The sequence below is a fragment of the Anguilla rostrata genome, chromosome 11 (genome assembly GCF_018555375.3).
Source record: "Anguilla rostrata isolate EN2019 chromosome 11, ASM1855537v3, whole genome shotgun sequence".
NCBI classification, from domain to species: domain Eukaryota; kingdom Metazoa; phylum Chordata; class Actinopteri; order Anguilliformes; family Anguillidae; genus Anguilla; species Anguilla rostrata.
The window spans coordinates 11,332,540-11,617,570 of record NC_057943.1 but is presented as its reverse complement, the minus strand read 5'-3'; the positions used below and the strand labels follow the sequence as shown (position 1 = coordinate 11,617,570).

Sequence of the window (285,031 nt, the reverse complement as noted above, 5' to 3'; positions counted from 1 at the left end):
TCTTCTATAGTCCCACACACATCACTATAATACCTACAGTGCAATTCAGTATGTGCAGCCAAACCACTACAAACAACTTATGAGTTATATTTTGCTATTTTATCATATTGACTACCTATGTATTTTTGCTCTTTTGTTTGCTCTTTTGTTCTGGTGTGCTTCTGCCTCTGCCTCATCCTCTGAACCACTACTGTCCTCGCTGTTGCTGCTGCTGCTCATGCCACCATCCTGGCCCTTTTCATGAATTGCAACCTCGTCGTCCTCCTCACTTGTTCCCTCATCTGATTCTGATGATTCCGGTGAAAATAACTCAGAATTACGAGAAATAAAGTCGGAATTGCGAGAAATAAAGTCGGAATTGCGAGAAATAAAGTCGGAATTGCGAGAAATAGTCAGAATTGCGAGAAATAAAGTCGGAATTCCGAGAAATAAAGTCGCAATTCAGCAAACTTTTTTCTTAATGTGGCAGAGACGGGCTTCCATACACATACGGCTTCGTCTATTGTGTCTAAGATATAATCTTGAGGAAAAACATTTAAAATGTAGAAGGATAATTCAGAAGCACTCGCCACCAAATTTGCTTGTTGAAGATCTGTCCGCAGTATGTCGGGAGGCTATTTAATCAAGCTCTTTTTGAATTGATATGTAAATGTGTACCTTAGTGCAACGTCCTGGTTTGCATCAAGATCCTATTGTTGGAAAACAAAATTCCACGATACTTAACACGGAACCCCTTCAAATAAAACTACGAACATCTTTGAATTGCCGGAACATGCCGCCGAAAGACGGAGAGCTTGTCATTGACTTTAAACAGCTGAGTTTGATTTTAATTACAGGCTTTGTGATATTTTCGGAGGCGCTGACGCCGGATAACTTTAGAATCTAAATGCAAAGCATTGCGCCTGGTGTGACATCAGTGAACCTACAAGTTTGTATGATTTACATACAAACCAAATGGTAGCATTTAACGGAAGCTTGTCAAGATTTGAGAATGGGAGCGGAGCTCCATCATGACCTGGTGTTCCACGTTTGCCCTCAGTATATCATTGGTGGATTAGAAAAGTTGATTGTACGGCTTAACGCCTTATCCTGTTGCTTAGGTCTGATTTTTGTGTGTGCCAGTGCCAGTGCCACGGACTTTTTGATTTTTTTTTTTTTGGTGATTTCAGTTCACCCTTGCAATGATTAGTCATGGAAATATTGGCTATTTAATTTACAGCATTAGGCTATAAACGTTATGAAGAATGGCTGTATTTGTATGCTAGGCCTATGTCACTTTATTTCACGTGTGGAACATCAATTGCATGCATATGTGACCAATTTAAATCGATGTTTGCGAAAGATAGAATAAATAAATCAGGGTTCGGTGTGGTTTCAAGTTCACGTTACCCGATCTTAAAATGACCCAGTCTATTCATTGCGCCTACATCAAGTGACCGCAGGGCCTACGACAAAGCTCAGTGGGACTGTCAGGAGGTGAGCCTGACAAGCCGCCGGCTTCGCTGTGCTGGAATCACGGGGGAATTCATTAATTGGGGGCGGGGGAGCGGCGCAGCTGAGTTCCGTAGGCTATGTAATTAGTGATTTGTGCGGGTATAAAGGGGAGGCAAGTGGCAGTAGCCTACAGAGGAGAGACGTCGGATGGATGGATGGATGGATGGGGTTCCTCATGAGAGGATTTTTAGCTTCGGTTTTTCGCTTCTTTTTTTTTTGGTTTCGCTTTCGTTTGTTTTTGTATGAGTGTGTTGTCTCTTCTGTCTGGCGGTGGCTTCCTGGAAGGCGGTCCCGGAGGAGGAGGAACGCTGCAATGATCCTGTGAGGCGCTGCGCTGGCCCTGACGAGGGGGGCGAATGCAGCGATTCCCCACCTTGGCAGTAACGACGATCGGGACCGGGCCAGAGTGCGGGGTGCGGCGGTGCAGTCCGAGATATAGGCGAAAGCAGACCAGGACTGGAACCAGTGCCTGCTTCCTCCTGAATAGTGTGGGGTGCAGCGAGATCCTCGCGTGGCGGTCGGAGCACAGCGTGCAGAGTGTTCCGGGCCGCAGGCCAGAGGCCTAGAGATGAAGTGTGGACGGGCAGAAGGCAGGGCCGGCCCTAGGATTTCTGTGGCCCTAAACAATCTGTCGACTGGAGGGGCGCGTGCGCGTCGGGGCGGTTTCCATGGTCAAAATTCTTCTTGCATGTTATCAAATTCGGTTGCCTTTCCGTTTTTAAAATAATACCGCTAGTTTTGTGATACGGGAAGAATTGCGTAATTACGAAAATTACATTATTTACCTAAAGTAACATTGGATCGGGTGGGGCCCTAAGCAACCACATAGAGGGGGAAACCTGCAGTGGCCTACGTGTGTGCTGTGTGTGAGGGGAGTGTGCTCTTACCTGTGCTGGGGCTCCGTGGGAGGGAAGGGGTGTCATGGTTCTGTGTTTCCGTCTGTCTTTCCTTGTTGGGCCGTCAGATGGCGGCACTTCTGTTTTGTGTCCTGCTCCCCCTGTTTAATTGTATTATTACTTTCAATTATTCTATTGTTTTTGGGTTGTCTCGTTTTCCCTTCCCTCTCTGTGGCCTGATTGTTCATGGTGCCCTCCTGTGTCTCGTCAGTGTCTGGTCTAAGTTCCCTTCTTCCTTGGCTCAGGTGCTGGATCCTTGTTTGTTTTTTGGGTGCGTATTGGATTGTGACTCTGTTTTGCCGTGAGTGTTTTCCTCCCTGCCAGTGTTTTGTTATTGCCTTGTTTTTTTTTGTATTTCTGCATTTTCTCTGTTTCTGCGCATTAGGTTTTTTTTCTTCTCCTTTTGACTTGCCCTGCACGGCTTCGTTTTTGTTCCCTTGTTTTTTGTTCTAATTAAAAGCAACTTGCTTGGTTTTGCGTTCACTCTGTGGATTTTGGGTGTTTTTTGACTCCGCGTTTGGGTCCATTCCCCCGCCCACCTTGACAAGGGGGGTCATCGGCAGGTAGCGGGGTGTAGGAGTGGGGGGGAAGCAGTAAGGGCACGAGTTAGTTCGAGACCGTGGCGTACCCTACTTGTACATATTGTATAATGAAAAATTTGCCTTTTAGCCTACTTGCCTCGTCCTGGTTTCCTTGTGGTGGGTGGGTTCCTGTGGGAAAAGAAACCTGGTTGCTGTTGGGTGGCAGGAGCTAGCGTGTGCGACTCCCGAGAGGGCTCCCCCCCCCCCCTCGGATAGCCTATATAGCATTGTGAATACTAAGCTAGCAAACAATCTTTTATTTGTACGTCTTATTATAGTTAAGCGTAGCGATCATTAACTGAAACTAGCATAACTTCAGAAACTTCGGACGAGACTAGGCTTTAATTGCGGCAGTCTGCTGGAAGGGTAGATATTCTACTACGGGTTGAGGATGCATTTGGGTGGCGCTTGATCTGGCTTCTGGTCCACTTTTATTATTGAGCAGTTCCTGAAATAGGATACATCGTTTTATGCAAGTCTGCTGACTAGTGCTAGGCTACCACATTATTTTATTTAATGTTCTGTATTTTATTTTTCAAATTTGTCTTTTCCCCACTCGAAGACGTACGCTAGTCTATTTCTCTTTCAGGTAAGTAGGAAAATGTAGGCTACATAGGGCTCCTAGCTAGCCTGTACAGAATTTGCCGTACTAAAAGTCTTGTCATGTAACGCTGCTCATTTCTGCCTTAATGAGGGAGTTGAATTTTAGGTTGTTTTTTTCCCAGTGTGTTCGCAAAACCGCTTTATTTCCTAACTTTAATCGGTAGTCTTTTCTGCGTTGATTTCGGTTATTTTTTTATTCCGTGCGCTTTCCACAGGGAATTAGTAAGCCGTCATTTTTTCCAGGAACAGAAACTCTTGCATATCGTAGCTGAAGTCCTAGATTAAAAACGCATGGCATACGCCACTCTTACGAATTTGTGGTGAGGACTGTTGTAGGATAGCCTACTTCATTTGTGTCAGTTCGCGAGATATTTTAGCTTCAATCTCCCTAAAGGTTCTATTATCTGATTGATTAAGTAGTGTATTTCTGTTTTTTTTCTTCGCAGCCTGGAATGAACTTCGGCTTGAACGTCGGTAGACGAGTGCTCTCAAAAATGAGGTTTGTGAAGCGGCTTTACTGCAGTTCACCACCCAGTTCCATTTATCGACCTCGGTAGAATTTCCTCGGTAGAATTTCAGTTACTCGACACACTGTACGTGCTTTTTGAATCTTGTACGATCTGTTAATCAAGTTTCGTTAATTGCACGCCATCTTGCCATTGTGCAGAACTAGGTAGGTACTTCTAGGAATGAAGGAACCAATCAAAATTGAACGGTTTCTGGCGAATTCCATATGCGTAAAAATGATCCTACAGTCAGATAAGATTGAATTTGTGCCTAAGCACTGGGGTTGAATGAGGCCGTGTCCTATGTATGAATAGTTTCCTTGAGATTTCAAAATAAATAAGTGAATACAGAAATTATTATTGTTGTCGTTAAATCAATGGAACACAGCATCTGCTAAATTCATAAATATGAATGCAGTATTTATATTTATTCACTTGTTAATTTATCTGGAAGCAGGTAAAAAGTGGGACTTGCTTCTGAAAGGTTAAATTCCCAGGTGGGGTTTTGTCTTGCACCCTGGAAATTTACACTTAATATACAGTACTGGTCCTCAGCACTGGTTCTGGAGGGCTGCATGGTCTGCACAATTTTGCCAGCCTGTAATACAGCAATTTTAAGCTATTAATTACGCAGCAAGACCACAAAGAGCTTTACATGTTGTGGTGAGTAGCTGTGATGTATGTGCTGCTCTGTGCGCAGATTTTTTGATGTCTGTTAGTACCCAGGTAGCTGAGTTCTGGACACACATGCCTTTATGGAGAGTTTTGGATGGGAGGCTGGTGAAAGGGGTGTTGCAGTAATGTATGTGTATGAATATGAACGCATGTATTAGATCTTCAGCATCAATGAGGTTGAGAGATTGGTGGAGGCAAGCAATGTTGCAGTGCAATTTTTGTGATAGTTAATGTGAACTTTCAGTAGGAGAGTTTAGTCAAAATGACTCCAAGGTTGCAGACTTTGGTTGATGAAGCAACAGAGATGTCATCAATGGCGAAGCAAGACAAATCAGTGGGGTTTTTTTTTTTGAGGGTGGAAGCAGCATGTGTTTTGTTTTGTTGCAATTTAGCATTAGAAAATTAATAGATATCCAAATTTTTATCCAAGCTGGGAGTGAGGGAGTAGGTAGAACTGAATTTATTTGGTGCTAACCTATATCCCTGAATGTGTATGTGTGTATACATGTATAAATATAAAATGTAGGTATGTGAATGTCATCAGTATAGCAATGAAAGTGTAGAGCATGTTGATGGGGGATGTAACCAAGAGGGATCATTTACATGATAAATAGGTTGTTTTCTAGGAAGAAAAAAAACAAAACAAATACTGATAAAGAACAACAAATACAAAACAAGAGCCATTGGTTTTAGAAATGCATCTCTCAAAAGTGCCCTTCCTCTTTTACTAATTTACTAATTTTTTTGGGTCAGTTTGACCCAAATTGTGTCGTTTAACCAAAGGGTTGAAGTATGTTAATGGTAGCGCTCGCTTAAGTGGCTGTTTTTCTTTTATTTTTTGAAGGAATAGAATGTCCCGAGTTTCACAAGATATGCAGTACGCCTTCTTAGGCTGCTGCCATTTGCTGACTCACTGTAAGTTGACTCGATATCTACATTCTTACTGTCACACAGCAGAAAAAGCTACTTGTGGACCGCCAGTGATGCAATTTCAAAGTGCGAACAGGCAACGTCAGTTCTGAGGAAGGAGTAAAATGTGTAGCAAAGGCTCTGTCCAACCGTATTTAATATCTTCGTCTTTTATTCTTCTTTCATTGGCTACTGTATATTTGAATGTGAATTGCATCTGTTAAATGATCTGTTAAAAACATGGATGTGTAATATGCAGTTTTATGTCCAAATTGCCACTGACATGGCTATTTCAGTATGAGAATGTACTACTCAGTGGTTTGCACTTTGCACATTTAGGATAGCAGATATATTTTGAAAAGCAGTGTTTTGAAAAACGTTGTCATAACAGCATGAGTCGTATAAGAGTGCAGGGGTAGTCTTCAGTGGCTAAATGACATTCACATTGATAAACTATTTATTTATTTATTTAGGATCCCCATTAGCAATACGCAGTGTGCGGCTAATCTTCCTGGGGTCCGAACATAAAATACACACTATACATACAAGATTATTTAGTGAGACATAAAATCAAGCAGACAGAATAGTACGAAACGGTAACATTAGAAAAAATAAAATAAAAATAGTAACAAGAAGGGGATAGGAGAAAATACTGTTGGACTACATAAAGTATTGTAAATACAATGTAGGGATGGATGAGATGAATAAATTAATTGAACTGCATAACCAATATCTAAAATATAATTTCTGTGATTTTCAACAACTTTTCAGTGACTGCTCCGTTATCCAATATTTCCCGACAAAATTGACCAGCCATATTCATAGCAGCTGTAATTTTCTGCATAAACCCACGATGAAAAAAACATTTAATTTCTTCTTACTCGCCCCCCCCTCTCACGCCATTTAATTTTCAAAAGCGATTAGGAGTAACTTACTTCAAACCTGTTCTGTAAGATTTCTCGGAAGCACTCGTCAGCCTTTCCGGATGGCCCACCTCTTTTTCTGTTGTCATATAAATTTGAGCAAGGTTGCTTCTCTGTGTTTCAGCAACATTTCATGTATTCGGTGATGTCAGAAGTCTTCTCCCATTTCACCCTTTGTATGCCCTGCAAGCCATTGTCCTCTTGTGTACTCACCTGTCCCAGTAAATACACCATTAAAGTCTTTGCGTCCATAGACCACGAGTCCAGAGGTCTCTGTTTGGGACTGGGCCAGTGTGTCCACGTTTCTGTGTGACATCATCGTGCTCATGGCAACGGAGATTGAAAGACCATGCCACAGAATCTGTCACTATCCAAACTTTAGATCATCTACCCTACAGACAAATTCGGCTATTTAAGAGGGGTAAACAGGCCTATGTGCCTGTACATGAATGTTGCTTACCCGAACATGACTCTAAACACAAATAAGCATGGCAGCTAACATTGTTTCAGTATATGTGAATACTGAAACATGAGTTTAACTGGAACAAAAAATAATTTTACACAAATAATAGCCTACACTATTCTGTAATTTGAAGTGAATGTACATTATGTAGCATAATGCCTGTACAATCCTTTGAGATTTTGTTTTTCTGTTTCTTTAGGCTGTGTCATAGAGTATTGTATGGTCTGTGTGGGTGTGTCATCCTGCTACTATTTTTGCTCATTGGAGCATCTGGAAGGTAAGCATGTTTCTTTGACCATGCAAGAATAAATATTAATATATATATATATATATGTATACACACAAAAAATTATAAATAATTTAAGTACATGTGTGCATTTTCATTCTGTATTCTCTACTGTGATATACACTGCCTGGCAAAAAAAAAAAATTGCCGTTTGGATTTTTGGACAGTGCCCAATGTATAACCCTCTGGAGGCAGTGTTATGATCTGGGGTTGCTTGAGTTGGTCAGGTCTAGGCTCAGCAGCATTATGCGGCAATAAAATGAAGTCAACGGAGTACCTGAATGTACTGAATGACCATGTTATCCCATCAATGGACAACTTTTTCTTCCCTGACGGCACGTGCATATTCCAGGACGACAATGCCAAGATTCATCGGGCTCAGAGTGGTTCTGGGAGCATGATGAATCATTTTCGCACATGAACTGGCCACCAGAGTCCTGACCTTAACCCCATTGAAAGTCTTTGGGATGTGCTGGAGAAGACTTCACGGAGTGGTTCGACTCTCCTGTCGTCAATACAAGATCTCGGCCAAAAATTAATGCAATTCTGGACGGAAATAAATGTGACGTTGAATAAGGTTGTCGAAACAATGCCACAATGAATGCGCGCCGTAATCAAAGCTAAAGGCGGTCCAACGAAATATTAGTATGCAACTTTTTTTTTTGGCCAGGCAGTGTATATTATTATTATTATTGTTTTGCTGTAATGTGATTCTCCAGACATCTCTTACCAAATCAATGGACAGTGTTACATATCTCAGTTCTGGAATTGTTTTTAATGAAATCGTTCTTATACCCATGAGCTCTACATTTGTGTAAAGCAGCTACATACACAAGCACTGCTATACACTACCACATAGCAGTAGTTGTACATTAGTGTACAGCAGTTTGCAATTTTTTAGAAGGCATTTTAGTTTTATATGTAGAACAATTTTGGCCATTAAGGACAAAAACTATACATGACCAAAATTGTTCTTCATACAAAACTAAAATGCAAAATATACTAAACTAAAAAAATTCTAAACTAAAGAAATTCTTAAACTGCTTGTTACGTGATCATTGTCAAAATGCGCAATATGTTGGCAAACCATTAAATTCCCACGGAGGGAGCACTGATGCCCAACTGGTGTAAGCACACAGTTCAAAATCCATGCAGAGTCGTGATCCTCGAAGTTGTTTGTTGAAACAACTTAATTTATTTCCCATGTGTTCCTCTGAAACAATGCTGATTTCCTGTTGTTTACAAGACAGTTTCTTAGTTAACTGTGTGTCCTTCAGTTGCCTTAGATTGTTTAAATGCTTTTGGGTGTTAACATAAATAACAATGTCATTCCTTTATCAAAAGGCCTTACATTTCACAAATTAAATAAATTTTGTTTAAGTTGGTTTTCTTCGACACATTTTGACTGTTATATTATCAAAAATGGGAAAACACTTAACAAATTACAAACATAAACAAATGTTGCAGGGAAGATACATGATTCATAGGAGAAAACTAAGATGTGCCATGTTTTAAATTGTCCGTCTGTTCTAATTTTCAGGTTTTTTGAAAGTGCTGTGAGAGAATTCCGTTCACCTCCAGGTACAAAGCTACAAACCGAATACAATGTAGACAGCTCCCTAGATCTCCGGTGAGTCACATGACCAGAACAGTGGGCTGTGCATTTACAGGCTTTTAGTATTTATCCCTCTCTTCCTTGTACTGTGTTCAGCCCTATGGTTCAGCCTTCACTTTTTGTTATTCATTTTTTTATTAAATAATGTTTGTTATTGATAAACTAGTGGCCCTGGCCAATTTTAATTAATTAATGTTTAAGATTAAGATGAGCGTCCTGCTCCTAGTCTGCCTTTATTTTGTATTCTTTGCTTTATTCTGATTGGTAGAAATCAGAGAGGGTTTTTGGCAGAGAAGAGACCACAGCTGAGAGAGTTCAATTTCCTGGGTCCTGGTTCCGTTTCTTTAGTGTGGAAACTGAAATACCCAACATACCACTATGCCACCAATTTAAACATAACTTGTGGCCTGTGGATTTAAAAGAATCTTATTTTATCGTTATCTGCAGTTAACTTTCTCAGTGACTCATTGAGGGTGGGACCCTCATTTGCAACGGTGTCAAGGTACAATAAAACTAAAAGGAGAAAAAGAATAATACATTAGAGAAGAGGAGTAATGACAGGCATCTGTTGAAATGGTTACAATTCAAATGAACAAGATTCAAGATCAAAAATATCCCTGTGTTACAACAGAACCAAGCTTCAGTGTTTTTTTTGCTGTTCCTTCCTGGTATGAGTGGCAGAGAATTTAAAAGCTGTTCCAAGTTCAGAGTTAACTTGAGGTACATGGAGCATTAGGCAGTCCTGAGAGCATGTTTAATGATTTCCAGTATTCCAAACCAAGAGTGATGACCGAGAGTTTACAGAGAAGGGCTTTATAAATTAACATAAACCAGTGCTGATCTCTCCTTGTTGAGAGGGCCAACCTACTTTTTTATATACTATGCAGTGATGTGTATCACCAGTAATAGATCTAAGAGCTGTATGGTAGACAGTATCTAAAAGCTTGAGGGTAGAAGCAGCTGCAGATGTCCCCATAATCAAGGCAGACAGAAAAATCAATTTGACTTTGTCTTCTTTCTACTGAAAGTAGTCTATTTTCCTTGAATGTTTAACTAGGTTTCAATATGGGTTTTAAAAATGATTTTCATCAACCCAGATAAATAAATATTTATAGCGGGGGACTCTTTCAGTTAGAATACCATTAAGAGTATGAATCTGGGGGTTGTCATAGTCAATTTTCCTGGCTCTGGAGAACAGCATGTATTTAGTTTTATTGGCATTTAATACAAGTTTAATGTGCACTGGTGCTTTTTGCAGAGCATCAAAGGTGTGTTGCAGCTTTTCTGCAGCCAGTTGTGAAGAATGTGAACAACAGTAAATAACAGCATCTTATGCATAGAAAGCCTGTTTTTTGTGATGCTTGTCATAGATGCAGTATCATCTGCATTTAAAAAAATGATGCCTTGTCATTACCTCCTTTTTTTTCTCAATTCTTTCCCTTCTCACAGGTCCCGAACTGATGTGACTACTTGCACTGACTGGGGAGCACCCATTATGTGGGATGGGATGTTTGATCCTAACATCTACGATGAGCATCACAAAAAAATGGGCAGCACTGTTGCACTGACAGTATTCGCCATTGCGAGGTTAGCATTAATTGTGAGAGTGATGGGCTTGTCTGCACTGACGAGCCCAGGTTGCAGTTTAAAGTGATGGGTTTTTCAGTGTGTTAGAAAATGGCAGATAAATGTTCTGACTGTGAGAAGTTAGGAACTTGTTCCAACGCTGCATACATTACTAACGCCTACCAACACCACCATTGTAATGAGCTGTGCATTTCTGTGTGCTTTTCCCAGATACCTGGAATTGTACCTGATGGATTTCCTGACCTCGGCAGAACGTCACTTCATGGTGGGTTTACCGGTGACGTACTACGTGTTCACCGATGCCCCTGAGAACGTGCCGGGGCTCCACCTGATGGCAGGGAGGACCCTGGAGATTGTACCGGTCAAGCGGCACGAGCGCTGGCAGGACATCTCCATGATGCGCATGAAGACCATTGCGGACGCTATCCAGACACGCATCCGGCACCGGCACCGGTACATCTTCTGCCTGGACGTGGACCAGGTCTTCGTGGGTCGCTTCGGCTCGGAGGCCCTTGGGGAATCGGTGGCCCTTCTGCACTCTTCCTTCTACAACACCCCCCAGGAAAGGTACACCTATGACCACAACCCGAACTCCACGGCCTACATGGAGAAGGGGGACTTCTACTACCACGCGGCTGTCTTCGGGGACACGTGGCAGAGTGTGGCGAACCTGACAGACAGCTGTCACCAGGGCATAATGGCAGACAAGAGGAACCAGGTGGAGGCTCTGTGGCACGATGAGAGCCACCTTAACAAGTACTTTTGGCTCCACAAGCCCAGCAAAGTGCTCTCCCCAGAGTATTGCTGGAACTTACAGAATGGCTTCAGCAAAGAAATACACGTTCAGCGCCTGCGCTGGGGAGAGAAACACGACGACAGGAGGACCTAGGGGTAGGATGGACCAAAAAAAAAGCATTCCTTGCACTCTTGCATTACTTGCGATACAACAAATGCACACTTACAACATCGCATTTATCAGATTGAGAACTTTGCAATTTAAAAAAAAATCAATTTAAAAAAAGATTTCAGTAATCGGCACAAAACCGAAACCTGAACTGTACACAACTGTAAACAGCACCGTAACATCCTCCATGGACCTAATAGAAAATAAGATTCTACACAATCAACCTTTACAGCTGTTAATGTCACTGTTGGTATGATTTCAAAAGGGTTACTATTTGGCATGAATCTATTGCAGATAACTGTTGTTGACTTTCAACAGGTAGAAAGCTTAAACTTTCTATGGGGAAGACCTTTGAAAACCACTCCACCGCCATCTTAATTGTCTGCAGATAGTGTCTGTAACTCACAGGATGAATATACAGTAAGAAATCAACCCAGTGCTTGACCTTTCCATCAGGAATGCTTTAATGAATCCACAGCAGTGTTACCTTTTGTAAACTGTTTTAAAGGACCATGCTGTTGTAAGTGCACCCTCTGCGTCCCCTGCACCATTGGCAACCCCCTATTTCCGGTTCTGTCGCGATTGTTGTGTATCGACCCCTTATTGGATACATGCTATCACATGATTGTGTACTTTGAAAATGTTGCACTTGCGGCAGCCTCACTAGCATGTGAGCTAGTAGCCAAGATGGCTACCTAAGTATCTAGCAATTACACAGATAGCGAACGTTGCTAAGATGGCTAGAAAATAGCTATCGGTTGTGAATTACACAGATAGCGAACGTTAGCTAGCTAGATGGATGCATGTATAAACCTAACGGGATAAACATTTTCATTAAACCCAAAAAGTTCCTATCTAGCTAAAGTGCCTACTTTGCCATTTAGCATCCATTTTAGCTTGCAGCACTATAACTTTAGCCAGCAGGCTAGTAGTGATAATAAATTATGTGAATGAGTAGGTCTACACAATCATGTCATTGTACCCAGTAAGGGGTCAACACATCACAATCCCAATGGTGCAGGGGACAAAGACATGTACTTACACTGGTATTTTGGGTATTAAAGCCCATTTACTATAAATTTTCAGCAAATAGTCATGTCAGGGTTAAGAAGACATGGAAGTTTGAATTTAATTTGTAAAACAGTCTTTTCTCCATGGAATACCTTCTGGCAGAAAAACATTCTGCTTTCAGGAAATGTGTTACTAACAATAAAACTCAACATAACTTCAGAGAATGTCATTAATTGATTAGCCATCCATGCTTTAAAATTCATTATTATGCAACGATGAAGTAACTTTGACAAAAAATTATTTGGACATCATTTCCGGAATGATGGATTCTCAAGCAACTTTTAAAGTTTCGGCAAGTTGATATTCATACCGTTCGGAAATGAATGGAAACAAATGGCTGCCTGAAAGGTAAACAAATTGTTGGAGAAAAACTAGCTAATTCTACTAGCTAGCTAAAACTAAAGCTGTTGTATGTCTTGTGGCAATGTAAAGTATGCCTACACAAAATTTGTACTAAATGGGCTTTTTATGTCCAAAATACCGGTAGATCGGTTAAACAGGAAGCATCTGGCTGGAAAGCACAGCTTACTGTTTCCATGTCCAGTTCCCTCCCCTATAAAGAGGTCAGTACTGCTGGACTATCACTAATGGAAATACACATTTTAGTGTGCTAGTGTCCATTTGTAATGCCAGGACAGGAATGAAATTCAAATTCTGTTCATTTCATGTTACCACTCCCACACCTACTTTGTGCTTGTAACTATCAAGGTTATGTCTTCAAAGAGTGGCTAGTACTTGCTGTTAATATGCTACCGTACCAAAGAGAGAGATTTTTTTTTTTTAAATATCAGGCCAATATCATCCAGATACTCTCTTGTGTATTCTAAATTTACATGGATATGACACGTCTAATTATATGAATAAATACTTAACACAAGGCCACTTTTTTCTTCTGGCACTTTAGGGTGTCTTATCAGCAATGATCTCTTCCATGCCAAATGCAATAGGAGAAGCTTGTCATATGAGGCTAGAGATACTTGATAGGTTTTGCAAGAGGTTACGCAGATGTCACGGTAACAGCTTTAATAATCTTTTAGTTTCCTGGAAAGAAAGAAAAAAGTGTGGAATGAAGAGATTCGGCATTCTATTAATATTTAATGTATTTTATTCTTGTAGAGTATTTAAACAGAATTTCACCTTCTGTCCTGTGGATTTTAGGTGCTGTATCCAGGTTATTCAATTACTCCTGGGATATTTTTATTTTCATCCTTTTTAGTGTTTGATGCACTGTGTAACAGAATGTAATGAAATTTTATCTATTATAATGAATTCTTTAAGAATCTTGAGATTGGAATGTATTTTTAGGTGGATATAAAATATGATAGCCTTAAACTCATGTGTTTGGTGAAGAAGTGCATTGTGTATGAGTTTCTGTGTGTCCACTGCACTATGGTGTAACTTGAGCCAAACCTTTCCTTGCCAGTAGGTGGTCATGTTCGAATGAAGAAAATTTTAATGGCAAATTTGTGGAACCTGTTTTTTTTTTTTTGTGCCTCCACCACAATGGATGATGTGATCACATCTTGGATCTGGGCCAAGGATTAGAATATTCCATTTTTAGAGATACAAGTTTTAACCTTTTACCTTTTGTGTCTAGTCTGCTCTCTGTGTAGCTAGCTTACTAAGCTCAGGAAGCAAAGGCCTGTCTATCTAATACATCTTGTAGGCTATATTTGTCCACCTACAGAACTGACCTCTGGCCTTCATCACTGAAAACCTTAAAGGTACTGCATGGCCATCTTGATCTAATCAAAACTTGATGCAGATTGTACAGTACAATTGAGAAATAGGCTGCATGTGTTGTGTATGCTAAATGTATAGTAAGTACCTAGAGAGACATTTGTTTTATCAGGTGATTACCACTTAAAATGTTCTTGTGTAATAAATCTGACATGCACTGGGGAATGTAATACTGACAAAAATTGGAGAATAAAGAGATTTAGAATTAAACTGCAGTGTAACTGCTTGGTTCGTCTGGGTGAAGAAGACATGACCGAGCATACTGGTAATGTATGTACTGTAATTCTTTTTTCCATATTGATTCTTTTGTCTTTAAATGTTTACCCATCGTAATTCTTCTCTGGTTGGTTTTCTGACAGGCTGCAACCAGCTTGACTGGTACATACCGCTACCAACTGTAATTCATCATACTGTAAGTGAAACTGTACATGGCAGCTTCAGATGAACTTAAGATGGTGTCTACCATCAACTGTGGGGAAAAAACATTCAGTGAACAATTCAAATAATGGCACCACCCACAAAATACCTCCACCAACACTATTGTGTTTGTGCAAGCATTGTATGTATATATGTATGTACGGTATGTATGTATAGTGTATAACTGTCTAATTCTCATGTAGTTGCTATATGATAAATCCTGCATATGACAAACATGAATATCTTGGAAATTAAGACCGGTAGATGTCCGTACACTTAACCTCAGAAAATTCATGATTCAGTACTTTAGAATCTGGGCATTTAATTATGAAAAATACAAAGTTTTTTAATGGACACAAAAACATACAATTCAACAAGAAATCAAAAGAGTAAACAAAAATTACAGTCAATAAAAAAAATCACAGGTTATTTTTCATACCTTCTGCTGCCTCTTTGGCATAGAGCCAAATCAGCATGATTGTAGTGTTGCAAAAACCTCATATCAGTAACCTTTATTTAGCAGTTGGATACTGCTGGTCCAAGTATACATCCTATCTCCCTAGTAATACAGGCACAGTACACATAAAACTGGAAAAGAACAAACCATAATATTCTGAGTATTGTAGTTTATACATTTTAATAAAACACATTGCTCTACATAACACCCTTTGTGGGGAAAGAGGTCGAAGCTACATTATGCAGCTGTTTGTGCTACAGATATGAAGTCATGAGAAACGATTACTATTCCGACCAGGAATCGGTAGTAGTGGATATGACCGTTTGCCCTCGTTACTCCCCAGCTGCTTTCTAGTTACTCGTTCCCCTGTGACATGGGTTAGCACTAGCTACCCTGTGCTATTCTGTGGGTACACGTCCGCTACAAAGGTGGGGGTATGGGTGGCACAGTTAAGATGTGAGACCATTGTGCAATTGGCAGTTCCAAATAGGATAAAAGGATGGGGAGGGGGTGATGGTCTCACACTAAAATTCTGATAAAACCCAAATGCTATGCTGCAAACGTGGTACTTTGTGAACATTTATACATGTACGCTAGGACAACTAAAACACCCTCGCATAAATGGAAGAAATGTTCAAGGCAAGAAGCTATGGTTAGCTACTTTAGCTAGAAAGCCAACCAGCATCTCGTAATGTGCTTTTAAATTTTTTATAACTAACCTTTGAACTTGGTACCATGTAACAGCAGCTCTTCAACAGTTAGGTTAGGCCAAGTCATTTTCTCCACTGGGGGGGGCTTTCCAAACAAACTTGTAATCTAGTATTCCTTCCTATTTACCAGGGCCTCTACCACTGCATTAAAAGTATCTTTTTGCCAGCAAAAAGACCTTGGAATGCTAACCACCACCACATTTACTGCATAACACACCGACACTTGTGGACTGCACCCAAGCACGGTGACTGACAAAATTGCTGATTCAGTTTCCAGGAGCCGATCAGGAAGGAATAATGAGATTTGTCCATTTTGGCTAAATTTTTTAAATACACCAAAAGAATAATAAAATTTAAAAAAACCAAGACAAAATACAACTCCTGCAATCAACTAGGTTGGCCTTCCCGTGTTTCTCGTTAGCCCTTCTGTACTGGCTGAGACTGGCACAACACTACAGCATCAATTCAAATAAGAACAGTGCTAAGAAAAGATAACATGCCGGCACATTCAAAATATCTTGTACCTGTCCAAGATGCGTTCTGTACCTTTGTAGTCAATATGATTAAATTTTTTTTAAATTTCATGCTACATGATTTCACCATTTTGTCACTTGGAGCTTCAGCAACTTTTGTGTGCACTGTTACAGAAACATCCAGGCCTGCCCTTTAGTTTGGACTGTAAAAAAACAGGATGTGTAAAATTGGATCCTGTTTCAAGGACTTTTTTGTCCGCACAGCTGGTAATGCATCCTCATGGAAAAATTTAACATTTAATAAAATACTATTGTTCATTAAAATGAAAATGTCCCTGCAAAAAAAAAAGACTTAAAAGGGCTCTGTAAATCCAAACCACAGCCACATTTAGTGCACAGTACAACTACACTGTGGACCTCCATTATTATTGCTAACAACATTATTATTTTTCACCTTTCTCAGACCAAACGGGACAGTAAAATGGCTTACTGTGACTGATGTGTTTGGGTGACAGTTGTCCTTGTGTCTTGACTTAATGACATATTTAACTGTAAGGAAACTAGCTGAGAAGTTCATTTTTAATTTTTCGGAAATAATGTGGCTGTGTGAATGGGTTACAGAGATCACGATTAGAAAGCTGATCAGGATACAAAAATATGTGGCCTAAAGTTTTTGTTTTACAAACCCGCCTGCTTAAAGCCGTTAATGCTATATACAACATCTGTGAAAGGCGTTCACTCAGTTCAGATCATAATTTACATGAACATTTTTTCTGACACCGTATGTGCAACATACAAGAAGGGATGAGTATACGCCATTTTTGTTACACATGTCCATATAATACATTATAGGCCCTACACGTTTATACAATTTAAGTCAGGCCGCAGTAATAAAACGGCAACAACTTGCGCACAAAAAAGCACAATAAAGGTTAACATTGTACGACAGCGTTTCTTGCCAGCTATGGCGTAAAGCAAGTAAAATTAAAAATAAAATTCCCAAAAAAAGTACCATGGTACCAGTGGTCTGGGGGGGGGGGGGGGGGGGGCGAAAGACCGTTTAGAGCACAGGTCTTTTTTTAAAGTGCTTCAGTCAAACAGTTCTGCACACTTGCTTTGTACCACAGGGATTGTCACTGTTACACACTAGTAGCAGGAGGTACGTAAGTACAAGTGACATGCCTTTCTTTTTACTGCCAGAGTAAAAGTTCCTGTTCTTGCTCTTAAGAAAACACAGACGCAAGCAGTATATCCAATTACAAACATTTGCACTTCCTACTTTTCTTTGCTTTGGCTTTTATCACGATGAACGAATCAGAGCCTTCTGTATTATTCAGGGCCCTTAGCACTCTGGGTATTAATAGTGCACGTCTAGACTGACGACGAGTGTCATACCGGGTCAACTTCAGACGCTCACCGCCTTTAGGTCCCAGCAGATTAGCAGTGCGACCAGAACTGCTGCGACAAAAAAAAAAAATGCTATGGACAAAAGCACTATTCATCCACTCAGCACGTCTTAAAGAGACAGAGGTGGCGCACGGCCCCTGAACGAAACGGACCCTGAGCAATGTAGGACAGTGGGGGAAAAGTGATGTACCGTAACTGGGCCTAAGATCGGCTGTAGTGGTTTCCGTGTGGGAACAGTCTTCTTCTCTGGCCCACAAACTTGGCTCCCAACTAAGTTCCTCAAACACAGGATTGTCTTGCAATATTTCCAAAGCGGTTAAGTTCATTTTTAAGTAGTTTGTCATGCAACTTTGTGGTGAGTCCCCAGGTTAGTCCAAGAGGATACCCTTGTAGGGTAGAAACTGGCAAGCAAAAGGATAAATAAAAGAAGATTGGCCAATCTCAGGGGGTCGCGTGGCAACAGCAGCAGTAAATTAATATTTACTCCGAGAAAATAGCCCCTTGATGCGAAAGACAATTAGGACACAGTAGGACCCCTTAAACCTCATCGATGCCCAAACCGAGGTTCTCTTCTGGGTCGTGGTGAGGACAGGTGGAGGCCATGGGGGAGGTAACGTTCAGGTAGCCAATTTCGGAAGGCTGGGGCGGTGGCAGAGGGGAGGACGTCTTCGTGCCTTCTGTGGAGCCTCCCACTTTTACCCTGCGGATGGCATCCAGAAGGCCCAGCGTGTCGCACACCCCTGACATCATACTGCGGATGAAACAGGCCATTTATACAGTGGACAGAAAAATAAATACATTTTGCACATTGAAATACAAGTATCATACTCCTCGTATTGACAATGTCTGGACATTGGAGTGGCTCGATGGCATGCGCATGGCCTAAGGGGGAACCAGGGAGAAAGGGATGCTTTACCTTGAATTGGACGTTTGTAGAAGGCTATCATTGAGAAGACACTCAGAAGGAAATACTTTCTTCAGATCCTAATAGAAAAGACAAAGGTCAAGGGAAACGTATAGACACCACAAATAGGGGGACTATAGTCCCATACAGGCCTATCGTAAAGTAATATTCCAAAAATTAAGGAGGGTGTGACAATTTTTGGTGCTGCCGGACATAAAATAGATGAGTTTCACCTGCCACGTGTTATTTTTGGTTTATATAATAGGAAAAGGTCAAAGTTAAGGAAAACTACAGAAGACAATACAGTACAGTATAAATAGTATGAATCAAAATTTTTTAATTGAATGTGGAAATGAAGCCATGTAAGAGATTCCATTGGGGGGAGAAAAGTGGAACAAGTGTTCTTGTATACACAATGGCACCTTTACGTACCTCCATGTTGCAGACGGACTGGACCTTCCTCAGAGCACGCTCCAGAGCTCCCACCTGACTGGACAGCTGCAGCGTCTTCTCCTCCAGGTACCTGTTCTCCTCCTCCAGAAACTTCACCCTGGGGGAAAACAGGCACAGCACTGCTGATGTCCTTAGAACTTACTTTACTTGATGCTCCCTTCTTGGTGTGACCCAGGGGAGGGAGGGGGAGGTGAGGGGTGCTCCCTTCTTGGTGTGACCCAGGGGAGGAAGGGGGAGGTGAGGGGTGCTCCCTTCTTGGTGTGACCCAGGGGAGGGAGGGGGAGGTGAGGGGTGCTCCCTTCTTGGTGTGACCCAGGGAGGGAGGGGAGGTGAGGGGTGCTCCCTTCTTGGTGTGACCCAGGGAGGGAGGGGAGGTGAGGGGTGCTCCCTTCTTGGTGTGACCCAGGGAGGGAGGGGAGGTGAGGGATGCTCCCTTCTTGGTGTGACCAGGGAGGGAGGGGGAGGTGAGGGGTGCTCCCTTCTTGGTGTGACCGGGGGGAGGTGAGGGGTGCTCCCTGCTCAGTGTGACTCAGGGGAGGAAGGGGGAGGTGAGGGGTGCTCCGTGCTCAGTGTGACTCGGGGGGGGGAGGGAGGGGGGGTGAGGGGTGCGCTGGTACCTGTGCTGGACGGTGGATGCTGTGCTCTGGCTGCTGCTCCCCATCTCCTCGGCCTCGTTCAGCCTCCTCAGCAGGTCACGCTGTTCAAGGAGCAGCTTCTCGTTCTCCTCCATCACCCTCTTAATCCAGTCCCGCTCCTGCTCACCCCCCCGAAAACACAGTTACTGAGAACACGGCTTTAAATGGCATTTTAAAAAACGGAAATTCCTTCAGCACCGTCTCCTCGGTTGCCCCCGGTAACGACACGGCCTCGCCCTCACCTTCTCGGACAGGCTGGTCGCGAGGGCCAGGTCGTTCTCCAGCTTCTGGATTCTTCCGTCCCTTTGCGCCGTCTCCTTCAGGAAGATCTGTTTGGCCTTGCGCAGCTTCATCCTGTGGTGCGCCTGCTTCTCGTTGTACTTCCTGTGGGATCGCGGGGAGGAAAGGGCCATGACTGACAGAGCGAGCAGCAGGGAACAGTTACAGATGGGTAAGTGCCTTTCTGTTTATTTCAGTCACAGCGAGACTGCGAGAAAGTCACTGCATGTGTCAGAGAGAAGTGTGTGTGTGAAAGATGCCGCTCCCAGTGTGTGTATGTGTGTGTGTGTGTGTGTGTGAGAGAGACTGCTCCCAGTGCGTGTGTGTGCGCGCGCGGGTGTGTGAGAGACCGCTCCCAGTGCGCGTGTGTGCGCGCGGGTGCATGTGAGAGATACCACTGCCTGTGCATGCGTGTGTGTGATTACCTGATTTGTGTGTCCAGCTGTTGAATGACCTGCTGCAGCTCCTCCTGCAGCCTCTCGGACTCCTGCTGACTGGATGCCAGCTGCCCCTGCATGTCCTTGCAGGCCTGCGAGCTGAGCTGCTGCTGCGTGGTGTAGAACAGAGAGGCTGGCGCTACACCCACATGCACTACATCTCCCACAATGCCCACTCTTTTATTTAAAAACCGGCAGGTAAAGGAATGGCTGAATAAGATGGCCATTTACTGGAGTTTGGCATAAACCCACCTGCACTAGAGACCCAAAATACTAGTTAGCCAGGACCTTTCTGTAACCATCCATGGTCTCTGTGGAGTTCAGCAGCACTGCCCACTCTGACACGCCCTTTTCTGCCTGCCCTGCACAGAGGCCGACGCCCGTGGCGTTTAAGGAGGCCGCGGTACGCACCTCCTCCGCGGCTCTGCTGCGCTCGCTCTCCCGCACCTCCAGCCGCGTCTCCAGCTCCTGCAGGCGGTGGCCGAGCTCGCCGTTGGCGCGGTTCAGCGCCGCCTCTTTGGAGCGCAGCGAGCGCACCTGCTGCTGCAGCTCCGCCTCTCTCTGCTCCAGCAGCTTCCTGTGGGGGACACCGCGAGGAGGAGAGCGCGCGAGCCCTGCCGTGAGCTCGTATCGCCACGGCAACAACAGCAGCGGCCGTGCGCCTATGCAAGGAGCGCCAACTGTAATTATCCTGGCTATTTGCCTATTGGGCGTGAAGGTTGTTTGGGAGTCACGTGGAAGTGCCTGCCAAATGTGAAAAGTGCAGCCCCGCCCACACGGTGGAATGAGCCACTCACGTTCATCAGAACGGCAGTCAGCTGACCATTCCTTCAGCACACTCTGGAAAAACCGATCTGTTAAAGCTGCATCTTGGAATGCTTCAGCCCGGATGACTCAGTTAGGATTTGTCTGAGCGTCAGCCAGCAGTGCGATTTGTGGGTGATGTTTTTGAATTCCCATCACTGGTTTGTTTTTAGCCTGTTCCCATCCCCACAGCCCTTGTGCAAGACTGGGACTTTCAAACAACACAACTTTCATTCTGCTGTGCTGCAGCGAGTTATGCATGTACGGTACATCCAGCCCTACTGTGCTCACCGATTCAGTAAGCCTGAGTGTAAATGTACAGGATGGCCGTGGGGGGGGGGGGGGGGGGGTCGGCTACCTCTGGAGCTGCTCGTCCTGCAGCTGAGCTCTCAGGACGGACAGGCTGTCAGACAGCTCCCTCGTGTCCCTCTCCAGCTTGGTGGTCTCGCTGGCCCGCGCCTCCTCCAGGCGCAGCTGGTGGAGAGTGTTCTTCAGCTGCAGCTGCAGCTCCAGCACCTGTAGGGGGCGCGCAGGAGACTCGTCACATTCGTCCGCAGGGGGACAGGACTCCTTCGCCGATATCCCCCGTTTTTGGGCACGTGATGCACTGCAGACTCGAAAGGTTCGGCTGACACGGACACCCCGCTAACAGACCTTCTTGTCGGCGGCGATGAGGCGGGTCCGCTCGGCGCTCAGCTCGTCCTGCAGGCCGCTGGAGGCGTGGCGGCTCTGGCTGCTCCGCCCCAGCTCCAGCTCCAGCTCCCGCCCCCTCTGCTGCAGCCGCTCCAGCTCCGCCCTCTGCCCCGCCCCCGTCTGCTCCAGCTGGCTGACCTTGGCCTGGGCCTGCTTCAGCTCGGCGCACACCTGCACGGAGCGCCGGGGGGCCTGCTGTCATACGGTCTGCCTACCCGCAGGGCTCACGGGCCGATTCGCTTTAGGTCAGAGCTGCCCGCCCCTGCTCCTGGAGATCCCATGTCCTGTAGGTTCTCACTCCAGCCCTGATAAAGCTCATCCTCATTCAGCAGCTAGAGATCTCGCTGAGCTGCTAATTGGCAGAGTCAGGTGTGACAAATTTGGGCTGGAGTGAACTAGTGTAGTCTCAGAGAGTCAGCACTGGCAGCTGTTATGGAGGTGGCAATCCATTCATAAGGCTGTGTGCGTTCCCCATTACCAGCTCACTAGCTAATTGGCTCTATACACCAAATTCAATTGAAGTTATTCAACCATAGATTAGGCCACAATAAAACATTTAACATAGGGGCACAAAAATGGTTATCAGCTGCCATTCATGAGCTTATCAATAAATTAGGCTGAAGCCTCGGCACTAAATGTGCGCGTAAGCGTACGGAATGGAGAGGGGCTCAGAAGACGAGCGGTGCTGGCTCACCTTCATCTTCTCCTGCTCCAGGAGGGCGTTGTGTCTCTTCAGATCCAGGCTCCTCTCCCTCTCGTAGCGCAGCTCGCGCTCGGCTGAGCTGAACAGGCTCTGCGTCCGCTGCAGGTCCTGTCGGAGCTGCTTGCACTCCTCCCCCTTCTGCTGCTGCAGTGCATCCTGGGACTGCGGGGAAGACGCTTCGTCAGCTGCTGACGTTCCCTTCGTTATGTACCGCAGGGTGAGCAGGTATGTTAACACTTGATTTTATTTTATTTTTTTGCTAACAAAAGTGGAGGGTTATCTGAGGCTGCAGTGAGTCACTTTACTGGGGACTACGCCTTTAGTTATGCATGGGGTGGGACTCACCTTTATTCAGGACTGTTCCAGTAGTGTTGCCAGGGTGGGGGGGACTCACCTTTATTCGGGCCTGCGCCTCACTGATCTGGGCTTGCAGGGCCAGCTGGTGCTGACTGGCCAGCTGCCGCTCTTCCTCCAGGGTGGAGTGCAGCTGAGTCATCTCCATCTTCAGAGACGCCAGCTTGGAGCATCATGGGAAGGGGGGGGGAGCATGAGAACACAAAAGCATAAAAACATGCCACGCAGCACATCTGGGTTTGTCATTTGGCCTACTGAATTGCTTACTTCTCTATGTGAGTTTGTGTGGAGAAATTTCTGACACAAAATGGCTGCCTTGCATCACCCTGGTGGGTGCTGCACATACATGGTAGTTGAGGGGTATTTTTTTCTTCAGTGTTAAGCGCTTTGAGATTATGAAATGTACTACATCAGTGTAAACATTTATTCTTATTGCCGTCATTATTAATACTTTGTGCTTGCAACAGCATTTTTATTATTACTGTACCATTTATCATTCTGTCAAGCTTAAGACTCCCTGAGGGCCTCTGATTCTACAACACAACCTGGAAATCTAATCAAAGCACTGACTGTGTGGAAAAAAAACACATTACAACATCAGTGTGAACTGTACCTCTAGCTAATTTCCACCTCAGCCCCCCTTCCTCTGCTGACAGAATTCAACCATTAAAACATCTTCTGAGATCCACTTTCAGTCCCTGTTAAAAAAAGTAACCACCTCAATCAAATCTCACCCTTAAGACTGCTTTTACTGAGCCTGAAGAGATTCACTGCCTGTGACTTCATAACTTTCATATCCATCGCCTTTTTCCCTTTACCGCACTGGTTGTGTGTCTGGAGAAGCAGCTATCGGGGGCAGGACTGCAGCTGAATAGCCTGCACTCCACTTCCAGCCCTCTACAGGCCACAGGGTCTACAGGAGAGCTAATGGGGCACCTCCCTCAAGGCACCTCCCTCACCACAGCCACTAACCTGCGGGTGCTGGTGCACTGTTTGTTGGGAAATCTAGGAAACTTGAATCCACCCTCCCCCCAACAAGATACGGCCAGTGCTGTGGACTCCCTGTTGTAACCGGATAATGAAATAGCTGAGCTGCTTTAATCTGCTGCGTCTAGGTTTTCAGGCCCAGTCTGCAATGAGCGTCTCCACAGACTGAACCCTACAATACGCCACCCTGTCCTGTAAGCGGACTGTGGACGATACAGGACGCCAGACGCCAGTGGCCCACCTGGCTGAGCCCGCCGTCCCGGGGGCTGTGCTGGAGAGGGGGGCTGAGCTGGGGGTCGGGGTCACGGGGAGGCCCGCGTCCCTCCGGCGTGGAGGCCTGCTGCTGCTCCCTGGCCCGCTGCAGCTCCCGGTTCAGCTGCTCCCTCTCCCCCTGCAGCCTCCGCTTCTCCTGCGCCTCCTCACCCACCCGCCTCTGCAGCTCTGCAGCACGGCCCTGCTCCTCCTGCAGCTCCGCCCTGACACCATGCGCATGTAAGTATGCACGCACACACAAACACACACACACACATACATATACACACGTACACACACACACGCGTACATACATATAAATACACACACATACGCACACATACATACATACATACATACATACGCACGCATGCACACATACATACACACACGCCATCCATCAGTTTATGAAACAAAAACATTTCGCCTCTACCCCATGTTTTTTATGTTCTCCCAGTTTGCAGGGTTCAGTCCATATCCAGACTCCCTTCTCAGTGCAGGATTGCCTACAGTCACTTTTGGGAGGGTGCGGACGTGTTCTCCTAGGCACCGCCTACTCTGCCACCCGTGGCTTTTCACTCTGCGGTCCACCAATGACCTGCAGCCGCTGAGTCACTCCCACAGACCACACCACTAAATTACAGCTTCCGTTTATACAAACCATGAATGGCAAATATGTAAACAAGCTGGGCAGGCAACGCTAAACGGCTGTTACTGCCTTATCGCCCCCTTGTGGTAAAATGAGATGCTGCTGTTCACTGCAGGAGAACTGTCAGTGAGTCAGTGAAACAGCCCTTTCTGAAGTGGGTGACAGCTGTCGTGTGCAGGCGGGCTAGTATGGTTGGCAGAATGTTCGTCTCTTGTTCGAAAAAGGGTCGTTTCAAACAAAGAGTTTGATTATGGTTTGAGTATACTGGTGCCTTAAGGTACTCCAAATTTCTGCCAAAAAATCATCTATACAAGTAGTCCTGCATAAACACGGCTAAATGTGTTCATTATCACGTAACTGAAGGACCTGGTGTTCTGTGCTTGTTTTTTTGGGGCCGGGGGTGACTGATCTGAGAAGCAAGCGGGCGAGTAGACCCACGAGGGGAGAGCGCACACAGGAAGCTGCCCACCTGAGCGTGCTGCGCTCCCTCTCCAGACCGGACGCCTCTGACCGGAGCCGTCCCACCTGGGCGCTGAGCTCCGACACCTGGCTCCGGCTCTCCCTCAGCTCCTCCTGGGCCCGCCGGTACGCCGAGGTCCGGAGGTCCAGCTCGCTCTGGAGCCGGTTCTGAGCCCGCTCCAGCTGGGACACCTGCCGTGAGACGGGAGAGAGAGAGTGGGGCCCGGCAGGTGAGTGTCTCTTCACCTGTGTCACAGAATAACATTACAGTGGAAGAGCGGAGAAACCACGTTAAAGACAACAGCAGAAAAAAACACAAATAATACGATCCCCACGGCTGCAAAGTTTAATTAACTTTCAAAGGAATGGGCTACGTTCTATATTCTACCCGACTGGGTGGATGAAAATTCTCTCAAGTAATGTAACAATATTAGATTACTTAATATACGTGTATACCACAGGGGGCATATATTAAATGCCATGCCTTAGTTCTGGCATAATAAATACCTCAGTCACTCTAGGCAGGAGAGATCACTGGAAATCTGAATGCTTACAGCGAAATCATCTCAGCAATTTGCTGATAAACTTTAAGTACCGTTGAGCAAAAAACATTAAAACATTAAGCAATAAAGACCTGTTTATACATCTGTTATTGAACTTATGTACAGTAAATTAATTACAGTAAATGTAATGTAAATTATTATGTACAGGTTATGAATTATTAATGTATATTATTATAGAAGGTATACAATTAACTTCAATAATAGTTAATGTGTCTCCACTAGGGGGCAGTGTACAGTCTTCTTGTCCACAGCTGTAGGCACTGAGGCCATGATCCCTGTATTTGTTCAGAGTAATGAGGGTTTAAAGGTAAACAACACTGAAAAAAGAAAAAAACCATGAAGATTCCAGAGTATGCTAAATCAATTTAATCTCTCATCTGTTTCCTGTTTCAACATCACTTTTTTTTAACATTTGCGTCTTAAGGCTAAGGCTGTTGATTATAAACAGTGCATTATGGGATCTTGAGCTCAGAAGTCTCCCTTTTAGAAGGGGCATTTGTTCCTGGAGAGTGGCTTCAACAGCCACAGATTTTAAACCGAGACATCCTATTGAACACAACACATTAATGCAATTTAGTTACCATGAAAACCAAACCACACTCCTCCTGAAAAAGACCTAGAAATCCCATAGTGCATCACTCATAGATGAGCCATACATCAGTCCCAATAAGCAAATAAGCTCCAATGGCACTATATTATTGGGGGGAAAAAATGACCTTTTCTTGCAAGATGTCCTTTTCACCCTTCAGTTGTGTGAGGCTGGTGCTCGAGGCCTTCCCCTGCTGGGAATCCAGCTGTAAGGTCTGAAGCTCCGCCCGCAGTTTCTTCCGTTCCTTCTGCTCCCGGTGCAGCTCCTAAAGGTAAAACCAGCAAAGGAGACCATATGCACCTGTGTGCATTCTGCCCAGCGTCCATCACTGAGGAACACTCTACAGGAGTGACATTTCAGTGGATCTCTACATTAGTGCTACTTCAGTGCATCTCTACAGCAGTGACACTTCCATGAAGCGCACCTCTTTCTCCTTCTTCAGAGCGGCCTGGGCTGCGGTCAGATCCACCTCCAGCTGCTTCCTCCACTCCTTCTCCTCGGTCAGACGGCCCTCCAGGAGCGCCACCCTCTCCTGGCTGCTGGTCCTTAGCTGTGAGCAGGTGAGAAAAGCACAGAATCCAGGCTGGACCACAGGAGCCATTACCCCCACCAGAAACATTCACAAATAACGTCACATTTAATCAACTGTTTTGGCACCGAACATACAGCCCACTGGGCCTATGTAGCCATTAAATTTTCCTGTTGCTGGTGTGGCTGTGGGGAAAAACAGACATGAGTGAAGGGGCCTTACCTGCTGGAGGTAGACCTCGGACTCTTTACTTAGGTCTCCACCCTTCCACGCAGGCTCCTGGGAGCTCAGCTTGGTCACCTCTGCCTCCAGGTGCTTTATCTGTAAGCAGACAGGTGTAGAACATGCACTTAAAACAGGCCAGGGGGCCCATGATGCAGCATAGGCTTCAGCTGAAAGTGTGAAAGGGAAAATAAGCTACAGAGCCGGGTTTCAGTCAGGTGAAACGTACTGGATAAGCAATTAAGGCTAGCTAATACTGGCCAGCGGACGGGCGTCGGAGTTTAGCCCCACCTTCCTCTGCAGCCCCTCCACCTCGCAGTCGTGGCGCTCGCGCTCCGCCTTGCTGGCGTTCTGGGCCTCGCCCAGCAGGGACTCCAGCTCCTCGTTTCTCTCCACCAGCTCCTCCTGCTCCTCCTGCTGCCTCTGCAGCCTCCTCTGCAGCTCCCGCAGACGGCACTCCTTGTCCTGCGACTCCAGCCGGCACCTGGGGGGGCAGTGCTGCACCTAGAACTTGTTCCTTAGCAGAACCCCCCCCCACCCCCACCCCAAAAACTCCACTACCCTTATAGCTTTTGGCTGCCTTCGCTAGCAAAACACACAAGTACATCTATGTCACAAGTGTAAATGCAGCAGATGACTATTAGCTATATCACCTGTTGGCACATACACCTGGTGTTTTTGGATGAAGATTAGACGTATTTGTACCTCTTATGAATCCGGTCTTGGTCCCCAGCTGCCGAGGTGGTCAGAGGTAGGCCATCTTTACCCGCAACCTGACAGATGGAGAGGTATCAACACTACTGTAATAGGTAAGAACACCCCACACACTTTCTCCCTATTTCTAAGTCCGCTGTGTGGAATGACCAGTTGTGCCACTGGAGTCGCCACGGTCCCACTCTGACGCCCCAGCCCTCAAAGCAATAACTGTTTTCCACAAGACAGGCCACAGAGTACTACAGGAGACCTGGCACCGTTTGGAACAGAGGCTTCTCTCTCAGTGATGACAAATAATAGCCTTTGGTCTCCGCTATGACCCAAGGGACACAGGGGGCCTAAAATCCACCCTTCCCTGGAGGGACAAAACCAATGGTGTCATGCCACTGAGAGCTCCAAGTCATAGTTGGCTAATAGCATAGCCCTAGCCAAAACCTGTGAGCTCTGGGGTATTGGGCTAGCCCAGGGCTGCCCAACCCTGTTCCTGGAGATCTACTGTCCTGTGGGTTTTCACTCCAACCCTAAGGAAGCACACCTCATTCAACAGCTAGAGACCCCATTGAGCTGCTAATTAGTACAACCAGGTGTGCCCAATTAGGGTGGAAATGAAAACAAACCTACGGGATGGTAGATCTTCAGGAACAGAGCTGGGTAGCCCTGGGCTAGACTTATGCTCATGGTACACTTACCAATATAGTCATTAAAGGAGACTATTATCTGTTTATAATCTGCTCTTAAAATCCAAGGACAATATTCTTCAAACTGCAAACCTATGCACAAACTCAGGAGTTGTTTTTCACCTGTTCCAGGTGAGAACTTCCCTGCTCCTTATTTGAATCAGTCTTCATATTCTCCACCTGAAACATAAGAAAAGCAACAATTAAATAATCATCATCATTCCATCATACTTTTTAAAATGCACTAAAGTTTGTATTTAAAACACATGAAGGTGGAGATAGGTGCAGGGGTGGAGCTAAAGGGCTATAACAGGGAAAGCTTTCCCAGGCACTAGCGGGTCCAGGGGGCGCCTGAGATGTGTGTATGCGAGCGTGTGTGTATGTCTACGCTTATGCGGGGGGAACTACTGGGGACGGATATAATTTCTATATCCGTCCCCAATAGCTGTACACAATACACTTGCAGGCACCAAGGATAACAGCAATGGTGCAAGCACGTACTGCATGAGAAACCACGGTGCCAAAAGGACAGCTTCGCCCTCTAAAGCCTGCGACCTGAGCAATTTGGGCAAAAACTAATCTAAGGGGAGCTCTACCGCTAGCAACAGAGTCTTCCTCTCAGCGTCCAGGGTTCGAACTCTGTCCCTCAGGGCCCGGATTTCCTGGTCCAGCCTCGCGTTGAGCTCCCTGGCCCGCTGCAGCTCAGTGGCATCTGGGGCGGGGGTGGAACAGCGCTATTTCACTTTACACACATCGCAGTTCCATACTGACATAAATAACTGCCATTCAGACAGTAACACTGGGACAAAGCCAGGCTTGGAGACCGCTGTGGCTCACCACACTCCTTCAGCCTGTCTACTTCCTGTCTGAGCTGCTCCACTTCCTGGCCAGCTCTCTCCAGCTCTGGTTCTGAGGGGGGAGACAGAGGGGGGAGAGAATGAGGGAGAGAAAGAGACACACAGATCATCCGATTACAGTTAACAGGGGCCCTAAGTCAACCTACTCAATCTACATACTGTACTTTAAGTTTTAAAAATTATAAAAATGAACCAGTGAATTTGCAGAATATGTACTAAATAAACTGATGTTATCTTGCTCAGAGGAACCACCACCGCTCCCATCTGGGAGACAAATCTGGTACCAAGGCCTCTGGCCCTCACCCCATTTCCAACACACCACGCTGCCAGCACACCCCCTGCCCCTATGGGGCCTCAGGGAGGGGCTCTGGCTTTAGGGCCTGCTCACCACAGACACTCTGCGTCTTCCGGGCGGAGTCCAGCTCGTCGGTCAGACGGCGGATCTCCTCGTGGGCCATGGTGAGCCGCCGGGACGCCTCGTCCAGGTCCCTCTCCATGCGCTGCCTCTCCAGACGCTCCCCTGACAGCTCCTCGCTGTGGACCTGCGGAGGACGGGGCAGAGGAGAGGGGTGAGGGATTCGGACCGTCCCCTGACCCTGAAGAGGAGCAGGGTGAGGGTTTTGGTCCATTCCCAGACCCTGCAGAGGGGTGAGGGCATCGGTCTGTCCCGTGACCCTGCTGTCCCTCTGGCAGGGGTGAGGAGCTGGAGTGAGCAAGCCCCTAAAAAAAAAGCACCGTCGACTGAATGGGTGCCCACTGTAAACCCAAACCTGTGCCCCAGGGCAAGTTCAGCAGCGCTGCCACCACCACAACGGAAATCATGCATTTCTGAACAGCCACTTTAAAAAAACAAAAAGGAAACGCTTGAAAACGTTTGACAGCTCATCAGAAAATGAACTCCCCACTGTAAGGAGAGCACCTTGTGTCTTGTGAGCATCTTGGAGCTTTTACACTAAGCCGCGTGAGCTTTATAACCAAAGCAGATCCCCGAAGCGTGCTGACAGACAGTCTGGTGTATGGGAATTTTGCAGTGCTGCACAAGTGAGACCAATTCACCTATCCCCTGTCCCAGGGGTGCGAGTTTGCTCTCTGGGACAGGGCGGCGCTTGGATCAATCGACCCTCCCACCCAATGGCCTGCTCTTGCATACAGAATGGGGATGAGAGGACGGTTAATGGAGCGGGAGTTAGGGAACATGCAAGGTCCTGCCCTCGTCATGCTGGGGTCAGGGGGGCGGCTGCTACACGATGCGGTTAGTACGGCTCAGGAACGAGGGCGTGGCGGTAGGCATGGCAACCTCAAGTCCACTGCCGCCCACGCCCCGCGCGCAGGGTGTTAATCGGACGTCTCGTAGGCGCGAGGTTGGAACGTACGGAAGAGGCGGTTTTGGCGCCCTGCTCGGCCTTGCACACTCTGAAGAGCTTCTTCCAGGGGCTTTGGGCTGCGGACTGCTGGTCCTTGCGAAGACACAACGGACAGACACACAAGTGAGCTCTGGGAAACTGTGGCATTCTGGGAAACTGTGGCAGGGACACACGCACACTGTTGCCCGTGCAACCGGGAAATTAAACCAGCCGGGGCCGCGGGGAACCGCAAGGCTGGAGGAGAAAGATCCTGTTGTCCATTTTCAGGCGCAGAAGACACAAAGATGCCCTTTTATCATTCATAAAAACAGCGACGCAGCTCATGACACGCCCACTCACGGGCACAAACACGTGTCATCTACCAAATCTGACACCATGGTTTTGTGGTAACAGCCGTGTACGCTCGAATCAGATTTTTCCAAAGATTTTTCCATGACATCTTAAAAGACAAGGGTTTTAAAGATTAACTTTATTGCTATAATTTATCATTCTTTACATGTGTGATGTTAAAAAATGTGAAAAGTTTCATATCTGGGTTGGTTCCAGTTTTAGTAAATTCCAAGTAATAAAACCAATGACGTGAAAAGAACAATAAAGCTCAATATGTCAGACCTGTAGAAATGGGATAGATAGAACCCTGTAATCCTGGACTCCAAAAAGCAGCTGGCAGGTGCTTTTGACAGTGACTACCGGTCAACAGGGTCTCAGGGCATAACGTATAAGAAAGAAAGCAAATGCCAGTAAACTCGCATCACAGCATCTTATCGTTAATCACAAAAATGTAGTGAGTGAACAAATACAATGGACATATTACATCCCCTGTAAAAAAAAAAAAAAAAAAATTACCCTAAAGGTGTGTTTATATTTGGTCGTTTCTGTAGATTCTGTTCACGTTTTACAGATATTTAACCACTCTGCATGAATTTTCCATCTATTTCCAGAATGAAAGAAATGTGAAACTAAATTCACATTTTTGTTCAAGGCCAGCTGGAGCCCTGGGAGGTGAGCCTGGTACCGAATCAACCAGCGTTCCAGCAGAGAGCCTCCTCACCTTGTTCATGCTCTCCTTGGTGCGCTGCATGCAGAGAGCCTCCTCACCTTGTTCATGCTCTCCTTGGTGCGCTGCATGGTCTCCCTCTGCTGCCGCAGCTCCTCCTCCATCGTACGGCGGATGTGATCCAGCTCCTCCTGACAGGAGTAAAGCACAGAGGGGTCACGGGTGAGACCGGGGTTCAGGCAGCAGGCTGGGACTCGCGTGGGATTCTGCACAATGATTACAGCACACAAGGGTCACATGCAAGCTAAACAAACATGCAGTGTAGCCTGTGGAGCAAAGCAGAGATAAAATCAGGGCTTCAGCCTTGTCAGCCTCACACAGGCTCTGGCTGATATATTTGAGGTTGAGTGTGCTGTACCTGCAGGTGTACCTGTCAGGCTCTGGCTGATATATTTGGGGTTGAGTGTTCTGTACCTGCAGGTGTACCTGTCAGGCTCTGGCTGATATATTTGGGGTTGAGTGTTCTGTACCTGCAGGTGTACCTGTCAGGCTCTGGCTGATATATTTGGGGTTGAGTGTTCTGTACCTGCAGGTGTACCTGTCAGGCTCTGGCTGATATATTTGAGATTGAGTGTTCTGTACCTGCAGGTGTACCTGTCAGGCTCTGGCTGATATATTTGGGGTTGAGTGTTCTGTACCTGCAGGTGTACCTGTCAGGCTCTGGCTGATATATTTGGGGTTGAGTGTTCTGTACCTGCAGGTGTACCTGTCAGGCTCTGGCTGATATATTTGGGGTTGAGTGTTCTGTACCTGCAGGTGTACCTGTCAGGCTCTGGCTGATATATTTGAGGTTGAGTGTTCTGTACCTGCAGGTGTACCTGTCAGGCTCTGGCTGATATATTTGGGGTTGAGTGTTCTGTACCTGCAGGTGTACCTGTCAGGCTCTGGCTGATATATTTGGGGCTGAGTGTTCTGTACCTGCAGGTGTACCTGTCAGGCTCTGGCTGATATATTTGGGGCTGAGTGTTCTGTACCTGCAGGTGTACCTCTCTCAGGCTGCCTGTCAAGCTCTGGGTGTCCACCTTCCTCTCTGCGGCCTCCAGTCTCTCCAGCAGCGTGGCCCTCTCCACCAGCAGGTAGGCCACCTGCTCACTGGGGCTGCTCTGGCTGATGTCCGCCAGGCCCTCCTGGTCCAACATCTCCACCACTTCCTTCAGCTGGGCGTCTGTGTGCGAGAGACAGCGGTGTCTAACTCCCCACTGCCCTGGATAGCGCTGGGCTGGGACACTCAGATTCAGCCCACACCGAGCAGGCAGGACCCGGCTCCGCCCCTCTGCCTGCCCCGCCCCCGGAGGCCCACCTTGCTGGATCTTCATCTGCTGCAGCTCGGCCCGCAGCTGCTCGTTCTCCCGCTCGTACTCCGCCGTCAGCGACTCGCGGTCCTCCAGCAGGTTGCGGATGTGCTCCACGTAGTTCTCCACCTGCGAGCGGGATCACGGACGGGCGTGAGCGCCGCGTTCCTGCAGCCACGCCCCCCCTCCCCCTGTCTGCGGCCCGATCGGCTGGTGCCCGTGTGGCCCTGCTCCAGGAGCGGCGGCCCCGTGGGGGCGTGCGCGTCGTCTCCCTTTCCACACGCGCGTTTGCCCCATCGAAAAACAAAAACGGCCCACAGGAACCCGAGACTCAAGTGACGACGCTGAACCAGCCACTGGCACCAAGCGGCCGACAGCCTATTCGAAAGCATAAATAAATAAAAACAGCGTGGTCCCTGGGGAGGGATGAGCAGGGGTCGGAAGGGTGTGGCGATGGAGGAACACCGCCGCTCCCGCGTTTGGCGGTGTGGAGGGAGACGATGCCTCGCGCTTCGTCGGCCAGTCTTTCGGCGCGACCCGCCGACCGTCCGCACGCTCACCTCTTTCATCTCGGCGGCCTGCTGCGTGCGCAGCGTCTGGAGGTCCTGCGTGGCCGACGCCAGGCTGCCCTCGCAGCGGCGCAGCAGGCGCCACAGGTGGCGCTGGCGCTCGTCCGGCGAGGCCGTGGGGGGGAGCCCGTCCTCCCGCAGACGCTGGCCCATCTCCTCCAGCTCCAGCTCCTCCTGCAATGACATCAGCGCCGGCTAAAGCTACCCCTCATACGCGACCGCTGGCTTCACAACCAGGTCAGGAATGTCACACGCACGCAGATCACCCTGTCCTGACCAGGAAAACATTACTAGTCTGACTGTACAGTAACCACCCTGTATAATAAGTGTAGAACACACCATCCTGAACATGGCTGCACACAATCTACAGCAAACAACTATTTTTATAAAACAAGTGTACACTTGTGAAAATTCTGCTCACGGTCAAGCCTCGGAACGTGTCCACAGTGATGTCAGCGCACCACAGACTGTGGTACGTACAAAGAGCAAAATCAAGTCATTACAATTATCAGAAACTTACAGAAGTAACCTTCTGCATCCCCTTCTGCTTGCAGGATGCAAAAAGATGACTGCAGGGCAAAGCTTTGGAACAGGTCTGTTTTCTTTTGTTAATTGCACTTTGCACCAATAGAGCCCCCAGGCTCCAAATCAGATGTTACTGAGTTTCCATGAGAACTTGCATTAAGCTCCCCATCAAACTGTGAGTAGGGCCAGCATGGACTTGTCCAAAAATATCTCACAACAATGCTGATGTTATCTCAAAATTTGCCATTAAACACAGCTTGTCAATATATGTGAACATATTAATAAATAGGCTAAAAGAGGCATTTGTATAAACACATTACTTACAGCGAATAATATAATTGTGCATGCATAAAATGCATTTTGATTACATTTTAGAAGGAAAACAAAGCTAAAGCTGTCAGTCCACCTGCCAAGCCAGGCCACTCTAAGCCATGTGAAATGTGATATCCACACTGACACTTGCGAAAGACGAGAAGCTCACGGACGCCTAGTTAAACATCACACTTGATAGGCAGTTCTATACAATACAGGCCCAGAAACACAAAACTCCCTGACACGCGACAATTACTCTCATAGCACTGTTGAACACGCTGAGGTAAACTGTATCACGAGCATATTAAGTAAAGGAAAAAAACTAAACTTTCTAGAGAGATGCATGCCAGATTTTAAAGTAGACAACATTCCATGAACATTTTACATTCTACAAAGAATGAACTGGGCTCATCGTGACACCCATTTAATTTCAACATCACTTGGTAGAACACATGTTCCTGTTGATGTGTGGTGCTTGCACACAAAGCGGGTACAAGTAGCATGTTACAGACGCGTTAGATCTGGAATACAACTGCATCCGAGCAGTGCACTTGAGCAAAACAAAAGTGCTCCCTGACTGTACCAGACTGTTGTGGGCAGCTGTTCTTGTTCGCCAAACTGTTGTGTGGTAGTATCCATTTCGACTGCGCCAATCATTTACAGCAGCTGACATACCGAGCAAGCTTGAACTGCACAAAAATGTTTTTAAGACTTGCTTGAGCATTTTTCTAACGTTATTCCCGTTCACATTACAAAGCAGTGATCAAATGATCAGTCACTCGTACCTTGTCGGTTAGCTATTTGTCCTGGTAACAGTGTGGAATCACGGGAAGAATCTAGCTGGGTTACAAATATCTAACAGTACAGTTCGTGTTGCTCTGGTAGTCTGACTTTGTACAATTGATTGTTCTGCCCGCAAAACATAGTTTATTGAAGTGTGTATGAAAGGTGATCAAAGGATGTGTGCAAGCCATTCATATATGTATCCACAGCCACAGGAGTCGAGTGATTGACACCAGCATCAGCAGTGATATAAAGCCAGGGAAAAGTTTCTAATATAGATCGCACAATGTTCCAATTCAGCTATACAGAGTTACACTGTGCAGTAACTTCAACTTTTAAAAAATGTTATTACCTCTTGGTGATGCATGTCCCTCTTCTCGTTTCCTGATGTCTGGAGAAGACTTCGAATTGCATTGAAATCTGTTGTTTCAAAAGTTCTCTTGGGCGATACAATTCATGTTGCGTGGCACAGACAAAACAATGTTTCTTTTTTTTTTTGGGTGTTACTGAAGTTAGGAAAATCTTGAAGTTATTTTGTTTAATTGATTCGCCGTACATCCAGTGTTAAACGCTGTCAGAAAATACGCGTCTTTCGCTAATGTAACTCTTAGAATCCCCAAGCAATGCGGAGATTTGTCAGTATTGTCAGACCGCCAACATTATAATGGAAATTATTTTAAGAACTTGTTGCTTCTCTGAACGCTGACATGCCTGCGATCGGACCAGTGTCGATCCTCCCCGAACCTATATCCAAAAAAGGAAAACTTTCCATTCTCCCATATAATCATATACAAAGTGTTAGTCGTGAAGTCCTACCTATTTTGATAATGATACTTTGTTCGCAGTACCGTAAAAAGTGCGACGTAGCCTAACGACATTAAACTTGAGGGGCAAACATTTTTGGGATAAATTCTGCTCCCCTCAAAATGTCCGACAAAGAACCAAGCCCGTTAACCGCAAGTGAAAGAGATTAAAGGTATTTGGACGTTGCAAAATTGGGACTGGTAAAGCTAGCTGCCTAGCTAGGAGGACAGAATCCAATATTTTCAGTCAACATCAGCTACTTCAGGTATAGCTAACGTTAGCTAGCTACCCAATTATTTATCCCATGGAAAGCAAGGCTTACTGCTAGGTTGCTAGCGAACCAGTGACCTGCAACGTCGTTCGAGAATGGTGCAATGGTCTGTGCTGAGCTGGTTAGGTATAGCTACTTCAGCTAGAATTTAAGTCTACATCTTGAATGCGTTTGGCCAGGATTTAACTGACTTATCTACTGCATGGGCACTACTTGGGCAACATTTTTGCAAGTAGCCAACTAGCAAGTCATATTTAAGCTAGCACTAACTATTAACATGCTTAAGAGCTTTCATAGACCTATTCCTATTGTGCGAAATAGCTATTTTCAAATAGAGTCCAGTGGCACATGTTCACCTTGGTTAGATCATAGCTGGCTAGGCTAACTACCTAGACCCGAAACATTATGAAGGATCACTAGGATCAAGCTGGCCTGTGCTGGGTCTAAGTTTGTGGGTGGGTAAGAGACATAACTTAGTCCTTATTTCAGTCAGCTATCAAAAGCTTCCCGGAGTGCATTCAAAATCACTGAACCTACCAGCCCATTATAGCTACTATAATTACTTTAGCTAGATACAGCTTTCCTGATAACGTTACCTAATGTTAGTTATCTTGCTGATGGCCAGCTAGCGCGAGGCTGAAGCTGGCTTTAGTCTGCAGGCTAAGTCGCTCACAGCTAAGCAAAAAGTCAGTAATATTTCAGCCCGTCTCTCTTTCGTGCAAATGTACAAAACAAGCTACGAAACAGATGCTAGCGAATTAGTGTGAGTAAGTTGGATAGCATTAGCTAGTTAACGTTACCCGCTTTCACGCATCGGCGCCTGTTATTAATATTACCCGCAGATACATTTGCAACAGCCTGATCCGACAGGCGCAGATCTAAACTTGCATGCTGAGGCACTAGGCAACCTTGGCAACGGAATAAACCACTTACCTTTCCTTTCGAAGGGGGAAGTGTTGAAGAAATGGGAAGTACCATTACCAAAAAAAAAATTTTGTATTTAGTATATTGTAGACTACCGAACTAGCCAGTATGTGACTATTTTTGTCAACAGCAAAAATCCACCAATTAGTCTTTTACTTACTTTATCCGAAATAATTGAACATGTATCCTATATAGTTAATAATAATAATACTAATAATACGAATACTACTACTACTACTACTACTACTAATAATAATAATAATAATAATAATAATAATAATAATAATAATTATTATTATTATTATTATGACAATTATTTGCATTTATGTAGTGCTTTATACTCAAAGTGCTTTATAGCAATGAAGGGGAAACTCACCTTAATCACCACCACCAATGTTTAGCACCTGCCAGGGTGATGTGTGTCAGCCATTTTTCACACAGCTGAGGTGGAGAGGGGGAGAGAAGGTTTTTAGCCAATTAAACAGGGGGATGATTAGGTGGCAGGTAGAGAGAGCCAGGTTGGGAATTTAATCAGGACACCAGGGAATCCTCTTCTCTTTGTGATGAGTGTCATGGGATCTTTAATAACCTCAGTGTGTCAGGCCTTTTGTTAAACATCTCATCCTAAAGTCCATCTCCTACAGCACAGTGTCCCTCTCACTGCATTGGGGTTTATTTGACCAGAGGAAAGGTCACACCCCTACTGTCCCATCAGCACCACTTTCAGCAGCAGCTTAGTTTTCCCAGGTCTCTCATCCATCAAACAAGTCCTGGGTCCAAATCATTAGTACTCACATATTTTCATTTGAAAATGCAAGTTTCTATATTGCTGTTGTAATTGAAATAATACCTATTTGTATCAGATCCAATCTTGTTTTGTTGTTATAGTATCTTGTTTTCTTGGAGTGCAAACCTATCAATGTGTACTTGCCTAGAAAAAAAAGTGCCCCCTGAGGAATATCCAGCTCAGGGACAATGATATGTTTATGCGCATTATACTGCTACTACAGCTTTAATGCTACAACTGGCATATCTGTACTTGGTTCAAGTGATTCATAGTCACAACATGTTCATCAAACATCTACTGCAGAAATTGCCCAACAGAGGGTGACAAATCACCAATTCACAGAGGAACAATCTGTGAAGCATCCCTTCCTGAAACGTACCCTATGATTTCTGCTGTAACTGGTGTTTTGAAAGCCTGTGTGAGGCTTGGGAGGTAAAGTACTTTATCAGTTACCTATACCAAACAAGACTATCTGTATTCAAGACTGCATGCTCAGTTAAAAAGGTATTACTAGTGTGTTACTAGCCACTTTGCTGTTATGCTCATTACATTTTGGCTGTACATGCATCTCTCTAGTGACTTACGCAGTTGCATTTGTACATACAAATCATTTTCAGCAGGATATTTTACTGAGACAATTTAGGTTAGCTACCTTGCTATAGGGTGCAACAGCAATGCATCAGCTAGACATTAAATTGACAATCTTGTGTTACAAACCCAGTTTTCTAACCACTATACTACACTTACCCCTGCTTTATACAAAGATGGACAGGGACTATTGTGATTCTTTACTGTCACATCTTTCAGTGGTTTTGGGTGGCAGTGTAGCATAATGATAATGGATCTGCACCTGCAACTCCAAGGTTGTAGGCTTAATTCCAAAGTGGGACTCTAGTGCTGTACCAGTCAGAATACTTGACCTGATAGGCAAGAGCTTTGAATGAGAGCTGTGTAAACTGCTCTGTTAAAGAGCATCTGCTAAATGCTGCTATTGTTGTTGTTGTTGTTGTTGTTGTTGTTGTTGCTGTTTATTTTTTAGACGTGTATTCTGCGCACAATTTTTAAGACTGATAATTTTTTGAAAATATTGAGAGGCTTTCTTGTTTGTGTAAATTTTAGATGTGTAAAGTATAATAAAGTATAACCCCAAAGTATAATCCCAAAATATCTGGAAAAGACAATCTGCTAAATACAATTATTATTATTGTTATTATTCTTTTATTTTTTATTTTCTTGTTGTTGTCATTGTTGTTGCTGTCATTGTTGTTGTTGTTGCTATTGTTGTCATCTTTATTGTTTGTTTTTAAGGCACTCATAATTCTTAATGTTGTGTAAATAAATGTCATAATGCTTAAACACATAATGTTTACGCTGCACACAATTTTTTCCTCATGATTCAGGTGTTGCAGAATATTGAGAGGCTTTCTTGTTCGTGTAAACTGAAGATGTAGTAAAGTTTAATTCCAAATTCATGGATCTCGTACATTTCGTAAAGAGAAGCTCTTGGTCTCCGCTCATTGTGGGTGGCATGGTCATGAAGGCTAATGAGAAATAATGTGATCTCTAACGAGCAGTAATTTGATGAATTTGAAATTATTTTCAACAGCGGGCGGTAGCAGCCTGACTGCACAGATATTATCTTCCTGTTCACTATCTCATAATGCTCTCTATGTACTTATTTGAGACCTAGAGGCACAGAGCATGCTTTTTTTGGTATGGGGCCGTTTATTTGCGCTCGCCCAATGGCTTTTTAAATATGCTACTTACAAACCCAAGTAAAAATAAACATGTTAAGCATAATATTTATCTTCATTAACTATTTCGGGTGTCCAGATTCCGCCTGCTGTTCTGAGCCAGTGGCACCTTGCATGTTCAACATATAGGTGCAGTATTGAATTAATTGATATTAAGCATGTTCAGAATGAATGTCCAATAAATTTCTGACCTTTATTGGGCCAGAGGAATGTCTGAAAAATGTACAGGGCAATGAAAGAATCTGTAGAAAGCATCCCTAGTGTAGAATGGTTACCACCTGACACGTTACACATCAATATAATATGAAAAAATACACTGGCTCAGTCATGCAAATTGTGCTAATAAACTGTCAATAAGTATTTTCCTTTTTATCTTTCCTCTTTCATTTATTTGTCTTTTTGCTTCATTAGCCCTTTGTCTGAGATCACAAATTATGACTATAATGTTCTTAACTGAACATTCTAATGCTGATGTAACAATCACTACTGGTAATAGAAAGTGAACACTGACTTAGAATTTAGATTCCAAAAAGCTTACTCTTCAAAGGGTTAATTTGACCATGGAAATGAAAACCATCCTGCTCTGTACAGCTGGCAAGCGGGGCTGTGCCCAGCGGATCCATGCACATTTTCAGCGAGCAGACGTGATCTCCGTCAGGGTAGCATTTGTATTTGTTCTCATGTGGCCTTCTCCCTTTCTCCTCTTTGGGTGGGTCTGCCTGTGTCATTCTGAGGTAGTAGACCTAAGATTAGAAAGCAGAGGAGGCAAAGAGGGAGTTCTACTGAAAGGAAATGGGCGTTGAGAGTAGGAAAAAAATAATTCTGCATTCCTAACCCTCTATTTTTTTCTACTCTGAAAAAGAGGGTTTGAGGGAGTAGTAGTGGGAAAGGCAAGAGGAAAGGGAGTGGGCGACCAGAGGGAAAATCAGAATACCGTTACAGGAATAGTGAAACGTGCGTTTGTTTTGGTGCTCCTGGAGTTGAAAGATAAACTTTAAGGTGAGTTGGAATGCTCAAATCCTCTAACAATCAGTTCGGGAATGTTCTGTCATTCATTATTTTTTCATATGTCATAAGTGGACCTTTGTTTAGCCATTTAGTTTAATGCTTAATGTTAATTATATCTCAATGGGAGGGAGCAAGTGAGAGACAGAGAGTGTGAGAAAGAGATTTGAGTATTTAACAATGGACAGCTACTTAGTTCAGAATGGAATTGTTTTTCATTGCTGTTATGTACAGAACATGGTTTTAATATTTTTCAGTATTTTAAATCTTTATTAAACAATCTGCTTGAACAAACTGAACAAATGTTACTTGTATAACCATTTTCATTTGATAGGAATGGAAAATATTTTTGATGCTATTTGAAGCAATGTTATTTACACAAATATAATTATTAGGGTAAATGTAATTATTAGCATACAGGTCCTTAGTTATGCTTTGTTCTTTGTCATTATGTTAAAGGTGGCTTAAACCTTAAAGTGGCAGAGGCAGTTATTTGATATTATTTTGGAGAAGGAAGCCCATTTTTAGGAAGTTAGTGTGATTCAGACATGGTTTCACTCTCCATATTGCTGCCAGATGGAAAAGAAAATTGCAGCGCCGTGCATATTCACTGATAAAAATAGCCATTTTTATTCATATTTGTGGGCATAGTTGCCTCAACATATTGCAAAACTTGCTGTGTGGAAAATTAAATATCAAGACACGTTGAAAATACGTTTGATTCAGTCACACACGGCTGTGTGTTTGGTCATACTCTTTTCTGGCACAGATTGCTTGGCAAAAACTCTAATAGAAACCATGTGTTAGGAAACACGACTGCCTGTGTACTCTTTCTCGAAACAGCAATTAGATTTGTTTTTCATTACTGCAAAGAGCTTATTGCAGTTCTGTAACTGAAAATGTACATCCAACCTCTCGTCTCTCATCTGAACTGGACTGAAAAGGAATGGTGGGAATAAATTCACATAATAAATAATTTTTTTGGGGGAATATAAATTAATCTGTGATACCTGGAGGCAGGAACACGCTCTGAATGAAGACTTGCTACAGGAGTACAGAGTTCCAGTGTGGCTAAACGTGCATGAGAGCAAGCACTGTCCTCTTTCTGGGCCTCCTTTCATTACTCAAACTTTCCAGCCCAGACTCTGGCGCAAACAGGCCTGGTTTCTTCTGGTGCAGAACATCCGTCACATACTGCATACAGTATTGTGATAGGCCACGGTCCTGCCAATCAAATAACGGGTGATGTTTTGAAATAGGAATATATGTCATGGTCATTTTACTTATTTAGCATTGCCGAATGTTTTTTATTTGATTTCTTCTTCATTTGCACTATTTATCTGCTGTGCCCTGTTGGTTATAGTCAGCTTGGGAGTCCGGACAGACCCAAGATTGCAATGAGATATTGAGGCTATAGCAATTAATCTGCACTCATGTTACTTTTCCAGAATTTGTTGGGGTTAATACAGTACATTATTTGTAAATACATCTATGATTTAAGGTAATTCAATCATATACATGTGTACTATTTAGAGATAACAGTGACAAAAGTAGTGAATAGAAATTTAATGTTAGAAATTGGAGGATGGAGTGAATAAACATTGGTACCAGTTCCATATTTTAACTCCCCCCCGCCCCGAAAGGAACTAAAAAAAATCTGTTGAATAAAATCAGCTTCAGGTGATAAATTATGTCTGTTGTCAATGGTAGAGTAAGTTGTAATTCAACTGTTCAGAAACAACAAAAAATTTGTTTTCAAATACTGTGCTGCACACATTTGTCAGTGACAGCCAGCCATAATCCCAGGACATGAAGTGGCTAATTGTTCCCAGTGACAATACGTCATTCAAGAGCAGCTCTCAACCTTAGGGTTCAGCCTGCGACCTGCTGTTACAAGCCTGTCTGCTGTGAAGCACTGCAACTCTGTGGTAGATAGAGACGCACTCCGTGCATCTCTGGAGAGGAAACCCCGGGCCATTGTTCTGCAGACACTAGGGTGAGATCTGAGGTGGGCTCTCCTGTGTGCAGGACCTGTCAGTGCGGCCTGGTGAGACTTGGACACGATGGCGTTCCTGTTGATGTTCGTCACTCTACTTCACCTCATTACTCTAGCCATGCTCTTCATCGCCACAATGGAGAAGGTGAGACACCGCCTTCATTGTCCGATGTCTGTCATAACTCAGAGCAAGGGTAAAATGTTTTTTGAAGACCTGAACGGTTAACCATTAGAGTCAAAACTGTAAAACGGGGCACTGAGACACTGTAGACAATATTAGTGTACCATTTTCTTTTGGTGCACAAAATCCAGAGATACGTTTGGCTGTGACTGATCATTTGAACAGTCCTTTGAGTATGTAAAATGCAAATGTATTCCTCTTCCTTTCCTTCAAAAGCACTTAACCTTCACAACATCCATCCAGGAGGCTCCCTTATAATTTTGTAATTTCACTCTGTACACCCCACCACCACACCCTCTGCCTCCTTTTGGAACACATATGGGTTGATTTCCCATCATTCTGGCATTCGTCAGCCTTTTTTTTCATTGGTGCTTTTATCCCTCCTGTCCTGCTTCCTCAGTCGTGGTGGGTTTGGGACAGTACAAGCAATTCCGACCTCTGGTACAAATGTACGTATGACAACGCCACAGAGGCCTGGCTGTGCACCTCTTCAAAGGAGACTGGTAAGTTCCTCGGTCTTCTCTGCCATTTTTGTCTGGTCAGTGCTTCTCTTTTTCACCTCTATGGGTGTAGCGAGTGGTGCTGTTGTTGCTAAAATTTCCCCCATTGTTATGTATGTATTTAGCAGGCTCTCTGCCCAGAAGTGAATCATAAGGCACATCAAGGCATGCTGTGTGATGCTCAACGAAACCCTGTGTTTAAGCAGCTATTATATTCATCTTTTCATTTGTATTTCTCTTTTCCAAAATTCAGCACACAGATGCATGGTGAATTTTGGGCGTATTATAATGGATCTGGCTCTGGAATTTAAAAGCAGTGTGGTACAATTGTCACAACATATATTGTGAATGCATTCTATGTTTATCCTGCCTTTTTTTAAAAGCACTTTGCAAGGAAAAGCCCCCCCCCCCCCCAAACATTACAAATATGCAGCACCCACTGATATCCTGGTGATATACGGCCACTGTTTTTCATCAGAGTGCTCAGAGCAAGAGGGAGGGATTTGTATAGCCGATTAAAGTGAAGGATGATTAGAGGGTCAGATGGTTAGTCAGACTGGTAATATTTCTCAGACTACAGGGCATCCCCCCCTACCCTGTAATAAGTGCCGTGGAGTATCTTTCCATGTAACTTTTTGTCTGGTTCAAGGTTCTAAAGCGATAGTGAATATTGACTTTGGCTACTGCAAAATAACAATGTACGTACACAAAGACCCTTGCAACACAAAGAATGCCCTGCTACAAAAAGTTCTTTCTAGCAATGTCACCCTGTGTGAGGAGGTATGATCACTGCACCCCCTTGTAAGAAATGTGTCATCCACTGAATAAAATCAAGCTTTAAATCTGTGTCTACTTGTGTTTCAAATGTGAAAAGGACTTTGACTCCCTTTGACTCCAGTTCTGGTTTGTGTGTGAGAAGGTTTCTCATTGTTTCCCTGTTGCTTCTTGTGCAGAGTGGCTCCAAGCAGTCCAGGCCCTGATGGTACTGGCTGTAGTCTTCTCATCCATCTCCTTCTTGGTTTTCCTTGGACAGCTCTTCACCATGTCTAAAGGAGGGCTCTTCTACATCACTGGGCTATGCCAGATCTTTGCAGGTGCAGTACAGTGCTGGACATAAAAATATAAAGATTTTCGTTATAGTCTTATTTGTTTTCAGTGATGATCGATTTTTTTAAACATATGAAATAAATACAGATAAAATACTTGAAATAATACTGTCCTTAGTTAACAAATGTTCTCATATCAAAATAAACTGAGAAAATTCTCAGATCTTAGGTTGTGTGTGATCTCCAGATTACAAACCCTAATAATATTATTTTACGAGAGATTTAAATTAATCACGTTAAGTTTCTCACATGCTACGTTTTAACTTTATAGGTCTCACCGCCTTCGCTGCCACCCTCATCTACACCCTGCACCACTCAGACATCCTGGGCAGGGTCCCAGACTCTAACTTGGGACATTTTGGCTACTGCTTCATTCTGGCCTGGGTGTGCGTACCCCTCCTGCTCTGCAGTGGCGTCATGTACGTCCACTTGCGTAAGAGGGAATGAAATGCGGAACTGAGCAGCGTTATCCTTTTTGTACTGGAGGGTTGGGGGGCGGCGATATTGTTCTCTGTGTTCATATCTGTAGTAGATCTACATTCACATACTGGGTCCCAAGTTGAGGAGGCGTGGGAGATTGACCCCGTTATGCTCACTTACCCAGTGTCAAGAGGTAAGAAATATGGTGTACAGAAATGAGAAATGAATCATTAACTATCTGACCTTCTGTGCTATTTTGTTGTAATAGATCGCTTATATACTGGGGCTAGATAAAGTTTCGTTGGGGGGGGGCAGGGGTGGGGGGGGGGGGGGTTAGACCACATATCTGCGCATATCTTTCTCAGTATCAAAGCATAAAGGTAATTTAAGAGATACACATTACAGTGATTTTCCAGGTTTTAGACTTTTCTCGGTTTTCATTTTGTGTCAAAGCATTGCTGTAATTGTATCCCTGAGTGCTCATTGGCACTAAACTGTCCATACAGAGACTGACATGTCCAGCCGTCTCTGGATAGCACTTACATAGCAAAACCAAACAGCCACTGATGACTGTGTATCATCACATTGGTGAGGATCACACCCAGGAACAATCTGGTCTCCCAAAGCATCTCATGGTTCCCCGTTAACTCTATCCTCCCTCTTCAAAGGGCAGCACAAGGTATAGTGCATTAGTGAAGGCCTGTCCCTGCTCTAAATTAGGCCTAAGACTTGTAGCACAGATACATTGTAATGACCTTTCTGGGTTGTATATTCTGAGCAGTTTATTTGTAATATTTGCTTTTTCACTTTTGGTTTTGGTTCAGCTATTGGACCATTGCCAGCAAACCCTATCAGCATTTAAAGAAATGCATGGGAAGTAGCATTCATAAAAATGCTTCTTTTAACCATAGAAGGTATCTGGGCAGCTGTTATTATCCTTTTATGGATAATATTCATATGCTATATTCGGCAAGAGTATGTTTATATTGCACATACTGCACAAAGCTTTTGTTTGCTCATTTAGCTTATGCTCCAGTTGTACTATTGTTTTCAATAAAACATGCACTACAGGAATGTGGTCCTTGTATGTTAATTGTGATCTCCTGACAATTTTGAGGGGTCAACCTTACCTTGCTGAGTCTGTGATTTTATTAGTGTACACACTTAAAATGCAGCTTTTATGTTAGAACTCCCACTGGATGGGGAAATGTTGCAGGAATTCGATTTCATAAGTGAGACAGCTACAGAGCAGCTTGCAACTAGAAAGATGAATCTTATATATGGAGATGAACGAGGTTGAATATATTATGAATTATGGACAGGAAAAACCACATACTTACATTGCTGTAGGCATCCAAGCAACTGGTGACAGGCAAGGAAGAGGAGAATCAACAGTGATCGGCACAAGTTGAGAAGTGGTCTGAGAAGAAATTGTGAAATTGGACAGATGTCTTGGTGATTGACAGTACCAACATAATAATAATAATAATAATAATAATAATAATAATAACAACAACAACACAAAAAGTAATACAAATAAAAGACATAATAATGATAATCATAGCATGGAGTCATACGGCTAGCTAGCATCTGTAGCTCCTTTCATACGCACACACCTTAACCTGTAAATGTTCCGGCATAAACCAAAATTATAGCTAAAACCAAAAAGCATGCTGTAACAGTCCTGAAGTAATTAGCTTGGAGATGCATTTCAAGACTAATTTCTCTGCACAAGAAGAGGTGAGTCCTCCATCTGCATTGAAATATGGATACTGCATTTCTCTCTTATTAGTTTAGATAGAGGCATGTTCAGCATTTTAAAACTGCTGTTGGTTTTCTATAATAGTTGTAAGGTGGTAAGACTTCCACGATAACTCATGGACTGACTAGCTTCCATGGTGCTTGTGTAGTTTAAGCAGGGAGTCCCTTACACTATGTCACTGGCTGAGATGTTTAAAATGTTACATTTTAAAGGGGACATTATTTAATCAGAATCCTGTTTCTCTGTATGTCTGCCTTTGCAGCCAAGATAATATTTATTTATTTTGTAAATGAATCCTCTTCAGGAGTCCAGCATTATAAATCCCTTAAAATATAACCTGAAAGTCGCACTTTTTAAACATACAATCATAATTCCAAGTAGAACTATAAAAACCTGTCAAATGATTCAGGTTTATTTTAGAACTCGTTTTTTTTTACTGCTGATGCACTATTACACAGCTGAGACATTATGTGGAATTGAAGGAAGGCTCCATCTTCCAAATGGAAGAAAACAGTCCCATCTAGTGGACATCAATATACATAGCAACCCCTCAATGTTGCTCAGTAGATAATGAGTTAAACGAGGCCTTCGTGTCTCCGGGCACGCAACTGACAATTTTGCAGGAGCTAATATAATCACTGAGTGTTTAATTTCTCAGCATCTCGTTTTCCTTTCAGCAACAAAGTTAGTATGCAGACCTGCTGCACAAGATGGGAGTCAAGGTAAACTTCCAAACCCGTCTATTTCATCATGGACAGTAACACTAGATATTAACTGTTCACATTTCGTTGTGTCATTCATAAAAGCAGCTGAAAATAATGGGAAAGAAACAACAAATTATTTACATTTTTGGTTAGATTTTAGTTTAACAGTCATTTACCTTATGTCCATAAAAATTGAATAAATGTTACATTTATTTATTTACTGAAAGCAGTCAGCAGTGAATTATTCCCATTGTGTGAAAATTGTATTAGGGTGAGGGTCTATTCCACACTACTACGAGACTATCATAGCACTATAAATAATCCTCATAGATTTTAGTGTTCATTAATGTTGATGCAGTTAAATAACAAACCAATGTTGTTCGTGTTTCTAATGAACTACATAGCAAGATATGCTTAATTATTTTAACAATACTTCAGTAAAAAAAAAAAAAGATTAAATTAAAGATGCTTCGTTAACATTGTTTAAATTTCACATGGATAGTCCTTCAGCTCTCCTTAAAACCTTTTCATAATTATTTTTAATTACAAAATTGAAACATTTTTATACATAAAAACCAACACAAAATAAAAAAGTCCTCCAGGTCAATGGAGGATATGCGTTCTCATAAAATCAGCATTGTTTCAGTGTATGGTTTAAACACACTTGGGTCACAAGTTTAGTGCTTTTCATCACACATTCCAGGAACAGCCTGTCTAAGAAACTCAAGGCCGGTTGCAGGGGGAACTTTGAAGCGGTCACATGTGACCACAAACACATGAAGGACAAGAGTTTATACACAATGAAAGAGGATGTCCTTGACTTCCAAATGATGCTTTATTGTAAAGTGGTGACTCTGCAAATGTGTGACTTCAGTCTAAATGAACCTGAACAGTACTGAGTATTCTCCCACATGAGCCGGCGTGCTGAAGTCTGATTAATTAAATCACAAGAAAATCCTGGCAACCATAAAAATATTTTGATTTTTTTTGTTAAACTATTAAATATAAGCAAACATAAAACATTTTAAAAGGATAAAGTACTCAAATACACTAAATTATATGACACTCCCTAATTGTCATATAGTACTATTTGATACTATTTAATTTATCAGATATTCTCATTCAAGCAATGTAAACTTAAAGAGAATATAAGTGCATTCACCTGAGTTATGTGAGCAAGAGTGCGAAACCTTGCTAACTTCATTGGGTGACAGGAATGGCACCCGGTGTGGTCTTCTGCTGCTGTAGCCCATCTGCTTCAAGGTTTGACGCGGTGCGCGTTCAGAAATGCTCTTCTGCATACCTCGGTTGGAAACGAGTGGTTATTTGAGTTACTGTTGCCTTTCTATCAGCTAGAACCAGTCTGGCCATTCTCCTCTGACCTCTACCATCAACAAGGCATTTCCGCCCAGAGAACTGCCGCTCACTGGATATTTTATCTTTTTGAGACCATTCTCTGTAAACCCTGGAGATGGTTTTGCGTGAAAATCCCAGTAGATCAGCAGTTTCTGAAATACTCAAACCAGCCCATCTGGCACCAACAACCATGCCACGTTCAAAGTCACTTAAATCACCTTTTTTCCCCATTCTGATGCCTGGTTTGAACTTCAGCAAATCGTCTTGACCATGTCTACATGCCTAAATGTGTTGAGTTGCTGCCACGTGATTGGCTGATTAGATATTTGCATTAACGGGTGCAGTTTGCAGTTGAACAGTTGTACCTAATGAAGTGGCTGGTGAGTGTACATTTAACAGGAGAAACAAGAACAAACGTTATAGGCCTGGAACTATAATTCTAGAACTCCCACAACAGGCAGAAAGCTGAAAATGTTCTCAATGCATAATGGAAAAAAACAGTCTTATGGGTAAAATATTTCTGTTGTACTAAAGTGAATAAGCCAATTCATATGATATACAATAAAATGGAATGTAGATTTTTAATGAATTTGTGTGCGTACATAACAGAAAAATCTGTGGAACTTAGTGTTTCTGAATGTAAACCTATAAATTTGTACAGCCATTTTATAAAGGAAAAAGATAAGGGTGAATTTATTCATAAAGGCATCAGTTTAAAAAGATTGTGTTTTAAAAACGAGGATTCATGTTAAAAGAGGATATAGTACATTGAAAATGATTACATTTATGAGAACTATGTACTGGGAAAATGCATAACCGCAGTATGTTGGATATCCCATGGCTTGTATCACAAGGAGAAGGCTTGCAATCAAGACCAACCACAATGCTGACTTCTCATTCTCATATCGCCCAGACAGTATAAATATGGACTGCCGGAGATAGGAATAACACTTTATTGCTCGACAACTTCAAATACTTCAAACAAGGTAAGCGCTTCATTTAATAAATTACTGCACTGTTCTAATTTTCTGACTGTAATTACATTAGCTGTGAGTGTGAGTGAAATATGGTAAGTTAAATTATTAAAGTGTACCATATAATTAACTTATCGTTATGTTTTCTTAAAGCAAGTACAATTAATTTGTAGTCCCATTTAATGTTGATGTCCAAAAAAAAAGAAATGTAATCTGTATTTAAGTTTTGTTGACATAAAATAAATGTATCCATGTCATTTAAACTCAGATTGCCATTTTGTTTCCTCTTTAGATCAAATAAAAGATGTCAACCATTGTGCAGAAAGTAGGGGGCACGGGGGGAAATGATTTCAGTCTCAGCGGAACAGAGAATGGGGCTGCACTCAACAAGATCCGGGTGTGGACGGGCAGCAACCGGGTGCTGTCCATCAAGGTGTGGCTGACTGATGGCAGTGCCCAGGTGTTTGGGAGGTCCTCTGGAGGCTACGAGGAGTTCCAGTTTAGAGGCGGGGAAAAATTCACCTCCCTCACGCTCTGGAAGAGCGACGATGGCGGCCACGTTGGAGGGATCCACTTCAAGACCAACGGAGACCGGGAGTTCACCAGCAAGGCTGTGGGTGGCCACCTGGGCCCCGAGGTCATCATGGACATCGGCTCCGGAATCTGCCTTGGGGTGACAGGGACCTACGGCTGGGATCTCAACAGCCTGGGATTCATCTTCCTGCAGCCCATTCAGTACGTACAAGTGACCGACGTCAAATACCCTACCTTGCCGTATACCGTCCCCACTGTGGACATGGAGGAGAAGAAGACCATGACGTACGACAACGACAGTGGGGACACACAAGAGTACCGAATGGACGTCACCATCAAGTGGACCAAGAGCTCACATTGGCTCCTGGCAAACAGCATTAGTGAGACCTTTGCCCTGAAGGTGAAGGCAGCCATTCCTAAGCTGCAGAAGACCGGTGGCGGTTACACCCTCGTCCTCGGGCCTGAAGAGTTCCACGCCGTGTCCTTAGAGGAGGGAATCACCCGCACTTTCACAGAAAAAGTGAGCGTTGCACCAGGGCAAACGAAGCATGTGAGTGCCAAAATGGGCAAGGCTGATATTCAGCTGCATTATCAAGGAATGCTGGAAATCCATTTTAAGGGTGGTGCCAAGATGGAAATCAATGTTAAGGGAATTTACTCTGGTCTTGACTATACAGATGTGATTTTCAGTGAGTAATTACCTGCTTCTCAGGGAAATGCAGATCTAATATTTGACAAGCTATGTGCAATATTTGTTATATTATTAATGCAGACAAAATTTTTCAGACAACATTTTCAATAACGGCTGTCATTGCTCATAAAATGTATAAACCATGCATATGTCTTATTTGGTCCTAATCAACTAGAAATATGGAATTATATGTCACATTGCCTTGTCAGTACAAAGTCTCAATAAAAATGTTTACCACATGAGTTTTATATAATTTTATTGAATGATTCCCTCACAAAGCAGCTTGTGTCTAGTTTTGAAAGGACAACGGACGTTACTAGGGCAAAAAAAAATTCTAGGCTCGTCGTATTTCTTTAAGCTAGTCCAGCACCTATTTCCAAGGTCACCCAAAGTATAACACGCCCCATTATCAGAACTATTGTATTTCAACGTCAATTTTACAGTCAGACACGTATGACTCCACTATGTCTGAAAGGGGAGCTGCGACAAATCATCACCCGCTTTGAAACAAACCAGAGGCTCTGAAACAAACCATTTAAGTCCGAAGGTCGTTTCCTCGACAACGTTTGTAAACGTCGCTAAGAGACGACACTTCAACCACTTTGGTCTGAACTCCAGCTCAGATTTAGCTAAATGTTAGCAAGCCAATTTGAAATAGCTAGCTATCTAGAAAAAAAAAAACACAAATACGAATTGTTGGCAATAGTATATATTTAGTAGAATAGAATCTATGGAGTCAGCCAACGTTAGCAAATTTAGCTACATTAAGTTACTTTTCTAACCAGCCATATTACATAGCCTACATTTTCTACCGTTAGCTAGCCCATGATATCGATGAGAAATGTCCGCGAATATTAACCCCCTTGCAAATCCAAAAGGAGCGAACAAAGTATGCGAGCTTTGTGAAAAACCAGCGTACATTCAATGCACGAAGTGTTTCGTCACTTTCTACTGGTGAGTCAATTTTTAAGTTTGACATGATAACACGTTAGCTATGTGAGACTGATTATTGTAGCAATAATGGTACGCTGGCGTAACACAAGGGAACACAGAAGAAGCCATAGTGACTACTATCGTTGTCGTAAAATTTCTTCTAAATTACTTCTTTAAGTGAAGAGTGCTAACCCGCTATAGTAGAATTGTGTTATCACGGCGGCACAACTAAATAGAAAAATTCCATCTTTGGAAAAGGTCTTTGTAGTGTGCCTGTAAAACTTCATCGGGTCCAGCTTGTCAAAGTTCCCTTCCGCCTAAGAGTGGTTATTCAAGTAGTAGGCCTGAACATGACGAGGCTCATTTCAGTTTTCTTATAACTACGGATTCCCCCCTGAATTTTATGATGGAGTGATGCTGAGATGTCTTTCATGATACCATATGATAGGCCTACAACTTGCATAAATAGTTTTAGGCTGAAGGAATCTGAAAAAGCACACTAATATAGCATTTTTCTTAAAATAAAAAAGTGTACTGGTTCACTTTTGAACTATTCAGGACACACTTCAGGAAAACATACTTAGGCTTGTACTTGAACTTCTTTGCAACTTTTATTACGTAGGCTACAGAAAATGATATTACAGTATCACAGTGAACCAGTAGTAAGCTCACTGGATGTAAGTTACTTAATTTGAGTTTTATTAACTAAGTGAGCCAATTTTGTCCCAAAGCTCTTAAAGTCAGAGTGGGTCTACACTTAAACGTCACGTGTAACCTACATTTTTTTTGTTTTGTAAGCTGGTGCTGCGCTATATGGTTTTAAACACTCCATGCGAGAATGGCATTGTAAACAGATTGAGCGGGTGATTAATACGTACTTTTTCTTTCTTTTTTGAGGCATGTCGGTTTGAACTAAATGCAGTGACAGCATAGCCTTTTCCCCCAAAGATGGCATTTCTCCATATAGCCTAGTTGTGATGCCGCGTTAACGCATACTAGCGGGTCAGGCACTCTTCACTGTAAGAAGATATGACTTATGTCGAAAGCGCTTCGACGAAAACGGCGATAGATTCTCATTGCAGTCACATCTGTCCATAATGTGAACAAGTCAGTGATTTTTCGCGGTAAGATGAAATTGTAAAATGTTATCTTCTTTGCGGGCGATGTTGAAGACAACATAACGATGTCGTCTTCAGCTTCGCACACATGTGCCTTGTTAGTTATTGTTCAGCAAGCGCTACTGGAGCGTTGTTATTAAATGTAAGGTTGACTAGCTGCTGAGGTAATTATTTGTAATCTTCCTTAAATTCACTCGCGTTGTCTATCATACATATCACCTGGAACCTAGTCATACCTTAGTTCTAAAATTAAGGTTGTCTTTGCTGTTTTGGGGACATCTGCTTATTTGTTAAACCGTTAAAAGTTATTGCTAACATTTGTTGTGGGTTAAATGAATTGTGCATTCAGTCCAGTACTCGCTTATGTATTAATCTGATTGTTTCTTAAACTAATTTGAGAAATTATTGGCTGAATGAAATCATATCATTTTTGCATTCCCCTGCTGCAGTTAAGTTGCATTGATAGCATTGCTACTTCCGCCACTAGATGTCGCTCTTTCTAAAGTTTGAACTGTCCAAAAGTAGCAGCAAAACAAGTTCGTTTTATACAGTCTATGGTTCGTTCTTGGGGGCAAAAAAAAAATTCTATTTAGAACAGCTGGAAAGCAATATATCAAAAGGAGGGTGTTGCATTTTAGTGAACTACACCAGAATAATCCGAGTTATGCAAGTAAACCTGCGTAATCTATTTGCAATCTACAAAGAGCTCGTGAAATTGTAGTTGTAAATGCTTCTCAGGGATCCACTATGGCTCTTCTGGCTTTATCAGAAGTAACTGGCCGTAAATGTGCGCCACACAAATTCTTTGATGAAAAGAAATGGACAAAGTAGAGTTTTCTTTCGGTATCTTCTTATGGCACCGCGTCTCTTTAAATTCTTCTGCCTGTGTTTAGAATCTGCACCCGATCGACGTAAAGGCTTCTCTCATGTGATGCGCATTTTATGAATCAATGGAGCATTGTGCACATTCCTCAAGTATGCAAACACAAGAAACAAAGTACGTCTGGGGATTGCTCTCTGCTTGGATTAATGGTGAGCTGTCTCAGCCAAGGAACAGCAGAAGCACCGCCTTTCTCCAGCGAGAATGTTAAATATCTGCCAATCGAAGACGATCCGTGGCTGAGAGGCGGATGAGCTGTGGGCTGCATTCAAAAGTGCTGGCGTCCTTGAAAACCCCTTGACTCTGGCTTTCGCTTTAGCATGTTTCAGCAGTGCAAGCGTCCGGCCTCGTGACCGAGCCCAAACGCTGTCTGCCGTCAAGACACTACCGCGCTGCTTTGAATAAGTGCCTACAATAACACAGCGAAGCACGAGCAAAACCTTAAGAACATACGTATCCTTCCATGGGCTGCCTACAGCTGACTGAAACACAGCGACCAAAGGACAAATATAGCGTTTGTAATTGCATATAATTTCTGCGCCCGAAAACATACACAGCGCGGAAAAAAACAAGCGGCACGGTTGTCATTGAGATGTAATTGCAGTTTATCAGAGGGGACCCAAGAGATGGAGGGTGTCCTCTCATTAATAATTACTGAACGTTTCCTAGAATTCCCCTGGTCTGCAGACACCACTAATTATTTCTTATTTTAAAAATGGAAAGACTACATACAGCAGGGTCTTATGTGTGATAGGTGTGTGTCAGAACATTGCATCTATGCGCATTCTGCTACTACTACTCAGCACTGTCCAAAAAAAAAAAAAAACACTAAAACACATGCGTATTTATAAATGGCCTGATAGAGGAGCACTGATTTGTACTTACAGTCTTTCATTCCACAAAAATATAGCCTATCACATGTACACGTAATATGTTGCTATATATGCACTTTAAGACAATTGTATTATTAAAAATAAAACAAAACAGTTGTAGCCCAATACAGAATGCAGTTGAGAGAGGTTTGAATAATGAAGTGGCACACGCTAGGTGTTGTACAGATGAGTTAAGAGTTTCAATGCGAAAGGAAACCAGGATAAAACATTGTGGCTGTGCGTTGTATCTGTAAAATATAGCCTACAGCATGCTGAAGTTAGAAAGCGAGCAGCTTTAGTCCAAACTCTGCGTGTGGGTGTGTGTGTGCCATTTCCGTCCAGTGGCAAAGAGCACCAGGAGGATGACTGGGTAGCGATCCACAAGAAGGTGTGCCAGCTGCTGATCCCTGTCCGCACTCCTGTGCCCTACTACACCCTGGAAGCAGAAAGGGAGCAGCACTGCTCCCAGATCCTGGAGAGACAGGTACCCATAACTGCACAGACCGGTACACATGACCGTAGAGACAGGTACCCATAACTGCACAGACTGGTACACATGACCGTAGAGACAGGTTCCCATAACTACACAGACTGGTACACATGACTGTAGAGACAGGTACCCATAACTGCACAGACTGGTACACATGAACGTAGGGACAGGTACCCATAACTACACAGACTGGTACACATGACCGTAGAGACAGGTACCCATAACTGCACAGACTGGTACACATGACCGTAGAGACAGGTACCCATAACTGCACAGACTGGTACACATGAACGTAGGGACAGGTACCCATAACTACACAGACTGGTACACATGACCGTAGAGACAGGTACCCATAACTGCACAGACCGGTACACATGACCGTAGAGACAGGTACCCATAACTGCACAGACCGGTACACATGACCGTAGAGACAGGTACCCATAACTGGAGAGACAGGTACCCATAACTGCACAGACTGGTACACATGGCCGTAGAGACAGGTACCCATAACTGGAGAGACAGGTACCCATAACTGCACAGACTGGTACACATGGCCGTAGAGACCGTAGAGGCTGACCTTTTTCTTGCATCATATAGTTACAACTATCCATCTGAGAACTAAGTTCCCACTTGTAACTTGTATGCGGATTCAGTATGATAGGCTAGCTGAGATAGCACACCTAGGTTCCCTGCAGAGGGAGCTAAACTCACACTGGGGGCCATCTATGCACTAGAACAATGCCTTAGCAGGGTGAGCCACACAGTAGTCCTAGCCTGCACATCTCATCTCCTCCACACATGCCTCCCTCTGGAAAAGTATGTTTCCCTTAGTTGATTGAGTGTATGGGTTCGTATAATTTTACCACTCTGCTCCACTCTACACCACTGGATGCAGCTGTTCTAGAGCGTCCTCCTTGTGGCCGGGCCAGGAGCGAGATTTTGTAGAGCAGGAACAGGTGAACCGCTCTGCAGCTGCCCAGACTGCCAGACGAGCAGTTGTGCAGTACGAAACAAACTTCCCAAATGCAGAGCGGTATGTGCTTGTGTAATGAGCAAGGCACAGACAACAGCCTGCATTACTGCTGATGCTGCCTGCGCTCTTTGGGGAAAATTAAAAAAAAAAAAAAACAACAACTTTATATTACATTACATTTTTAATTGGCAGACCCATTTATTCAAAGTGACATACAATAAATGGCACACATTGGCATATATTAACAAAATATTATACTCACATTTCTTTGCATTTTTTAGCTTGTTATTTTTGGTATGCTAACATACAGGGAGCCAAATATTTTAAAGACATGCTGCAGGATATTAATGTTCAATTATTTTTGTGGAGGTTAAGCTGTTGCTGTTGTTACGGCCAAAACCTTCCGCAACGAGGGAATGATCCAAAGGCCAGACATGTAAGGAAACCCAGCAAGATGTTTTAAAGAGGGAAAATCTAAACAATATTTATCAAATCACAAAAGTAGTGGATTTACCAAAGGAACATACACAAAGAAATAACAAAGCTGACATACCAGAAATGAAGCTGTAAACCTGGCGGGAAGGTTAAGGGGTTTCTTGCAAATACTCACAATGCAACCCCAGGGCTGTGGACAGCAGGAGCACCCCATTGTTCCTGATGGGCAGCTGGACTTGCATGCCGTAAGAAAAAGCACAGCTACAAAATAATGTCCAACTATATCAATAGAAAAAGGAAACAAACAGATTAGCATAGGATACACAGAAGCTTGTACGGGTGCGTCCACAGAAAGAGCGCCAGAGTCAACTCTCTGTCGCCATCTTTTAAACTTTAAGCTCCACCCACATTGCTCTGTCCACTCGCCACATGCTCACCTGTGAGACAGGGAAAGAGAAAAAACAGAAGGGCAGGAGCACGTAACAGTGTGATTTGTTTTTAACATAAGGTGCAACGAGTATCCATTTCAGAAATAATATCAGAAATGTTATTTTCCACATTTCATTGGTCGTATCTATAGTGTACTTTCTTTGTGCGTGTGTTTTTTTTTTGGGGGGGATGGGGGTCAGGCTAGGAGTGCAGCTGTCTGCAAGTCTCACCAAAATGGAGGGTTTCTGTATTGCAGACATACTGAAAGTGGCATGCAAAACAGGAATCCTTCTGCTTGTTTCAAAGGAAGCATGTACAGGAATTAAACAAGTCCAAACTATCAATTTGCTTAAAAAAATAAAACAAAGACTGTGCTCCTTAAAGTTACACACTTACACCCTAACTAAGAGACTAAGCAGACAAGAATGCACAGTTAGTACATTTACAGAGGGACTTACTCCCTTCAACTGAGCCTCAGCCACAAAGTCTTCAAAGCAGTAACCTGCCAATTTACTTAATTCCTGCCTGCTCCTGTTAGATAGCTTAAGCTCTGATGTTTTAAGGGAACTGTAGTCTTTCTCTTCCCCAATTGTAGTTCCTTCTGTTGTAACAAAATGGCAGCCTTTTCTTGAAGGGACATGCCTTTTCCAAGGTGCAGTCATTCACACTGTCAGAGCTGGGGTACATGGAATCGCACAGAGGTGTTCAGTATGAGTATTACTGTAAGGAGTATTCTCAGTCAGATAAATCTCCACATATTTTCCTCTCAAATTATGTTTATGTCGTCGATGATGGTTCATATTGCAGATAGCTCTTAATATTTAATAGATCTAGAGCAATGATGCAGAGACCTTGCAGTTAGAAGTGTAAGTAACCTGTGCTGTAGGTTTCTGAGGCTTGCTCTGTGGCCTGCTGGGCTAGTGCTGTAGGGGGAGGTCTGATGTTGGGATCTGTGCTCAGGCAGGGCCTTGATGTTGGGTAATGCTTGTGGTCGGTTCTGAGTGGGCTCTTGCTGTGTGGTTCTGATTTTGGGATCTGCGCTGTGGGATTTCTGATGTGGGTTTGTGTGGGGGGTGGGGTTCTGATGTTGGGATCTGTGCTCTGGCAGGGGGGGCGCTTCTGATGTTGGGCTCAATGCTCTGTAGGGGGTCGAGGAGGTTCTGATGTTGGGCTCTTTGCTGTGGGGGTTTCTGATGTTGGGGATCTGCGCTGTGGGAGTTTCTGATGTTGGGCTCTGTGCTGTGGGGGGGTGGGGTTCTGATGTTGGGATCTGTGCTCTGGCAGGGGGGGCGCTTCTGATGTTGGGCTCAATGCTCTGTAGGGGGTCGGGGAGTTTCTGATGTTGGGCTCTGTGCTCTGTCGGGGGGTGTCCGATGTTGGGCTCACTGCTGTGGGAGTTTCTGATGTTTGGGGTCTGTGCTGTGGGGATGGGGTCTGAGTTGGGATGTGCTAGGGTCTGTTGGTCATTCGTGGTCGGGTGTTGCTTCGGGTCTGTGTGGATCTGCGCTTGGTTTCTATGTTGGCCGGTGTGGGGGGGTCTATGTTGGACTGTGCTGAGGCCGATGTTGGGCATGCCGTGGTGGGGTTCTGTGTGGTTGCGTGGGTTTCTTGTTGGGCCGTGCCTGCGGTGTCATTGGCCATGTGGAGTTTCGATGTTGGTCTGTGGACTGACGAACTGCGAGGGGTCCGGAGGGGAGAAAAAGTTTTTGAGAAGAGGCACAAGGAGTCCCTCCCAGCAGCTCTTCTCTCCCTGCGCTCCGCCATGGACATCTACGGCACCAGCGGAGTCCAGCTGGTCCCCGCCTACCTTCTGCTGGCCGAGGCCAACATCGGTGAGGTCACGCAGCCCCTCCCCCTGCCACGCCCCTCCCGCGCTCTGCTGTGAGCCTGCAGCCTCTCTACCTGGATGTCATTATCTCTGTTGTTAAACGTTACTCATTCATTAAGCAGGAGGTTTCATCTGGATTAAATTTCAGAGAAGCCTTTACCCAGCTGTTTTGTCTAAGCGATCGCTTTACCCTGAGGCTGCGGTGCCATATGGGTCATCTGGGGTTAGGACATCTCCAAGGGCCCTTACTGATAGGGGCCTTCAAGAAATATGAGAACATGTGACTTTCTGGGGTGGACTTTGGTGGTGGGGCTCAAAATCCAACTTCTTTTCATGGGGCCCAAAATCCCTGGAGGTGCCCCTGCTCTGAGGTATAGCAGAAGTGCCCTTGTCCCTTCCAGACCGGTGCTTGTGCCTCCCTGGCCTCGTACCCTGAGCTCTAATCTCTACGCCGCACCACTAAAAGTGAAGGGGAGGAGTCTGATTAAACGTTCAGTGGATCAGTGTTATGGCAATTGCCTCGTAATGTATTATTTATGTGTGTTGCGTGTGTCTGTGTAGTAAATATGTATCTGTGTCTGTTGTACATCTGTGTGTCTTTGCCTTGTAAATATGTTCCTGTGTGTGCTGTACATCTGTGTGTCTGTGTTGTTCATATCAGTTTCTGTGTTTGTTCATGTGTGATGTGTGTATGTGTGTTGTACATGTGTGTTTGTGTTTTGTACATGTTTTTGTGTGCGTTGTACATGTATGTTTCTGTGTGTTGCACACGTGTTTGTGTGTTGTACATGTGTGTTTCTGTGTGTTGTACATGTGTTTGTGTGCTGTACATGTGTGTTTGTGTGTTGTACATGTTTGTTTGTGTGTGTGTGTGTTGTAACGTGTTTCTGTGTGTGTTGTACATTTCTGTTTGTGTGTATTTGTTCTCTGCCCCAGGCCTGGGTAATCTCTCCCCGGCTGAGCAGTACCTGTCCTGGGCAGACTGGACGGTGGTAAGGACTCCAGACTGCAGCCGGACAGTTCGCCACAAGCTGCACCGCTGCATGGGCCGGCTCTTCATCGTCAAAGGCAACCTGGAGGGGGCGCTGTTTCACCTGGCCAATGACGTAAGCCAAACCCAAAGATCTGAAGCTGCAGCTGCTTTTCATCATTATCTCGAGGGAAATTCAGTGGCAAAAAAAGAGAACAAAGCTCAAATGTGTGGAAAATGTGATGTTTCATTTGAAAGTAAATGGAACTATGTACATTTTTTTAATCACCTTGTGGTACTGCCAAGTTTCTGTTGTACTCCCATGACTGAAATGTGTTGTGTTATTGTAACAGATCTACTACGCCAGTGAAGAGTATGGCCAGGATAGCATTGTGACGTGTGGTGGCTACTATCTGATGGCAGACGTGTTTTTTAGGCAGGGAAAGATGGACATTGTAAATTCCCTGTACACAGAGGTAAAATGACTATATTTCTTACAAAGAGCAGCATTTCACATTACGTCTCTCACTGTTATTATTGTTATTTAAAACATTTGATTAACCTTTGCATAATTGTGTTTTCATTCTAATTTATAAGTAATGACTAGGTAAAGGTAGATAAGTACACATTACATTTTGTGTGTTTGTGTTTTCATGTATTGTGTCTGTGCATATGTGTGTGTGCATGTCTGCATGTGTATGATCTGTGTGTGCATGCATCTCTGTGCATATATGTGTGAATGGGTCTGTGTGTATGTGTGGTCCATATGTGTATGTGCAATGGCTGAATGTAGGTAGCAAATACCTGGCACACCCACCTGAGCAGACTTCTGGAGAAACACATGGAGAACACCATTACACCAGAGGAATCTTTCGGTGGGTAAAGAACATTGTTTCATGCATAAAATGAAGCTTAAACAGAGTTTAAAAGTAAAAGGCGAAACATAATTACAAACATAATTGCTTAAGTGTTTTTGTTTTGCGCTTATGTAAGTATAAAGTCCTTTGGTATGAAATTTAATTAACAGAATATGCTGTGTAATCTGTCTCTAAGATGTCTACAGGGACACTGCAAATATCACTGCAAAGTTTAAAAAAAAAAAGAAAATGAAGATTTTTACTTAGATTGACTCCCTATGGCAGTCAGCATTATTGAAACGATTGTACGCTATGAAGGGTTCAGCGAGCTAACACTTCATATCCACCCTGTTGACATAACAAGTGACAGCCTCTTGCTCTGTGAGCCACGCTGCGCAGGGTTGTCTGCCAAACAAATGTGCGGTGATTAAATATGAACGCCACGTCCTCCGCAGAGCGAAATCAGGCCAATTTGTGCCCATTTTCTGGTCTCCGGCTCTATTTATGCACTGGCTGAAATAAGGCCGGCCGCACTATATATAGTATTGTATTCACGTGCCTTGTGTCCCGAAGCTTAACCCTGGAATTAAAGCCTGTGTTCAGACTGCTGGTCCAGGCCACTGGGTTTCTGCAGCTCGCAGCCCGGTCGTGAGGTAAAGCTCATGTAAAGCTGCGCGTTTGGGCTCTCTAAGTGGGCTACAGGCCGTGCTGGCACACGGCTGGTGTGGTCCGGGCCGAGCGCACGGCCCAAACACAGCCTCCCCCCTCCCTCCCCTCCACCCCCTTTCAGGGTAGCGCTTTCCGTCCGTTTCAGACGAGGCCCAGCAGGCCGAAGCAGACCAGATGCTCCGCTCCATGCTGGACGTCCCGGACGGTTGCCCCGAGCAGCAGCCCAACCAATCGGCCGCGCTGGCCCACTCCCTGGGCATGCTCTGGCTCCTGGGCGGAGACCCCGACAAGGTAGGAGCGCGATGGGCGTGGCAGCAGCACGGCGGCCGCGTCCCTGACACACTCCCCCCCCCACGGCACCGTCTAGAGGGATTAGCGCTAATTACTAAAGCCTTAAAGACAACTGCGCCGGCAGGATTTCCTGGGGGCTGATGCGATTGCTGGCTAGCGCTTATGGCTGCTTCCCAGCCAAAGGTCGTCTTCCTGCAGAGCGCAGGCTAGGCCGCCGCCGCTGTCCTGCCCTGCTTTCTGCTCCACGACAAATCAAGTCACAGAGCAGCCAGAAGGAGGCCAGACGCAGGAGTCACTCCAACACGTCGGCTTGTGTTTTCACTTTGGACCTAATTACGCTGCGGCACTGTTGTTTTACGTACAAAAGTGTTGACCGAAAACAAAAACAAGCTCTTGAATGGGTACCCCATAAATCCGCAGAGCCCCGTTGCTGAAAGGGACGCCCTCGCTGTTGATGCCAGTGCTTTTGGTCCTTGAGGTCTTTGTTTTGCTTTGTCTCCCTCCCTCAGAGCTGAATGAATGTGCGCTCGACCCTCTCTCCCGCTGAAAGCGGCATCAGTGCCACCCCGTCACCGGGGGCTTTTTTTGGGGTGGCGGTGGTGGCGTGGGGGGGGGTGCATTAGGGCCCCAAGAGTGATGCCTTGGTGTTTTTTCACGGCAGGCGCTGGAGTTTGGCAAGAGGGCCCTGTTGTCCAGCCAGCTGGTGCCGGACTGCAGCCTGACCGAGCCCATCCAAAGGCTGCTGCAGCTGGCCGAGGAAGACCTGAACGCTGCCAAAAAGGGCTGGCCTGAACTCCCCCACTACCCCAGCGCGCACACCGAAAACCAACACAGTGCCCAGTGTTCAGGAGGTAAAATCGCCCTCTAATGGGACGCAGACTGGTTTTGAAAAGTAGGTGCTCCCGTTGTGAACAGTAATTAGCCTGTTAGCTTGCTGTGTGTCTCCTTTGGTTTTCATTACGACATAATGCCACCCAGCACAATAAATTTGCTTAAAAATATCAGTATTTATTCTGTAGAAATATGAAATATCCACTGATATTTAAAAGGGCCTTGGTGTGCTGCCTGGCATTCATTTTTTCAGTTTTCCATGTACTTTGAACCTGGTAGCAGTTCTGACGTGTATATTCCTTTTTAAAAGACCCTCTGGTTTCAATATTTTCATATATTTTTCCATTAAATAAAACCTGTATAATCTAAATATAACTGCAGTTCAATTCGTAAGATTAAGAATTCATGCCAATATGAGGGATATGAAATGAGTGATCTAATGCTCCAATGACGCATAGATTGTAATGAGGTAGAAACATATATTATTATTGAGCTGGAATGACTGAGGCTTTGATTAAGTTGAAGAAGCCTGCTTGATGTTAAATATACGACAGCTGTTTTCTCTGATGTCTGTTCCAAAGTGCCTTTACATTGATAGAAGCTTAAATTACGTGGTACCTGAAAACAGAGACTTAAGATTCAGTATTGTTTAGATGAAAACAATGTGTATGGAAATACACATTCATGCTTAGATTTAGAAACAAGTACAAAACAAAAAAAGAATCATGAGCTTCTGTAGTTTCAGATGGTGGAAGATACTTTTTTATTGCCTAATTCCTAATTCGTCATAGTTTTAATGTTTTCCACTAAAACACACTTTGAGCTGAATAAGTAAGTCGATTGGTGTGATTAGTATATTTTGTGAACCTCGGTGGGAAAAAACCACAGATTTATCCACAAAACGTATTGTGTTTCTTTGCTTTTATTTGTCAACGTGTGGTGACTTCACCAAGCACTGGACTTTGAATGAAGTGACATTGATCCATTTCTCCACTTGGCCATATTACGCGTGGACAAGCTTGAAATGAGAAAGCAAAACGCATCGTCCTCCTTTTGATGTCATCGGAATGACTCATTTTTATTTTACTCTAAAAAAGAGGGGTGTATTTACATCATTCAGCACACAGTAATTTATAAAATAAAACCAGAGGTGGAATCCAGTACATCACACTGTCAGAGGTCTTAACAGTACATGGGAAATTAATTATATCTGATTCCTTTACACAAAAGTGTGGAACAACAAGTACCTGTGAATTGGATGCGTCGCCCACACAGCAAGTCCCCAGGACTAACAGGACAGCCCCTTTCCTTTCCCTTTCATTCGGTGGGAGACGCCCGGTCTTGTGCAAAATCAAAATGGAACTTGCTGTACTTGTTTTTCTAAACTTCCGTGAGTTGGTGTTAACCGTGTAAAGGCTTACGTTCAGAAAGCAAGTGGAATGCATTGTCACGTTCTCTTCTGGAGTGGCGTTCCATCCCTTTTCATATAAAGAAAAGTACCACTTTAAATACAGTCAGAATGGAAAAAATAAAGTATAAATACATCTCTGGATATCCATCTATCAATATTTACCCTAAAGTGTACCTCATGCTAATAGTAGCACATGTGAAATGGCCTAGCGGAACTTTCAAATGCAGTATCTAAACATTCGTAGATACCTGGGCCGACCCATTCAACAGCAATAGCTGCTATATAATTAGTCAGAGCAGTTCTGATCAAGTGTAAAAACAACATGACAGGTTTTGTTAATAAATAATACAAAAATGCTTGTTTTTTTTGGCATTCAGAATGAGATTATCACTTCAAATGGTTTAGATGGGAAATGGCTGAAGATGTTACACCCACATCCAGCTCCATCTAAAAAAAAATTTCCCTTTTCAACGACTGTGCAGAGGTTGTGGTTTGTAAGGCTTTTGAAACTAATGGTTATGGTTACCTTCACGATAGTTCAGAAATGAAAAAACCACATTCCTTTATGTTGCATCAAACTTTGCCTGTGACCTTGGTTAAGTTGTAAACTGGTGCAATACTGGATGGGACATTTTCTTTCCACTGCATTAGTTGCACTTTGACCCTTACTTACCAATTGCATGTTTTTGCTGCTTCACACATACTGTATAATACTAATCATTCTAGAGGTAACCATCCCCTCTCAAGGTGGTTAAATCTAGACAAACAAGAACATTAGATGAGTTGCGCACCTGCCAAAGAAAGAAAAGGTAGCATTTCAGGAATTAGATTTCTGTAAAGCTAATCTCCACAAGGATTCCTGGAGGAGCGCTTGTGATGGGGCGGGGGGGGGGGACACAACGTCTGTGAATGACAGGAACACAGCGGGCGGCCTGAACGGGGAATCGTTCAGACTGCGCCTGAGACAAACGCAACAGAAGGCATGTGCAGAAGCGACCGGGCCAATGAGGAAACGGCTATGGGGGGGGAGGGGTCGCTGCGGCTCTGTCCTCCCCAGTCATCAGTTATTCACAGTTTTTTTTTCTTTCTGATGAAACCTCGCATAAGCTAAAACAAATTGAACACATCACAGTAAACTGTAAATGTTACACGGCCGTTCCAAGACAGGAGTGTGGCTGCTGATTAGCTTTCTGAAAGGGGCGGCCATTTCCCTTGAGTGGACCTGCTGTCTCCATTCCAGAACTGTTAGTAAATCTTCCCACAGTAACCAAGCTTCACAGCGGTCTCTTTATTGAGACAGATTAGTGCACACAAACCATTTTTTTCCTTTTAAAAAAAAAAAGAGAAAAAAGTATACGATAAATTAAAGAATAAAGAACATTATAAAACAAGCAAGGAAAAATAAGTGCAAGTTAACCTTAATGGTACACCGCGTCTTTTTCATAGCTTAAAATGTTTTTCTTCTTTTTTCTTTTTTGTTGTTGTTGTATGTTTGCTTGTCAATACACATTTTTAGGCAGATCTCTAGCTAGGATGGATATGTGTCACATGCCTCTGAAGGGGGGGGGGGCGGAGCTGAGATCCAGGCTGCTTCCCTGAGTTTACTCAGTAACTCAACTGCATAACCAGGAAGTCCTCTGCACATGAGAAAGCACACCGGGCTCTGCAGGCTATAATCCACGGAGAATTGAGAGGTCATGAAGTGACACAAACGAGCAACTGGTTGTGCTTGTTCCATAGACTCTGCTGGCGTCTGTAATCTGTGCTATGTAGAGGGGGGCTGCTGAACGTTAGCGAGCCGAGGCTAACTAGCGCACCTCACCCCTGCTGTCTGGCACTCCTGACCCGGAAGGCGATGGGGAGTTACGGAAGTCTGAGGGCTGGAACGCTTTCCCTCGGGGTTCACGGCGAGGGCTTTTGGGTCGCCGCAAACCCCGGGCAAATTTTCGGTGCGAAATTGAACCGGAACAGTTGTGCGTAAATGAACAATTTAAATTTAACAAAAGCCTATTTCCATTTGCATTGCTTTTTAATGAGCAAAAAAAAAATATGTTAAGTTCATCTGTCAGTTGTACAATTAAGCTAATAACTACAATGGGCCAACTTCACTAAAAACATAGCATCCCGTTCAGTTGATACTTGAAAAGTTTAAAATCTGTGTGGTGTAAGGCTAGATGTTGCTGCTGATGGCGTCAGAATTATAAATGGATAAAAATGCTGGCGAGATTTAAACGATGGTTCGGAAACGGTAAAAAGTGATGACCACTACCAGGAACACTGTCAATTCATTTGCATGTGAGGAAGTATATCAACCCTTCACATGCCTGAGGTATAGATAAAATCAATGAAAAAGATTTACAATTGAATCAGTCTGATATGTATGGCTGAAATGCTAAGCAGACTTTTATTTTTTTGATATGGCAGTGAAGTAATTCTGAGGCATGTTGATGTAGTAAAAGGAGCAATTGCTCTTGATATATCTCGGTATAACTATGTAGTCCATCTTGGGGTACAGCTCTCTATCCGAGAGAACATTTTTCGGTTTACGTGAATCCTCGCGTAATGTTTCTTAAGGTGCTTTTGTTAAAATAAGGGAATGGCGTGTTGGTAGGGTGTCTGATGGCTGAGGAACTGAAAGGAAGGATTGTTACAGCACAGGAGAAACGGATCAATGCTTTTTTGTTCTGGCACGACTGGCCTTTTTTGGGTCTCCGAAGCGGGAGGGGGCGCATATTCTGCTACAGGTGGGCCCGGCCTCTGGGTATCAGCTGGAACACAGCCTCTGGAGAGGACGGCAGGCACCGCGCGCCCCGTCCCGTTCCCAAAACCCACCTAGACGACAGCCAGCCGTCCGGTCAGTCAGCTTCGATGTGCGGGTTCACCAAATGTTTTTCCTTCACGTAGCCAAACATTCGCAAAAACACTTAATTTCACTTAAAGCGGAGCCTGGTTAGTTTGTGTATCAGCGGGGGGAGGGGGGGGGGGTGGTGTGTCCAGGGGGGTCTAAGATCCATTTAGCGCGACGGTGTTTTTTCCCATCGCGGTACCGTAGTATGCGGTTAGCCATTCCAATTCAAGTAGCTTTGAGACGAGAAGCCGTTAAGCTGCTGCAGCGGCGAGAGGCTCAGTGCTGGTGGTCGGCTCTCCTGCGCATTCTCCCATGCAGTCTCAAAAAAGGAAAGGAAGCTAGTTATGTTAGCCTACGCGCCAAAGTCCTGCCACCGCGCTACGCCGCCAGCTTTGCACGGGCCCTTCAGCCCTCAGGGGAGCAGCCTCTGACCTCCAATGTGTTTACAGGCAAGTTAGTACGAGAAGGTGTGTGCGTGTATCTGCTGAGTGTGTGTGTCTGTTCATGCTAATGTGTTTTATGTATTTTTGAAGTTGTGTATGTTTATTTGTATCAGTTATGAGTGCTTGTGCAAGCATCTTTGAGTGTGTGTGTGTGTGTGTAAGCGCGCGTATGTGTGTGTGCGCATGGCTGCATTCCAGCTCACTCAGTCAATAGTTTGATTTCATTGGCGAGAAGGGTGTTGATGTTGTAGGCGGGGTCGGGCAGGGCGGGGGGCGGGGCGTCGCGGGACTCGGCCAGCTCCGGGTCGCTCTCGCTGGACGTGGAGCCCACGCTCATGGTGCAGACGGCCTCCGGCAAGGCGCTGGGCGGCGGGCACACCTCGGGCTCGCTGCTGGTCTCGCTGGCGCTGGACACCACCGACAGCAACGACATCTTGCGGGTGAGGCGGCTGGGCAGCAGGGAGAGGGCGTAGTCGGCCACGATGCCCGCCACGTCCATGCCGCACGCCTGGTCGAAGGCGATGAAGCCCACGTTGGCGTTGGCCTCGCACACCACGAACGAGCCGTTGTTGAGCTGCAGCAGGTCGATGCCACACACGTCCATGCCCAGGATGTTGGACACCTGCACTGCCAGCTGCTTGCCCTGTTCACTCAGGGGGCACATCATCCCCACACCACCTGCAGGGGGCACCGTGGAGCACCATCACATACTGCGCTCTTGAACACTGCGCTGTAACACAGGGGACCATCACACACTGTGCTGTAACACAGAGCACCATCACACACTGTGCTGTAATACAGAGCACCATCACACACTGTGCTCTTAAACACTGTGCTGTAGCACAGAGCACCTTCACACTCTGCGCTCTTAAACACTACTGTAGCACAGAGCACCATCACATACTGCACTCTTAAACACTGCGCTGTAACACAGGGGACCATCACACACTGTGCTGTAACACAGAGCACCATCACATACTGTGCTCTTAAACACTGTGCTGTAGCACAGAGCATCTTCACAATCTGCACTCTTAAACACTACTGTAGCACAGAGCACCATCACATACTGCACTCTTAAACACTGCGCTGTAACACAGGGGACCATCACACACTGCGCTGTAACACAGAGCACCATCACACACTGTGCTCTTAAACACTGTGCTGTAGCACAGAGAACCTTCACACACTGCACTCTTAAACACTGTGCTGTAGCACAAAGCACCATCACACACTGTGCTCTTAAACACTGTGCTGTAGCACAGAGCACCTTCACACTCTGCGCTCTTAAACACTACTGTAGCACAGAGCACCATCACATACTGCACTCTTAAACACTGCGCTGTAACACAGGGGACCATCACACACTGTGCTGTAACACAGAGCACCATCACATACTGTGCTCTTAAACACTGTGCTGTAGCACAGAGCACCTTCACAATCTGCGCTCTTAAACACTACTGTAGCACAGAGCACCATCACATACTGCACTCTTAAACACTGCACTGTAACACAGGGGACCATCACACATTGTGCTGTAACACAGAGCACCATCACATACTGCGCTCTTAAACACTGTCCTGTAACACAGCAGCATCACACACTGTGCTGTAACACAGAGACCCATCACACACTGTGCCAAAACTGTCTTAACAGGCCTTCCACTGCGCTCTAAACACTACTGTAGCACAACCCCACACTTGACTCTTAAACACTGGCTGTACACAGGGGACCATCACACACTTGTGCTTAACACTGGACCATCACATACGTCTAAACACGCTGAAGCATCACACTGGCTAAACCTATACACACTGGCCTTAACACTGGCTGTACACAGAGCACATGCAACACTGGTCTTAAACACGGGCTGTAACACAGAGCACCTTCACACACTGCGGTCTTAAACACTGCTGTAACACAGAGCAACATCACACACTGCGCTCTTAAACACTGCTGTAACACAGAGCACCTTCACACACTGCGCTCTTAAACACTGCTGTAACACAGAGCACCCACAACTGGCTCTAACACTGCTGTAACACAGAGCACCTCACATCCAACACTGCTGTAACAGCCTCCCAGCCTCTTAAACACTAAGCTGTACAAAACAGCACGAGAGCACCAACCACTCCACACTACTGCCGCTACCTTTGAACACTGTGCTGTAACACAGAGCACCCTCACACACTGCGCTCTAAAACACTGTGCTGTAATACAGGGCACCATCACACACTGCGCCCTAAAACACTGCGCTGTAACACAGCACCATCACACACTGCGCTCTTACAGACCACCCTAACACAGCGCACCATTACACACTGTGCTCTTATAGACCACACTGTAACACAGAGCACCATCACACACTGCGCTCTAAAACACCACACTGTAACACAGAGCACCATCACACACTGTGCTCTTATAGACCACACTGTAACACGGAGCACCATCACACACTGCGCTCTAAAACACCACACTGTAATACAGAGCACCATCACACACTGTGTTCTTATAGACCACACTGTAACACAGAGCACCATCACACACTGTGCTCTTTTAGACCACACTGTAACACAGAGCACCATCACACACTGCGCTTTTACAGACCACACTGTAACACAGAGCACCATCACACACTGCGCTCTTAAACACTAAGCTGTAACACAGAGCACCATCACGCACTGCGCTCTAAAACACTGTGCTGTAACACAGAGCACCATCACACACTGCGCTCTTATAGACCACACTAACACAGTGCACCATCACACACTGCACTCTTATAGACCACACTGTAACACAGAGCACCATCACACACTGTGCTCTAAAGCACCACACTGTAACACAGAGCACCATCACACACTGCACTCTTATAGACCACACTGTAACACAGAGCACCATCACAAACTGCGCTCTTACAGACCACACTGTAACACAGAGCACCATCACACACTGCGCTCTTATAGACCACACTGTAACACAGAGCACCATCACACACTGCGCTCTTACAGACCACACTGTAACACAGAGCACCATCACACACTGCGCTCTTATAGACCACACTGTAACACAGAGCACCATCACACACTGTGCTCTAAAACACCGCACTGTAACACAGAGCACCATCACACACTGCGCTCTTAAACACTGTGCTGTAACACAGAGGACCATCACACACTGTGCTCTTAAACACTGGGCTGTAACACAGCACTATCGCACGCTGTGCTGTAACACAGTGCACATAACAGATTTCCCTCATTACCATCCCCCCGCCCCGCCCCGCCCCCTCCCCGGGTCACTCACCCAGGGAGCAGTTGCTCTGCATACGGCCGTCGGTGGAGCAGCGCAGCATGGAGCCGATGACGCGCCCCCCCACCAGCACCACCCGCACGTCCCTGCCGTGGGACTCCTTCACGTACTCCTGGAAGAGGTAGGGCGCGTCGTGCCGGATCAGGTGGCTGAGGTCTGCGAGGTGATGCTTGTCCCGGGCCAGGAACACGGCCTTACCTGGGGAGGGAGGGAGGGAGGGAGGGAGAGTGGGAATAACACAGAGACGTAAGGGACGTGTGAGGGACAGACAGACCGTGACAGAGAGAGATAAGCCCTGTGGCTTAGTGGCTGCCGTTCTGCCATGTCTGTTATCTACCCAAGCTCTTCCTCTCATTCTGCTCCATGGCCCGGTTCTGCCCGAGCCGCCTCTCTGAGCAGCTGACAGAAGAGCAGGCCCGTCTGGATGCTGCCCCCTTTAACCCCCGCCCCCCCCCTTTTCTCCGCTGGGCAGCGAAACGCCCGGCAGGGGCGGGGGACGTGCCTTTCACACCGGCCAGAAAAACATTCCAGCGCAGGGGCTTTTAATTACCACGCTCCTGGCGCTTGTGAGCAGGCCCCGCCCCCTCCACAGGTCAGCGCTGGCGGAGCAGAGGGCACGCTGGGCAGCCCGCTGTGAGCCGTGTGAAAGGGCAAAGGCTCATGGGTAATGCGTGCTGTGTAAAACGCACAGGCGGCGGGGGCGCTCGGCACAGAAGCAGGGCCCTATAGACCAGACATCTCCAGCCTGAGTCTGGGTGATGTCATTTGTTGACTATGACTGAGTGTCTGCCAGGAATCCTCAGGTTACCGCAGCACCAGCGCCCCCTAGTTACCCTACAGGCACCTGCAGGTTAGCAGCTGTCAGCGAGGAAAGCAGCCACTGGCTCACAGATGGATCTATGGTCTTAAATACGCCCCTCCCCCACCCTCCCGAGCCCCCCCAGGGATCACAGTGGTATGAAAGTACAACACAACAACTATTTCCAAATGGAAGGGGGGGGGGGGGTCCCAAAATTCTCCAACAAAATAATAAGCAATAATTAAAATAGTAATTAATTAGCAATATTCTCTTTCATTTACAGCTAAATCAAAATGAAAGTGCAAACACTGCTGTAAACATGCGGCAGTGTAGCATACGGTTTAGGGAACTGGGCTTGTATGTTTGATTCCCGGGTGGGACACTGCCGTTGTACTCTTGAGGAAAGTATTTAACCTGAATTGTTCTAGTAACGCTACTCAGCTGCATAAACGGATTATAGGTAAAGTATGTAAGCTAGCTCACTCTGCCACATGCCTTAAGCGTGAATGTAACTACAATCATACAACCACAGCTCAGTATGCACATGCTGCTTTCCCTCAATCCAGCCAGCAGAAGCAGCTGTAGCTCATGGCTGTGTCCTGTCTTACTGCACATTAACGCAACCTTCATTCCAGCTAGCAACTAGCAGGCAAACCTCAGACCACAGCTGGGCTCAAGTTTCCAAATCTGTTTCCCTCTACAGCGATGCGAACAATATGAACCACTCCCACGCTCCAAAATTCAGCTCAAGAGCGGCCAAAAATCCCGTCTGACCGAACAAGAGAGCGCTAGCATGCGCTGTCCCCTCTGAGAACCTTACTGTAGTTCCTCTTTGCAGGAGCAGAGCGTACATCCAAGTGATTCAAATTTACAAGGCAGTTTTACAGACGCGCCGAGCGTTGTGCATCCAGCCAAATGCGAGCTCCCCCATGTTCTTTAGACAGCTGTTCTCTTTTCCAGGGAACATTATAAATAATGATGAGCTCCCATGGGGAAGCACAATAGTGCAGAGAACAGTACTGTCGCCTCACTGTAGGCCACTCTGAGACTCTGAATTGCCTGTATGTATGAAGGCGTCAGTGAATGGTGTGTGGGCCCTATGATGGATTGGCAACCTGTCCAGGGTGTATTCCTCCCTCTCACCCACTGCATACTGGGATAGGATCAACCCCCTCTCCCCCTCACCCTGACAAGAAATACGCGGTTTAAAAATAGATGGATGAGCTCATGTGGCCCCTGTAAAAATATGAAATCAATAACAGGAAGGAAATGCATGTTATTCTGCTCTGTAACGTCAATGCAAGGACCTTATGGAGTTAGTGAGGATGTAAATGGGATGGTTGGGGTCCTCAGGTGTGAGTGGGGATGTGAATGGGTTGGTTGGGGTCCTCAGGAGTGAGTGAGGATGTGAATGAGATGGTTGGGGTCCTCAGGAGTTAGTGAGGATGTGAATGGGATAGTCGGGGTCCTCAGGAGTGAGTGAGGATGTGAATGAGATGGTTGGGGTCCTCAGGAGTTAGTGAGGATGTGAATGGGATAGTCGGGGTCCTCAGGAGTGAGTGAGGATGTGAATGGGATGGTTGGGGTCCTCAGGAGTGAGTGAGGATGTGAATGGGATGGTTGGGGTCCTCAGGAGTGAGTGAGGATGTGAATGGGATGGTTGAGGTCCTCAGGAGTTAGTGAGGATGTGAATGGGATGACTTGGTGTCCTCAGGAGTTAGTGAGGATGTGAATGGGATGGTTGGGGTCCTCAGGAGTGAGTGAGGATGTGAATGAGATGGTTGGGATCCTCAGGAGTGAGTGAGGATGTGAATGGGATGGTTGAGGTCCTCAGGAGTGAGTGAGGATGTGAATGGGATGGTTGGTGTCCTCAGGAGTTAGTGAGGATGTGAATGGGATGGTTGGGGTCCTCAGGAGTTAGTGAGGATGTGAATGGGATGGTTGCGGTCCTCAGGAGTGAGTGAGGTTGTGAATGGGATGGTCTGGTGTCCTCAGGAGTTAGTGAGGTTGTGAATGGGATGGTCTGGTGTCCTCAGGAGTTAGTGAGGATGTGAATGGGATGATCCATGTCCTCAGGAGTGAGTGAGGATGTGAATGGGATGATCCGTGTCCTCAGGAGTGAGTGAGGATGTGAATGGGATGATCCGTGTCCTCAGGAGTTAGTGAGGATGTGAATGGGATGATCCGTGTCCTCAGGAGTTAGTGAGGATGTGAATGGGATGATCCGTGTCCTCAGAAGTTAGTGATGATGTGAATGGGATGACTTAGTGTCCTCAGGAGTTAGTGAGGATGTGAATGGGGTGATCCGTGTCCTCAGGAGGTAGTGAGGATGTGAATGGGATGACTTAGTGTCCTCAGGAGTGAGTGAGGATGTGAATGGGATGACTTAGTATCCTCAGGAGTGAGTGAGGATGTGAATGGGATGACTTAGTGTCCTCAGGAGTTAGTGAGGATGTGAATGGGATGATCCGTGTCCTCAGGAGTGAGTGAGGATGTGAATGGGATGATCCGTGTCCTCAGGAGTTAGTGAGGATGTGAATGGGATGACTTAGTGTCCTCAGGAGTTAGTGAGGATGTGAATGGGATGATCCGTGTCCTCAGGAGTTAGTGAGGATGTGAATGGGATGATCCGTGTCCTCAGGAGTTAGTGAGGATGTGAATGGGATGATCCGTGTCCTCAGGAGTTAGTGAGGATGTGAATGGGATGATCCGTGTCCTCAGGAGTTAGTGAGGATGTGAATGGGATGATCCGTGTCCTCAGAAGTTAGTGAGGATGTGAATGGGATGACTTAGTGTCCTCAGGAGTTAGAGGATGTGATGGGTGATCCGTGTCCTCAGGAGGGAGTGAGATGTGAATGGGTGACTTATGTCCTCAGGTGAGTGAGGATGTGATGGAGCTTAGTATCCTCAGGAGTTAGTGAAGATGTGAATGGGATGACTTGGTGTCCTCAGGAGTTAGTGAGGATGTGAATGGGATGACTTGGTGTCCTCAGGAGTTAGTGAGGATGTGAATGGGATGACTTGGTGTCCTCAGGAGTTAGTGAGGATGTGAATGGGATGCCCTGTTGTGATCAGCAGTTAGTGAGGGTATCTCTGCAGTCTCACTGACCTCTGTGACCACGTGCGTTCTTCACCACTACAGGGTAGCCTAGGGGTTCCGCCTCGTCAATCATCTTGCGGAAGTTCTCATGTCCTCCTGTAAATACAGGCCAAATAAATCCATCATCCACCTGCAGCAGGTAGCTATACACAGACACAAGGTCACACACACACACACACACACACACACACACACAGGACTTTCAGGTTCCCAGGAGTCCCCTTGGTGGATATGTTCAATCAAAAGGAAGGCATAAGTAAAGCATTATAGTTTTTGTGCTAACCAGTGAGCTCTACTGTCCATCGCAGCAGGGATTCATTGTATTTACAGGTGGTTTCCACTGTCAAGGAGTATGTGCATGCGTGCGCACGCGTGTGTGCTTACATACGTATGTGTGTGTGTGTGTGTGTGTTTGTGTGTTTTCAGAGGGGGAGGCAGGTAACTAATGATGCGACTCAGATATACTCAGTGTCCTCAGGCTGCCGCTGGTAACTGGCCCAAACTCACAGCTTGGGTTAAGCAGTGAGATGTGCGCAGACTCTCTGTTTGGCCTCGTTCACCAGGGAGGCGTCCCCATGCGGAAATTTCTGCCGAAAAACTTCTCTGTTTCTGCATCCAAGAAAAAGGGATTGTGCCTTTTCTTTTTTTCCCCCATCTGGTCTGGCTGCATGTGCCCTGTGCAGATGATCTCCTCCTTTCACGCCTCCTCCCAAACGCTGGAGTCTGCAGTGCGATGTCAGGGGGCGGGCTGGGCCGGTCCGGGGCAGGGGCGGGCCCACGTCACAGCCAGCGCGGGGCCGCCGCTGCCGCGTTTTAATGGGAAAAGCAGCAGAGCCCTCGTCCCGCAGGGGGGAGGGGCCGTTACATAAGCAGCGCTGCCTGGCTACAGGCTAGCCTGAGCTCGCTTACGTTTCACAGAGCGTGCAGCGGCTTGCACCGCTGCAAATAACAAAATATTTCAATCACGCTGCAACTTCCCGGGCAGATTAGACAGCCGCAGGGGTTATGCGTGCGAGCGGACCTGCCTTCTTCTGCGCTATAGTTCATCCCAGGTGGATTAGAAGCACAGAAACAGCCCACGTCCTCAGATTAAGACAAAACAGATCGTCATCCGTTGCAGAACGGATGAAATGTTACAGCAGCTGGGTCAGGGGCATGAGGAAATTTTCTGATTGTACAAATCAGCGTGGCAAATGTGAGTGTCAGAGATCTCTGTACAGGTTGTGTGACTTCCTTCAAAATGTGTCATTTTTACCCACACCAGCTGCTCGGGAACATGTGAGTAATGAATTTTCGTCGGTTGTATGCCACGCTATGAGTGTGTGTAGCTTTGTGTATTTTTTTGTTCATGTAGTATGTCGTGTGACAGTCTGTGAAGTATTTGTTTGTGTTGTTGTAGTGATGTGTGTGTATGTATGTGTGTGTGCGTGTGTGTGTATGTATGTGTGTGTGCGTGTGCGCATGTGCGTGTATACGTGTGCCTTATGGGATTTACGGCTCGCTGAGAGTACGTGGCAGTGACGCGGTCCCGCTCCTCTCAGCTCACCGTAGGAGAAGGTGTCGGGGAGGGGAACCCCGTGGCCGGCCAGCTCCTGGAAGGTCCAGAACTTGTTGACGCAGTTGAGGATGGCCTGGGGCCGGTTCACCAGCCGGCAGCCCAGCTTCTCCAGGTGGCGCAGCACGGTGATGTCACTGTCCGACTGCACCCAGGGCGTGGGGACCCTCACCACAGCCACCTGGGGGTAGGAGGTCACCACCTCCTGCTCCACGCGCAGCCCTGCGCATAAACGGGACAGGGCCGCCTATTTACATGTCGTGTGCAAAAAGCCCTGCAGGCACTACTCCCATATCACTGCAATGAAGGTATTTGCATTTCAAATATCTGAAAGGAAGAGGTGGTTAGATGTGTGGGGGGGGGGGGGTGATGGGCGTTCCCTGTGTGCTGCAGTTCAGCTGTGTGTCTGAGAGCCAGACGCAGTGCTTTCAGCGAGCACTGTTCTGCAGCACTCCCAGCTACAGCAGCAGTAAAGGGGGGGGGAGGGCTGGTTTGGGGTCACGGCACGCATTCGTGTCCAAGCTGCAGCAGTCTGGTGCATCTTGGACGCCTTTCTGCCTATTCATTCGCACCCTGCCCACGCACATGCGCACAGCCTGGACGGGCCCACATCCAGCACAGGCACCGGGGAGGAGGGGGGGGACAGAAGAAGGGAGAAAAGAAGGAAGGAAAATTTGAAAGGGAGAGAGTAAGGTAGAGGGAGGCAGGGGAAAAGGAGGGGGGATGGAGAGATGGCAAGAGGAGAGAGGGGAATGGATGGAGAGAGCAGAGGGAGATGAGAGAGGACAGAGAATATACGCTCCCAGCAACAAGCCAAAGAGGTGAGAGAGAGAGAGAGAGAGAGAATTAATGTCATCAAGCAGCAGTCTTGTGACTGCAGATTTTTCCCCATTCGTGTTCATTCTATTTCCAGGCAGTTACGCCATTTTACAAATCTATGATACGACAGAGGCAGTTCTTTACTTGAATTTAGAAAGACTGCCATGCCTGTGTGTGTGCGTGTGTGTGTGTGTGTGTGGGCGTGTGTGTGTGTCTGTGTGTCTATTGTACAGTAAAAGAGGGACACCATTCATCAGGCTGAAACAGAACTGCAGCAGATGAAGTGGAACTGGCTGGGTAGCACAAGTGTGTGTGTGTGTCTGCGTTTGTGCAGCAGATGAAGAGGAGGGACTGGCAATGTGGCACAAGCGTGCGTGTGTGTGTGTGTGTGTCTGTGTGTGTGCAGCAGATGAAGAGGAGGCACTGCCAATGTGGCACAAGCGTGCGTGTGTGTGTGTCTGTGTGTGCGCGTGTATCTGTGTGTGTGTGTGTTGTGTCTGTGTGTGCGCGTGTATCTGTGTGTGTGCAGCAGATGAAGAGGAGACACTGCCAGTGTGGCACAAGCGTGCGTGTGTGTGTGTGTGTCTGTGTGTGCGTGTCTGTGGGTGTGTGTGGCGCGTGTATCTGTGTGTTGCGCAGATGAGAGGAGCCTGCATGTGGCACTAGCGTGCGTGTGTGTGTGTGTGTCTGTGTATCTGTGTGTGTGTGCAGCAGATGAAGAGGAGGCACTGCCAGTGTGGCACTAGCGTGCGTGTGTGTGTGTGTGTCTGTGTATCTGTGTGTGTGTGCAGCAGATGAAGAGGAGGCACTGGCAGTGTGGCACTAGTGTATGTGTGTGTGTCTGTGTGTCTGTGTGTGCACGTGTATCTGTGTGTGTGTGTGTGTGTGCGCGTGTATCTGTGTGTGTGTGCAGCAGATGAAGAGGAGGCACTGGCAGTGTGGCACAAGCGTGTGTGTCTGTGTGTCTGTGTGTCTGTGTGTGCGCGTGTATCTGTGTGTGTGCAGCAGATGAAGAGGAGGCACTGGCAGTGTGGCACTAGCGTATGTGTGTGTCTGTGTGTGTGTCTGTGTGTGTGTGCAGCAGATGAAGAGGAGGCACTGGCAGTGTGGCACTAGCGTATGTGTGTGTGTCTGTGTGTCTGTGTGCGCGCGTGTATCTGTGTGTGTGTGTGCGCGTGTCTGTGTGTGTGTGTGTATCTGTGTGTGTCTGTGTGTGTGTGTGTCTGTGTGTGTGTATCTGTGTGTGTGTGCAGCAGATGAAGAGGAGGCACTGGCAGTGTGGCACTAGCGTATGTGTGTGTGTGTGTCTGTGTGTCTGTGTGTGTGTGCAGCAGATGAAGAGGAGACACTGCCAGTGTGGCACAAGCGTGCGTGTGTGTGCGTGTGTGTGTCTGTGTGTGCGCGTGTATCTGTGTGTGTGTGTGTGTGCGCGTGTATCTGTGTGTGTGTGCAGCAGATGAAGAGGAGGCACTGCCAGTGTGGCACTAGCGTGCGTGTGTGTGTGCTGTATCTGTGTGTGTGTGCAGCAGATGAAGAGGAGGCACGGGCAGTGTGGCACTAGCGTGCAGTGTGTGTGTGTGTGTGTATCTGTGTGTGTGCAGCGATGAAGAGGAGTCCTGGCAGTGTGGCACTAGTGTATGTGTGTGTGTCTGTGTGTCTGTGTGTGCAGTGTATCTGTGTGTGTGTGTGTGTGTGCGGTGTATCTGTGTGTGTGTGCAGCAGATGAAGAGGAGGCACTGGCAGTGTGGCACAAGCTGTGTGTTGTGTCTGTGTCTGTGTGTGCGGTGTATCTGTGTGTGTGCAGCAGATGAAGAGGAGGCACTGGCAGTGTGGCACTAGCGTAGTGTGTGTGTCTGTGTTGTCTGTGTGCGCGCGTGTATCGTGTGGTGTGGTGCGAGTGTCTGTGTGTGTGTTGTGTATCTGTGTGTGTCTGTGTGTGTGTGTATCTGGGTATTTGTGTGTATCTGTGTTTGTGTGCGCAGATGAAGAGGAGCATGCAGTGTGGCTACGTTGTGTGTGTGTTCTGTGTCTGTGTGTGTGTGCAGCAGATGAAGAGGAGGCACTGGCAGTGTGGCACTAGCGTATGTGTGTGTGTGTGTGTGTTGTTGTGTGTGTGTGTGTGTGTGTCTGTGTGTGCGTGTGTCTGTGTGTCTGTGTGTGTGTGTGTGTGTCTGTGTGTCTGTGTGTCTGTGTGTGTGTGCAGCAGATGAAGAGGAGGCACTGGCAGTGTGGCACTAGCGTATGTGTGTGTGTGTGTGTCTGTGTGTGTGTGCAGCAGATGAAGAGGAGGCACTGGCAGTGTGGCACTAGCGTATGTGTGAGCGCACAGCGCAGTCTGCAGAGAACCGGCTGAAGCCTGCTCGGCGACGGTGACAGATGGGCTGATGGGATAGCGCGTCAGCGCCTGTCGGCTCCGGTTTGGAGCAGAGACTGACGCAGCAGATCTGCAGGGCGCTGCGCACCAAGGCCTATAAAGCGATGCAGAGCCCCCGTCAGCAGAAACCCCAGCTGATCTGTGATCGTCTAGTCGGGTCTCCCGGCTGCTGCCAGCCTCGCACGCAAGCCATCTGCAAGATTTACTGGGCTGATGTGCAGACAGCAGGGGAGAGAGAGATCGAGAGAGAGAGAGAAATCAATCCGCCATCTCCCTCCCGCACTTATTGTTCACTGGGGTCTCCCTTTCTGCTGGCTGCATAAAGCCCGAGACCAGCATGACCAGCAGCCACAGTCGCGGAATGAATGTGCACAGTTCCACAGCGGGTTTCTGTATGGGAGACGTTCATTGTGCCTCATCTTTTCAGAGTGGGTGAATCTGAGGATGCATCGCGGCAGAAGGGAGCAGGGGGTGGGGGTGGGGGTGGGGAGGTGGGCGGAGCCTCTTTCACTCTCTGTCTCTCAGGGACAGCTCTGCCTGATACTCCCAAAGCTGTTCTCCTGCTCATCAATTCACTACAGGATCTGCATTCAGGCTCTGTTCCCTCTGCCCAAAATTACACAGGGACTCGCTTATCTCTCAGCCTTGCTAGGAGCCAAACAAAAATAGAAAAGGAGGGAAGAAACAGGTCGGTCATTGTTACAGAAAGCATTTCAAGCCCTTCAGTGCAATGCCTTTGTTTCAAACTTATAAGTACCAGATTACTCCTGCCTAAAACAAATTATTTTGCTTTTCCAAAAGGCCCTCACATCTCACACTTTGGCTGGCACAAAATATTTGCTGCAGCACGATCAATTCAGTATAGAAACGACACAGACAAATCTGCACTCTCCTCTGTTTTTCCCAGGTTTGTCAATTTATAGTTTTTACATCTGAGGTACACATGATGTAATGAAGCCTTTATCTTTGAGTGCACTGTGCTTCTGGAACAGACAAGCACTTTGCAGATATCCAGTGCGTTTGGTTGTCATGGCAATTTGATTCAAAATTCAAAAAGGTGAATGACAGCAGCAGTGCCTCCAGCACCCTCCCCCTGTGAAAGGTCCTTCCTGCTTAGAACCAGGGAGTTAGTCTCACTGAACAGCACAGGCTGTTTCTGAAAACAGATGGGCAGCCCACTCTCACCAGAAGGAGAAATGGTCCAACCGAACGCGCTTGGTTTGGCGATGGCTTTGTTCCCCTTCATTAGTTAAACCACGAGCCAACACCACAAAGGGATGAGAGAGAGGAAAGAATTTCTCCTCTGGGTCATCACCGACTGGTCTGTCTGTCTGAGGAGAGATTCTTACAGACCCTGCAGTCCTGGTGACCTCATCACACAACAGGGTAATGCAGCCATGGCCCGTCTCCACGCAGAGGTGCTTCTCAGGGATGGCTCGGATCGCTGGTGCAGAGGAAATGCGGGGCGAGAGGGAGGTGGGCGACTGCGGATTCATAATTCGGGCATGGCGAGGCGCGGGATGCTATTGCTCTTTATTTTGATCCTTTCTCTGCCTGACAAAGCTGACGGGTTCCATAACTGCTGAGTGGGGAATCCCGTCCAGCCGCAGCATTCCGTGCATTCCCCTGTGATGTCACAATGCCATCAGCGCATGCAGCCATCTGATGCCAGGGTCTGGCTGCGTCCCAGACAGGAAGGCAGCGAGCAAAGGCGCGTGATTGGCCAGGGTAGGGGGTAGGGCTGTCTATGCCGGCCAGGTCACTGACACACTAGACACATAGATAAGACCACAGTTTAACCTAATTCAATAAAGGTTTTAACGCATCAGGTTTGCACTGTTTTTAGGGCACTGTGCACAGATGGGCGTAGGCAGAGAGATGTACGGTGGCCTCATTTGACCATTCCTGTTTTCAGCACTGAACCTTTGATGATTCACCTTTTAGCCCTTGTCATGCTAGGTGTTTCTGAACTGACAACAACAAAGACACTACCGCCTTATTAAAACGATAAACAGCAGACTTTATAGCAGATAATAACGGCTTTGAGCAGAAATCGGGTAGCGTGGGGGGAAAGGACAGCAGTGAGGAGGAGTCCCTGGGCATCGTGCTGTAGCCTCTCGGCTGTTCCGAGTGTCTGTTTAATTGGCAGGTTCGAAACGGGGCTTTAAATGGAAAGCACTGCTCTCCGGTGGTGGTATTCTTGAAGGTTAAACGCAGAGAAGACGGAGAGGGCTTTTCCGTGTCCTGGATGATGTAACATGTGCAGTCCAGAGCCTGCAGCCAGCCCTGAGGGCTGAGCCGTAGGACTGCAGAGCTCCAGATGCGCTGGCTGCTTCACTCAGGGGGAGGAGGAGCAGAGCATGTGACTGTTACTGCGTGTATGCTTGCGTGTGAGTGTGTTCGTGTGAGTGTGTGTGTGAGATTGTGTGTGTGTGTACGTGCGTGTGTGTGTGTATGTGTGAGATTGTGTGAGTATGAGTGTGTGTGTGTGTGTGTGCTTGTGTGTGTGTGAGAGTATGCCCTTCTCTCTGTCCCTGCTGCTGCTGTGCCAGTGTGGAGTCTGCAGCTCGGTCTCTCGCCTGAGGAACAGGGAGCCTGTCAGGTCAGGTCAATGACATCATCCCCAAACTGTCCATCCCAGGGAACATCTGGCTACAGGAGGCGACAGTGTCCCCAGGACCTCAGCCATGGGAGCAGTGGCCCTTTCCAGCAGCCTCTAACTAAGCCCCAGCAGGGTTGACACACCTACAGCTGTCCCGCCCTCAATCTAATTGCCTAATTAAAACAGGCAGGTTCGCTGCCAACGTACAACCCCCCTTCCGCACGTCGCCGCCCACGAGGGGTGAGGAGAGGAATTCCTGATGGTGCAGGACTCGGATGGAAAAAATGAACGGACAGTACCGACTGCATCTGGTTAAGAGGAGAACAATCCGGAAAAGTCCTGTTCTGGCCCTGGGCCAGCTGCTGCAGACTCGGGCCGAGCCGTCCAGAAAAGTGGAGCCACGGCAGAGCTTCCTTTACACGTAATGCATCCCGGCGCTCTCAAACACTGCGAGTCTGTGGGTTTGGACATTGTCCTGGTAACTCAAACTGCCACAAGCGCAGTACTCCCTGAAATCCAGTACAGCGCACACATTTACACCTTTAAAAGGGGAGAAAAATCGCATCGGTGTCACTGACAAAAACATGATACGTACTGTATTCAGGGAGAAAGGCAAGAATGCTGAAAAAGACCCGGTGTTTCCAAGCAAAATAGGCAAGGAGGCATGTGGAAAATGCAAAATGAGATTAATCTCTGCATGCTGCTTGCTTAAAAGCCAAACATGTTCCAGCCAGAAACAGACAGAATGACTAGACTCAGTAGAAAAAAAGCAGTTGCGTTTCAGACAAGCTATGCATTAGGGATCTATTTCCAGAGTGTGTCTGTCACTACATATGCCTGCATGTATCGCACACACATATTCTGGCATTATTCACAAGGAGGAATGTACAGATTCCTTGTGCAAGGATGTCAGATTAAACGCGGCACCGTGGGCTGTGCCCGGTCTGTTCATCCTGATGGTGAGCACGGTGCAGTCGAGGCTGCTGTGTTTCACTGGTGAACACTCCCCGCTTCGCTATGCCCCCTGGCTGATAAATATAGAGAGGGAGCTGGGAGCCGACGTGTCAGATGTGTGAGGCTGAGTCTGGGTACGGGGGCAGCAACGGAACCGCTCCTTTCATGTGCTGTTGTGATCATTAATAATGGGAGGGTGTTAGATTCGTCATCTCGCGGTGGAATGGCAGCATGTGCACCAGCTCTCTCTCCGGCGCGGAGGCACCGGGAGCGCCAGCGAACCCCCGGCCCTCGCGGCGAGCGCGTGCGTGCCACAGGACGCGAAATTCTTTGGGGCCGCCGAAGTTGCACCTTGCTGCCGACCGGCAACTCGCGGATTTGGCATGGGGAACATTCCGGGGTGTTTCCGGCGCGGTCGATGGTTCTGCGGCACGTCGGCTCTCCTCCGCACCCTGGCAGGATGCTGCGACGTCCCCCCTCCCCCCCCTTCGTGCCCCCCACCCCATCTGACAGAAGGCTGACTTAGCACTTAGGGGCGCTAAATCGCCGCAGCACAAAGCTGTCAGGTCACTCTTCAGGATGCAGCACCTACGGCCTGGCACGAGGCTGCAGAGAGCCTGAGAGGGGGTTACAGGTTTCATTCCCAGGTGGGGGACTGCCACTGCACCCCTGCGCAAAGGTTTTGGGTCCGCGTCAGGCCTGAGCCTTCCCCGCCCTCGACCACACACTGCTGGCCTGGCTGCACTGACACATAGGTGCTGCATGTTGTACGTTTACTGTCAGCCACTGAGAACGCCCTGGCTTGTGTAATCCAAAATCCACTGTTGTCAAAATGTCCGCTGGATGCTAATCCCTGAAGTCAAAACTGCGGTTGCACTAGCATGTGGATCCAGGCCAGTGGGGATTAAAGGACAGAGACCTACCCCAGTGGACGGGACACTGAGGTGTACACAGCTGCCTACCTTTCTCAGATCTAGGCCGATATACCACGCTGTGTTGTAGAACAGCCCACCACTGAAACAAACACGACTGCGTACACTGAATGTGCAGGGAATGTCACATCCATGTTAAAACGACATGGTATGGCTTACAGGTGAAGGGAAAGCTGCGAGTCTTTACCATCCTCAGTGAGGTCTTTTCAACTGGGATAGTGACAGCGAGTCTTGGGTCACCAGAGGCAGCACCCTGCCTTACACTACTGTGTAGAGAAGCGCCATTTTGAAAGCTGCTTTCCCCACCCAACCCCCGTCCGAGTCCATGTCAGCTTCTTTTTAAATGAACACTGAGATAAATAAACATGCATCATTCTTTCACAAAAATGGCGCCACAGCAAATTTCCTGCGGCTCAAGACCTGGCCCTAACAGAATTCCATTCTGTGCCCCGCCCCGTCCTGAAACACTGTCACTTCACAAATGTGCAAAGCGCCCTGCCGACAAAACCACATTCTTAAATGAGGGGAAAACACGGCGAGATATTTCCCATGCCAGCGCTAACGAGACACTCCCGCTCCATGTTGTCAGGTTTCCATCACGACCCCTGCAGGGGCGGGGCGAGCCGCCCAGCAGAGCCGCAGAAGCTGGAAACACGCCTTTGCTAGAGTGCGGATCCAGCACAGGTGACGTGCAGGTTCTGGATGAGGCAATGAGGCAGGATATCACAGGAATACAAATGGCATCAAAAAAAGAAAAAAAAACTATGCAGTTACCACGTGACACTTCAATTGCTAAAATGAAGTTTTTAATGAACGTAAATTCTGAAAGATATTTCTAATTCTAAGTGGACCCACACAGCTTTTAGGACTGATATCAGCTACAGTGTGAACAGTGGTACAGTAAACAGCTGTCCAGTATACAGTAATAGCCTTTCTGTTACACCAAAAACAAAAAATAAATACATACAAAAAATGGTTTTGAGGAAAACACGATGAGATATTGAACACCATGAGAACATTTATCACGTTTGTGTCTTAATGTCATAATGAAACAGCTCACATGAGATATGGTTGTATGTCACAAGGTATTTCTTTAGAGCTCGTGTTAGGTGCATTTGACAAAAAACGTATGATCAGAAAGGCTACAGGACTACAGCATTTTTACGTTCGCCTAAAACTGCAGTGAGATTAACGGATATTCGCTTGCGTGCTCCGTCCACAGCATGATGGAATTGAAACTCCATCATGGTTTCAGATGCTAGATGTTGTGTGTGTCTGTGTGTTCCATGTGGACAAGTTCCAAGCTATTGTACATAATATAAAAAGAACATCGTAAGCAGTGGTCAAAACAACGTTGACATCATGGCAACTACCTAAATAATTCGATGTTATAATTTTACGATTTAAATATTTTTTTCGTCCCTCTTATGGTGAGGGCACATCCTCTTGAGGATAACTAAGTACAAATATGAAGCTACTTGTTCATATTTTTCGTTCATTTACATTAAAACTAAGAGTATTGGTCCTGTTGCGTGTTTTTGCTTTGAGGATATATTGAGACCCCTCAACTAAATAAATCTAGTTCCCGCTTTAAGTTTCGCGCTGGGTAGCACGTAACCATCCTGTACACAATCTAGCAGGCGTTCATTCCGTTTCTTCACTACCAGCAGATAAATAGATAGATCTTGTTTCCGATTACATTAAATACTGCATTTGGTAACGTTAACGGTTCGGTAACTAGCCCGCTATTCATCGTTTCATCATTTTGTTAGAGCGAAGGCCAGCGCTTGTGTCGTGGACAGCGGCAGGACAGCAGCAGTGTTATTTCTGCTCCACTGGTCACTGGTGTTCCCATAGTGAGGCTTTAGCAAGCAAGCTAGCGGTGCTCTTTGTAAGCGAACGTTTTGATTTATTAATCGGACAAAACGTAAGCAAGTTCTCTCAGAATCAAAAGTGAAACTAAGCTACGTTACATCTATACTGCCTGCTACATCTCGTTAGCATTAGAATAGGACACAGCGCAAACCAACGACCACGCTATTTTGCTATCCAGCGCTAGGCTATCTAACTCTCTATCTTGAAAACAAAAACAGTGGTCGCCCATTTTGAACTTCTCTTGATTCTCTTGAATGGGGTTACGCGGTCACCGTCACACTAGCTTACTAGCACGCTAGCTAACGTTAGCTAAGTGACAGAAGACACTGAATAGACAGTGCCAGTAAACCCCTCATTATTATTGTAGTGTACACATTTCCTAGCTAACCGTTACGTAGCTACCCTGCGGTAGCCAGCGGTCTGTGACACACACTACCCACTCTAGGCGTAAATACACACAGCTAGGTTATATTTTAGCTCTGTGGTGTTGCGTTACTCACCCAGCTGCCCATCGCTGATGGTAAGCACAATCTGATCCATGAGGAGAGAGCGGAATTCAACATCCTCCTCGGCACATCGCTGTTTTAAAGCCCGGAGAATCTGAACCTGTGGGTACTCCTGGCTGATACGCCGGTCGGTTACAAACCACATCCGGGAGCACATGGTTATTGTATGAAACTTAATTGTACCGACAGAAAATATGACCGAAAATACAGCTGAGAGACTAAGAGAGGTGGCTCAGAGGGAAGGCTGTGAGAGCGCGGGATCCGTGGTCGGGGAACGACGGGAATAACACCGGGACACGCACAACAATGGAGTTGAAATTAACTAGTTAGCTGGCTACCCGACCTGTTTCAAATGCTCCCTCTTGATGTATGCGATCAAGAAAGATCGGTTGTTCACAGATGAAACAGTCGATCCCAGTAGCTTTCCCTAAAATTACGGCCCGTTATTCCCCGTCCATCCGATCCAGGATCCCGCTCAAGTAAAATAAAACTCGTCAATCTGAAACTAGAAGGCAGTCGTGAGAGCCACTGGTTTATAGCTAGCTAGATGGCCAGCTAGCTATTAACAGCTCTCAGCAGGTGCAAATAACTTGCAGCCCTGTTACAGGGCGAACAAAGCTCGTACAATATATTTTAAATCCTGGTTTCGCTAAACGCCGTACCGCCTTCTTGTAAACACTTCAGCCACCTTGGCTGAAAAGCCTAGGAAATCGAGATGACGATGAACGAATTGAAAGCGGCGATTTCGCCTCCCTACGGTTGTCTGGCTTGATTTTACCGGTAGGCAACTATTCTCCTGCTATCCACGGGTGTCGGTGCTGAAAAGATGCACGTTTAACCCTCCGCTATTTCTTCAAGCACGCGCCTCGTTTACAACTCTTACCTCTCCGCGTTCTCGAACAAAGGCAGCCAATGGCAGCTACGGACCTGCTCCCACATCGACCAATCGCAGCGCACCAAAGAAGGTCTGAGGGAGTGTCCGCTGCATCCCCTCGACCAACCGGGATAATGAAGGTGTGGGGGCTCGCGCGGGGCTGCGAGCCAGTGGGGACCATAGACTGTATAAAAATACGCAGGGCACCTGTTAGGACTGCAACCCGCGAGGACGCGCTTGTCGGGGATGCAGTGTCGAAAAGGGGGGTTCGCCACGTGCCCGCGCCTCACCCGAACCGGTTCAGACCGGGCACGGGAGGCTTGGTGAATACCGACGCCTCTGTCTCTATGCTGAAATGACAGAAAAAATAGTACTGGTGCTGGATTTGTCAGGAAGTACGCATCTCAACAAAGCTGTGCATGGTTTGATTTGCGTATGTCAAGTTTAAAGGGTTGGAAACTACAGTATTTTTCCGAGATGCCAAATGGCGTCTCTGCAGTTTCAATTTTTTATTCGTTTTGCTTTAGATTGTGTAACGTCGTTAGTACCATGGCTAATGACATTAGCTAGTAATCTAGCAAGTAATGCTTTCAAATCGAGTTTTTCCGGTAAAATGACGTGTGCTAACTGGAGGGGAAGAATGAATAACTGGCAGCTAGCATTTGTGTTTGTTATAATAAATGGATACGACTTTATACCGAAGTATTGATGGATTGTGGTCACATGGTTAGCTAACGACTGATTTTAAAAGCCGAGAGCTGTTTACATGTATTTTTGCCGACAGCTAGCTAACGTTAGCTTACTAACACCCAGGTTAATGTGCATCGAACTAGCTTGAATACATTTTCATTGTGCGTCACGTCTGAAAGAATAATCATGTGACCACGGGCCTGAAACCATGCGGTCGTGGGTTGACTGACCCACTTCGTCTTTGTTGGTGGGGAAAAGAGAGGCAGATGCTGCGCAGCGTCAACCACGCAGAGCTGAGCTGAGCTGGAATGCGTCTCAGTGCTATTTTCACGACACCGTCATGCTCAAGGCAGCACAAATTAAAAGGCATTCTACGGATTAGTGCTAACTGACTTTACGGTATCACTGGTTGATGAGCCCGATAATTGTTTTTAGTCTGGAAATTGATTCGCTGAACCATGAGGACTAGTTCCTGTTGTACACACCGAACAAGTTAATCTCACAGAATATCTTTAGTATTGGCAGCTAAATATTTAAAAGTTTAAGCGAGTAATTCTAGACGAAAGATGAACGAAATATTGTCGTGTTTGAGCGTTTCTACTGCTAGTGGTTATTGCAGTATTCTGACACTTTCTAAACGTCACTTCTAGTATCCATATACAAACAACAGTGTAGCTATTATAGTAGTCGCATTGCAATCTGGTTGTTCGTGTTTTGACATGCAGTTGTGTGGGTTTTGTACAAAGCATGACTTCCTCTCCTTTTATGTTTGGCACGCCTCTGATTCACATCCGATTGCCTCTTGGGGGGAAATATACTGACATTTCCAATTTAATTTAAGCGTTTTTAATTTCTTACTAAGTAAATTACTTTTTAAAAATGATTTTCATTTGCATCTACACCCAGACATAGCCTTGGATGTAACTCCAGGGCTATTTACATAAGACTTACAAATACACTAAACTGGTTTGTAGCTCTGTTGTAATCAGAGGCACTGATACGGTACACAACTCACAAACCTCAGGCCTTATTTATTCGATAAATATATATATATATATATATGAATAGACTAGAAATCAACATTTTGTTTCTGATTAGGACAAGCCTATTTGTGCCTGATAATTTGAGAAAAGCGTGTTATTTTTCTGATTTTATTACATTACATTACAGGCATTTGGCAGACGCTCTTATCCAGAGCGACGTACAACAAAGTGTATAACCATAACCAGGAACAAGTGTTTCGAAAACCCTAGAGAGAAGTACCGTTCCAAGTGCAGGGAACAACCGCATAGTTCAACTTGGACCCTGAAGGATAAACTGATTAACGCTAACACAAACGAGAACAGCAACAACGCAGTCTATGCATGTCTATGCTGAGCATCTCCCCATTACCTCACACTACCTGCAGGCTGAGCATCTCCCCATTACCTCACACGACCTGCAGGCTGAGCATCTCCCCATTACCTCACACGACCTGCAGGCTGAGCATCTCCCCAGTACCTCACACGACCTGCAGCTGAGCTCTCCCCATTACCTCACACTACCTGCAGGCTGAGCATCTCCCCATTACCTCACACGACCTGCAGGCTGAGCATCTCCCCATTACCTCACACGACCTGCAGGCTGAGCATCTCCCCATTACCTCACACGACCTGCAGGCTGAGCATCTCCCCATTACCTCACACGACCTGCAGGCTGAGCATCTCCCCATTACCTCACCGACCTGCAGGCTGAGCATCTCCCATTACCTCACACGACCTGCAGGCTGAGCATCTCCCCATTACCTCACACGACCTGCAGGCTGAGCATCTCCCCATTAACTCACACGACCTGCAGGCTGAGCATCTCCCCATTACCTCACACGACCTGCAGGCTGAGCATCTCCCCATTACTTCACACGACCTGCAGGCTGAGCACAGACACTGAAGGAATGCGTCTGAAAGACGTAAAGCAGTGTGGTCAGCTCTAGTCCTGGAGCCGCACGGTCGAGCGGGTCTCCCAAATTTCACACAGCGCTCAAATGGGACGGGTGACTGAGCGCTTTACACTGAGCACTCAGATGGGACGGGTGACAGTTTTACACTGAGCACTCAGATGAGATGGGTGACTGAGCGTTTACACTGAGTACTCAGACACACGCCTATAACTCTATGCTTGAAATGTGGTATATATATTGGTGAATGATAATGAAAGCCTTCCCATACTGTGGCCCCCTGACATTGAACCGTTTGAGTATTCAAGTTGTTAACAAGGCAAAGAACACTTGTGATGTCATTTCCTGTTCCCCGTGATTGTATTATGAGTGGAGACCTCACAGCCCTGTCCCCATAGTGTTCTCGTTTGGCCCTGTACTTTGATCAGCCCTGCAGCAGGAGGCTCTGAATGAGGCTCATTTGGAAGACTGATGTCGTTACCTCAGATCCGCCTGTGGCGTTTCCTGGATTTTGTGCTCTACCTGTAGAGCGATGCCCCCCCCCATGGTGACAGCTGTTTCCACAGAGACGCTGGCATTGCAGCCAGCGCTGCAGCAGAACGGCTTTGCAGCTCGTGCAGATGCTGTATCTGACGGGTGTGTTGATCTGGTTGGGCTCTGCACCGAGAAGGCCATCCAGCCCCGGTTCTGAACGGTGACCGTAGAAACAGCTCAGGAGGCAGCTGGTCTGGCCTGGAGCATGGTCACATGACCTCCTCTCTGATGTCAGCACGATGCACCTTTGGGCTGCTGTGTAGCTCACTTAGCAGAAGAGCCAGTTGAGTGAGCACCGTGGACTCAACCCGTGCCAGTGCCCACTGTGGGGTGGGGGGGGGTACAGTCAGTAGGGATGCGGCAGTGTTCAGGGATACAGTCAGTAGGGATGCAGCAGTGTTCAGGGGTACAGTCAGTAGGGATGCAGCAGTGTTCAGGGATACAGTCAGTAGGGATACAGCAGTGTTCAGGGATACAGTCAAATTGATTTTTCTGTCTGCCTTGATTATGGGGACATCTGCAGCTGCTTCTACCCTCAAGCTTTTAGATACTGTCTACCATACAGCTCTTAGATCTATTACTGGTGATACACATCCCTGCATAGTATATAAAAAAGTAGGTTGGGCCTCTCAACAAGGAGAGATCAGCACTGGTTTATGTTAATTTATAAAGCCCTTCTCTGTAAACTCTCGGTCATCACTCTTGGTTTGGAATACTCTAAATCATTAAACATGCTCTCAGGACTGCCTAATGCTCCATGTACCTCAAGTTAACTCTGAACTTGGAACAGCTTTTAAATTCTCTGCCACTCATACCAGGAAGGAACAGCAAAAAAACACTGAAGCTTGGTTCTGTTGTAACACAGGGATATTTTTGATCTTGATCTTGAATCTTGTTCATTTGAATTGTAACCATTTCAACAGATGCCTGTCATTACTCCTCTTCTCTAATGTATTATTATTTTTCTCCTTTTAGTTTTATTGTACCTTGACATCGTTGCAAATGAGGGTCCCACCCTCAATGAGTCACTGAGAAAGTTAACGATCGCAGATAACGATAAAAATTCCATAACTGGGATAGTATCGCATCAGAAAGGTGTAGGCTTGTGTGTGGGTGTGCTGTCACAGGGTTTTTTTTTCTTCTTTTTTTTAAAATCCACAGGCCACAAATTATGTTTAAATTGGTGGCATAGTGGTATGTTGGGTATTTCAGTTTCCACACTAAAGAAACGGAACCAGGATCCAGGAAATTGAACTTTCTCAGCTGTGGTCTCTTCTCTGCCAAAAACCCTCTCTGATTTCTACCAATCAGAATAAAGCAAAGAATACAAAATAAAGGCAGACTAGGAGCAGGACGCTCATCTTAATCTTAAAAATTAATTAATTAATTAAAATTGGCCAGGGCCACTAGTTTATCAATAACAAACATTATTTTATAAAAAAATGAATAACAAAAAGTGAAGGCTGAACCATAGGGCAGAACACAGTACAAGGAAGAGAGGGATAAATACTAAAAGCCTGTAAATGCACAGCCCACTGTTCTGGTCATGTGACTCACCGGAGATCTAGGGAGCTGTCTACATGGTATTCGGTTTGTAGCTTTGTACCTGGAGGTGAACGGAATTCACTCACAGCACTTTCAAGAAACCTGAAAATTAGAACAGACGGACAATTTAAAACATGGCACATCTTATAGTTTTCTCCTATGAATCATGTATCTTCCCTGCAACATTTGTTTGTTTGTAATTTGTTCAGTGTTTTCCCATTTTTGATAATATAACAGTCAAAATGTGTCAAAGAAAACCAACTTAAACAAAATTTATTTAATTTGTGAAATGTAAGGCCTTTTGATAAAGGAATGACATTGTTATTCATGTTACATTACATTACATTACATTATAGGCATTTGGCTGACGCTCTTATCCAGAGCGACTTACAACAGTGTAACCAAACTCAGGATCAAGTCCACTTAAGTCCATTGAACAACATGTAGATAAAAAGCCCCAAAAAGTGTTAACACCCAAAAGCATTTAAACAATCTAAGGCAACTGAAGGACACACAGTTAACTAAGAAACTGTCTTGTAAACAACAGCAAATCAGCATTGTTTCAGAGGGAAACCTCCACCAATCTCTCAACCTCATTGATGCTGAAGATCTAATACATGCGTTCATATTCATACACATACATTACTGCAACACTCCTTTCACCAGCCTCCCATCCAAAACTCTCCATAAAGGCATGTGTGTCCAGAACTCAGCTACCTGGGTACTAACAGACGTCAAAAAATCTGCGCACAGTGCAGCACATACATCACAGCTACTCACCACAACATGTAAAGCTCTTTGTGGTCTTGCTGCGTAATTAATAGCTTAAATTGCTGTATTACAGGCTGGCAAAATTGTGCAGACCATGCAGCCCTCCAGAACCAGTGCTGAGGACAAGTACTGCATAGTAAGTGTAAATTTCCAGGGTGCAAGACAAAACCCCATCTGGGAATTTAACCTTTCAGAAGCAAGTCCCACTTTTTACCTGCTTCCAGATAAATTAACAAGTGAATAAATATAAATACTGCATTCATATTTATGAATTTAGCAGATGCTGTGTTCCATTGATTTAACGACAACAATAATAATTTCTGTATTCACTTATTTATTTTGAAATCTCAAGGAAACTATTCATACATAGGACACGGCCTTATTCAACCCCAGTGCTTAGGCACAAATTCAATCTTATCTGACTGTAGGATCATTTTTACGCATATGGAATCCTTCATTCCTAGAAGTACCTAACTAGTTCTGCACAATGGCAAGATGACGTGCAATTAACGAAACTTGATTAACACGTCGTACAAGATTCAAAAAGCACGTACAGTATGTCGAGTAACTGACAGAAAAACGGAAACAGCAAATACAGGACCATGACAGTACCCCCCCCCCCCCAAGGGATGGCTCCTGACGTCCCAGAAGGCCGACCTGGGGAGGGAGTGAAACAGAGGGTGGGAGCTGGAGACAGGACAGAATTCAGATGGGGTAGGACTCAGGAACAGGGCAGGACAGAAACGGGACTGGGGACTGGGACGAGACAGAAACGGGACTGGGGACTGGGGACTGGGACGAGACAGGGCTCGGGACTGGGACGAGACAGGGCTCGGGACTGGGACGAGACGAGACAGGACTTGGGACAGGACAGGACAGAGGGGGAACCCATTACATTACATTACAGGCATTTAGCAGACGCCCTTATCCAGAGCGACGTAGAACAAGTGCATTAGTTCAAGGTGCAGAGGTGCAAAAGAAACACACTAGAGTGAAGTAAAGATCGTAGTGCCAGAAGTGACCACATAGATCAGGACTCCAACCCTGTAGAGTAACCTGTTCAGCAAACAAACAAACAATCCTGCCAAGTACAAACTAGCACTGAAATCACATTCGCCTAATCAGAATCAGACAAAAACAATCCTGCCAAATAAAAACTAACGTGATCGTATTAGCCTAACTAGGTACATTGAGCTAAACTATAGGCTAGGGAGGGGTGGGGAGAGGTGCAGCCTGAAGAGATGAGTCTTTAGTCTGCGTTTGAAGGTAGTCATATTCTCTGCTGTTCTGACTGCCACGGGGAGGTCATTCCACCAGTGAGGGGCCAGGACAGACAGCAGACGGGAGCGGGAAGTACAGACACGAAGAGGGGAAGGTGCCAAGCGTCCAGAGGTGGCAGAACGGAGGGGTCTGGCTGGTGTGTAGGGTCTGATGATCCTCTGGATGTACCCTGGTGCTGCCTGGTATGCAAGCACCAAGGTCTTAAATTTGATGCGAGCCATAACAGGCAGCCAGTGGTCATACAACGACAATAATTAAGGCTTAAATGTGTATAAAAATAACAAATCAAATATTAATATTTAGACAGAGTAAAGGATTTCAATAGTCAAGGTTTTGTTTTAATACATAAACAATGCATCTATATAGAATTTAATGAGAAATCCAAAACAAGAATTCTCTGTTAAAATTCCTTATAAAAATATAAGAAGGGCATAAAGTACATTTGTAATATAGATGTACAGTTCACCATTTACTCCATAAAGGGAGATGGCAAAGGTGACGAGGCAGGATATGTTGTAGTTGGCATTAGGATTTTGAGTCCAGAAAATAGCCAGACAGCTTATTTTATTTTTATTTAGAAAAGCTATTTTGACATGTAAACATGCCGAGGTTCTGTCCCTACAGTTGACCCTATATATTTCTTCTGCCATACAATGCATGCATGTAAGACTGAAACCTGGAGACAATAAACAGCACATTACTTATCAAATTTTCATCATTCACAGCAATGTTAATATTGTTAGACTTGACAATTTTTGTTTCCAGGTTTCACAAAATTTGTTGTACACATTGCATCTTATAAGCATAGGAAAGTTTAGCAAATTTTGTGAAAATAGGCTTTCGTGAAGTTGCAGCAGTGAATACCAGGGAAACACATTAGCGTTACGTTTCAAAATGACTTGCTTTTCAAATAATCATTTCAAGTGATAATTCAGTTTTCTTTTAAAATGATTTAAAAATGAATGTTGTAATCCCACACATTCTGTACGATGAAAAGATTACTTTGATGAAAAGAACACAAACCAACACCATGTAATGTAACACCTAAATGGAGGGTAATGTTATATGACATTAAAGCTACAAAGATGTATAATAAATGTAATTATTTTTCAATTACTTCTGAACTACATTTGATTTATGTGCCTCTTTGGAGCAATTCATGTTCTCCAATGTTAACGCATTTTAAATGTCTTTCAACATATTCTTACTGCTGAACAGGATAAAACACTAATGGTTCAGCGGTCACAGGAAGAGAAAAGGAAAGGGTTTGAGATCGAAACAGGCAAGAAACACACCACACAGTGGGGAAAATCAAAGCTACACAAAGAATAGTACTTACGGTAAAATTCCAAGAGTAAATAACGGTAACCACCTGGAATGTAAATACTGACCGATATCTTTCATGTTGCACCTGTTTTCTTGCAGCTTATCTTGTAAATGTCACAATTAGTATTGTCACGCTAATATACTTGACAGGACCATTGTCACCTACTGGAATGGCTCCAGAGTAATTATGAATTGAAGTTAAATGAAGTTAAATCCTGCACACAACTGGATGCTACCTTTTGTCTGAAAACAACTACATTATTTTTCAGAGGCCAATAATACAAGAAAATAATGAAAGATGATTTGATGAAGTGACTGACATCTTGGGGAAAAAAATGTCGACAGACTCTCTCATAGAGACAAGGTATTAACATCCACAGATGCTAAAGGTATGTCTGCTGTCTAGAAAAACCTCCATAGCTATATGTAATTTTTCTCAAAAACTATTATAGGACATTTACTGAAGAAATGCTTCTCTACATTGTCTTCACAGAAACAGCATGTCAGGAAAAATATTAGCTAATAATATTATATATAATATATATATGTAATTACATTGTGATATAGGCTCATCTTATAAGTACTGGGCTGTGAAATAACTTTACAAACTGGCAATATATCTTAAGGGGTGATTAAAGATTTTGATTCTCAGCAGAACAAAGTATTCTTATGTAAACAATTAAACAATTGAATAACTGAAGGAAGGAGGGACACAAAAGAGTCTTCAAATGCAATACCTATGGTCAAAATTCTTAGCTGCCTTAAGCAATGCCTTTATATTTTCAGTCTTAAAAAAGACCAAAAACCTTTTTGGGCCAATACTACAAGGCCTGAAAGTGCTATAAAATAATCTTTGGCTGTCCCATCCAAACCTCTCATTCACGAAAACTAAAATGGGACAAAAAAAATCTTTTTGATAAAGTGCAAATATAATCTGGCACATTTTTTAAAACCTGCACAAGGGACTAAACCAACCAAACAAACTGCAATTGGTATTTGGGCTTCTGAAATGGGAGAGAGAGCTAATGGTGTTATGGCAATAGGGGAGGGTGTATTTTTAAATGAGGGAGATCCTTATGGGGATTGTGGGGGACTCCGTTCTCTGTGGGGAACGATGACTCACAAGGTGCTCCACCACCGTGTGTTTGGACATGTGCTTCATAAGGTATGTCTCCTGCAAAAAGAGAATGAATCGGCAGTGAACTACCAGCTCAATGAATTCACTTTGCATTTTCAAATGGCAAAACCCCCTCCATTGCTAAGGCAGACACACACATGCACACACACACACACACACACACACACAACTGAAATGACACCTGCACTCATTCAGCTTTGCAATGATTCCTCATTTATGTCACATAACCTACTATAGAAAGAGTAAATTAATGGTGCCCTTTTTTCTGCAACAGCCCTTGTAGGTGTTTACCCCATATACTGGCTGGGCTGAACTTGCATTGTACATAACAAGGTTTGACCAAATTATTACAATGTCTGGCAAATACTTATCCACTGGTTCATACCCTCCCCCATTCCTTCATAGGTTACTTCTGCTTTTGTCTGCTGTTATTTTATTTTTAGACTCCCATGTCCGTCATTCTTTTACTATGTTCCCTTATCGATGGTTGTCCTTTTGTGTCATAACTGAAAAGAGAAAATAGTATGGAAAGGTGGAAAAAGAGTGGAAGAAATTTAGTGACTGAGGCACTCCTACGTAGTAAAATATTCCGTGTTAAATGAACTCTTGCATAGTAAATATGGTACCCATTGGACTTGTGTAGAGTTGAATTAACACTGCAAATCTTACTGTGTGGTTGTGTGAGTGTTCAGGGCTCTATACAGCTGGGTCAGTTACTCCTCAGGGAGCCCTGGGACTCATCACATGAGCAGGAACATCTCATGGCTGCTGATACTGCCCCTGACCGGCAGAACCACATCAATCACAGACTTGGCAGCCACGCCAGAACCCACAGCCAATCACAGAGCAGTGAGGGGGCGGGACTCAAAGCTTGTGAGCTGGCAAACACCGTGGAGGAGGTGAAGGACAATGGCCTTTTCTGGCAAGAGATGCTGTCATCTCCCCTCCAGCTCAGGCCACAATAATTAACGATGAAGCCTATACTTTTGTAAAGGATTTCTCTATTAATTTTCTCTCTGTCTTACTATCCCTTGCTCTATTTTCTGTCTCTCTCTCTGTCTCTTTCTAGCTTCTCTATCTCTCAGCCTCTGTTCTCTGTTCTGCAGTCTGTTGAAAAGCTGGCCAGTATTAAAAGACCAGCTGCAGCTATTCCTGAAAACGACTATGATATTGATGAAAATAGTTTAATGAAAACGAAGACAATAAAAACCTCTGTGGGGCCTGACCTTTTATTGGACTATAGTGAAGGTTCTATTAATAAATGCTAGTATTATGTCATGATTTGCAAAATATACAAATATTCAACCTTGGTAAAACAACAATGCAAATAAAATCATCACTGAGGAGCATGTTGTTCAGGCACTACCTGGCCCAAAGGATGAAAGATAATATTTTATCCTTTGGCAGCTGCACTGCTATTTCAAATGAGTTAATATAGCACAATGTGTCCCAACTCAGCAGTGTTGCCATAGTTTTCATACAATGGCAATATAAAATGCATTTAAAACGTTAGGGGAGTTCAAAATCTGTGTAATCTACTTTATGTGTAATCTACTATATGAGCACACAGTTTTACGAAGTTCAAATACTTTCAAAATTAAGAACATACTATTCGCTGTATTGCTAGATATATTTTACGTCATAGACGCACGCACACTTGATTTTTTTAAAGCGGATGTGTGGCTACGACAAAATTCAGAGCATAGAAATACATGTCAATGATTCAGAGCACCAAGTAGGTGCTTTCAGGTATCACTACAAACGTAGTAGCCTATCATCAATGCCAGTGGTGTGGGTTTACTGAACTCTAGAGAACTTGTGTCTAGCCTAATTATTTAAATTACAATTCGCAATTGTTACTTTAGCTAAAGTTCGAACTTGCAGTTCAATCAAACAGAAAATATGCACATTAAAGAACAAATATTAACCATGTATCGATACGTAGTAAGAAAGTCGCTAATCTACGATACCTCATCATTTCCGCTTTTCTGAGTCACTAACAATGATGGCCTCTGCCACAGTACTGTTTGTCTGCAGTTTAAATTCTATTGCCCTGTAATGTGAGCATGGGCCCACGCGAGGGCAGTGAGAACTCGAAGCTTGAAACTGTATTGTCTAATTTGTCCATGGCCAAAATTTTAATTAGTTGTAACCTGTAGATGTAGCATACTTTTTTCTGATCGTAAAACTTTACTGGTTGAGAGTAGCCATGCGCGCATAACGTCGTCTTGTATCTTTTATTTTTAGATAAATCTTACCTGAAATTACAAATAGATATACGGTACTTCGCAAAAGTCAGAGACCACCCTTTCGTTTATTCCGTTTGCAGTCAAATTAGCCATTTAGTGCAACTTATTACTTTATCAGTGAAATACAATGCAAAAAAAAAACATATATTTAATAGAAAATTACTGCATAATCAAACCTATTAGTATTTGTCCACTTTTTCTTTTCTGCACCCTTCTATCATTTTGTCTTCCATCATTCCAATAAACAAGCAAGTTACAGCTGTGTCCTACAACAAAAGTTGTTACCAAAAGCGTCAATGACGTTATGGCAGAACCCTTTCTTCAAAAGTGACTATGACATTCAATCAATCAAATTTTATTTATATAGCGTATTTTACAACAGTTGTCACAATACGCTTTACAGACAGCCCTAGCCTAAACCCCCACAGGAGCAAGCCTAAGGCAACAGTGGCAAGGAAAAACTCCCTGTGGCAGATGGGGAGAAACCTTGGAAGGAACCAGGCTCAAGGGGGAAACCCATCCTCCTCTGGTCGGCTCAGGGTGCCGACTGGTGACCAGCATGTCAGCCAGTTTATGCAGAAGATATGATAAGTGATGTGGCTCAGATGATGGGTGGGGCCAGGTGGCGGTGATGGGGAACAGCAGGTGGCGGCAGATGTGGGCAGGGTGGAGGCAATGACGAAGGAGGGGCTGGACCGCAGAGGTGGGGGAGACCAGACGACTCTCGAAGCACTCTCGAGGGTTGGGGCAAGAGCCCCGCCGGCAGCGTGGGGAAGAGGGTGGAAACAGCAGTTAAGGGATTTGCAATATACCAGACAGTGAGTAAGTGCCAGTGCTATGTATTGTGGGACGCCGCCAGGAGTAGAATATGGCTGCATATCTACTAGGACAGGGATGGAGAGCCCATGCAGTCATGAGGGGTAGACAACCATACCCGCCTATCAAGAGCCAGCCCATGTAAAGTCGGGTCACAGCTGATTGACAGGTGACAGTAAGGAAAGGATTGCCACCTAGAAAGCTCTATGACTACAGGCTTCTCGCACCCTGTCTCCAGACTATAACTGATTGTAAGCTTGAGCATAGAGGTGCGTTTTTAATCTAGATTTAAATATTGAGACTGTGTCTGACTCCTTTATAAATAATGGAAGCTGGTTCCACAGTAGTGGGGCCCTGTAGGAGAAAGCCCTACCACCTTTTAGGTTCTTGGAAATTCTTGGGACTACCAAGTAGCCTGCGTCTTGAGATCGGAGTGACCTTGTGGGCTTATAAGGTAGGAGCAGGTTCGATATGTACACAGGTGCACGTCCATGCAGAGCTTTAAAAGTCAGGAGCAAAACCTTGAAGTCTATCCTATACTTAATGGGTAGCCAGTGAAGCGACGCTAGTACTGGTGTAATGTGCTCATACTTCTTAGTTCTGCTCAGGATACGAGCAGCTGCATTCTGCACAAGCTGGAGACTCTTTAACGAGTTATTAGGGCAGCCAGAAAGCAGGGCGTTACAGTAGTCTAACCTAGACGTAACAAATGCATGGATCAATTTTTCAGCATCCTCGACTGACAGGAAATGTCTAATTTTAGCTATGTTGCGCAGCTGAAAGAAGGCAATTCTGGATGTGTTTTTTATATGGGTGTCAAAAGATAGATCAGGATCAATGGTGACACCAAGGTCTTTAACGACCATATTAGGTTCAGCCAAACAACCATCACAGTTTAAGGTGAGAGTAGACAATTTCTCCCTTAATATTTTGGGACCTAAAACCAACATTTCAGTCTTGTCTGAATTTAGGAGCAGAAAATTTGAAAGCATCCAAACCTTGATATCTACAATACAGGCCTCTAACCGTGAAAGCGGCAGTGCTTCGCCAGGTTTCATTGAAATATAAATCTGGGTATCGTCCGCATAACAGTGGAACTCTACGCCATGTCCCCGGATAATATTGCCAAGTGGTAGCATATATAGCGAGAAGAGTACTGGTCCTAGTACTGATCCTTGTGGAATACCGTATTTCATTATTGAGGAGCTGGACTCATCTTCTTTTAATTTGACAAACTGTTTCCTGTCACAGGGGTATGAACCAAACCATGCAAGTGCCTGTCCATGAAGTCCAACACAGGCCTGGAGTCTGTCCAGGAGTATTCCATGGTCAATTGTATCAAAAGCTGCACTCAGGTCGAGGAGCACAAGAACCGACACAGAGTTACGGTCGGCTGACAGTAGTAAATCATTTGTAACCTTGATAAGTGCGGTTTCTGTGCTGTGGTGGGGTCTAAACCCAGATTGGAATACCTCATGGATACCGTTAGAGCTAAGGTATGCACTTAGTTGCTTAGCAACAATTTTCTCCAATAATTTTGAAAGAAATGGAAGGTTTGAAATAGGTCTATAATTTTCCAATTTATCGGGTTCTAAGTTTGGTTTCTTCAATAATGGCTTAATGACTGCCACTTTTAGTGACTCAGGTACGTATCCTGTGACTAGGGATGTATTAACGATTTTTAGGATATGCTGGCCTAGTACTGGAAATAGTTCTTTAATCCAGTTTGAAGGAATAGGATCGAGTACACAAGTCGTCGGTTTTGAAGACATAACTAATTCGGATAACTCAATCATGCTAATGGGCATAAAACAGCTCAGTACTGCTGTCTGTAAATCTTCCTGTTGTAACCAGGTGCGGGGCTGTTTATTAGCAAGAACAGGAATAGTGCATGATGGAGACAGTTTGGAAATCTGGTCTCTAATAGCCTCAATTTTCTGATCGAAGAAGTTCATGAAGGCATTGCTGCTAAGGTTGGAAGGATAAGATGAAAACTCTGATGATTGTTTTTTAGTTAATTTATCCACAGTGCTAAATAGGAATTTTGGGTTATGTCTATTTTGTTCAATAAGTTTTGAGAAAAAGGCAGATCTAGCAGAAGCAAGAGCTTGCTTATACTGAAGAAAGCTGTTTTTCCATGCAAGATGAAATACTTCTAGCTTTGTTGATCGCCATTTTCGCTCTAATTTTCTAGTAGACTGCTTCAGGGCCCGGGTGGTATCGTTATACCACGGAGTGTGCTTTTTCTGACTAGGGTTTCTTCTTTTAAGGGGGCAACGGCATCAAGAGTGTTCCTGAGGGTAAAGGTTAGCTGGTTGGTCAATTGGTCCAGATCGGCTTCATCAGCATTTTCATCAGTCTTTTCTTCTATGGAGAGGAATGACTCCGGAAGCATATTTAAAAACTTTGGAATAACCTCAGGGTTTATTGAGCGGCTGTAGTAATATCTAGGCTGTGATACAGGAGGATTTGATGCCTTAATATTGAACGTAATAAGGAAATGATCTGACAGTATAGGGTTATGAGGTGCGATGGTAAGATTTACCACACTAATACCATGTGACAGAACTAAGTCTAAGGTATGGCCACGGTAGTGAGTAGGCTCACAAACATTCTGGACAAAACCAATGGAATCAATAATAGAGGCAAAAGCTGTTCCTAGGGGGGCACCATTTTTATCCACATGTATGTTGAAGTCACCAACAATTATGACCTTATCTGCTGAAATTGCAAGGTGTGATAAAAACTCAGCGAATTCCCTTAAGAAATCAGAATAAGGCCCAGGTGGCCTGTAAACAGACACAAGAAAAAAGGACTGCCGGCTAGCACTTTCATTAGCTAGATCGGGCTGTACACAATTTGTAATAAGAGCTTCAAAAGAGGAGAACATATAGCCATGCTTAGGCGCTAGACTCAATAAGGACTGGTAAATAACTGCAACGCCTCCCCCTCTCCTGATGGACGTGACACCTGAGTACCTATGAAACCCACAGGAGACGCTTCATTAATCGCAACATATTCATCAGGTCTTAGCCAAGTTTCAGTCAGACATAGTACACTCAGATTATGGTCTATTATCAATTCGTTGACAAGATCTGCTTTTGGAGTGAGTGATCTAACATTTAATAGTCCAATTTTTAAGGATGGTTCACTATGAATAATAGCAGCGTGCCGTGTTTTAATGACAATTAAGTTATCCTCATCAATTCCACGGTTAGCTTTATGTTTGGCATAGATGCGTGGAACAGACACAGTCTCAATATAACAGATATCAGATTCTAGTTTAAGAGTATTAATTAAAGGGGCTTTTGAAATACTATTTCTATGAACTAACTCTGAAACGCACCTTGCAGACAGAGGCGTGGGGCCATAAGTCTGGGACACAGGTATAAAGAAACGAGCAGGCAAAAACATAAGGTTAGAAGCCTGCGGCCTGGCCGGTGCCCTGATGGAGTGTCAGGATCTGGCCTTATTAAGACTAGCAGCTATGTTGTTGGATAGGACACGAGAACCTCTCCAGCTCGGGTGGAGTCCGTCTCTCTTCAATAGGCCAGGCCTTCCCCAGAAATCAGGCCAATTGTTAATAAAGCCTATGTCACTAGATGAGCACCACTCCGACAGCCAGAGATTTAGCGAAGATAGCCTACTGTAGACCTCATCGCTCCTACGAGCTGGAAGCGGGCCAGAGCAAATTACTTCCCGACACATCTTTTTTGCCACTGCACACACCGATATAAAATTACTTTTGGTTACCTCCGATTGCCTCAATCGGATGTCGTTTGTGCCGACGTGGATAACAATCCTAGAGTATTTACGTTTACTTTTAGCCAGCACTTTTAAATTTGCCTCAATGTCGGTGGCTCTGGCCCCAGGAATACACTGTACTATGGTCCCTGGTGTCTCTAATCTCACGTTTCTCAAAATACTATCCCCTATGATCAGGGCTTTCTCAGTAGGTGTGTTACTGAGTGGGGAATATCTGTTGGAAACGCGAGTTGGGTGGTGCTCGGCGGCCCTGGGCCGGCAACTATGTTTCTTTGGTACCGTGATAAAATTGTCCTGCAGCGAGGACACTGGCGGCGGAGAAACACTCGCATCTAAACTAGCATCCGGCTCGGGTAAAAGGGAGTCTAAGAAAGTCTCACTCTCCTGGATCTGATACAAAGTCCGGATGCGCGTCTCTAACTCAGTTATTTTCTGTGCCAATTCTAAATTAAGCAGACACTTAGAACAGGTACCATTACTAGTAAAATTAGCAGCAGAGCTAAGACTAACCATGCAGCAAACAATGCAGGGAATGGAAGTCATGATGCGCTCTTACCGTATTTTCTTCAGTTGTTCGCGTCGTTTGGTTTACAATTTACTTTGGCGAGTCAAACAAACAGCGAACCAAACACACCTTAGCTGCCCTGCAGATTTTTTTGTCATGTGCATCTAAAATGGCTAAAGGAGATATTTTCAATGAGATAAAAGATAATTCACCTGCATAGAAAAGGTGAATGTCAAAGGAAAATAAGTGAAATAAAAAGTTTATTTTCACCCTAACCCTAACCCTAACCCAAACAGCAAGATAATGACCCCAATCACACGGCTAAGAAGAAAAAGCTGCTGTTGTTCTCAGAACAATGAATTGGCCATCCCATAGTCCAGGCCTCAACATCATTGAATGTGTTTGGGATTACTTGGATCGAGAAAAGCAGAAAATGCAACCTCTAAGACTGAACTTCGGAGGTGTTTACAAGAAGCATTGAAAAATATCCCTGCAGATTTCTTCGAAAAACTCAAAGCAAGACTCCTGAAAAGAATGGAAGCTGTAATGAAGGCAAAAGGTGGACGCATTAAGTACTGAAAGATTTGATATTCTACACAGTTGTGGAGGTCTTTGTGTCATTTTGTATTAAATATCTGTTTGCTGCGGTATTTTCTGACAATAAAAAATAAATAACTTGCACTTCATGTTTTTTTTTTTCACTGGAAAGTAGATAAAAGACGGCTGGTCTCTGACTTTTGAACCGTTCTGTATATTTACAAAAAAATACAAAAAAGTTAATCTCACTGTTCTGACTACTTTAGTATTCCAGATTTTTACATTACATTACATTACATTACAGGCATTTGGCAGACGCTCTTATCCAGAGCGACGTACAACAAAGTGTATAACCATAACCAGGAACAAGTATGACGAAACCCCTAGAGAGAAGTACCGGTCCAAGTACAGGGAACAACCGCATAGTTCAACTTGGACCCTGATGGTTAAACTGATTAACACTAACAACGAGAACGGCAACAACGCAATCTATGGAAAAATAAAAATAAATAAAAATACAAGTAGTCGTTAAGACAGGCGCATCAACTAAGTAACCTATGAAACAGCTGCCTAGTTACAACCCTAAGTTTAGTCATTTACAGGGGGGAAGGGAGGGATGGAGAGAGGTGCAGCCTGAAGAGGTGGGTCTTCAGTCGTCGTTTGAAATTGTTCACAGTCTCAGCTGTTCTGACCTGATTTCCAATTCATAGTCATTCTTGCCAAATTCATTCCCTTGTTTAACCACTGCACCTTTAACAAGCTGGATGCAGCCATTAAGCTCTCCACGTAAATGAGTATTTCCACACACCAATGCTTCTGCATGGAAACTACAGGAACTCAGAGCCAGAGCTGAGCAGATCAGTGAAACTCCTCTGGATCTCCCCCACCAGACTGCCAGGAGGGTCCAGAAACTACAAACCTGCAACCGAACCAATGTAAATACATGTGTACTCAACTGAGACTTGGAGAAGGCTGAGTAGAACACAATGTCACTTACTGTGTAAATTACAGCATTCGTTGGGAAGTGGTTGTGTCAGTGTGGGAGTTAATTGCATTTTATTCCATATATAACTACCCAACATTTAGAGCAAATTAATGCTCTGCACTTGGGCACAAAATACTGCGCATCAACTTTGAGTATTCTTGAATGTGCTAGATCTGGTTTACGAACAGTGGGGCCTGGCGTTTCAGGAACTCTCATTTACATAATTGCAAAAGAAAGACACCCATTTATTCCCTGCATTAACATCACAGTGATCACAGTTCTGTGAAAGGCGAATGCTTATGTAACTGTGGGAAAATCAACACGGGTAGTCCTGCAATGCATATTATAACATTTCTTGGCATTTTCCATACCTAGCTTTGCCTGGAGCACTTACACTGTCCGTCACCAAACTATTCGATATACCACGTGTGAATTTTCCATCTCTGAAAGCTGCAATATCTCACAAATTGTACATCGTGTTACTCTTTGTCAGATGTGTAATTCATGACAGTGAGAAATAAAAAAGGGTTTTATTTGTTCACCACTTTTTGTGCAGATGTGTAATAGCACAGCATAGAAAAGTGTGATCATTTTGGAACCTGACTGGATTTTACAAGTTGTCTTTAAAGTATTTACCTTAAAATAAAATGTAAAGCACCCAAACTTTATATATAAATCCACCAATTTCCATCCATTTCCCCATGAGATCCCCCATCAAATTTTGCTGATTTGTCTCCCCATAAATGGAAGTACATACACTTGGAGTGGTGTCCTGTCTGTTCCAAGGTTTCAAACATTTTTTTTCCCTCTAGATACATAACAAAACATTCCCTGCCAATTCAAAGACCAGCTTTAGCACCACATGGAGCCTTGGGGGCAACAAGCCAGAGTCACAAGAACTGCAGTATGAGTCATTACACTAATCTCCATTTTGGCTCTATTAATTTTTTTAAAGTCCAATATTATTTCTCAGTAGCTTGCACATTCCTTTAACTGGTAGAAGTAGATAACTAATGACACAGTATACAATGTGTGCTGTAATGTACTTAAGAACATTTTAATGCGCTAAGATTTCAAATTATCATTGAATGAGCATGTTATTGAACCGCATGTACATTGTGTAAATTAGTTGCATTTTAAAAACGGATCCATAACCATTACGCTTTTCAGGCAGAACTACACTATAAGTTGTTCCCCTAATGGTTGAATTGAATTGATTGCATTGTTTATGAATGTACAATTTGTATTTGTAGTATTTAGGGGAGTTATGGACCTAAACTGGCTAAAACTTACTGAGGCTCCCTTAGAATAGGAATGTCATGGAAATGTCATCCTTCCTGACAGGGCGCTATATACAACCGCTATTGTACTAACAGTTTTAAATACTTGGGATAAATTGCGCTGATCACGGAGGGGAGCTGGGTCCTCATACTATTCAGTGAAAATAAATGTAGCATAACAATTTAACCTCTTTTTACAAAAAAAAGAAGACATTTAGAAGTATTAAAAGTCCGACTGAAGTAGTTTTCTTAGTTTAGGAATAAAAGAGTTTATGTACTGTACGACAGCATGGACACTAACATGCACCCAGGGATTCGTACATACAATGAATTGAGCACCATTTTTCAACTACTATTCAAATGAAGAAGCAGCCATTAAAAATGGCTCATTCTGGCAAACTGTCTTGTGACAAATGCTGCAAAAACATTTGCTGTCACCTTGCCCCAAGAAAATATGTAAATGTTTGGAGGAGGTTTGCAGAGAGATGAGTCTCCACAACATCATTACTAACCAAACATAACCAGCTCCGGACTAAAAAACAACTCATTGTGTAAACATGTTCTTACGATGTGTTCAACATTAACACGTGCACAGCATAAACATGTTCTTACGATGCGCTCAACATTAACACCTGCACAGCATAAACATGTTCTTACGATGCGCTCAACATTAACACGTGCACAGCATACTTTCCAGGAACGTGTCATGCTAGAGTTTTATTGTTTGCTGAGAACAGTGTTAATTTGGAGAGTAGTGTGTATATCCAAGTATATTTATGGAAAGAACTGGACTGACAAAGAGAACTCCCAAATGTAATAAATGAAAAAGTACCAGAGGTGGCAGGGGAGTGCATGGAAGACTTCAGTGGAAACAATGTCAATGATACTATGGCATGTTGTATCTGCAGTGTGAAGGTGCCACCATCCCCATGTGTTAATGAGCAGTGAGACAGGGACTGCCTAAACTAGTTACTTTATTATGCCCACAAGCCTACAGCAACTTTCTTTATTTTTTTTGCAGTTAAAACAAAATGAAGAATACACCAAAAACCATCAGTTGTGGTAGGGAGACTCCAGATAAATTATATAACAATAATAAATGTGTGCATTATCAGATCAGCACATTAAAGAGGACAGCATGCCTCTTGTGGAATCTTAATCATTCCCCTCCCGGTGGATCCTGCTGTGATGTGCTATTGTGGCCACATGAGTATGAAAGCCAGTAATTTATTAACCCTGTCAAGCTCAATATAAATTACACCACACCTTAGAAAGAATGTGCCACAATCCCACGTCAAGACATTAATCAACTGGATTAGAGTAACATATATATATAATAAGTATATATAATAAATTAGTTGATACATATTTCTTAATAGGTCAGTTTCAACTAAACTGGGTATACATTTTCCTCCTAAGCAGAATTCTGCTTCACATTTCAGTTAGCAATACAAACTATGTCTGTCTGCTTTCTTTCTGCAGTTCTTTTATAACATATAAAGTCTTCTTGGTGCTAGCAAGCAGCTCTTCGGGCTGTTTTGTACACGCCCCAGGCCATGATTATTGCAGGAGACATTTTTATATCTCCTCCTGTAATTGTAGATGCAAACCCATTGCTTTGCCGGGTCTTCTCCTGCAGTTTGGGAGGGCACACGTTACTGTATGCTTCTTCTGCTTCTTCTCACTTCACAGTCCATCGGCTGAGCTGACACAATCACTACAATATTGACTATGCAACTTCTTCCAGGAGGCCCATTACACAACATACCTGCCGGACTCCAGGGCTGCCAGGGTCCAGATTCAAATCCAGACCATTCACTGTATTCAGTGTTAATTCAACAGTGACAGTGTTTACACAAGTTCACAAGGGAGATATCCTCTATCAGTGAAAAATTTACGATTGTCACAGTTTTTTTTATTTAACACTAATCATTTAGCTGTCTTAGGATGCATCACAACAAGGACATTTTTCTCCTGTGACTTGGAGTAATGAATTTCTTGCCATTGTTCTCATCATGCCCGCGTATGGCTCTTGCAAGAATGACAGTTTTTCTTATATGAGTTCCGTGGAAACCAGACTAGTGTTCGGTCAGAACCCCACTGCGGATGTACGCCAGGAAGTGTCTGAAACAATGACGCTGACTTTCAGGACCTGCACTATTCAGCCTAATCTGAACAGGCCACAGATCGGTATCATTGACCTTAACTTCTGAATTCCACGGTGTGCAGCGTAATCACAGCACTGGAGTGCGGTGGAATTTAGGCTTGCAAGTTGCATCCTGGAATCTGAGTGATAGGACTATATGGCACCAACATTTTGCTACATTTGCACAACATCGTCGACGAGCCAAAATTCTAGAGGGTATGTGCAGAAACGACCGAGAACACGGGACTATAAACGCGCATTACTATACAATACATCTAACCGCGTTTTCACATTTTATCCCACTAGTGGGCACTCGTGTTTCACTTCACACAAAGCCGAGGCGCTGACTTAATTGGAAAGTCGTAGTAAAAAAGTAAAAGTAAACCACCAAGCAAAATGTAAACCCATATCCAAGTACAAGATTAATTAAAAAGCTTTAAATTTATAAATGAATTTCATATTAATTTATATGAGCAATCATTATCAAAACCTCAGTTTTTTAAGTTTTGAAAACAACCATCAAATATTTTTAAGAGTATAGCTGAAGTTATGTAGCCTGCGTCCACACGCGGAATTAACATCTTAATTTATCATTGGATTGATTTGATATAACAATGTAATTTATTTCTGTAAACCCAAACAAAATTGTCCCTTAACCCTTTCAAAACACATTTGGAGTAATACAGTTTTTCACTTGTGTACTCGAGACATGTAGCATTTTTGATTATATGATTTCTGATTTCGAAAAATACCTTGTGCTGACGTTTAAGCGGTGGGGCAGTCGCTGAAATTGAACAACTGAATCTTAAAACTGGGCCTAGTTAACCATGCGTATGTGGATATATTTTATTTGATAGTGCGTAGAATGGAGTGATCTGAGACGTGCTCCGGCTGGGGCTGAAAGTAGTTCCGGGAAGGTTCCCGGATGTTTGCTGTCGAGTGGAGAGCAGACGGGAAAAGGTGTTGAAACCGAGGGACGGTACTGACCGACACACCGGCCAATGTAAAGCAAGTCCAACTCGGGACAAGCAACGAAAGTGCGAACGCCAGGGGGGTAAAGGAGCCCAACCCCCTGGGGAAAGAAGAATTAGGTGGACCACTTGGGACTGTTGTTCCAGCCCGAACCTGGACCGGTCCGTTGATATACCCGGGGGTAAGTAACGTATACCGGGAAAACATGGGGATCTGAGTTGAAGCAAGACCCGGGAAGAGAATGTCTCTCATGGGGCAATGGAATGTACTGGAGCACCGGGGATCGATTTGAACGGACAGGCCATGACAGGTCCCTTCCCTCTCACTTTTGAAATATCAGACAGGGGATACCCCGGGTAGGTGTGTAGACAGCCAGCCAGCTGCACACTTTGTGTCTGACGTTAGCTATCACTTGGACTAGGCTGAAAATGGCATATCGTGCATTTGCTTACCAGGAGCAATAGTTTGCAATGTAATTCCGTGTTTCTGGCATGCCTATTCTGGATAATATATGGAATTTGAAAACGTCCATGCAAGTGTAACTCTGCCCACAGTTAAAAAGCTTGTAGATAAGACACCCAGCGTGTCAAGATGACAGCAGTTTGTTCTGTCTTCCCTGCAAGTTGCAGAACTAGATAGTCAACCAAAAAGTAACGATGGGTTGATTGCTAACTGAGGCTGCTAGCAAGTAGAAGTGGCTAGCAACCCAACTCAGTAGTGACGTTGACTCTGTAACCTTATTTTGCTGTTCAGAGGACTGGCTGGCTGGCTGGCTAGCTAGAAATTGAGACGGATGCTGAAATTTATTCTGAAGCAGTGCCTAAGTTGGTTGCTAGTTAAATTATACCCAGCCTACTTTGAGGTTATGAACAGGCTAGTCAGTCCTGGGATTTTACTAGGTGATTAGAAATATGAATTGAAAAAATTGGCATGTTAACCTTAGCTAGTTAGTTTGCAGATGTTTTATCCTTGAACAAACTTGGCTAGCTAACCAGCCACAATCTGCGTAGGCACTGGTTGGCACTGGTTACTGTTGGGTTAACTCGGTGTACGGTCATGGCTGCAAGTTGGCTGAGTTGGGTAACTTAGTGTTTTTATTTTTCGTGAATATTGTCGGTGGTTTTCCGGAGCATGCGTGCAGAATCCTAAAAGATGCAATGAATGCTGCTTGCTTGGGGTACTGCCATTTAACATTGGCCAGATACCGATCTGAAACGCTTGGCAGCTAGAACAAATGAACCAAACCGTTATTTACATCTTGATAATGTTGGTTGGTTTAACTTTAATAATCGCTAACTAGGCGTTTAGACTAGCGAAATACGTGCCGAGTCTATTTCAACATAGCCGACGACTATACCTGTCAAAGTAGCAGCAGACCATGCAAATTAGCTAACGTTAGATGCAGCAGGCTGGCCGTCTGCAGTACCAACCTGCCCATCGCATTGTCTGGTACTAACGAATATACTTTTGTTTTTGTTTTTTTAAGTGGAGAAGTTTGCAAGCCACCACTAGCAATTATCAATGCAGTTCGAAACATCGGGTAATGTTACTCTAACGTTGTCATTTTACTATCTCAGCTGACTGGTATCTAATACCGTAAAGTTTAGACCAGTTGTACTGCTGGGACATGACGAGTGTCAAAGTTGGGTGATTTTGGTCTTTGGTAGGCTAGACTACATGTCTCTTACTTGGCTAGCTATCTGACTTTTATGTATGAGAATACAGCAATTAAAATCTTGCCAGGGTGGGTTGTGTTGTGGTGAATTCAACTGTTTTGATAATTGTTAACGATACTAGTCAAAAGTTCTGTTCAGTTTGTGCTACTCTGTGGTTGCGGTCCATCCACCTACATAGCGCATACAAACGCTTTTTAAAAAATTATATAGCTAGTTTAAATGTGCCGTTAGTTTGCATTTTTTATTTTGGAGATGTAATGCTACACATCGCTGCGAACATGACTGATTAATTTGTCTGGCTTTGTAACAGTCTGAAGAATAAATACACCAAACCGCGAACCCGCAAGGTCTCAGGTTTTTCAGGTGCGAGTTCAAGGTCATGGTAAGATTTTTCCGGATCCCAGCCTGTTTAATTGCAGTGCTGTTTATCCTTGCATCAAGGAAGCAAAAGCGAAGGGGAGACTGTGGGATAAGCAGTTAGTAACTGTGACATTACTACAATGTGAAATAACATAAATGCATTTAGGCAAGATGTTTTCCAATACACAGATGTCTTATTTGAAAAGGAATATTGAGGAACAGCTCATTTTTTTTGGTATACAGTAATGGGGGGGGGGGGGGGGGCAGTTACGCGTTTTAGTATTTCTGAATAAAACCGCATATGAAAGCACCACGTTCTTTCAGTGAAAATAGATGTAAGCGCTACGAGCTGTCTTAGTGGTTCTTTTTCAAACTTGATCATCAAATGTACAGCAAGAAGAAAATAAAAGTAGGAGTAAAAGGGTTATGGGGCTGCCATAACATTTTTCACTTTATTAGTGAGCTGTGCCTTGGGCAGCTCCTTCCCTGTGTGCTTAGCCTATTTGTCTTTGTTTCAACTGAAACTGTTTGTAGTTAGATTCTTTAAATGTCAAATATGTATTTTAGGCAACTAGATCAGATCTACACTTTGCCATTCACACCTGTGGCTTGTGCTGAGAGCTCGACCTAGCCACTGCTGTTAATTAGCCAGCTTTACATAATTAGCTGCCTGTAATGACGTAAGTGCGCAGCGGATGCGGTAGGCCTTTTGAGCATATGTGTCTTATCTTGGACAGACTTTCTCCCAAATTGCTAATGCGGTAAGAACTGACTCCAAGGCCTCAGCCAACTGCATGTTTTTCGTTCACATATCGCATACACCAGCGTTGGCAGCCTGAGCAGTGCTGAGAATTCACTTTATTTCTGAGGGGAAACGCAAGCTTGAGCTGGTTACTGTAGCCCACCCCTTTCTCCATCGGCAGCAGCCCTCCAGAATCCACAACTGGCGCCAGTAGACCCAGGACAGGATTGGGCTTGGCACTGCGTGATCACGGTGCTGCTAACTTTCCCTGTGTGTCAGTGGCCTTGACATGCTGCAATTTAGGTGACACTGTTTTGAATGTAACCTGTAATTTGCCCACTGTGACATGCCATGCACATACAAGAACATACGGCATGCCGGGGTTGGTGCTGTTCACTGTTAACCATTTCTGAGCTGGGGCGGCAGTGTAGCGTAATAGCTATGGAACTGGTGCCTGGAACTCCAAGGTTCTTGGTTTGATTCCTAGGTGGGGCGCTGCCGTTGCAGCCTTGGGCAACGCACTTAACCTGAATTGCTTCACTAAATGTCCCAAGGCTCTGCACTAGTTTTTTTTTCTAAGGAGCACATATGCTCCTAAGTTGAAAAAAAAAAAAAAACGAGGAGCACACTAATGAAGCCCAATTAGTAGATCTGCTCCAAAATTATTTTCCCAGTTAGCACACATCAGTTATCAGGAGCAAATGATCCTAAAATGGGAGCACTGTAGAACCCCGTGCCCAGCTGTATTAATTGATTGTATGTAAAATGAATGTGTGCACTGTAAGTTGCTCTATTAGCCTAAATGCCAGAAATGTTAAAACGTGTGTGCTGTACATTGTATAAGCACTCACATGGAAAGGTTTATATCTCTTATACTATGACTGTAATTAAAACCCATAGAAATATATATATATTTAGGATTGTATTTTAACTGCAAATCACGTGCAAAACTAGCTAGGTAGCTGCACAAATCCTCTTGCCATTCATTGTTGGAGGGCAACAGCAATAGTTGGGTAGCTAATCCCCAAAAGTTATTCATATTATTCGTTTTATTTACAGCTACTCACCCGGTCACAGAATTGCTTTTTGCATTTTTTAAGCGAGGGAATACTGCGAAGTGTAATGTGACAAATTATTTGCAATGTGCATTAAATAGGAAAAATGAGATTGATTGAGAATCTCTGTCAGTGTACGCTAAAGCATTCTGTCCTGCTCCTGCTCCTGCTCAGACAGGCAGGGCAGACTATGCCACTCTTGGGGCAGGTTACTGGCTGGGATGCTGCCGCTGGAGTGTTGCATCTGGTCTGTGAAGCAGGAGCTGATTGCAGCAAGCCAGCCTGTATTTTTCTAATTGGCTTAAGTGTAGCGCCATCTTTAATGTGAGTAATGTTATCTACCTATCAAAGCAAAGAAAGGTGACTACAAAGTGGCTTGCTTAAGAATAATGTTGTTTTACATACTGTGAAATCAGCGGTGTCTCATTTGAGGCGTACAGTGTTTCAGGCCATATTTCAGTGCGTATCAAAACAAACGTCTGATTCCAAGGACCTGACTGTGTTACTACTGTAGAAAGACGCTTTTGTTGCTAAGTGGTATAGGGTATAGGATATTTGCTGGAATGCTTATGTAACGTTTCTTTTGCAATGGAATTGCATATTTAGCTTTTTCATTACAATTGATGGAGGCAGTAAATTTGCCTCGGGCAATTTCCCTCAGTGCAGGGTATTCAAACTGTAATACTCAGCCCCATCTGTTCATATTAGATGTTTTAATTTTTTTATTTTTACATATGACAAATAAATAAATTGAGTGAAAAAAAAGATTGAGTAGGCACATATCCGACAAGTAATTGATCAATCCATTACTTGTTGTATCCATTCCTACTAAAAATATCAGCTGATGACTACAACTGATTTCAGCTAATCAATGTCTCGATTAAAAACCATGATTATTTAATTTGTTGAATCGGGCGTTTTTGTGCTGGACCACGATGAAAACCTGCACCCACACCAACCCTTTTAATCTAAGACTGGACACTCCTTTGGTAATTGAATGATTAATTGAGCTAATTAGGGCATTGCAATGCATTGGCTGCTTAACAAGTGGCTTCAGAAAGTCTTGCATTTCCTTTGGTGTTGAAGTAGCCTAATGGAAAACAGAAAATTCAGGAAGAATTCATGGCCCTATTTATAAAAAAAGAATTTAAGTTGTTAAATTGTAGCTAACATACTACAATTTATAACTGCAGTGAAGGCTCTTTTCTTTACCGTGCCTGTCGTCCAGTCAGAAGGAAGTGTTATTCCAAGCCATTGTGTGTGTTGTGTGAATTTTAAAGACATTTAGAGGCCACGTATTGTTTTTTGCCATTAGTGTTATGTGATGATATTGAAGAGTCGTGGTCCGTGTTGCTGCCTGGTGAATGTGCAGACGCTGTGGCGCACACAGTGCACGGTTTTTGTGGGAGTGTGTCTTTGGCTGCACGGGCCCGTTGCATGCGTACGAAAGGGTCAGCGCGGCTCATTCTGATTGGCCTTGGTCAGTGGTGCTTGGGAGAAGTTGCTTTGTTTTGCATCATTTTGTTGCTCCTTGTTGCGGTGGTTTCTGCCTCTGCTTCTGCTAATTAATGGGAGATAAACGAGGCAGTTTTTGCCGCTGCTGCCTGCTGTTCTGGAGTACGGACTCGGTTCTCTGAGTGAAGATTCAGACATGCGTATCGAGGAAGCATTAGTCGGATCACAGTGTCGTTCTCATGATGCTGCCCATGCATGACTAGTCTTCAGGGCTCCCATTTTAGGAGTATTCTCTCCTGAAAATTGATGTATGCTAACTGGAATAATAATTTAGGGGCACGTCTTCTAATTGGGATGCATTAGCGTGCTGGTAAATTTTTCAGCTTAGGAGCACATGTGCTCCTTGTAAAAATGTTAGCGTAGGGCCCTGGTATTATTGGGTCTCCTTGCTTCCTGAGTGCTTGGAACAGTTGTGCTCCCATTGATGTGTGGGACCAACATGGCGAGTAGCTGGTCTGTGTGCAGAATCCAGGCGAAGGCGCCTTTGAACTTCTTCACTATAACAATGTAGGAATTTTTGGGAGTCGTATGTCGTAGAGGCTACTGTTTTACGTTGTGGCTTCTTCATGAGATTAAAAGGGCCAAGCAGATGAGATCTAATCAAGGGCCAAAAAAGCGTTCCTGAAGCCATCTGAAACGCCTCTGTTCTCATTTCTTTTACCGTGAAAAAGCTCTTTAACAACATTTTTTTTCTTCAGGTTTTTTCTGAAGTAAAAAAAATGGTTTCTTCATTTTGAATGGAAGGAAATTTTTGGACGACTCCCTTTGTGAACTTTTTACGATCGTCATTGCAGAAACGAGACTCCATTTTACGGTTGACTGAAGCAAAAGGGGGATGTTGTGGAGGAATTTCCAGCGATAGCTGTGGGCTCTTCAGTAGGACGGGATACGCAGCCGGAGAATGAAGAACCTGATTCACTCAGTGCAGTGTAGCCTAATTACAGGCTTTATTATGATCATACCCCCTTGAGTAATATGCACTCTATTGATCACAAGTGTTCTAAATCGGCACATTTATTACAAATGTTCGATCTGTAGGCTCGGAATCCTTGTCCCGTGGTTTAAGAAAGGAAGGAGGACCTAAACAATACACATTGATTCATCGCAAATACATATTTTCATCAGGGTTTGAGTATAGACATATAATCCTATGTGGGAATGTTTTTTCAATCAAAGACTCCCGTGCCCTTATTTGGGCATTCTGCTAATTCCCATCAAGATGAGAGCTGCCTGAACAGATTTTTCCCATTAATATGGGTGCAGGGATTTGTGCACTGGCTTAAATGGTGTTGATTGAGAGTAATTTGGCTTTTTAATTGCTGAACAGCTGCTACAATTTCTGCTGATTGCCCTTTGTAGAAGTTGTCAGTAGATCGTTCATAGACCTTTAAGCACTTCATTAGCATGCATGAGGAGCGACCGGACAAAATGGAATGCGGAGAAGAATGTTCCAAATGTTCTTAATTGTTTGGAATTTAAATTTAAATTAAGAACATATCAATTACTGCCGTCGCAAAATGTATCCCATGTTAAAATGTGAAACGTGGTGCTGCCTTACCCTCGTCTGAGGTGCATATTAATGGCTACGTTTAGAGGAAAACATTTTCAAATTTAAGGTTTTTTTTTGTTATGTCTGGGTTTTTGGGTGGGGGGGGGTTCTTAAGTAAAATCAGCATTTTTGGTGTATAATTTATTTTTTTGTGTATAATTTATTATACAGTTTTAATGCAAAGGAGAGCGAATAGTCCAATTTATATGTATTTTTTCATTTTATTATATGGTCTATGTCACATGGTCTCCCATACTAATATTGGTTTTTAATAGCTTTCGTCATAGGCTTCGTCAGTGTTCAGAGAAGAATATCTATCATTAAAAATGGGAAAGAGATAAACTATGCATGTTAACTTGATGCAAGAAAAAACAGCAGTGCCCCCAACACTCATTTTACATTACGTTTTGCATATTTTAATCATGCATGTATAAATATGTAAATCGCACTGATATTAATTACTTCTTGATCACAGGGAAATTTTGAACACAGTAACACTGTGACAAGAAGAATCACTTATTCCAACCTTAATTAAACAAGTTGCTGATTGCCAGTGTAATGACTTCCCATTCACAAAAGAAAGATATTGTTGTTCACGCTCTCACACTCTTAATATCCATCATTTCTGAGCAGATATGTCTGTCTCTCTCTGTTTTTAAGGTTTTCATTGTGACATTGCGTGGTTTGCAGGAGGTTTAGCTATAGTGTCAGTAAATGTCTCCTTTTCTCTGTTCTTGACAGTTTGCCAAATTGGCATGAGCAGTAGTTCCTCTTCCAGTTGGCCCCCATCTGGACCGGCATGCGCTGCTGGGGAGTATTTGCATGACGTTTACATAGTGTGTGGCCTTGACCACATTCATTTGGATTATTTTAAAATGTGGCTATATAGTTGGCTGAAGGTATGTTTTTGTTTCACCTCGGCCATCTTGTCCTTCAGAGAACTCGTCCTGTTATGGACCGCGATGCTCATTCTTGAGTTTGTTTTCAATTTCATATTTCGCTGGGTGAATAGGCATTCAGGAATATGACTGGATTTTGTGCTTGCTTCTGTTTTGCCAGTATCAATGTGCAGAATTTCCCCTTTTAGATTGTAGTAGCACTCATGATCATGATGTGCACTGCAGTAATCCTTTATAAACTTATTACTCAAACCAGTGCTTTTCTGCATATTTCTTACCGAGTTATGGCACTACAACCTGGCCAGTCACCTGTGATTAAGAACATCATTGTGTGTGCTAGCTACTTGAAGACTGTTTTGATTGATGCCTTAAAAATATAAATGTTACCATAAAAATTCACGTCAGTTAATTCAGTTTATATATTTTTTTAAACATTAGGCAGGGTTATTTTAAAAATGGTTTATTGGATATAGCAGATCTCTTTTATTCTTTAGCCCATCAGCTTTTATTGTGATGGATATTATGTCCTTTGTGACACTGTTTGTAATGCTTTCAATTCACTATACTTGTCTACCATATTTAATTATCAAGCATGTAGGTTTTAATTGTTTTTATGATTCCAATAATTGGCCTCATTGTACCAGTCCTGTTAGACTAGTTACTACCTCATTGTGTGTACTGAATGAGCACTGAATAGTATAATAGGGAAAATATATTGAACTTCACAATAGGTAGCCGACCTATATATGATTGTATCAGAGAGCATTGGACCATTTCTGAGTCGTAAGCAAGCGTTTTCTCCAGCACTGACAAAGAGCCAGGAGGCTCTTCTGTGTGTTGCTTTAGCGTTCCTAAAGTGCACATTTTGGAGAGGCACGCTGGCTTACAGCCTCTGCTTCTGTGCCACTGCCGCTGGGGGGGGGGGGGGGCACCCGGGTCATCTGCAGTAGACATCTGCTGGAGTGAGGTGCGAGAGGAACCGCGTTAGTCCCCTTCCTAAAACGCCCAGGACTGTACTGATGTTGAGTCCCCTCTTTGTTGGGGTTATGCCCGTGAGACCGGGCGTAACTGCCGCTTCGCCGGGCTGTCCTCACACCCCTGTCGGTGCTTCTTTCACACTGGATCTCGCTGCAGTTGGGGCATCGGCTGGTGGTACCCTTTGATGTGTTAATTCCGTCGAGCCGATGGATCTTCCTCCCACTGGGTTTCCCAGGGCGGGTCTGTGCGTCCCTGGCTGCGTGCCATTGGTGGAGCTCCTAACGTATGGGCCCGCGCGGAGCCGCGGCGGGCGGCGGGCGTGACGTAGCGCGGCCTCCGTCTCGCGCGCCGCGATGCTCCGGGGGGAGCCGCCGCACTCCCGCGTAACCGAACCGCCGCTCTCGGCTAGCGCTTCTCCGCCGTCCGTCCGTCCCGCGGGGAGGACTCCGCCGTTTCCGCCTCGTTCGGCGCCCGCGAAGTTGGCAAACAGATTTTTGTAGGAGCGCGGCTCGGCGCAGCCGGAGAAGGGCTTTATCTCACAGACGCAGGACGGGTCCTCCCTGACTGGGGCCGCTAAACGCAGAGGAGCAGCGGGTATGGAGCTGGGGGCCTGCGCTGAGTCTGAGCTCTAATGAGGCTTTCTGCCATTAGCTCTGTGGGCATCAAAGCACGCTTGAAATAGAAATGTCAGTACTTTACCTTTTACATGCGCTGTACATCTAATTAGACTTTGTAGACTTGTGGTTTTATATTTTAAAAAATCAAGTATTTGTTAAGGATTTGCGGGAGAAACCGTACTTTGATATACCAAGAAACACAGACAGCTGATAAAAAAAAGAACCTGATTAAGGTAACATACTCTTATTGCAGTAGGTGTAATGTAGTTGTATGAGTGTATAATGTAGTTATAAGTTTTGCTGAATTAACTGTATGAGACAAGCTTATCACGTTTTTTTCCCAGTAAATCCTACAGAAGACACATTTTGGCTCTCATTAGCTCTTTTCTGTAAAGTAGCTGAGTATGCGGATATTGCTGGCGCCTTCTTCTGAGAACGATTAAATAAACCACTTTGAAATGATGCTCATTGTCAGTTTTTCAGAGTGACAATCTCAAGGACTAACAGCTGACCCGCTCTCCCTCTGGTAACATGATGTCATGCATTGCCGAGGGGCTGTTCTGAGCGGTTAGTGTTTCTCACAGGACTGTAATTGTTTCTGTAAATTGAAATAAATTCCCTTTTTATGTAAAGATGAAAGATTATAGTATCACATTTTTTTTTATCCTCTTGTTTTATTCCCCCCCCCCCCGTACTGTAAATGTACCCACTCCCAGATCAGTGGCTGAGGGTCTGAAGAAATTACAAGAATTTATGGCCAAACCGAAGGAGCAGTGACTGCACATGGGCTGGGGACTCGAGCGTCATTTAAGATCCTGAGATGGCGGAAGGATCCAGGCTTGCAGCTCAAGCATCTTCTGTGGACTCAGGGATAGTCTCAGACTGCCGAATGATCTTGGGTGTTTGGGAGTTTTAATGCAGCCAAAATGATCCATTGGCACTGTGGAGCCTAAAGGAAGAAATTATACAGTCAGCGGCATCTAGTCAGCCTAGTCCAGCTCAGTAGCTAGCTGCTATTTAAGTGGAGTTTGCATTCATGTAACCTCCTCACCTTTCGCTTTCTTGGAAAAAGTGTCGGTCCAATTATAATTGCCTGACAGAAAGTATTTAGTGTTTTGTGGCTCTTAGCCACATACCCATCCTGACTCCTGTTTTTCCTGTTTGTTCGCCTAATTAATAGAATGGGCGTTTAAATCGTTTAATCGTGATTGTAGGGAGCTCCCATTCGCCTGCGCGCGTTTGCGCAGTTGGGCAGCGAGCGGTTTGTGGAGGACAAGACGCAGGCATCCTGTTAAGTGTGCGCGGATGCTGGTTACAGCGCGAGATGCGAGGTCACTGCGCGCGGTTACAGCCGCTGCAGATGCGCAGGCCAGCTGCGCGCGGTTAAGCAGCCGCTGGAGATGCGCAGGTCAGCTGCGCGCGGTTAAGCAGCCGCTGGAGATGCGCAGGTCAGCTGCGCGCGGTTAAGCAGCCGCTGCAGATGGGATTGCTGCCGGTTACAGCGCTGATGCGCAGTAGCGTGCGTGTTAAGCGGCCTCTGGCCCGGCGGTACCGGCGGCAGTGTGCGCGGTGCCCCGCTGCTCTAATGGAGCTCTGCGGCGTCTGCCTCGTTACCGCCAGAGTGCCGGGAGTCCATCCCAACGGCGCTCTCGGCCGAAAGCTCAGATTAAAAGTGGGAATTTGGCAGTGGGGGGGGGGGGCTGAGGTGAGCCCCCAGACTTGTGTTATTACACGCTTGAACTTTTGGAGACAGAATTGCAACAATTACACCCCAGTAACTGGAACTAAACTCCCTGGAACAGGCTTTTCTGTCTTTAAAAAGGTTCGGTTATAATGGAGACCTGGCTGATGAAGCCAGTCTGAGTTTGTGTTTGTTTTGTGGTTGTTCCTCAGGTACGTGTTCATCATTATGGATGCACCGCGTCTGTTGATATGTATTCAGATTTGTATGGTATTAGAAGAAAATGTGCAGATGATAAAACATGACCGGTTGGAGCATCAAACATCCCACCATTGTGTATCTTCACAAGTAGGTTTTGTTGGGTTGGAAGCAGGTCCAGCATGTGTTCAGTTTCAAGCGTTGGACAGGTTTTGCTGAAAAGGTATGCAGCAGTCTCCAGCTCAGCATTGAAGCACCCAAGTTCAGCTCCCTTATTGTTCTCCTAATGCAGACAGACTGACTAGGCCCACTCATCCATAATATTGGACTGTGCAGGAGCCAGCTGCTGGTGTGAACTGCATTAATAATAGTTCTGATATGCTTTGTGTAATCTTGACAAGTGGTATTAATTTTGAAAGCTCTTCTAATCCGTAATTTAACATTATTTAGATGAAGTAATGCAAGCTCATCCATTACTTTTGTCCGAGGGATTTTTTTTTTGTTATTGGTAGATTAACGTCTTCCAAGGTTCTGTATAATCAAGCATTGTTTGGATCTCTGGAAATGACATAACCAAAAAAAAAAAAAAAAGAAGTATTTATTAAATAAACAGATATGCCAGGGCCAAAATCAGACAGCAGTCCATTAAAATTGCGTGTGAGTCTCGCTAACCAAGCTGACCTTATTGATGTGGAGATGCACTCAGCTTTTGCATACCAATTACTCATTTGGAATTCAGTGGCGACCCCTTGGTCAACCCCGTATCTCTGAAAGCCTTTTTAAATTTTCCTCTTGTTAGAGTGATTATTTAAATGACCAGCCGTGAGGTGGAGTGATTAGACCCCTGTTGGTAAATGGACTCCTGGCAAACTCGACGCTCCAGAAGTGCTCTTTCTGCACGGACACGACCCATCCGGTCGGAAATTGGGCAGTCGGGCGGCAGCGATGCAGTCGCCTTACCCGCTGAAGTTATTTGATTGTTTGATTGACAGTTTTTTAGGCGAGGTGTTTTTTTTAAAGAGAACAGTCTTTTTTATTTTTAACAAAAAACTAATGGAAAACAAATTCAGCCGATGGTGATGCAAACATATTCCATGCTAAAGTTTGTCATGTGTTGTACAGATTGAGAAGAAGGGACTACAGCAACATTTTATGACTTATTGCACATAGATATTGTTAAATATGTTTATTTGGATATGTTTATTATTTCAGCTGTCCTTGGTCCAAATAAAAACCAGGGGAGGACAGTTATTCACATGTTCTTTGTTCAGTTCTAGCCTAGATTCAGCTTGCATCTTTTTGGGTTTGCGTATTAGGTTGACCTTCTCAGTAGCAAAAAATGAATAAAAATGGGAGTTTGAAGGTGTTCATTTCTTACTGCGTCATTTCAAACAGAGAGTTTTATTTGAAATTAACCTAAGATGGCCAGAGTCTGAGTAGTGGATGATGAGGTTAAATTCTGGGTCAATTAAAATAATTTTGTGTTTCATACAGAAATGTGAGATTGTTGATAGAGTTTTGTTGCTAGATATTTTACATTCCTAATGCTTAGCTTCCAACTTGGATCTCGCCAGTAGTGAAAATGATCTTTAATGAAAGCTTTTAAAGAATTTAATCAAAGGTTAACTAAAAAGGGCTGTAATTCCTACATGGATTGCCCAACGTGGATGTAAATGCCCTCAAATTAGAACTGACAGTCTGCACTTCAACCTCATATTCACCGTTTCATTTGAAATCCAATGTTCAGGAGCACTGAGCCAAAACTGTCACAAAAAATGCCTCACTGTTCCATTTATTTCCCTGTACCTCTTAGTGCGTGCGTTACATTACGCTCGCAGTCGCTGTGGCCCTTCTTGTTATTCATTTGGCAGCGTGTTTAAATGTATGGCTTACATAAGAGCTCAGGCTGTGGGTGTAGCGCTGCGCTCCTCTGGGACTGAAGCCTGGCAGGACTGCCAGCACCGCACCGCCCTGCGACCCCGGGGTCAGTCCCTCTCCTCTCCGCTCCGCCCCGCCCCGCCCGGGCAGACGGCCCGCGCTCCGACGGCAGTCTGCTCGCCTGATTTCACCCAGCGCCGCGCCAGGGGCCCCGATCAATTTTTATTATCCCTTCTATGCATAACTCCTTTTTTTTAATGCCTTTTTCCACCCCGTGGAGTCCGCCTCTCGTCTTTATCACAGGAAATCTTTATCTGATCATTTTTTAAAATAATTGCTCTGCATACGGGTTTCCTTCCTTTCGACTGAGACGTCAAATGGGGGCACTGTCTTGGTTTACTGTTGTCTTTAAAGATCCCTTGGCAGCGTCTGAAAGAGCAGGGGTGCCAACCCTGGTGTCCTGGTCGCAAATTACATTACGTTCTTTTGGCGGGTGCCCTTACCCACCGTGACTTGCAGTGCAGGAGAAACGTTAGCGCATTCCCCCATGATTAATATGAGCGGTAGTGCCAAACCTGGCTAACAGCTTTCCCAGGGCAGCAAGTAATGATGCAACTTCATCGCTAAAGCGCTAGTTCAAGTTACCCATGCTAAACAACAAGCACGGATTCTGAAAGCGTACAGACTTCACCCCTAACGAGTTTTTTTCGAACGCATTAAACAGAGCTCTGGTCATCAGTCGTTGCTTCCTGTGATGGGGTGCATAATCTATTGCATGCTAGCCCTAACCCCTAACCCCTAACCCTTACTGTACCCACTTTATTTCACCAGGCCGCTGCTGTGATTGTGAATGCAGCCATATTGTTGCCGTTAAAGAACCTTGTCCAAGGACACAGCGGCCCTTGAACAAGGTTCTTCAATCCCCGTGTCCCAATCAAGGTCCCCATTGATCTTCCCACAGACACTCTTTCTGGTGCATAAACGATTCAGTAAAAATGTTTCGGTAAGAATGAAAGAAAGTTACTCCGTCAGGCTTTGCCGGGAGAAAGTGCCTGCGTTCGGCTGCAATCCGGCGCGGACCCGCTGCTCCCGGGCGGGCGGGCGCGAGATGGGAGCCGCTCATCGGTCATTAGCGCCGCGGCGCATCAGAATGCAGATCAGCTGCGCCGCCATTCATCTCCAAGAAAGGCCTCCCTGATTCCAATTTCAGCCTTGTTTAGCCGCGATGCCGCGGGAGGCTGGGAGCCCGCTTCTCCGCGTTAAAGGAGTCTCTTCATGCGCCGGATCAGAGGGGATAATTGCGTTTAAGTGAACCTCATTTGCAACTGGCCGGAGCAATTACAGGAACGGCAGCGGCAGCCTTTCGCGGAGCGGAGAGCCTCTGCCGACGCGCGAGCCGCGTTATTGAATTTCGTATAAAAGCCCGAGATTGACAAGGGGCAGGAGCATTATGAATATCGCAACAATTTACATGTTACATTTTTAATGAGTTTTAACCGTTTCCAATGAGCCGATTTGCATCTAAAGAAACGGTGCAAATTAAAAACAAAAGCAAAAAAAAAAAAAAAACGGTGGGGGGGAAAAAAAGACATGTAAATTGGTCTTTGCTATCAGGTGCAACAAAGCCACAGAATTTCCTTCAAGCAATCACCCCCCTAGGCTTTTGGGAGCTGTTTTATTATTAATATTATTCCAAAGCCAAACTTTTAGGCTTGCTCAGTTGGGTGCTTTAATCTATTTTTGCTGTAAATGAATGAATTTTTAAAGAGGACTTCTGGCTGGGTATCTGGATGTGGGATTGCAGTTGGTGGTCTGTGACGCAGGGCTTGTTCTGTTTCTGCGCCGAGCTCGAATTCATAAACAGAACGCCCGCCCCCCCCCCCCCCCCCCCTCGGGAGCCGGGGTAGGAGAGTACAGAGGCGCTGCGTCTTCATTTTTTATTCATGTAAAAATCAGCCGCTTTAACGTTGCCGTGCTCAGCCTCTCGCTCGGCAAGTTGGGATGGTGGGGAATTTTATTTTATTTATTTATTTCTTGCATTTTTTTCTGTTCTTTTTTTTTTTCGCCGGCGTGGACGGTCAGATATTGAGCAGTTCGTCAGAACGAGTGGCAGAAGCAAAGCGTTGGCATGAATTGATAATGAGTTTTTTTTCCTTGGTATTCTGCTGGAGCTTTTGGTCTCCTACACTTAACTGTGTTCAGATCCATCCGTGTGTTCATCGTGTCTTCTTTTGCCACGCGAATCATCGCCCTGGAGACCTGCGTTCACTGCATGTTCCACTCACAGATCCTGCAGTCTTGTCATATACATTCACCCCAACCAGCTCAAGCAGTACTTTATCCTATTGGATAGGCCTACACTCACCCCAACTAGCCCAAGTAGTACTACATCCTATTAGACATGTTTACATTCACCCCAAGCAGTAGCCCAGCCTATTGGATAGACCTACGTTCAGCTCAAGCAGTACCACATCCTATTGGATAGGCCTACGTTCAGCTCAAGCAGTACCACATCCTATTGGATAGGCCTACATTCAGCTCAAGCAGTACCACATCCTATTGGATAGACCTACAGTCTGCCTAAGCTGTAGCACAGCCTATTGGATAGACCTACAGTCTGCCCAAGCTGTAGCACAGCCTATTGGATAGACCTACAGTCTGCCCAAGCTGTAGCACAGCCTATTGGATAGACCTACAGTCTGCCCAGCTGACACAGCTTGAGATATGCAAGCAGACAGCCTATTGGACAGACCTACAGTCTGCCCAAGCTGTAGCACAGCCTATTGGATAGGCCTACAGTCTGCCCAAGCTGTAGCACAGCCTATTGGACAGACCTACAGTCTGCCCAAGCTGTAGCACAGCCTATTGGATAGACCTGCATTCAGCCCAAGCAGTATGACAGCCTATTGGATAGACCTACAGTCTGCCCAAGCTGTAGCACAGCCTATTGGATAAGCCTACATTCAGCCCAAGCAGTATGACAGCCTATTGGATAGGCCTATATTCAGCCCAAGCAGGCATAAGCAGTACTACAGCCCACTGGGATTCATGTTGAGTTTGGGCCTTCTCCCTTTTTCTGGTCTGTTTCCAGGCTGCTGTCTTGAGAATTCCTTCCTCTACGAAGCACTAGAAGCGAGATTAGTTCAGTTTCGTGCTCGTCGCTGCATTTAGAGAGACGTGTGAACATTTGTCCATAACTCTCACAATTATGTTCAAGTTAAATCTTTGCTGTTAAAAAATGAACACTTGCATTTATTTAAAATCTAAAGGCAAATCCGGGTCGTAGTTTCCATGTGAAACTGAGTGACTGAGCGCTGTGACCTTGTTCTCTGGCTGCAGCAGTTTGCCATGCTGACAGAAAGGCAGCTCCGACATTGTGTTGGAAACGGAGGATTGAAGAAAAGGGACGGGAGCCGGAATGATGCTGCGGACAATGACATGCCCTGCTGCACGTGTTGGCGCGAGCACAGCACGGCCCCACACAGTGCTGTAGCTAATGCTCTGAGCGTTGGGGAGCGCATAAGCCTAAGCCCGAACGGCAGCTGGCAGCTCCTGTGACATCACTGGATCGTTAGTGCACTCTTTGCAGTCGATCGCCCTTTCCCCCCGAGTGCAGTCGTCCGACGGTGTGAACGCACCAGGAACGCGTCGCCGATCCCTCGCGCTGTTTCGTCGCGCTCGCTGGCTCACTGCGCATTTAAATGATCGGAGGCCTGCTTGTGCAGAAGGAAGGAGTCGTTCCCGGGCTCCGGTTTCAGACGGGATGAACGATGGACCTCCGGCGACACGGTGGAGGGCCGGGATCGCTAATGACCCATCAGGCTAACGCTGCCGTCGGGCTCACGGGCTCGGTGTCTGAGTGACAGTACGCACTGCACGGGGAATGACTTCATACTTATCCATATCGTGCATCATATGAAGTAATGGGTTTAGATCAGTGGCCCTCTCGTCTGCCCAGGAATGCCAGTGGCACAGTTATGTGGCTTGTCTCTACTGGCCGTGGGGCCTCAGTCAAATGCTGCAAGGAGTTCATTTATTTATCAAAGTGGATTGAGCATCAGGCCTGTATTAGGACCTGGTTTCCCTAGTTACTTTTCCTATGCTTCACGATGTGCTTAATGAGTCATACTCTCTCATAAAATATGTCTTGGGAATTAACTCATGTTGGAAACCAGCTGTCCTTCATCTGTGGCATAAAAAAAAACTTGCAGAATTTATTTGGCTGAAAATCTTTACTCTGGATTTTTTCCCCCCATCCCATGGTCCCTGTTGAATTGAAGCCTGGATTTATAATTCTCAATGCCTTAAGAGGTGTGCGGGCTGTAAACAGAAGCAAGGCTTTTACTAAGCTTGCTCAGATCAAATAATGTTTTGATGCTATTTTATATCAATTTTAATTATGATTGCTTGAGTGTTCTGTGTGCTCTGCTGGTGCAGAAAAAGACTCCGAAATTCATTGTCTCAATAACAGAGAAATGATCAATTAGGCTGCTCTGTTTTTAGTGCACTGTGTGTATGGGGAGATGGGGGAGGGTTGACTTGAGCTGGAACACGTATCCCAGAGGTTCACAATCGCATTAGCTTTGCCATAAGGGCTTTGCTTCATAGGCTTTCTCCACGGCACTCTGATCGGTGGTTAAAATGCAGTGATTGTGCTCATTTTGCTTGTCCTTGGCTGCATCGTTCGTACCCTGCCTCTGCTTGTGTTTAAAGATGTAGGTCTGACCACATGCAGGGCGTGCGTTTCATAATCAGCTCATTCTGTTGTGTTTGAGTTTGCAGGCGTGATGTTCCTCAGAAACCTAGCTCGACGTTGCGCAGAAATGTAGCTTAGCTTGGTCAGCAGGGGTCCCATTGTTCTGCTCTGTCTCGTCGACGTCTCTCTGCGTCGCCATTTTGGGCCGGGCGCCGTTTCCCCTGTCTTCCCCTCCGTGAGCCAACTGCAGAGCGGCAGTCGGAGGGGATGTGGGTGGTGCTCAGATGTGGCAGTTGCGACAGTGTAGGGAAATTCTTCAGTATTGAAACAACATCTCATGTGTGAGTCACCCGCGAAAGTGTGTCTGAAGTGGTGCTCCTGGATGCAGCCGTTAATAAGGGCTGAGCAGTTAGCAAATGAACAGCGGAGTCCGGCAGAACTCACCGGACATCCCTCTTTACAGGACTGCGGAGTAGGGCTGTGAACCTCAGGCTTCACCACGATGGGATACCATTTCAATTCTTGAGGCTGCGCTTCCCTATTTGGCAATATCGCAAAGTTTACTATGGTGCATTATAAAACAAACCGATGCAGGGAGAGGCAATCAATACATATGTTCCTGTTTACGCAGTCCGGTTGCAACGTACACATACAACCGAAATGAGGCTGAGATTGGGAAAAAAAAAAAAACGTATTGCCGTCACGTTTAATGGAAGGGAAAAGGGCAGTGGAGTGAGATATGATGATGTAGAGTCAGAAGCGTAAACAGTGATATTGACAGTGTTGCTACAGCCGTAAGATTATGGACATTTAAATAAGTATTTTGCTATGATTCATAACGGTGCAGATCGATCTTTGCGTGCTGTATTGATTGGACTGGATCATTGCCCTTCTAACTGATACCTCAGTCCGGATCAGTGTATCATTACACCCCACCTACTATGCCTGTGTCCTTTGGCCCAGTGGCCAACTTCCTCCTCTTGCCTTGACAGCTGTGAACTGTTTACTGGTTCACGTGAGATAGCTCAGCGGTGACTGGAAGTGTTGGGCGCTTTGTTCTAGGAATTCTGTCTGAACTCTTGTTATTTTTCGCGTGTTATTCCTGAAGTGCGTCCAGCCCTTCTCCCATCCTGACGGCAGTGCGCCAGTCGCCCTCCCAGCCCTGTTGATCTCCAGTACTGTGGCAGGGCAGCGGCTCTGTGTTCGGTTCTCTGTGCGGGGAGGGCTTCCTCCCTTCGCCAAGGCGCACGTGGGTTTGAGAGCATTTGAGCACATGGTAGCTAATCACCTTTTTGTATTACTCTGTGGGTAACCCCCCTCCCCCGTCCAAAAAAAAAAAAAAGATATTTTTTTTTCTTTTTTCAGTATTGGCCTAGATGAGAAGTTTCAATTTGAAGAGCAGAGCTTGTAGCTTCAAAAAAAAGAAAGAACAAGTACTTTAAAAAAGGCCTACGTTTCTGTGGAGTATTGACGGGGAGATCGATAAATGAGACTGAGTGGTGATGCACGGTTCGCGTTGGGCTGCGCGGTGTGTGGTGGCCTGCGTTGGCAGCCGGTCGGAGCCCGTGCGGTCCCAGGGCCTGTGTCCTGGCATTCTGCGGTGCATCCTGGGACAGGGGCTGAGGCTGTACCCCTGCTTTCAGTCCTGGGACAGAGGCTGAGGCTGTACCCCTGCTTTCAGTCCTGGGACAGAGGCTGAGGCTGTCCCCTCCTTCAGTCCTGGGTTGAGGCTGAGCTGTACCCCTGACTTTGGTCCTGGGACAGAGGCGAGCTGTACTCCATCTTTCAGTCTGTGGACAGATGGCGTAGGCTGGTACCGGTCCTGCCTTGTAGTGCCTGGGCACAGAGCGGCGTCCAGGCTGTGCCTGCTTTCAGTCCTGGGACAGAGGCTGAGGCTGTACCCCTGCTTTCAGTCCTGGGACAGAGGCTGAGGCTGTACCCCTGCTTTCAGTCCTGGGACAGAGGCTGAGGCTGTACCCCTGCTTTCAGTCCTGGGACAGAGGCTGAGGCTCGAGTACAGCTTTTGGACACATGTCCTCCATTTTGAATCGCAGTGTTTGAGAAGATTGGCTCTGTCTCTAAGGAGTCTCCTCTGAAACCCAATAAATTTTGGCCACTTTACATATTTTCGTGGGATGAGATTCCGTTCGTGATTCAGAAAATCCCTGATAGAAGCCAAGAGTTTTTTTTTCAATGTTTTTTTTAACTTTTTCACAAGATTGAGCTCTTCGGTGAAGCTGGGCGAATACTGCTATCAGCAGTGCAGTTTCCAGCATGGTGAGTGATGGCTCTCTTCCCCCGAATCTGCTCTGAATCTGTCAGAGAACGCGTGGGGCCAGCTGAAGGGAGCTCACGCTGCCCACCTCTGATGTGTGCTCTTTACAGATTTCTGGGGGAGGATGGTATTGAATTTAGCTTGGAACCTTTTTTTTTTTTTTGTAGAGTGTAGCCTTGCCGGGAAACTGGCACATCCAAACCAATAACCAGCAGCTCAGTGCAGTCTAGTCTGTTTGATGACCGAAGAAGGCGCAAGGTTCAGTATTCTATTGATTTAACCACAGGGTGGAATAATTGTTTAATGGCGTTGCAGAATGAATCCTTTCAGCACTTTAGCAACAGGTTTAGCACAAGGCTTAATCGCCCCCCAATGGACGGACTGGCTCAGCGCTGCTCTGTTCATGGAGTTATGGGGGGACTGGGAGGCTCGGCTAGCGCGTAGCCTGGGGGGTGTTGTGTGCGTCTGTCCTGCTACAGGATGTCCTGGTGGAAGGGGCTTTAGGATGGGTGGCCCCCCTGTGGCTGCCTGGGCCTCTGGCCCCCCCCGTAGAGACCCCCCCCCCCCCAGGTTTTGGCTGTGTGCGGGGGCGCTCCCTGCTCCATCCTCACAGGAGAGGAACAGGCCAGCCAAAGCCCTGCAGGCCTGGCTCAGTCCGCTCCAGGCAGTCTGAAAAATTGGCCTGCTTTCCGCTGCCACTTGTGGATTTTAAACTAAATTCCGACATTATATTACCTGAATGCTAAAATGCTGAGACACTTTCCATTTATCAATTCAGATTAGATTCCGTTGTGTTTAGAAACGAGTCCAGTGAACTCGAAATGAGAATTGGAAAATAGTGAGGGATGCACAGAAGTCTTGGCTATAGCATTGAAAAATGTCCTGGGTTAAGTTTTCACCTGTCAGGGAGAAGAAACTCCATTTAAAACTGCACATTTCAAACAGTGCTTATATAACTTATTCTGTTTCAGATTAATATGGTTGCCAAATATACTGAATTCTTACAGGTGCAAAATGTAAGGTTTTTGGCACTCGACTGTATAAGAAATGCGAGTACGTGTTTTCGAACAGCACAGACATTTTTATTGGCTGATGCTCCTGATCATTGGTTTTCATTGACTGATGTGTTTCTCTTGAGAGCTAGCAGTTCCATGGCAGTGCCCAGAACAGCCTGTCCCATCACAATGCTGGCCTCTCAGAGGACAGCCTGCTAGTGTGTACAACACGCAAACTCGTACACGCGAAGCAGTTCCACACTTCGGACACGCAACACGACAACGCACGTGACAACACAGCGGCCTCCTTACTCTACACGACCTCCGCACGTATTCAGCAAATAAGCAACCTAAACTCCAAGCCAAAAGACTTATTTCCAAAATTAATTTTCTTCTGGATGGCCGGTTCCACTGCCAACCTGGCTGGTTTTTACTCTAAACGAAATTCAGAAGGGTCGACGGCCATTTTGTTTTGTACATTCAGGCCCTTCTCCCTGCGAGCAATGGCTTCCTGTTCTGTGCTTATAAAGGGAGCGGCATGCCTTCAGCAGCTAGAGGACAGGTGTGCTTACGCATGCAGGGAGATTCATCTCTAGCTGCAGTGAACAGGAGCCGCTATCGAGTGACGTCTCTTCTGCGCGGCTTTTTCCGCCAACACCTCTGTTGTGGTGCGCCATGACACAAAAAGTTCTTGAAACCTCTGTCCTTTTTTTTTTTTTTTTTTTTTAATAGAAAGGTTGAAAGCTCCTTTGGAGAACTCTGAAGATGAAAATTGCCCCTTCAGGGTGGCTGTGCTATTGTGTGCGTAAGAACACTCTTTCACTTCTTCAGTGTGGTAACACGCGAAAGTACAAGTGGGGAAAACTGGGGCGATTACCACAGGGGGGCTGAGCATGGGCTCATATTTTTTTATTCTTTGTTTTTTTTGCACAGATGAGCTGGGTTTCCTGAGCAGGCAGCAGCACGGCTCTGATCGCTGGTAATTGAAGTTTCTATTTATTTTTTTATTTCTTTATTTCTTTATTTAGGTCTTTTTTTCAGGCGAGTCGCCTGCCATTGTGACTCAAAGTAATTCCTCAGTGAACTTGGCTTTTGGCCCCCCCCGTCCCTCTCGGTCTGGGCTCTTATTACTGCGAGGAGTGACAGCTCTCGGTGAGACAGACGCCCCCTCCTGACACGCTGACGGCCCCGAGCGGCAGTCTGCTGGAAACCCCCCGGCCCGGCGCTCTCCGGGGTGTGCGTTTAGTCATTTATTCTGCTTCTTCTAAAAATATTTTGATGCCTTCACTTCCCGGCCGCTTTCACTCTCCCTATTAAAATGCGGAAGCGTGAGCCTCTGTGGGTCTGAAAGCCTGTCGTTCAGCGGGGGGGCGAGGGGGGGGGGAGTGAGTGCCGCTCTTTCAGCCGAGCGCCGCGGTTTAATGGGTAAATGCGCTCAATCAGCCGCCGTCGCGCGGCCCCTCTGAAAGGGTGACCGCACACGCCCGGTTATTAGCGCGCCGCGAGCCAGCGACCGACGCCGCTCGCTAAATTGCTTATTTCGCTCTCTTTTGTGGGACTTCAAATGAGTTGGGGAGGACGTTCAGACGAAAGTGGCGGGCGTCGGGCGATGAGCGCCTGGAAAGAAAGCGGGGGACTCTTTATGGTGCTGTCGTTAATCGTCTTGAAGTAGTTAAAATCTGATTATCCCCCTAAAAAAAAAAAAAATAAATCCTCTTTTTTTGTGCCTCGGCTTGAGAGAGGACATTTTGGAGCTTCTTCTCCCGGTCTAGTTTTCAGTTACGCAGTCTCTGTCTGACCTCATAAGGAACGTGGCTGCGTAACGGTGCTCACAGGCCCCGTGGCTGGAGCGCTGGCTGTGTGTAAAAGAGTGAAAAACGGCTGGACAGACCTAACGGAGCCCTCGTGCCATTCTCCGAGCGCTGAGCGCTGATTTCCCTGGACGCAGCGGGGCGGCTCGGAGAAGAGGCCGGGAATCCTGGGACGTCCGCAGCCCGCGGGAGGAATTCCCCGCAGGTCCAGCCGTCTCCTCCCAGCGAGGAAGTGTGCGGTATCGCGGCAGGCTTACGGCCGCCGTCTGAAAACTCCTCCCTCATTCCACAGTCTGTCTGTGGGAAGTCTCTTTGCGAAGGCTTGGAAAGCTGTCCTTTAAAGTGCTGTGTGGGCCCATTGTGGGTGTGCGCTGCACAGGTCAGGATGAGCATGGGAAAGGGATGTTCGGTTTGATCTGGGTGAAAAGCCCTTCCTCCTGCCTGCCTCTGGCGGGACGGCCTGCTCGTGTGGGGAAGCTGTGCTGTGCGTGCTGCCCGCGTCCCTGTGGAAGCGCTGTGGACTGGGGGGCCTGTCCATGCAGATCTCACAATACCCAGCGCCCAGCAGGTCCTGATTCACATTGCAGATCAGAGGCTTGCACCAGCAGCCCTCAGTTCTGAGTGACTCACGCAGCCTGGCGCATGCCAAACGACACATGATTTTCGCCAAGTGAGTCATCCGTAACCGAAAAAAATAGATGCTGTAGAAAGCCATGAAATAAGTAAGAAGGTTTAACTGTCATATTCCTGTCTGTGAGGGTTGCCATTAATGGTGGAAGGAAGAGGACCAAAAAAAAACGTGTTGACAGCATCGATGTTTTTTTTGTTTGTTTTTTTTTGGTGATCTCCCATCATAAAATTGAAATAGGACAGCAGTAAAAACTTAAGACCACTGTAATTCTTGACGAATGATTCTGCGTTTGAAAAAGGTGAAGGAAGCTGAGTTTTCGTTAGTGGCGCGTTTAACGGGTGCTGAAAAACAGCACAACACCCCCTCCCATTCCACGCAGAAGAGCGGAGTTGTGACCCCGCGCTGACCCCGCATCGCTGGCTCCTGCTCTGGAGCGGTGTGCCGCTCCCTCTCTGCTCATTTCTCAGATCGTTTTTTGGGGCGGCTTCGCTCAGCCTCAGGAACTCGTGCTGCCGCACGTAGCCGCGGCGCTCTTTAGCGTGTTCTCTTGATGTAATGAGACTGGACTGTGAACCACAGCAGGGCTGAGCCACAGCCGCTGACCTTCTGACTGCTCTCAAAGGGCCCGGGCAACTGTCTGTCTCCCGAAATAACACCCGGCTTCACTACATGGAGGAAAGATTTTTATTTCTCATTATCTGGCCCTGCAATGTAATTTCACCCGTCACATCTTGATTCTTCTTTTGTTTCATGTCTTCTTTTTAGTGTTTTGTGTGCTTCTGTTAGTTTTTGTACTTTTATGCTGTTCATGAGTATTTCTCTCTGAAACGCTTTTCAGTTCCACCCGAAAGTCCTCATTTGGCGTGTTCCATCTAATCCTCTGTGTAATTGGCGTACACTGTATTTCATGTGTCAAAACCAAATCTTTCATCTAATATCTGTCATTGGGATATAACTTTACTTCTTATCATTTATAGAGAAATGAAACCCTAATTTACCATTTATGTATTTGATTGATAACTTCCCTGATATTTTAAAAGAAGCATATTTTACCAAGTTGCAGTCTGTAGGCATATCTTTGTTATCTTGCATCCAACACACCTTTCTGGCAGCTGCAGTGACAGTAAATACATTGTGCGGCCATTTTGTTTTAAGGTCAGCAGACGGATTTCTAGCGGTGCACAAACTGTGGGTGGCGGGAGGTATGTGTTGGGTCACGCATTCATTATGAGTCACCCTGCATTTGCACCACACACGGCACTACTGCGACCCTCTCAACGGAAGACATTTATTTTCAGCGGTGAGAAAGGCGACCCACGCAATTCCTTCTGCTCTCTGCGCTTGATAGCGCCAATTAGCTAAACTGCTTATTATAATTGTCCTCGATGGTCTTGCTTGGCTCGCAAGTTTTCGTTCAGGCCAGCGGTGCACAAACTATGGGTTCGACCAGCCAGACTTGGGTCACGGGGGGATGTGTGTTTGGTCAGGGTGTCCTGTAGGCTTCAGCGACGTTGCTTTGAGCACTTTACTCACACTGTGTTTACACAGGTGCGTTTTTATGCCTCCGCGACGGCGCAGCCTTGGACGGAGGCATTGTGTTTTCGGGTTGCCCGTCCGTCCGTCCGTCCGCCCGTCCGCCCCGATTGTCGTGAACGCGATATCTCAGGAACGCGGATTAGATTTTGGTGGTCAAAGGTCAAAGGTCAAGGTCACTGTGACCTCACGTCCGTCCTATTCTTGTGAATGCGATATCTCAGGAACGCCTTGAGGGAATTTCTTCAAATTTGGCACAAGCATCCTCTTGGACTCAAGGATGAATTGATTAGATTTTGGTGGGAAAAAGTCAAAGGTCAAGGTCACTGTGACCTCACAAAACACGTTTTTGGCCATGACTCAAGAATTCATACGCTAATTATGACAAAGTTTCACACAAATGTCTAATAGGATTAAATGATGAAGTGATGACATTTTATATCCAAACTAGCTACTGGTTGGCAGAGGCATACGACCGCGAGGCGGTATTTCTAGTTTTATTTGGTTTGGCTGTAGCCGTAAAACCATGACAGAAGCAGAAACGCCGGTCGGTAGAACCCACAGCCGGGACGGCGGCGTGGCGGAGGTGAGGGCGGAACCCCGGCGGCGTTTCGTTTCCAGGTGGGAATGTGTTTATGCGCGCCGACCTCACGCTCAGAAGCAGCGCGCCCGTCAGCCACGTCGGCGCGGATTCCAGACGCGACTGTTATTTCTCCACGCCGATAAGAATCTTCTGGCAGAAGAGAAGGCTGCTGTTATTATTCCCGGTGCGTTTAGGCGGGTTGGCCTTTCTGATGGAGATGTGCCTGATGTGTATCTTCTCGTGCTCCGCTTCGCAGCGACTCGCCAGTATTTTGTGCCTCGCTGGCGCTGTGAGGAGCGCCTCCTATTTGTTTGATCGGTTCTTGCATAAATATTCATCGCTGCAGTTTTTGCGTTAGCAGACTTGTCGCAGGGAAGGAAATGTAAATAGCTATCTCCTCTGATAACCCAGCGCCAGAACCGTGCGAGATGGCAATCAAGCACTTATTTCACTAAACTGATGTTGTACAAATTTGATTATCTCACGAAATTGCCCGTGGATACCTCAGTGTTTGGCATTCGTTTCTCATGTTTTTTTTTTTTTTTTTTACCTGTATGTTTTTCAGGGGTGCTTTTCGTTTTTTTGACGGAGAGAGAGTCACTCTGAGATTAGATGCTCCAGGGCTCTGTCTTGGCCCCTTTAAGAGGACTGCGCTCGCTGGCCATTCCGCGTCGCAGACTTTGTGCGAAGCTTTCGCCGTCAAATTAGCGAAGCTCGGCGAAGGAATGCAATGGGATTCGTGCTCCATGCTCTCTCGTACTGTTCTGTGGCGCATACACATGCAAATCCGAGGTGCGGGAGAACAAGAGTTTTTTTTCTTGTGGGTGGGTGGGGTGGGGGGGGGTGCACAGGCTCTATTTGCAGAGAATGTAAAGTGCACAGAGGAGGGGAGGTGTGGGTGTACGGGGGTATCGTCTGCTGGGGAGGCGGCTTCCCTCCGTGTTCACGGGCCGGTAGTCCCAGGGAAGGCGCGGAGGTGCTGCCCAATGGCGCTGAAACAAAATATTAATTAGGTTAGTGAAACCTGACTTGCGCCGCGCGTGGCTACTGGGCCGGCACTCTCGGGGAAAGCGGCAAATGGTTTTGGTAATTACTTTCTGACTCCATTTAAATGGATTATGGGGAACGCGGTGCTTAAAGTCGTCTAATGGAGCTTTTGAAGTTGAAAATCTGTTGGCTACCTGGCATCGCTTGCCACCTCCCCTCCCTTGGGCACGACTGGATTAATGTTTCTGGAGCCCACATTCAGAAAAATGTATACATAAATACATTGTGCAAGGTTATTAAAAAAACAAGTGTAATTCATGTTGATATCAGATTGTTCCTTCTCTTTTCTTGTCAGGGAGTTGTCGAATTCTGTCTACAGTGGTTGATATAGGCTACGTGGCGCATGCTGCATTATAAACTGAATAAGCTTCATACCGAATTAGCGGATCAAGCACGTAATGGTGTTGAACATGTTGACTACAATGTTGACTGTGCCAATTGAACTGTGAAAATCACTGTCAGTCACTGTCACTTTAATGTTCATTTGCCCGCAGTAATCTTAAATTAAAATATTCTCAGCGAGCTAGCTACTGAAATGATTGTCACTGAATGATTGGATGTGGACATTTTTTTTGCATTGTAGGGCTTATAAACCAATCTTATTTCATCAACGTTTAGGCTAAATGTGGACAGTTATAATTTACTATACACAAAATCCTTCCATAATTTTTTCTAATGCCTTTGATGCATGTCTATTAAAACCACCCCCCTGGATACCAGTATCGGTCAGTGACCCATTCAAAAAAGGACACTGAGCCCGAGGGCTGGCAATCCCATAATGCTCTGCTCCTTTTAAACAAAGCCGGAGCCTTATAAAACACAAATATCTCATTCAGTAAGGCCAGTATTAATTCAATTAACCTTTATTCATGCAGGGAGGTCCTACTGAGTCCAGGTTTCTGCAGATATTAGTCAGTAGGCGTGATGAAGTGACTCACGGGAAAAGCAGCAGTGTTGGAAAGGAAGGGCCTGTGGTGTGGTCCACAGAGAGAGAGAGGTGGGAGGCACATAGAGATCTAGGGGAGGGCGCTTTCCGGTTCTTTCCATCACAGAGTAGCACAATGTGGACGGTGGAACTGTAGACATTATCGAGTTTTAAGTTTGGTGCAAGGAATGTACAGTTGGTTTTTAATTATACTAATCGATGCTGTTGTTCTACTTTGTAACCTTACATTACTCAGTCACTTGGCAGATGCTCTTATCCAGAGTGGTGTACAGACGTGGAGAGCAGCAGAGTTAGTCTCAGGAACAAAATAATATGATATCGCCGAGAAGGCAAAAGAAGACTCATTAATAATCAATAAGGATATTGTTAGCCTCAACAACAATTTGCAGTGTAACAAGAAAGCACCACTACACAGATTGCACAATTATACCTATAACAATATCCAAGAGGAAATCAAAAGAAAGAAAGAAAGAAAGATGATTGAAGGAAGATCCTGTTGACTGTAAAAGTAAATATCCGATGTATGGTGTGCAGGTGGAAGTTCTGGTGCTATCTTAGAGTGCTTGCTTAATGGCGGTGTGTGATTCAGTCCATTTGAGATCAGGCAGAAGCGGTTTATCCAGGCGGTCAAACAAAGTAGCACATGGTTATCTTAGGTACTGCTCGATGAGCTTCTGAAATCAATAAGACGCTAGCAAGTGCACTGACGGGATTAACGGTTTGACCTTCTCATTATAAGCCCAATGTGATGTCCAGAGACCTGAAAATATGTTTGCAGCAGTGGGCTGTACCTTTCAAGTGTGGCTTTTGAAGGTGCAGCATGTAAAATGTCCAATTGTGCTCTTATTATTCCTGTTATGTTCCCCATGTTCCAATTGGCTGTCCCTTCAACTGTGGTGGCTGAATCCTCTCCCATGGGTACTTGCGTTTTCTCTGTAATCTCCTCATAGGTCACAGAGTGAACATGGAGGAAATCCCCCCTTGTATGGGGAACTGCAAATGCAAACCAGGCAAAAACAGGAAGGAAACATGTTTAGGCATTGAATCTGCGTTTTCTGGCCGCTCGTATTTCAAAATTTTTGTTCAAAACTCGGAAGAATGTTTTCTTAACAAAAAGATCAGTCTTGGACAATGCCTTCTAGGCGTTCTGTGATTAAATAATAGCCTAATAATTTTTAAAAAAGGATTTACATGTGCAAAAGCTGGTTCAGTAGAGCCTCAGAGTTATGGACTGACCACTCTATGTAGGCTACATAATATCTTGGGTATTTAGCGGGCTCTTTATTTGGGCCCCTGTTATCCAGCTGGATTTTGGCGGTAGCAGTTCGGAGTGTCTCTCTCCGTGGTAGCGCAGCCCCCGGGTTACGAGCAGTAGTAATGTCTTACCGAGCCGTTAAGTCTCCTCCAGCTTCTTAATTGCACCGATGCAAAGAAAATGTGTGGTTTTAAAGAAAAGGAGTCATGCTTCACTTTATTACTTAAAGAGCGTGCATATCTTGGTGCCATTGCAAAATAACACAGTGTGGAAACGTTAACAGCGAGATGGGAGAACAAAATCGAATTTGATGAAGAAGTGCCAAAAATTAATTCAAAGATGGACATTGAAGAAACGTCATATTTTTAATTGAGATTGAGAAAGTAAATTATTTGATGATTGGGTTATTAACTTGAACTAAGCATTACAGCTACCAATGAGAAAAGTCCCTTTTATGAAAGGCTTCTGTCATGTAAGTAAACAGTACCACTTGATGAAGGATTTATTATTATAAAGTGGTCTATTTAAAATTTTCTTTTAAAGTTAGGAACATTTTGGTTCCAAATGACCTCCAGGTCCTGTTGTGTTTGTTTTTATTTTTTATACTTATCTTAATATCTGGTTATCACTTGATGTGGCTGGAGGGAAGACCCTTACATAAGTGTAGAATGTCGTGCATTAGCTATGTCACAGTAAATATTGTTGCATACCGATCTGACCAAAAACTGATGTGTTTAAAATATTTACTGTTATTATTATTCCACAAGCTCTGCAACTCCACCCAGTCACAAAGAGGCTTTTTCAATCCAGTATAGTTTCATTCATATGTTTACCTGCAGAGAATTAAGGAATGGAGCTTATAGAAATGTATTTCCTAGAATATAACATGAAGTATTTCGGTTCAGTTCAACTGGATGTTGGAACACAGACTTTTTTTTTTCTATTTTTAAAATATGGTACTGTTTTGAAGTTTTTTTTTTTCAAGCTGACAGGTTTGAAAAAGTGTTTTGCATTCAGTGCAATATCCTCTTTCTCTCTGCCATACCCTGTCTGTTTGCACCATCTCTCCCAGCGTGCTGTTTGTAAAGTTTCAAACGCTAGCGGTCTCTTTCACACAGGGCGGCGTCTGAGCGGCGCTGCGTCTCTGAGCCTATCGCGCTTCAGCGTCGGCCTTCCCGGTCGTTCTCGGGTCACTGAGGGCTCGGTCAACGTTGGCTGAGGTTGAACGGTTTGCTGGGTTGATCTAATTCCGGCTTTTAAAAACAAACAAAACAAAACCTCCCTGCTCGCCGTGCTGTGGCACTCGATTGGCTCTAATCTGGCTCTAATCTGGCTCTAATCTGGCTCTAATCTGGCTCTAATCTGGCTCTGAGTGCCGACACGTCGCTGGGATGTGCTCCTCATCATTTACGCTCCGCCCCGGCAGCCCATTGGCTGTTCTGCCGCCACCGGCCGCTCTTCCAGCAAACGTTTCTGCGAGATTCGCACGCCTAAATCGGTCCCCCGTAGCAGAAATCTGGCGTTTCCTTTCCTCCGCAACGCCTCTGACTCAACATCTCATGCCTTAGCCGCCGCGTTGCTCCATCGCGCCAGACTTCCTTTTTCATCAGGAGGGACGCCATCGTCGCCCTCGCCCACGGCGCTGCTTTCGGTTTTATGGGGAACTCCGCCGGGAGCGGGGCGGGTGGGAGCGGGGCACGGTCCTGAGGGCCCTTGATTGGTGCACGAGGGGGGTCAGCTGACACTCCGCCGTGACCTCGCGTCCTGGGACGAGGAAGCTGAGGACAGCTGAAGCAGATGGAATTATCCGGAGTTCCATAACCCCTTTCAGCCGGCCCGCGTTCGAGTGTGCGTGCGTGGTGCAAATGCGGCTCGGAGCTGGCTACAAATTATGTGGTAATTGGAAGTGCTGACAGTACAAAGCAGGCTCCAAAGACATAATTTGATGGCACTCTCCTGTTACACAATTGTTAGCAGCTGGTTCATTCTAAGACAGAGAGTGTTTCGGGGTGCCATTATTTGTGAATAGGACATTGTGGGGAGTTGTTAAGAGAGAGGGATTCTGGGTTTTTGCGTGGGGTTGTTTCTGATGAGGAAGGCCAATGGAAGTTTCCATCAGAAAATCAACCCATCAGATTGTGGAAAATGTGGGCTTTGTATTTTCAGGTGACATGTGTTTCATAGAGAGGTTTTTTTGAGCTTTTTCAGGGGTGATTTAGTCGGCATTTATTTCATTTTGTGTTCAGTTTGTGGCAGCAGTTTGTGAATTATAGGCTATATTGCCTGAGGGTTATTCAATGACAAATGCAAAAAAACATGCACGCTTCTTACTACCCTGACTCTCAGTGTGGTCTGAATTTCTGAAATCAGTTTGATGAAAGATAATTGTATATTTTTATTAAATTATGGGAGGAGCTTCCTTAAATTCACAGATCAATTGGAGTGTTTTTTGTCTCTTTATTTTTTAGAAAGTACTAATGTGGCCGTGGGCAGTTGGATGTCAGTGGCATGTGTCCTGAGTTTAGGTGGGCAGCCAGTAAACATGAGTAGAAATAGGCTACTCACTGGCTGGCTGTTGTGGTGCGGACTTTCTCACTGAAGCAATACGTTGTGTCAGTATTTCAGCCATGCCGCCATGTTCATTAAAAGGACAGCTTTGGCAGAGCGGCCTGGGAGAGGCAGAGCAGTAGGCCTCATGCGGCAGTTGAGCGTGTGATAATGGGCTCCTCTTTATGACAGCTGCGCTCGCTTTCCGTCCATAACTCCAGACGTGTGTGAGAAAGTGGCAGATGTTAAGTGAGCTGGGTGGAGGGGGGGGTTTGAGGGAGCGGGAGACGAGTGAGGAGGAAGCCGACGGAAGCGGGGGGAGGGGGGGGGGGCGAGGGTGACGGAGGGAAACGGACGGGAGGGCGGCGGAGGGGAGCCGCCGGGACAGAGACGGGGAGAGATGGAGCGAGCGGGAGCGCTTAATTGCTTGGAAGAAATTGCGCCCCAATTGAATTGACTGTCCTCAGGTTACACTCCATTGTAAATGATCGCTTGTCGCCGCGGCTCGGTTGGCGTCTGGCTCAGGTTTAGGGGCCAGTCTGGACTTCATAAGTGAACGGTCGGGAGGATTTATCCATTTATTAGCCGTCACCTCGCTTGGAGTGCGGGGTTAAAAACAATCACTACTTCTGATACGGTGCCATTCCTTAAAGGGAAAGTACCGCTAATTTAGCGCGGTGATCTGTGTGCGCCTGTGGACAGAAGGCTGCCCTTAAAGCCATTTCTCTGAAGCTGGCGGACTGCGTTCCTCTCACCAAATTTTAAAAAAACTTTTAAAGCACTTTTTACCGTTTAAAAAAAAACCTAATAAAAAATAGTATTTTGAAAGGCGTGCTATCAGGACGCCTCTGGAGGATATGCCATGCCAAGGCCCTGTGGGCTATTCCAGTGTATAAATGAAGGCTCAGAAAAATAAAGCCCATCAAATTGGATGTGGAAATATGCTGCATTGTTTACAGAGCCCCCCGGGGATTCGTTAAGTCTCTGGAGACCCTGTTCTGGAGGCTTGGCTCGGTGCTTTATTGAGTTGTGAAGTCTGACAAATGGGGCCGGTCTAATTCCATCTGCCTTGGGCTCCCCTGCATTCCTACAGGTGACCGGGCTGGAGAGCTGGGTGTAGAACGTTCTGGAATGTGGAGGTGGGTGCAGTTTGCCCACTGAGCCCTCGCCCTCACCCTCGCCCTCGCCAGCCTCTGGGTCTGTCATGTGCTAGTATTAGCCTACACTTCTATCCTCAGGTATTGAGAAAACCCAGCCCTCATTGCCATGAAGACCAGTCTCTGCCCGTGTGTGTGTGTGTGTCTGTCTGTGTGTACGCGTTTGTGCATGTTGCCTGTCTTTGTGCTCATGGTTGCGTATGTGTGCGTGTATGTGCGTTTGTTGCCTGTCTTTGTGTCTGCATGTGTGTTTGTGTTTGTGTGTGTGTGTGTGTGTGTGTGTGTACGTGTGCGCCTGTGTGCGTGTTGCTCAGCGGTTGGTGAAGGAAAATCAAACCTTAAGTGGTTCTCAAGCACTTTCAGGACAGAGCTGAATACAAAAGCAGCGCAGTGTGCAGTCTGCAGCCATCGCGGGAGTCAGCACCGTACGCACCTGTTCTGCCTGCCGCATGGAGAGGGGCTCTGCTCCCGTACCCCTCTCAGCCCCGAAAACCCGTCTCTCTCATAGCGCTTCGGCTACTGCTGCAAACCTTCCAGGATGTGAGCTTCTGCCAGCAGTGGCAGAGCAGAGGTACTGATAGAAAGAAAGCAAGCTAAAGGTTGTGAGGAATAGGCTACTTCCACAAGTGTTTTTCTTCCGCAGTTCACTTCAACTGCTGGAACAGAACCTGCAGGTCTGAGCTACACTGTGTTTCTTACCCTGCAGTTACACCATCATAATAAATGCATTTTATACTCTTTTTTTTAAGCTTGAAGTGTGAGGTCAGCAGCATATATTTTTGCCACTGAAACGGCACAGATTTGAGCTCGGTGAGGAAAGGATGCGATTGAAAATGGCTTCACTTCACCCATGGGCACTAGGGTGGCTGTTTCTGCAGTAGGTAGCAGCTGCATCTCTCTGGAAAACCCAGTGCTTTCTGAATAGACATCCCGAAATCAGCCTAAAACCGACACCGTTATTGCACAGAACACCGGGCACAGAAATGAAGCTCATTGAGTAATTAAGACAATGCCAGTGCTGCTGCTTGTAGCTGTGCACGGTGTGATGCTTGCATCTCTCTTTTCACATTATTCGATTGTACTTCTCTGTACTTGAGGGTCTTTAAGGCTGTCGTTACCGCACTGTTTGTTCCCCTTCCTTAAGCACGTTGTTGTCTCTGTGCCTGTGTGCGGAGATTGGGTGTAGTTTCCCCTGGTAGACTGCAGCTGTTAAAATGAGGAGGGGAGGGAGGGAGGGGGATGAAGGGAATATGAGTTTATAGTTGAAGTGAAAGGCAGGAGTTTGACTGGCGCAGTCAGGGACTCGGGTTTTAATAAGTGCACAATGCAGCGGCAGACGCACTGTGAGACTGCACGGGTTTTAATGGGCTCTTAATTATTTCTGAGTGGCTGCATATTGATTGTAGCTCGGAGCTGTCCTGATTATTTCCCAGGTGTTGCCGCTGCCATCCCTTTCATTAGAAGAAAAATAAAAAATCATATGAAATTTAGAGGATTGTTTGAATTGAAGACAAGAGGCTAGTCCCTGCCCAGATTAAAGCCCTGTGTTCAGCTGCTTTTGCAGTTAGGCTGTTGTGTGCAAAGTTATCTTTTGCATGGGAAGCTCGGTGTATCCGATACCCATAAGGCCTGATGTTACTAGTGTACCAGGCTCATTTATCAGACTCTCCCTCCTCCGTCCATCATCTCCAGTGGTTTCATTTTCACTCTATCGCTACTTTGTGATCACAGGCTGGACAAATACTGCTTGGATTATTCCTCCTTGGTTTTTTTTTTCCTCTTTACTAATAAACAACAGTTGGCAGTGCTTGGCTGCATGAGGAGCCCGGTACCTGCGTTCTCACCCTGGGCTCTGACAGCCTCACGCAGGAAGCCGAGCGGACGGCAGAAGCCCCGCGGCGCGGCGCGTGAACTCCGTTTCAAAGAAGCGCTCGCATATGGCGCTCAGATTCCTCCGCTCCCGACGCGTCTCCGAGGTGTGAAACACGCTGCGAACACGCTTTCCGCGCGGCTCGGCGGCCGCTCCCTGGCCGCGTCTGCGCCGGGCTGCGCTCGCCAGCATGCAAATGAGCTGCTCGAGAGTTCAGCGGGTTCATCTGCCTCGAAAAAGAAACGGGAGAGACGGACCCAAAAATGGAAGAACCGAAGCCAAGCCACGCTCGGTCATTTTATAACCCTGCACAATCGGGGCTGAGTGCCAGAAACGTTCAGTAAGACTATTGCTCTGCAGTTACAGATGTCCTTGTAGTGTTCAGGATCAATGAGTGGCTTAAAAACCAAAGCCACAGTATAATAACTAAGGCTCTGGTAATGACCTGTTATGTAGCAGAAATATTCGTGTTTTAACATCTTGGCATAGGTATTGGAGCGTGTCCCACAAGGCTTTAGAAAAATCATTATTTTAAAGAGTCATCTTGTCTTTAACTCTTCACTTTCCAGAGAGATGCTGGCAGCGTGATGTCCTGTTCTGTGGTTTTTCCAGACTGAGTGAGGGACAGTTTTATCACTGAGATGTGAAAGAGCTCGCTGGCTCTTCCTCCTGTGGGCTCGGTTCCCCGGTCCTCACCGGACGCAGGCCAGAGCCGCTAACCGCAGGTCACGCGGTGAGAGGGCGGCACCAGACGGCCGTGTGGGGGCAGAGGCCGTGTGCAGGGCAGAGGCTGTGTGCGGGGGAGACGGCTGTGTGCGGGGCAGAGACTGTGTGTGGGGGAGAGGCTGTGTGCGGGGGAGACGGCTGTGTGTGGAGGAGAGGCTGTGTGCGGGGGAGAGGCCATGTGCGGGGCAGAGGCTGTGTGTGGAGGAGAGGCTGTGTGCGGGGCAGAGCCCGTGTGTGGAGGAGAGGCCGCGCGGTCTCGGGGAGGATCAGGCCGCTCGTGTCGGTGTGAGGCACGCGTGACTAATCGGGTGGCGCAGACATAAGCAAACGCTCCAGGTGAGGGCTCATCGCTCAGCGAGCGCGCTTCCGCTGCCTCCCGGCTGGGCGGAGGCCTGGGCACAGCATGGGAACGCAGCCTGAGCCCGAAATGGCCCCGTCCTGCCCTGAGCAGTTCAATTTCCATCAGGGCTGTTGTACGGCTAGCGTTCATTCGGTGATGCGTTTGTTTATGACGGCTGCTCAGTCATTGATTGGCTGCCTGAATTCCGTCCCCGTCCCGCTGCGCTGGCGGTACCGGGATCGTTGACGTTAATTAGTGAGAGACGTAACGAGCGTAACGAGGGGCGGCCACGATAATTACGAAAATCCCCCGCCGTGGAATAACTGCGCTGCCGTCGCTGTTCGGGGCTCCCGATGCCACAGTCTGCTCGCGGGATGAGGTGCCCCCCCCCCCCCCCGAACCCACGGGCCCCGGGACCGCACAGCCAGCACAGTGCAGCCCTTGGAGAGGCTGGGGGGCATGCTGATGAGCGGCTCACAGAGCTCTTTCTGCCAGCCTGTGCGGCGTGCCTGTGCTCCGGGGGGGGTCGGTGGGGGAGGAGTGCAGGAAGAGGCTGGCAGGCTGCAGCGCTGGCGCTGCTCTCGGCCCCGCTGTAGAGACCGCGCGCTGACGCGGGACGCCCTGGGCTCAGGGAGCGGCGTAATTGGGTTCACTCGGCTGATGTTGGGGGGCACCGCCGTCCGCCGGAGACAGAGAGACGACCCCCCCCCCCCCGTGCCTCCCTCCCCGATCAGTGGTGAAATTCATCGGGAGTGCTTATTGAATTACTGCAATGCCCAATTGAATTGTGCGCGGGCCTGCGCGCCGCACAGCAGGCGGAAGGGCTGCTTTTCCACGGGGCTGGCGGCTTCTCTCTCTCCTTTCCTCTCCCTTTCTCTCCTTTCCTCTCCCTTTCTCTCCTTTCCTCTCCCTCTCTCTCTTTTCCTCTCCCTTTCTCTCCTTTCCTCTCCCTTTCTCTCCGTTTCTTTCCCTTTCTCTCCTTTCCTCTCCCTTTCTCTCCTTTTCTCTCTTCCAGCCCCAGTCTTGCTGACGGAATAAATAAATGGTGGATGGCTGAGGAAATCTCTATCCCCAAATGGTACAATTACTGTAGCATGTAGCATCACTGTTCAGATGCATGCCTGCCCCCCCCACCACCCCCGGGCTTATTAGACTATATCTGCATTCCCTGCTCGTGAAGGCCAAGGTTTCTCTGCTTCAGTTCAGCCTTTTTTTTCTTCTTATTTCTTTCACACCTTCAGATAACAGGATGACAGGATTCCTGCAACGCTTTCTGAGCAGGCGACCCTGAGGGCAGCTCCTCGGGGTCCTGGTGAAACCCAGCGGGGTCCGGGACCGTGCAGCCGGGTTTGGGAACGCTCCGTCGGGCCCACGCGCTTGTTAGATTGGTATTCCAGTGAGTCTGTCTGTCTGGTTCACATCCGCTCTTCTGCTGGGTGCAGATTAATGATGTGCCTGCGTCAGGTACACGGCAACGGGACCTCTGCTGTGCATGATACACGCTCGCTCCCACACTCACACACATGCAAACGTACTGATACTGCAATGCATCGGAGTAAGACTTATATTTAATCTTTTTGTGAAATTAATTAATTTGTAACTTGCATTATACACAAGGCGTACGTTGCTGTTTTTAAGCCTTATTTAACCTCAGACAGACCCTTTAAAACGGCAGACACAGGGGTCATATGAGCCTGGGTGTTCTGAAGGAGCACAGTCACTGGGAAAGGCCTTGCTGCTTGATAGGGAGACACATATAGCCTACATTGTACGTTATAGCATTGGCTGACGGAGGCATTGGTGGTTGGACAGAGGATACATCGGCCAATCCGTGCTCTGTTTTCACGCTCGGGGTGGCACTCATGAACTAACTGTTCACAAAGAAAACAACAGTTTTTTTTTTTTTAAGTAGCTCTCCATTCTGTGAAGATGAGTGGTATGGGTGTTAGTTCTTCACAACCGCATTAAAAGAAGGCAGCTAATAAAAGAAGGAATCTAGTTGCTATTTTAGTTTTCAGCGATCTAAAATAACTTGTTAAGCTCTTGCCCTCAGGCTTGGAAAAACCGAGGGAGGGGTCTCAAACCGTCTGCATAAAAAACAAAGAGCAGGTGAGAGGGATCCCCTGCCTCTCCCTGTACCCCCCCCCCCCCACCCCCCCCCCCCCCCACCCCCGCAGTTGCGAAGGAGACACAGCTTTTCCACACACTTTAGCAACAGGCTTAATGTGGAAGGTATGGCCCAAGTTTCGGTTGCAAGAAAAGGTTCCAGGCCTTGTTACTAGGTTACATCACTGTTTTGTTATGGTGAATGAGTCTGTTCCTTACGTGCAGCGGAGTACGATGGGCAGCTCTTGCCTTTACATCACATCCCTGGCAGTTTCCACCTTTCCAGGGCAAACGACATATCTTCCATCTTCCTACCTGTTTTCCCTTGGGTGCACGCTCATGTATACCGAAGCAGATTTGAAGGTTGAAGTCCTTACTCAAGGTTGCAGACCACAGCGTACCACCTTCAGACTTGAGCCCACAGCCTTGTGGTTCCTTACCCACAATGCCACACTACTGCCCATTGCAGACACCTACATAAACCCATGGCGGTCCATTTCATGTTGCATGCTAGTCTACCTTCTCCTGACTCATGCATTCAAAGTTCTCCACAGGTCAGGCTGTGAAATTGCTTTGCGGTGTTGAATGTGTGGGATTTTTGCTGGAACTGGGCTCATGCTTCAGTCGTAACTGTTTTTCAGCGCTGTGCTAAGAAACGTGCAGCAGCTGCACGGAGGCTGATGATGTGAAAGTAGCACAACATGCATGTCAGGTAATGAGCCATTAACCTTTGCAAAGGTGTGTTCAGAGGTAAGTCCTGATTAATGATAACCATTAGAAAAAGTGCAATTCCCAAGACTCGGGTACCATTCAGAGATTTATGTTGGAGGCGCTTAGATGATCATTGTTTCATAGTCAGGGCTGTGTGTCAGCGCACAGCTTTTTCATGTATTAAACATGACTCAAGTCTGTATGCTAATGAGCGTTAGCAGACCTGGAGCAGCTTGAGATTGGTGAAGCTCCTGCTATTTTCCAGTGTCGCTGTTTTGTATAGAATGTTGCTGTTGTTGAGGTGCACGATGAGGCCCACAACACGGCATGTTCACCACCGAGCGACTGGGTGGTGCTTGTGGCCCCACGGGACACTCACTACAGAGCAACAGGGTGGCACTTGTGCCCCACGGGGCGCTCGCTACAGAGCGACAGGGTGGTGCTTGTGGCCCCACGGGACACTCACTACAGAGCAACAGGGTGGCACTTGTGCCCCACGGGGCGCTCGCTACAGAGCGACAGGGTGTCGGTTGTGGCCCCACGGGACGCTGACTGCAGAGCGACAGGGTGGCGGTTGTGGCTCCACGGGACGCTCGTTACAGAGCGACAGGGTGGAACTTGTGGCCCCACTGCACGGTCTCCACAGAGCGACAGGGTGGAGCTCACCACTCAGAGCACGGTCTCCACAGAGCGACAGGGTGGAGCTCACCACTCACTGCACGGTCTCCACAGAGCGACAGGGTGGAGCTCGCCACTCACAGCATGCTCGCCACAGAGCGACAGGGTGGAGCTCACCACTCAGAGCACGGTCTCCACAGAGCGACAGGGTGGAGCTCACCACTCAGAGCACGGTCTCCACAGAGCGACAGGGTGGAGCTCACCACTCAGCACGGTCTCCACAGAGCGACAGGGTGGAGCTCACCACTCAGAGCACGGTCTCCACAGAGCGACAGGGTGGAGCTCACCACTCAGAGCACGGTCTCCACAGAGCGACAGGGTGGAGCTCACCACTCAGAGCACGGTCTCCACAGAGCGACAGGGTGGAGCTCACCACTCAGAGCACGGTCTCCACAGAGCGACAGGTGGAGCTCACCACTCAGAGCACGTCTCCACAGAGCGACAGGGTGGAGCTCACCACTCAGAGCACGGTCTCCACAGAGCGACAGGGTGGAGCTCACCACTCAGAGCACGGTCTCCACAGAGCGACAGGGTGGAGCTCACCACTCAGAGCACGGTCTCCACAGAGCGACAGGGTGGAGCTCACCACTCAGAGCACGGTCTCCACAGAGCGACAGGGTGGAGCTCGCAGCCCACTGCGCGCTCGCCACCGAACAACAGGCTGGGGCTTGTGCCAGGATCGCAGCCAAACTCAGGACTTAATGAAGGAGAAATGACCTGTTGTGCTTCTCTTTCCTCCTACTGAATAAACACAAAGGTGGACTAATTAGGCCTCCTGGCCCTGGTTGTGAGTGTGGTGCAAGCCAACATCATGCCAGCATGTGTGCGAATCAGGAGGAAACGAGGGCACAGGGCCCAAGGCCTTAAATATGTTCACAAACACCTTTGATTGTTTGTTCGTAAATGACTCCAAATTGTCTGGGGCCAGATCAGCCAGCTTGTGAACTAATGTTGCCAGTGGTGACATGCAACATGCCAAGACACACACACACACCCACCCACACACAAACGCACACACACTAGCACACATACACGTACACACACACACACACACGCCCGCGCGCTCGCACACATATACACACACACACCCACACACAAATGCACACATACACGCACACACACACACACACGCCCGCGCGCGCACACACACATACACATGCACACGCAAACACACACACACACACTTGGGCTTGTATACTCTCCCTTTGGTTTCTGTTGTTGAGAGATCGTGGCCATCCTTTGCGTTTGAATGAAGGTGAATTAGAGCGGAAGGTGAGTGTAATTTAGCCGCATTAATTTCCTTTCTGTTGTCTGCGGGGACGTAATGACACGCTGCCCCCCCCCCCCCAGTTTACCGTGCTTTCATTAGCAGTGTGTGCGCCCGTCCGCCACAAAGGAGATCCAGCCACTCCGCTCTGCGTCTGTGTGCCTCCTTACGCACTGGGAGAGGGGCCGTCCTGCGTATCCTAGCAACAGCTTACTCACACCGGTGCATCTCCCTCTGTGCAGCTCTGCTGTGGCAGATGATGTGGATTTCCCCCCCCCCCCCCCCTCTCTCTTTCATTTCCTTTTGTCGCTTTACCATCTTTTCCTGGAAACGGGCCAACGTGCTTCAACCGCAAGAGGTCTTCGTATACCATTGTTCTGAAAACGCTACTTTTGACTCGGTTATTTATAGCGTACGGGCATGCATATCCTGAGAAGGCTGGACGACGGCGGTGTGAATATGTTTAATTCAACTTTTAAAAGTCTAGGCACAGCCAAAGTAGCTTACAACCTAATCTTTTTTGAAAATACTTAAGCCTGAATATGATGCTGCTGTGGAACTGAGTGAATTATAGGTTTAATTCTTTTTATGAATTTGGCGCCCAGCGTAGGGCTGGGAACATCCAAATCCCACCCCAGTTTGGAACGGCTGGCTATCTGCAATCACAGCCGTGTACACGCGCGATTCCGGAGAGTGTAGTCATCCACGATTCTCTGAAACGTGGCGTCGCCAGCTGCTTCTTTTCACTTTGCAGACTACAGCTCGGCTTGCATAGAGCGGAGTCTGAGGAAGACCTTTCATGTGCGGCTTTAGCAGCATGGACCCCTCAGAGACTGACCCCTCCCATACCCTGGGCGTCGCAACCAGCCAATTGTGCACCGCCCTGTCTATCTACTGACCACATTTGGCATGGTGCAGATTCAGTCCTCAGTTCACTGCGTGTTGCCTTAAACGAACAAGCTATCCAGCAGCCCCTGTGCTTTTGTCTGTGAAACCCTCACCTTATGAGTCCTTCAGCGGAGTGTGTTTGTTCTTTGGTTATACGTTCGTATTGTTTAAGAAATGTGAGAGCGGGGATTTTTACTGCTGTGCAGGATTTCCTTGCTTGCTGTTACCTTTTTTTAAAATAAATAAGTTATCGAGTTACGATAGACGCTGGGTTGTTTTTTGTCCGTGAAGTTCTGGTTTTCAAATCAAAGCTATATTTAACCCCTTGAAACTTCTCATGTCCCAGAAGTGTGGTTTTGCAGTTTTTGTGGCTGGGGCTCCACACCCTCCCCTCCCTCTCATGTGCACAGAGGCACACACACACGCGCACACACACACACACCTTGTACCCAGAGCTTGCGGGTGAGGTTCAGAGCAAGACAAGCAGCGGAGTGATCCTTGTTATGCTTCCAAACTTAAGTTAAGAACAAACCCACAACTTCAGGCCTAACATAAAAACAGAAACTGATGCTCATTACTGTCAATCAGTTTTTAACTTATGGTATGTTCTCGCTAAATATTTTCCCCTAGGGCATAAGTCATTATATAATCTTAGAGGTAATGAGTGAATGTAAAAAGATGCAAATAAGATGCAAATAATTCTCCATTTGAGCCTCAACCATACGACTTTAGTGTCTAGAGCTTAGTGTTTTACATCTGTTGTTAGCCAGCTCGGTTGTATTGTACAGAGGTATTGTTCCTGCCCGGGTTTTTCTTTCTCATCTTATTTATTGTTGAACTTCAGCACCAGACAAATGGCATTTTGTCTGCGCAAGTTTTGTCTCCAAGTGTCAAGCGCGTCTTTAACTTAAATGATTAAAATGCTGAGTTTCCTTGGTGGCTGTTTGCATCTCCCTGACGTAGGTGGATACTGCAGTGAAGAGCTTGGCTGTGCTGAATTACGGAGCTGTTAAAGACAAGCCTGCGCTCCTGTCTGTGAGAGATGGAAAATTAATGACTGGATCGTGTGTTTAGGACTCGCTGCTTCCATGCCTCTGCTTGAGGGGAAAAAAATGTATATATTGTTGAAAATGTACACATCAATTTTTAATGACAAACCAAGGAGTTGACTTAATTAGTGAGAGAGACAGTCTGCTCCAGGGAAAAAATAAGCATCGCAACCAAGATAAATATTGAAAATGAGCTTTAATATCCAGTACACATGCTTATCTGGGTGGGTATTGGAATCTGCCTTTAAACACCAAGTAATTGGCGTGGTGACGTTCAGTAGTACGTGATGTAGCCTAGATGCACACGCAATGGAACCACATCTTACTGCTCATGGGTCACTTTTCATGTGAATGGGCAGGCATGTTTGAGTGTGAATTGATTTTAAAAATTAGCTTCAGATATAAAAAATGGCTTCAAATATTTCCAGAAGCAGGAAGGTTAAAAATGAAAGGGAAAGGGATCCGCTCTGATGCCCTGGAGCTGTCCATCTTGACTAGGCGGGATTGTTTTGTTTGGTTTTATTTCATATCTGGTTTGATCACTTTCCTTTCACTCTTCCATTACATTATTTTACACTCACTGAGCAAGAGCCACTATCCATAGCTCTTTCTTAGCTCTCTGATAGGCTAGCACCATGGTTTTGAGTTTGGTCGGAGCTGATATAGGTGTAGCCGGTGGAGGGAGATGAGAAGGGGGAGTGACATGGCTGAGTCTGAGGAGGCTGTCACTAAGATGAGCAGCAGCGGTGTTCTGGATCAGCTGCAGGGGTCTGATGGCGGAGGCAGGCAGGCAGGCCAGGGCGGAGGGAGGTGCAGTAGTCCAGTCCGGAGACGGTCAGCACCTGGCCTAAGAGCTGGGTTGAGTAGGAAGTGGGGAAGCGGCAGGTTGTCCAGAGGTTGTTCTGGGAGATTCTGTACGCCACGATGTTCTCTGAGATTCTGTACGCCACGATATTCTCTGAGATTCTGTATGCCATGATATTCTCTGAGATTCTGTACGCCACGATGTTCCCGGAGATTCTGTATGCCACGATGTTCTCTGAGATTCTGTACGCCGAGATGTTCTCTGAGATTCTGTACGCCACGATGTTCCCAGAGATTCTGTACGCCGAGATGTTCTCTGAGATTCTGTATGCCGCGATGTTCTCTGAGATTCTGTATGCCACGATATTCTCTGAGATTCTGTACGCCACGATATTCTCTGAGATTCTGTATGCCGCGATGTTCTCTGAGATTCTGTATGCCACGATGTTCTCTGAGATTCTGTATGCCGCGATGTTCTCTGAGATTCTGTATGCCACGATATTCTCTGAGATTCTGTATGCCGCGATGTTCTCTGAGATTCTGTATGCCGCGATGTTCTCTGAGATTCTGTATGCCACGATGTTCTTGGAGATTTTGTACACCACGATGTTCTTGGTGAATCTGTACGATGTTCTGGGTGAATCTGTACACCGCGGTGTTCTGGGTGAGAGACAGCTTGTTGTTCATGAAATTTTATTCACTTCATGAATAAAACAGTGTATCGGTTTATTATTTTTTCATAGACTTAAGATGCATCAGTGGTTTGAAAACTGCCAGCACTACGTGTGGAAAATGATTAAGTGTAGGCCAAACAAAGACTTATAAAAAAATTTTTTAGAGTGTTAACTCGTGAAATTATTCAGATACAAATACAAATGCAGAAATTTTGGAATGCGCACGCCGGAAACTTCCAGTGCTGGAGAATGTTTGTGCGGAGCGTGTTTGAGCGTTGGTGGCAGGTAGCTGGCAGCTTCCCTGATGCTGGGGCTCGGGCTGGCGGGGCATCAGGAAGCCTCCGCGCTGTACGCATCACTCAGGCGCCGCGCACTCGCTCATAATGAGACGCTAATAACGCATGCAGATTGATGCTTATCTGCTCCGCGCAGGAAATAATTAGCGCTAGGCAGGCTAGGCTGCGCTTCGCTTCGCGCGCGGAACCTTCCGTAAGCAGTTAGAGCGCGCCAGTGCCTGTGAAGGGGGGGTGGGGGTACAGGGAGGGTCTGCGGTGGGGAGCCTGGCCTGTGGCGAGCGGTATAGAGGGAGGCCGCGTGGGTTTGGGGAACGCATCCCCCTCCCCCCCCCACACCGCGCGGCAGTGCCCCGCTGTGGGCGGCGGCTTTCAGCCCAGCGTCTCCCGGGCGACGCCCCCCAGCGTCCGCAGCGCTTTCATTCAGAAAAACAGCCGCGGGCCGCCACGGCTCCAGGCAGGGAGCGGTCTGGTGGGGGGGGGGGGACGTTGCCACGGCGATGACTGTGGCGGGAATGGAGGAGGAGGAGGATGAGGCTCTCTCTCTCCCGCGCTGAAGGGGAAATTTAAGACTCCAGAATGTTTGTCTGTGTCTCTCCGGGGACCTCACGCCCATGAAATATTAAAGCTGTGGGACGCCAGGCTGGATTCAGAGAGCGGCGGCGTCTTAAGAGGACTCCGCTCCTGCACTGATGTGCTGCTGCTTTCACCCATTAATTATTCTCCCTCAGAGTCTAATTAGCAGATGGATTGATTGGAATAGGCTAGATGCTAAATTAATGAATTGTGTCTTCTTTTAAAGGAATATGACAGTTTGAAGGGGGAGGGGGGAATGAAAGAGATTGAATTGATCCAGTATATTGAATTTGAGTCTGAGTTGGTGGCCGGTGCATAAATAATTCAGTTTTTTATGATAATCAGATGACTGGAAGGTTGACCATGACGGGAAGAAAAATGCCTTAGACTTAAGAAGTGTCTCGTCGGCCTCCTGAGAACATTCTGGAAGTTGGTGTTCTGGAAGAGGGGCAGTTGTTTTCAGTACTATTTCCACTTGCCAAATCCTCTTCAGTGTTATGAAGGAAAGTAATTGAAGTAAAGATATTTTTGACACATTTTCAAATGTGTTACAAAGCAGATGTTAGTAATTGCAAAAATTTTCTTTCTCACTGTGAAGGAGTAGGTTAGCGTGTCAGTGGGTGATTGACAGGTGGGCTTTTCTCGTGTTTGTGAAGGGTGGGCGGGCAGTTGGATCTTGAGTGGGCACATACCCAAGGTAGAAAAGCACAATTGTAATGAAGTTGACCCCTGACGTGTGGGGGTGGCGGAGAACTAATAATAGCCATTTTTAAAAAAAAGATGCAGTAAGTGGAGACTCGGGCAAGGTGACCGAGGAGAGCTCCGTGCGCCTCCTTCATCTCCCTCCGGAGGCTGGCCGAAATCTACACCCCCAGGATGAGCGGCGCTGAGGGATTTTAATTAAGGATGCTGCTGCAATCAATGAACACGGCCTCTGAGTGGCATTCCATTACAGGTGGCTGAGGAGGGGGGGGGTGCGATGCAGGGAAGATTTGACACCTTTTTTTTCCACTCGAGCACCCCCTCCCCCTCCCCCTCCCCCTCCCTGGCCTCTCCGCAGGTGAACTAGCGTCTGAGTGGCGGTGTAGGTGTGTCCCGCTCGCAGCCATCTGTGCGTCTGTGACTCCGGCCTCTCCTCCGCTCCTAAAATAGCAGCAGCGCGGGGGGGGGGGGGGGCGAGCCCAGCCTCTCTCTCTCTCTCTGAGGGGGTGAGGGGCGACCGCACGCAGCCCCAAAAGCTGGACGGCAGACGGCCGAGGAGATGCCAGTTCTTTAGAGCTGGAATTCCGCTTTGGCTGCTCACGCCCCCGCCCCCCCACACACTCACACACACACACACAAATACACACACATACACACACACACACACACACACACACTACCCCATTTGGCAGACACTTGTGAAAACAATTCCCCAACATTTACTCACGCTGCAGATCGAGTTGCAGTTATGACTGAGCTGGACCGAGCGTGGCGGGGGCGGGGGAGTTGACAGCTCTGGCACCCAGAAGGAGGCGGCAGGAGGGGAGGTGGGGGGTGCTGGTCGGGGGGTGGGTGGGGGGTGGGGGGGGGGGGGGGGGGATATCTCTGTCGGTTGTTTTCAGTTCCGTCCGTCGAGCCCGCGTGCTTCCTGAGCTGAAACCACGCGCCGTGCGTATCGTATGAGCGCGGCGGCGCGCTAGCTGGAGCGCCCGAGAGCGTGCGGCTGACCGAGGCTCACTGGAGGAGAGCGGTGGAGCGCAGCTCGGTGCTGGGCACAGTTTTCTCTCAGAAGCCTTTAAGTGCCAGTGATGCCTGGGCCTCTGTGAAGAGGAGGCTTTCTTCACACGTTGTACTTAAGGAGCGTGGTGCGTTTGCGTGGTGCGTCTGCAGACAGTCCTGGGTGCGCCGGGCTGCCGTTCTCCACTGGCTCAGGGCTACTGTTTGTGAGACGCCGACCTTTGCGGCGGAGCCTAAGCTGATGAAAAGGAAGTTAAGAGTCCTTCTCAGACGTCTGAAAAAACAGAAATGTGAGAATGTAAGAAGACATCCAGGGAAGAATTCATTAAAATGCTGTGGAAAAAACCACATAGGCCCATGAAAGGACACCCCCCCCCCCAAACTGCCAACTGTCTCTGGGCAAAAGTAATCTATGATAAACAGAATCTCCTACTGTTTCTGATTAACTTTTCTATCAGTGTTGACTGAAAGCCTTTTCCTTTGGGTAACTTACGCTCTCCCTCTCCCTCTCTCTCTCTCTCCCTCTCCCTCCCTCCCTCCCTCCATCTCCAGACTGCAGTCGGACTCTCCGCGCAGCACAAGAGCCGTGAGCTGAGGGAGGTTGTGCTCTTGCCCTCTCTCACCTGGCCCCCCCCTCCCCTCCCCCCTGCCCGTAGCGCACCGATCCCGGTCCCGCCCCCCGCCCCCCCCATCCTCGCGGGCAGGCATGACGTCAGAGCTGGAGAGCAGTTTGACGTCCATGGATTGGCTGCCGCAGCTCACCATGCGGGCGGCCATCCAGAAGGCCGACGCCCAGAACGCCCACGGGCCGGGCGTGGCCAAGAAGGGCGCCCTGCTGGACCCCAACACCACGCTGGACCAGGAGGAGGTGCAGCAGCACAAGGACGGCAAGCCGCCCTACAGCTACGCCAGCCTCATCACCTTCGCCATCAACAGCTCCCCGAAGAAGAAGATGACCCTGAGCGAGATCTACCAGTGGATCTGCGACAACTTCCCCTACTACAGGGAGGCGGGCAGCGGCTGGAAGGTAAGCAGCCAGAGGGAGAACTTCCACTGGGTTCTGTGAATGTCGGCGGTAGAACTTCCACTGGGTTCTGTGAATGTCGGAGGTAGAACGTCCGCTGGGTTCTGTCGCAAGCTGGAGGTGGAACTACCACTGGCTTCTGTGAAGGTCAGAGGTAGAACTTCTGCTAGGTTCTGTGAAAGCCGGAGGTAGAACTTCCGCTGGGTTCTGTGAAAGCCCGGCAAGAGAACTCTTTTGCTGGGTTCTTTTGCTGGGTTCTGTGAAATCCAGGGTGGGTAGAAGTCGGTGGTTTTGCAGGTGGAGGTGGGGAGAACACGTTTGGTCGTGCTTTCAGTTTAGCTCGCAGGGATTCGCTTTTGCTTTGTGCAGCTGCTGCAAGCTGTTTTGTTGACCTTGCTCTGAATGCGATGCAGAGCAGGTTTCCTTTATTCGGAATAACAGAGATTTAATCTGGATTTGTGTGGGGTTTATGCTCTGTGTTTTGCATCAACTGATGAAGACAGAGGTTATTGATGAATCAATGGATGAGATAGAGTTATGGATGGACGATGGATGGTCGGATGGATGAGTAGGATGGATGAGTAGGGGCTGCAGATGCATCTGGCATGATAGGCCGCCGCATGCGAATAGCTGCCATCATGCCATTAACGCAGCATGCCTTAGCCTGCCAGCATGCACACTTAAAGCCTGCCAGCATGCACACTTAAACCCTGCCAGCATGCACACTTAAAGCCTGTCTGCATGCACACTTAAACCCTGCCAGCATGCACACTTAAAGCCTGTCTGCATGCACACTTAAAGCCTGTCTGCATGCACACTTAAACCCTGCCAGCATGCACACTTAAAGCCTGCAGACATGCACACTTACAGCCTGCCAGCATGCACACTTAAAGCCTGTCTGCATGCACAATTAAAGCCGACATGCACACTTAAAGCCTGCCAGCATGCACACTTAAAGCCGAATGCACACTTAAGCCTGCCAGCATGCACACTTAAAGCCTGCCGGCATGCACACTTATAGCCTGCAGACAAGCACACTTAAACCCTGCCAGCATGCACACTTAAAGCCTGTCGGCATGCACACTTATAGCCTGCAGACATGCACACTTAAAGCCGACATGCACACTTAAACCCTGCCAACATGCACACTTAAAGCCTGCAGACATGCACACTTAAAGCCTGTCTGCATGCACACTTAAAGCCTGCAGACATGCACACTTAAAGCCTGTCGGCATGCACACTTACAGCCTGCCAGCATGCACACTTAAAGCCTGTCGGCATGCACACTTATAGACTTAAGAGCCCTTAACTCGGTCTTAACTCGATCCAGTAGACCGCCGCTGCCAAGCCGTCGCGTGGAGATAGTCGCGGAACACAAAGAGCCGTAGCCACGCTGATTGTCGCCGTGCGCAGCGTCTGTAGAAATTGATATCAGGAGGAGCGTTCCAGTCAGCTGACATGGCTGGCTGCGGAGGCTCTCAGCCTGACGGGACAGGACGGGACGGGACGGGCGCGTCTCATTGAAGGCGTGCGAGGGGGCCGGGGCGAGCCGTTTGAGGCTGACGGGCTGTCTCGAACGCGCGCACAGAGGGAGGAGGAGAGCCTTCAGCGCGGGAGGGAGGAGAGGCTGCCCGCCTTTGAATCAAAGGCATTTACAGCCTTTGGGCTTCTGAAAGACGGCTGCTGCTTCTGCAGAAGTCAGATCCGCCTTTTTAAAACGACGCTTTGCGAAACTGGCATCGGAGGAGACCATATGGAGCCCGGACGTATAGCATTGTCACCCTCCCAGTTCAGTCAGCCTTCTGTTGGCTAATTAAGCTGCTCGAGTTCCACGACACCCTCCCACCCCCACCCCCCCCTTTCTGAAAACACATTTTTTCATCCCGTCTCTAATCCTTCAGACACAGTTCCTGAGCTAAATTGCATGCCAGCAGCTTAAATAAAGGTGTGCAATATAAGCCTGCTTATTCTCCGACTGCCTTGTTTGTTTCTTTGACACACCTAATTGATTCCTGCATTTTATATTCATAGAGTGCGCTGTGTGGCTAACCCGAATCGTTCAAGCTCGTTTCTTAGGAATTGTCAGACATCCTTTTCCTTCCTGTCTCGGCTGGAGCAGATCTTTTGTGCTGCATGCTATGTGCATACTTTAAATATTTGCCATCACCACCAGGCATAAAGGGAGAAATATCCCATTTATAGAGATCAATCGCGGGATGAATCAAGTTCCTTGTGAAAATAAGTGGTTAAAGTGCTTCTCCTCTGCACAGGTACATATTGAAATACATCTTCAGAATTCTGAAATTCTTCTGTTTCGAATGGAAAATTCAAATTCAAGTTCCAATCTCTGTTGGAAATTGCAGTTGTTTCACATCTTGGTAAATACAGTACATTTTACTGTCAATTCTATACACAAGGCAGTCAGCCCCTATATTCCCTTTGTTCTCTATGCTTGCTATCTTAAGAAGGTTCTGGCTGATAATGGGTTTCCGGTGCTTTATGACCGTTTATGAATATTCATGAGAAGGCGTGCTCAAGGACAGAACAACCGTTGCCACAGTGTTGTCCTTGGGAATGTCCCTTCATTAATATTCATAAGTTGCATCAAATTGGAGTATCACTGCTTTGATTGTGAGGAGACAAGAACTTTCAGCGTTAAGAGCGTGGAGCCGAGTGTCTTGAGGATCTGGTTGCATCCATCCAGGTCATGATCACAGTTTACTTATCCTGTCTTTCCTTGTCACTCAGCAAACTTTGAATGTGAACTGGTCCCTCGTTTCTTAAGAGGCACGTGCCTCGCTTTGATTCTGTCATGGGCAACTTTAGTCGCTCTTCAGCAGTTTGTTGAAAATGGCATTTTTGCGTTTTATGTAAAGTGCAGTGTGTTTTTCAGTGGGTTTTACTGATGCCCCTTGACGCACTATTGTGCATAACGGTAACAGCGTAACAAATGATGTTGTGGTGAAGATTGCTCCTGTATCCCCTGGGAGCGGCCGCTCGGAAGCGTACGAAGCTTCGCAGTTTGTTCAGTGGCTCGCACCCGGCGTGACGCGGAACTGATAGCCTTTAAGAACAGCGCTGCCGTCTAACTTTCCGGAGTCTTGCGTACTTTTCTGAACAAACGGAGGATAAAGATCTAGCATTTATTTTTGTTTTGTTCCTGTGCCCTTGAATTGCTGTCGGATTCCTGCATTGATAAACACACACGCTGCAAAAAATGAATAGCTTGAGGTTCATTGAATCAGAGTGGGGAAAAATCATATCGGGGATGTAAATGCCACCTCTAACCCGAATACAGTTATGCCAGCTTGATCCAGAGGCCCAGTGTACCCCATCCAGGGGGCTGATATTAATGGCCTCAATCTTTGGGAACAGGGGTGTGGAAAATGACACGCTTATTCAGGCAGTATTTGGTGGGTTGGGGCGAAACGCACTGCACTGGGACTTTGGTGTTATCGAGCAGGAAGGGTTAATATTTAATTGTTAGCATTTAATCACGGATGTAGCCTACCTGCCCCAGAACTGGGATTTTGCGGCAGAATTTCCCCCGAAGGTGTTCTGCATCAAAGGAAGCATGCGCTTATTAATTACTCCGGCTGTGATCGCTGTCAGCTGTGGGGCAGGCGGCGGCGTTCTGCATCGCTGTCTGGATCTTTGGGGGGGGGGGGGGCGTGGGCAGGGGGGGGTATTTTATTGGTTTGTTTTTTTTATACAGGTGGAGGGGTGGAATCGGATGAGAGTGTAGTGCGGTGTGAGGTCAGAAGGAGGAGGGGTTGAGGGGTGGTGGTGGGGGGGGGGTGTGCCTATTGCGAGCCCCTCCCCTCGCTGTGCAGCCAGCGCAGGGCTGCGGAGGCAGGGATTTGCGACCCAGCGCACGCGCCCGTCTGCTCTGTATGATAATGCGCTCCGTGACGGGAGAGGGGAAACCAGGCCGAGCCAGCGCCGCTCCTTTAAAAGCGTCTGAGCGGGGGGCTCCGCCAGCCAGACGCCTCCTGAATATGCACGCGCGTGAGCGGCCGGGGCCTGCCGATCAGAAAGGGAGGAAAGCAGAGAATGCATCACGGTCGGGAAGCGCTGATGGCGGACATGGCGAACGGGCAGGCGAGGAGACGCCCGCGTGTGCGCGGAATCGGGTCCGTGCGATTAGGCCGCCGCGTCCGCTCGGGCCGCCGCCAGGGAGGGTGTGCGCCCGCCGTCTGTGAAACAGGTCACGTGACCGTGTGACCGTGTGCCCCCCGTGCGATCGCGCTCGCGCCCGCGTTCGCGCCCGCCGGCAGCCGGGGGAGCCGCCCTCGCAAGCGCGCCGCGAAAGCGACGGCGGCGTTGGTTGCGAGGGCACGGTGGGTTATGGGTAAAGGTCCCCTCGGGGATACCTGTCTCGCAGCATTTCCCAGCCTGGGAATATGACATCGTCATTTAAATGCTAATGAGCCGGGGGGGGCGGGGGGGCGTTCACACCAGGGAGAGCTGTTTGATGTGTGTATTTCTCACTGCGCCGGCTCTTCCCTGGTTCACTGAGGTGCACGGCGCTTCACGCCTCAGCGTCGATGCGAGGCGCTCCGCTCGCCTCTCGCTGATTTCAGTGAACGCGTCAGGACTCTGCTGCTCTGACAGGTCTGACTGCAGAAGAGCTCCTCCAGGCTGAGCAGTGCAGCGGTTTCACTGAGAACTGCTTAGTAACACACAGGGAGAGCTGGGGTGGCACACTGTGGTTAGCCCCCGCTGTCCACACACAGGCGCACTCGCACGCACACACACACACACACACACGTGCGCACTCGCACGCACACACACACACACTGCAACCACACTGACACCACACGGCCACCACCACGCACACAACACAACAATTCACCCACTCACACACACTCCCCGATCACGTGCACACCGCACGAACACACACGCATCTCACAGCCCACTCCAGAAACGACTCCCGGCACAGTGCACGCTCACTGAGACACGCAAACACACACGGAACCACACGTGTTACCCACCGTCACACACACACGCACACACACACACACACGCACACACACACACACACACACACACACACACACACACACACACTCACACGCACACACGTGCACACACACACACATGTGCACACACACGCACGCACACACACGCATTCACACCCACTCACACGCACACACACACTCACACCCACTCACACGTGCACACAAACACACACACCCACTCACACACGCACTCACACGTTCACACACACACGCATACACGCACACACACACACGCATACACACACGCACACACACAAAAACTCACACACACACAACCTTCACTCGGGATTAATATTTGTCCCAAAAATGAAATCAGTAAAACACATTGGTCATATTTCTATAAGCAGGACTAAATAAAACACATTTTTAAAAAATGCATAAACCTTTCGGTTCCTAACCTGGCCACTTTAGTGTATTTGGTGTCATTATTAAAGGAACGCTGTTTATGTTATTGGTCAATTTTAGAATGCACATAATATGAACTTTGGATGCAGCTTGATCTTTGCTAGAGATTGTGAACTGTCTGCTGCAAGAACAGCCTTGTGGAATTGAGTTTTAACAGTTCTTCGTTGTATAAACAAACTAAATTTGTTAATCCAAGTAATCTGACGTTATCCTGGTCTATATAATAATCCAAGATGGAAGCCATGTTCAGTTAGCGGTCCGAGTCCCTCGATGGTGTGAGGCTAAGCCGTGCAGTTTTATTTATCAGCGATCACTTTGTTCACATCACAGAACGTTTCGTTTTTGTAATTTTTTCAGCAGTACAGTCAGGTGCTAGGCTTCAGACAATGCAGTGGTTTCAACAGAACAATATGTTATTGATGGTGTTTGCCTCGCAGATCGCACTCGGCCTCATAAGGCCTGTGTGCTCTCGCATTATGACTAAATAATTAGGCTGTAGCCTATAAAGCATTTGAGTGGCCTGTGGAGAAGAAAACATCTAACAAAATGGGCTGTAATAACCACAAAAACTGTAGCCTATTGTAAATAAAACGGACAATGGCCCGTCATAAATAAAACTGCTTTCTCCGTAATTAAAACCAAATAGACGCTGGCCCGTAGGCCAAATAAAACAAAGCAGGCATAGGCCTATAACGACTCGCGTGAGTTTTTTTCCTTTTGAAAGTGCACTTTCGAGAAGCAGAGTGCATCGATCGACTCTGCTCTCAGGCGACTTCTCATCTTTGTGTCCAATTGTCAGCAGACAAAAAAACGCTCTTTCTGCCTTATCGGACGTGGCCTGGGTCATGACAGGCACGTCGAGCAACAGTCTGAGGTTTTTTAAACGAAAATAACACTGCGTATTTAATTTGTGAAATAACAGCACTTGTGCAGGCTAATGAAAACTACAATTTTACCCCGTTGTTGTGTTTCTCGGGGAAGGGGAAATGGTTTGGGCGGGAATCCTCAGGACTGTGTTTCCCAGACTCGGACCCTTTAACCCCCCCCCAGCGCTGATTAGCGTCTCTGCCTCCCGAGTGAAGGTCGTGAAGGGGGGGGGCGGACCCTCCTGCCGGCCCCTCTGAGTCACCGGCTCTCTCCCACACACGCTAGCCCGAAAAAAAAGCTAGGCTTTTCCAGGTTCGAAAATCGAAATATCGGCTGTCGTGTGCGCCCGTTGGTGGAGAGGCGTTTAGTGCTGTCGGGACTCCTGGCTCTGGGTCAGAGGCCCAGCTCTGTGCGCTGGCAGGCTGTCAGCGAGTCTGACTCCGAACCAGGAGGACCGCCTCTCGGGAACCCCCTCCGCCCGGGACGCCCCTCTGCAGCGGCGCGGCGTTGGCGTCCGTCCGTACCGCGGGGGGGGTGCCCGCGGCCGACGGACGCCCCTCAAAAACGCCTCTGCCAAAAGTGCAGCGTGACCCCCGCGCCTCAGAGCACCGAACGGACACGCAAACACGCCCGCTGCAGCTGGGGAGGGAGGGGGGGGGGGGAGAGGAGGAGAGAGAGAGAGAAGGAGAGAAAGAGAGGGAGAGAGAGAGAGAGAGAGATTACATATTACTTACGTATTATTTTTATGTGTGCTTCAGCAATAATTACATTTGTACTCCATGCCAATAAAGCAACTTGAATTGAATTGAGACAGAGAGATGGGAGAAAATGTTTCGAATGTTTGTTCTCCAATGTAACTCTTGGGAGGATCGTTGTCATGGCGCCTGCATGCACTTTCGACATCATTCTGCGGTGGTTTCTGCACCTGTGTGTAGCAGGGGGGAGGAGAAGAAAAAGAAAGAAAATTGCGTTCTGCAGAATTGACTTGAGTGTTGCCTTAGTTATTTATTTTTCTGTGGGCTCCGGGTGGGGAGGGTGCTGTGTTCGTTCTCTGCGTGACCTGGCTGTTTGTGTGGGCTGCCCTGAGCCTGAGACCTCACCTGCTTTCTCAGTGCAGAATGCTAATGCCAAGCAGCCCTGCGTTTGGCCATTTGAGTGAAACCCTGGGTGGCATCCTCCGTGCAGTAAGGATAACGAGCGTATATTTGTCTACTTGTTACATATCAGGAGTCATTAGCGATGCAGCGCGATTGCAGATGCAGTTTGAACTGCGCAGCAGAAGGCCCTGCAGAGAAGCTCATTTCTTAGGTGGGAAGAAAACAGACAGCGCGTGAGGACAGAGGTGCGCTGACACCTGACACCTCCCTTCGCAGACGCGCTCTAATCAAAGCAGCTGAAATATCCGGGTGGTGGGGGTGTATAGGGGGGGGGGTGTCACGACACGAGCGCGTCTTCCTCTTCGAGAGCCGCCGTTCCTCCAAGCGTTAGCGGCGCGAGCGCGGCCTCCGGCGTGCACACGCCAATCCGGAACATTCCGCACGTGCTCTGTCGCGTCCTTCCTTGGACGAATCGAACGGTCGCGTCACGCCGTACGCACGAATCTGTGACGCGGAGTCCTGTCGTGTTTAGGCCACGCCCGTTCCTGAGAGTCGTCCAGCGTTTGGTCACAAAGTGAGCTGCGCTGCCTGGGATTGGAACGTCGTCTGTTCAGCGCTGTGGGGCGGAGTGTCTGTCCATAGAGCTGGACTCCTGGTACAGCGCAGGCTCAGGGGCTCCCCGCCTGCTTCCCTGCTGGAGCGGTGACATCACCGAGGGCAGCAGGTGGGTGTGTGGGAATGCCTCTGTGCCCATGTGCGATGCGCTGGCCAGCTTGCTCGTGATTGGCTCCGGGGCCTCTCACGTGACGGTGCGGGAGGCGGGAGCTCGTCCGGCCCCTGCCGTGCTCAGGTGTCTTTGCGTTCGCCAGATGGAGGCTGGATGCAGTGTGGTCTCACACAGGGTCGGTGGCGTGTCAATGTCCTGGCGCTGTTCAGGACTCAAACTGAACACCTCCTGGAGGCCCTGCCCTCAGTGTGTGAGTGGCCTCTGCCCTGTTGCTGCTGCTCCCGCTAACAGGTAGCAGTGGTATTTTAATCTTTTCTGCCATTACTGGAGCGGTTTGACCTCCTGTTAGTGCAGTGCTTCCTATACTCAGAGGCATGGTAAAAAAAAGGCGTATGTAAGCAAGTGAGCATGATTCATCTTTACAGATTAGTTCATTTGTTCAGCTAATCGCATGCTAAAAATACAGATGTTGGAGCCGAGATCATTTATGCATTTCTCAAATTCCAATCAAATAAGAGAATACACGTGCACACACTCACTCACACACACACACACACACACACAAACAAATGTACACACACGCACACACATTTTCAAATATCCGGATTGCCCCAGGACACTAGACGCAGTTCAGTACATGGATTATGTTTTTCGTAAATAAGTTCACTGAACAGCCCTGTTGATCATATTTTTCTCAGGCATTCTGCATTTGCTCTCCCCCCCCAAGCGCATGTTGCCGGGGCTGAAATGCGAAAGCGTGAAATTGCCGTAAGGCGCTCGGCTCCCCGACACGCGTGTAGCTACTTCCTGCGCCCGTGACATTTTTCTCCCGTTAAACTAACGTTTAGATTTTAACCGTAGTGCCTTTTGAATAATTCAGTAGTTCTGGACGCATGACGTATAGTGGCAGGAAGCATTTCACGTGTCTGAGCAACACTCCAAAAAGCTCCTCGCTGTATTAAAAAAAAAAAAAAAAAAATGAGTCTATTGCAAACGAAGACCTTTTTGATCATGTTTTCGCGCGCACTGTAGCCCGCTGATTGCTAAGTGCTAATGGAAAGCGAGGCTGCGGCTGGCTGGCTTTGATACAGGCAGGGCTGTTTCCCTCAGTGGCTGCTTATTAAGTGAAGATGCAGCAGACGTGGCTGGATGGTGCTGGGGGGCTGAGTGCCTGGATGTTGCCGCGGTGATTCACGCCGTAGCCGGTTTGATCCTGCCGAGCTTCCGGGCTCGTCGTCAGCCAGGAGCCTGGTCTGTCCCGGCCTCCTCCTCCTGCTCCTCCTCCTGCTCCTCCTCCTCCTCCTGCTCCTCCTCCTCCCCCTCCTCCGCCTCCCCCTCCTCCTCCGCCTCCCCCTCCTCCTCCTGCTCCTGCTCCTCCTCCTGCTCCTCCTCCTCCTGCTCCTCCCCCCCTCCTCCTCCCTCCCTCTCCTCCTCCTCCTCTCCTCCTCCTCCTCCTCCCCTCCTCCTCCTCCTCCCTCCTCCTCCTCCTCCTCCTCCTCCTCCTCCTCCTCCCTCCTCCTCCTCCTCCTCCTCCTCCTCCTCCCCCTCCTCCTGCTCCTCTCTTCCATTCATTCCGGCGGCCTGTCGTCCGTGGCCTTTTTTGTCGCCGCTGTTTTTGGAGAGACAGAGCGTTTGCTAGCGCGGAGCGGCGGCGTCTCTTTGCTCAGCGGGACGCTGAGTCACGTCCCGCGATGGAAGGAGAGACGCCGGAGGGGTCTGTCTGTGAGGGGGTGACAGATGTGAGGGGGATACAGTGCAGCAGGAGGTCCGGCTCTTAGTGTCGGGTCTTCTGGGGGTGTTATGCATGCCTAACATGCTGCACTTTCCCCAGTTATGAAGTCCAAAATGCATATTTTGTGAGTGATAAGTTTTCCTCCTGCTTTTGGGCAGTGGGTTCTGTGCTTGTATGAATCTGGGATATGAGCAGGCCTCAAACATCATCTTCACCTTTCTGCTTTTCAGTCATTTTTCATTTAACAGCTTCTTTCTTTGCGGATGGATGTTGCTGGATAAGGTCTTCAAGCAAAACAATAGAATAAAAATGCTCCCAAGCGCATATTGTTGTTGTCACATTATAGACGATTAGGGACTGTGTTATACATTTTTATTTATTTTCTTTTTTTTATTGGTTCATGCCCGCCTCGTGAACATCTTTAGACTTAATATGGTGCTTGTATTTTATAACGTATTAAAATTCCTACAAATGTGGGGTCAATATGTCTCTCATGGTTGATTACAGCAAAGAAATTCAGTGAAAAAGTGAATATGAAGCATGTCAGTTTTAAAACATGACCTTTTTGATGCATGACAATGATTGTACCCTTAAACCGTAGAAAAGCCAGAGGTTTAGTTACTTCTGTTACTACAGCGGGTTTGATATAAGATTAGAGTTATTAGATGTTACATTAAGTAGAAATAGCCATAATTCATTTTCCTTTAAAAAAATGGAGAGATGCATTCCTTCTTTTTTTTGTAAAATTTTTTATACCAGGGGATTGTACAGGAAAAGCTCCACCATGTGTTCTCAATTATGGTACACTTGGCAATTTCTCGCTGACTTTGCCGAGCCAAGTGAGAGCAAACGTGCAGGGGAAGCGCAGCGAAGAAATCCGTTTTGGGCCGTCCCAGAGAAGCGGGGTGCGCGTTCACGCCCCTAAACGTGCCTGGGACCCCTTCTGGACAGTCAGACAAAAGACACGCTGCTCACGTCCTGGAGACAAAGCCCTCCACGTCTCCCTTTCCGATCCCTTTTCCGTGCGTTCCCTTGATTGGCTTTTTTTTATTGGAGAGACAGAGCAGAGGGAAACCTGCATTCGTAGCCTCATTAGCCTCTGACCCGGTTGGCAGCTCTTGGGGTTGGGAGCTCCAGGTTGGACTGGTTTTGAACGGGAGCGTGTGACTGCACAGCCTGCGACTGCGCAGAGCAGCGCAGACTGTAACCGTCAGTGGGACTGCTTCCCTCATTCATCCCTTAATTAGTATCCATATAGCGTCCGGCGTCCTTTGTGCATTATGCTGCATGGGTCCAGGGTTAAAGAACACGTCACAGTTTTCCGTGAGTAACTGTTATGATCCATAATCACGTTATCGTTATTATAATATGATATGTAGCACTTCTTGTAGCACAGAAGCTGCATGAAGCTCACCCGCTGAGCTGATTCAGGGGTGCGGTGTCACCCGCTGAGCTGATTCAGGGGCGCGGTGTCACCCGCTGAGCTGATTCAGGGGCGCGGTGTCACCCGCTGAGCTGATTCAGGGGTGTGGTGTCAGTGTTTCAGAATCAAGAGTACGGTGTCGGGGCTAATTCTCGGTTTCAGGAAAGCTAGCCCCGCCTACAGTCTGCAGCGGGGGTTTCCATCCCCTTCTGATCCAGGAACCCCCCCCCAGGCTCAGCTGCACCCAGAGCACGCCCCCTGGTGAAAACCCAGGGTCTACAGAACTGAGCAGCAATGTTGTGAGGGGCTGCTCTGACTGTGATTGGCAGCTCATCCCACCAATTGGAGGTCAGAGATGAGAATGGCTGATTACTACGGAAAATAAACGTATTGTACGTGTAGGGGAGATTTGGGAAGTCTGAGCCAAATTTGACGTAGATGTGATAGCCGCTGTCGATAGCCAGTGGAGGGAAATACAAAGAGAGACGAGCCAGATTGCTTGAGTGATTTGGATAGCGTGGGAAAAGGACGTCTGCCAGGAGGAATCAATAGTCATCCAGCCAGGTGAGCTCCAGTGAGGACTTCCTCCTGAACTCACACACTGCCTGTATATATGTGTGTGTGTGTGTGTGTGTGTGTGTGCGTGTGCGCATAATACACACACACACACACACACACACACATACATACTTACACTGTATTAGTGTTGCAATATGAATATGGCTGCCCTTTTTAGCCATTAACCTCTGAGGATGATCAGTTTCCCCTCCTATAATGGGGCAGGAGTTTATGAATTAACACGAATAATATTTCTCAATTTACGAGGCAGCCACCATTACCATTAATGTGGATTTGTTTTAATCAGCAGGGCTCTTCTTATTAGAATAAAAATATTCTGCTGCATGTTTGCTGAGGGGGGAGCTCCCTGCTCCAGGGCCCCTGGTGGCAGTGACAGAGTACTGCACGGAGAGACCGCACGCATTCTCAGTGCTGTCCTCACCCTGAGCTCTCAGTCTGAGCCTGCTGTGCTCCGGCTGTCTGCCTGGTTGCTGGAGCCTGCTGTGGTCCTTTGACTGTACGGCTGCTGACTTGGAGGGAACTCACAGGCTTGTTTACTCACTGAACCCAGTGACTGGTCCTCAGGCTTGCTCTGAGTCTCCCACTGGGAGTAATGGAGTAGTTTTAATGAGCCAGTTACATTGTCAGGAATGCTCCGGGCCCCCGAGTATTCATGCTCCTCATTGGTCAGTATCTACTTAAACCAATAACATCTGTTTACGCCCTTTTTAACCAATGACAGCGTCTGTACGTTTTAACAAATAACAGGACTTGAAGATAAAACACTATTTTTACATGTTAGGATGTGCCCATGTGATCCTATTTCAGCCAATAGAACATGTTCAAATAAATGTTATGGAAACCATTTTCTGCTCTTGCTTCTCTAATAATAATCAAACGATAAATACTTTTGCTTCTAGAGATGTATTAAATTTTTATGGCCGGCAAAAACTTATTTTAATAAAATTAAACTATTTCTATAATTTCATGCAATTTACATTACATCCTGACTTATCGTTTTCTAGCATGACAGAACACTTTAATTTAGGGAAACATGGGCTTTGGGTTGTTTCATTTTGTGAAACGTGTTGTGAATAATAGTTTGTAGCTGAAGCACTGTGATGGTGGGCAGTACTCAGGTGTCATGCTGGGGGGGGGGGGGGGCTTGGGCTCCTCATAAGGAGATGCATGCGCAGCATGTAATGATGGGGTGCAGATGCAGCACTGCTCACCCAAGCAGATGCAGTGCTGGGTAAATCAGGATGGGGTGCGGTGGGGGACGGTGGGCTGCTCCCTGATGCTATCATGGGGTCCCCGGCTCTCCTCGCCCGGGCCGGTTGGAGTCTGGACTGCCGCGCCCACGGGACACTCCTCCGGCGGGTAAAGCCGCGCGCCCTTGGAACGCCCTCCTCTGAACGCGCGTGTGCTCCTGGCCTCCGCTGGACTCTCACAGCCTGCGGCTGCAGCGCCGCCTCCGCAGCTGCGTCTCCAGGGCCCAGCATGCTCTCTGCCTGCCCGAGCTCTTCCCCTGGACCGCCCATAGCCAATCACAACCTCCGTTTTTACCAGTGCAGCTGGCCAGTCGGTACGCATGATAAGTACGCGCGGCGGCAGGTGGAACGGTAAGAACACAGCGAAACCGAGCTGGTTGTGGACATCGCTCTGCACGTTTAACGCTTGAATGCGAGGCGCCCGGCAGCTGCCGCTAAGGTTCATGGGAGCGTTAAATAACGGGGAGGTGAGGAGAGGCGAGGAAGATGTGCAGCTTTTCCACAGCCGCCCGCTGTACGTGGGGAGCGAGGTCACCACCTCAGATAGCCCCGCGCATCGTCTTCAGCCCCTCTCAGCTGCGAGGGCTGGACCTCGCGTAGCGCCACTTTGATGGAAATGGCATTCGCGTCAGAGCAGACCGCAGAGGATCCGTGCTGCTTCTGCCGCGTTCTGTCTGTATCGACGTTTAAGAACGAAGGTTTCAAGGACGCTAATTTCTCATGCTTTTTGGTCGGCACGTTGCTCCGATGGTTCTTTGTGTACTGCCCGTTAACCTCCAGTCAGCTACTCAGTTATGGACTCAGCGGTGGACGTGAATGTCCTTTCTTTTGCCGTTCATCCTGTGATTTGACGTTTGCACTGGTTTGGTTTTAATCTCTTTTTATGTTCTTATTACAGCAGTTTTTTTTGACACACTCACTGGAGCAGCTTGCTAGTTTGCTACTGATAAGTGCGTCTAGACATACAGTAGTGCAGAAGTACCGAACATTTCAAATGATGAAACATTCGCTGTGGTTTCTGAAATTATGAAATTCCGTGGTGCTTAAAAGTGCAATACCAGTAACTGCCTTTTGTTTGGGTACAGGCGGGACGGAGCAGCTCTTAAGGATTTTTTTCCCCCCATTAAATTAAGAAAGTTGTGCACATTTAAACGCAAGCTCGCATAAATAACAAAGGAAACAAAAGCCCAGTTCATTTTTGCAGCTTGCCGTCTGAACTCCTATTGCCATGTTCTAAATATAAACATCCACGCTGTGTGCTGTATGTGTTAATTATGTTTTATATGAAAATGCCCCCTCCCCCCCCAATGCACGGCAGCTACACTGCGCACGCAAAGCAAAGAAAAAGCGACTCGGTTTTCCTTAAAATGTAATTCATTTCTGAGTCCATAATTTGTTATGAATCCCATTATTCCAGGTGTTTGAGCATCCACACTGCAGCCTGTCAGTGAGGAGACCCTTTAAACTACAAAGCAGGTCTCCTCACTGACGGGGAAGCTCAGGCAAAGCCCTTCATTCCTGCCGCGGCGATCGCATTCGCAGGGAGACGCTGAATTTCTGGCTGCTATTAATAGCGCCTGGGTCCTTGGAATCCGCCTTTAACCCCGAATCGGCTCAATTAAATCTGTCTGTGCGGAGCGGGAGGGGGGGGGTGGGGGGTGGTGGGGGTGGGAGGGAGCGGGGAATGGGGGTGTGGGGGGTGGGGGGGGGGTGGCGGGTTTGTCGCTGCTGCTGCAGGGTCCTCTACGCGCCTGTGCTCAGCTTTGTGGAAACAGCAGGCTCCGTGGTACATGCACAACAACTTCATTACTGCACTCCGCAAAGCTCCCTCCCCCTCACTGTGTGCAGGAGCCAGAGAGGCAGATGCCTGTTTTACACTATGGAAGTGTACTGGGGAGAAAGACTTACTAAAGCTGGTTTTGCCCTATGGAAGTGTACTGGGGAGAAAGACATACTAAAACTGGTTTTGCCCTATGGAAGTGTACTGGGGAGAAAGACATACTAAAACTGGTTTTGCCCTATGGAAGTGTACTGGGGAGAAAGACATAGGTACTAAAGCTGGTTTTGCCCTATGGAAGTGTACTGGGGAGAAAGACATACTAAAGCTGGTTTTGCCCTATGGAAGTGTACTGGGGAGAAAGACTTACTAAAGCTGGTTTTGCCCTATGGAAGTGTACTGGGGAGAAAGACTTACTAAAGCTGGTTTTGCCCTATGGAAGTGTACTGGGGAGAAAGACATACTAAAGCTGGTTTTGCCCTATGGAAGTGTACTGGGGAGAAAGACATACTAAAGCTGGTTTTGCCCTATGGAAGTGTACTGGGGAGAAAGACATACTAAAGCTGGTTTTGCCCTATGGAAGTGTACTGGGGAGAAAGACATACTAAAGCTGGTTTTGCCCTATGGAAGTGTACTGGGGAGAAAGACATACTAAAGCTGGTTTTGCCCTATGGAAGTGTACTGGGGAGAAAGACATACTAAAGCTGGTTTTGCCCTATGGAAGTGTACTGGGTAAAAAGACTTACTAAAGCTGGTTTTACACTATGGAAGTGTACTGGGGAGAAAGACATACTAAAGCTGGTTTTGCCCTATGGAAGTGTACTGGGGAGAAAGACTTACTAAAGCTGGTTTTGCCCTATGGAAGTGTACTGGGTAAAAAGACTTACTAAAGCTGGTTTTACACTATGGAAGTGTACTGGGGAGAAAGACATACTAAAGCTGGTTTTGCCCTATGGAAGTGTACTGGGGAGAAAGACATACTAAAGCTGGTTTTGCCCTATGGAAGTGTACTGGAGAGAAAGATGTACTAAAGCTGGTTTCACCCTGTGGAAGTGTGCTGGGGGAAGTAACATTGCCTCTCTGTGTAAAATGGAGCACTGGACTGTGTAAACAAGTGCCTCCCTTCCCCCAGCCTTTGTCTTCCTCTGTATGTCGGTTGTTCTTTGCTTGATTTAATTAATAATATCCATAATTGAAGAAGTCTGGTTGCCCTCCAGAGCTGGCTTGTCTCATGTGGAGTCCAGTGTTAATTTGAGGGCTGTTTGAAATCCGCTCTGCAGAATGGTATTAATCACTGCGGAGATTCTGCTTCTTCTAAGAAACGGTTTCTTCTCAATAAGCGTGGAAGCCTTTTTGTTTCGTCCCGGGCTGAGAGTAAGAATCTTGTGAACCTTGTGAACTTCATGTAGGGCCTGGGGCCAGACCCTGAAGCCCTCCCCTCTAACTGTGTGCACAGCCATAGAACACAGGCTTTGCACAGACACACATCACAGGCAGAGCACTGCCACAGTACACAGGCAGTGCACAGACACACATCACAGGCAGAGCACTGCCACAGTACACAGGCAGTGCACAGCCACAGAACACAGGCAGTGCACAGACACAGAACACAGGCAGTGCACAGCCGCAGATCACAAGCAGAGCACTGCCACAGAACAGAGGCAGTGCACAGCCACAGAACGCAGGTAGTGCACAGACACACATCACTGGCAGTGCACAGCCACACATCGCAGGCAGATGACTAACCATGCTCCCATGTATAAATATATAGCCTATAATAATTTCTTCTTTATCTCATTTGTTGGGAAGAAAAAAAACCAAACGTTTTCTCTGAGTGCTGAATTGCTGGATTATGAACGCTCCATGGCTGCTGTTGGTGTGTGTGTGTTTAGTCAGTGAGGGCAGGCAGCGGCTCCACACACACAGGCTCCACACACTGGCTCCACACACACAGGCTCCACACACAGGCTCCACACACAGGCTCCACACACAGGCTCCACACACAGGCTCCACACACACAGGCTCCACACACACAGGCTCCACACACTGGCTCCACACACACAGGCTCCACACACACTGGCTCCACACACTGGCTCCACAGGGCTCCGGGCCTCTCTGACCAGCAGCCCTGGGACATGCTGAAGGTGGCGTGTATTTCCCCTCTGTTCCATCCCTGGCGTTCTGCGTCTGTCTGCCACGGGGCCATGAAACCACAGGGTGTTTTGGGAACCCGTTTCGCATCTTTTTTTGTGTGTCAGAGCCAATGTATCAGACATAGTCCTCATGTGTGATCGATCCTTTATAACTGAACACGATTCTGACATGGCCAAGATTCAAGTGACGGTGCCCAAAATGAATAACCAATTAATTTTGCTGTGTGCTTGTCGGTTAAATAACACCTTTCAGGTGGTGTTACTGGTGCCAGCTCTCCACGTGCAGCCATTTCTCGCTTCCTGAACTCGTATGGTTGAGCAACAGTCACAGAGGAAACAACAACAAGGTGTTGTGCTCAAGTCTGCAGCTTGTTATTCAGAATGTGGGATAAAGTGGTCTGGTGGTTAGCCCTGCTAACCAGCGTATTTGTGTTGAGCTCAGAATTAGCATCCCGCCGCGCCGCGCGGGTGTTTGCATGGGGGCGAGGTTAAATGTGCTTCCTGCATTTAACCCTGCGGTTGCTGCATGAATCACTGCATTCATGTGAGATCGCCAGAGCCCTCTGTGGTGTTGTCGCCACGTTCCAAACATAGTTCCTCTCATTGTGGACGGCCGCTCGGTCCGCTAGTCCTGTGTGTTCCTTCCTGCTGCTCATAGTGGCTGCTGTTTTCTAATGATGGATGTGTGGTTATTATACTCACTAAATATAAAAATCGGATCAACATTGGGCTAGGCGATATGGCCAAAAATGAATAATCAATGATGATATACTTTTACATATCTTTCAGTAATGATGAAAGCCAGCATACATTAAATAATGCTTTTTAAACATTCATTTATGACTTAAGCTTGCAGAAACATAGAGTTCATGGAGGTTTATGATTAAAAGTACTTATCAGAACATCCCAAATGCTAGGAAAATAAATGCTACAAAGAATTGTATTAACAAGTTAAATGTTTAATGTTAAATGTTTAATAAATACACACAAAATTTAAGACATACACAATTACGGCGGCTACTTCTCCTTTGGGGTCACTTGAGGTTTTGTCTTCGCTCATTATTTCATTATGGGCTCAACAGGCGTGCTTGCTGTCGCGCAGGCTCATTCCTGGCAGGTCATTGGCCATTCGTGTAGTAGAATTTGACAAAGCCGGGAGAGGAAAATGGGGGCTCTTACTCACACCGAAAATGACACTTAAGATTGTCATTGTGGCAAACTTTACGGCGGTGGTCGCTGATATGGACTCATCGGCCAGCAGGACGAATGGAAACCTGCGCAAACGCAGTGCGGCTCGTTTCTGTTACTCATGAAGTGGTGGAGTGTGACTCCGCCTCCACGCGTCATGGCGGTCTCGCTCTCCGCTGAGACGTCCGGGTCGGCGGCGCCCGGCTCCTCTGGAGGTCACTGTGCTCTCCGCGCGAGGTGTCGAGGGGAGGCGATGAGTCTTATCTGTGCTCCCGGATTTGCCTGCTTGTGATTCTGATACATTTGGCCCGACGCAGATCAAAACATTCAAATTACTGACAAACTGCATCTATGAAGCCCTCTTAATCTTGTTATGAGTGATCAATGGTAATATATATTAATTGGCCCCTGTTTGGTTCGGGGCTAACATGGCAGTGTGATTAATATCATTACATGCATTGATCTTTTGTCCCTGAATAAGCCTGTGGGAGAGTTGCCCTTTAAGTGCCTCCCGTGTCTCCTTTGAGCCCACGTGTGCAGAGAAATGACGCAGTGAGGTGTGCGTCCTTGGCTCTTTAAGTACTGTTGGGTGTGTGGGTGTAGGGAGCCTGAATGAGAGGGCGTTGAGGTGCTGGCTGTGTGTTGGTGCAGGTCCGTGTTTTAAGAGCTGTATGAGAGTGTTAATGTGCTGGGTGTGTGTTGGTGTTTGTAAGTGTTTTTATGAGCAGGGTGAGAGAGTGTTAAGGTGCTGGGTGTGTGCTGGTGTTGATCAGTGTTTTAAGAGCAGGGTGAGAGAGCGTTAAGGTGCTGGGTGCGTGTTGGTGTTTGTAAGTGTTTTAAGAGCAGGGTGAGAGAGCGTTAAGGTGCTGGGTGCGTGTTGGTGTTTGTAAGTGTTTTAAGAGCAGGGTGAGAGAGCGTTAAGGTGCTGGGTATGTGGTGGTGTTGGTCTGTGTTTTTATGAGCAGGGTTAGACAGTGTTGAGTCTCTCTCTCCCTCCCAGTTCCAGCTGGGTTTGGGTTATTGACAAGAAGCACAAATGACAAATCTGTAAATATTGCAGTAGCATTGTGGAAAAATTCTAAGAGGAAAAGGTCAATGTTGAAATGCGAAATGCCGCTAGATTCTTCTCATTCAAGTTAGCCGCCCTCAAGTGACAAGTAAATAAAGCCAACGGAGAGAAAAGGAGAGAGATGCAATCTTTTGAACGAGGCGATGCTGAATGTGGACAGTGTTCTCTGCAAGGTTAAGTGTGCTGTTCCTGAGCGGGTGATTTGAGGAGATGGTTGTCAATAGCGCTCAGGAAGTGACATCATCACTGTCCTAACTTGCCCTGTGGCGGGCAGTTGTTGGTGATGGCCTTGTCCCTGGAGTTGCTGTTGGGCCTGTTGTAAGTAGGTGACGGTAGCCATGCGTACTGTACTGAACTGTGTCTCCGCTCTGCTGTCGCTGCATTGATGGCGCCGTGCGTTCATGGTGTATCGACCGTCACCGTTGCGTGATGCTGTGAGGGATGCCTCACCAACCGAATCCCTCTGTCTCTAGGCAACGCAGTGACTAATTATGGGCCATCCCACGGGACTCGGAAGCACAGGTTTGATCAGGCCCGTGGGGTGCATCGCTGAGCTCCTCGGAAGTTCCTCTTTCAGGCGAATCCGCCTGGATTCCTGTCAGTGTAAAAGGTTGTATTGCAGAGCGGGAGGAGTGTGTGTGTGTGCATGTAACACAGTTTCCAGGTGCTGTAGATAGTGTTGACTGTAATTGAGCCTTATTTAATGAAGTCTCTTCTGGGTGAAAATGCTGAAATAGAAGTATTACATTTCTCCATTTAAAGAGCATACTGCATGATTTTACCACGATACTATGCTTTGAGAAGTTTTAAGATAAATGTGTAAGGAACAGTTATATATTTCTAACATTAATATGCCTTGATTAAGCATATTCATGTTTTTAAGATTGGGCTGAATTGCCTTGTTAATGAGCATACAGTTAATGTCACACACTTAGAGGCCAGTAAGCAGATGGTGTGAGGAAATGTAAAGATTTGTTAGGGACGTGTTAACCTGAAGCTCATTGACAGTATACACAGGAATTTGATGTTTTGTTTTATTTCTGCTGATTATGTTTGGTATATTATGACTCCATATTCCAGTTCTTCCATAGCTTTTTATGCATTACAAATATACGGAGGGTTTCTGTGAAGCTGTGGTTATCAAGCCTGACATGGGAAGAATTGAGCAGAAATGGGATTAGGATTTGGACATTTCTGTAGTTCCATGGCAGTGCCATTTTCATAACCTTCATCGTTTTCAGTCCCAGTTTGAATTTCACCTCAAAGGATTGATTTGGAAGCGAATAGGGGGGGAAAAAATCCAGTTTGATTTGGCAGGGAGTCCCTACCTCTGGCACAGGGCCGACGCACCATAAGCTCGGTCTAAATTAAGGACGCGTTCTTTCGTTTGTCGATATCAAAAAGAACGTTTCGTGGAAAATCCGTCCCTTTCCGTGGTCTTCTCCTGAGGCTCGTCGGTTGGCGATGGAGTCCAGCGCGGCCGCCGGTGCGCGTAATAAATCACGTGCGTGTGGACTGTCAAACACGGACCGGCCGACCTTTTTATTTCATCAGCCTTAATTACGCGCTGAAGCAGAAGGACCTGTTTTAAAGTATCGCTCGCTCGCCGTGCTGCCGGGTCTTTGCATGCTAATGCGCTCACGTGGACATCAGAACTCTGACATCGGCGGGATGACTTTGGAGGGCAGGTTAGAGGAACCCATTAAATTTGTCAATCAGAGAAGATGAGTGTAATTACGGTCCTCTGGAAGCCTGTTTTCACGGTGTCCTGCTTACAGGAATCCGTGCGCCTCTCACCACTCCAATTACTGTCCTTCCTGCAATACAGGAAATTGACTTTAAGGGGGGACGCTATAATTATTTCTCTGCATTTTCCCAAGCAGCTAAAAGGTTAATTAAATTTCTCTCGGGTTCCGTCATAGCTCCCCCCGCCCCCCCCCCCAACCCACCCATCCACCCCTCCTCCTGCTTTGGTCCCTTGCTGGTTAAGTTGTAGTGAAGGCTCCTCTTGTGGTGCTAGAGAAGAGCACTTAGGGAATGAAATTTTTAATTTGACCTCTTGATTGAGCCTCATCCTGTTCAGTTTTTTGTGAAGCACCACATTAAATGGTGACAGTTTTTATTTGAATTTCTAGCTTTTTGATTTCAGCGAAGGATTAAAATGGCTGTTTGGGTGGGGGGGATTGGAGAAATGGAGTTACTTAACAGTAAGAAATCATCCTCATTATAAACCCTGGTTTTAATTTGAACTTCTGTCTGCCAGCATATTGAACACAAGCTATTTATTAGCCGTTTGTTGAAATTATACTTGAAATATGTCGTTTTAGTGATGATCACAGGGCTTCAAATCCCATCGCCTGATTTTATTTATTTCTTTTGAAGTGGTTCCATTAAGGGTGGACAGATCCTGTTTTGGTGCGTGGTGTGATGCGATGTGGTGTGATGTGATGCGATGCAGTGTGGTGTGATGTGATGTGGTGTGTGATGTGGTGTGATGTGATGTGATGTGGTGTGTGATGTGGTGTGGTGTGATGTGATGTGGTGTGATGTGATGCGATGCTGTGTGGTGTGATGTGATGTGGTGTGTGATGTGGTGTGATGTGATGTGGTGTGTGATGTGGTGTGGTGTGATGTGATGTGGTGTGGTGTGATGTGATGTGGTGTGATGTGATGCGATGCGATGCGGTGTGGTGTGATGTGATGTGGTGTGGTGTGATGTGATGTGGTGTGGTGTGATGTGATGTGGTGTGGTGTGATGTGATGTGGTGTGATGTGATGTGATGTGATGCTGTTAGATGCTTGTTCTACAGCTCTCTCCCTGGTACAGCTGGCTTTAATGAGCAGCTGGCTCTGACTCCGGTGTGGGTCCAGGAAGAGGATCCGCGTGTCCGGTTCTCATGAGGTTTAGGACGACGGTTCCCCAAAGGGTCAGGGTAGTGGTGAGAATGTTTCTTCCAGAGCAGCAGTGACCGTATGAACACGGCTTCTGCAGATTATTTAGGCTTAATCACCTGTAAATGGAGCTTTTCCCCCTGACTCTGTCTTGTTATCTTTGTTTAGGGAACTCTCAAGGACAGCATTGTAAGATACGGCCTTGTGTGTCTCTGTAGCCACACCTCCAGTGTAATTGCGTTGTTTCAATCACCCAGAAAGTCGTGAAAGACTTTGATGGTGTTGCAGATATCCTGGAAAAATGAGATAAAAATAACTTTCTGCTGCAACTTTTTTTTTCTCCGTCAGAATGCTCGCCCTGTTGCATTATTATAACCTCTTAAATGAAGGCAGCAAAATGCAGTGAGTAACTGCGTAGGTGTTCGGTGGAAATTACAGGTTCTCTTTCCTGCTCTTTTGTGGACTTGATACATGGTGGCCCTGAGAGTGCCGAGCTTGTTAATCATATGCCAACCCTGCTATTTACATTGCATAAGTGAACCGGGATAAATGAGGCTAATCAGAAGTTTAAATGGGTTTTTATGGCTCCGCAGTATTGAGGGAACTGGTCAGATGTGTCAGATCCCGAGTCGTGTGTTATGCATGAGCACTCCGAAGCGCCTACTCTAAGCCTACAGTGGTCCTCTTCCAACTGACAGCGTAGAGCGGGCTTGACTCCGGCCCGGGCCTCTCGTTAGAGACAAAGCAGACGGGCGAGCCCAGCGAAGCTTTCTCCACCGCTGCAGTCGGCATGCAGTAAGAAAACGTGCAGTGAAACCTGCAGCACGTGCAACAGCGTGTGCTGTGTGCGAGGCAATAATGGCTCTAGTGCATGTAGCTTATTAATTGCACCGAAAGCACGTTGTGAAAAAAACCTGGTGTAGGTGCAGAAATAGTTTGTTAGCGAAGGAAGAGCGCTCGGCGGTTCTCTGGAAGGGGCTGTGCTGGCAGTGCGGTGACAGGCACAGGAAAGCGCGCTAGGTGTGTGGGTGTTAAGGGTGCTGCAGTTGCCAGTTATCCATCTCATCCGTTGACTTTAGCAGAGTGTTTTACAGATGCTCCACTGCGCAGACGGAGTGAAAGCCAGGCTGAAGTGACACGTTTTGAGACGCCCGTGGTCACGGTCTGAAGTTTGACGCCCTCGATCTGTTATTTAGGGAAATCCGAGCGTCGTGAATGCCATTCGAGGTTTTCACAAGCGCTGGAATGTCTTGACTATCTTAACAGCTTTCGCAAGAAGAGCTCAAGTAAAAACATCGGTCGCAAGAACTGATAAAATATCTGTTTGGTTACGCAGTCTGTGCAGCTGCGCATACCTATCAAATACATTTTGAACATAGACCTGTATGTATTTAAGTTATGTACATATAGCCAGTTCCTATGTGCTGCTGCTAGTCAGTGGTGTTTAAGTTCATCCTGTGTGCTACGTGATAATTATAAGCGCTTATGCAGATAAATGGGGTCTTATCATGTGGAGCTGAGAGCTTGTGAATGCCTTCGTTAGAGATGGAGCAGACAGCCGTGTGCGTTCACACGCTGGAGAGAGTCTGCCCCGCCTTGCAGAAAGAAAAAAATAATACATCACTTCTAAACTTAACAGAGCAGTCATAAACTTCAAACACCAGGCCTTTAAATTGGGGGAATTTTCCTCTGTGGAGGCGCAGTTTGGCATTTAGAGTGATGTGATTATTTCTGTGCTTCAGCTTTTGCCTATGTGCGTGTGTGTGTGTGTGTGTGTGTGTGTGTGTGTGAGAGAGAGAGCGAGAGAAAGAGAGAGAGATATAGAGGCTAGCCTCCCACCCGCTATTAAAGATGAAAATATGGGAAATGAATTGGAGCGCTTTTGCACGCGGTAATCAAATCGCCTTTCACACAGTCCTGTGGGCCGCTGGCATTTGCGTCCAGTAATCCTGAGTCATTTTCATAACTGTTGAACGGAGAGACGGCGGGACGGGAGAGAGAGGCGGGCCTTTCTCTGAGCGCTTCTGCGCGTCGCCCCGGTGACCGTTCTGCGCTGGTTCCCCGGCGGCGTTCCGGGTGTGGGACGGGGGGTGGGCTGCGGGCACGGTTTGAAGGGCGCGTGAACGCCGCGCGTTTGTTCGCTTCTGAAAACGGGCTCCTCCCGCTTCAGCGCAGAAAGGTCTCGGCCGCCCTTTGAGCTGTCCGAGAGTCGACTCTGCGCGCGTTTATACTAAATGAATGTAATGTATTTACCTGATGTCCTCATCGCATTTACATCAAGTACAGCCGGAGAGAATATCCCTTTTTGATTAAGGGAGAGAAATGCGCTTTTGAAGGTTGTTGAGGTTTCCCTCGATGGTTGGAGCTGTTTGCCCTTTCCCTCCCGGGCCTGGTAGGGGATTTCTCTGTTCCTCTTCCTGTGAAAGCGATTCGGCGCATGATTTAGTACAGGACTGCGCCGTACTAAGTGGCCCATATGCTGCTGTGTGTTTAAAATGACTTTTGGAGGAGGCCTATGTGGGACCATATACTTTTGGCGACATGCAGCTCCCATGGAATTCTGTGGTTACATTACTGTAAGAAGTTAAGCCAAGGGGAGAATGCCAATACGATAATGTGTTTTATTACTAATATTTTTGTGGTTTTGTAGCTTGAAAATTATTCCATGCTCAAATCTCAAGACTGAAATATTTGCACGAATACAGACTTAGAAATAGTGTGCTTGTGCTTTTTGCACATGCATACACACACGCACGCAGACACACACACTCACAGACACAGATACACGCACGCAGACACACACACTCACAGACACAGATACACACACACAGACACACACACTTGCCCACTCGCAGACACACACTCACAGACACAGATACAACAGACACACACGCTTGCCCACTCGCAGACACACACACACACACACACACACTCACTCACAGTGTGTACGATTATGATGGCACACATAGCTGTGAATCTGACAGTCATTCCCCAGTCAAAGCTGTGATAGCGGCTCCTGTGCTCATCTCCTCCATCAGCGTGACTGCCAGTGCAAACGGGCCTGTCGTCAGTGCAAACGGGTCTGTCATCAGCGCGGAAGGGGCTGACGCCGCTCATTCCCGGCTGTGTCAGAGGATGAGAACGGGTTCGTCTGAGCGGAACAGAGCCGTCTGACTGAGGGCTGGGACGCCGCTCTGATGTCACGGGGATGAGAATTCAGTCGCGGCGGGGCGGCGGCGGCGAGGCGGGGTGCTGGCGGGGCGTCGGCTGTGGCGTCGGCGCTCTCTCCTGCCTGCGCGGGGTACCGCTCGCTCCCCGCGGCGGGCGGGGGCGGGGCTCACGGGGCGAAGCGGCTCTCTGTGCCCGAGCGCTCCGCTGCTTCGCTCTGCCACTTCCTGCTTCCCCCCGCCGAGCGGCGACCGCTCGGCTCGCTCTCGCGCCCGCCTTCGCGCCGCAGAGACGCGTCTCTCGCGCCATCCGCTGGTTCAGACGTCACGCGCTCGATGTGCTCGAAAGAACCAAATCCAGAAATAAGTGGGGTTTTTTTTACTTTTACGTTGTGGTTATGTGATGTGTATCTTTGCTGATTGTGATGTGTCTTTGTGCTCTCTGACTCCCTGACCTCCAGTCAGGCTTTGACAGTGAGGTTCTGCACTGACGCTTTTGGAAGTAATGGAAGGATAACCCTTCGCCCTTGTTTTTCATTTGTAACTCATCGCGGTTCTCACCGCATTTCAGGCGGCTTTGCATTTAGGTTTCTGTTTCCGCCGTCATGATACGAACAGTCAGTTTTCTCTCCAGTTATTTTTATTTTTATAGATGGGCGGAAAATGACTCTCACCTAGCGCAAACCACTCAGGGCAGTTAGCTGAGGATGCTCGAAATGCGGAATGGCTATTAATTTCAATAAAAAACGTTTAAAAAAATAAATAAATAAATAATGGCGTGCTTTTATGTAACGCATTTATTAACCTGATAATTATCGGTCAATTCCTCTCTCCCCAGCGAGGGGATTTGTTTTCGCGAACGTGCTCTTGACGCATGATGCTGCCTCTGTGTGACGTGCGTCCCCCACGGTTCGGGGCACAAAATGGAGGACTGGCGTGCTGGAGTGGGTGATTACACTCGCATACGCACACGGCGCACCCAAATAAACGATGCAGCCGCAGGACGAGGGTGACGCGTGAAAAACGGGAACGAAGTCGGCAGCGCTGCCCCCCGAAAGAAAACATTTAGCACGCGAGGTGAGGATGGTTCTGATGGTGGCCCGATGTGGGTCGAGCCGGTGATTCTCGAGTGGCAAATGAAGTTTCTTTCTGGGAACAGCAATCATGGTGGACCGTTCCCGTTTTTCCCTGATTGCGGTGGAGTGGCGTGATGATCTCACGCGTTTGAAATCGCGCGGACGCGGAGGACGCGCGCTGTGTTTGCTGTGATTGGATCGTTTTGTTAATGCGGTGCTTTTTCCCCTCGTTCACGCCCCTGCGAGCCCCTGGGAGCCCCCGCGTGCGGACGGGCGCGTGATGTCACCGCCGCTTCTCTTCACGCCGACTCGAGTCGCAGGAGGACGCCGGGCGCAGCCTACCTGCGCCCTAGCGCTGTGTCAGGCCAGCGGACGTACGCAGGCTGTGCCTCACTCCCAGGGCCAGGGAGGTTTCCAACCTTTTCTGCTCCAGAGGCCCCCCACCCCCGGCTCAAAGGCATCCAGGGGACCCCTTCATTAGTTTATAAAAGTATATTAAAAAAGTTTTTATATTTTGAAATATTTTCCCAAATCTAGGTGCTCATTGCGTCTGGCCAGGTACTCCCGTAGCTTCCAGCATCCCCGGGGGTTGGCCCTCTGTTGGAAACCCAGCAGGCCCCGTGCTTCATCTGTATTTAGCAGGGCGGTGAGCAGTCAGTCCCGCGCTTGTGTCTCCCTCTGCAGACGCTCCTAAAACGGACGCCCTGTTCGGCTTGGAGCCGCCCCACGCTCAGCCACTCCTCTGTCAGGATCTCATAAGGTTATTACAGAAGCGCGCCTTCAATTATGATTAAAAAAGAGAGAGAAAGGAAAGCGCGGGGAGGGAGGGAGCCCGGCGGAACGCTGTCGGATTTAATGGATTTTCCCGCCGATGCAGCCGGACCCTGAGGTTTTGGGGGGGGTGAGGGGGGGGCAGTCCGTTGTGTTGGAATACTAATCCAGGTCCTGGGTTTATGAAATCTATTTAATATTGCACAAGGAGAGATGATGAAGAGGAATCGGGTTGTGCGTCTTAAAAGGCACTCAGCCGTCCTCCAGGCAGCGAAGCCCCCTGATGTCATTAGCATATCATGATTATATTACTTTTTTTAATAACGTTAAGCAGTTGTGTTTATTTATTTATATATAACTAATTATGTGGTCATAAGACGTATGACTTTAATTTAAAAATGGAATTTTCGGTCTCCCCAAGGTGCGGCCTCATTCTCAGGAAGGTGTGGGGGTGAAGTTTTAATTGCCGTAATCTTTCATCGTCGGTGTAGCGCGCGCGTCGCGAATTTACGCCCGTATCGACTTCTCCTCTTTTTTTTTTTCCCCCATCATCAATCGGATTTCTCCGCGCTTCTCACCGAAGCCCTCGCCCGCGCTCACCGAAGCCAGCGGCTCATGTTTTATTTAACGAGGCGCGAGCGAATAAAGATCAGAAAACCCGAGATTTTTTTATTTTATTTATTTATTTATTTATTTATTTATTTATTTATTTATTTATTTTTTAAAACAGCGCGTGCCGAAAAACACACATCTGCTCCGTGCCGAGGTGGGGAGATGAACCGGCTTTGAAGCTGGTGAATAGTGCAGCGGGGGGGTAGCGGTTCGGGAGCGGTTCGGGAGGGTTCACCACGTCCTTAGCGGCGCAGCGCCGAGCGTCTCTCTGCGAGGGGACAGGTCCGTGTCCGTGGGACAGTCTGAGGGAGAGGGCGGGGGCGGGGGCGGGGGGGAGGGCTGGGGGAGATTAAACTCAGGAGGGTGGGTTTTCCATGCCATTAGTGTAATGGCACAGGAGCAGGGCTCTGATCGGCCTGACCCGGGATCATTATCCCTCACACTGTTAAGTGGATTATGTGATCAGGCTGCAATCCCAGATTAACCTTCCCCTGTTCCGGGAGAGAGGCTGTGTGAGGAAAGGGCCTCGTCCTGGGCAGCGGTGTGCGGGTCCCGTCGCCTCCTCTTCCTGCGTTTGGCGGGGTTAAGAGGCGGGGTTTGTGTGAGCGCTCTGTGCTCATGCTGTATGTTTGTGTTCTTCCCCATCCCCAGCACAGAAGCCTGTGTTCATCCTGAGCACAGAAGCCTGTGTTCATCCTGAGCACAGAAGCCTGTGTTCATCCCCAGCACAGAAGCCTGTGTTCATCCTGAGCACAGAAGCCTGTGTTCATCCTGAGCACAGAAGCCTGTGTTCATCCTGAGCACAGGAGCCTGTGTTCATCCCCAGCACAGAAGCCTGTGTTCATCATCCCCAGCACAGAAGCCTGTGTTCATCCTGAACACAGAAGCCTGTGTTCATCATCCCCAGCACAGAATCCTGTGTTCATCCTGAGCACAGGAGCCTGTGTTCATCCACACCCTGCAATTCTGAGAAAGTTTTTTGCCGATCAGAAGCAGAAATGTAAAGTTCCTTACATGCCGTTAAGCCGTAAAAACAGTTTTTTCGGATGGGGGGAGAAGGAGGGGGGTGGGTGGGGGACAGAATCTTTTCGAGTCGTCGTCTGTTTTTTTTGAAATACGGTGTTTTTAAAGAGCGCAAAGAGGAGGATGAAATGAGTGCGCTCTCCTCGCCGCTGCAGAGGCGCGTCTGTGTGAAGCTGGGAGCTTCGGCAGCGCTGCGGAGCGGGTGCGTGGGCGCCCCGCGTCTTTAACGAGAGGAACGCAGGAGTTTAGGGGACCTCTATAAGTCCTCACCCTACAGCTATCAGAACGCTGCGTCTGCCTCTCCCCAGTGCAGGAAATAATAACCCTTATCTTCAAAGGGTGGCATAAGGGGGCTCATAAAATATGAAATATTAACAGCTTACCTACCAGAAATTTCCCCTGCTCCCTGCAGCACGCCACCTCCCATGTTTCTAAAATCTCTTTTTATGCGTCTGGGATGGAGAAATTGACCCCCCTTGGGCACCTTGGGGGGGGGGGGGGGTGTGTTCATGCTACGCTGCATGTTACGGTTCACTGCTATTTTCATCTGTCTGTCCTTCATTTCATAACCCCCCCCCGCCTCCTTCTCTGGAAACAGCGCTTTACACTTCAGAGGGGTTCCACTTTTGTGCTCAAAATCCCGTTTAAAAAACGGAGCTCAGTATCAGCTCTTACTTATGTACTTCTTATCATCACTTCAGAAGATTTTGTTACAGGCGCTGTTTTATTTAAATATATATATATATGTATTCAAGCTCTAGGTTTCAGTGAGAGCTTGTTCAAATTGAAAAGGCACGCTTCTTTTTGGAATGGCTGCTCGTTAATGGCTTTACTGATTGACAATTTATTTCCAATTAACTTGTACACTTGTGGAGAACTTTCAGAGTTTGATAGGCTATATAAAGATTGCCAGCAGGATTGCAGCATTTCATTTATGGAGCCAGTTTGCCAAAGCATTTAAATCTTTCAGTATCTGCTTTCCCCGCAAGCCAAGTCGTGAAAGCATTTTCCGGAAGCTTTCAAACACAACTTGCATTAAATTGTTAATTATTCTATTTGTGAACACCATTTAAAATGTGACATCAATTCCAACTGCTCACTTATGTGTAAATAGGATTACAAGGTGCATTATCCCGTCGTAACTTAACTTTGTAATTTACCGCGAAAGCCAGCCCACTGAAGTTGTAGCACTGCGAACGCGTTTTTTAATATTTGCCCATGGGTTCGAGCAGGCGAAGCTCGTGAGGCTTCCGTGTTGAACTGTAGATGCGCGTTTTCTGTCAAGTGGCTGCGTTGCCAAAATCAATCATTTCGTCCCCTGCGGGTTCATTGGCGTGTAAAATGGTCCTATCAGCACTGACCATCCGGCGCGTGTCACTCATGCAAGGGCACTCAACGCAGGTTTTTTTTCTTTTTTTATTAATTTTTCCCCTGCAGTTTACTGTTGTAGTGTAATGGCATTGGCTGAGCTTTTGGCGGCTGAGGGTGAGGCGTTAATCACTTCGTGATTTTTTGCGGCTTTTCATCCCGTTTCACCCCGGGAAGCAGAAAGTGTCGAGCCTTGAGAGGGGAATAATGAAAGCGGTAAATTGTGCTTGTTTTACCCCGGGTGCTCCACAGAATCGGCACGCGCTCGGGGTGCTTCCTCCGTCCCGCATCCCAGAATGCAGCGGGCCTCTGGTGTAAACGTCCTTTCTTTTCCCAGTGACTCCCTGAGAGGCTCTCACTGGTGAGCAGATTGTGCTGTTTCTTTCCCTCCTGTCTTGTCCTATTTGTGTCTACTAATGCAGTTCCTTTAGATTTCACAGTGTCATGCAAAGTCAGAATGTTAAGATGTTACATTTGGTCCAAACTGCCAGCGTCTGCTAGTTTGTGTTTTATATTACTGACTGTTTTCCATCAGTAATGTACTCCAGGGAGTGCTCTGCTGTAGGTGGGGGGGTTTTGGGGGGGGGGGTGCTCTGGTCTGTAAAGGATTATATCCACACAGCGCTGTAGGAGAAAGCTGACTCACGTGTTGGGCAGTGAGGCTGTGTGCAGAACAGGCCTGTTTAAGAGCTGCTGTAGACCAGGGGCTGCCGTGCATCGGTCTGGGCTAGGAGTCCTACGCTAGCTTTGAGCGAGCGCTCTGTTCGGCTACACGCAGCACGCTGCCTGTACGTGTGAGGCAGGCGGGGGGCTGAAAGGCTGCAGATGAAGCTACGCGCTGAACCACGTTTTAGAGGGGGGGGGGGGTTGGGGGGGTGGGGGGTGTAGTTTCCCATCCCTGTCCTGTGATTTATCTCCTCAGAAAGAACTCGTCCTGAGGAAAAAAAAAACCCAAAAATTTGCAGATAGGACCCGGCCGATGGGGAATGGATGGCTGTTGGGCCAGCAGTGTTGTGTAGTGGTTAGGGTGCTGTGCTCGTTACAGTGTTTGCAGGTTTGATTCCCAGCTGAGCTACTGCGGTTTCTGTACCTTTGAGTAAGGGTTTATCTTGCGTTGCTTCATTTCAGTATCCACCTGTATGAATATATTTGGCCTGATTAAGGACGTTAGCTCGTACCAAACCTGGTTTCCACTCTGTCCATTCCCTGCTGTTAAAGACAAACGAATGTCTGAGCCTTCTAGTGCACGGTTACATTGAGTTATGATGTTATTAGGGGGTCAGTCTTCACAGGTTGTTTTTTGGCATGCAGGATTTCCTCTGCATTTTGTAACTGAAAGTTTGTGGGGCAGAGTTTCCTGTTGTAATCACTAAGCGTGATCTTTGAGAAGCTTTGTGTATGATAAATCAGACCAGAACAGAATGGCCTGCAACTTACACCAGTATTTACCCAGTTTCACTGTCTGTTTAACAGCGTCTATTTCTGTTATATTACATGGAGGCACAGTGCATTCATTTGGGAAAATATGTAGTATTTAAACCAGGCTTTTTGTGGTTGGGGCAGGAGCTGTGTGAAAAGATCCTGAAGGCTAAAGACTTCCTGATGAGCCCTACGGCATGCGCTCATGCTACACTGTCAACCTTCTCTGCGCCTGAAATGTCCTGTGTTTGACCGCGTGTGGAGGGTGCTTGCGCAGGACTAATAGAGTAATACGAATTTGATCCAAAGCGGAGAGGAGCCCAGTGTGGCTGTCAGAGCTCCAGAGTCCCAGGCAGGGCTTTTCGGATTCAGGTATGCGGCTCTCGCTGAAGCTCTCCGCTCACAGGAGTGTCCTTGGAGGAGTAGGTGAAGCTGGGAAGGGGGGTAACCTCAAACTGAATCTTTGCGCTGGTCTGGAAGACGTGTTCTGCGTGCCGCAAGGCGCCGTAGGCTGCAGAAGCCTCGTTCACAGACTTATCGACTGCGGTTGGCTTCAGCCCTTTTAAGTGAACATGAAAGCGCGACGTAGCGCATGCACGCTCCTCGGCTCCCGAACGCAGGCAGGATATTGACTTTGCCAATAGTGGTTAAATTTTCATGCATTATAATCCAGGACTATGTCAGGTTTTCGTAGACCTTGCTCCCGGTGTTTGTAGTGTTATGTTTGGTAATAATTTATGACCTCAGAAGTGTTGTTTTGGAGATGAGCCCTGAGGATGCTGGGAGTTTCGCAGCTGCGGCGAGCGAGCGGCGCGGAGTTAGCGGCGTTAGCCTGCCGCGCAGACGCGCCGGCTCTCCCGCCGTGCCACGCCCACTCCCGCCGCCACAGCCGCACGGCGCACTAGACACGCTCTGACACGCTCTGACACGCTCTGTCACCTCTCAGCTCCGCTCAGCATGACGTGCTCTGGGAGAGGTCACCCTGACCCAGTTACCTCACCCTGCGTCCTCCTCAGTGGCCACCTTCCAGAAGATTCTCGAGCCTGTGTGTGTGTGTGGGTTTCTGTCAGTCTTTTTTGTGTGTGTGTGTGTGTGTATGTCTGTCTGTCTGTCTGTCTGTGTGTGTGAGTGTGTGTGTGCATACTTGTGTGCGTGCGTGTGTGCGTGCGTGTGTGTGTGCGTGTGTGTGTGCGTGTGTGCGCTCTTACGTCTTGGCTGAAACGTGGTGATTTAGCTCTTATAGTAGGGGGTGAAGTGTGTGTGTGTGTGTGTACGTGCGTGTATGCGCTCTTACGTCTTGGATGAAACGTGGTGATTTAACTCTTTAGGGAGGTCGGCGTTGCTGGTCAGGGGGGCTGGCTCGCTGATGAACGGTGATTTAACTTATGTAGGGTGAGTGTGTGTCGGGGCGGCTGCAGCAGCCATTACAGGAGCCGTCGCACTCCGCTGTCCGTTCTTCACACTCTCCATTTTTACTTCACAAACAGGAAGTGAAAGAACTAATGGGCGCTTTCTTCAGGGTATCAATTTTTCGAACGCCGTACGCAGGTGAGACTGAGGCGCTGCTGTGTGTCTGGCGTACTGCTCCTCTGCAGTCTGCAGTCCTGGACGGGAGTGTGGAGGCACGTTGGGTGCAGAGATTTGCCTGAGCTCTGCTGTAAGCCCCTTAGCCTCTCCTTAGCGGGATAAGGCTGTTATATGGCATACGGTGCATAGCTGTAAAGGGATTCTCCACAGGCAGAAAAAAAAAAGGCTCGGCGGATTTTAAATGGTTTATTTATTTATTTATTTTAATTAAAACGCTCTAATTGGATGGGCTAATCCATGGGTTGTTTGTGTGTGTGCGCATATGTGCACGTATGCGTGTGCGCGTGCTTGTGTGTGTATGTGCGTGTGCCTGTCTGTTTTTGTGTGTGTACAGTATGTGTGTGCGTATGTGCCTGTGTGTATGTGTGCGTGTGTGTGTGCGTGTTTGTGTGTGTGTGGCGCGCTGTGTGTGTAGTGGTGTGCTGTGTTTATGTGTGTAGTTGTGTGTGTTGTGCGTGTGTTGTGTGCGTGTGTGTATATGTGTGTCATTGTGTGTGTGTGTGTGTATATGGTGTGTGTGTGTGTGTGTATGCGTGGGTGTGTGTGTGTGTGTGTTGTGTGCAGAGTGCTTGGCAGTGTGCTTTTTCTCCTGGGCTCTCCCTCACACGCGTGTGAATACCTGAGTGGGGTTTGCTGTGGGCAGATGGGCCGTTGTTCACAGATCATTGGTGATCAGCTCCCCCTCCCTCAGGCCCCGGCTCTGTGTGCCCGGCCTACAGCGCTGTCCAGGGGGGTCTCCGCAACTATGTAAAAAATGCATTCCTGTTTAATGGCCTGGAATATTTTGACAAAGTACTAAAGCACTTTGTGACAGGTCTCTGCTACAGAGAACGGCTGTCTCGCTTCTTTTTTCCCCCTCGCACAGTTACTTTTTAAAAAAAGAAAAGGCGCACGGCTCGTTTCTGGCATTATCCCAGCTCAGACCGACGACCAGCTCCTCTAATGAAGGCCCAGCATTTTTAAAACGAAATCGCTGATGAGAGAGCGCTGTTCCCTGTGCGCTAGCTCATCGATACGCAGATCTGAGCGGGCCTCTACGCTGGAGTTAGCGGCAAACCCGCACGGCTGCGTGTCGGAATGCTTATTCTGGCAGCGAGGGGGTATTCGTGAAGCACGGATGTGACGACGGCGGTGCCGTTGGAATCTCCCAGCGTGCTTTGTGGCGCGGCGCGGCTCTCCTCCGGGAGCGGGATCGGGCTCCGGCGCTCTCTTTGTTCTCGCTGAGCGCTCGGCGGGCCCCCAAAACCCTCGCCGCCGCCGCGCCTCGTGGAAAATGAAAACGCGCGCGGCGCGGCGTTCACAAAAAAATAAAAATAATTATGAGCCGTATCAGCCTCCCCCGTGACTGTCACACTCCACTGTGAGCAGGGTCTGCTCCCACTCTGCTGCTGCAGGGAATGAACAAACGTGTATGTATATATATTATTTTTTCTTATATGCGTTCATATGTAAGGCAGGAAAAATGTTCTTGTACTATTTTCAGCTGTGGACTGAGTGTTCGACTCACTCTAGAGGCAGCTTGCACCTGAGAGGGAAAAATACATTTTAAGCATGCTAATATAAATTAGCTTTAGTATTCCAAACACGTAGCTAGTTAGCTAGCTAGCTAAATATGTGTAGGTGTGCAGTAATACTGTAGTGCAGTCTGAATAATATGTTTATACCAGCCCTACTGTGCTGTGTTAATATTCTCAGTGCAGGGCTGTGTGTAGCAGTTCAGAGCCATTATGTGATGCATGTTGTGCACTGATTGCATGAGACTGAGCATTGGGCCTCAGTACACTTGTAGACACACACACACACACACACACACACTCCCTCACTCTGCAGCACACACATGCACAAACCGTCACTCTGTCAGCCACACACACCCTCACTGTCTGTCTCACACACAAGCGCAGGCGCACACACACACACACACACTTGTACACACACTCCCTCACTGTGCCACACACACACACACACACACACACACACACACACACTTGTACACACATTCCTTCACTGTGCCACACACACACACACACACACACACACACACACTCCAGGCCCGGGCCCAGCAGCTCTGTCCTGCTCAGGTCCCAGGGCAGGCGGTGTGTGGAGTTTGCAGAGACAGACTCTCATGAATATGGCTGCTAGTGGCCGTGTTCAGGGGCCTCGCTAGCTCCACAGAGCGCTGGGATTCAGAGGCTCAGAGGTCAGAGGTCAGCCCCGCCGCGTCGCAGCGCACGTCTCAGTGTGAGCCGCACGTCCTGGCCCGGCACACGGCCGGGCTGACACTGCTGCAGCTCACTCTGCTGCAGCTCACGCCGCTAGCTTCCTCTACCTGCCCCAGGTCCTCACTGCGCTCTGGGCTGAAACATTTACCTCAGCGGAGTCTGCGCTGCTTTCTGAAAGGAGGCTTTTTTTCACAGAAAGAGTCTGGAAAAGTCAGCGTCGCTGAGCTTGAGTAATTCCTCAGTCATCTCCGGCTCATGTCGCCCATTCATGTTGAGTCTGAATGCAGGTCCTGTGTGTCCCGGTGTTTGAGGGAGCCTCAGCCAAATGGCAGCGTTTGATGGAGGGAGGTGCCCTTCGGTCTTACTGATTGTCGGATGTAGATGTAGCTGTTAATGTTTGGGGTTTTTGTGTTCGGAGGAGAGCTCTCGTCCCACGCTGCCGACAGTGCAATGTGCGTCAGGGCGGTTCTGCTACCAGGGCTAGCGCTTGCTAGTTCACCGCTTTGTGGCACAAAATGGCTGGCTGAGCGGGCAGATGTGTGGATCTGACCAGTCAGACACCGCACTGAATGATCTGTGCTCCTGTCCCGTCCGCCCCATTACACCGAATGGAGGGAATACCTCTCTAGATACCTCTCACCTTCATCCTACATTATCCTCTTCTTTATTCGTTTTTTTAAATGTATTTTTCAGTCAGTGGATGCTGCTGTGCTGAGCTGTCTCCATTCTTTTCTGCCTCCTCAGTTCTTTTTCTCTCATTAGCCAGGCTAACACCTTCGCTCCTTTAGCCATACTGTGGTAGGCGTTTATTAGCCCAGGCTAAACCCCTCGCTGCCCTTAGCAGAGTGGGCAGCTCAGGGGAGGGGGTTTGATGGCCCTGGGTGTGCTGGTGGAGCTGCATTTCACCCTGTTCTTCATCTTCTACCATGTTAACCTCACTCCTTTGAGAGAGAGTGAGAGAGACAGGGATGGATGAGGGGGGGAGAGACAGACAGAGAGGGAGGCAGAGAGGGAGAGACAGAGAGAGAGACAGAGAAAGAGATAGATAGAAGAGAACACACTCCCTCCAGCCTCTCCTCACCCTGTGGGATTAATTATGAGCTGCAGATGAATAATTGAGCTTTGGGGGGAGGGGGGGGAGCAGGGTTCACATGAGGGGGGCCCCTGTGGGTGCTGGGAGCCCCTCTCTGTCTGTGTGTCTGTCTGTCTGTCTGCCCGCAGGCCTGGCAGCGCTTCCTTTATTCTCATTCAGAACCTGCCGCCTGTACCGGCCGTGTTCTCGGCAGTTTTATTTCAGCGTCGCGGCGTTTCACAGCGGCCCGGGCGTCAGTCAGAGCGGGCCTACCTGTCTGCGATTGGACTGAGGCGGCGGGCCCAGCGCTCCCGCTCACAGCCGTTTCCGTGGCGATGCGTTTGTTGTCAGGACGCTGGTGGACGCCTGAGAGCGCGCTGCGCTGCATACGATAGCGCTCGTCTCCGCCGCGCCCGTCTGTTATTGTTTGTGTTTGACGGACCCGTGCGCTCGTCTGTTATTGTTTGTGTTTGACGGACCCGTGCGCTCGTCTGTTATTGTTTGTGTTTGACGGACCCGTGCGCCCGTCTGTTATTGTTTGTGTTTGACGGACCCGTGCGCCCGTCTGTTATTGTTTGTGTTTGACGGACCCGTGCGCTCGTCTGTTATTGTTTGTGTTTGACGGACCCGTGCGCTCGTCTGTTATTGTTTGTGTTTGACGGACCCGTGCGCTCGTCTGTTATTGTTTGTGTTTGACGGACCCGTGCGCTCGTCTGTTATTGTTTGTGTTTGACGGACCCGTGCGCTCGTCTGTTATTGTTTGTGTTTGACGGACCTGTGCGCTCGTCTGTTATTGTTTGTGTTTGACAGACCTGTGCGCTCGTCTGTTATTGTTTGTGTTTGACGGACCCGTGCGCTCGTCTGTTATTGTTTGTGTTTGACGGACCCGTGCGCTCGTCTGTTATTGTTTGTGTTTGACGGACCGGCGCTCGTCTGTTATTGTTTGTGTTTGACGGACCCGGCGCTCGTTTGTTATTGTTTGTGTTTGACGGACCCGTGCGCCGTCTGTTATTGTTTGTGTTTGACGGACCCGTGCGCTCGTCTGTTATTGTTTGTGTTGACGGACCCGTGCGCTCGTCTGTTATTGTTTGTGTTTGACGGACCTGTGCGCTCGTCTGTTATTGTTTGTGTTTGACGGACCCGTGCGCTCGTCTGTTATTGTTTGTGTTTGACGGACCTGTGCGCTCGTCTGTTATTGTTTGTGTTTGACGGACCCGTGCGCTCGTCTGTTATTGTTTGTGTTTGACGGACCCGTGCGCTCGTCTGACTCCGGCGCGGTCGGGAGGCCGAGTCAGCGCGGCCATCTGTCCCTGAAATCCAATAAAACGATTGGAAATCTGGCGTAGTTTTCTCTGATCCCGCAGCAGCGGAACTGGCCGACTTCCAATCGGGGCGCGCGTAGCATTAAACGCTGATCGCCGCTCCGCTGCACTCTCCCCCGGAAATCCCTCCCGGAATACGTCATCATCATCATCATCATCATCCCCTGTGTCAGAGCTGGGTCAGAGGGCCACCCAGGTCTGCTGTTTGGGGCTTAGCGGGATTCGACTGTTCTCCAGAAAAAAACGATTTAATACAAATGGTGAATGGTAAATGGACTGCATTTATATAGCGCTTTTATCCAAAGCACTTTACAATTGATGCCTCGCATTTACCAGAGCAGTTAGGGGTTAGGTGTCTTGCTCAGGGACACTTCGACATGCCCAGGGTGGGGGATCGAACCGGCAACCCTCCGACTGCCAGACAAGCGCTCTTACCTCCTGAGCTATGTCGCCTTTAGCTGGAAACGTTTTTGCTAATTCTTGCGCTGGGGGAGCTGAGACGCTTGCTCCCGCTGTTGGGTAAGAACAGGGAAGGCTCGGGATTAAGATGTGAAAGCGCTGCCGCCGTTGACCAATCACGGCCCTGGGAGGAGATCCGTCTCCGCCAGACAGAAGAGCGTGTTTGTGTTCGCCGCGGCGACTGGCACGCAGAGCGGACGCCTCGGCCAAGCGAGCGGCAGAGCCCCGGCGGTGTCGCGGTGGCGATGGCGCGTTTCGATCGTGCGTGATAAGTCTCCGCGCGCTCGCGCTCTGACGTGTGTTTGTTCAGCTTGCGGATGTGCCGCCTGTTTAGCGACTCTCTTTGATACGGGGATGGCGGGAAGCCAGAGTGAAGCCGTGTGACCTCTGACCTGGATTTGAACCCGGCGGCCTTCTCAAAGACTGACGCTTGTCCCCTCTCTCTCTCTCTCCCTCCACAGAACTCTATACGGCACAATCTGTCACTGAACAAGTGTTTTCTCAAAGTGCCTCGATCGAAAGACGACCCCGGAAAGGTGAGCCGTGTGTGTGTGCGCGTGTGTGTGGTTGTGTGCATTTGTGTGCGTGTGTGCTTGTGTGCATTTGTGTGCGTGTGATTGTGTGCGTGTGTGTGTGCCTGTGTGCTTGTGTGCATTTGTGTGCGTGTGATTGTGTGCGTGTAATCTATGTTTATGAAATACAGTGATAAAGTTGTCCTCAGTGTTTTGCACCTAGGAAACCCTCAGAAGAGCAGCTCAGTGATGTGTCCCAGAGCCAGTTTGCTTTGAGCGCGTGCCAGCTTCCTGTGCTGCGCTGAGGCGGATGTTTAACCGTGTTTCTGCAAGGCGGGGGCATTGCACTCGTCTTGGGCTCATCGCTCAGTCTGAGCACAGCACTGGCATCTCGTGGAAACGATGAGTGCCCACAGACCCCCCCCCCTCCCCCCCCCAGTGCACCATGAAGCCAAACAAGTCCAGAGCTGCAGTATTTCAGTCATTGTGCCTTGTTCTGTGTTCATATATTTGTCATTAAAAATCCCCTTTAGAAATGGAAGTTTTTCAAGCTCAAGGTCATCAATAGGCAGCCCTGGTACTAGAGAGACGGTGACGTTGCTGGATTTTGTTCCATTCTATCTTGATTTCATGAGCTTGACTGATTATTAAGAATGTATGCCCGGATGTTCAGAACCTGAATGGTGAAACTAAGTACCTCCAACATGTTCACCTTTATTCAGTAAACGTAACAGTGAATCTAATATGGGTTTGGACTGAGCAAGAATCAGGAACATCTGTGGCAAGCCAGGAACATCACTGCCCAACCCTACCCCCCGTTGTCATTTGTATTAGGCTATTTTGAGCAAATGATAAGTATTGATGCACAACACACAGTATCGCTGTTTTCACACAGTATCTTCTTACAACATGCCGGAGAGGTGTTCTGCTAATGGACGCACTTACAGAAGGACAGGCTGGCCTGGGTTATGTTTCTCCAGAAGCTCGTTCAGAGAGGAGGAGAGCGTGGTTAAGTGCTATAAATCATACCACCGCTGGCCCCGATCATGGCGAAAGAATAGCAGCCAACAACGTACTCGCGTCTTTGATGTGTGCATTTCATTAAATGTACACGCAAATTGGCATGAATTATTGTAATTATTGTATTTGCAATCATTGTATGTGCACGTAATCATTGTAATTGCTGATGTGGTCCGTTTTTGTTGGCTAAACCTCTAATTTATCATATGCTAATTTGTACTGTGAATTTCATTACAAAAGGACAAGAACTAGGGTGATGGTTTCTGAAGACAAGTTGCCAGTGTTCATTGTGCAAAAAAGAATGTAAATAAGCAAATAATGTCATAAAGTGGCTATGTTTGGTAGACCAAGGTTAGCCACATAGCTAGCACATTTAAGGCAACTCTGACAGTAAATCTGCTGCCTAGCTGTGTCAAGAGCAAATCTGTTTTTGTGTAGAACTATGTTTTAAGCCTAGTGTATTTACATGGATTGATTTTTTTAAAGATGAATGATGAAAGCTGTGCCTGTACTTTTTCTGCCTGTCACATCCTCCTTTTCTCTGATTGGCTGAGCCTAAGGCTGCAGAGAGCCAGCCATATGCAGGGTCAGGGGAGCTGCCTCAGACCTACATCAGTTCAGGCCAGCTGGTGTGGCACGTTTTATTGTTTTCATGAGACTGCATTGGCTCTAAGACGCCGCATAAAAATGAAAAATAAATAAATAAAAATCTGTACATGATTTTCATGTATGAAAGCAGACTTGGGTTTATTGTAAATAATTTCCGTTTTGAAATTACGGCCTGCTTCAGTAGCAGGAGCAGCCTATAGGATTCCTGAGGTTGTGTAGAAATTCTAATCAGGAGATCGCTGATGGAGGAGAATCACTGTGGGCTCACCTTGCATGTGCTTTCACTGAGTAATCACTATGTGATGGACTCATGACTGAACACTACCTGTCATGGGCTCAGGAGTGGACACTGCCTGTAATGGACTCACAAGCCACGCAGAACTGGAGAAACTGTAACCCTTTTTTACAGGGCGTGCATAATGTCCTTTAGACCCCACTTTACTGCAGTCACTTCTTCTTTTCCCCATACACATTCCCATCACACACTGTATACCAGTGGCCCAGTTTCCAGTGTGTTCTCACATTCACACACACACACACACGCACACACACATTCACACACACACACACACACGCACACACACATTCACACACACACACACACACACACACACATGCACACACACACACACACTCGAACAAGCGAACGAAAGCATGCATACGCTGCATTAAAAGGCATACACTGTGGATGTGTGCGGAAAATATGCCTGTAGAATTATTATTAGATGTTTTGCTGTAATCCCCTGATATTGACACTCCAGGGAATGGGCTGTGCTAAACAGAGAAGTGTATACAAGATATATACGTGTGTTTGTGTTTTCAGATGCCTATCAACCATTCCTGCATCCATAATTTTAAATATTTCATTTACTGCTACCTGCCCTACAAGAAAAGAATTAAAATCTCAAAAGAAACATATTCTTAGGAACTTTGAACTCTTGATTTGTTTCATCATGAAGCAACTGACTTAAAATAAAAATTTTCCCAGGGGAGCTATGGGTGCCAGTATCAGTCCTGTTTGCGCAGCTGTGAGTGTCTGCGCCGCGTATGACGCACGCACACGCCGTCCTGCGTCTCGTCAGGAGCCAGCGCAGTTTCAACTCCGTATCAGCCTGGCCCGCTTATGTTTCCTATGAATTAATAAATAAACAAGCTTCCGACTTCCACAACACCGGATTCCTCTCCGGATCCTCTGGAAGAGCAGCTCCGTGGCGTTCGAATGCCGATCACGTTGCGTTACGTTCTGGGGTCCTCGGCCTCCATACCGCAGGCAGTGTCTTGGAAGGAAATTTCCATTTTTTCCCCCACATAGCTGAGTGCCAGCGTGTCAAACATTGCACTTCTGGACGCGGATGCAAAATCTCTTTTATTGTTTTCGTTCTATTTTTTTGGGCGCCACGCTTTCTTTTTTCCGATTCGATAAGCATTCGCAGGTTATTTTATACCATTACGCAGACCATCGCCCTCATCTACGGAGCGGCGCTGTACAGACCTTTAAGGTGCCCGTATATATCTCCTCAGATTTACAACCAGTGTTTTAACTCCATCACTGGCACTAACTGCCACGCAGAAGGGGCGTAAATGCGCAGCTGGGGGTTTTATGTAATTGTAATTACCTGCAATCTGACGGTGCACGAGCCCCGCCCTGCGTGCAGATGTGGAGCGGCTCGGTCGTCAGTGCTCCTAAAGCCGTGCATTCTCTATGAAGCTACCGATGCGTCGATGAAAGTGTATCGGAATTAAGGAGAACGGCTAAATAGTTTTGAGAGCTCGCTGTGAGTTATGTCAAGTGAACTTAATATGGCTTTTCCTATCGCTGTCGGTGTCTAAACAGTGGACCACTCCCAGGCCCGCTGGCACGGCCATTTCGGAGCTCTCCATAAATTGTGCGGACGTTTATGTGTAAAATCAATCAAAACCTGGCAGCTGTGATTAACGTGTCCTTTGACCACAATTTCCTTTTTGTGCGGTGTGGTTCTGCCATCTTTTTCTTTTTTTTTCGAATGATAGATTGTCACGGGCAATCCTAGCGTGAGTTAAACTTTGAAAGTGAGCAGATTGTGCTGGAATTAAAAGGCTGTCATTGGATTCTTTTTGTCAGCAAATTCCCCATTGAATGCAGTGCTGACTTGCTTCCCCGTGCTAGTAGACATATGTTAAATCGTTTTAGATGAAATACTGTTTTATGTCTAATTTGGTGCAAGTGATATAGAATAATCAGTGGCCAACAGTGTCAGATTCCTCGGAGTAACAGGGAAAATATTTTGGAGAGAATAGCTTCTGGAAGTTTCCTTAGGGTTTCTTAAAGAGAAATCAGAGTAGTTTCTGCTTTCTTACTGAAGTGTTGTGCATTGACATTTTTTATCACTGGCATTATCTCTTCAGAATACTGCATCGCCAAGGTTAAAAAATGTGAATACTCTGGGGCGAGATGTATGTTATATACAGGTAGTGAACCAAAAAAAAAAAGAATCCTCAATGTAGTGACTTTATAGGGTTTTGGGCCACCATTTACTGTACAGCCAGCATGGCACGCATGGTGTGTGTGTGCCTGTGTGTTTGTGTGTGTGTGTGTGGTGCTTGTATCAATGACCTTATAAAATCTCCATCTATGTTCTTCTTTACCCTGCCTTTGACTAGTGCCTTGACAAGCTGGGGGAGAGGGGGGAGAAATCTCTGGGGCATCTGCTTAAGGATGTTTTCTCTAATTAAAACAAAATATCACACAGAACCTGGATTTCACATTCAGTCTATCCAGAATAAAAAAACACCCCTAACAAGGAGCTGAATATATATGGAATCAAAAGACTTTTAATTACTGTGGTTTTTTTTGCTCACCTGAAAATGTCCTTTGGAATTTTATTATTGATTATGGATATTCAGGGTAATGAAATGAATAAAGATGTGTGTTTCATGTACATTACTTTAATGAACTTATCATGCTGGATCCGATCGAATCGGCCAAGGTCTTCCCTGGTGTTTTTGGGAGCCAGCCTGGCTTTGATGTCTTTCCCAAAATGCACCGCTGCTCTTCTGAGTGCAGAGTGGAGTTAGATCACAGGCCGTGCGTCTGAGAGACTGCGCACTTGATCTGTCTCCTAAACGGGAGCTAATGGAATGGAACTCTACTGCCAGCTTTGTGGAAAGAGTAAAAGGACAGAGATGCACATTCCTTCTTATTTGCCATTCTTGGAGGAATTCAAGTCATTGTAAGTCAGTTAAAATAATCTTGGCTTCTCCTGCACTTGTCTTCTCTTGCACTGCTCACAGTTAGGAATGTGAGACATTTGTGCACTTTTCTTCTCCAGAGCAGCTGAAGCTGAGGACTGGGTAGTCGGTAAGCGCATCTTATTTATAACCGCGCTTCAGCGAAAGCATTTGAAACATTTTTTAGCGTTAAATAGGAGCGATGCTTGGCTTTGCTCAGCAGCGTTGCAGAGTGCTGTACTTCATTGCTCATTTCGTTCGGGAGGGGGAGAGAAATGTTTGGTGTTGAGCTGTAGAGCAGAAGTCTGAGGATAACTGGATAAATGACTCTCATTACCTCTGCTGCTGTGTGGCAGGCGGGCCTCTCGTCTCCGCGCTCGCTGTTCTTTACGCTCTCTCCTCGGACCGCAGGGCTGTTCTTCAGTTTTCTCGATCGGCGCGGTGCGTTAAGTGACGCCGCGTCCCTCGTCCCTCATGCGCGCGAACCGCCTCCCTCACGCGTGCGTAGCATCTCAGCCGCTTCTCCCTCGCTCCTTTCGTGCGTCACGGTGGCTTTGTGTGCTGTTCTCGGCGCGGTTACAGGAATAACCTTGAAACGGAACCGACCAGATGCGTTTTCAAATGAAATCACGTGTCATGGAAATCAGGTGTTTTCTAAAGAATGACTCTTCTCTGCGACTGTGTTTGTGCTCATGCTGTCCTGTTACGGTTCACATGACCAACTTGCCCCTCCAGCAGACCGCTCAGTTTCTTTGCCAACATGCGCAGTTTTCCTGTGATAACCATTGTCACCCTATTCTATGCCACTCACTTTTACGCCACTCTTTTCCATTGCTTCCTCTTCCTTTGCCACCCCTTCCTCTGACATCCTTTTCCATGCCACCCTCTTCCATGCCACCCCCTTCCATTGCCACCCTCTTCCATGTTTCCGTGTCGAAATCGTTGCTCATGCCCTCTCGCTGAAGCAAATGAGCTTTCTTGACATTGACCGAGGCGTTGCGCAGCTTATTTTTGGTCCTGGTTAATAATGAAAAGCATCGGCGATCAATCTTGCGAGAAGAGAGCTCCCAACACTGCCTGGCTTTATGGTTTCTGCACCACACCGATGCTGGTGTCCAGTGGGGGAAAAAGACTGGTTTACATTTCGATCATTGGAGCTGTTGACACCATTAGTAGTCTGTGGGTTATTTTTTGAGTTGGTGCATGTGTGTGAGAGCATCTGGTAAACCGTACATGCATGTAATGGAAGATTAGAATGCTGCTGTTGTTGTGTGAAGGTAGGAATATATGACTTTTACCTCAGATATTCACAGTAGGTCCACAGTTGTACATAAGTAATTTTAAAGTGCTGTCTACCCTGGTGCCTTGGAAAATTAGTATCTTATCAATTATGTGCTGTAAAGCATTTTGAAAGAACTAAATTTTATGGAACCTCAGGCTGAAAAGTTGATTTTCTTGAATCTCGAGCAGCGTTGCTTTTTTGGCTCCAGGGGAGCAAACCTTTGAAAAATAAATTAAATGGAGAGAAAGAAGAAGTAAATAATTCAGCGAGGTGCTTGGGTTTGGACCCGCGGTGCGCCATGGAGGGGGAGCTGCTCTTCACCTTATTAGCCGCGCTCGGACCTGAGCAGAAACCGGAGAGCCCGGGCGGACAGAGCGGTCTGTACCGCACGCCGCGGACAGAGTGGCCCGTACCGCACGCCGGGGACAGAGCGGCCCGGCCGCGGTTTTTACCGCCCGCTTCGGCTGGCTCTGAGCGGCGGCCGAGAGCCGTGATTGGGCACACGCTCCGGTGCGCTGCCTGGCACACGCTACGCAGCGCCAGCCTCCTGCTGCGGCGAGGGGAGTGTACCCATCCATACTGCAGCAGCATGGGGAGGGGGCTCTCCATAGGGCGTCTGCTTGAGTTCTGTCTGCAGTCGAGCCCAAAATTATTACTGCGCCAGTGTAAATTTTTAAAGCTGTTGTGCACATGCAGGGAGTTCTTGGGCATGACCCCCCCCCTTCCCCCCCTTCCTTCCCCAAAATAAATAAATAAATAAATGAAAAGGTGTGTGCATCTTGAATTGGCCTAACGGTCTCCAGTCCGCTGGGTGGAAGCACTATGTTTTATGCTGCCGCATATCTTCCGCCTACTGAATGGGGAGGGGGGAGTGTGTGTACTTACTCAGCTGTGCTGTGGCTCATCTGCGTCTGAATCTGCACTCAGCATGCAGATGCTGCCACATGACGGCCCCCCCCCCCCAGCGCGCTCTGTGCTGATCCTGGACGTTGTGTTCTGATTCGCAGGGGTCCTACTGGGCGATCGACACGAACCCTAAAGAGGATGCCCTCCCCACGAGGCCGAAGAAGAGGCCGCGGTCCGGAGAGCGGGTGAGTTTGCGCCGGAGCGTGGGACCGGGAGCGTGGGACCGGGAGCGTGGGACCGGGAGGGACCGGGAGGGACCGGGAGCGTGGGACCGGGAGGGACCGGGAGGGACCGGGGGCGACCAGGAATTTGGGCACTAACCCGGTGACCGCATTTTCTCTCATTATCGGCCCCAGCAGAAGCTGTGGCTCCCGGTATCAAGCTACTCTTCTGCCCCAAAAACAAAAACCCATGCACCTCTAATCTCTTCCATTAATGGCAAACAGTTACTCACAACGGTTCTCACTAGTTAAGCTGATATCAGCTGGGTCGGTTTCAAATGAGTACATCGTGATTCTTTAAACAAATGAGGACAAGGCAGAGTTTCCGGTACCTTCTTGTGAAGGTACAGGTAGCAGTATTTCTGTATTAATTCAGGGTGTGCATCCGCTGTACACATCTGAGAACTCTTAAAGGGAGATGGAGTGGTGTTACTGTTGGAGCTTTACTCCAGCAATGACCGCTAGCCTTAGCGCCAGAGTTAACAGGGGACTGAGTCCTTCCCTTTTACGTTGTCCTGGAAACGGAGGTGAAGCGACTGCCTGATTGGGCGCTCTTCAGCGCACAGGGAAAATGGGGGGGTGGTTTGGGGTCAGAGCCCCTCCTGTTGCGTGTCTGCCACTCTTCTGTCATGCGACGGCGCATTACCAACGCGCTGTCGCTCTCCCTCTGCTGCGGGCGGTTCCCACCGGGGCGCGCGTCTCTGGAGCCGCAGCCCCTGCGCTCTGCTGGAGCGTGCATGCGTCGCTGCGGGGCGTCTGTCTGAGCCGCAGCCCGCGCATTTCCGCGGCACCGCTGCATCAGTCCAGGCAGCCGCTTTGCCGGGGACCTCGCTTACAAAGAAGAGGAGCCGTTCAGGGGGTTTTATGAGCTGAATGTGTGTGTGTGTGTGTGTGTGTGTGTGCGCACGCATGTGTGCATATGTGTGTGTGTGTGTGCGTGCATGCGTGCGCGCGCGTTTGCATGTGTGTGTGTGTGCGCTTGCATGTGTGAATATGTGTGTGTGTGTGCGCATTTGCGTGTATGTGTGTGAGTGTGCGCGTGTGCGTGTGTGTCTGTGTGTGTGGGCACGTTTGCGTGTGAGTGTGCGCGTTTGCGTATGTGTATGTGTATGTGAGTGAGCGCGTGTGTGTATGTGTGTGTGTGTGTGTGTGTGTGTGTGTGTGTGTGTGTTGTGTGTGTGTGTGTGGTGTGTGTGTGTGTGTGTGTGTGTGTGTGTGTGTGTGCGTGTGTGTGTGTGTGTGTGTGTGTGTGTGTGTGTGTGTGTGTGTGTGTGTGTGTGTGTGTGTGTGTGTGTGTGTGCACATATGTGTGTGTGTATCTGACAGTGCAGCCGTGCAGTGTTCAGCTCAGTCTCTCTGAGGTGAGCGGAGTGAAGCTGCAGTCCTCTGGGGAGGGGGGGTGCTGGAATGCTTAGTCACTGCTGCAGAAGGCCGGTCTGGCCTGCAGATGGCTTCCAGCGCATTAACCAGCCATAAATCATAATATCATTTTCTCATTTATTTCACCAGTTTTCCCCACCACCTTCATTTTAATTTAATCAAGGACAGGACGCCCTCGCCGAGCGATGCGTGGAGCGGCTTTCCGTCGCAGGGATGCGAGTAAGCCCTCCGGAGCTCCTCCTGCGGCCTGCTGCAACCTTTCTGGCTCCCTGGTCCAAGCGCGCACCACTTAAATAATGTCATTAGTTAAATATTTATACTCCTTCATCGTAAAAATGCGAGGTAATGATGGAGGTGGATTGCCTGCCCGTACGCACAGGCGGTCCCTCTCGGGTTTTAAAAGCACGCGCTGCTCTTATCCTGGCCGTGCGCGAGCGCTTTCCTCCTGTTTCATCATGCGCCGCCGCGTCGTAGCGGCCAGCGCTGCTCTTAACGCGTGAACTCTGCCTCCCTCCTTATTAATAAGGCCCTGCCCTCCGCGCCCATTAGCCATACTGGTTTCTGCTGTGGTTTTTATTACAGGCATCAATTAATTGGGGGCTTCTGTCCCAGGTTAGTTGGAGCATAAAGGGTTTTTTTTCCAGGGGGTGGGGGGGGGTTATGTATTTATGAGGCAGCGTGCGGTTGAGGCGTCCTGGTTGCTGGGAGACCGTGGGCTTTAGATCGCTCTGTCACAGAGGCTCCTTCCTTGGTGCTCCTGCGGCAGTCTGTCTGTCTGTCTGGAAGGAGAGAGCTGAAGGACAGGAGGACGCCCCTCACCGTTTTCTGCCATTTTGAATGTGTCTTAATAATATAATAATAATAATAATAATGATAATAATGAAAATATAATAATAATAGAAGAAGAAGCAGTCCCCTGTGTCAGTCACCTTCGTCCGTGGGTGGCAGTGTAGTATAATGGTGATGGAACTGGGCTTGTGACTCAAAGGTTGGATTCCCAGTTTGGGTGCTGCTGTTGTGCCCTTGAGAAAGGGACTTGTCCTGAAATTCTTCAGTAAAAATATCCAGCGGTATGAAAGGATTTCTTGTATAAAAGAGTGATCTGTGAGTTTGTGTTGAATGGTGAAATGCATTGACGGCGATGCAGGTCTGCGCAGCTGAGTCTGTACATGTGTGGGTCTGCCTGCCATTGGGAGTGTGCTGAGTTAATGTTACATCATAAGCCTCAGAAACAGTACTGGGTTATGAGATAAATATGTCAGCGTTATTGGCCTTGCATGGCAGTGTTTTAGGTACAGTTTTCTGTTTTAAACGGGGCATGGGAATAATAATTTCAGATTCATTAAAAATACAAATGAATAAGCTGTGGTGTGCGTGGCTGGGATTCTCTGGGCTGTGTGATGGGAGGTGGGCACAGTCAGGCACAGCTCAGTGCCTGCAGGCTGTGTGTGTGTGTGTGTGTGCTTCAGGCCTCCTGCTGGGTGCTCCTCTCTGCATGCGCCTCCTTAGCCTGCTCTTCCCAGCTCTGCCTCCTCCACTCCTCTCCTCCCTCCTCCCTGCCCGTCTCTCCCACCCCTCCACTCCTCCCAGCCCCTCTCCACCTCCTCCCAGCTCCTCTCCACCTCCTCCCAGCTCCTCTCTCCCTCCTCCCAGCCCCTCTCCACCTCCTCCCTGCCCATCTGTACCTCCTCCCAGCCCCGCTCCACCTCCTCCCAGCCTGTCTCCACCTCCTCCCAGCCCCTCTCCACCTCCTCCCAGCCTGTCTCCACCTCCTCCCAGCCTGTCTCCACCTCCTCCCAGCCCCTCTCCACCTCCTCCCAGCCTGTCTCTCCTCCTCCCAACCCCTCCCTCCCCAGCCCGTCTGTACCTCCTCCCAACCCCTCTCTCCTGCTTCCCTCTTTCATCTCCATTAAAAAGCCCCAGATTGCGACTTACTGAAATCTTTAATTTTTTATGATTATTTTCTTTATGTTTATCATGAATTAAGAATCTTATTGTTGCAGAGAGCAATCCTCTTACAGTAAGCAGTTTTGTGAGGCGCTCCAGTTATCTCCTGACACCCGAACGCGGGGAGCCGCGCTCCTCTGTTTCATTTCCTGCGTTTGATCTCCCCCGCCACCCCGTCTCCCCTTCAGATGGGTTTTAGTGTGACCCAAATAAAGGTGCAGAGTCGTCCTGCTTTTCATTAATGTTCTGCGCGTCTCTTATCCCTGAGCCCCGCCTCCCCGCTTCCCCTGCCTGAGACTCTCCATGGCTGGGGATGTTGTTTGGAGGGTGAGCTGGGCCTCCTCGGGCAGAGTGGGCTCTTACAGGAAGCCATTGATCGCGCTCCAGCAGGCTCACAGTGCTCTCTCTCTTCTCCTCCCCGCAGGCCTCCACGCCGTACAGCTTGGACTCGGATTCCCTGACAATGGACTGTATTATGTCTGGAAGTGCCTCTCCGACTTTGGCAATCAACACTGTGACTAACAAGGTACCCCATCTGCATCCGCAGTCCCCCCCCTCCCCCCGCCGCCCCCCTTTAGTGCCTGAGTTACTCACGGCCCTGTGGTTCTTAATGAGCGCCTCCCCTTCAGACACGCTGCGGCTGGCCCGCACAGCGCCCCCTGCTGGCCGTGGGACCCCGCTGCAGGTCCTCGCTGGCTCCACTTGCGGGCTTGAAAGTGTTCTCCCCTGTTTGTCAGCGTGAGGGGGGGTGTCCTCGTTCATTAGTATCGGAGCTCTTGTGTTTGGTGGGTGGGGGTGTGTTGAGGGTTATAGCTCTCGGCTGCGTGTGCTGTCTTGTGTTTGAAGTTGAGACGGCGGGTTTTAACCTCCCGCTCGCTGGAGGGGCCGCTCTCCGAGGGCTCCTCTCGCCTGGGCGAGCTTTGGAGGGGTCCTGCGCCTGTCACTTACTAATTAATCAGCGGCGTTCAGACGAAGCCTCTGACGGGTGTGTGACGCAGCGAGCGCAGCCAGCAGTCAGACCTCATAAAGCAGCGTTACAGTGAAATGAGCCCCTTTTCCTGCGCTCGTCTTCTATGGCGGAACAGTGATGTCACTTCCTCTTTCTGAAGAGCCTTTGAGCTGAAGATGAAATGGAATATGAAGAGTGTGAAGCGCACTTCCTGTCCAACACAAGTGCGGAGAGTGAAAACCTAACACCCGCGTGCCGCTCCAGGAGATCCGGCGGCCCCCGCATAACCATCCTTCTCTTTCTTCAATTTTTTAGTACCCTCCAGAATTTTTTGGCTGAGGAGTACGTTTGGCTGTGTGAGGTGGGCCACAAGTTTTTAATAAAGGGAAGAACCTTCCGGTAAACTGGGGTCTGGGGTATGTTCCGTACAGATGGGGTTCTGTCTGAACCAGAATTAGCAAAAAAATAAATAAAAAAAATCTTATCCCTGCTCTAATGAGAACTCAGAAATTTAGTAGTATTCAACATGGGGAATGCTTCTGTCTGTGTGTATGTGTGTGTGTGTGTGTGTCTCTCTGTCTGTCTGTCTGTCTGTGTGTGTGTGTGTGTGTGTGTCTCTCTGTCTGTCTGTCTGTCTGTGTGTGTGTGTGTGTGTGCGCACATTTGTTTCATCATTCTTCAGAAAATTGAACCATAGAAGCAAGAGAAAAAAAGCAAACAGAAGTCCAGAGTGATTTATCCAGACGGTACGTGCGCTGAGCCGCGTGAGGCCGGCGTGTTCTGTTTCGGCCCGTGTGCCAGGAGACACCGTCGTGCCGGGACACAGGGTTCCACACAGGCCTGCCCGATCCTGCCGAGGTCCCCCTCCTGTGAGGTCACAGCCGAACCACAACACCGTCTTTCTGCTGGTCTAATAATAACATAAGCGTGAGTGAAGGGGTGGGGGGAGGGGGGGGGCACGGGCCAATGCGAGAGGCAGAGATCGCAGTAAACAAACTTCAGGCCCCGCCCCTTCCTGCGCCCTGCCAAACCACAGGAATTCCCTCTCTGCTCCCTCCCCTCTCCCGAAACGGGAGGCTCGGCGGAGCGCCCTGTCCCGTCCCGTCCCGTCCCGCCACCCCAGCCTGTGGTGTTTGTGGGGCTGCTGGTTTTCGTGCCCTCGTTACACGCGTACGCTAGGACGCTCCCCAGGGGTCTTGTCCGCACTCTGGGGCGCGTGACGTGTCCCGCTGGCTCCAGTATCTTCTGTTTATCTTTCTCTGCTCGGCTGGTGAAAGAGACTGAAAAACACGCCGTGTGTCTCTGGTGAGGATTTGAGTCCAGTGCATCTTATTCTAGAAGTGTGAGTCCATCCTTAGACCCCAGTGCCCCCCAGAGTGGGATAGAGAGAGAGGAAGAGACGGAGAGATGAGAGAGGAAGAGAGGGAGAGAGGGAGAGATGAGAGAGGAAGAGAGAGAGAGATGAGAGGAAGAGAGGGAGAGATGAGAGAGGAAGAGAGATGAGAGAGGAAGAGAAAGAGAGGGAGAGATGAGAGAGGAAGACAGAGAGAGATGAGAGGAAGAGAGGGAGAGATGAGAGAGGAAGAGAGAGAGAGGTGAGAGAGGAAGAGAGGGAGAGATGAGAGAGGAAGAGAGAGAGAGATGAGAGGAAGAGAGGGAGAGGTGAGAGAGGAAGAGAGAGAAAGCGAGGTGAGAGACACACTAATACTGAGATACTTGTCCTCCATTGTGAGGATTGCTTTTGCCTTCATAGTCCAGGCCTTGAGCTGAGCTTTCACCTGCATACTCAGGACGCTGCGTGGAATTCTGATACAGCCACACAGCTAAAGTATAACATGCAACTTTTTCTTCACCGAAAAGTATGTGTGTGTGTGTGTGTGTCTGTGTCTGTGTCTGTGTGTGTGTGTTTATTTGTGTGTGTGTGCGCTCGTGCGTGCACCCCTGTATGACAGTGTGACGCGCCTGCATGCCGGTGTGTGTGTGTGTATGTCGTCACAGGGGATTTGAGATTTGAGGCTTTGGAAAAAAAAAAACCCTGCGCTGTTCCACTGAGAGTTTTAAATCACACTTCTCTCTCATCTGCAGAGTAAAAATAGAACCGGTGATAGGCTCTAGGCTAAAAAACATCTTTTATTACTTAATTACACACAACATTTATATTTCTCTGGCCCCCTCTGTGTTTGATTTTAATTGTTGCTGCTTCTGCACAATTAAATTTTAGCCACGTTTAAGCCTTCAGTCCTCAGCCTTTAAATTAATTACCCGCGCTAATGAACGCAGTTTCAGGGAGGCTAACGCTAAGCGTGGTCTGCAGTTTGGAGAAGTTGCAGCACACTGATGTGTTTCTGCCGCCTTCTCTCTCTGTGTGACTCATCCTGGAAGAGTACCTGTGTGTGTAGTCAGCTCTGCTACACAGCAGTGTGCACGTGCACGCACGCACGCACACACACACACGCACGCACACGCACGCACGCACGCACACACGCGCACACACATACGTACTTGAGCACATGCACACACTCGCGTGCGCACACACACACGCGCAAAGGCACACGCACATGCTCACAAACTCACACATGCACACGCACATGCAGACACACATACACACACATACACACGCACACACACACACACACACACCTATACACACACCTACAGAGACACACACGATCTCAGACACGCACAAAATGAAAAAAAAAATACCACAGATCTTCCAGGTGAATTCTTTTACACTTTTCCCCAGCTAAGATATATAATTGATTTTGTGTGGGTCCTGTGTTTTTGTTTCTCTGTGAGTTGGGCCTTCAGGTCTGCTGTTTGTGTGGTCCTCAGCTGAAAGGGTCTGTACAAAACAGGAAACACAGCACACCCAACAAAGCAGATTTGTTGTCATCATTATCTTCCATCTTGAAAAGTGTTTTCTATTCGCCCGAGAGTTTTGTCTGATGCAATCCGGGCGCTGGTAGGAAGGAATTGGTCTCCAAACATTGTACAGCAAGCAAGAAAATAACAAGCACTCGTTTTGTAGAGCTTCTTGATTAACACCATAATTTTCTACGCATCTGAAAATTCTGCCCCCCCCCAATGTAAAATTAGATCATTTTCTAATAGATTCCCTGATACTCATCAGTACTTGACGTATTTGTGTATTTGCATCCAAGGCTGTGTTTGCTAGCGTACGTTTGCGGGCACAGAAAGCCCGTGTCTGTGGTACGCCTTGCTTTGCTGTCCTTTGCCATAAAAGTCAAAGGATGGGGTGGCATTAAGGATCCCCCTCCTGCCGGCCTGATTCGTGTGAGTGGATCGGACATTCCCGACCGTCTGCCCTTTACCAGGAGGGCAGAGAGCGCAGCCAGCGCCTGGCCCACGCCTGGCCCACGCCTGGCCCTCTGCCACCTGGAGTGTCCCCTTCAGGGCAGTGCCAAGGCCACCTGGTGACTGGCACACAGTACCGCTGTGCACGCAACGCTGGTGCATACACTGCAGACGGACACGTGGATTACACACTTATTTAGCTGCTCTCATAGAGTGTGTGTGTGTGTGTGTGAGAGAGAGAGTGTGCGCATGTGTGTGTGTGTGTGTGTGTCTCTGTGTTGGAGAATGTGCAGCTCATACCTCTCCATGATAAACGCAGTGATGCTGTGCTGGTCCTTGTCCTGCAGCAGGTGTGCAGGTCTGGCTATACCTGCAGCTGCAGAAGGGAGGCAGACCTGCTCCTTTCATTGTGAGGTCCCAGAGCAGCAGGGACGGTACAGACCCCCCCCCCCCTCCCTGCCCCCCCCAGGGAGGAGCGCGCTCACGCTGGGCCCTGTTCTTTCAGGTAGCATTGTACAACACCGACCAGGACGGCAGCGACAGCCCGCGCAGCAGCCTTAACAACAGCCTGTCCGACCAGAGCATGGCGTCGGTCAACTTGAACAGCGTGGGCAGCGTGCACGGCTACACTCCGGTAAGAGCCCCCCTCCCCCCTCCCCCTGTGTGCACGGCTACACTCCGGTAAGAGCCCCCTCCCCCTTGCCCCCCCTGGCCCCCCTCACGCCGTCAGGCCAAATCAAGTTTTCACCTCTCAGTTTTACTAATCCTCTGCAGGAATGAGAAAGGGTTTGTGGGAGATGCAGAAGCACCAAACAGACACAACATTCACAGCCCTGTATTTCCTTCGTGTTAATGGCTTCATATCATGGTGGGTGGGATATAGTCAGCACTACACAGTAAGACAGTGAGCAGGAGATGGAGGATCCTCGACTGCAGGTCTCTGTGTGGGACAGCGTCGGGTTAACAGATGCTTGGCCGCACCACGTGCGTGATCTCAGAAACGCTGCCCCAGTGTGTGCTCGCCTGCGGTGACCACCCCCCCCCCCCAGTAGAGCTCCAGGGGCCCCACGGTCCGGCCCCCATTGATGCTCCGCTATCAGACATGCAGCTACACCAGCCGCATGCAGGATTTAGAGTAGATTTTATTTATTTCATTGTTTTTAATGTCAGAGTACGCCGGTGGAATTTTTATGGCTCTGGGCCGAGCGGGAGCAGGCGACACTGCGTCAGCCTTAAATGGAAGTGATCAGTCACTGACGCAACGTCGCCTGCTTCCTGCTGTTTCCACGGAAGGCTGTTGCCCATGTCTGGAAACCCCCCCCCCCCCCGCCCCCCCAAACAACCCTTAAAGCATCCGCTGCTCGGTTCTCAGTTATTTAACTGTTTGAGTCTTGAGGGGGTTCATGACATATAGACGCCGTGGGGGAGTCATCTAGCATCCGTAGCTTCTACACTGGGCAGTTCATCACGTTACATTACATTATGTTACATTACATTGGGCTCATTTACCTAATCCAGAGCGCTTTACAGTGTAGGAGATCATGAGGGCATTGCCCGAATTAAATGTGTAATAGTGCCAGACCTGGCTAACAACATTCATAGACCAGCAAGTGTGTATGTAATATTAACATAAATTAACTGTGCTGAGCACAGACCAGAAATACAGATCCTGAACACCTGCAGATTACTTCCTTCACAAGGCCTAAGAATGAAAAACCATAGAAAAATACCATGAGCTGCTCCAGTGTAGAAGGTGGGCCGGCTGTGGGCCGGAGTATTGGAGCGGAACTGCTAACGATAGCTGCAGTTACAGTAGTCATTCCAGTCATATTGATGGAAGCGCCTACAGCACAGGGATATCTGTAAAGCTCAGTTAGATTGGCAGATGGACCTCATTAGGATCGATCTCTCCACTGATTTGTAGAACACGTTTCCAATGATAAAGCGGGCCTAACCGATGGTGTGTGCTGTCTGAACCTGCAGGAGGAGTGTGCGCCTGTGTGCGTGCGTACATGTGTGTGTATATGTGTGTGTGTGTATGTGTGCGCGTGCTTGTTTGAGTGCACGGGTGTGTTGATTAACAAGTGTGTACACACAAATTGTCAGCTGGACTGGACACGAATGGATTTAAGGTTTGTTGTTGCAGTGATGGTTGTAGCTCAGTCGTCACTCTCAGTGCATCATGAGGTTTAAGTGTGTGTGGGATCAGGTACCCTGCCAGCCCCCCTTCCCCCTGTGAGAGACAGCGTGTTCTGCAGCCCAATGACACACTGGTTGATATTTGGGGGTGTGAGCCGCAGAGCCGCAGAGCCAGGCCTGCAGCGGCTTGTCCAGATGAGGCCACGCCCACCTGTCAGTGTGATCTTGGTGATGTGCGCTTCAGGCTTGCATTCGGTCACCACAGGGAAATAGAAACGCTTCTCAGCAGTAGAGAGCATTTTCTCTTCCTCCCCGTGCTTCTGCTCATCTCAGGGTCAGCAGCGCACCATCAGCATAAACCGCAGCTCTTCTTTGCAGAGACGGCACACAGGACGGTGCTCATTTTAATTATGTTTGAAGAAACGAGCCCAGCTCATTTGTTTGTTGAAAATGGAACTATAATCACGGTTGGTTATCCACGTTTCTGGTGGTAGCTGGCTAGCGTGTTCACGGCACTTGTTGTGTTTGTGCTGTCTCTATGTTTAGTGTCAATCAACTCTTTTCAGCATCACAGAGACTGGTGTGGAGATGCTTGCTTTCAGCCTAAAATGAGCCGTGTGACAGTAATGAGCAGTGTTTAAGGGGGTGGGGTTGGGTGTGGCCGTAATGAGGTCTGCATAGAGAACCCCTCCCCACCCCCACCCCCCCCAGTACTGACCTAACTGCACTAAAGCCAGCATGCTTCACTTGTAAGCCCTTACCCTGGACTGACCCAGGAGGGCTTTGGATGGTTCAGAGCCTCCTCCGGAATGAAGGGGCAGGAACCCCCCACACACACACACACACACACACACACACACGCGCTCTGCTGTACCACTCACTCTTTTTGGTGGGGGGCGGGTTGTTGCGGGCTCGTGAGAACTCTCGAGCCGGGCTTCCGAACATTCCGGCTACTGGAGAATTTGAGCCGCCCGACAGGCAGGGACAGCCCGTCCCTGCGGAACACGGGCCAGAGGGCCTGACAGAGGTCCCGTGACTCCCGCGTCCGGGCCGGGGTCACGCCCGCTGGCTCCTCAGCTGTCCGGATGCCGAGTCCCCGTGACGACGCCGCCTGTCCTGGGCTGCCTCCAGGAAGGAGAATCTGCGGCTCATCCGCAGCTGAGATTTAATCTTCCTCATTTCATTACGAGCGCTCGAGCTCTGAAGCGCTTTCCACGCTCAGCTGGAACACAAACTGTCGCTCCTGAGGCAGCGTGTTGATCAAATGGTGACAGTACACTGAACAGATGCATGTATGTAGTATGTATGTATCTAGCACACATGCATGCGCTTTATAGCTAGCTTGGCCATAAAAAAATTATCTCTATATTAAGGTGTTATTCATGGCTTTGCACTTGAAGGTAGACATTTTGAAAAAAAGGTTAGTTTAATTCTCACAAAGCCGTGTGTGTGTGTGTGTGTGTGTGTGTGTGTGTGTGTGTGTGTGTGTGTGTGTGAAATAGGCTGTCCCAGGAGACGACGCGAACGTCTGCCTTTTAAAACGGCTGTATAATCGTAATCCATCTCCTTCTTTAAGGGATTTTGCAGTTATAATATTGGAGTTATCCTTTAATAAGTAGGTTTATTTTTCCGCCTGCGCGGGAAAGAGGCGTCAGAAGACAGCCGCCATTGCGCCGGCATCGGCAGGCGGTCTCTCTCTCTCTGTCTCTCCCTGCCTCTCTCAGCCCCGGAGCGCTCGAAGCTCGGCTCCCACTTAGCGAGATCAGAACGCTGATGTAACGCATTAAACAGGCTGTTCTGATGAAAGGGGGCTGGTGCGGGCGTGCCTGGCTCTCCTCCTCCCTCTGTCCTGAGGCGACGAGCGCGGGAGAAGTCCTCCGGCGCTCAGCGGCAACCGAGATCACCGTCCCCTCCCCCCCCCCTCACCCCCACCCACCCCTCATTAGCCCGCACAGGTGAGTCTGGAGGTGCTGAAGCTGATTGGCGGTGGCGTTTCTCGACACCCGGAGATGAGAGGCGTCGCCGCTCTCTGTCTCTCTCTCTCTATCTGAGGAGCCGACGGCGTCTCGGTGCAGCGGGGCGAGGGACGCGGCGGCGCTTCCGTTCCGATTAGCGACGGAGCGGCGCGCTGGCGCTGCTGGCTGATTAGCATCCCGAGCACAGCGGCGGTGGAGGAGCGGTAATGACGGCAGTGTGCTGCGGAGGGCGACGCTGAGAGGCTGCTCAGGAGCGCTCTCATCACGCGTTTGATGTGTGGAGGAGCTGCCTGCTGGGCTGCCGCTTGGGCTCCTCAGCTGCAGTCTGGTGGGCTGGGGGGTAGGGCCAGACGGCTGCACTAATATTTGGGAGATTAGGGGTCAAGAGTGCACAAGGAGATTAAATTCTGTGTTTGCTAATCTGTCTTTCTCTCTCTTTCTCTCTCTTCCTCTTTCCTCCCCTTCTCTCTTTCTCCCTCCCTCTCTCGCTCGTCCCTGTGGTCCGCTGCCTCCCTCTCTTCCTGTGCGCAGGTCACCAGCCACCCCGAGCCCGTGTCGCAGTCCTTGAGCCTCCAGCAGACCCCTCCCCCCCAGTACAGCATGCAGGAGCGGGAAAAGCAGCTGCTCTTCTCCGACTTTGAAGATCTCAGTGCCTCTTTCCGCAGCCTTTACAAGTCCGTCTTTGAGCAGTCCTTCAGCCAACAGGGTGAGTGAGGAGTTAACTCCTTCAGCCAGCAGGGTGAGTGAGGAGCGTTAACTCCTTCAGTCAGCAGGGTGAGTGAGGAGTTAACTCCTTCAGCCAACAGGGTGAGTGAGGAGTTAACTCCTTCAGCCAACAGGGTGAGTGAGGAGTTAACTCCTTCAGCCAGCAGGGTGAGTGAGGAGTTAACTCCTTCAGCCAACAGGGTGAGTGAGGAGTTAACTCCTTCAGCCAGCAGGGTGAGTGAGGAGTTAACTCCTTCAGCCAACAGGGTGAGTGAGGAGTTAACTCCTTCAGTCAGCAGGGTGAGTGAGGAGTTAACTCCTTCAGCCAGCAGGGTGAGTGAGGAGTTAACTCCTTCAGCCAACAGGGTGAGTGAGGAGTTAACTCCTTCAGCCAGCAGGGTGAGTGAGGAGTTAACTCCTTCAGTCAGCAGGGTGAGTGAGGAGTTAACTCCTTCAGCCAGCAGGGTGAGTGAGGAGTTAACTCCTTCAGCCAACAGGGTGAGTGAGGAGTTAACTCCTTCAGTCAGCAGGGTGAGTGAGGAGTTAACTCCTTCAGCCAGCAGGGTGAGTGAGGAGTTAACTCCTTCAGCCAGCAGGGTGAGTGAGGAGTTAACTCCTTCAGCCAGCAGGGTGAGTGAGGAGTTAACTCCTTCAGCCAACAGGGTGAGTGAGGAGTTAACTCCTTCAGCCAGCAGGGTGAGTGAGGAGTTAACTCCTTCAGCCAACAGGGTGAGTGAGGAGTTAACTCCTTCAGTCAGCAGGGTGAGTGAGGAGTTAACTCCTTCAGCCAGCAGGGTGTGTGAGGAGTTAACTCCTTCAGCCAGCAGGGTGTGTGAGGAGTTAACTCCTTCAGTCAGCAGGGTGAGTGAGGAGTGGTAACTCCTTCAGTCAGCTGGGTGTGTGTGGTGTTAATCACTGAAATAATTTTTAAAGACTAGGCTTCCAGCAAAGAATAAGTGCATCAATCAAGGAAGAGACACTGTGATTTCAACACTCACTTTGAACAGCAACCCAAAATTCAAGCACATTAAATTGTAAAACACACTAAGGATGCTCTATAAGCCCATTTCCCTTTTTATATATGTCCTGTTTTGGCAATATCTGATATTACTTCAGGCTTTGGCAGAGATATTGCTCAAATTACAAAGGCTTTTTGAACTGACCCCCTCAGCCCAAATATTTACAAACACTTTTACCTCTTTCAAGGAACGTCCTTGCTAACCGTGTTTACGTTGGCGAGGCCTGTCATTTCTAAATAGAAGCCACTGTGTCCACTAGCTTGGGAAGCTTTGGAATTCGATGATGTCACAGTGGCACATGGAACAAACTCCTCCTCCTCCTTTGGACTTTCCTGGAGTCTGTGCATTGCTGCCCAGGGTGCTGTCACCAGGAGTGCACTTGCACTGGAAGTACCTCTGGCTCACCTCAGGTACATCGCAGTGGACCTGCTGCTGATCCAGGCCGGTCTTCTTAAATGTGCCTTAGCTCTCTTTAAGTGGATTGCACTCTGCCCACATGCCAGAGCTGTGTCTGCGGCAGCAGTGCAGGCATTACAGTGATAGCAGAGTTCGCCGAAGGTGCCTGCGTGAACAGAAAGCGCGTTAGCTCGACCTGCGCTAGGCTGTGAGCCGATTCGCGGTCTGCAGGGGTGATCGTTTGCTTCAGATGCAAGCTCACACTTTCCACCACAGGATTTCTCTTTGTTAACTGTCGAAGAGAACACTGTGCCTGTTTCAGGAGTCTCCCCACTGCCTGAACCAGTCAGTTTGCCTTTCTGAATGTTTCTGAGAGTTGCGGCCCAAAATGGTGCTTTTGGCACCTTAACTGTTAGGGAACTGCAAATCTAAGGTTGTAGGTTTGATTCCTCGTTGTACCCTTGAGCCAAGGTACTCAGCCTGAACTGGTTCAGTGCATGTCTATCTCTGTGAATGGATTGTGTGAATTGTAAGATTGTAAGCTGTGTAAATTGCTGTGGATCAGTGCATCTGTTAAATGCCCAAAAGGCACTTGTTAAAGTATTCGTAGTGTTTTGTCTCTCATGTTTCAGAATGCCCAGTCAGATTGACTGGCCCGCTCTGTGAGCCGGTCAGGCTGTGTTCCCTCGTGCTGCAGCTCCCAGCTCAGTTCAGCAGCTGTGCTGTAGGCGGTGCGTGATGAAGGGACAGGCCTTCTGAAGCTCCTCTGCCCTGGGGGCAGATACTCACTGCCAGCTGCAGTCTGCACCCACACTGGCTGCAGTCAGGAGTACACAGCCTTTTCACACACAGGACCATGGGAGGTGGGGGGGTGTTACAGTATGTGTGGTCCCTCGCCCATGGGCCCTTCGCCCCTTCATTTTCAGACTGGGGTACTGGCAAAAAAACACCCCCGCCCCCCCCGGGGGAATGCCACCCAGACCAAACCCCTTACAGCTGTGAGCTACAGGGCCCACACCATGGCTGTGTGGCTTCAGTGACTGAGATACAGTGAACCAGTGTGCAGGACTCACGTGTGCCTCCAGTTCCTCTAAACCGCCACCCGTCTGCAGATTCTGTCCATGTAGGCCCCGATTAGCCGGCAACCTAAAAGCACTTTCGCAAGCTATTTACCGCGCAGACGAGGCAAGGCCTGCGTCGGGGGCGACCTACTTTCCGACACGTCCGCGCTCCTCTCGGTTTGTGTTCTCAGCGCGTTTCGCGCGGGTTTTTTTATTTTTATTATTTGTTTTTCGCGGCGCTACCTTTTCATGTGCGTTTGAGTGGAGAGAACTCTCAGACGGCCGAGCCCAATTAGAACGCATGCATATTCAGGCGCGTGGGTTCGAGAGCGCGTGGGCTGCAGACGGCGCGCTGCTTCTCCGGGCTTTGATAACGGGCTAATGAGCTGGGATGGTTTCTCAGGGGAAGTTCCCCGAGCTCTGCTGTTTGGACGGCTCACCTCCGACACGCTCGGAGTTAGCGAGCGCTCGCGCGCCGCGGTGGGGGCCGTCCCAAGCCGGCTCTGAAGGGCCCACGCTGGAGCGGGCGCTCTTCGGGCGGGAACAAGGCGGCCGCTTGTCCCGCCGTGAGAGAAAGGGCAGTGTTTGGGCTGCAGCTGCTCTCTGCTCTCCCACGTGAGAAAAATGCGTCGACCGCAGGCCGCGGAGAGAGAGAGAGAGAGAGCTTCCCTCTGAATATCGAGCAAAGTTCGTGGTGGGGAGGAGGCCCCGCCCCTGTCTGGGCCCTCAGACGGGCGCGCGTGGAGTCGCCGCGCGGCTTCCAGGTCCCGTTCCGCTGGCTTGTACTCCGCAGCTGTTTACGAGTGCGCGGGTCGCCTCCTCCCTTTATGTTGGTTTCGTTTTGTTTTGTTTTTTCTTCCAATTTACTAAAAATGGAACAGGCCCGTTATGTTTGCGAGTCGTGAAAGATGCAGAAAGGAAGAAAATCAGACGCCCCATTTCATTCAGACACTCTCTGAATTTCATTTCGTTTCATACCTCTTAAAGTTCCTCTCAGGGTGTGGAACAACTTTGGCCAGCATGAAGGAATAATTAAATTTTTTTTATTAATCCTTTGTTTTACCAGGAAAGTCCCATTGAGATTAATATCTCTTCTGGGAGATAGTGCACAAAGCACAGCGCTGTATCAGTGTATCTACCCTTGTTTCTCTTTCAGGTTTGCTCTCATGTCATTCAGTCAGTTTATATTTCTGTCTGGCTCTGGTGTTCCTCCTCTCTCGCAGTGTCTGTGGGGGGGTCAGTGGGGGGTTTGGGGGGGGCGGCGTGTGAGGCGGGCAGCGGCAGTGACCCCGCCCTCTGTGTCCCCCCAGGTCTGATGGGCCTGCCGTCGGATTCGGCTCCTCAGACGCACACCTCCTGCTCGTACCAGCAGGCCCCCGGTGGCGCCCTCAGCTCCCACCCCCACGGCGGCCAGAACAGCATCGCCAACAGCGGCGGGCAGGTGCCCCTGTCCCACCCCCAGAACGCCCACGGCTCGCCCCACGGCCAGCCCCACGGCCAGCACCTGCCCCAGCACGGCCAGCACCACGCCCCCCAGCACGGGCCCCACCCCTCCCAGCACGGGCCGCACCCCCAGCAGCACGGGCCCCACCCCTCCCAGCACGCGCAGCAGCTCGGACAGCACCCGTCCCAGCATGCACCTCACCCCCAGCAGCACCAGAACCACCAGCATCCGTCCCTGTCGCACCCGCAGCACCCCGCGCAGCAGCAGATGTCCTGCAATGCAGGTGAGAGCAGTCTCCCTTCCTCTCTTTCGTCTGCCTGCTTTCTCTTCATTCATCCCCCCATTCTGCCCTCTCTCAGGCCCAGACGTGCGCATGCGAGAGCGTCAGTTTTGATTCGCTTTGCGTGTGATGATGGCAGGAAGTCTCCCTTTCTCTTTATTTTTTTTAATCCACATATTTCAAATTGTCTGCATTGTTCTGTGTTTGTTAAAACTGGGGTCCTTGGCTTTGGTCTGGCTGCATGTTTAAAATTTCCTGGCTAGCCAGCGCACAGCTGAATTCTGAAGAAGCAGTGGCAAGTTTGAGGCAATTGCGCCTCCTAGTGGTGAATTGTGCACTGCATTTGTTCTAACCCCTTTAGCCTGTTTTGCTGCTGCTGGGAGATGATCCTCTCTCCTGGCTGAGGAATTGGAGGGTGAGGCCACATTAACCCCAAAATGGGCGGAGCCACCTCACATTATCAGTGATTGGCTTTGCAAAAAAAAAAAAAAAAGGTCTTTTTAATGGTCCACATGAGTTTTTGATTAGCAGAGAGTGGGAGCTCAACCAATTACAGCGTTCCAAAAGCCCCTGTACTCCTCCCACCACAGACTGCCAGCCTTCTTATTGGGCAGTTGGTTCATCCCTCCTCCTTGGTGTGTCTCTGCAGGGCTCCCCACTGACTGGTACCCCAATCTTGATGCACTGAAAGAGAGCTGCAGGATCGCCAGCAGCTACAACTGGGCAGATGTGGATCTCTCGCCCTTTCAAGGTATAGCTGCTCTCTCTCTTGCTCTCTCTCTCTCTCTTTCTCTCTGCCAGTGTCAAGGACGTTCTACCAACATACATTAAAGTTAGCCCCCTCTCCGCCCCTCTCCCCAAACAGCAAAATGAACGGATACAGAAGAGAACAAAGGAGGGGGGGGAATCGCTCTGTCAGCGAATCAGGGAGTGACTGATTGCAGCATTCGCTGTTTGGACAGAACTGGTGTGCACCTGGCCTTCCATACGGGGGATCCTGGGCTGCAAAGCTCTGGCCGTTTTTCCTACGGTGTTTGGGCCTGTTGTGTGACCCCACGACCCGCGTGTCTGTTAGAGTGGAGCTGTGGCGGTTAGACACGTGCTGTCTGTTCACGGCGCGGACGCTCAGATTTTAGCGGTAGTGAGCGCACGCTCAGTTTGACCTCACTCAACTCTCCCTCCTCACATGACCCAGTTTGAAAGTAGTGAATCGAGTTTACTCATTAAAAACTAAACCGAAATCATGAAATCAAATCAATTTCTGTTAGTCAGCCGATTGTTCCTCTGGCTCTCTAAGGATTAGACAAAGAATGTGTGTGTGCGTATATAGTGCAGTCCATAAGTATTTGGACAGTCACACTATTTTTATTTTCTTAAGTATCCAGTGCAGCATGGTTCCCATAACTCCCATGATCCTTCAGTTAAAAGCGACAGGGACTGAAATGACTCTTTTCCATTTTGTTTGTGTATTTGTATGTCTTCTTGGCCTGTCTCTCTTTGTCCATGGCTGCACATCCTGCCATTTCTCAGTTTTTTAAATGTATTATTTGGGCATTTATACAGTATTTCACATCTCACTGTTCTACTTTCCATTCCGCACTCTTCAGCAAAGTGTGTGTGCTCAGTGGAGCCTGGCCTTATTTAGAGTGCTCTCTGTCTGCCAGGCCTTCCCCATTCACACCAGGTGTGCTCTCTGTCTGCCAGGCCTGCCCCATTCACACCAGGTGTGCTCTCTGTCTGCCAGGCCTTCCCCATTCACACCAGGTGTGCTCTCTGTCTGCCAGGCCTTCCCCATTCACACCAGGCTTTCTGCAGGTGTGCTCTCTGTCTGCCAGGCCTTCCCCATTCACACCAGGCTTTCTGCAGGTGTGCTCTCTGTCTGCCAGGCCTTCCCCATTCACACCAGGCTTTCTGCAGGTGTGCTCTCTGTCTGCCAGGCCTGCCCCATTCACACCAGGTGTGCTCTCTGTCTGCCAGGCCTTCCCCATTCACACCAGGTGTGCTCTCTGTCTGCCAGGCCTGCCCCATTCACACCAGGCTTTCTGCAGGTGTGCCCGTCTGCTTTGATGTGGAGCAGCCATTTACCTGCAGAAAGAGACAAAGCCGCTGCTTTGGGGCCGAGCCCTTCACGCGCATGCACTCTATTTCTCCATTTCTACATGCGCATGCACTCTATTTCTCCATTTCTACATGCGCATGCACTCTATTTCTCCATTTCTACATGCGCATGCACTCTATTTCTCCATTTCTACATGCGCATGCACTCTATTTCTCCATTTCTACATGCGCATGCACTCTATTTCTCCATTTCTACATGCGCATACACTCTATTTCTCCATTTCTACATGCGCATGCACTCTATTTCTCCATTTCTACATGCGCATGCACTCTATTTCTCCATTTCTACATGCACATACTCTCCATTTCTACATGCGCATGCACTCCATTTCTCCATTTCTACGTGCACATACACTCCATTTGTACATCCGCATAAACTCCATTTCTCCGTTTCTACATGCACATAAACTCCATTTCTCTGTTTCTACATGCACATAAACTCCATTTCTCCATTTCTACATGCACATAAACTCCATTTCTCTGTTTCTACATGCACATAAACTCCATTTCTCTGTTTCTACATGCACATAAACTCCATTTCTCCGTTTCTACATGCACATAAACTCCATTTCTCTGTTTCTACATGCACATAAACTCCATTTCTCTGTTTCTACGTGAACAGACTGTGTACTTTGATGCGCTCCAAGACTCTTCTATTAAAGAACAACACTTTAATTTCTAATGACTCAATTCAGATGTACTCAGTTGGACATGCTTTTATACGAAGTGTGTAATTAAATCTCTGTTTAGAATATTGTGCTGAATAATAAATCCAAAATAGCTGAGTGACCTGATCTTGAGGAAATGTTTATATGTTCACGTGTGTAAATTTCCTAATAACCGTTAAGTGACCTTAGTCAGTATTGATTGTTATAATTATAATAATTGTTATAATTATTCAGGTAGTGCAAGCCACTTTGGACTTTGAATCTGATTACTCGAAGGAGCTGTTATTTTTTCCCCAAAATGCAGTGATACAGCAAGGTCAGGAACTACGCAGTACGGTAACGATGGCGACTTGGTCAAAGTGACGTGTTTGTGTTTTTGAATCAGGGCTGAAGGAGAGCATGAGGCAGGCGGATCTCAACAACTGGTCCCTGGACCCTGCTCAGATCGCAGACCTCTGCTCTTCAATCAACCAGTTCTTCACCCGCACTGGAGTCATCCCACCACAGGGGGCAGTGCAGCCGCCCGTGTGCCACAGTTCCATGCATCCCAACAAGCCCAACCAGCACAACCAGCACATCAACACAGGTCAGAACAAACTCTCACTTCTTCTCCTGTCTCCTGATAGCTGTTTGTTTCCTTGTTTGTTTTTTTCATCTTCAAAGAGAACGATGAACATCCACCCTGTTACTGTGGCAGAGTTTTTGCTGTAAGCTGAGCCTGGGAGCAGACCTGTACAAAACGCAAACTTTCGCTGAAAAATGAGCATGAGATATCAGATCAGTTTAAAGCCTGTCCCCTCCCCTTCAGTAACAGTGTGGAAGACGGGTGGAGGGACCTGACTGTAGTTAGATCTGCAGAATGCAGCTGATGATACTGTCATCTGAGGTTACACAATGAAGTCATAAATCTAAGGAATAACATCTGCTTAGGTGTGAAATAGCCAAAGTCAAATGGTTTGGCCTAAGTAACAAGCACAAAGAAAGGTGATTGTGTGTGTGCGTGTGTGTGTGAGAGAGAGAGTATGAGCGAGTGTGTGTGTGTGTGTGTGTGTGTCCTTTTTTCTTATTCTTGCGTTTCCTTGTTTAGGAAATCTCTACATGGACACCAGACAAAACATGTCCCCTATGATGGGCCCCCCAGGGTACCCCCACATGCCCCCCATGAGCAGTGCGGGTCCCACCATGACAGGTACTGTATGCCGGCCTCCATTTTACCCTTCCCAGACCCAGACCCAGAGCCAGAGCCAGAGCCAGAGCCTGCTCCTCTTAGCGTGGCCTGTGGAGCAGAATAGATTTAATATGTCTGCAGATTTAGCGGCCTGCCTTACAGAACGTAACCTTTGTAAGCATAAATTGTTTTAGTACAGTTAATGAAATCAATAAATCAGCTTTTATGTGCATGCGCACGTACAAGCTCTGGTGAGTGTGTGTGTGTGTGTTTGTGTGTTTTGTGTGTGTGTGTGTGTGTGTGTGTGTGTGAGTGTGTGTGTGTGTGTGTGTGTGTGTGTGTGTGTGAGTGCGTGTGTGTGTGTGAGTGAGTGTGTGTGTGTGTGCGTGTGTGAGTGCGTGTGTGAGTGCGTGTGTGTGTGAGTGCGTGCGTATGTGCATGTGTGCGTGTGTGTGTGAGTGCGTGCGTGTGTGTGTGAGTGCGTGTGTGTGTTTGTGTGTTTTGTGTGTGTGTGTGTGTGTGTGTGTGTGTGTGTGTGTGTGTGTGTGTGTGTGTGTGTGAGAGAGTGTGTGTGCGTGTGTGTGTGTGTGTGTATGAGTGTGTGTGTGTGTGTGAGAGAGAGTGTGTGTGTGTATGTGTGTGCGTGCGTGCGAGTGTGTGTGTGTGTGCCTGTGTGTGTGTGTGTGTATGTGTGAGTGCATGCGTGCGTGCGTGTGCGTGTGTGTGTGAGTGTGTGACTGCGTCTACACACACACACCAAACGCGATCTGGGCCCTCCTCTCTCCTCAGGACACCATCCGCAGATGAACCAGCAGCACATGATCTCTCCTGGAAACTTCCAGATGCGGCGCATGCCTGCAGACGACATCCAGGACGACTTTGACTGGGACTCCATCGTGTAGGCCGGGGGGGGCTGCGCATGGGGGTAACCGAGAGGCACAGGAGAGCCAGGCTGGGACTGCCACGCCCCGTGGAGGGAGACAATCTGGGACAGGAGACGCCACAAGTACAAGTTCCTGATCCCGATCTTTTTACAAAAAAAAAATAAACAAATGAATAAAAAAAAAACCGAAAGTTACTTTGAAGACAATCATATTTAGGAGGACAAAGATAAAAATGATCGCTTTTGCACTTGCCGGCGACGGCAAGTGAACTAATGACACCTCCCACTCCACCTTCCCATCCCTTCCCCCACTCCCCCCCCCCCCTCACCCCCTCACCCCCTCAAAAATCCCGAATCTCTCTTTTTTGACGGAGCTCTCTGAGCTTCTTAACTATTGTGTGATGTTTTGGTCGACTCGTTCAGCTTGTTATCCTGCCTGTGTTGACTGACAAAGGCCTCAGCTGCCGCTGGGACACGTTTGCTCGTCTGTATTTCATGTGTGTGTTTGTTTTTTTTAAACGAGCGTTTTCCTGTCCGTGCTGGATGCCTCTGGAGAGCGGGGAGCGTGTGGGGAACCGGACGCGGCTCGCCCATGTCCACGGGGCGGGCGTGGTCAGGACGGTGCCGGAGGAGGGGCGGCACTCGGCTCTGTCACTGGCCGTGGGGGGTTCTGGGTACTGAGAGACGCCCACCGGGGCGTGGCACCGTGGTCAAACAGCTGCGTCCATCCCAGTTTCCCATTTAGGACTTGCAGTCAGCTATAGCAGACACCACAGAAAAGTTCAAATTATAAATTAGATGTAAATTAATGAATTCGATCTAATTATAAAATAAATGTAAATTATGGTAGTTGTTATAACAATTACAGAACACGCACGGAGTGTCTCTCCGGTGTGCTGTCTGAAGGTGTGAAATCTTTTATCTCACTGCTAGAGCATTTGCAAAATGCTTCCGGGAGATGTTTCAAAACATAGAAAAATACCCCGATGTTTTTAAATAGAAGTTTATATTTTTTAAATGCTTTTAAATGTTTTGACGGTTATTTTTGGTAGCGCTGAAGGCTCAGTGGTGGGTGCGCTCTTTGGGGGCCGATGCGCAGGGGCTCAGCACGTCCCCGCCGGCGTGGGACGGGCGCTCCGGAAGGGCCGGTGTCTGCACACGTCCGAGAACGCCGCCGCTCCCCCCGCCTCCCTCGCCGCGGCTAAATGAAATGTTTTTATGAGAGGACAGAGCGGCGGAGGCGTGCGAGCAGGCTGGGGAAATCAGACGGCGTGTCCTTCTATCGATTCCCCCGCCGAGCCAAGGGCCAATCTGCGCATCTCACATCCGGGCCGCCGCCCCCGCCGCCGAGGGCTGCTTATCGGCTCCTCGCCGGTGACTCCGCAGCCAGTGAGCTTGTGACATCACAGTCGCGTGACATCATAACTGTTGTACCTGGACAGCTTCATAGCTAAGCAAGCTGTAGGTGGTTTAATGCAATTTGCTTACTATGGACCAGTGCTACAGAAGGTAGCCAGCTGTTTGAGTGATGTCATGTAATATTGTTGCTTGGTTGCTCCCTAACTGGCAACAGTTCAGTACCTAATGACTAACTGAGCATTTACCAAAGCATTAGGCTAGTGTATGTGTACCCCCCTCTTACAGAGCTGCCCCATTGGTTAAGCAGCCTCAGCCTCAAAGCACAAGAGCTTGACACCCTGTCTCTGGTTCAGACCTTCGCACAGGGTAGCGTTGCTGGTGCTAGCGCTGGCCTGATCCCAGTACCATTCACACCCAGGGCAGTGACGCACTGTGTAATTAGCACCTTGCTGCTACTCCATAGCCATTCTGTCCTGCCAGAACATTTTTGTGGAGCGGTGTGTGGGGTGGGGCTCACTCGGTCCTCACTGTGTGAGGGCAGGTTGGTCGGTGACAGTCCAAACTCAGCCTTCTCGTTCTCATAGTGTAGCAGTCAAGGGTTTTGAAATTTAGCAGCATCCCGTGGCTGTCTGTGTAAGGAGGTTACAGTACAAAAACACTGTGCGGAACCCAGAAGAGAAACACTAACGAGAAGAATGGCTAGATCTTGTCTGACAAAGAAATTTACTGAACACAACAACTCTATCAATCAAAGAACCAGCTGCACACAAAAAAAAAAAAAAAAAAAAATACCGGAGTTTCATTTCCGTCTTGAGAGCGACTCCTTCCTGCCGTTGTCAGGGTATCCAGGATGTGACTGGTACTGACTTCCTGTCCCTGTAGCCATGGGTCTGTGCATAGATAATCGAGCTGCACATCACTGGGCCTTCCTGTTCTCACTATGACTGGCTTTTTGACCACGGGGCCAACTCCCGAAGCCTTAGAGCCACTCCCCCCTCCGGCAGTGCTGCAGTAACAACGGTGTGGTCAGACGGGGGCGCTGTCGTGCCCTCTGTGGGTTTGAACTTTACGTGTTGTGTAGGATGATGTAATGTATTCTTCTGAACCACAATCACCCCCCCTCCATAAAAGCACAAAGTGAACTTACAAGGGGGGGGGCGAGAGAGAGAGAGAGAGAGAGAGAGAGAGAGAGTTGAGCGGCGATCTTGCCCGTCGCGACTTCAGAGAAGGTTAGAATGGAGCGTGTTTAGTTTGAATGTGAGCAGGGCCCTCTTTCACAAAGCAGGATTATTGAGTTAGCTGGATAACTGCACTCAGCAAAACCAGGAGCTCTCCTAAATCTGGAACATGGACTGAAGTAAAAAGAGCAGTTCCGGGTTTTACTCTGCGCGTTCATTCGGCTAACTCAGTAATCCTGCTTCATGAAATACCCCCCAGGAGATGGTCTTAGAATGTCAGTGAAATGTGCGGAGCTGTGCTGAGCTGTGCTGAGCTGTGCTGAGCTGTGCTGGAAGCTTCAGTGCTGTGCGAAGCTGTGCTCTGGAAGGACAGGTTCTCTGGGTGTGGGGTAGAAGATCACAGTCCCTGCTGCGTCTGTGTCCTCAGTCTGTCTGTATCTCCTCCGTCTTCATCTCAGCCTTGTCTTCGCCCTTTCTCTCTGTTTCTCTATCCCCCCTTCTCACACTAACCATAGCTTCATCTGTTTTTCTTTCTCTGCTCACTGTTTAATTATGGGAGAAGGGGCCTGCCCCCCTCCACCCCCCGACGCACGCACATACACACACCCAAAGTCATGCACACACACACGCACAGGTTCACACACAAACACACGCGTGCACGCACAGAGTCGTACTCACACGCAGACGCGCGCGTACACACACGTACACACAGGTTCACGCACAAACACACGCGTGCACGCACAGAGTCATACTCACACTCACACGCAGACGCGCGCGCGTACACACACGCACACGTGCACACACTTCCTGCTCCGCGTTTGAAACCCTGTGCTTTCTTCCGCTCGCTGGCGGGACGATCTGGTTTTACTGTGTCGTTTCTAAACAAACTTCTGATCCGCTCCCTTTTCGTTTGTCTTTGTGGAAACGGATGGCCGTGCACCCGGGCCGCTCCCCAAAACCCGAGGAGGGGTCCCCGATGCCTTCTGGGCTGCTCTCCCTGCTGTGTGCGGGGTGTGGGGTGTGGCCTGAGTGTGCGGCCGTTTGGTCTGCCGCAGAGCTCGCGCTTCTGAGCGCGGCCGCGGGTGGTCTGAGCGGCTGGGCGCTGGGGTCCCCTTTCCTTCCTGAGACACAGGCACAGGGGGTTTGGGCGGAGTGACGCTCTTCCGAAAACGCCCCGCGACGATGACAATCTCCGAGAGCGACCAGCACTACGGCGCGTTTATGACAGCACGTCTGATTGGCTGAGCTGCACCTCTGTTCCATGGAAACGGCCATCTTAGCGTGACTCAGCAGAGCTTTTGAATTTTTTTTTGGTCGTCTAGGTAAATGTAAAGCATAATGCACTGACAGTGCAACGGATCTGTCGGCAGTTTGTTTGACCCTCTGATTGGATGACCGGCAGTAAAGAACAGCCTCCGTAGTTCTTTAACACTAGTGATTCTTTGTCTTTTTTTTTTTTTTTTTTTTGTAAGCCATCTGATTTGTTAAAACGTGCACAACTGTTTTATTTGTCTGTAGACATGGAGGATAATAAGCACATTGTGTCCGTCGTGTACTTTTGCAAAGAAAAAGCCCTTTGTCGTTGGAACGGTCTGTTGTAGTATCTCCTTTGTTCACTCACTCCCATCCAGTTTACAAGTCGTGGTGTGTGTGTGTGTGTGTCGTGTTTGTCTGAACTGCACTGAAACAGCTCGGTGGCCGTCGTGCCCAGGCTTCAGAATCAGTGTCAAAAAGATCCTCTACAAAGTGTTTACTTTATATGCTGTTCCTAATATAGCGGGCTCTGCTAAAGCCGGTGTCGTGGTGTTTGATTGAAAGAGGTCGCGGACACCAGTGGAGCAGGTGGCAAACCCTACGTTGGCGGGGGTTTTTTTTTTTGTTTTTTTTCCAGAGAATATAAACAGATTCGTGTGAAGTGGCAGGTGTTGGAACCATTTGGATTGAAATGTTCATGAATGATGCCAAGTAATAAGCTAACCTTTGAGACTTGCGAATGCTTCGCCGTGCTTTCTTTCTCCTCGCCTGCGCGCCTGTCGTTCACTGACGTTTCAAACTGCTGTAGGCCCGTCATTTCAAACCCCAGGGGGTTAAGCTAGCAAGCAACGTAGGAGGTTTTTGTTCTTTTTTTTAAATCACAGATACATTTAAAGCGATACAGTAGGCTAAATATTGAGCCTTCCTGTAATTATGTCACTGCTGAAAACGTCAGTTGGCATAAATATAGCGGTGTGTATATGAGAAATTACGCGCTTATTCTGTGTAGTGCGCAGCAGCAGCGTTAGGCTTCTGTGGGGTCTTTGTTGGGATGGGAGAGATGCAGTTTTCTTTTTTTTTTCACAATGTATGGTTTCTACAGCAACAAGCAGGGAGAGAGACAGGGCCTATTACCACCTCTTCAGGTGGCTTATGTGGGAGAAACACATGGTGAGGACAGGGAGTAGGGTGAAATTGAAGAAAGTGTGTGTGTGTGCGTGTGTGGGTGTGTGTGTTTGTGTGTGTGTATGTTGTGTCAGGGGGAGAGACTACAAAAAATTAAAAAGGCAAATCATAATTCGATTTTTAACAGTGATCCTACAATTCTTTGTGTGTGTGTGTGTGTGTGTCTCTATGTGTGTGTGTGTGTGTGTGTGTGTGTGTGTGCGTGCGTCCAATATTTTTAAAGACTAATTCAATTTTTTGCTATACCGGTTAAGGTGATAACATGCAGAGGAAAGATTTCAGTCATGAATGAAAAGGAATTTGAAAAATAAAAATAAATATTTCAAAAGGAAAAAAAAAGCTGTGTTACATTAAGGGAGAAATCTGCCAACAAGTACTGGTGTTTGAGGTCTATTTTATTCAGTGTTGGTGTGCTGCCGTGCTTATTGTAAATATGCCTTTTCAATTCTCCTTTTTTCTGCTGTGGGTGGGAGGGGCATCACAGGAGGAGGTGGGGTTACCGGGTTGAGAGAATTGGGGAATACACAGAGTATTTTGTTATTGTTCATTCAGAGGGTGATACAGTATGTATATATCTATATTGTATATATGTGATGAAACTGCATTGGCTCTTTGTGTAACACTACCTTTTACCTGTACTGCCGTTCTGAAGTCAGTGTTTCAGTGTTTATAAAACAAAATGGATTTTTTTGTTTTTGTTATTTTGTTTTTACTTCATTTATCTCGTATTTGTTGTTTTTGCTTTTGTTTGTGCTCCTTTTTTGTTGTTTTTCTTTAATTTTTTTGTTTAGTTTTTTTGTTTGTTTGTTTGTTTGTTTGTTATTGCACGGTTTATTACTTTGGCTGTCCAATACAATGACACAGCTACTCTTTGTATGGGTTTAGTGCTGTAAAATAACTCCAAAAAGTGTCATTAGGATTGTTGCTGCCAGACCCCCCCTTTCCCTGATATGCATGAATGGCACTTACAAAAAATAAAATGTTAACTTCACTGTGGAATCATTTGCTGATACTTCTATTGTGTGTTTTTTTGTGACGTGTGGTGTGTGTGCAGGTCTCTGTGTGTAACGCTGGTGCATATTCTCTGTATGGAACTTGTGCCTGGACACATACATGTAGGTGTCTGTGTGACTTCCAGGCTGCACGGAGAGAAATGGCTTCTGTCTCACCTGTGTGAATGAGTGGGAAATGAGGAGGTCGTGCTGTGATTTGAGAATCATCAGAGGACGCTTGAGTTGAGGAAACCGCTCGGCCGATTGGTGGACTTTTTCGGCTCAGGTTGTGTGGGTCCTGTGGACGCATGCGGGGTTCCAGGTGAGGCGTCCCTTCGGAAAGGGGCGATGGAGTGCCTCAGACCGGCAGAGGGGGGGCTCTCAGTTCCCAGCCTGCGCCTCATCCCCGGAATGGTGTCCCGTTCCAGCCCCCCCTCCGCCCTACCCCGGCAAGCAGCGGTGTTCTCTGGGAGACCCCCCTCGTTCGTTTATGGGGTGGGTGACGTGGTAGCAGTCCTGGGGCAATCCGTCACTGTCCGTTTGAGGAGGGGCGCTCGCAGATGAGGGAGGCGCGTGTTTTTAGGGTGAAATCGCATACCCGTGGGGAGGAGACCCATCGAGAGGTCAAGGAGCTGGTGAGGGCAGTGTGTCTGCGTGCATGTGTGTTTCTGTAAATACTCTCACGCATGCACATGCCCACACTATATATAGTGTGTGTGTATGTGTACTGTACACTTTCATATTCTTAGTAAGTAATCATCTGTTGCACAGTATATACATTCTAATAAAGACATGAAATGCTATTGATCTATTGATTTGGCTGCATAGTCCTTAAACATGACCCTTTGATGGGTAATGGTAAAAATGAGTTATAGGCTACAATAATTGTGTGTTAGTGGATTTGGGTGTGTTCTGCTTAGCAAAGTGTTGATGTTTTCGAAGCGTGGAACATATAACCTGTATGTTATTTGAGATTGTGAGCCATATTAAGAGAAAAACATGCCGAATATCCTTTTTTATTATTCCAAGCAGTCTTATCTGTGGGCACGTGCAATGACCCCCAAGGTTCCCTTTTTATCAAGAAGTCACAGGAACCATATTAAGTGTGTCAAAGATGTCCAGCTGAATGTTCGGAGAGACAGTTAGGTGACACACAGCCCTCCTTTTGCCCATAGAATAATAACCGCCTGTACTGTTGAATTGGGTTGTGTGTCTTCTGTTCAGCTGAGATTTTCTGGGACCCAACACCGAAGAAGTCTTTTGTTCTTACAACGTATTCAGTTTGTTCATCTGCTCAGTTCTAGAATATATAAGTACTGTTTTCTATCAAATTCTTTTTAAGATTAGATTGTCAATGACCAGCTGTATGGAGAGGAGAATATTGGTAAGAAGCATAATACATTACCACTTTTATCCAGCAGGTGTCGCTGTTGCTTAGTTGAACGCTGCATTCGGTTGCAACAAGAACTTGTCAGTTACTCCTTGAGCACTCCAGTGCCATGCAGGCTCTTTTTTTAATGTAATTTTAATATGTAAACATGGCAAAACCCTCTGAAACTGCTCTGTTTATGTAGTTTCTACTCAGGCTTTTCTCGATTACACCCAGAGGCAAATAGACTCCAGCCACGCGCCTTTGTTGACACTGCAGTGTTATGTAACGCGTGTAATGTGCTAAGCAAGAAGAAAGTTTCTTTTCATACGAGTGGAAACTGTTTTATTTATTTTTTTTATCCTCGACCTTCACAAATCCGAAAGTTTAAAGTGACAATGTATAAAAACATACCTAATATCTCAACTTGTTTTAAAATGTTTTTTAAAGAAAGACAGAGAGAGACAGTGAGTGTATGTATGTATGTATGTATGTGTGTATATGTGTGTGTGTGTGTGTATACGCATGTAAATACATTTAAAATAAACCCCTTTTTAGTTATGGAGCTCAGCTGTACCATGGCAGGGTTTAGATTTTGGTTTTCTCCACACGTTTCCCCTGGATTCGTACAGACCGTTTTTTTCCCCCTTCTTTCTTTTCTTCCCTTTCTTCTGGCCATTCTGAGCTGTGGCGGGAGGAAGGGGCCCCGGCTCCCTGAATCATGTTATAAATGTTTTGTATGTTCTCTCCTCGGCGCACGGCCGCTCGCCTGCGCGGCGCGGAGCTGGTTAATCCTGGACTGGATCCCGGGAGCGGAGCGGAACGGACCGGCGCGAGGGCTGGTCCCAGTCTGTCAGCGCATGGGAGAGGGCCGACCCATCAGGAGGCTGGGCTGGGCACCACCTTACAGGGCCCAGCCCCCCCTTCACCAGTCCCACACACACACGCACACGCTCCCCCTCTCCCTCTCACTCGCTCTCTTTCCGTCCCCGCTCTCGCTCCGGCAGGCTGCGTCCCTCCGTCTCTCCGCAGAAACCCGCCGCCCCGGCTTGATCTGATTTTATTTTGTTATCGTCGTTTTTTTTTCCGAAAGCGGGAAGACTGAGTGTGCGCGTGTGTGCTGAGCGTGCGTGCCCGCGTGTGTGTACCCGTGTGTGTGTGTGTGTGTACGTGCGTGTCCTCGGCTGAAGCAGAAGTTTGGTTCGCCTGGAAGTGCCGTCGCGAAGCGGAGGGGAGAAAGGAAGACCCGTTGCCGTGACTACAGAAGACCCGCCGCCGCCACCATGATCCGAGTCGCGCTGCTGCTGCTCCTCGCCCTGGCGGGCCCGTTCTGCGCCGTCGCGCACGCAAGTAAGCCACACCGACGCTCCCGCGGCGGGCTCCTGGAGCCCCTCTCTCCGCTCACACACACACACACACACTCACACACACACCCTCGCTGGGCGCGGGCTCCTCTGCTCCACTTGACCTCCATGATCCTTTGTTTTAGTTTTCAGCTCCCATCAGCTGGGTCTTTGTCCTCCTGCTTTGCTCTTTTAGCTCGTTTTGACTCCTCGTGTTTGGAGTTTTTTTTTAAACGATCCGTGGAAACTTTGTTGGGGGGGGGGACTTTCCCCCCCCCCTTATTTCTGCTCTGAGTGACCAATACCTATGGCAATTTGGTTCTGGAACATTGTGTACATTTGCTCATACAGAAAATGTTTTACAGGGCTTTCTGTTCTTTGTACTTGGATGTATTAGCGGTAAATGCACGCAAGTCTTTGATTTGGAGAAAGAAAGAAAAAAGCCGCAGGAAAAAGCGTTTATGGTGTCTACATCTTGGTCTGGTTTAGAGGGAAAGTGGTGTGTTAGCGAGGCAACAATCAACTCGATGTCCCCCTCCCTCCCCCGCCCCCCGAGTTCTTGGGGAAGTTTGGGGGAAGTTTGATATGGCGGCACGGTTAGTTTTCCTCGCACTCAGACACCTTGGCTCGGTGTGAGAGGAGCGTAGTCCCTGGGAGTGGGCCGGCCGCGACGCGGGTTCGAGACGCGCACGCTTGTCTGAAAGTTAATCCCCTGGCCCCGCCATTGGAGAGGGGGAAGCCTGGTCCTGGCCAGGGCTCCAGCCTTCTGTGCGTGCGTGTATTAATAGAGGGTGCTCCATTTATAAAGAGGGGTATTTAGACAGGCGCGGAGAGAGCGAGGGAGAGAGGGCCACTGAGAGAGAGAGAGAGAGAGAGCGAGACTGAGAAAGGGAGAGGGAGAGAGGGGCACTGAGAGACAGACACAGACAGAGAGAGAGACATGGAGAGAGGCAGAGACACAGAGGGAGGGAGAGACTTTTTTGACTTTTAATGCACCTTTATTATCACATTATTCAATTAAATTTGATAATTAGCACATTATTAGCACATCATTCAATAAATAACATGCTACATGAGGGAGGGAGAGCGAGAGAGAAAAAGAGAAAGAAAGAGAGAGACTGAGAGAGTTAGAGCGAGACAGAGACACAGAGAAAGACAGTGAGAGAGAAAGAGACACAAACAGACACTGAGAGACAGAGAGCGATAGAGAGAGAGAGAGAGAGAGGGGAAGAGAGAGAGAGTACATACAGTAATGTGGGGCCGTGCAGTCTGCCCTAGGACACGCCCCACCTCGCCTTCTGCCGTCTGGATCCCATCCCTCCACCCCTCTACATTTAACCATCTTTGGCACGGCGTCAATCTCTCTACCCACTGGGAGAGGAGTTCAGGAAGGATGCGTGCATGCATGTGTGTGCGTGTGTGCATGTGTGTGTGCGTGTGTGCATGTGTGTGTCTGTATGTGTGTGTGTGTGTGTGTGCATGTGTGTGTCTGTATGTGTGTGTGGGGGGTCAGTGGTGTGGTGGGTGTGTGTGTTGCATGTGTGTGGTGTGTGCATGTGTGTGTCTGTAGTGTGTGTGTGTGTGTGCGTGTGTGGCTGTATGTGTGGTGTGTGTGTGTGGGGGGGGGGGTCAGTTGGGTGTGTGGGTGTTTGTGGCTGGGGGTGCAGATTGTGGGGCTATTTTTAAGCCTCCAACCTTTACTGAAAGAGACCCACGGGGACCAAGTGGAATCCCGTCCACACCCCAGCACCCCCCCCCCCCCCCCCAACACACACACACTCGCACTCTCACACGCACACACCACTCTCACACACACACACACACAGACACGGCCCACGCCCCCGGTCTTCCCTTCCCTTCCCTTCCCTGCCCATCGCCCACGCGCGCACCCTAATAACACGCTTTGTCTGCACCTCCTCCCCTGCCCAGCCCAGCCGCGCGGCTCCTCCACGCCGCCGCTCCCTTCGCCCGAGGAGTCGGCCCGCTCCGGTCCCGGGCCTCTGCTAATGAATTCCTCTGATTTATGGGTGCCTGCGACGGGGAGCGCTACGCGCAGACACCTCCTCGTGTGTGTGTCTCCGGCTCGAGAGAACAAAGCCGGACTCGCCGCTGAAGGGCTTACCGCCAAACCCGCTATCCCCTGCTCCCATCGGTCACCCGCCCGCGCCCGCTAAACCGTAACCCGCGAACCCCATTGTGGCTGGATTCCCCCCCCACACACACACACACACTTTTGTTCACATCTGGTTGTGGGGAGCATGTAAGACCCACGTGAGTTCAGGAGCTCTTCCCCTGCCTGCCTGAAAGCGGGAGGGGTGGGGGGGGGGGGGTGGGGCGGCGGGGGGGAGGACGTGGGGGGCGGGGGGTGGATGGACAGTGGCGGGCGGGGGGGGGGGTGTTCGGCGTGGCTGCCGGGCTGATTGCTCCTCGTAAAACATGTGAGCGGGTCCGCGGTGTCCTTGCAGGCTGAGTGACACGTGAAGGCTCTGTGGTGTGGACGAAGGGGCCAGAATAGCCCGGGCTGCTAGCACACGCTCGAGTCGCGGAGGGGGGGAGGGGGGGAGGGAGGGGGGGAGCGAGCCGCGGATCCTTACATAAGCCCGCGTCTGTGATCGCCGCTGTGCGCCTGTGCCGCTCGCCAGCGCTGTTTGTCAATAGCGGCGTTGTTGCGCTGACGCAATAGACGCCGCTGGCGTTACGCGGCATTAGAACCGCGGCGTGAGCGGCGGCAGGACGGCCAGGCGGTGTGGGGAGAACGCTGGAGGGTTGGAGCGCGCCGTTGGGTCCGGTAGTTGTGTTTGTTTGGAGGGAGGAGAGAGGTGTGAGTGTTTTCTGCCCTGGGACAGGGTGTACAGTTTGAGCTGCGGGCTCCAGGGGCCGAGCGGCAGCGGGAGTGGCTGTGAGGGCTCTCTGATAAGAGCCCCGGAATATTCCGCTCCTGCCAGAAATGACGTGCGGTGCGATATCTGTGCTGCGGCGGGGTCACGGTCCTGACACGGGGGGGGGAGGGGGGTACGGGACGGGACGGGACGGGACGGCTGCGTTCCCCTCCACCGCACAGAAAACATTCCAGGCAGCCTGTAGCCGGACACTCCCTCGCAGGCCGGCAGATGTGGCCGGTCTTATCAGCGCCGCCCTCCCTCAAAAGAGGGATTCGGGGCGCAGCTGGTTATGAGGGTGATAGATGGGCTGAGAATCCTTCGCTATCTCTGAGCGAGGGGCCTATCTTCGCCCGTCAGTCTGTCTGTCTATCTGTCTGTCGGGTGGAAACCTTGAGGCATGACCTCTTCCACTCCTTCCTTCCGCTTAGCTTCCCCTTGTCTTCCACGGATCGTTTCTTTGTGACGACGCCGCGTTTGTGGGAGAACTCCCGAGCGCCTGGGACGGGGATTTTTAATAGCCCACGCCGGCGTTTTTTTTTTTGTTTTTTTTTGGAGACGGTGACACACGCACAGCTGCCGTTTTGGCCGGCGGGATCGCGGAAGGCCGCGTCAGACGCCGGTTCGGTGCAGCGACGGAAAGACGAACGCCTGAACGCAGCGAGAGAGAGAGAGAGAGAGAGAGCAGGATGGGGAGAGGGCTGGCGCGTTACTCACAGGAAACGCGCCGATCCCCCTCTCTCTGCCTCTCCACCCCGTCGTTTCGCTCCCGTCCTCCCAGATACAGCCACATTCCCAGGCCGCAGTCGCAAGCTGGGAGCCTCCATATGGAGAGGGGGAGGGGGGGGAGCCGACAGAGAGAGAGAGGGAGAGAGAGAGAGAGAGGTAGAGCGACAATTCCTCTCCTTTACTCACGATCCACAGCTGTGTGAGCAGGCGCGAGGGGAAGGAAACAGCACTTAGAGATAATTGTGGGATACTCGGGCCATAATGAAGCAATTGTTGCCGCGGCCGTGAAGAAAAACAAGGTGACATTGGGGTGCGGAACGCGAAGCGCCTCTCTCTCTCTCCGGAGCGCGGGCGCTCCATCCTGAGACATTCCAGACGAGCGGCGGCGGCGTCGCGGCACTTTAACCCCGTCACTCCCACCGCTCCTCTAAATATTTACGCTGCGCCGCTCGCTAATGAAACGCCGAGAGCGGCCGGCCTGCGCCGGAGGGGCGGAGCGGCCGGCGTTCGGGCCCGTGTTCAGCACCGTAAACAAGTCTCCATCGAGCGCCGCGGAGAACAATTAGGAGAATTACACAGAAATTCAGTCAGATTCTAAATATAATCTGGCCTTTTTGGAGCCGCTTGACCTGCCTGGGCTTTTTATTATTTATTTTTTTTGTAGTTGTTATTTTTGGTTGCTCCCTCTGCCATGCAGGTCATTTTAAAGCACAGTTACTGGATTGTTCCTGCGAGTGGCCCCTACACCAGGCTTTACGAACGCGTCGATCCTGCTCCAAAGTCCTCATTCAACTCCACAAGTTAGCGCAGTATTGCCTGTAGCAAGTTGAGCTTTTGGCTCAGGTTAACAGTCTTAACCTTCAACGCCAGGATCGCTGAGGGTCTTATCCCAAATTCAAGGTTCAGCTCGGTGGGGCGCCCACCTTTACTCGATCGGTGAACTTGGCCACGCCCTGGCAGCCATCTTTCTTCTTCAGCAGCTGTGTGCTGCTGTGTGACATTTTCCCAAGTACTTCAGATCTCTGACATCTTGTTTGAATTCAGGAATGACCAAGAGCAAAAAAATGTTTTTTCGTCTTAGTGAGGACAGCAACTCCCAAGAACGACATGTTACTTGGATTTTTTTCCTTTTTAAGCACGCCAGTCCCAAGGAAAGCCAGTTTGTTTGCGCCAGTATATCACTAAAACTGAAGGCTTTTCCTGCATTTGTGCTGTGCTTCTCTTTTTAAAATACACCATTGTAAGTCACACCACAGTCCTTTGAAGTTAAATAAAAAATAAAATAGGATCAATATCTCCGCTTTTTCTCCACTGTAAATGTTTTAGGGGGAAATTTACCTTTTGTTTGATTAATACTGCAAGCTAACAACAGATTTCATAACGTATTTATTTTGTTGGAGTTCTTTAATAAGATCTTTAAAGAGTCAGATGTAAATCAAAGGAACATAAGTGAAAAACCATACCACAGAAAAGATGTAAATTACTCCACATTTAACAAACATCATCCAGAGCCCCACTGCCAGATCTAACGGGTGTTTGATTTGCGGACATCCTGGCATCCTGAGAGAAGAGCTACCCTGTTCACCAGCCAGGCATCCTGTACTCAGCAGGGTGTTCTTTAATAAAAACTGCTGCATTTTCTCAGCTCATGCAGGTAACTGTCTTTCATCTGATGATATCTGGCTGCGCGCTGCGAATGGCGAAGGTCTAAAGCTATAAATCTCGCCCTTTCTCCCCTCCCCCTTGGTGATGTCGCCTGTTAAGAATTGAGCTCGGTCCTCTTGACGTCACCCATGGTTATGTGCGCTGTTCTCCTTCTCTCATGGTGGAGATTTGGAGGGGCGAAGCGAAACCCTGGATGCCCTGCTTAGTCAGGACGGGCACGGGGGTGGGGGCGTGGGGTGCGGGGCATGGACAGGAAATTAAGAGAGCGCGATGGCATGCCAGGGCTAAAGAGGCAGGCAGGGCGGGGTCGGTGCTGGGTGAACGGCAAGGCGGGGGCGGGTGAGGAAAAAGGAATGACTCTACCCTTAAGGGGGCGTGGCTTGGTGACATCATGTTGCCAGGTCAGTGCCTCGTGATTCCTTGAGCCATAAGTTTGGGGAGGGGAGGAGGGGGGCGCAAACATGCTCTTCCTCTGTGCAGGGCGTTCTTCGGGGTTACTGAAATGTGCCTTTTCCAAAGGAAACAGTCCCAGGACCGACGCACTGCCAGGTATGAGCAGAGAGTTCTGGAATGCCTGGTGGCGGTTGGTTTTTTGGCCGCTTTTAAACACTGGGTCTGGTTGTTCTTGTGTAGGGGAGCAAAGCTCTAGATGGTCTCCACACTGCCTGATGTTTTAGGTGCGCCTCAGATTTTTACCGTTGAAGATTGTGGAAAAAAAACATGCCGTTCAAAAGTTTTTCTTCAGCACCAGGCATGCTGAGAACCACACGGAAAACCTGAACACTAAAAATATGTAAATTGCCAAAAATCAGTTGAGCACAGCTAGTCACCACCAAAATTCATTCAAACAGTGACAATGGCTGTCCTTAGGATCACTTCCAGGGTGATTTTCTTTTCTCAAAACACCAACAAGGAAATATCTCATCATTTGCCGACAGTAGTTGCTCTGGCAGTGATGAGATAAAGGAAATGATTGACAGGTGTGCTTAGCATAAGAAAAAGAACTTTCTGTGGTCAGACTCTGCGAACAATAGCTTGTTATTGTCATGTTTTATAATGTTGCACATTCATTCATTTGACAGATTAGTCATTACGTAAGAGTGACCTGGCCTAGTGGTTCTCAACAGAGTGGGCTTTGATGGCAGTCGCCTGTGTTCTGGCCCCTCCCCTCAGGCACTCTGGTGCCAGCCTCAGCCCTGGAGGACGCTCCGGTGACAGAGGCGTCTGTCGCGCTCGAGGCCACCCCTGAGGCCGCCGCCGCCGCCGCTGATCCCGTGGAGGCCGCCGAACCCGCGGCCCCGGAGGCTGTGGACGCCACGGAGCCGGCCCCCGGAGAGGCGGCCGCGCCCGAGCCCACCGACGCCCCGGCGGCGGCGCCGGCCGAGGCCGCTGAGCCCTCCGCCGCCCCCGAGGCGCCGGCCGAGGAGGTCCCGGCCGAGGTCCCGGGGGAGGTCCCCGCGGAGCTGTCCACGGAGGTGCCCGCGGAGGCGTCCGCCGCTCCCGCCGAGGCCCCCGCCGAGGCCGCCGAGGACCCCGAGCCCGCCACCGCGGCCGCTGAGCCGGCCGTCGCCACGCAGCCGCCCGCGCCCGAGGAGCCCGCCGCGCCCGTGGTCACCGAGCCGCCCGCCGTCGCCCCGGAGGCGCCCGCCGCTCCCGCCCAGGCGGAGGAGACTGCCGCGGACCCCACCGTGCTGGTGGAGGTCCCCGAGGGTACGGCGCTCCTCCGACCTCCACGCTTACTCCCCGTACTGCTGCAGGAGGAGGCGCTCCCTCAATATCGCTCTCACTCGCTCTGTCTGTCTCTCTCGCTCTCTCTCTCTCGCTCTCTGTGTCTCTCTCTGTCTGTCTGTCTCTCTCTCTCCCTGTTTGTCTCGCTCTCTTGTTCACTCTCTCTGCCTTTCTTTATCTCTCTCTCTGTCTTTGTGTCTCTCTCGCTTGCTCTCTTTCTCTCCCACTCTCTCTTGCTCTCTCTCTCTTTGAATGAATATGATCTTTCTCTCTGTGGTCAGTGCTGTGGTCTCTGTCTCTTATCACTGATCTGCCTGTGTGGTCAGTGCTGTGGTGTTCTGTCTCTTATCACTGGGGTGTGATCTGCTCATGTGGTCAGTGCTGTGGTCTGACTCTGTGTCTGTGTCCTAGATGGTATGGGCACAGGCCAGGTAGTGGGAATCGTGATCGGTTCGCTACTGGCGCTGATCATCGTCATCGTCGTGGTGGTGTCCGTGATCAGAAGGATGGGCCGTTATTCGTAAGTACCCTTCCTCCCCTCCCCCTCCCCCTCCTCCCCTCCTCCCCATACTCCACCGACTCCACAGTCCAAACCTCACTGCCACACATCACAGACCACCCCCCCCCCCCCACCCTGTCTCTGAGGTATACTCCTTTCCTCATGCGACTGTCCCAAAGAGTTTCCTCGGCCATCCACTCCCATGTGTTCCTGGTGGTTATGCTGACTGCTAATCCCCCAGAGGAGAGGCAGGGTCCAGTTGTATGTGTATCTGTCGGAAAGGGGCGGGGGTGAAGGGGGCAGAAGTTGAGAAAGAATCCAAACAGTGGAACGGGAGATCATTGCTCCTGTCACATATTTTGATTTAATGACGGCTTAGCCCGCTGACTCAAGAGCAAGAAGGACACTTGTGCGACTAATCACCTTCAAGTGGTATGTTGTTGACAGGCCAGGAACATGACTGAGTTTCTTCTCTCTGCTAGTTTTGCCAGTACCCAAATGAAACTGCGATCAGCACCGAGATCGTCTCTTTGAGGATGTGATTTCTGCTGTCTTCATTCTAACGGAGCCTCTTTATACCATAGGTCTTCTCCAAAGAAAACAAAGAAATCCAAGGCTCAGGAAAACATCTTGGTTTCTGTAATTCTTTCATTGATTATATTCCAGTTAATCATTTTAACCTTGCGACCTTTGACCCCCACTGGTGTTGCAAACTGGCGACATCACATAAAAAAAAGAATTAAAAAAAGAAAAACAGGTTGGCATATAATGAGTTGTAGCTCTCTTCTGAAACCTAATTTCACACTGATTCAAGATAAAACACAAATCGCATGCACTGTAGTCAAGTCTATTTTGATTCAAATTGATCAACAGTTCAGATTGATTTAGCCAGGTCTGAACAAATTGGCCCTGAGACGATTCTAACAAGAGGGATTAGATTCATCTCAGTGTATATAGGTCTCAAGAAGAGCATCAACTGAAAGACTGTCAATCTGTATGTATAATCATATCTATTGACCATCCCAGAAACTAACCAGATGACACGTTTTAAAACCAATCGGATTTCGTCTGTAAGTCTGGACCCCAAAAATGTTTTTTTGTGTAATACAGGAGCGGTTGCCCTTCAATCTCCTTACACTGGGGATGTAAAACACAACATGGCGACTACACGTCTGACACAGGAAGTCAAGGCTAATTTTGGTCTGGCCTGGGGAACCTGTTTCCAGACTAGCAATCCATCTCAAATTATGCAGAACATTCAAAACTGCACACAGTTCATAATCACAACCCAGTGTACAGATTCCATGCGGCTATTCAAAGACCCGGAGAGATAATTGCAACTTTTCCCATTTTTTAAACTAAATGCCCTCCCTTTCCTGTCTGTGCTGTATATTCCAGTTCAGTAGTCATAGCTACTGAAATAACATAGTTAACCTCAATGTGTAACAGTTTTTCTTAATTAAAAAAAAAAAATCTATACCTTAATCCGTTTTGTTACCCCATTGTTCAGACAATCTATCAGGTAATAAGATCCCACCCCCCTTTTTTTTCGTCTGATTTTCTGAGTCGGTTTATGGTGGCTGGAGAGGATGGTTGCTCATGGTCAGTTTTATCACCACGCCCTGTGTGTGTGCATCCCGTCACGGTCAGATGGAGGAGGCGTCGGCCTCTTGGCATGAAAAGGTCTGCGAATGTCTGACTCCTCCCTCTCTTCTTCTCTCTCTCCTCTTTTCTCTCTCTGTCTTTCAGCCCTTGAGGAGAAAAACTGGCAAAAAGGAAAAGGAAGGACGCCCAGTGTTCTGGAAACTGAACTACTGAACTATGTCATTTCCTGTCATTAAATAAGCATGTTACCAGCACTCTAACCTACACAGAATTCTGGACTGTTGCCAAGAAGGGAAGGGGGAAACCGCCCCCCGTCCCCCTCCCTACCCACAACCCTACCCCCACTGCCACCCCAAGGGTGGACACAGGATGTGACATTGAATTTCAGGGTCCTTCGTATGCATTTTAAAACGAACAAGCTTTTTTTTTTGTTGTTGTTTTTGTTTTTGGACGCTCACAGTATAGCGATGTACTTTTGTGCATCTTTCAGAATTTCTGTGAAGAGGCCCGAAAACATTAAAAAAAGAAATTTACTACACGCCTTTAAAAAATATAAAAATTTAGAATTTATTGAAATTAAGGAGATAAATGGGGAGTATTTCACAAATTCCACGGCATGTATATACTACACTTAGGGACTATAGTGATTACTGGTTCATCTGTCGCAGTTGCTTGCTCTAGCTTACAGTATATGGTAAAGGGCCGTGTAGCCTATTGTGGCCCCAAATAGAGGAATTAGACCAATATAGATTAAACCCCCTGCTATGTGTTGGTATCACACACACACACCGAGTGAACTCTCTTACTAACAACGTGAATTTGCAACTGTATGAAGCCTCGTGCGCCGAAGTTGAAGCAGTGCCGCGCTCCCTGGCCTACGGGCCGACCGAGGGGCGGAGGAGAGAGAGAGACGCGCCTCGTCTGCGGGTGCGAACGGGAGTCATTCTGCCAGCTCTAACACTGACGTATAAAAACCCCTAATACATATCTGTGATATTTAGCAGAATGGTTTGCGCCCACTCCCCGTCCCCCTTGTCGTATCCCCCATATGAAATGTAGAGATTTGACTTCTGAAGCTCATTAATGTGAATTGACTTGTCTGTACGTTTTTTAACCAGTAGGTTGAGTTCCAACGTCAGGTCTTCTATCTTCTATCTTTTATCCATCTGAATGTGTTCCACGTCCCTTTCTCTGTGAACACCCAACCCCCACCACCTGACCTCCCCACCCCCCCTGCTAGCGTCGATGTTGAAGCAAGGTCCAGCATACAAGGACTATGCCTGTATGCCTGTGCTCTCATGGTCCTGAAATAGGCCAATCAACTCCTTCTTCTCAAGTGTACGCACATGGATTCAGTGTCAGTGCACCAAACAATTCAACATTCAACAGAAAACAAATCTTCGTTTTTGTTTTTAATCGCCATTGACCATTAATAGGTGCAAAATAACTCCGTCTTGGTTTTGCTGTGCTCGCTTTAAGACCTCTGTAATAAGTGCACTGAAATAAAAAAATGAAATAATGTGTAATGAATTTGCTTTTAGACACTGCAACACTTTTTCTAAGAGTTTGCAACGATTTTTTCCCGAGCTTCTGCCACATTTGCTGCTTGCTTCACGTTCTGTACCAATTCTAGGTCTTTAATTTGCTGTCTGACTGTTGAAGTCCTTTTATTTAATTGCAGTGTTTTTTTTGTTGTCGTTTTTTTTGTTCATACTGTTTCAATAAAAAAAAACTGAAAAACTGTTCTCTTTGTCTTTTGTGTTTGTATGTCGTACGGACTGTGTGACTTCATTCTTAGTTAAAATTAGAATTTTAACTGCCATGTCATTTTGGACGGGCAGTTCAGGATGGCTCCTCCACAAGCCAGCACTACTTTGAACCTTAGTACCCCTTACCCACCACCAACCCCCCACCCCCCACAACAATTTTTAACCCCACCCAAGATGACTTCCCAAGGAGGTGTCAGTTCATTGTTTGGGTGCCGCTGGCTCATGCTGGGACTGTGCGTTTGTGAAAGCGTTGAGATTGAAGGACTGCGCGCTTCGGACATCCAAAGGTCACTATCGTACAGGTCCTCCCCTCATCACAGTGCCCCTCCTCAGGGCGGGGCTGCTATGTACCTAGATCACTTTCACTGGACTGGGCTCCAGGGAGGGGAGGGGGTTATCTGGCCTCAGTGGAGCCTGAAGGCGGGGGCAGATCACTGGGAGCTGCTCGGACTGTGCTGACGGTTGGCTTTTTTTTTTTTTTTTCTTCTTAATTTGCGCTAGTGACTTTTTTTCTCTTTTTGGTACGGTGGTGCTGGCGTGTGGCAGCGCTTTGGCGGTAAACTGTGAGACACGCAGTGTTGGCCAGTGTCTGCGTCTTACCTCCGTGTGGTTTTAGGCAGCGGACCAGCGGTCACAGCCTCCCCCCTCCTCGCCGTAGCCCCCGCCTGCGCCGCTCTTCCCTCCGCCCGGGAACAATGGAGCCCTTTGAGGGGCCGAGACTCCGCCACCGGGGCGTCCCGCGCTCCCTGTGCCGTTACAACCAGCGCGCCGAGAGCTTCCCCCCACAGGAGTTGGCACTGCAAATTCTGTACATTTCTGTGGGGTGGAGTCATTTCCTGCCCCCGCATTCACACACACACACACACACACACACATGCTGACACACATGTGCAGGCTCACGTGTACAGTCACACTAGCGTACAGCTCGCTGGTGCCTGGCGCTCACTGAAACAGGCCCTCTGTAATGAACACCCTCTCCCGTATCTGTGTCTGTGTCTGTGTCTGTGTCCGTGTCCTGCACCCCACTGCCGGCTGCCGCTTATCCCCGCAGCTCCAATTTCAAGCACAGCAGATGCAACTGGGAAAGAATGCCCTTATCTTCCACATCAGAGTGTAGCGATAAATAGTTTACTGCTCCCAGCTTCCCCTACCACCCCCCCCCCCCCCCCCCCCCCCCGCCCCCCACCTCTCCCACCATTCCTCTCCGCAACCGGACACATCTTAAATATCTGGAACACCGTGATGCATGTTTTTAAAATGCTATATTGGAAAGATTTTGCAAAAGTGTGTTTTCACTATGCTCCAATTGCAGTGTGGTATATGCAGTATGGATGCATATGCAGTTTTGGTATTTTATTCTCTTCTGCTGTCTGTTCGATTGTAACATCTTTCATTGAGGACAATGTAAGAAAATGAACATGACAGTCCATCAAAGATGAAATACATAATGCAAGGTTATTTCTGTGAACAGATTTTTTATTGAGTGTTTAGTAAAAATGTTACAATCATTTTGGCGGAAAAGGTCAATTAATTTATTAGATTATTTAACAGGGGCAACTGAGCTAACACAAAATCTTCTCACAATGTTGCTGCCATGTACTGGCAATAACATTGACAAAACATTCCAGTAATGTTGTCAGAACATTTTCTGTTAGCTGGGAATGCGCATTAGTAACATTTCTGTAAATGTGCCAGAGGTAACCAGGAAGGCTAATTTTAATCTGTAGTCCCTGGGCTACATGTCTTTGGACTGTGTCATTGGTGCCGAGCGTCTTACCAACTGTTCTTGGCATGACTAACCAATGTGAGTTTTTCCAAACATAAGACATAAGAGAAGGGTTAAAGACAATAACAGTCAAAATGTCAGCATTCCACGATCTCCGTTTCTCTGCGTGCGCACAGACAAGTTTCCGAGTCCCAACATTGAGATTTTAAAAGCGCACGCGTGCAGCTGCATATCTGTGCAAGAGCAGCAGAGCTGCTTGAGCTCCACTGCGCAGTTAGACGTGAGATTTACAGCGTCCGCTCCGCTCTGCCATTTCAGACGCGTGGCGATCCTAACGGCGCTCTGCTGCGAGAGAGAGAGGAGAAGGGAGAGAGGGAGAGAGAGCGAGGGAGCGGGAGAGAGGGGGAGAGAGAGAGAGAGGGAGAGAGAGGGAGGAGAGAGAGAGGGAGAGAGAGAGAGGGAGAGAGAGAGAGAGAGAGAGAGGGAGAGAGAGGAGAGAGAGAGGGAGAGAGAGGGAGAGGGAGAGAGAGAGGGAGAGAGGAGAGAGAGAGAGGGGAGAGGGGAGAGGGGGAGAGAGAGGGAGAGAGAGGGAGAGAGAGAGAGAGAGGAGGAGAGAGAGAGAGGAGAGAGAGAGAGAGAGAGGGGGAGAGGGAGAGAGAGGGAGAGGGAGAGAGAGAGGGAGAGAGAAGGAGAGAGAGATCTCGGGCTGCAGCGGCGGTGCCATCGCTGGCTTAATGAGCATGTGTGTACATGAGAGCGGCAGACAGATGCCTTCATGATAAAGTACGTGGGAGACTGATGTCATGGAGAGAATGTCGTGGACAGCTGGGGCAGCCGCGAGAGGAGGGTGCTAGTGTGGGTGACAGAGAGTGCTTTGCTTCGCCTTGATGTGTTTGTGTGTGTTATATATGTGTGATCAGGGAGGGGCCAAGTGGAGGCGTGAGCAGTAGAGGGGCATAATGGGAATGGCTGGGGGGGGGAGGGTGGTGCTGGGGGGGGGAGTGGGGGCAGCACATCTGGTCCCCGGGGACATATAAAGGTTTTTTATCACACTGGCATTACTGTACACTCACGAGAAGCGCGCCATTGTGCCAGGCAGCTGGGAACATACATTCTGGTCGTGTGACACTTCACGTCTGTCACAGGCGGCCATTGTGCTTACCTAATCACTGTACATTGATCGCCATGGGAACACAGCGGCATTGTGCGGCTTCTGCTCCCCCCAGCACTTCCGTGCTCGTGAGTACATGTGTCGCTGGCACAAGGCTGTGTCTGGCCCTGCAGGGCACCCCCCACCTCCCCGCCCGCGCCCCCCTCCTCGCTGTAATGCTCCAGCTTTGCACCCTTCTCCCTCAAGTGCTGACAGAAGGGCCATGCTGCAAAACAGCCGTGTCACCCCCTCAGACAGATATCACCGCCATTATGGCTCATTTTCGCTGTGCCCGTCAATCACCGCAACTTGCCTAATATCTGCAAAGGCACAGGCATCGTTTCTAATATCAATTTTAGTACGCAAGCCTAATTTCCACTGAATTACTTTTACCGCTGACACCGCACTTTACTTCTGAGAAAAATAAATTAGATCATCTTGTCTCTAGTACATACTGCATGTTGGGCAATGTTAGGGCCATGGACAGACAAGGGGGAAAGGGGCCCAAATGCTAATTTGGCTTAAGGGCTCCAAAAGGTCAGGGAATGGCCCTAGATGCAGAAACAATATTGTGATATGTTGTACTGCCATTTTAATAATACCACCCATTTTATGAACTGAAATTATTTCACTGCCCCATGACAGTTCAGTCAGAATTCTGAATATTCTGAATATGCAATGTTCTTCCCTAAGCCTCCAAAAAACAAACCAAGAACATAAAAATTGAAGTGCAACAGTGCAGAATGTCAACAAAAAAATATACCTGTCATAACTGACATTAACGATATTCAAGTGTGTGTGTGTATGTGTGTGTGTGTATGCATGTGCAGGTGTGTGTGTGTGTGTTCAAATTGTCCAATGCTCATTAATGGATGCTGACAAGCATAATGGATGGTAATACTCATTATAAGTTTTCAGATTTTTTTCATTGACTTTCAGCAGAGAATTTCTCCATATTTTTCTGTTTTTCTGTTTCAGACAGAGAAAGACTGCACCCTGAATTTCTTTCTTCCCACTTTCAGTTTCTTCTCTTGAAATCTTTAGTAGAAAACCCCCATTATTGCCACAATAAGCTGTATATAAATATAAATTATTTAGTGATTTCTCCAGCCCACTGTACTACTCCTGTCGATAGATCTTTCTCCATCTTTCCCTCAAGACCACCTCTGTCCTTGGAGGGCCTATGTTATTTTCTCCGAGTATTTCCTTATTCCTCATGCACTTGACATCTTTCAGTAGTATCTGTCAAGGTGACAAAAGGAAAGCACAGGTTTAAGAATGACTGTGATAGAGTGTGAACTACACATTAAAAGGCATCTCTATGGAGCAAGGTTGTACAAAAACACATTGGTCCTAACGTGCCGATGTTGAGAAAAATATATATTAATAATTCTATATGCAGTTTAATATCTTAAATGCAAATCATGTACTATGGTGTGACAGATGTGTCATACAAATCTTGTGTGACGTGCAAATCTCTGTCACACTATATAATGTAGTGTCACTATGTATGATGTTTCACATAGTTAGGGTAATCTGGGGCCTAGTAGTGATCGGTTAGCATCCTAGTACCACACCCCCTGCAACATGGTAACTACATTTTAAATGTATAAAAGTTTATTGATGTACTGCATCTTTGCGTAAAATGTGTCATACCGTATGACAGAGTAAAAGGGTACTGAACTTGGAGTGTGTAAAATGTGCTATTTATTGAACTTATAAGGCAAAACTCATCTTTTGATCTCTTTGTTTACTCATGAGGTGCCATCTGTTCTTTCTAAGTCAGGACCTCGACAAGGATATCAAAATAACTACTCGTTTAAAAGTTGCAGTATTGTGTTATACCATATTATTGTCATTTCTCAGACAAAGTCTTTTCAATCAGAACGATTTCCGGTACTATGCACCTCTGTATCACCAGAAAAGATGTGCGACCACTCATTTAACTTTCTTTTCCATATGAGCTTTTTCATGTTTCACTCAAAATTTTGGAAACAATTATTGAGGCCTTGTTTCAATCTCCATGTTTTAATAGTGCACTTTCTTATCAACAATATAAAAACACACACATATATATATATATATATATATATATATATTTGATATCTAATGATTATTTATTTACGTTTGACACCCGGGAACATAAAAATCCCGGGTCACATCAGTCATAGGCACCGGTACCAAGGTGGGGGTCACAGGGTCTGATTCCATCCTGTGTTGAAAATTTATGAGTGTTCAGATGATCTGCCTGTAAACTAACACACCACGTGGCACGTTGTAGTATTCTGAATGGAAAACGTGAATACTTTTAATGTTCAGCTGTTCACGGTTTTCACTCGCCAGCATGCAACTCCTTTTACTGCACCTCTGCATTTGTGTCCGCATTCGTTGCCAAAGCCCTCAGACCGGCAGTTAAGTCCATCAGCAGAACAGCAAGCTGGGATCCTCTCCTGCCAAAATGTAGCCCCTCCCGCGTACGCGAAAGGAACGTGCTACCGTGCGGCCGCAAATGATGACCGCCAAGTGTACAGTAGCTACTCTACTACTGTGGATGGTCGCAAGCAATTACGAGACTGTCGTGACAACAATCATCGCATGAGGAGTTCTAGTGTGGAACATGCATGCATTCCTGCCCGTCTGAAAGGACTTACTGTATATGTTGCCATGAATGTATGGATGTGAAGGCGGAGGTATGTCACGGGAATAGCGGCTCCGTCAGTGTAGGTGCTGTATTAATGCAAGCACATTCCTCGCGGCTCAATCGACAATTGTTACGAAAACAGAGTCACTATATAGCACAAACAGTCACTATATAGCACAAACATTCCACAAATGGCCTTTGTGGGGTAATTCCTTCTAATGTTCCTGTTCTGCCTGCCTGTGTTCCTGCAGCTGGTTGAATTTAATCAAGGGAAACGCACGTCTCTCCTTGGAAGCTTCCATCGTCCTGCAGAATGCAGTAAGCTATTATGTGTCGCAGAATGAATGCATGCATACTGAATGCAAGAAAATCGAATTTGAATACAAATCATATAAGTGATTAGTCTTGCATTCCCCACCCCTTTCAACAACCCAGGCAAATACATTACAATCACGTGGTTAATCATTCACATGGTTGTTGTCGTATTGTGTTCAAAAATACAACCAAACTGGCCAAACGCTTTATTATTTTAACGCAAAACGTTAACCCTTATGTGGCAACGCCCATCTTCGGGAGGATAACCAAAGATAATAGTGTCTGGCCGTTACAGTATTATTAAAAAAGCATGAACTACGTTTTGACAAGAGCGGTTTCCACATTTTAGACATGTTGCGCCCTCTGGTGACGTTCAGCAGTAACGACAGGGTCTCCGATATGTCAAGATCTGGCAGTTAAGAAGCCTACAGACATCTATGAAGACACCTTGCGCGAAAATATACCATCTCATTTTTCAAAGCCTTTATAAACATCCAAAGACAATCAATAACTGAGGAAATGGATTTTCATGTATTATGTAATCTTGTGTTCGTGAAAGAAAACATTTTTAAACAATTACTTTTCTCCCCAAGTTACACATTTATGCCACCCGCGTAGCAGAAACGCTGCATGTGAAATATTTGTGCTTCTCATGTGCACTAACCTACAAGCCAGTGACTGTTAAACACCCTACAGTCCGTCATATTACAGGATACATCACCGATTGGAGAAGAGGTATATCTCCTAGCTAAACCTGGCAGGATGTGTGTAGTTGTTTCCTGCCACAGTGGAATTCTGAAACACAGTCAGGACGACAAAGTTCAAATGTACAGTTACAGGGCCCTGCCTGCGATTGTGGCGAATGCTTTTAGAGACCATGCCAGGGCACACTGTACAATACCTGCCTTTACTGTGGTATCCAGCACCATGTAATGTGGTTTAGCACTGTACATCCAAGAGAAAGGAATGATGCTGGCACAGGCTGAGGTGGAATATGGAAAAAGAAATGCAGTCCAGACTTGGACTGATGGCACAGAATGTCGCTGTACTGGTTTGGATATCTGTGACTGCATGGAAATGATTATTTTTCAGTGAACACAATTGTAAATAGACTAAGCAAAAGCACGTTCTTCTAGAAGTGTAACGCATTCTGACCCCAAACAAATGGAAGTAGGATAGGATGATCGGAAGGAAGACGGGAAATTATGATGTGGATGACTAAAACATTGAAGATGAGGGGGGAAATGGTAATAAGATGGGGGAGTATCTGCCACACACACACACACACACACACATATATATATATATATATATACTGTATCTGTGGGACGCAGTCATATTTATGATGTTATACTCTATTGTAATTCATGAATGCACTCAGTTTGCAGGATATCAGCCTAGTAGCCACGTTACAGAGACAAGATCTGTTGTTATTTCTTCCCCCCCTTGGCATTTCTATGGTGATTCTGACCTTTCAAACACAATTACAGGTGGCTATTACTGACTGCACTCAGCATTGCCACTTATTGACCACAGTATGAAATGCCCAAGTATAGTTTTCAATCCATAATATTTTAACTTTTAAAAGTACATATATATATATATCATCAAGATTGCAAGATGAAAAGATTTAAGTGACTTTGAAAGAGGGTTCAATATTGGGGCACGGACAGCAGGAGCTTCAGTCACAAAGACTGTTCAGCTGGCTAGTGTTTCAATAGGAACAGTGACTAAAGTGACCTCTGCATTTAGATCTATGGGAAAGCAGTTCCTTTCTTTCTCCACTTTCTTCTTTCTACCACTTTGGTACAGGTTAATATTCATCTCATCTGTTAATAAAAAAATGTAGTTTTTTTTACTTTTAAAAGCAAACTCTAACTTTAACAGTGGTTTGCATCTTGCGGTGAACCCTTTTAAGGGTATGTTGGTGTAGTCTTCTCTTTATGGTAGTCTTTCACACATCTATGCCTACATCCTGGAGAATGTTCTTGATTTGTTCAGCAGTTGAATAGGGCTTTTTCTTTACAAATGAATGTATTCTTCTGTCGTCCACTACAGTCGCCTTCCGTGGCCTAAAGGTTGTTTGCTATTGCTGAGCTCACCAATGTGTTTTTCCTTCTTACACAATGAACTAAACAGTTGCTTTTGACACAAATATTTTGGCTATGTCTCAGATGGATTTATTCTGATTTTTCCACCCACTGCAGGCCTGCTTCACTGGCATTTACACTTCTTTTAACCCTCATGCTGAGAGAAATCAGCAATGGACTCCAAATGCAAATTCCATACCTAGATCAACTCCATACCTTTTGTTAGCTTTCTTGTGCATGAACTAATGATGCAACCAACACACAGCTGGCCAAGAAATAGCTTTGTGGCCAACTGTCCAATTATTTTTGGTCTCCAAAAATGGGGGTACTGTAATTCCTGCATGGTTCACCTGATATGGATGTAAATACTCAAAAATTACAGCTGACAGTCTACACTTTACCCTCATATTCACCTTTTCATTTCAAATACAATGTGCCGGAGTACACCAGAATAACAAAAATTGTGTTACTGTCCAAATACTTATGGACTGCACTGTATACATAGGCTAGTGACTAGAACGACTTAGTTCACTCTACACGTTCCCAAGTATAAAAAAAGGTAAAGAACCAGTATAGAACCAGTAGCCTATATAAAGGGTAGCCTATACTTTCTTGAAAAGAAAAGGAAAAAATATAAATATCTTTTACTGTACACTACATTTTGTGATCTACTTGTGTGTTAGCTTTCATCCTGCACCTTTGAATTGTATGCAGTGTCGTGGTGGTGTTGCATGGGCCATCTGTATCCAATTTACCCCTAGTCCCAAGCCACCGACTCCTTGACCGATTTTCACCTCGTTTTTTGTAAATATTAATTATCTCTTTCATTTTCAGGAGACACACAAATACGGATAAATCAGTATTTTACATGTGTTCGGTATCTATATTTTTCTTTAGAGATTCGAAACCGCTTGCATGCACACCCAATCGTAGTATATTACCCCGCCGAGGAGGTTTATGTTGGCTACAGCTTGCATTTCGGACTCCTCGAACCAGAGTAGCTTCACTGGTGAGGTTCACAACGTTCGCGTGTATCCGCCATTTTCAGCTGATTGAAAGCAGGTAGACCAAAATACCTCACGGTGCCGGTCAAAATACAACAGGTAAGTGCGAAATTATGACAAGACGATTATCCGAATCAACCTTAAAGTACACATCACTGTGTGTATAAAAGCCGAGGTCGACTTCATCTAATTGAAAGGTAGCATCCGCTCGAAGCACACACACTGGCCGATGAGAGGAACAATAAAAACGTATTCATTCTGTCAGCTCATTTAGCAAACTGTACTATGTGCCGTGAAACATCTGAACAAAGTTTTCGGGACAAACGGTCACGCCGTCAAGTGTCTCAGGATGTTTGCTAACTTTCCATTTTTGTTGCAGCAAGAACTTTTAGGTCCCGGTAATATTCATCCTAGCTCGCAATCACAACTCCAACTTGAACTGCAGGTCAGTTTTAGTTGGGTATGCTATTGTCACATGAAATAATGAAGATGTGTGTTGACATATCCTACATGATATGATTATATTTATATAGCAACATGCTTTCATGTGTTCACTTGTTCGTGTGCATGGCCTGTAGCCCTTTTATTTTATCAATTGTTTCTCGTGGGTGGAACGGACACGGATAGATTAGTAGTAAACTGGCTAACCTATCCTAAATTGTATTCCTGAACTATCTTATATTTTGGCATATTGGGCATAAAGACGTACGTTAAACAACTTGATTTAATTGCGACTTCAGGAAACTTCGATTTGTCGTTGAAAACCTTTGTTTTGCAAAGTGAAAAAGGATTGTGTAGTTTCTTTGTCCGCTAGACCTGTAATTTATGATAGGGGATTGTTTTTTCCTCAAAGACAGTGCTATGAAGAAAGACCACTTTCGGTACCAACGCAGTCAACCCGTTTCGTGGATTGCTTTTGCTTAAATTTTCTGGTTTTGTAAATAGGGTAACAAATGGTTTTAAGGATGCCGTGGAAAGTTCTAGATCCTTCATTGTGTGAACAGCAGGGTTGTGTAGACCCCATATTTTTCCTTATGGTAGGAAGCAACTCAACTTGGGTTTTTGGTGGTGTAGTAAGCTAATTATTTATAGCATTGGCGTTGTATTTTTCCCACCCTGTAGCTTTATCTATGTTGTTAATCCTATCACTGTCTCTCGTGTATCAACGTGAAGAAAGACGCAGCTCAATTCCGTGAATACCGACTATGAGGGCGGGTCCATATTGCCCCAACGTTAAAGATTTAACAAGGGAAACACTGTACTCAACTTATTTGTAACGGATATTTCCATATTTATATATTTATGGGAACTGTTGCGTTTGTCTCATTTTATTTTATTTTTTATTTTTTACGCCTCAGAATATGGAATCCTGTTTTTGAATGTTTGATGCACACTCATTGAAAAGCATGGACGAAACCACATGGGTGCAAATATTAACATCGAGTTACAAATGTTATTTATGTTCCTGACAATGATTTGGGTGCCATTACATTATTGTATAATGACTAAGAATTTCGGAAAGCATGGCACAGGGCAGGGTCAATAACTGTGCCCTGTTCAGCAAATGTAGAATAATCCATTTATGATCTGTATTTTCAGCATCATTGTGAAATTGTGATATTGTGATATTGTGACCATAATATGAGTACATATTTACATAAATACATTAACAGAATGGGAATAGCTTTGATAATTTTTACACAAGTGTATTAAAAAAAAAAAACAAAACATTTACACAAGCACTGGGGTTTTTGGTTGACACAGCTGCATGAATGAGAAAAGCATGTACGTTTATACCAATGTGCAACCTGCCTAATTCCAAAAGGACATTTAGGGGAAAAAAAACAACGAGCTCTGCAAATAGCCTCTCGGTGGAGCTCTGGTCCCGCCCTCCTGGCTCAGTTTGAGTGTTCAGCTGGACATGCAGCCGGTCTGTCATAGTGTCCGACGCATGGGTCTCCGTAAAGGTTTGAGTCCCAGTGCTGTGAGCCGGGGGGGGGGAGGCTGACGGTGCCGATCCTGATCCCGACTGTTGTGATGGGTGTGCAGTGACCGTGCCGTGCTTTGGAGCAGTAAACCCCTGGAGCAATTGCTAACCTTTATCTTTTGGCTTACGTTGGCCTGCCAGAATCTTGTCTGTTTTGTTTTGCCACCGGAAAGCCCAGTACCCTCGGTTAAGATGATTCCTCAGCCTTGTTATACTTTACATTACATTACAGGTATTTAGTAGATGCTCTTATCCAGAGCGACTCACACAGCTTTTTACGTAACATTTACGTTGCATCCATTTATACAACTGAATAGGCTATACACGGCACAGCGGCACAACTGCAACCTTTAGGTCACAAGACCAACTCTTTACCCATTATACGAGACTGCCGCCCACTACTTGTTCCCCTGTTGATTGCACTATAAAAGAGTGGGTCTTGTAGGTGAGGGCTGGTGCAGTTATAGTGCTCTGTGCACATTTGTGCGCGTATTGGTGCATACGTAATTGGCAGGTGAAAAATGGGATTCTGGGATTGTTCCAGCTCAACCAAATGGGGTTCCATCATGTCTGTCGAGGTGGGCGAGAGTTTGCGTTGTAAGCAATGGTAGTAATTGGAGCTGTTTGCATCTCAAAAGGTCTGTCACCCCATGTTGTGTGTTCAAAGCTGTCGAAAAGATATTGGCACAAGCACGTGCCCTTTTGTCTTTGTGTGAGTCTGTTCCAAACATCCTTTTCCTAACAGTATAATTTTTTAAAAATTATCTTGTTAGCATTAAATTTGGTTGGTCCACATTGTATTTAATATACAGTTGTCATAGTAAAATGTGTGTGATATCAACAGAACCTTTACAAAGACATTGTAAGAGGAGAGTATTGATTTTTTGTTTCTGTTTTATTCTGTCGGTCATCAGTTTGCTTTATCATTTTGTCTGTTGGTTTTGTAGTACAGCCCAAAGTTTTGACAAATCCAGGACACTTGCCACTGTAGCGCCTCTTGTTGGCCTAGTCTGGAATAACTCTGTAGTACTACTGGACAGTAAAAAGCCTCAGTCGCTGATTTATAGCACAATTACAAGTAGAAAGGTCTTCCCGCTCTTGGATTAGTAGCCCTGATATTATCAAGATTGCCCTGGTCCGTTCTGTGCAGGCAATTTACGGAGGATTGCTTTTTTATGCATGTGTGAAGGACAGAGCCGCTGGTTATTAACAGTGGGAAGACACTGAGGGCGTGTGGAGGATTCTGGGAGCTGTACGTACTTAACACTGGCTATGGGCCGTCTAAGGTGTTTGGCTGCATTTTTCTGTCCAAAATGAGCATTTAAAGGTTGGTTGCTAACTGATTGTGGGCTCTACTGGCACGTCTTGACTGTGAGTTAATTACGGCACCCCGTAACTTTGGCTAATAAGCATGCTGGGGGCACGTCACCATCGATTGACCTTGGAGCACATGTTTCCGCGTGGTACCGCTGGCCCCTGTGTTCCTGCAGAGAGGCCCCGCCCAGCGCTGTGACTCTGTGCCCTTGTCGCGGGGCTCGGATGAACAGGGGTACGGGGGTACCGGCCACGGCGTCAGGTCACTGGGTCTTATTCACCCGACAGTCTGCCTGACTGGAGAGACCATGCCTGTGCGCTGATCCAAACGTGTGACCGTGTTATTCAGACTCAGTGTATGCAACAGACCACATTCTCATTCATTCATTCGTTCATATAGTTTATTTGGTAGGGACAGTGCAAGTTAACATAGTACCACTTCAACTTGTTACAAACAATGAAGTAGTTAAACATGCATACAGCTCTGATTTTGCTTCAGCCAGCCTTTAACATTTTTATTATTTTGTTCTGTTCCTTCTGAACAGTGGTTGTGAATGCTAGGCTAGTGCCTGAATTTTTTTTGTTGTTGTTGTTAATTCTCCAGCACCATCAAGGAATCAGCCATGTACATTATCATGAAGGGTGCATTTCAAGGCACGAGCATGTAATATGCCGTTGTGCTCTGTGATCTTACGCGGTTTGTTAAGTGCGTAATGTGGGAATTCCAGGAGAAGGATGTTCTCTGAGTCTTCAGCCTGTTCTGGATACTTGCCACTCTGTTGTGCATTTTGGCTGTATAAACTTAACATGAAACCACCGCACAAAACCCATTAAAACGATTCAAATAAAGTTCATAATTTAATCTGCATTCTCCCAATGTTTTGTCCATTCACTTGTGAATTGGTGGTAGGGTGTTTTCCTGGGGTGGTATCGGTACAGTCCCTCTCGGAATGTATTTAAATTGGCATGCCATGTTATCCAGTAAGAGCTTTAGGCTTTCACCAGCTGCTCTTCGTTCCCAGTCTTCAGGCTTTGAGTCTGAGGAGGTGACCCAGCTCCCCAAACTGCATGGACAGGGGTGTGTCTGGCGCCCCGTTCTCTGCTCTTAATTTCACGTCTTGTACGAAGCCAGTGCCTCCCTCCGCGCCCGAAGCCCTGCTCTGTGTCTGAAGCCTCGCTCTGCGTCTGAAGCCTCGCTCTGCGTCTGAAGCCTCGCTCTGAGTCTGAAGCCCTGCTCTGTGTCTGAAGCCTCGCTCTGTGTCTGAAGCCTCGCTCTGGGTCTGAAGCCCTGCTCTGGGTCTGAAGCCTCGCTCTGGCATTGCATCTGAAGCCTCACTCTGCGTCTGAAGCCTCGCTCTGGGTCTGAAGCCCTGCTCTGCGTCTGAAGCCCTGCTCTGCGTCTGAAGCCCTGCTCTGCGTCTGAAGCCTCACTTTGCATCTGAAGCCTCACTCTGGGTCTGAAGCCTCGATCTGTGTCTGAAGCCGAACTCTGCGTCTGAAGCCTTGCTCTGTATCTGAAGCCTCGATCTGGGTCTGAAGCCAGCGCCTTGTTTTGTGTCTGAAGCCATACTCTGCGTCTGAAGCATCGCTGTGACCGCGTGCACCAATTAGTGCTATGAATGGCAGCATGGCAGGAAGTGAAGCCGCTGTGGCTGATCTGTGTGTGATTGGCTGTTTGGCTGTTATCTCCCTTCTGATGCAGTGCTCCTGATGGTACCTGCTCATGGAGCTCACTCTTTTTAAAATGCAGTTTGCGTGTGAATGCCCAAATTTGCATTTGGGGCTCTGGTCAGGGCGAGTCATGTTTATGATACAAAAACGTAATTGACATGGCTTTCTGGCTCTCTGGCCTGTTATGTGATGCAGAGGCAGGGCTGGCCTGTGGCATAAACGCTCTGTGCGGTTGTTTAGGGCCACAACCGCTAGAGGGGGCCACATGACCACGAGGGGGGGCCACATGCTCCGATGTTTATCTAAGATAAATAACGTTATTTTCGCAATTACGTTATTCATCCCCTATGCGGAACTGGCGTTATAAATTTGTGCTGCATGTGAGCAGGCAGCCTTGTGATGAGTCCCTTCCTGTGGTCTTGTAATCAGCCCTTTTCCATCCTTTCTTGCAGAATTCATGTGAGCACAGCTTGCCTTGAAGGTGCCAGATCCCAGGGTGGATTTTCCATGGAGCAGGTGAGCCCTGTAAGATCAACATTACCAACTAAATTTACACCTTTACACATATGTCCACCTTTAATGTCTCTGTATCTGATTAAAAATGACCCATTGTTTTACCAGCTATCTGCACAGGCTGACGCTGCTCCTCGTATGTGAATGTGAGACCCTGTGGTGTGCCCTGTGCTGTGATTTAGAGGATGATGACGGTGCCCAGCGGGGTGGTGGAGACTCTGGACGGGGTCCCGCCCCACGTGTGGAAGGGGCTGCCGGAGGACATGCGGCTGCGGAGGTCGGGGGTCCATCAGAACCGCATCGGTGGGTGAGCCCTCCCCGGGGCCTTGGCGCTGTCCCAAATTCAATTCCATGTTGGGTACTGGCACCTGTGTTAAAATTCTGATGGGACAATGGCAGGAGCTGAGGATATCACTGAGATCGTAAACAGTTCATTTAGGCCCTGCAAGGCTTCCTTCATGCAACATAAAGAAATAATTGGGTCCCGGCTCTCCAGTGGCTCAGGTGGTAGTTGCTTGCTGTGATAGTGGGCTGCCTGGGCCCTGTTTTTATCGTGACTGTGACTGAAAACCTGCAGAAGCTATACTGCATTGGCCTTGTCCCTTGTGGAGATGGGTGTGGTGGAGTGGGAGTGATGAGGTAGGTTCAATTCAGCTAGGATTTAGCTTTTTTTACACCATTAGTTCCTCCCAGTGATTCCCCAGCTGTTCACAGGCTACCACTCTTCGCCAGTGAGAGATATGGAGAGATATGGTGCAGGATGGAGGTGGTAAAGTAGTCCTCAGCCTCTCTGGGGAGGTTCATCTGAGTCTGCACACTTCAGCTGCAGGTCTCTTTGTAGTGGTGTCACAGTGACCACAATTAGTCAAACGGCAGAAACAAAAAGATGTTCCTAAAATAAAGCAGATTGGGGTTGAGGGTGTCTTGTGTTCAAGTGGCTGCACGCGTGGTTCTCTGTCAGCTCGGTGGAAGCCTATTTATGTCTGACACTGACATGAGTCCTATCTGTTACGCACCAGTCGAGAGGAATTAGCAGGGGGTGAAAGTAAGCCACACCTCTCTGCATTAAGCCACGCCCACGCCTCTGACCACCAGTCTGTGAAAATGCCCTTTAACAGAGATCTCGGTGAAGCACGAAAAGGGACTGTGTTTATATATTTTTTTTAATGTTCAATGTTTAAAGCAAGGTGATGAGCGTTCGTACAGCACTGTTACCGTGACCGTTCGCTCCTCTAACGGCTCTGCACCGACTGCCGCTGTGCTTCAGGCTGTTTGAAATAGGCCACTCCTTTTCATCTGATGAGGATGCATGCAGCTCACAGACGGCCAGACCACTGAAGCCATGCTGCAGGGAAGCTGTGCGCTAGCCCATGATACGCAGGGGGGAGGGGTGGCTAGGGGGATTTAGCTGTACATTGGAATTGTGCTTTCAAATAAAAAAAAATGACCCCTGTTCCGTCGGGGTATAACGACCTGATGGATTGTAATTGCGGTGGTGTAATATCACAGGAAAGCTGTGAGCGCGTGGTGTGTCTCCTGCCTCCTGGAGCTGGGTGCGTTACAGACATTACAGCTGCTAATGTTCCTTCGGCTCCCCCTGCTGAAAGGAGAGCTTGTCTGGGCACGGCCCACAGGAATCTCTCCCATCGCTGTTCGCTGTCGTATTGTACGAGGCTGCGCGTGCTTAACGAAACGTGGGCTACGTTTGGGATCAGAAGAGGGCTTTCCCACGTTCGGTCGTCTTGGGTGACCCTCCCTTCACGCGCACCAAATTAAAACGAATTAGTACCCGAAGCAAGTAGTTCCCAACAACTGTAGGGCATTCTGCGTCTTTTGTCATTTAAGAAGAGCTGCTTTGTAAAGGGGGCTCCCCCTCTTGCTTCCCAGTGATGATTTTGGCAGCAGCTCGCAAACTCTGTGAAAAGAGCTGTGAGTGAAAGCCGAAGCTGAAAACCGGCAGCGCGAGCGGTAGCGTGACGCCAGGCCCGCAGGCCGAGGCGGGCGACCCGCGGCGATGTGGGCGTTCCTGACCCTGGTTTTTTCGCAGGTGTCTGGGCCGCCAAGCTCATTCCCAAAGGAAAGAAATTCGGCCCGTTCGTGGGGGAGAGGAAGAAGCGGTCCCAGGTGACCAGTAACGTGTACATGTGGGAGGTAAGCAGCGGTCAACACTGGCCCCCCCACACACACCGTGGCGTGGCACTGTGCACCAGGGCTGCTCTGGGGCTGATGGGTTCTCTGCACCTAGCCTTCTGTTGCCAAGGTGACGGCACAGGAAGCAGGACTTCTTAACAGGTGCACTTCACCACCAAGACTGCAGACAGGAAGCTACAAAACTACACACTCTGCTTTTATGTCTGCTGTTACTCTCTACACTCTCTGCTGCTTACATCCGTGCAGAGCATGCTGCTCTTTGCATTTTATCCATAAAAGGAATTCAAACGGTATTAAAAAGTAGTGCTGAACCCAGGGTTGTGGTCCTATGTAGAATACAGTGGCACATTATTTCTGGAAAAATTAGGAATTCAGTGTCCAGTCAGTCACTGCAGTCTCTCCGCACAGTAGCACTTCCACACTGCTTCCACGCTGTCTTCATTTTACATTCCCTTAAATACACTAAGAACAGTTTTAATGATGCATACTCAACTGTAAGTGCAGTCATCTTTGGATTTTATTAATCTTATGCTTTGGCAAAGAACATTAAACCATAGGCATTCGCTGTGAATGTTCTTATAAATATTTCTATATAGAACAATGGCAACATTGACATTAGTTATTGTGAATACCGCATGCCAGTGTCAGAACTTGTTATTGTGCATCTACTTAATTTTTATTTAATTGGGGAAAAGGTATTAATGGCATTATAATGTGTGTTATTGTTTTATAGCCATCCTTATATGAAGGAATTTATTTTACTGAAATATGATATCATTTTTACAGTTGAATATTTCTGAATAAACCCTGTTTGAGGAAATGACAGGGGTATCCTTGCAAGAATCCAAAATTGTAATCGCTTGGATAAAGTCCCAGTTCCCTAACCACTATACAGTATAAGGAAATGCACATAATATTTTAAAAATCCCACTTCCAAACAGTTCATGCACATGCATGCATATGCATAATAATTAAATGAAAAACCTGTATAAATTTGAAATAGGAAAAACCCACTATTAAAAAGATTAAAAAGGCTGTCTACAGTATATCTATATTTTACCTTTAGAGTAAGTTTGCAGGTGTGGTCTAGAATTAGCTGCTTTATGTTCCCCACCCATTGTATTTCTGTACATGCTACATTGTGGAATGCATGCATGTTTTTGCAGTACAGAACATGTTGACTTTCAGGAAGTTATATGGGATTAAGGAAAGGTGTTTGACAACAATTGCGTTTGTACCAGTAACCCCCGGTCATGTGCGTGTATGTGTTTGTGTGCGTTTGTGTGTGTGTGTGTGTGTGTGCGTACGCGTGGTATGTTTGCACGCGTGTGTGCTTTTGCGCACGTGCACATGTTTTTGTATTTGCGTGTGTTTATGTGTGTGTGTGTGTGTGTATGTGCACGTGTGTATGTGTGCTTACGTGTGTGTGTGTGTGTGTGTGTGTGTATGTGTGCTTGCGTGTGTATGTGTGCTTGTGTGTGTGTGTGTGTGTATGTGTGCATGTGTGTATGTGTGCTTGCGTGTGTGTATGTGTGCTTGCGTGTGTGTGTGTGTGTGTGTGTGTGTGTGTAGTGTGCTTGTGTGTGTGTGTGTATGTGTGCACGTGTGTATGTGTGCTTGGGTGTGTGTATGTGTGTGTATGTGTGCTTGGTGTGTGTATGTGTGCTTGTGTGTGTGTGTGTGTGTGTGTGTGTGTGTGCTTGCGTGTGTATGTGCTTGCATATGTGTCTCCATTTGCAGGTGTACTTCCCAGCCTGGGGGTGGATGTGTGTGGACGCCACGGATCCTCTGAAGGGGAACTGGCTGCGCTACGTGAACTGGGCGCGCTCCACTCAGGAGCAGAATCTCTTCCCCATGGAGATCAACAGGGCCATTTACTACAAAGTCCTCAAGGTAGACCCCAGGTTGCACCTGACAGATCCAACACTGAGTTACACTGACAGACTCTGTCCTGGCCTCTAGTTTTCCATACAAAATAGGAATCCACACTGTCATCTAATGCCCACTATACCATATTGTACTGTTCTGCACCTCTCACAGTGAAGCAGGTTCTCACATGAATAATCCCTGTTGGAGTAAATTATGCTGGGGATAAGTTCACTTTTCAAAGATTTTTGTGTGGCATTATTCCTGTTATTTTCTTCCTCTGGGATTCTGTTTTAATTTTTTTTCCCTCAAACATTGCATAGTGGTCCAGCTGGCTTTGATTTTGTGTATGTCAGGAACTCCCGGTTAGCATGAGCAACAATGGTGGCAGGGCATTTAGCATCCAGTGCCTCCAGTCTAGATGGGTAATCATTCCAGGCCTGTGTGGCCGGATTTCCCGGTCGAACAGAGATCACTATAAGATCCTACCATGACAAGCAGAGGTATGCTGTGCCACAGATGGTTGGGGGTCAAAATTCATTTCAGATTGGCATTTTTCAAGGTTTTGCAAATAAATTATATTTCTACTTTGTCATAATGGAGTTAAAATTAATTTTGATAACTCAAAATCTCCTGTTCATTTAAAAAAAAAATTGTAATTAATTGATATATGTTCTCATAATCAAAGAATTGGTCCACTAAGTGTCAGTTTAGCTTTCTAATTGGCCATTTCTTCACAGAAGAAAGTTTTACACAATTTACATTTTGGGGTTTACACATTTTGCATTTGCTGTTATCCACAGTGACTTGACAACTTACATTCTTTACCTACAATCATTTATACAGCTGGATATTTACTGTAGCAATTCAGGTTAAGTAGTACTCAAGCATACGACAGCAGTGCCCTACCTGGGAGTCAGACCTGCAACCGTGGAGTTACAAGCCCCATTTCAAACCATTAGGCTACACTGCTGCCAAAATTAGCACTTAATCATAGCAAGATAAATGTTTTATGTATAACTTCCAGAGAACAGTGATATCAGTAAATAAGTTATGATTCAGACTGCATGTCACAGCAGATGTTGAGTGCTAATAAATGGTCTGTATTCTTGTTTCACCATGTACAAGACGCAGCAGCAGAAATGTAATTTGGTCTGTAAATGAAATTGCTGTCATTTGGCATTCATACTTTTTCTTTTCTTTTTTCTTTTTTACAATATGCCGAACATTTTGTCTTTTACATGTGTATATTGGCACAGTTATGCTTGAGTAAGGTCATTTAGATACCGGGAAAGCCATGTTGGATTAATTAATTCGTACATAGCACTTACTGGTCAACACTGGAATGCAGTTTTGTGCATGGCACTGTATACATTGTAGCATCTACACTTCTCACTCGAGACTGTCTTTGCCTTCTGAGTGTTGCTAAACTTTGTCATTGGTATTTGTTTTCCTGGGTAGTGATGGGGTGATCTGTTTTGAGTAATTATATATTTATATAATTATGGACATGACACATTCACCAATGGCTTAGTTTAAGTATTGATTTGCCATTCGTCCTCCAGTTGATTCTGCGTGGTCATTGCTGCGATACGTTGTTAAATTCGGCAATTGAGGTCACATTCCGCTAGCAGATTGACAGCAAAGTAGTTATACCTTCAAAACTAAGTCAACGTGACCTTCAGTCGGAAAACATCGATTCGCATGGAGAGCGAACTCTGACCAAAGACCCATGTCAAGGTCATTATATAATGTCTCATACAATTGTGTTCATGCCATCATTATTATCAGGGCTTTACGTTAATTTTTTCCACAAGGAGCACCTACGCGCCTAAATTTTTTTCCAGTTAGTACACATCACTTTGCAGGAGTAAATGCGCCTAAAATGGGAGTAGCCTATTTCAGAACCATTATTATTATTATTATTATTATTATTGACGCTTAGTTAACATAATGATAATGTCAGAGCGCAGGTTAATTTGCATTTAGCAAAGAAGCCACGCAGGTTCAAAATCGGAGAATGAGCATAAATGTATTTTCTAGTTTGAGCCGTTGACTTCAACTGTGACACTGCTTTAATAAAGTGCCATGCCCTAAATGTTTTAGTTTTGTTTTATATTCGCTTGCATTTCCCTATGCTAAAAATGTACTCCCAGTTTTCATTGAACAATTTAGCTTTTGCTGTACTTCTCTAGAAGGATGTCGCCCACCGGCACAACAGAAGACATGGGAGGGAGGGTTAAGACCTATTCCTGTTGCGCCAGCTCAGTCAATCAAACAACTGCGAGTATGTAGCGAGCTGTAGCCACAGTATCAGCCAGACAGCATTAGTGAATAGGTCACTTGCTGTTCTCAACGGAAAAGGGATGTCAGTGTTCTATTTTTCTCTGACAGTTTTGCGGTGATCTCCATGTAGGCGTTTTCTGTTATTTAAAGGCTGCTTTGTATCCTATAGATTTTTTTAGCCTAGCAGCCAAAGCGAAATGTTAGCCTCTGCACACACCCCTGGCTGAAGGCCTACATTTCCTACCTTGTCATCCAATAAACCTGACTGTGATTGGTGCTTATTCACCGACTTCTACTCGTTTCAGCCAATCGGACCAGGAGAAGAGCTGCTAGTGTGGTACAATGGGGAAGACAACCCCGAGATAGCAGCTGCACTAGAGGAAGAACGGACCAGCAGCTCCATCAAGAAAAATTCGCCTAGAGCAAGGAGAGGTAAACTATGCACCCCTCTGTGCATGCCTATACTTTTTCAGTATCGGGACCAACTAGGAATAACTTAGCGATCATGTTATTGGGGAATATATATTTTAAGGGACGCAACAACCAATGAATACTACATCTGAGCGTTTAGCTTGGTTGACTGCTTCTGTCTTCACCTAGTTTGACTCTTCTTAACGAGCTATTTGGCTAGGTTGCAGCAACGTTAGCTGTCTCTGGATATTGCATTGCTTTGCTCGCAACAGAGTGAACTTGGTTGCTTAGCTAGCTACGTTAGCTTATTTACTATCTATTAGTTTAAATCAATTGCCAGCTGTGTTATTTAGCCATGTAGTTTAACTTGATAACTTGAAGAGGGTGCGACGTGGGTGGTAATGCAATCTTGCAAGCAATGTCTCCGAGTGACCTTTTCCAGACTCCTCTCCTCAGTAGCAATACCTATATTAGGTGTTGTTCGCCAGCATTTCAAAAGCGTTTATTTAAAAGACATGGTCTCTGACTGATTACCAACTGAATCGCTACTAATAACCGCCACCTAACGTGTCTATATATCAGCTAGCACCTATCGCTTGTGTTTTAAGTTGGGTAGCTAGTGCTAGCCAGCTAGCTTGCTTGGGATTGCTCGCTAATGTTAATTTTCGATTGACACTAACTTCAGCTAGACAGTTAGAATGTGAAAAGCCAGTCTACTACTAGTTTAACTTGTAGAAAACGTCAACTTGCATCTATGGTGAACGGTTCCGCGAAACCGCTGTAGGTGAAAATGATTAGTTCGCATGTTCGCTATTGCTGGTACTATCCAGCGATGTTTGACCAACATTACTTAGGCCAGTTATTTGTTTTCTTCGGCTTTCTATCATTGCCACTAGTCGGTAATAATAGTGTTTGACATCTCATCCTGAATAACCGAACTGTATCATTTTAATGTAGCTGTAACTGTTGTATTTATGTCAACAGTGTTAGCTAAACTAGCTAGTTGGCTAATAAATGTAGTCTAATTGCAGCAGGCCGTGTTTAATTTGCAGCTAGCTTAAACTAGACGAGCTGGTTGAATTCCTGAGAACTAGGAATTGTCCTTCTTGGTATTTTCGTTAGCTAACGTTATCTAGCAAACATGGTAATGTTGACTATTTCAATGCAATCGTTTATTTTGATGAAAGCAGGCAAACCGTGTAAGTAGCTAACGAGTAAAATATAGATATCCAACTTGGCTGTCATTGACCCTTATTGGTGTTGAAGGAAATGTTCGCCTCTATTAAATACAAATGTACTGGGTAGTCCAGCGTTTTCATAACATAAATTGTTTGGAAGGCAGTTTGGTAAGCTAGCATGCACCCAGCCAGTTAGCTACCGTTGTCTACAATGTCTGCTGTGTCGCCTGACTGGGCCAACGATTTTTAGAAGTTATGAACTAGCTAACATTTTTTGTGTCACTTCGACAAAACGCTAAGTTAGGCCTTGGAAATGCTATCTGGCTACACAGTATGTGGCAAGATTCCTAGCCATATTCATAGCCCTTTACCAGACGTCAAACTTATAGCTATCGTCCATTTGCCAACATATTGACACACCATACACATCGAAATACTTGCAGTATTTTCAAACATGTATAGAATCGAGAAATTACTCAGCCTGATATTTATAAAATTGTTTTATTTGTATCAAGTGAGGTATTTCCTAAAATGAACAGAACATTTTTATTAAATGGGTTTTAGAGTTTAGACCTGCACTTTTTAAAATCCCCTTAGAGGTCACCTTCAGAGCCTTTTGTAAATGTATAATAATAATTATTATTTATCCGTCTATATCTCAGCAAGATCTTCAGAGTCATACTCAGTGTTGTAGGAATGTGTTACACTTGCTGAAGAGAATGTTTTTTTTCTTAGGCATTTTTTGTTGTGTTCTGTGTTCCACAGTGAATTATTCAAGGGTTCTAGTGGATCAGGTTTAGGATTTATATCAGTATTGGTCTGCTGATTAGTTTGCTAATGCATCTGGTTTAAGCTTATTCTGCTCAGTTGTGTGTTTTGTTCTTAGTTTATATCCAGTAGTGGATTTAGTTTAATTTAATGTATATGATGTAATACAAAGCTATAACCTTAATTTTGAATGGTGTAGGCAAAGTACTTTTAAGTTGCACCCCGTAGAGGGGTTTTGTTATTTTTGTTTCTTTTTCATAGCCATGATTCCCAGAGAGTTTTGCTAAAGTTCAGTCTGGCACAGAAGATTGTCTGCTGCCCATGGCCCAGGCTCAACACATCACTCTCTGAAACTAATTCTTGGTCTGAAAATGGCAAGTCACAGTGATTGTGTCCTGTCCACCAATCACTATCATAACGTGTTTCTCTACTGGTGGAGGATTTTTTGCCGTTTTTTACAATATGTGTATATATATTTTCTTCTACAGCTGTACTTGGTTTCATTTTTCTTCTGCGTTGGAGTTTTACTGCACCATTAAATGTTCTTGCTAACAATATTCATTTGGTACTAGTTGATTAGTTTGGGTGAGAGCTGCATCCCGTTTTTCATATTCAGCCCTTCTGGATTTATGTCTGTCCTTTGCAGTGTAATTCACAAAGTGGCTATCGCAGGTGCTGAGGATGAGGTTGCACGTGGAGAGCTGGCCGCTTGTTCATAATGAAGGCGTGGAGTACAGTATGATGCAATATGAATTTGACTTTACAGAAACAGGCAGATGGGCATTGTTGTCTCAGCTGCCCTGGACGATGACCTGAGGCTGGCTAAAAGCGTTCTGAAGATTTGGTCTACATGCTGAAACCTTTGAACTCCCAACCGCACACTCAACCTTGGCTCAAGCTACCGTTAGCCTATCTAATCCATTCTGCTGAACTGGCAAATGTTAGGCTTTATAGCCAGTAACTCACCCAGAGTGCCTTGCATTGCTCTGGACTAGCTGCACTGCCGTCAGAATTTTGTACCCAAAATCTCGCTCTAGCCATGCTTCCCGAATGGAGATCTGTTTTCTGTATACCAGTGCTCGGGCCTGAATTTTCATTATGAAAGTGTTAGGTGCAGTAACTTCACTTTTCTCAGGATTTTGTTTATAATAGAGGAGCAACAGTTGACTCTGTTGTTGGTATTGTAGTCAAGGTGACACTACAAGGACATATGCTGCAGGCTTGTGATGGCAAACTATTTCCACCACAAAGCTAGTGTCATTTAGTCCATAGGGCTGATATGCCAATCATAACAAGGACATGTCAGAGCTGTATAAATAGGTAGATGTTATTTATTTAAAAAAAAAAAGATAATCAAAAAAACTCCTGATCCAGCTTCTGTTATTACCACCTCCGTTATAACCAAACATTTCTCCACCTTCATTATTTTAGCGTGTTCCACAGAACACAGAATGTGTAAAACCGCCATGAGTGATTTGCTATAAGTGGGGTGAATGATTTGTCACTGAGAACTGATGCTGAGGTCAGTGAAATACTGAGAGCTGTTTTTCTAGGTTGGCTTGTCCTAATGTTCTGCACCGGTTTAGAACAAAGAAAACCTTTTAACCCCTCGCTGTATGGTACTTGTACTAGGCTATATGCATTATCATAATGCATGTTTTTACTGTGAATGTTTTCTGAACAAGATTTGCTCTTCTTGTCAGTGTTGTCCAGTACTTCACAAAAGTAAATCATTTGTGAAACCTGGGTTACGGATTTCAATATCCTTTGAGTCATTTTTTATTAATGTATGCAGTATGAAACTCAAGCCTGTTTTTGGAAAAAAACATGAAATGATAATGGGCAATAATAATACTATATATTTAGAGTGCTTTTCAGGGTACTCAAAGAGGCTGAAATTTGCCTGATGATACTTTTGATAGGTGTGTGTATGTGACCGCCTACCCTTTTGCTCAGTCAGATTGGTGATAAATGTATATTGCCAGGGCTTTTGTTTTGTTGTTGAGTGAAGCAACAATCTGACATTCTATAATAGGTTCCACATAAGTAAGGGAAATGCAACAATGTGACCGATTCTTTATGGTCTTTATTGTCTTACTGTCCTTTCTGATGGCGATATTTGGTAGAGCTGCTGGGTGCGTTTGACCTTGTGGTGATGTTGGGGGCGGAAGGGGTGGGTGTGGTGTGCCTGGATTCCCCAGCGGGTTGCTGATTGCCTGTTCTGCCAGCCACTGTGTTAAGACAATGGAGCAGGTGAAAGTGACATTCCCAGACACAATGTATTAAAGGTTGCCCACGCTGCCATTAAGCTGGTACTTCAGCTGTTGCTGCCTGTCCCACCCCCTGGGAACAGCTTATGACCTGGGTTCTCTGAGCATTTGTTTTTACAGTGTGGGGCTCAGGCTTCTCGGTTGTTTCTGGTTGCGTAATCTTAGTTTCCTTGGGTATATTTTTCATACTGCCTGAATGTGTTTATGGAGGTAAAATGCTGGACAGATGCTATGAAAGCTAATTAGATTAGTATGTTATTGAGTGAGCTGACATTAAGGTCGGTAGTTAAACGGGGATGTGTTGATAAATATTGAAAGACACTGTAATATTAAGGGTTACTTAAAAATCTAATCAAAAATTTGCAAAAAAACTACAGTTTACAAATCACTATTAAATGTTCCAGGAAAGTGCCTCCCCCTGCACCTTGTTAAAAAGGAATGGAAATGAGATGAAGATTGCTGCCTTGGCAGGTTGCATTGGTCTATCAGTATGGGACCTGGGTTTTCAAAGGCATTAAAGATGTATAAATAAAAATATTTTACCAAGCCTTGCTTTGAAATTTTATTTTCGGACATGGCACTCACTCACATGCCTCAGGATTTGAGGTGTGCTATTTAGTTGTACATAAGCCTGTAAAAGAGACACTACTGTTCATTAAAACTATATGTGAAGTAGAAAAAATGTCTGCTTTCTTTCTTCAGGCCACTGTACTGCTCAGTGGGGGATGAGAGCGAGAGTTTAAGCCTTTTTCTGTGTTCTCCATCACTTCCAGGCAGGACCTGTGTGCAGGTGACTGTGCTCAGTGTAATGGCGCCCTTAGTGTTTTTCCACTTGTCTGGGTAGCTGTTGATTTTTCACTGTAGGAGGTGATTTGGCAGTTAAACATTAGCTTGGCTAGCTAGCCACGGCGTGGCAGTGCAATGGCTCCTCACCTGCCGCATTCATGTGTAGGTGAATGTCCACAGGTGTGCAAGACTCTGACCCATTCCCAAACTACACCAGAGACCAACATCATCTTCTGTTCGTGTTAGTACCGCTTTTCAGATGACTGCTGGAGAATTTCACGGATGTGTTCTGTATGCATGTCCCCCAGACCATGGGCGATTGAGGCAATCCAGGCCTAACTAGAAGCAGGCTTGTCTTATGAATTAAAGCTGCTAGTTGGAAGCACGCTAACCTGCTTGAGCAACAATATCTGGAATGACTCTTGACTGTGCAAAGTGCTACTCAGTCCCAGGAAAACTCTTCAGTTGTCTTAAAGTGGAAAGTAGCTCAAACTTGGGGGGAAAACTGTAGATGAAAAGTTTATTCTTGGTCATGGCAGCAAGCGCAAACAGCGCACACCTCCTTATCCTAAGACAAATGAGAAATTTACCTGGCCACCGTTTTTGGTTATTTGCTGTAATGCAGTGACAGGGAAGACGGATATCGCTTGCTGATTTTTTTTTTTGATTTATTGAGAGGCATGTGCAATTGAAATTGTTCGGATTCGTCTTTCCACAACAGTAATGAATGTGTCCCCCTCTGCCCGGCACTCTCGGACCACGTTCAGTCACAAAACAGATTTGTTTGTTTCATGAGCGCGAGCAGTTCAAGGAAACATGTTCCCCCAAGGGTACGGAGTGAGAACGCTCATTGCTCATTTATTCCTCCGTCTTTGCCATGCCCCATTTCTGGGGATGGAATTTAATGATTCTCTGTATTTGTTCCCAAGCAATTTTGAAGAAAAACAGTTTGATGGCTTGTCTTTATGACTCTGTCACGTTGTTGCTGCGGCAACAGTTCAGAGCCGACATATTTCAGTATTCTGCTGGAGTCAGAATGATGGTGTAAACGATGTCCGTCTGTTAAGGAATGTGCCGTTTTACACAGTGGCGTTCAGGTCATCATAAAGCCATTGTAACTGCAAGTGGCCTCCACACATCTGCTTATGCTTGTTTCCACTGGAAGAAGAATGCCTAGCATGTTGAATATATTTCCATAACTAGGTTTTCACACTGAAATGTCTTCTACGTCATTAAAAATGCAGTGGTTTTAAAGAACATCTTTTTAATAGTAACGGCTGAAAATTTCTTGCATAAAATCTGGCTATTAGAATGTTTATTTCTCCATGACAGTTTTTTATGGAGACCCACAAACTCTCCTTATAGCAAGCTATATCCAAATCCATCCAAATACCTGGCTAGTTATGACAATGTTTTTAGCTAACGACCTGCCATATGTGATTGCATGGTTGGTGCAAATCGCCTATTGCAGCTCCAGTATGGCACTCCAGTTTCCATAGAAACTCCCTCCATTGCAAAAAGGGGGAGTGGTGCCTGTTGCCCATTGCAGTGATTGAAATGGATGTGAATGCTTACTGTAAGAAAAAAATGTTAGCATAGTTTTGCAATGAGTTTATATACGCTTATGTTTCAATATATAAAAAATTCTGGATGCCATGTATCCTCAAGAGATGGATCAAAATGTGGGACTGTGCTGCACAGTGTAGGTCATCTGATCATAATAGGTGTAAATTCCGTTAAACAAAAAACTTGAAAAATTGCTTTAAATTATGTAGGCCTATTTTGCTGCTGTGCAGACTCAACAGGATAAGTAGACACTAAAAAAAATTCCTTCCATTGATAAGTCTGCTGATTTCCTTGTTTAAATCTTTTGTTCTATCTTTGTAATGTATTATCTTGCCAACATATTACTACACTGGATTTGTCATATTTTTTTGGCAATGAAATCTTGGGCCTCTATCTTGTTTGTTCACTCCTGTCTAGTCCACTTGCCAGTAGGATCACTTGTAACATATCGATGGTAATTTGTTTGCACAGTGTTGCTGCTGCTGTGTTTATCACAATGTCATGTTTGTAAACAGCGGCAGTGCTTTATGAAGAGATGCTGTTTAAGGGAATGCTTATTAATGCATAAATAGAAAAAATGATGCATTTACAGTTTGAACAGAATTAAAATGACATCGCCAGTATTTTGACACGCCACAGAAAACTGTACTGCTGGATTTCAGCCCAACCCTAGTTCTGTCTGCATACGACTGATACATGATCTGTTATCTTTCCTTGTGATAATACCTCTCTGTAAACCTGTATGAACTGCAGAAAATATGAAACCAGATATAGTGCAGGTAGTACCATGTGATCATTAGATGTTTTATCTTTGGAATAGAATTTCAGTAAGACAGGTCTGCACTTACCCAGATATTGAATAACTCTCAATAATGCATGTAAAAAGTGTCTTCATGTGTTATATTGAGATTCTTCCATATTTTGGTGAGTGCTGACTTGTCTTACTTGAATCTTGATGCCGTTTGGTTTCTACCCCCTGGTTGAGCATTCATCTCGTGGGATTTGAGCATCTTTTTTTCACTTTGTTGTCTTAAACTTGAATTAACTACTGTGAATTATTCTAATTTCATGGTTAGGCTAGAAAGTGTGAATATATATATATAGGCTATGTGAATCACACTGCACACAAGGAAGTGCTAGTATATGGCTAAGTAATGGCTCTGCACCAGTTTGAGCATATTTGGTCCCTGATTGGCGGTGGTATTTTATGTTGGTCCGTTGATTGCAGAGGCTAAAACACTGCAGTTTATAAATAATTAGCCACTGTCTGTGAACAGCGTGTTTGCTTTGTGTGCTGTTGTTGCCTCTGAACGATCTCTCACTGGCAGAGAAATGACTGCGACCCCAGCTAACTGATGCTGAGGGAGGCTGGGGGGTTGCTCGTGTCGTTTTGCGAAGAGACAAATTAACCCTGAAAGCCGAATGCATCTTTCTACTGCTCAGCTGAAGAGCCTGCTCCGGTCCCCATCTAACGCATGGGCATGCACACGCTGGAGCAGGGCTTCTTTTGTTAATGAAATGTTAGTTGCTAAGGCTTTGTTTTAGTTTCTCAGTATAATTAGTTGGAGTGATTGGGGCCAAGATTCCCCAATGGAGATTAAAATAAAAAGTTAAGTTGTGCACATCAGTTACCATTGGTGATACAACATTAAGCTAACAGTTTTATTTTTATTTATTTTTTGCCATTTTATCCCCCCCCCCCAATCCCACCCTTGCAGCCAGGAGGAAGCTTTTGGAGAGAGCCAAGCAAGGCGGTGTGAAACGTGCACGTGACCAGAAGCAGCCGAGCGGAAAGGGGACTGCTGTCACGGAGACCGGTGTCGTCACGGAGACGGGTGTCACCGTGATGTGGGAACCTGAAGACGGTGAGCGCTCTGATGGCTGTACTGAGGCAATCGCTCCAGTCATCTAATGTTGCACCCCCCCCCCCCCACAAAGCTTTGCATTTTCACACATACTGTATTCAGCCCGATTCTGACAAGATTAGATTTGCCCAAGGATGTCCTGTAATTGCGATTGTTACCTATTTCCCCTGTGATTATAATCCCGTCAGGATCTGCCATGTTGGTAATTTTTACCTGGCTGCAGAGTAAATTTCCCGAACTGAATTACCTCCTGTTTTTTTGGGGGCGAATGTAAATAACCCAGGTCCTCTGGTAATGCTAGTCCCGTGTGAATAGACATCTCAGTAATTTAAGAGCGTAATTTAATTTTGACACACTTCTCTCCTCGTTGAGGATTTCCTCTCGTGCCCAACATTCTTTTTGGAAGCCCTAGTCTAGTTGTTTATTATCATGAAATGTAGGCCTATCGCTTTTTTTGCTACCTGAAGTTTTGATATCTAACATTTGGGACACGGACAGTAATTGGGGTGAGGTTACTGTGGAATGTTTTATCTCGTCAGAATGCTCCACTGGAATTACTCGCATAATAAGTAACAAGACCAGGCCAAAACCTAGTATATGGCTGGACCGAACCGGCTGACCAATGGTGTAACTTCATCACTCAGTCCCTCAGTTACAGACATGCGCGGTGTAACTTCATCACTCAGTCACTCAGTTACAGACATCGCGTTACTTCATCACTGCATAGACATCCGTTGGCTGCTCCTGTTGCGGTCCAGCCAAAAAATACATTGCAGGACGTCCTCGGGTAAAACTTACCCTGTCAGAATAGGGCTTTTGTATGCATTTTCAGCTTATCCCTCACTGTCAAAAAAAAAAAAAAAAAACTATTCAATATTTAATTGGAGGATTTTTTTGTTATATTTTAAAATAAAAATATCAGTTTTTTTTTATTTCAACTTTCTTTCTTTGTATATCTGAATAATTATTCAGGTTAGGTCCCACCTGGGAATCAGCCCTGCAATGCTTCTGAGATGCCGGTTCAGGTCATTAATCCCCAGAGGCCCAGAGTAAGCCTGCAGTATGATAATAGTCTCTCTTATGCTTTGCTGTAGGTGCGAAAGGAGGGGAGACCGCGCCGTCCTCGGCTCAGTCTGTGCCGGAGTCTGCTGAGTCGCAGGGGCCCTCTGAGAAAGGCAACCAGCCATCCATGGAGGTGACTGAGGGCTGCTCTCAGTCCTACAAGTCTGTGGTGGTGGAGGGGCAGGAGGAGGATGAGGGTCATGAGGAGGAGGAGGAGGTGGAGGAGGATGAAGAAGAAGAAGAAAAGGAGCCCACCCTTCCACCAGAGCAAAATGTGCAACACTCTGTTGAGGTGGCACCTATGGACACTGATGAGCCGCAGGATGATCCAAGGCCGAGTGGCTCAGGGTGCGAGGAGGAATTAGTCGTCGACCAAAAACGGGAGCCAGCATCCAATTCCTCAGTGTCTAACCCTGACCCCGACCCCGACCCTGACCCTGACCCAGACCCAGACCCTGACCCTGACCCTGAGGGTGAACCCCCGGGGTTGTCTTCATTCCCCTGCCAGCACTGCGAGCGGCATTTCAGCACCAAGCAAGGCCTGGAGCGGCACACCCACATCCACGTCACTGCCAACCACCAGACCCACACTTTCAAGTGCCGGTACTGTGGCAAGTCCTTTGGCTCGCAGATTGGCCGTCGCCGCCATGAGCGGAGGCACGAAAACGGACCGAAGAAAAGGCTGGGCTCTCTCGGGGGCGCACTGGCATCCCGCGGCCCCTCCCTTCAAACCGACAGCTCAAGCCCTGACCTGGTGGCGCCTTCTGGGAACTTCATCATCATGGGCTCTCAGAACGGTGGTGAGCCCCGAGAGCGCCCAGCAGTAGAGAAGCAGAGTGCCCCAGCCTCGATCAAGGTTGAGCGGACTTTTGCGCTTGACGAGAATGGCGAGTCGAAAGAGCTCCACCCGTGCAAGTACTGCAAGAAGGTTTTTGGCACCCACACAAACATGCGTAGGCACCAGCGGCGCATTCACGAGCGCCACCTCCTACCCAAGGGTGTCCCCAGGAAAGGTCTGCTACTTCAGGAGGCACAGTCTGAGAAGCAGCCACCCCACCCGGCTCCAGAGGAGTCCTCCAATTCCAGCCCCCCTCCCGTTTATGTGCCCAGTGGAGACGCAGAGGATGAGGGAGATCAAGAGGAGGAGTACATGGTGGACATCTCCAGCAACATCTCTGAGAACCTCAGCTTGTACATTGACGGGAAGATCTTGTCCACCAGCACTGTCAGCAGCTGCGAAGTGATCGAGGTGGACTCGAGCTCTGCTGCTTTGTTTGGTCTTGATGCCGTGATCATCAGTCCTGACCAGCTCAGTCAGGCTCTCAAGGTTGAAACCACAACGTGCACAGTGAAAGAAGTCCCAGGACAGTCTGCAACCAAAAGGAGGACAGCAACACCCCCTCTTCCTCCCAAAATCAAAACTGAGTTGGAATCTGACTCCATTTTGCCGTCCTCAACCTCTTTGTCCTCCTCATCCTCCTCATCATCTTCATCTGTGGTGGGAGCCATCTTCTCTCAACCCATAGAGACATTAGCCTTTCAGAAGGAGAAGAATGTTTATCTCTCCCCTAAACTTAAGCAGCTTTTGCAGACCCATGATAGCCAAAAACCCACTGTGGCTCTAATCACAGACAGCCACAGAGTGGGTCCACCTCTTTCAGTGACCACATTACCTGCAGGTCCAGGTCGGTTCAAAAGAAGAACGGCTTCCCCTCCCAACTCTCCACAGGACAGCCCCTCGCTCAAAGTTGAAGGCATGAAGTCTGAGGTGGGGGTCTCGTTCACCCTGAAGGTACCAAAGCTGGAGAGCCATTGCAGTTCCCCTGCCTGGAGTATGTCAAGCAAAGATGAGAGGGATACCCTGAGTCCACCTGGGGCGGATGCGTTTAAAGTTTCCACCATGGACTGGCCAGCCTCTAGGAGTGGTGGTAGTTCCTGCAACCAGCAGCCACTGGACCTCTCTAACGCTGTCAGTAAAAGAAGTGACGGTGCTGGCAAGGGTCCGGGGGAGGTTGTTTTGGATTTGAGCATGCACAGAAAGCCCTCAGTTGAGCCTGACGTGAAGGGAGGCCCTGCCCCACAGCCACTTATCAAGAAGAGGAAACCCAACACCAGCATGCTGGAGAAAGTGTTGATGAATGAATATGCTGGCTTAGACATAACAGGTAATGAAGGTCCAGGTGTGTCAGCAAGCCAGGCTGCTTCATCAGCTATGGAACCTGCCCCAGTCAGTGGTCCTGATTCCCAGTCCCTTAGCTCTGAAGGACCTTTTTCTGAATCTTCTTCCTCTAGCCAGCTTCACCCGCCCCCTCCCTCGCTAACTCCTGTATCCATGCACCCCCCTTCCCCCTGCACCCCTGCTCTTGGATCCCCAACCCCACCCCCTCCAGTTCTACCCACTGTTCCTTCCCCTCTTTCTGTTTCAATGTCCTGTGAACCTCAGTCTACATGCTCCCCAACTGGGTCACCTCTGCCAGTTCTATCTCCAAAAACATCCCCCAGGCATACTGGAATGTGCGAGGAAGAATCCCCAAGTTCATCAGAGCTTGACTTGACTCCTCAGAGCTCGACTTCCATGCCAGTTGTGAGTTCTGATTCGGGCAGTGCGGATGCTGATTCTAAACTCTCCAGTTCTTCTCTTAGCCCAAAAGATTGCGTGTTGTTTGCAGATTCCTCAGTAAGCCATGTAGCCCTACAGGCTTGCACGATAAGTTCGCTAACAGGCTCTGAAGAGCAGTCATCTTCTCCTTCCGTTACCCTTGGCAATTCCAGTATTCACCCGCTAAGCATTGCTCATAGCTCAGTTGTCATTGAATGTACTGTGTCTGTCGGATCATCTGAGAATGATGTTTGTGCTCCGTTGACTGTCCAAGAGAATCCTCTAGTAGTATCTCCAGCTGGGAATGTGGTTATTCTAGAGCAGGCGATAGTGTCTGTACAACAGCAGCCTCTTTCACCTGCACCATCTCTTGAGCCCCCTGTCCTTGTCGCTTCCTTACCAGAATCAGCCGTTCCTCCTGCTATGATATCAGAAAGCCCACCCGCTCTAGTGTTATCTCCTCCCACTGTAATTTCTGCTGTAGTCAAAGAAGAACCCCAGCATAAAGAGGAGCTGGACACACAGGTCAGCACAATGGGTGCAGTATCTTCAGCTCCTCCAACGGGGGCAGACACGAGTGCCAATGAGGAGGAAACGCAGCAAGATGCCTTCTCCAAGAGCTTTACGTGCAATGTTTGTGAGACGCCTTTCCGCTCCATAAAGGAGCTGAGTCACCACATCGCTGAGCATGCGGAGGAGTGGCCATTTAAGTGCGAGTTCTGTGTGCTGCTTTTCGGGAATGCTTCGGCCCTGCTGGAGCACCGCTCCACCCTCCACGGCGTGGGCAAGAATTACATCTGCTCAGTCTGCACCAAGGAGTTTGCGTTCCTCTGCAACCTCCAGCAGCACCAGAAGGACCTGCACCCTGGCCAGGACTGCGCGCACACCGAGGTGGAAAACGGCAAGCTGAGGCCGCAGAACTACAACAATCCAACAAGCAGAGCAAGCGCCGAGTCCTCTCCCTCGACGGCTACCAGTGATCAGTCGGGAGGTGCGGGGACTGCATTCCAGCCATCTGCCGACATTCCAAAAGAGGAGGAGGAGGAGGAGGAGGAGGACCTCGACAACTCGACGGAAGAACTCTACACTACAATAAAGATCATGGCCTCCGAAGGGGGCAAGCCGAAAGGGCCGGACGTGCGCCTCGGCATGAACCAACACTACCCCAGCTTTAAGCCCCCTCCCTTTCCCTATCACAATCGCACGCCCGCCGGCTCCGTGGCCTCAGCCACCAACTTCACCACCCACAACATCCCGCAGACCTTCAGCACGGCAATCCGCTGCACCAAGTGCGGCAAAAGCTTCGACAACATGCCCGAGCTGCACAAGCACATCTTGGCCTGCGCCAACGCCAGCGACAAGAAGCGCTACACCCCCAAGAAGAACCCCATTCCCCTCAAGCAGATTGCGAAGCCGCAGAATGGCGTGCTCTCGCCGGCAGCAGCAGCGGTGGCAGCGAACGCTGGGCAGAACGCCTTCCGCCGGATGGGTCAACCCAAGAGGCTCAACTTCAGCCAGGAGCCTTCTGCCAAGATTAAACTGAGTGCACTTAACAAGAAGAAGAACCAGCTGGTGCAGAAGGCCATCTCACAGAGGAACAAGACGGCCGCCAGCGCCAAGAAGGGCTCCGCCCTGGCGGAGGAGGAGCAGGAGGTCCACGTGTGCCCGCACTGCAGCCGGGAGTTCACGTACCGCGGCAGCCTCAACAAGCACGTGGCGGTCAGCTGTCCCATGAAACCGGTGTCCAAGAAACCCAAGAAGGGCGACGGGCACCCCCAGGAGAACAACGGGAGCCTTCGTAGGCGGATGCCGGACTCTGAAGTGAAGCAGCTGGGAACAAATGGCGGGCAGAAAACCTTGGGGAAAACCAGGGCTCGCAGCACTGGGCCTGAGGCAGGCGGTGCCAAGTTATCCCAGTCCAGCAAAGGCAGAATGGCTGCCCAGCCGCTGCGGGCAAAGAGGCCGGCCTCCTTCCCAGCAGCGACAGTGCCCTTTAGCAAGAAAAGCAAAACTGTCGTCAAAGGAAATCTCCAAACGCAGCAGCAGCAGCAGTCATCGTCTCCAGCTCTACATCCGGTGTCCCCGGCGCCCTCTGGTGGCTCTTCGCAACGGCAGGCTGGACGGATGCAGCGCGGGAGCGGGAAGGAGATCTCGCCCAAGAAGGCGGCTGAGGTGAAGGCGCAGCCACCTCACCCCCAGCCCAAAAAAGAGGAGCGCTTCCCTATGAGGATGCGGGAGCGGGTGGGCGGCCCCGTCACCCGCAGCCTGCAGCAGGCCAGTCTCACAGCGTCCGGCGAGGCCAAGGGCGGGGAGGGCGTGGCCAGCGCGGAGCCCACGGAGTCCCAGGTAACGGCAAACCGCAGCCTCGCGTTTTAAATTTATTTACAGCTCACGTCTGTGGCGGTGGTTGTTTTCACTCGTACTAATGGGGTCGGAACCGTTCGGGAGGAAGCCACGGGGGTGGAAGAAAACGCGCCGCATTTGCAGCGCTCTCAGTGTTGCTGCAGGTATCTTGACGCTTGCTGTGGTTGTATGATGCATAAAGCCCATCATGTGAGCCCAAGCTGAGCAGCGGAATGGGCTAGTGGCCATCGCTCTTATTGTAGACCCCCTCCCCTCCCCATCCACAGTTGGAAGTACAGTGCTGCAGGCAGAAGTGAGAAGCGTGCGTTCACAAAGTGGGGTGATGCGTTGTGCCTTTGAAGTGTTAGCAGCCGACATTCCAACAATGGGAACATGAGTAATGCTCCATTATCTCCCTCCTCCAACACTGTGTTCTTGTGTTTCTCCTCAATAGGACGCTTCATCGAAGCTGGCGGGGTAGAGAGCTGGGGATTGGGGGCGGGGGGGGGGGGGGAGGCGGCTGTCTGTCGCGAGAGCCTTGCGGACGCTTGTTGGAAGTCGGACGATGGGAAAGGCGAGGACCGCGCACGAGGCCATCCACAGGCTTCCGCCGCCACGCCCCCCTCCACCGCAGCGTGCACGTGAAGGAGCACAGGATGCTGGCCAGATCTCCATGGCGACCGCTGGCCACAACGGACTGGTTCAGGGACCCAAAACCTGCAGTTGTGGCGCACAGGTGGGGGAGCTCATCGTGAATCTTGAAGACGGAACTCTCGACTCTTCTTGTCAGCTGCACTTGGGCAGAGCCTTTCCCAATGCACTTTGAACTAAATTTTCCCCATCTGATTTGAATATTATATTTAAAAAAAAAAAAAAAACAGTGATGCTGATGATACAAGACTATAGACTGATGATTTTTTGACCAGTGGGGTCCCAATTAAGACTAATTGCTGATCCCCTGCAAGTGGCAATCATGTGTGACTTGTACACGCCAGCAGCCCAGTCTGTTATCAGTTTGCCTTCAGGTTTTTTTTTAAGGTTGTCCTGTAATGCATGTGGTAATTATACTGTACAACTAGAGGGAGCCCCATGTTCTGTTTGTTTCTTACCTTAACTCCTGCATCATTTATTAATATGAATGATATGCAAAAAATGTATCTACATTTAATTTAATGCTTCAGAGCGAATTAGTTATGTGATGGAATCATATCTCTATTGTAAAGAGAGAAGCATGTTTTTTTTTTCTGTTCATTCCAAGGGTTAAGAAAACCATTTAAAAACGGGCAGTAGAATTGGGAAGTGAGCCATGAGCTTCCTCCCCCAGCCCTCATTACAGGCTAAACGTGTGACGCACGTTGTTGCACCCTGCAGATGTTTCATGTTCCGTTCCCCCGTACTGCAAGAATATGGACGGCTCGCGCACGTCCGATTAACGTACCCGGCTGCTGCGAAGACGAGCGCACCTCAGCCGGATTAGGGTTCACGCGCACCAGCTCTATGACGGTCCCTGCCTGCTTTCATCACACACGTTTTCAAAATGCCTGTTGGAGGTTACGATCTCATGTCGAATTTAACCGTGTATTACCAGGCGATATGCTTTATCTCTGTGTGTCTGCACATCAAAGGGCTTGGTAGCTAACTGGAATCTCGCATTCAAACACGTCCCTACCTTGCGCTTCAAGCTGTGAAAGGCCAACTTTAATCGTTGCTGTCGGTTTTTGAAAACACTACGCTTTTGTTGTTTTGATGGACAGAGACTCCTGAAGTCCCAGGGTGGTTCATGGAAATATTACAGCATTACTTTACATGTAGCACCTGTCACAGTGGCAGAGAGAAAAATGGCATGATTTGAAACTTGGAGGTCTGATTTTTATTTAATTCTCTTTTGTCTGGGTGTGTGCTGTATACTGTAACATACATTGTTTTAAACAGTGTACCTTTTTCACCTTCTGCAGCAGGAAGAAGTATTACGTTTTGTGTCGCGCAGTTCAGAAGGTAACATTCTGGAATGAGTGTTTTTCTAAAAACAAAGGGACAAAGGCTTGTGCTTTGAGTAGTCGAGTATTGCTTCCTCCCCCAAAATTCTGACAGCATCCAACATGATGACACGCGTTCCTCTGACTTCTGCTTTTTGACATTAGGCTGTGTAATCGACTTGTCGTGCACCCATTTGTTTCCTGCCGGTGGGCTCATTTTGAGATATGAATACTCTTTCATATGGGGTACGTAGAGGGATGATGACAGCGACTGTTCAGCTGACGCAACATGGAGGGAGAGAACGTTTCATGTGCTGTGCAGATTCCCAGACCCGCCTGTTTTAGCTCTGTCTGACAGAGCCACCGTCTGTAAAGTGTGAGGCGTATTCTTCGAAGTGACCGTTAGGTGCTCTCTCTAAAAATACTTGTGTCTTGGTGTCTGCAAGGCTATACACCACACGTGTGCGTGTACATGTCCCTCTAGTCTGCCATTTTGCTTTCAGTTCCGGCGCTCGAGAAAGTAGCATTTTTCCCCTGCAGCTCAAGCTGTTGGAAACTGGCATTGAGATTGATGATGAACATTAATGCCTTCATTAGGCTATACCCCCCAGAGATAGACCGTCAGAGAAACCCAGCTCGCTGGCGTCAAATGGAAATGGAGAGTCCAAACTCGAAGGCAGCAAAGTGCTCTGCAGTGTGAACCCGAGACAGATTTAAAGGCAAAACGGTGCATTGAAAGAGGTCGTCAGTGTTAAAAGTTGAGCCCTAGCATAAACTACCTGGTGAATGGTTGCCATGACGGTAGCCGTTTTCCTTTTCCTTTAAAAAGAAGTTTTAAAAAAAATACTTAATATATATATGTATATATATATATATAAGTTTGCAACACGTTTTGTGCATTGCTTATGTGATGGGTAAAATCAAAGAATGGTTTTGAGGTATTTTGGCACGATGAGATGAATCTACCTCTGAAGCTTTTCAGCCCGATGCTTTGTCATCCCCTCTGCTGTCTCGCAGTTCTACCATACCGCGCTTTCATCATCTGTGGGCTACCGGTTAACTAACAAACTGTCTGGGAGGGAGGGGGTACGGAGGGGACTTGGGGTGGGGGTGGGGTACATTTTATGAGGGGATTAAAGTACATTGAATTAATGTTTAAAAATTAAAAAAATGTGCTCGTAGCCTGTCTAAGAGAAATGCATAAATAAAAATATAAAAAAAGATATTTAAAAATTATTTAAATTATGTTTCTCTTTGGACATTTGTGTTGTATATGATTTGCATTTCTACATTACATTTCTTAATTACCATGTCATGGGAGTTTGTGAAAATGGGTAATGTTCCGTTTCTAAATGTTTGATTAAGCAAAAAGTTGGGGGTGGGGATGGGAGGAATCCCTGTGGTTCACTGCAGATGTGTATTGCAGATTGTTCTAATTGATATATTAAAGACTTTTTCAATTTAACTGACTTTGTGTTTCCTCTGGATAAGGTGATTGTGAGTATTACAGTCAGTGTTTTTATTCACCAAAGTGAATTGTCATCAATTCTAATCAAAACTCTTCTGTTTTTAAACTGATGACAAGACTCATTGTTCCAAGGATGCATACCTTCACTTTTTGTTTACATCAGGAAACTCATGTCAAATAAAGTTGTGTGTCAGGCAGAAGCCCCTTTGCCTGGGTTTTGAGCCCCAGTATCTCACTGCTACTCACGCACAGTACATTATCATACCATCCACATACCATTTCAATTCCACATTAGTATTCCTTTAGTATTAGTATTAGTATTCAAACTTTCAGAAGTCCGATGATGGGGTGCAAAAAGAGCAGTCGGGGGAAAAGGGGGTGGGGTGGGGTGGGGTGGGGGAAGGCAGTTGTGCTTTTGGGGGAGGGTGTTTGTATTCTGCGAGGTCTTGCTCAGGTGCCCGTCTTTAAGTGGGACGGAGACCCTGCGTGCCCTCGTGTCGGTCGCAGTGCGGGTCACCGGTCTGTGGGCTTGGCAGTGGATCGGTGGGAATCCCGTGGTTCTGATCCAGCCCTGGTCGGGGTGGGACGTCCCGTTCGTGCTGCGTCGCAGGAGGCTTTACCTGCAGCAGCCGATAAGGACGCTCTGAACGGTTGTTCGCAGCGAAGACTCCGGTGTAGCGATTGTGGCAGCCTGCCCGGTAAGTTTGCATCGCCTTCGGGGACGTTCCATCAGCAGGTGTGTCGGGGAGCCCCCTGTACTTCCCTGGAAGCGGGTGACTGTTGCCCACTGTCAAGCGTTGTCTGCATTCCTGTCAAGTCCATGATGAGCGGGTGCAGTTTGTGTTTAAACCATGGGCTGGGCCCATGGCACATTTTGAGGAACTTGTTTGGTGATTAGATGGCAAGCTGTCCCTGCTACTCTCCATGGGCGTGTATTCTGTTAGTTGTTGTTCGGCAGTACAGAGCCTGCATTTTTCCTGAGATTAATTTAACAGAATGTTCTAGTCTCTTTCAAAACTGCTCCCCATGTTTGTGCAACTGCTCAGGGGACCAAGGGGTGTCCAATTTTATCCAAAAAGTGCTTGCCTGTGTGCAGGTTTTTTTGTTTTAGCCCAGCACAAGGACACCTGATTCTACTTATTTAGGTCTTCCTGATTGAAAACTGATTAGTTAATCAGTTAAATCAGGTGTCATTGTGCTGGGCTTGAACAAAAACCTGCACCTACAATGGGCCTTTTCAGATCAGTTTGGACGCCACTGGTCTAGACCATGTCATTGATTGTGACTGGCCAGGAGGGGGCACACTTTCCCCACAAGACCTGGAATCTTCAAGAATTCGTATGAAATATAAGGACTGTAGGGGGCTTGGAGAACAACTGTGTAAAGCATTATATCTTTTCCCCATTTTGAACTTATACTTTATGGTACTGCTGCAGAAATGGAGATCTGGAGTAATTAGAGAACTCCTAACTTTCCAAGCACTAAAACGCTGCCTACCTCTTTAATAGCAGAATAGTACAAGGACAGCGACTGTACCCAGTCTGCTGTCTCAAATGATAACACATTCATTTATCCATGCACCTGGGTAAGGGGATGGTTTCAGGTCGTGTCTATTTGCAGTTAATGCTCAGCTATATTTTAAGCTGCAAGTGTGATGCATAGCAAATGAAGTCAGTGATAATGTGCAGCAGCCATGCCACCATGTATCCTGCTCTTGCTGAATGGCTGAAGGGCAACGGTTGTGGGCTTGTTTAGTAGCTGAATTTGAGATCTGTGAAACCTACATTGCTGCTGGAAGTGGTGTTTGGGTGGCCAGTAGAGGGCAATCTTCCCTCTGGACAAACCCCAATGCCCCTTTGCAGAGATAGGGACACAGCTGTAGGAGATGCTGTCTTTTGGATTAGATGTTAAACCGAGATCCTGACTCTGGTTAGAGAAGGGGGTTCCCTGGTGTCTTGGTTTAATTCTCAACCTGGCTGTCTATCCTGCTCTGTAATCTTCCTCCAGTTTAATTGGCTAAAACTGTTCTCTCAATTGTTCTCTCCACGTC

The 285,031-nt window shown here is 47.3% G+C and overlaps 10 protein-coding genes across 23 annotated transcripts in view; 8 read left to right on the top strand and 2 right to left on the bottom strand.

The window, feature by feature from the left end:
* Positions 1 to 14,463, top strand: part of LOC135233920 (alpha-1,3-galactosyltransferase 2-like) — a 31,769-nt gene extending 17,306 nt beyond the window's left edge. Inside the window, exon 8 of the mRNA XM_064297899.1 lies at positions 14,077 to 14,463. The gene's annotated coding sequence lies outside the window, so the exon portion shown is untranslated. The remainder of the gene's footprint in view (positions 1 to 14,076) is intronic.
* On the top strand, positions 5,322 to 13,289 carry LOC135235057 (alpha-1,3-galactosyltransferase 2-like). Its single transcript, XM_064300256.1, has 6 exons — positions 5,322 to 5,336; positions 5,606 to 5,670; positions 7,250 to 7,327; positions 8,877 to 8,966; positions 10,401 to 10,538; positions 10,749 to 13,289. Exons 1-6 carry the CDS (start codon positions 5,322 to 5,324, stop codon positions 11,425 to 11,427), a joined length of 1,065 nt encoding a protein of 354 aa, XP_064156326.1. The 3' UTR covers positions 11,428 to 13,289.
* Positions 14,464 to 14,975: 512 nt separating the features above from the next.
* ccdc30 (coiled-coil domain containing 30) lies at positions 14,976 to 37,358 on the bottom strand. 7 transcript variants are annotated; one of them, XM_064297892.1, is made up of 28 exons: positions 35,732 to 37,358; positions 33,751 to 33,933; positions 33,199 to 33,319; positions 32,873 to 33,063; positions 31,940 to 32,029; positions 30,851 to 30,934; positions 29,866 to 30,019; positions 29,458 to 29,529; positions 29,217 to 29,332; positions 28,744 to 28,800; positions 27,935 to 28,002; positions 27,521 to 27,713; positions 27,230 to 27,328; positions 26,903 to 27,028; positions 26,606 to 26,743; positions 25,337 to 25,518; positions 24,208 to 24,442; positions 23,020 to 23,142; positions 22,617 to 22,787; positions 21,884 to 22,093; positions 21,588 to 21,745; positions 20,837 to 21,002; positions 20,414 to 20,535; positions 19,952 to 20,093; positions 19,692 to 19,828; positions 19,054 to 19,171; positions 18,634 to 18,701; positions 14,976 to 18,468 (listed from the first exon to the last, which is right to left on the bottom strand). In XM_064297892.1, exons 1-28 carry the CDS (start codon positions 35,744 to 35,746, stop codon positions 18,255 to 18,257), a joined length of 3,753 nt encoding a protein of 1,250 aa, XP_064153962.1. In that variant the 5' UTR covers positions 35,747 to 37,358; the 3' UTR covers positions 14,976 to 18,254. The 7 variants fall into 7 exon arrangements, with proteins under 7 accessions (XP_064153962.1, XP_064153963.1, XP_064153964.1 ...); XM_064297893.1 differs by having other exon boundaries at positions 20,414 to 20,532; XM_064297894.1 differs by having other exon boundaries at positions 32,885 to 33,063.
* A 3,198-nt stretch (positions 37,359 to 40,556) lies between these two features.
* Positions 40,557 to 46,201, top strand: LOC135233916 (epithelial membrane protein 3-like). The gene is made up of 5 exons (XM_064297890.1): positions 40,557 to 40,918; positions 42,953 to 43,065; positions 43,502 to 43,604; positions 44,555 to 44,695; positions 44,979 to 46,201. Exons 2-5 carry the CDS (start codon positions 42,988 to 42,990, stop codon positions 45,152 to 45,154), a joined length of 498 nt encoding a protein of 165 aa, XP_064153960.1. The 5' UTR covers positions 40,557 to 40,918; positions 42,953 to 42,987; the 3' UTR covers positions 45,155 to 46,201.
* A 3,603-nt stretch (positions 46,202 to 49,804) lies between these two features.
* LOC135233915 (aerolysin-like protein) lies at positions 49,805 to 51,390 on the top strand. Its single transcript, XM_064297889.1, has 2 exons — positions 49,805 to 49,935; positions 50,216 to 51,390. Exon 2 carries the CDS (start codon positions 50,228 to 50,230, stop codon positions 51,152 to 51,154), a length of 927 nt encoding a protein of 308 aa, XP_064153959.1. The 5' UTR covers positions 49,805 to 49,935; positions 50,216 to 50,227; the 3' UTR covers positions 51,155 to 51,390.
* A 235-nt stretch (positions 51,391 to 51,625) lies between these two features.
* zmynd12 (zinc finger, MYND-type containing 12) lies at positions 51,626 to 63,099 on the top strand. Its single transcript, XM_064297891.1, has 8 exons — positions 51,626 to 52,102; positions 55,294 to 55,469; positions 58,976 to 59,110; positions 60,043 to 60,212; positions 60,430 to 60,552; positions 60,870 to 60,951; positions 61,748 to 61,893; positions 62,555 to 63,099. Exons 1-8 carry the CDS (start codon positions 51,990 to 51,992, stop codon positions 62,759 to 62,761), a joined length of 1,152 nt encoding a protein of 383 aa, XP_064153961.1. The 5' UTR covers positions 51,626 to 51,989; the 3' UTR covers positions 62,762 to 63,099.
* A 672-nt stretch (positions 63,100 to 63,771) lies between these two features.
* On the bottom strand, positions 63,772 to 87,134 carry rimkla (ribosomal modification protein rimK-like family member A). The gene is made up of 5 exons (XM_064297888.1): positions 86,240 to 87,134; positions 76,175 to 76,405; positions 74,638 to 74,724; positions 70,724 to 70,927; positions 63,772 to 68,104 (listed from the first exon to the last, which is right to left on the bottom strand). Exons 1-5 carry the CDS (start codon positions 86,400 to 86,402, stop codon positions 67,626 to 67,628), a joined length of 1,164 nt encoding a protein of 387 aa, XP_064153958.1. The 5' UTR covers positions 86,403 to 87,134; the 3' UTR covers positions 63,772 to 67,625.
* A 22,388-nt stretch (positions 87,135 to 109,522) lies between these two features.
* LOC135233913 (forkhead box protein J3-like) lies at positions 109,523 to 230,399 on the top strand. Of its 3 annotated transcripts, none has more exons than XM_064297884.1 (13): positions 109,523 to 109,773; positions 156,470 to 156,944; positions 195,678 to 195,752; positions 202,854 to 202,937; positions 206,725 to 206,826; positions 211,070 to 211,198; positions 215,211 to 215,381; positions 216,221 to 216,245; positions 219,171 to 219,587; positions 220,234 to 220,335; positions 222,756 to 222,956; positions 223,458 to 223,559; positions 224,328 to 230,399. In XM_064297884.1, exons 2-13 carry the CDS (start codon positions 156,624 to 156,626, stop codon positions 224,438 to 224,440), a joined length of 1,842 nt encoding a protein of 613 aa, XP_064153954.1. In that variant the 5' UTR covers positions 109,523 to 109,773; positions 156,470 to 156,623; the 3' UTR covers positions 224,441 to 230,399. The 3 variants fall into 3 exon arrangements, with proteins under 3 accessions (XP_064153954.1, XP_064153956.1, XP_064153955.1); XM_064297885.1 differs by lacking the exon at positions 109,523 to 109,773 and adding an exon at positions 154,991 to 155,153; XM_064297886.1 differs by lacking the exon at positions 216,221 to 216,245 and having other exon boundaries at positions 215,211 to 215,385.
* Positions 230,400 to 232,570: 2,171 nt separating this feature from the next.
* On the top strand, positions 232,571 to 243,949 carry si:ch211-156j16.1 (uncharacterized protein LOC564557 homolog). 2 transcript variants are annotated; one of them, XM_064297882.1, is made up of 5 exons: positions 232,571 to 233,108; positions 239,548 to 240,084; positions 240,514 to 240,624; positions 241,191 to 241,240; positions 242,351 to 243,949. In XM_064297882.1, the coding sequence occupies exons 1-5, from the start codon at positions 233,042 to 233,044 to the stop codon at positions 242,417 to 242,419; spliced, it is 834 nt and encodes a 277-aa protein (XP_064153952.1). In that variant the 5' UTR covers positions 232,571 to 233,041; the 3' UTR covers positions 242,420 to 243,949. The 2 variants fall into 2 exon arrangements, with proteins under 2 accessions (XP_064153952.1, XP_064153953.1); XM_064297883.1 differs by lacking the exon at positions 241,191 to 241,240 and having other exon boundaries at positions 232,586 to 233,108; positions 240,514 to 240,622.
* Positions 243,950 to 252,740: 8,791 nt separating this feature from the next.
* prdm2a (PR domain containing 2, with ZNF domain a) lies at positions 252,741 to 282,978 on the top strand. Of its 5 annotated transcripts, none has more exons than XM_064297881.1 (10): positions 252,741 to 253,000; positions 253,281 to 253,346; positions 258,326 to 258,389; positions 258,569 to 258,689; positions 260,434 to 260,537; positions 262,278 to 262,430; positions 264,995 to 265,121; positions 273,387 to 273,533; positions 274,628 to 279,540; positions 279,992 to 282,978. In XM_064297881.1, the coding sequence occupies exons 3-10, from the start codon at positions 258,381 to 258,383 to the stop codon at positions 280,016 to 280,018; spliced, it is 5,601 nt and encodes a 1,866-aa protein (XP_064153951.1). In that variant the 5' UTR covers positions 252,741 to 253,000; positions 253,281 to 253,346; positions 258,326 to 258,380; the 3' UTR covers positions 280,019 to 282,978. The 5 variants fall into 5 exon arrangements, with proteins under 5 accessions (XP_064153951.1, XP_064153948.1, XP_064153950.1 ...); XM_064297878.1 differs by having other exon boundaries at positions 258,326 to 258,398; XM_064297880.1 differs by lacking the exon at positions 253,281 to 253,346.
* The last annotated feature ends 2,053 nt before the right edge of the window (positions 282,979 to 285,031 follow it).

What these genes read in the sequence shown, in the direction of transcription:
- LOC135235057 (XM_064300256.1), top strand. An exon ending in CTCATTGGAGCATCTGGAAG is followed by an intron (nt 7,328 to 8,876) that starts GTAAGCATGTTT and finishes TCTAATTTTCAG; the next exon opens with GTTTTTTGAAAGTGCTGTGA. An exon ending in GACAGCTCCCTAGATCTCCG is followed by an intron (nt 8,967 to 10,400) that starts GTGAGTCACATG and finishes CCCTTCTCACAG; the next exon opens with GTCCCGAACTGATGTGACTA.
- ccdc30 (XM_064297892.1), bottom strand. An exon ending in AGGCCGCCGAGATGAAAGAG is followed by an intron (nt 33,320 to 33,750) that starts GTGAGCGTGCGG and finishes TCCCGCTCGCAG; the next exon opens with GTGGAGAACTACGTGGAGCA. An exon ending in GCGCCAAAACCGCCTCTTCC is followed by an intron (nt 30,020 to 30,850) that starts GTACGTTCCAAC and finishes CGTCCTCCGCAG; the next exon opens with GTCCACAGCGAGGAGCTGTC.
- LOC135233916 (XM_064297890.1), top strand. Translation starts at nt 42,988, where the DNA reads ATGGCGTTCCTGTTGATGTTCGTCACTCTACTTCACCTCATTACTCTA. An exon ending in TCATCGCCACAATGGAGAAG is followed by an intron (nt 43,066 to 43,501) that starts GTGAGACACCGC and finishes CTGCTTCCTCAG; the next exon opens with TCGTGGTGGGTTTGGGACAG. An exon ending in CACCTCTTCAAAGGAGACTG is followed by an intron (nt 43,605 to 44,554) that starts GTAAGTTCCTCG and finishes CTTCTTGTGCAG; the next exon opens with AGTGGCTCCAAGCAGTCCAG.
- LOC135233915 (XM_064297889.1), top strand. Translation starts at nt 50,228, where the DNA reads ATGTCAACCATTGTGCAGAAAGTAGGGGGCACGGGGGGAAATGATTTC.
- zmynd12 (XM_064297891.1), top strand. Translation starts at nt 51,990, where the DNA reads ATGTCCGCGAATATTAACCCCCTTGCAAATCCAAAAGGAGCGAACAAA. An exon ending in ACAGACCGGTACACATGACC is followed by an intron (nt 55,470 to 58,975) that starts GTAGAGACAGGT and finishes TCCGGAGGGGAG; the next exon opens with AAAAAGTTTTTGAGAAGAGG. An exon ending in TAAATTCCCTGTACACAGAG is followed by an intron (nt 60,553 to 60,869) that starts GTAAAATGACTA and finishes GGCTGAATGTAG; the next exon opens with GTAGCAAATACCTGGCACAC.
- rimkla (XM_064297888.1), bottom strand. Translation starts at nt 86,402, where the DNA reads ATGTGCTCCCGGATGTGGTTTGTAACCGACCGGCGTATCAGCCAGGAG. An exon ending in CCCCGACACCTTCTCCTACG is followed by an intron (nt 74,725 to 76,174) that starts GTGAGCTGAGAG and finishes CTGTATTTACAG; the next exon opens with GAGGACATGAGAACTTCCGC. An exon ending in GCAGAGCAACTGCTCCCTGG is followed by an intron (nt 68,105 to 70,723) that starts GTGAGTGACCCG and finishes TGCCCCCTGCAG; the next exon opens with GTGGTGTGGGGATGATGTGC.
- LOC135233913 (XM_064297884.1), top strand. Translation starts at nt 156,624, where the DNA reads ATGACGTCAGAGCTGGAGAGCAGTTTGACGTCCATGGATTGGCTGCCG. An exon ending in CGAAAGACGACCCCGGAAAG is followed by an intron (nt 195,753 to 202,853) that starts GTGAGCCGTGTG and finishes TCTGATTCGCAG; the next exon opens with GGGTCCTACTGGGCGATCGA. An exon ending in GGATCTCTCGCCCTTTCAAG is followed by an intron (nt 220,336 to 222,755) that starts GTATAGCTGCTC and finishes TTTTTGAATCAG; the next exon opens with GGCTGAAGGAGAGCATGAGG.
- si:ch211-156j16.1 (XM_064297882.1), top strand. Translation starts at nt 233,042, where the DNA reads ATGATCCGAGTCGCGCTGCTGCTGCTCCTCGCCCTGGCGGGCCCGTTC. An exon ending in CTGCGCCGTCGCGCACGCAA is followed by an intron (nt 233,109 to 239,547) that starts GTAAGCCACACC and finishes CCCTCCCCTCAG; the next exon opens with GCACTCTGGTGCCAGCCTCA. An exon ending in AGGAAAACATCTTGGTTTCT is followed by an intron (nt 241,241 to 242,350) that starts GTAATTCTTTCA and finishes TCTGTCTTTCAG; the next exon opens with CCCTTGAGGAGAAAAACTGG.
- prdm2a (XM_064297877.1), top strand. An exon ending in GATGTGGGAACCTGAAGACG is followed by an intron (nt 273,534 to 274,627) that starts GTGAGCGCTCTG and finishes GCTTTGCTGTAG; the next exon opens with GTGCGAAAGGAGGGGAGACC. An exon ending in CGGAGCCCACGGAGTCCCAG is followed by an intron (nt 279,541 to 279,991) that starts GTAACGGCAAAC and finishes TCTCCTCAATAG; the next exon opens with GACGCTTCATCGAAGCTGGC.